The 228,446-nt window shown below is 43.2% G+C and overlaps 5 protein-coding genes across 9 annotated transcripts in view; all 5 read left to right on the plus strand.

The window, feature by feature from the left end:
- The first annotated feature begins 277 nt into the window (after nt 1-277).
- LOC118388999 (phosphatidate phosphatase LPIN3-like) lies at nt 278-36,682 on the plus strand. 2 transcript variants are annotated; one of them, XM_035778653.2, is made up of 19 exons: nt 278-424; nt 7,609-7,809; nt 9,797-9,892; nt 11,871-12,115; nt 12,348-12,458; nt 18,147-18,255; nt 18,378-19,374; nt 19,587-19,683; nt 22,068-22,255; nt 24,353-24,446; nt 24,568-24,637; nt 26,212-26,310; nt 26,629-26,720; nt 26,913-27,060; nt 27,177-27,325; nt 31,832-31,918; nt 32,262-32,529; nt 33,956-34,059; nt 34,343-36,682. In XM_035778653.2, exons 2-19 carry the CDS (start codon nt 7,618-7,620, stop codon nt 34,488-34,490), a joined length of 3,294 nt encoding a protein of 1,097 aa, XP_035634546.1. In that variant the 5' UTR covers nt 278-424; nt 7,609-7,617; the 3' UTR covers nt 34,491-36,682. The 2 variants fall into 2 exon arrangements, with proteins under 2 accessions (XP_035634546.1, XP_035634543.1); XM_035778650.2 differs by lacking the exon at nt 278-424 and adding an exon at nt 4,450-4,530.
- Nucleotides 36,683-45,739: 9,057 nt separating this feature from the next.
- LOC118389552 (E3 ubiquitin-protein ligase TRIM39-like) lies at nt 45,740-52,426 on the plus strand. Its single transcript, XM_035779449.2, has 2 exons — nt 45,740-46,039; nt 49,543-52,426. The coding sequence occupies exon 2, from the start codon at nt 49,554-49,556 to the stop codon at nt 51,102-51,104; it is 1,551 nt and encodes a 516-aa protein (XP_035635342.1). The 5' UTR covers nt 45,740-46,039; nt 49,543-49,553; the 3' UTR covers nt 51,105-52,426.
- Nucleotides 52,427-56,328: 3,902 nt separating this feature from the next.
- tpra1 (transmembrane protein, adipocyte asscociated 1) lies at nt 56,329-67,305 on the plus strand. The gene is made up of 11 exons (XM_035778654.2): nt 56,329-56,599; nt 57,288-57,474; nt 58,101-58,233; nt 58,395-58,481; nt 61,968-62,040; nt 63,029-63,108; nt 63,270-63,380; nt 63,807-63,867; nt 64,120-64,222; nt 64,703-64,783; nt 65,135-67,305. The coding sequence occupies exons 2-11, from the start codon at nt 57,302-57,304 to the stop codon at nt 65,397-65,399; spliced, it is 1,167 nt and encodes a 388-aa protein (XP_035634547.1). The 5' UTR covers nt 56,329-56,599; nt 57,288-57,301; the 3' UTR covers nt 65,400-67,305.
- Nucleotides 67,306-67,581: 276 nt separating this feature from the next.
- On the plus strand, nt 67,582-132,540 carry LOC118389001 (MICOS complex subunit mic25a-like). 2 transcript variants are annotated; one of them, XM_052527319.1, is made up of 9 exons: nt 67,582-67,878; nt 68,947-69,043; nt 69,285-69,336; nt 70,739-70,916; nt 90,597-90,617; nt 92,830-92,913; nt 98,824-98,894; nt 110,251-110,386; nt 132,190-132,540. In XM_052527319.1, exons 1-9 carry the CDS (start codon nt 67,795-67,797, stop codon nt 132,211-132,213), a joined length of 747 nt encoding a protein of 248 aa, XP_052383279.1. In that variant the 5' UTR covers nt 67,582-67,794; the 3' UTR covers nt 132,214-132,540. The 2 variants fall into 2 exon arrangements, with proteins under 2 accessions (XP_052383279.1, XP_035634548.1); XM_035778655.2 differs by lacking the exon at nt 90,597-90,617.
- Nucleotides 132,541-213,173: 80,633 nt separating this feature from the next.
- LOC118389002 (plexin-A1-like) overlaps nt 213,174-228,446 on the plus strand; it is a 302,199-nt gene continuing 286,926 nt past the window's right edge. Inside the window, exon 1 of one of the 3 annotated variants that reach the window (XM_052527317.1) lies at nt 213,174-213,401. The gene's annotated coding sequence lies outside the window, so the exon portion shown is untranslated. Of the gene's footprint in view, nt 213,402-215,396; nt 215,519-218,756; nt 218,898-228,446 lie in introns of those variants that run through there. The other 2 variants (XM_052527315.1, XM_052527316.1) reach the window with 2 other exon arrangements.

Genomic DNA, 228,446 nt, shown 5'->3' on the forward strand with positions numbered 1-228,446 from the left:
AGTTCCTTCTGATCCGCAGAAGTACAACAAAACAAATCAAATCAAGCCCACCTCTCGTTTTAATCACAACCTTCACGTTACCCATCACTTTCTCCACCAGTTTGGATAGCTCAAATTGATTCTTCAAGAAGAATTTTGGACAATACACTAATTGTCCTTAATTCTACCGCCATTAGATTCACAATCCGCTTGAGTTTCCGCGATCTTTCCCGCCACCATCAAATTTGGCAGGCTGTTGGCAATTTGGCCAACTTCCGACTCCTGGTGCATACATGTACCTCCTCTAACCTCGATTTTTATTTTGTCGACTTCCGGCTACTTTCAGCGTACCACTCAAACGCTGACTTGCATGTTGTTCCATAGAGAATAGTGTGCGCACGCGCCTGGAGTAGGAAGCATAATTTTGTGAAAACTCCGTTTGTAGGTAAGATCAAATAAACAATCGTTACTGTATCGTTAATAAAACATTACATGTAAATGGATAGAAAGATGATGTGCGAAATAATCGTATTTTTATTTGAAATAGTGTTAATACGTTTATTTTTGTGAAGCGAACCTAATAGTAGCCATGTCAGCCAGCCACGTCGCAAGGAACGGGAGAGTTTGGTTGATCGTGTTGTTGATGTCCAGAATATTAATTCCCTGACAACTATGATGGCTGGCTAGCTGCTAACCAACCACTTTTAGCTACGCGTTTGGTTTGAAAACTATAGATAAGCTATTTTGAACAAAGGGCTTTGGTCATTATAACATGGAACTGCGCGTTTAGTCTCGCTGAAACAGTGTGACAAACCAATTGACTGGCGTCAGTGTTCAAGTCTGGCTTGAAATGGTTCCACATTCGAAGTAGCGTCTTATTGGAGCAGTGTCCAAAGTAAATTGCGTAGTGCTTTCAATGATAACTTCTATTAAAACCCCCTGGAGACGAATCTAATCAAAATACTGAATATGCCCATTTTAGTCGTTTGTTTGATCCAAACAATGGTTTGTTTGAATATTGGCCCATCTCTAAATGTAATAAACTATCGCAAAGTCATTGTTGCTAGGATATTGGAATCAAATCTACATAGTCATTTAGCAGACTCCCTTATCCAGAGCAACTTACCATAATGAGTGTATACGTTTTCGTACTTTTATCCTGGCAAATGCCACCTCCACCGTTTTTACAGGTCATGCTTGATGGTCTTTATTTTCTTTATGCATGCGAGTAGCACATACGTCAGAGGTACACACTGAGAAAGGCAAACAGGCCTTTCTAATCGACCTGGCCCCGGTATCCTGGAAGGATATTGACCTCCCGTCAGTAGAGGATGCCTGGTTGTTCTTTAAAAGTGCTTTCCTCACCATCTTAAATAAGCATGCCCCTTTCAAAAACACTCTAGACCCAAACTGTTACAGACTTATATCCATCCTGCTTTTCTAAAGTCTTGGAAAGCCAACAAACAGATCACCGACCATTTCAAATCCCACCGTACCTTCTCCGCTATGCAATCCGGTTTCCGAGCTGGTCACGGGTGCACCTCAGCCATGCTCAAGGTCCTAAACAATATCATAAATGCCAGCCGTCTTCGTCGAACCTGGCCAAGGCTTTTCACTCTGTCAATCACCACATTCTTATCGGCAGACTCAACATCCTTGGTTTCTCTAATGACTGCCTCGCCTGGTTCACTAACTACTTCTCAGAGTTCAGTGTATCAAATTGGAGGGCCTGTTGTCTGTACCTCTGGCAGCCTCTATGGGGGTGCCACAGGGTTCAATTCTCAGGCTGACTCTTTTCTCTGTATATATATCAATGATGTCGCTCTTGCTGCGGGTGATTCTTTGATCCACCTCTACGCAGACGACACTATTCTGACACCACCCGTAGCACGCGCTCCAGCAGGTATATTTCACTGGTCATCCCCAAAGCCAACACTTACTTTGGCCGCCTTTCCTTCCAGTTACCAATGACTGGTACAAATTGCAAAAATCACTGAAGTTCGAGACTTATACCTCCCTCACTAACTTTAGGCATCAGCTGTCAGAGCAGCTTACCGATCGCTGCAGCTGTACACAGCCCATCTGTAAATAGCCCATCTGACTACCTACCTCATCCCATATTTGTTTGTTTTTCTGCTCTTTTGCACATCAGTATCTCTACTTGCACATCATCATCTGTACATCTATCACTCCAGTGTTATTTGCCAAATTGTAATTACTTTGTCACTATGGCCTATTTATAGCATATTATTTATTATTCCTTACTTCATTTGCACACACTGTACACAGATTTTTGCGATTGTGTTATTGACTGTACGATTATTTATCCCATGTGTAACTGTTTTTTTCCGTCGCACTGCTTTGCTTTATCTTGGCCAGCTCGCAGTTGTAAATGAGAACTTGTTCTCAACTGGCCTACCTGGTTAAATAAAGGTGAAATAAAAACATACATCGGAGGTACACGATGTATTTATTAGGGACACCCATTAGCTGCTGCTGAGGCATCAGCTACTCTTCCTGTGGTCCAAACACATTAAGGCACTTGCATATGAAACAAAAGATACAACATTATGACACCACTACATATTTACAATACGAATTGTATTATACCACCATACAACAATATTACAATGTAGTTGTGTGTGGAGTACGTGAGCTGGTATGTGTGTCTACCTTTTTGTGTGTCTCTTCACAGGCTCAGCTGTTCCATAAGGTGCATTTTTACCAGTTTTTTTTTTTTTATATATCTGATTCTACTGCTGTGGAATAGAGTTCCATGTAGTCATGGCTCTATGTAGTACTGTGCGCCTCCCATAGTCTGTTCTGGACTTGGGAACTGTGAAGAGACCTCTGGTGGCATGTATTGTGGGGTATGCATGGGTGTCTGAGCTGTGTGCTAGTAGTTTAAACAGACAGCTCGGTACATTCAGCTTGTCAACACTTCTTACAAAAACAAGTAGTGATTAATTAGGTGGCTTCTAACCAATGATGTGTCTTTTGCTTCTAACAGATGGGATGAGTCTCTTTGCCTTTGGCCATGTTTGCCTTTTAAAATGATCTCTACCACTTTGAGGGAATGGTTGTCCTTGGCGACAATGCATGCCTATCAAAATGAAAGTTGTAGTCTGACACGTCGGGAAAAAGTAGTAACAGCAAGCTTTGTCCAATGCTTAAAAGGATCAGCGCCAAAGTCACAAGTAATTCGTATACTGGCCATTTTTCGTAGACATCTGAGTAACTTAATTGCAGTGTTACTACAGTTCATCTAGCTTAATCATGTTTAGACATATCAATGAAATAATAGGCCTACTCTTGGCTTTCCAGAAATATATCGAATGCCAGGAGTTTTCCCTCACCCTCACAGGTTGCAAGTTCGAATCCCCGAACTGACAAGGTACAAATCTGTCCTTCTGCCCCTGAACAGGCAACCCACTGTTCCTAGGCCGTCATTGAAAATAAGAATTTGTTCTTAACTGACTTGCCTGGTAAAATAAAAAATAATATAAACTGTACTAAGTTTGCACTCCCTCCATTTTGTCTCCACACAAAATTGTCCGTTGTGGGCTTTATGTCCAGCCTCCATTTACTGCTGACCTCGCAGATTCTATTACAAAGTAATGTATCGCTAAAAATAAATAATATCAACCGCAACTTGAATTGCCTGACAGAGCAAAGAGAAGAAAACAATCACACCATCATCGCTGTAGCCCAGGAGCTTTCCAGCGGCCCTGCTCTACTTGTCTCTTCTAGAACCAGCATGGTTAGGCTATTTGGTCAATTGCACTGTGTGTACCTCTACCCACACTGTACTTCCTCCCTCACCCCCTTGTGCACCAACTCACCCTTTTTGTTTTCTATTCATGTAAGGATATCCTTTCAAGTCCCCGAAAGAAATTGTTGTTGATAAATGGTAGCGTCTATTCTAGTGTTGATGTTGCGCGTCATGGATGCTAGAGTCTCTTTTCGAATGGCCAGAGAGTAGCAGTCAATCCCAGAGTGCGCCGGGTGACTGGTCACTGCGTGTTGGGCAGAGCGGAGTGTTCGTGAATAGATCAGCCAAGCTTTTCAGAAACTGCTGGCCTGGCTGTCATGTGCAGTGAGAGGGGAAGTGTGAATTGTGTATACGTGCCTTAATGTGTGTGTGTGTGTGTGTGTGTTTGATTGAGGGAGCGGTGATGTGAGTGAATATACTGGGTCTCTCACATAGACTTCTATATTGCATTCCAGCTCAGAACACATGGGCCTAGAGACTATTAACGCTAGGCTAGTATATGCCAATTAGAAAACCCTCCTCGGGACGGGACTTTGTAGGGGCTGAAAATGACCTTTTCTTTTCAAAGTATCTGCAGTTCTACTAAGGTGGCTTTGGAGTCTTCTAGCCTAAGTGTCCAAAATGTAGCCTAGTGGAGGGCTAACTGGTGGGCCAGTGGACCGATTCTGGGGAGCATAAAGAATTCTGGGGGATGAAGGAAGTTTGGGTGACTGATGGCGGAAGGGGGGTCCAGGGAACAAGGCCTTGTGGGGAAAGTACAACTTCACTTCTCTCTGTTGGTAAGGCCTGAAACTGTTAGCCATATCCTTTTGGGGAGGCTATGTTTCTCAAGATTTTACTTTTGCTCTTGTTGTCTTTCCTCTTAAGTCACTTTAATCCACATTCAACATTTTGTTGTGACAGTACACTGACTCCATGATTAGCCTTAGCCTGTTTTATTGGTCTTCTACATTCTGATAGGCTACTCCTTCACCTTTCGAAGTCCTATTGTCATCACTGGTCAGAATAAAAGTAGAACAGCCCAATTTGCCTTGATTAATGCTCGGTTCTCCTGTTTTGTTTGTTTGTTATTTGGGCCTAGTTTTGTTTATAGTGCCTAGTTTTTTGTTGAGAGTCCTCAAATCTTATGTGGTTTTCATTCAAAAGTAGTAGCTTGATCATAATTCAGTCTTGTTAAATATGTGGTCGCTTCCAATAGAGGTTACTACAGAATGCAGAAGCTAACATTTTATTAGCCTTGGGCCTAGGCTATGGGATTTGTTTACCTGTGAATCATAGACTCTACATTTAATGATCATGTTGTGGTTTGTCAATGCGTGTATGCTGAACATGCTTTTTTTTGGACCTCGTGCCTTTCTCTACAATGTTACTAATCAGTTTGCCAGTATGGATTTGACTAAAGGACACTCTTGGACACAACTCAAAATGTAGCCTAAGCTACAGTGCCTTCAGAAAGTATTCACACCCCTTGACTTTTCCCACATGTTGTTGTTACAGCCTGAATTCAAAATGGATGAAATGTAGATGTTTGTGTCACTGGCCTACACACAATACCCCGTAATATAAAAGTGGAAGTATGTTTGACATTTTTACAAATTCATAAAAAATGAAAAGCTGAACTTGCTTGTCAATAAGCATTCAACCCCTTTGTTATGGCAAGCCTAAATAAGTTTAGGACTAACAATGTGCTTAACAAGTCAGATCATAAGTTGCATGGACTCACTCTGTGTGCAATAATATAGTGTTAATGATTTTTTTTTTTATGACATACAATACACAAAAACCATTATCTCCAAGGTCCCTCAGTCGAGCAGTGAATTTCAAAAACCGATTCAACCACAATCACAAGGGAGGTTTTCCAATGCACCTATTGGTAGATGGGTAAAAAAAGTGAAGTTATTATACTTTGGATGGTGTATAAAAACACCCAGTCAGTACAAAGATGCAGGCAACCTTCTTAATTAAATGGTTGCCAGAGAGGAAGGAAACCGCTCAAGGATTTCACCATGATGCCAATGGTGACTTAGTTTGTTGGCTGTAATAGAACTGAGGAAGGATCAACATTTTAGTTACTCCACAAAACTAACCTAATGACAGTGAAAAAAAGGAAGCCGGTACAGAGTAAATATATTCCGAAACATGCATCCTGTTTGCAAGAAATGTGACAAAACTATTTACTTTTTTTTGTCCTGAATACAAAGTTATATGTTTGGGGCAATCCGATATAACACATTACTGAGTACCCCTCTCCATATTCTCAAGCATAGTGGTGGCTGCATCATGCTATTGGTATGCTTGTTAATCGTTAAGGTCTGGGGAGTTTTTCAGGATAAAAAAAAAGAAAATAAATGGTGCCAAGCACAGGCAAAAGCCTAGAGGAAAACCTGCTTTAGTCTGCTTTCCACCAGACACTGGGAGATTAAATTAACCTTTCAGCAGGACAATAACCTAAAACACAAAGCCAAATCTACACTTGAGTTTCTTACCAAGAAGACAGTGAAGGTTCTTGAGTGGCCTACTTACAGATTTGACTTAAATCTACTTGGAAAGTCTATGGCAAGACCTGAAAATGGTTGTCGAGCAATGATCAACAACCAATTTGACAGAGCTTGAAGAATAATGGGCAAATGTTGCACAATCCAGGTGTGGAAAGCTCTTAGACTGACCCAGAAAGACTGTAATCGCTCCCAAAGGTGCTTCTACAACATATTGACTCAGTGGTGTGAATACTTATGTAAATTACATTTCTGTATTCATTTTCAATAAATTTGCAAACATTTCTAAAAACATGTATTCACTTTGTCGTTATGGGGTATTGAGTGTAGATGGGTGAGACAAAAAAAAAATATATATGTAAATGTAATACTGAATTCAGGCTGTAACACAACAAAATGTGGAATAAGTCAAGGGGTATGAATACTTTCTGAAGTCACTAAGTCTGATTACATGTTGTCAGAAATAATTGATGTAATCCCATCTTTTCTAATTAGGCCTAGGTAAGCTGTTTTACAGGGAATTTCAGGTAAGTAGCCTATCAGGAGTACCAAAACAGCTCTCAATATTGATTTGTTTTCTGTAGGCCTAGAGCCTATTACGCTGTTACAACCTCAGACCTATCTATATATGTGACAAAACAGCATAGAAAGAATTTTGTAACTCCATATAAGGTGGGTCAATGCATCATCATGAGTAGTTAAAGGAAATGACATCACCAGATTGTTTCGTTGGGTGTGTAATGATGGACCTTGCTCTTTCTCAGAGCAGTGGATCTTTAATCTATAATAATTAATCAACACTCTCACATATTCCAAGGGTCAAGAAAGCTTGTTTAAAACACTTAGGCTAGCTGCTTGGCATCTCGGTTTAGCGTGACAAGATTTTAGAGTGGACATGATCCTGGTAAGGTAAATGTATGTTGTATTCTGCCAACAAACTTGGATAGCCTACTAGGCTATATTATCCTAGGTATTGTAAAAAGTTGATTGTATGGTAGTCCAGCTCGATAATTGTGTTTTGATTTAACCAGGTAAAAGCACATGGGAAGAAACATCAGGTGAAAGCAATATGGCAGTAGCCCATGTGAGTTTAGCTTATAGGGAGGAAGAGAGAAGAGTATAGCCTACCTCGTTATTGATTGACGACAAATTGCATTTATATTGTTTTGCCTTTCATGAGGTCTCAAAACATGTTACACAATTTGCAGTCTAAGCCTGGATTAGGCCTCATGTATTCTCAATTCAAGAACATTGATTGGTAGAGAATTGCATAAACGTTGGACAAGAATTGCCCCTTGACCCATTTCCCCTCCCCCACCCACACTCCTCTCTCTCCTGCTCTATCTCTCCCTCCACCTCCAGTCCCAGACCATGAACTACGTGGGGCAGCTGGCAGAGTCGGTGTTTGTGACGGTGAAGGAGCTGTACCGGGGCCTGAACCCAGCCACGCTCACGGGGGGCATCGATGTCATCGTGGTGCGCCAGCCCGACGGCAGCCTCCAGTGCTCCCCATTCCACGTGCGCTTCGGCAAGCTGGGGGTGCTGCGCTCCAAAGAAAAAGTGGTGAGTATGGAGAAGACTGGAGTGTGTGGTGTAGCCTACACCTGATGGGTGTATGTACAGTGCCTTCAGAAAGTGTTTGCACCCCTTGACTTTTTCCACATTTTCTTGTGTTACAGCCTGAATTCAAAATGGATTAAATTTATGTGTTTTGTCAGTAGCCTACACACATTACCCCCATAATGTCAAAGGGGAATCATGTTTTTAGACATTTTTACAAATTAATCAATTCAAATCTGTCAAGTTTTCAATCCCTTATGGCAAGCCTAAATCAGTTCAGCAGTAAAAAAAAAAGTGCTTAACAAGTCACATAAGTTACATGGACTCTGTGTGCAATAATAGTGTTTAATGTATTTTTTTTGAATGACATGCATACAATACGCGCACTATCTGTAAGGTCCTTCAGTTGAGCAGGTGCCTCAAAGAGGGACTTGGGAAAATTGCTGTTGGCTCAGAACAGGGCAGCACGGCTGGCCCTTAAAAGTACACGGAGAGCAAACATTAATGACATGCATGTCTGTCTCTCATGGCTCAAATTGGAAGAGGGATTGACTTCCTCATTACTTGTTTTTGTAAGAGGTGTTGACAAGCTGAAGGTTACCGAGCTGTCTGTTTAAACTACTAGCACACAGCTCAGACACCCATGCATACCCCACAATACATGCCACCAGAGGTCTCTTCACAGTCCCCAAGTCCAGAACAGACTATGGGAGGCGCACAGTACTACATAGAGCCATGACTACATGGAACTCTATTCCACATCAGGTAACTGATGCAAGCAGTAGAATCAGATTAAAATAGCAGGTAAAAATACACCTTATGGAACAGTGGGGTGTATTGGACTGTTGGATGTTGAATATCCCTTTAAGCATGGTGAAGTTATTAATTACACTTTGGATGGTGTGTCGATACAGGTGTCCTTCCTAACTCAGTTGCCGGAGTGGAAGGAAACCCCTCAGGAGTTTCACCATGCGGCCAATAGTGACTGACTTAGAGTTTAATGGCTGTGACAGGAGAGAACAACATTGTAGTTACTCCACAATATTAACCTAAATGACAGAGTGAAAATATGGAAGCCTGTGCAGAAGAATACAAATATTCCAAAACATGTTTGTATTAAGGCACTAAAGTAAAACTGCAAAACTGTGGCATAGAATGGACTTTGGCCTGAATACAAAGCTTTATGTTTGGGGCAAATCCATGACTACATCATGTTATGGGTAAGCTTGTCATCGGCAAGGACTAGAGTTTTTTTGGGGGGGATAAAAATAAACAGAATCGAGCCAAGCACAGGCAAAATCCTAGAGGAAAATCTGGTTCAGTCTGCTTTCCAACAGACACTGGGAGGCAAATCCACCCTTAAACAGGACAAGAACCTGAAACACAAGGTCTAAAATACACTGGGGTTGCTTACCAAGACGACATTGAATGTTCCTGAGAGGCCTAGTTACAGTTTGGACTTAAATCGGCTTGAAAGTCTATGGCAAGACTTGAAAATGGCTGTCTAGCAATGATCAACAATCAACTTCACAGAGCTTATTAAAACTAATAATGTGCAAATATTGTACAATCAAGGTGTGCCAAGCCCTTAGAGACTCACAGCTGTAATTGCTGCCAAAGGTGATAAAATATAAAACATTTTATTTAAAAAAAAAATAATAATAATTATATAACGTGTTGACTCGGGTGTGTGAATACTTATGTAAATGAGATTTCATTTTCAATACATTTTCTACCATTTCTAAAAACATGTTTTCACTTTGTCATTATGCCGACGGTATGTGTATATGGGTGAGAAAACAAATACATTTGAATAAATGTTGAATTCCGGCTGTAACACAACTAAATGTGAAGCTCGTCAAGGGGTATGAATACTTTCTGAAGGCACTGTATGTAAGCGGATAAATACACATACAGATGATCGACATACCCTTTTCCACGCTCTCTCTTAAACACACACACGCACACATTGACTGTGACTGTGTTGCAGGTGGACATTGAGATCAACGGGGAGCCAGTTTACCTGCAAATGAAGCTGGGGGACAATGGAGAAGCTTTTTTCGTGGAGGAAAATGAGGATTTTGAGGTTTGTACTATTAAAAAAATATATATATATGATCCTATAGGTCTGTTCATTAGTGGAGGTTAACCTCTTTTTGGAGATGTGATAAGCTAATAGGATAGGTGATGTAGCCTGTTATGTTTATTCTTAGGCATTGTACATTGTCAATAAGCCAATCATAAGCATTCACCCCCCCCCTTGGAACTCTTCACATTTTATTGTCACAAAGTGGGATTATAATGTATTAACTTGTCATATTTGGTCAATGTTCTACACCAAATACTGTAATGTCATTATGGAAGAATACTTATCTAACATTTGTTAAGGAGGAATGAAAAATAAAACACTAATATACCTTGATTAGATAAGTGTTCACCCCCATAGTCAATACATGTTAGAAACACCTTTGGCAGCAATTACAGCTGTTTGTCTTATTAGGTTAATTGTTACGATCATCGTTAGAGCCGTTTTCAAGTCTTGCCATAGATTTTAAAGACGATTAAGTCGAAACTGGAAGTAGGCCACTCAAGAACATTCCCTGTCTTCTTGGTAAATAACTCCCCGTGTAGATTTGGCCTTGTGTTGTAGGTTATTGTCCTGCTGAAAGGTGAATTCCTCTCCCAGTGTCTGGTGTAAAGCAGACTGGGGAAGGTTTTCCTCAAGAATTTTGCTTGTGCTTAGTTCCATCCCATTTATTTTATCCTGAAAAACTCCCCGGTCTTTGCCAATGTCAAGCATACCCATACCATGATGCAGATACCACCATGCTTGAAAGGAGGAAGTTACTCAGTGACGTGTTGAGTTGGATTTGCCCCAAACATAAGGCTCAAAATGATTTTTTTTGTATTACATTAGTGCCTTGTTAAATACAGGATGTATGTTTTGGAATATTTGTATTCTGTTTATTATTATTATTATTATTATTACATCATTTTCTTGTGGAGTCACAGTAATGTCCCATCACAGCCATTGAACTAAAGTCACCAATGGGCTCATGGTGACATCCTTGAGCAGTTTCCTTCCTGTCCTTCAGTTCAATAGGACGACTGTATCTTTGTGTCACAGCCAAATGATTAACTTGACCATGCTTAAAGAGATTCAATGTCTGATTTATTCCCTTTCAGTCAGTCACTCGGCATAACATACTATGGGGAGTCAACAACCAATCAAATTCACCAGATTTTCTTTTTTTAAACACACCCAATGGGCCAATGAATTCAGGGCCTGCCCTGGGAAGCCCCGCCTGCCTGCCTGTAATGCCGGGGCTTGCGTTCATTTCCTCAATTTACTAACATTTCAAACACACAGACTACTAGATTTGGCTCCGACTTAGGTGTCTGTTAGTGGGGAGAGAGTACTCGTCCCCTAGATGTCTTGGTATTTACTTTAAGCAAACACAAAAACGAACTACTTTCTGCTTTGTTTGTCTAGCTAATGCTTCCTTGCTTGAATAAGTTGGCCAGTGGTAAGAGCTCAAAAAGGCTAACCAGACAGAGTTGAACGTCCGACCATGCCCTTGGGCATGTGGTTTCACAATGGAAATTCAAGATAGTACTTGTGAGTGTCTTGTTTGCCTGTGGTGGAAACGCTCCGGCTGCCTTGACTCGGACCAGTTTGTGTGACCGGTGTCAGCGTACAGGAGTCTGAACTCCGTCGGTGACTTCATAGAAAGATTGGCGTAACTGGAGAAGGCCCTCTCTTTTAATAGACAAAACAGTGTCCGACGGCATCAGGGTTTTGCCTGAGATGGGGAGAGAAGGTCTGTTTGTTGGAGTTGTTCCCCGCCTGTCATGCAGGGGACTGGTGTTCAACTCCCAGATGGGCAACTAGGCTTGGGCGATGCCACGGTATAAATGGTATATTTTGTAATACCGATCCGGGGGGGGGGGCGTATGAAGTACCAGTCAAAAGTTTAAACACACCTACTCATGTGTAGCCTAGTACATTAACACGACTAATTAGTATTTTAGTTGTGCCTTAATTTTCTCCCCTTCACCCCCAGTCCAGAGTGCCAGCCCACCTCTGTACGTCACCCATCCTCATCGAGCTCCCGGAGGGGGCCGAGGAGACCTTCGAAGGCCCCCCCACTTCCGGTAGCACACGCAGGAAGAAGCGGCGGCGCAAACGCATACGCTCCGACTCCCACCTAAGAGATGATGGCAGCTCCTCGTCCGATGAGAGGGAGCGGGAGCAGACTGAACAGGAGAGCCCTTCCAAAGAAGAGCTCACCACATCCATGCTCGCCAGGTCAATGTCAACTCCTGTTGAAAACATAAATTCTATTGGTTAAGAATGACTATTCTATTGGATTCATAGTGCTGGCCAAACTAAATCAAACACACCACAAGTGTTAGGTGAAAAAGACAAATACATTTAACCCATGTCCTATTGTTAGATATAGCATTCGGTATATGGCTTTGAGCGATCTGATTTTATGTGGTGATATATCCTGTGGCTGGCTCTTTTGTCTCCCTAACAGTAAGTCTATGTACTTCTCGCTGTCTGAGCAACCGTATGAAGAGTTGGGGGCCGTGCAGACCAGGGACGTACACCCTCACTCAGAGGGAGAGTGGTCCCCCTCAGAGAGCAGGTCAGACAACTTACCCTCTAAGCCTTTATGTATTGGTTTTCCACCGGTGTGATTTATTATTTTGACCTCTCACTTAGAAACGTGACCTGTGGATTGCACATGTAATTTTGACTTTGGAGCACCAGTGCCTCTCAGATAATCCATTGAATGGCGCACATAGTTGCGTCTATATATCGTTGTTTTCAGTCCGGGGCACTCAGGCTGCCAAACTGTTCAAAACTGAACCTTTTTACCGAGGTATAACACATTTTGGCTCGTTTGAAGAGTGGTACTAAATTGAGGAAAATAATGCAAGCCCCAGTGTTACATTTACATTTAAGTCATTTAGCAGACGCTCTTATCCAGAGCGCGGGGTCTGCACTGTGTTCTTTCTAGAGCAGTTTCGCAGGACGCTTTTAAGAGTCCACACAAATTAATCGTCATGAGTAAGGAACTATGCTAACCGTTCAAATAAATCCGATATCATTTGTAAAAAAAAAAAAAACATTTGTCAAAGAAAATGTATTATTTGCAGAATGGATGAGATGGGAGGTCATTACCACTAAATAAACGAATAGGGACCATTTAGGTGTGACCCATTTATTTATTTTATTCCACCGAGGTGTGCTACAGTTTTAAAAAAAGTTGGAAGCCACTGCTTGGGAACCACTGCTCTAAGGGGCTGTTTCCTGGACACAGATTAAAATAATAATCCACCCGAAACCACAATTTCCTGTACAGTGTTAAATAACACTGTGAGAACAATATTTTTTGTGAAGAAATGTTTCACTTTGTCGTTATACAATAATAACACTAATAATAGGGAACGTTATACAAAACAATAGGGGTTGACATGATTTCTTTATCACTACCCCTTCCTATGTCCCTCATACATACAGTACTTTGGACACCTACTCATTCAGGGGTTTTTCTTAATTTGTACTATTTCCTACGTTGTAGAATAATAGTGAAGACATCAACACTATGAAATAACACATGGAATCATGTAGTAACCAAAAAAAGTGTTAAACAAATCTAAATATATTTGAGATTCTACAATGTAGCCACCCTTTGCTTTGATGATATCTTTGCACACTCTGGACAGGAAGGTAACTGCTCAAGGATGTCACCATGAGGCTGATGGTGTTTTTAAAACCGCTTCAGAGTTCAATTGCTGTGAAGGGAGAACTGGGGATGGATCAACCACCCTGTAGTTACTCCACAATAATGACCGAAATGACAGAGGTGAAAAGAAGTCCTTCTGTAGCTCAGTTGGTAGAGCATGGCGCTTGTAACGCCAGGGTAGTGGGTTCGATTCCCGGGACCACCCATACGTAGAATGTATGCACACATGACTGTAAGTCGCTTTGGATAAAAGCGTCTGCTAAATGGCATTTATTATTATTATTATAAGAATAATTAAAATATTCCCAAACATGTATCCAACAGGGCACTAAAGTAATACTGCAAAAAAAACACAGCAAAGTAATACAAGTTTTGTCCTAATTTCAAAGCCTGATGTTTGGGGCATATCCAAGCCATCACTGAGTTAATTGCCTCCTTATCTTCAAGCATGTTGGAGGCTGCATGGTATGGGTATGCTTGGCATTGGCAAAAACAGACACTTTTAGGATAAAAAGAAACGAGACGGAGCGAAGCACATTGTAAAATCCTAGAGGAAAACCTGCTTCAGTCTGCTTTACCCCAGACACTGGGAGATTAATTCACCATTCAGCAGGACAATAACTTATAACACACGGCTAGCTAGTAACGTTAGCATATCAAACATTAACCTTTAACACTCATGCAAGTATTAAAAGTACAGTTTCAGCATTTTTAAAGTTACTTGAGATCAAATCAGGCTTCATTATACTGTAGGAGGTAAATGCAAAATTGGTGTCATGAAGGGCAGAAAAGAAGCCACTTCTCTCCAGGAAAAACATCAGGGACAGACTGATATTCTGCAAAAAGTACAGGGATTGGACTGCTGAGGACTGGGGTAAAGTCATTTTCTCTGATGAATCCCCTTACCTTTTGTTTGCGGCATCCGGAAAAAAGCTTGTTCGGAAAAGACGAGGTGAGCGCTACCATCAGTCCTGTGTCATGACGACAGTAAAGCATTTTGAAACCATTTATGTGTGGGGTTGCTTCTCAGCCAAGGGAGTGAGCTCACTCACAATTTTGTCAAAGAACACAGCCTTGGTAAAAGAATGGTACCAACACATCCTCCGAGAGCAACTTCTTCCAACCATCCAGGAACAGTTTGGTGACGAACAATGCCTTTTCCAGCATGATGGTGCACCTTGCCATAAGGCGAAAGTGATAACTAAGTGGCTCTGGGAACAAAACATCAATATTTTGGGTCCATGGCCAGGAAACTCCCCAGACCTTAATCCCATTGACAACTTGTGGTCAATCCTCAAGAGACCGGTGGACAAACAAAAACCCACAAACTCCAAGCATTGATTATACAAGAATGGGCTGCCATCAGTCAGGATGTGGCCCAGAAGTTATTAGACAGCATGCAAATATTGAGTCTTTGCATCAACTTCATGTAATTGTCAAGCCTTTGACACTTATGAAATGCTTGTAATAATACTTCAGTATTCCATAGTAACACCTGGCAAGAATATCTAAAGACACTGAAGCAGCAAACTTTGTGGAAATTAATATTTGTGTCATTCTGAACTTTTGGCCACGACTGATGACCTTACCGTGAACTGCTTGCTTACTTAACCAATGGTGCAGTTCAAGAAGAGTTAAGAAAATATTTACCAAATAAACTAAAGTGTAAACTTTTTGACTGCTCATGAATTTATTTTACTACTCTGCCATTTTTAAAGACCTGGGGTTATAACCAGTTTTAGGAGGGAATGTCATTATTTTAACGGTCCCCCCGTTGCCCAGGGAGCAAGGAGACACTGCCTGGGATCTGTCTGATGAGCTGGAAGCATTCATTTCAATCCTGCATGTCCGTGAAGCATTCGGTGGAAAGAGTGTGTACCTAAAATATGGAAGGCTTCTGGTCAGACATGTATGGGATACCTTACTTTGGAGAAACCATGTCACGGGATGGCTTCAAGAGAGATCATACGTTACCTCAGTTTTGATGACAAAGAACAGTTGAACAAAGAATTGATTGAACAGTTGAATGTTTTTGTTTTTAAATATAGCCTACAGCGACAAAAACGAATAAATGCCTTAAAAAAATAAATGTTTAAATATATTCTGTTAAAACCATGAGTACAACCAAATTATTATTTTAGCGATGGCATATATGAAATGTATTAATTACACTGAGAATGTTGCAGTCAGAATGACTCACTGCTCGTTAGCTTGAAGAGGGGTCCCTCGAGGCCCAGCGGTTCTAGTGTTAAAGCTGCGGCAACCATTTCAGAATGCAACTCAATAAACAAGTCTCAAATATAATGAAAAATGTCAATACATTTCAGCTGTTTCAAGAACATTGCTCTGCTATTAGTATTTTTACAATATGAATGTTCGGCTTAACGAGACAATTATTTTTACACTGCGCTGCTTAGAGGGGAGCCACTATCGGGCAAGTGCTGTGTGCGACCTTCGGAGTTAGCATTTGAGACGTCAGAAATACAGTAATCTCTGAAATTTCTAATTTAGGCATCTGTGTCCAAGAAAGCACACTTCCTTTCTCTTTCACCCTCTCTCTGCGTCTGTCTACCTCATTCTCTCTCAAGTTGTTGAACTCTCTCTGTTCTTGTCACTTTTTTCCCTACTGTCTTTCTCCCGCTCTCTTAAAATAGGAAAAGCACACATCTGAGGTTACTTGTTGCAGGTGCGTGGGAATTCTATGATAACCTGCAAACTGCGCTTGCCGGTGTCAATTATATTTATTTAGCTTATGTATGCATTAGAGGTCGACCGATTTTAATCGGAATGGCGGATTTTTATTTATTTATTTTATTAATTTTTTAAAATTGGGGCCGATTTCATGTTTTCATAACAATCGGAAATCTGTATTTTTGGACACTGATTTGGACAATTTTATTTTTTTTACACCTTTTATTTAACTAGGCAAGTCAGTTAAGAACACATTCTTATTTTTAATGACGGCCTAGGAACGGTGGGTCAACTGCCTTGTTCAGGGGCAGAATGACAGATTTTACCTTGTCAGCTCGGGGATTCAATCTTGCAACCTTACGGTTAACTACTCCAATGCTCTAACCACCTGCCTCTCATTGCACTCCACGAGGAGACTGCCCGTTACGCGAATGCAGTAGAAGCCAAGGTAAGTTGCTACTGTGTGAAGACTATTTCTTCCTAACAAAGACGGCCAACTTCGCCAAACGGAATGATTTAACAAAATCGCATTTGCGATGAACCATAAACATCAATGCCTTTCTTAAAATCAATACACAGAAGTACATATTTTTAAACCTACATATTTAGCATATTTAGCATCCAGGTTAGCAGGCAATATTAACCAGGAGAAATTGTCACTTCTCTTGCGTTCATTGCACGCAGTCAGGGTATATGCAACAGTTTGGGCCGCCTTGCTCGTTGCGAACTAATTTGCCAGAGTTTTACTTAATTGTGACACAGAAGGTTGTGCAATGTAACAGCAATATTTAGACTTATGGATGCCACCCGTTGGATAAAATACGGAACGGTTCCATATTTCACTGAAAGAATAAACGTTTTGTTTTCGAAATGATAGTTTCCGGATTCTACCATATTTATGACCTACGGCTCGTATTTCTGTGTATTATGTTATAATTAAGTATATGATTTGATAGAGCAGTCTGACTGAGCGATGGTAGGCAGCAGCAGGTTCGTTCGCATTCATTCAAACAGCACTTTTGTGCGTTTTGCCAGCAGCTCTTCGCAATGCTTCAAGCATTGAGCTGTTTGACTTTAAGCCTATCAACTCCCAAGATTAGGCTGGTGTAACCGATGTGAAATGGCTAGCTAGTTAGTGGGGTGCGCGCTAATAGCATTTAAATCGGTGACGTCACTCGCTCTGCAAGGGCCGCGGCTTTTGTGGAGTGCTGGGTAACGATGCTTCGAGGGTGGCTGTTGTCAATATGTTCCTGGTTCGAGCCCAGGTAGGGGCGAGGAGAGGGACGGAAGCTATACTGTTACACTGGCAATACTAAAGTGCCTATAAGAACATCCAATAGTCAAAGGTATATGAAATACAAATGGTTTAGAGAGAAATAGTCCTATAATAACTACAACCTAAAACTTTTTACCTGGGAATATTGAACTCATGTTAAAAGGAACCATCAGCTTTCATATGTTCTCATGTTCTGAGCAAGAAACTTAAACGTTAGCTTTTTTACATGGCACATATTGCACTTTTACTTTCTTCTCCAACACAGTTTTTGCATTATTTAAACCAAATTGAACAGGTTTCATTTTATTTGAGGCTAAATTGATTTTATTGATGTATTATATTAAGTTAAAATAAGTGTTCAGTATTGTTTTAATTGTCATTATTACAAATAAATAAATAAAAATTGGCCAATTATCGGTATCGACGTCGAGAAATCATAATCGGTCGACCTCTAGTATGCATGGCCTTTTTAGAGCTTGGCTCTCTTTCTCTCGCTCTTTATCTTCTGTCTCCCTCACTCTCTTTTAGTTTTTCTCTCGCGCTCTCTCTCTGAACAGTTCTTTGTCTCTTCTGTTTCAATCTCGTGTTCTATTAATGAAGCCTCTCTGTGTCTCTAGTGTGTTCTACAGTCGTCCTTCCTCCCCCAAGAGTGACTCCGAGCTACTGGTGAAGCCTCAGGAGTCCTCAGGGCCTCAGATGCAGTGGAACTGGGGTGGCTTTCCAAAGGTAGGATATAACAGGGTAGTACAGGTGCCGTAACAGGGCGTACAGGTGTCATAAGTTGATGTAGAAAGTTTGTCCTGAAGAAATTCATAACCACACTGCTTTGTTTTCCCTGCTCCCTCTAGATGTGTTTGGCGGAGAGGGGGACGGTGGAAGTGCAGCGCGTCTCCCCTGGTATCCACTGCTCGGACAGCTCCCACTTCCGCACCATCCAGTGGCAGGACTCCTTCGACATGGGCCAGGAGCCCGATTTCAGCTGTGGCAGAGCGAACAGTAGCGTAACTGTGGTGGTCAGGCCCAAGCCCAGGACAGGACCACCGGTCCCACCCACAGAGACTTCCCCCATAGACCTGGAGAGAACCTCTAAGAGAAGCTCCAGCCCATATCACCCCACCGCAGAGCCACTGACTTTAGCATCATTAGCGATGGCTAGCATGGACTCTTCCCAGGCTCCAGGGCATACAAAAAAGCAGCCCCAAGTAGAGACCCTGCAGGCAGGGGAGGAGGGAGACAAGGAGTCTGCATCCAACCTGGAGCTGAAAGAGGCAAGATCCTCCCTGGCTAACATAGTTAGCATTGCTAATGGAGGAAATACTGATAGCCTAGCTAGTGAAGGAAGCATAGGTGATGTTGAATGTGTAGCTAACACAGTTAGCCTAATTGAACAAGACTGCATAGACACACCTATCCCACCCCAAAAGGGTAGCAAAGCTGGCACAGACAGGCTAGCTAGCAACAGGATAGATACTTTAGCAAACACTGCTAGCTTACCTGACACTGCTAGCTTAGCCAATGCAGCAGGTACCAACATTGTCACAGAGTCTCTCGATAGGATAGAACACCCAGACCAGGACAGTGCCTTACCAGAAACCAATGGACAGGGGTTTGCAGAAGGAGTTATCGTGAGTGAGTGCAACAGCGGGATCAAGCCCTGCACCGAGGGAGGGGAGGAGATGGAGATCAAATCTGTTATGACGGACAGAGCCCCAGAGGGCTCCCTGACCAATCAGGCTGCGGAGAGTATTGGAGTGACAGACATGGGAGCCACTGAGGCTCTGGGGGAGGAGCATTCTGGCTCAGCAGTCACAACGGGCAAAGCAGAGCACAGAGACAAGAAGAAAGGTGAGAACTCTGGGAGAAACAGATCTACCCATACTCAATTCCAAATGAACACCTAGTCTCACTCCCTAAACCCTAGGCACTTATCCCTTAGATCTGCGGGGATTTGACGGGTATAAGCATTATGTTAATAGATTCAAGAGGATTTGTGTTGTTTTTGACCTGACTTTGAATTGTGCGGTGGTTCTCTGTGCTGCTGTGCTTTGTGAACACAGGTAAACGCAGTCAGCACCTAGGACCCTCCGACATCTACCTGGACGACCTGTCTAACCTTGACCCAGAGGTGGCAGCTCTCTACTTCCCGCCTAAAGGGTAAAGGGCTCCCTGCTCTGATTTCTTTCTTTCCACCCTCCCTCAATGTAATCAGTGTTCATACATGATAGGTGAGAGAACAGATTCCACTATAGATCTACTTAAAGTTAGAACGGACATTGCTCTTAATCCAGTTTTTCATAACACTTTTTTTTATTTTTTATTTTACATTAAGTTTTGGTGTCTCCCGTGGTTAAATATTAATGGAGGTCAACAGGCAATAGATGTCATAATATGCAGCCCAAAATATGTCACCTTTCCCCCACTCTGACCCAAGTTCCTAGTTGGCATGCCTTCCGCAATCCACACTTACTCAATGTCAAGGACGACACACATCGATGAACTCTGTGTGGATAATGTAGAAGGATGCATTCCCTAAACTAATCATGAGAAATTGTATCTTATCTTAGGCTTGACTTTGTCCTCACAAGGCAGGTCACACTGCTAGGGACTCGGCATAAGATATCAGTGTTTTTCAAAGTTCTAAATATCAGAGTAAGAAATTGACGGACTCTATAAAAGCTCCAACCAAGTTTATTCACCCCAAAGGGTTGAACAGACAACGAACATATTCATACAAGTCCTGATATTTAACCCTTTCTCCTACGCTGAGCCCCTCCTTACACATCTGAACAGCCAATACACATCTGTTGCTATCCAGAAGATTAGTGATATATATTCTTCCTCACTTCATCTAACCAGACCGCTGCCCAAATTCCTCACTCCTCCCCAACTCAGGCGGTCATTGTGATTGGTACCAGACTGTTTCTCTTCTCCTCCCATAGGATCCCTGATGGCTAACAATAACATATCCTGACATAATGTAAACGTTATACATTACCCTTTCTCCCTTAGTGAAATAAGTATATTTCATGATTTCTTAAGTCAAGAAATCAGAACCTCTCAAAGTCTTATTGATCCCATTGTTAAATACCAATCGGATCTGTCACTCATTCTATTTACAGTCAATTCCTGGGACTGTTTTCATAAAGTTTCTCAGAGTAGGAGTGCTGATCTATGGTCCATTTGAATTTTTCGATCATAATGAACAAGATCACATGGAAAAACTTGTTATGGCTTTATATCCCCTGGGTAGGTGTTTAGGCCCCTTGCTTTAAAAAAAATTGTTACTAACGACATGCCACTGACTTTGAGTAAAGCCAGGGTGTCTATGTATGCGAATGACTCAACACTATACACAGCTACTACAGCGACTGAAATGACTGCAACACTCAACAGAGCTGCAGTTAGTTTTAGAGTTGGTGGCAAGCAATAAGTTAGCCCTAAATATTTCTAAAACTAAAAGCATTGTATTTGGAACAAAACACTCACTAAACCCTAAACCTCAACTAAATCTTGTAATAAATTATGTGTAAATTGAGCATGTTGAGATGACTAAACTGCTTGGAGTAACCCTCGATTGTAAACTGTCATGGTCAAAACATATTGATGCAGTAGTAGCTAAGATGCAGTAGTAGCTAACAACACTTCAACAAGGCAGGTCCTACAGGCCCTAGTTTTGTTGCACCTTGTCTACTGTTAAGTCGTGTGGTCAGGTGCCACAAAAAAAAATATTTTGGCTCAGAGCAAGGCAGCATGGCTGGCCCTTGGATGTACACAGAGAGCTAATATTAATAATATGCATGTCAATCTCTCCTGGCTGAAAGTGGAGGAGAGATTTGACTTCATCACTGCTTGCATTTATGAGAGGTATTGACATGTTGAATGCACTGAGCTTGTCTGTCTAAACTACTGGCACACAGCTCAGACACTGATGCATACCCCACAAGACATGCCACAAGAGGTCTTTTCACAGTCCCCAAGTCCAGAACAGACTATGGGAGGCACACAGTACTACATGGAACTCTATTCCACATTAAATAACTGACACAATCAGTCAAATTAGATTTTAAAAAGACCTTATGGAACAGCAGGGACTGTGAAGCAAGAAACATTGGTGCACACACACACGATAACATACACACTATACATACACTTATTTAGTACTGTAGATATGTGGTAGGGGCCTGAGGGCACACAGTGTGTTGCGAAACCTATGAATGTATTGTAATGTTGTAAAAATTGTAAAAACCGCCTTCATTTAGCTGGACCCCAGATAGAATGGGGATCCATAATAAATACATGAACTAGAGGGACCCCTATCCTTGATCAACACTCCTACTCTGAGAAGCTTTAAGAAAACGGCCCATGATAAATGCAACAGCTTGGAACTAGTATTTTCACCCATTGTAATTATGAAATGGTAGCGTTAGATTCTGAATTATTATTTGGAAGCAGGTTTTGGGGTCACTTCCATTTTTAACTCAGGCAAAGTAAACTCAAAGGCATAGAGGTAGACGATTTTCCCTCTACTCTCCATTTAGTGAGACAGAAGGGAGCTCGCGGCAGGGTGCTGAGCAAGGGTCTGGGTCTGGTAACCAGTCTCCCCAGTCGGTGGGCAGCGGGGCCATGGACAGCGGAACAGAGTACCTGTCGGACTCCACCTCCGACCACATGGATGTCAGCATGTCCCTCTGCGGCCGCACCGGCCACACCAGCCAAATCAACAAAGGTGTGTGTGTGTGTGACAGAGTGAGAGAGGGAGTTATTGGAAGTACTGTATGTATATTTTCCTTCCACGAGACAGCTGTGCATGTCTCATGGAAGGGCACATTTCCTTCATTCTTTGCTGCTCCTAACGCTGGTCTTTCTGAAGCTTGTGAGTAAACAATGAAGACAGTATTTATTTAATCTAAAAATGACTAAGTATGGGATAATCAATAAGGGCTATGTGTCCTGTGGAAAATAATGCATGACATGAAAGTGTGTGCCACGAAGCACTATCAGAATTACATTTTCCACAGAAGGCATAGGGCCCTGAATTGATTATCCCACTTATTGCACAGCTATAATTTAGCACATTTGCTGCTAGAAATGTGTTAATTTGCCGGTAGAAATGTGTTCAACATCCACTGAAGTAGCGAGTAGGTTTATTAGATAGCTACAATAGTTGCCTTTGTAACCAAACAGACTTGCTAGCTTATCTCACCAAAGCTAGTCAGTCCTGCTAGCTTGCTACTATGAACATTTAATTCAACAATGCCAATAATATATTAATCTTGACTTTTGCTTTCAAAAGAATGAACTTCATAGCGATTGAATATTGCCATGCATTATTTAAGCAATAAGGCCTGAGAACCCGGGGCCAAAGAAAAGCCCTTAGTCGGGAGGTATCACACGATAATCCCCGAGTTTGAGGGCCTTATTGCATAAATTATTACAAAATATTTTCATTAAAAACATTTTAACGAGTAGATTCATTTTTACATTCTGAAGTTGCTACCCAAGTGGCCTGACCGTTAATTATTTTCTGTTTTGACCCAGTTGTTCATTCTATTCATTTGACGTTGCTATGCTAAACAAATCATTGGCATGCAGCTAGCTAGCAGAGGTTCAATGATGATGAGCTACAAGTACTTCAATAATTATTTAATAAATATCGAATAGGCCTACATAGGCATCGACTATTACAGTTGGCGAGTCCGAGCTAACCAAGCCAGTTGATGTTAATAGTGATGTTTACGTTGATGGCAAACGAGTGGAAGAGCTGTCCATGATTCGACGTTGCTAATTTTAAACAAATCATTGGCATATCAAGTTTTATTTGTCACAAACACATGGTTAGCAGATGGTAATGCGAGTGTAGCGAAATGCTTGTAGCTAGTTAACTTAGAGCCAGGCAGGTAGGTCTGTTTCAAACCAAATAGTAGCATGGGAAAATGTATGTGTAGATGCTTTTTCCCCAAGGGCGATTAAAGTTTCTGAATTTTCCTTCCTGGGCTGCGGGACAGTGGAATTATGACATTAACACGTCATGGTATTTTGTGGAAGTTGTTGTCCCACGACTCCTGCATATCAACCAATCAGCATCCAGGATTTAAACAATCTGGTTTGTAATGGGAAATAATGCACACTCTAGAATGCCCTTCAAGACAAAAAAACGAGTATTCATCAATGCCATTGTAGTCATGGGTTGCACCTCTGTCACTCAGTCGTGTCATTGCCATTGTTATCAAGGTTCTACAGACCCTCCAGCCACATTTGATATCAAAAAGTAGAACGAGGGCTAATGACTTTGAATGGGAGCTATGACTGTTTCGCCTAAATTACACTAATGGTTTGGAAATACAATGACATTGCTAAAGTAGGCAAATATTTTGTAGGAAACAGCTTTGCCATCATGTCGTCAAGTTTACTTTAGACAGTTGGCAATGTTGTCATTCGCCATCAAAGTTTGTCAAAAAAAGCTACAAATGCTAACTTTAGCTAGCTAAAGTCTGGTCTCCATCTAACCAAATGTTATACTGCAACTAAATTCTATCTGGGGACAGTGATGCCACAAGGTTTTGCTAGTAATAATTGACCTTTTAGATATGGCGTCAGGTTTTCAAGCGACAGTAATGCACTTTAGACCAGATCTTTATCGGCACCTATTGAAGATGTATTGAATAGAATGTTCATTTGGCCGTCAGTCCTAAAACAAATGTTCAAAACAATGTTGTGACGAAATGTACAGTCCAATGAATGATGTGGTAACCTATGTTATTTTCTTATTTTTACCCATTTGTATTGATGAGACTTTCTCTATTGCCATTTCCCTTTGTTCCAGAGAAGTTTATGGAGCAAGTTGTGAACTACCAAGATTTGGTGAGCAACCCTGGACTTATCGAAGATCCAAATCTGGTTATCTGCATCAACTCAAAGTAAGTTCCATATATGGTAATGATATACAATACATCTGGTCTTGTGGTTCTGCTGTGGTACTGTATGATTTGTATAGGTCTCTGTCAGTTGACTAATTAGGTGTTTTTGGTGCTCTTTTAGGTACTATAACTGGGCAGTAGCTGCCCCTATGGTCCTGTCAATGCAAGTCTTTCAAAAGAATCTACCAAAGGTATATCACCGATCTCTCACCAGTCTATACCTACTCCTTTGTAATACTTTTGAATGTATGAGGTAGAGGTCGACCGATTTAAACGGAAGGGCCGATTTTTTTTCAAGTGTTCATAACAATCGGTAGCTTATCTTATGAAAAAACAATCAATCTTAACATGGTTGATGATATTACTAGTTTAACTAGCTTGTCCTGTGTTGCATATAATCAATGCAGTGCCTGAAATTGTGTCACTTTTCTTGCGTTCAGTGTAAGCAGAGACCGAGTATATGCAGCAGTTTGGGTCGCCTGACTCGTTGCAAGCTGTGTGAAGACCAGTTCTTCCTAACAAAGACTGTAATTAATTTGTCTGAATTTTACATAATTATGACATAACATGGAAGGTTCCGTATTTCACTGAAAGTATAAACGTTTTGTTTTCGAAATTATAGTTTACGGATTTGACCATATTAATGACCTGAGGCTTGTAGTTCTGTGTTTATTATATTGTAAGAAAGTCTGACTTTATAGAGCAGTCTGACTGAGCGGTGGTAGGCAGCAGCAGGCTCGTAAGCATTCTTTCAAACCGCACTTTCCTCCGTTTGCCCGCAGCTTTTAGCAATGCTTGAAGCACAGCGCTGTTTATGACTTCAAGCCTATCAACTCCCGAGATTAGGCTGGCAAAACTATAGTGCCAATAAGAACATCCAATCGTCAAAGGTCTATGAAATACAAATGGTATAGAGAGAAATAGTCCTATAGTAACTACAACCTAAAACTTCTCAACTGGGAATATTGAAGACTCGTGTTAAAAGGAACCACCAGCTTTCGTATGTTCTTATGTTCTGAGCAAGGAACTTAAACATGGCACATATTGCACTTTTACTTCTCCAACACTTTGTTTTTGCAATATTTAAACCAAATTGAACATTTATTTATTTGAGGCTAAGTTGATTTTGATGTATTATGTTAAGTTAAAATAAGTGAATCAGTCGACCTCTAGTATGGGGAGTAGTATGCCAGGGCACACTTCAAGGGTGCATTCAGTTTGATTCAACTTTTGCGTGACGGTTTGTACTGAATGACACGTTTCCTCAAAACGGTGTGCAGCATTTTCAACAGCTTTTGAGGTACGTTTGCTCCCGTTTGGTGGGTGTTGCAAGGGGTGGCCCTAAGTTGTGGCACGATCAATATGTGTGTGACCATTTGAAATAGTCCTGTGTGACTGAGTTGGTAGTGCATGGCTCTTGCAATGCCAGGGTTGAGGGTTTGATTCCCACGGGGGACCAGTACGAAAATGTATGCACTCACTACTGTAAGTCGCTCTGGATAAGAGCGTCTGCTAAATGATTCAAATGTCAAATGTAGTAAACTCCTGCGGCACACCGTACACAAATGTCCTCTAGCCCACCATAATTACAATGTTTTCTTAAACTGGTCCTTCAATACAGTACCGTTTCCATTGAACTAAATTTTGCACACCGTTCTGTCATACTGAACGCACCCAAGGATAAGGAACGATAATTGGAAGGCAGGGAAGATGGTGGCAGGTGTAATATATGACCTTTAACCTTGTGCTGTCTGTTTGTCTGTAGAGTGCCATTGACCAGCTGGTGAAGGATAAGATGCCCAAAAAGTCTGGCCGCTGGTGGTTCTCCTGGAGGAGGAAGGACATGGACACTAACCCAAACCAGGTAGCCTATCGCAGTGTTTTTCAATCCAGGTTAGGGCCGTGTTCAGTAGACACGAAACTGAAGAAAACTGGGAGGTACTATCTGAAATTGTTTTCTGTTGCAAAATGTTATGCTACGGTGTGGCCTAATGAACACGACCCAGGACTTCTGGGGACCCCCAGCCGTCACACATACAGTTTGTCCCAGTCTAGCACCAGCACACAATTAATTTGACATTTTAGTTGGATTGGAATGTCTTCTTATTGAAGGATAATGGGTAAACCGCTGCTTAGCTTTTAATTTCTAACAATATTTTTTGCCGTCTTTCTTTTACTACAGCCTGGAGAGAATTCCAAGCAGGATCAAGAGAAGGCACAAGCAGAGACTGAAGAAGCCTCAACCTCTGTTTCCGGTCACTCAACAACAATACTGTGAGTGATCACAGGTGCACATTGTTCCCCATGCGTAACTCAAATGCACATTTTGCCTAAAAGAGTTCCATGAACATTTTTGAATTTGTCCTTTTGTGGTTTCTTTTAGCGGAATTGCTTGTCTATTCCATTAGCTATCTACCATATAGTGTGAAATAAGACTGCGCGCTAAAATAGTGTGTGACTGTCCAGGGCCACTCTCGATGACCTGACAAGCGACGAGGAGGCGGGCCTGGGCCGAGATGGCAGCCTATCATCAGAGACCTCCGAGACCATGACCACCGCCCAGTGTTTCAGCCAGATGTACCGGAAGTCCCTACGCCTCACTTCCGATCAGATAGTACGTCACCAGTGACACACACACACACACGACCACTACCTCATGATCCCGACCATGTGGTAATTTCCCTGCCCACTCAGTAAGCCATCTTAACCTCGTGATTGTGTTGTGGCCAGGAGCGGTTGAACCTGCGGGAGGGGGCCAACAAGGTTGTGTTCAGCGTGACCACTCAGTACCAGGGCACCTGTCGCTGCGAGGCCGCCATCTACCTGTGGAACTGGGACGACCGCGTCGTCATCTCCGACATCGACGGCACCATCACCAAGTGAGCAGAATGCTTTCTCCAAGTACTGCTGAATGCCTTTAGGGGTGGTTTATCACGATCGGAGCACAGTATGATGTGCATGTGTATCCACATACATTGGGGTCTGAAATTATTTACACCCTTGATAAAGATGAACAGTAATGACTGTATAAAATAAATGATTAATACTGAGCTATATTGTATGCTCCCAAAAAATTGGGAAATGTATTTTATTCTAATCATTTGCTCAGAGAAAGAGGTTTTGTTTTAACAAGTAAAACGAATTGTTCTCAGGCAAGGTAGCGGTCAAGAATATTGAAACTCCTAAAGATTCTGATAAAGTAGTTATACTTAATGTAAAATGACTGAAGTCAGCCAGTAAAATACTACTTGAGTAAAAGTTTAAAAGTATCTGGTTTTAAATGCACTCGAGTCCCGTGGTGGGGAAATTATTCTATTGTCATGCTTAAAAAGTAAATGCTATACATTAAATTCCTTATATTAAGCAAACCAGATGGCACAATTACATATTTTTTTTTACGGCGGACAGCTAGGGGCACACTCCAGCACTGACATAATTTACAAACGCAGTATTTGTGTTTAGTGATCCGCCAGATCAGAGGCAGTAGGATAACAACACGTGATATCGATAGGTGTGTGAACTGGACCACATTGCTGTCCTGCCTGAGCATTCGAAATGTAACGAGTACTTTTGGGTGTCAGGGAAAATGTATGGGAGTAAGAAAGTACATATTTTCTTTTGGAATGTTGTGGAGGAAAAGTACATGTACCCCAAACAAATGACTTGTTGTTTTGCCTCTGTACTCCAGCACATTTGAAATGATACAAAGTGCTGTCTGTCCGCTTTAATTTGAGGGTATTTTCATCCATATCAGGTCAACCGTTTAGAAATGACAGGACTTTCTGTACCTAGGCCCCCATTTTAGGGAACCAAAGTATTTGGGATATCCTTGTCTCATTCCGCACTAGCGACTCCTGTGGCGGGCCGGGTGCAGTGCACGCTGACCAGGCCGCTAGGTGTCTGGTGTTTCCTCCGACACATTGGTGCAGCTGACTTCCAGGTTGGATGCGTGCTGTGTTAAGAAGCAGGAGTTGTAGTGATGAGACAAGATAGTAACTACTAACAATTGGATACCACACAATTGGGGAGAAAAAGGGAGTAAAATTCAAAAAATAATAGTCAAAAGTTTCATATTTGGTCCCATTTTCCTAGCACGCAATGAACACATCAAGCTTGTGACTCTTCAAACTTGTTTGATGCATTTCCAGTTTCTTTTGGCTGTGTTTTGGAGCAATTAATGGTATTTAATTAGTTGTCATTTTGGAGTCACTGTTATTGTAAATAAGAATATAATATGTTTCTAAACACTTCTACATTCTGGATGCTACCATGATTTCGGATAATCCTCAATAAATTGTGAATAATGACGAGTGAGAAAGTTAAAGATCCTACCCCCAAGACATGCTATCCTCCCCTGTTATTGGTAATGGTGGGAGTTAGCATGTCTTGGGGCTAGGATCTTTGATCTTCAAACTTTCTCACTCATCAAATGAAATGGTATTTGTCACATGCTTTGTCTGTAAACAACAGGTCTAGACTAACAGTGAAATGCTTACCTTCCCGACAATAAAGAATAACTAATACAATTTATTGTAATAATAGGAAGAAAACAATTGTAACACAAGGACTAAATACGCAATGATAGATTTGCTATATATTACATGGGGTTCCAAGTCGATGTGCAGGGGTATGACGAAGTTGAGGTAGGTATGTACACTAACCGTTCAAAGGTTTGGGCTCACTTAGAAATTTCCAGCTACAATTAGTCATTTACAACATTAACAATGTCTACACTGTATTTCTGATCAATTTCATGTTATTTTAATGGACAATTTTTTTTTTGCAAAAACAAGGACATTTCTAAGTCACCCCAAACTTTTGAACGGTAGTGGACATAGGGGTAAAGTGACTAGGCAACAGGATGGATAAATAGACTGTAGCAGCAGCGTATGTGATGATGAGCTTGTGTGTTATAGTATAAGTACCCTACTTGACCAAAAGCATGTGGACACCTGCTCCTCGAACATCTCATTCCAAAATCATGGGCATTAATATGGAGTTGGTCCCCCCCCCCCTTTGCTGCTATAACAGCCTCTACTCTTCTAGGAAGGCTTTCCACTAGCTGTTAGAAGTAGAACATTGCTGTGGGGACTTGCTTCCATTCAGCCACAAGCGTTAGTGAGGGCACTGATGTTGGGCAATTATGCCTGGCTCACAGTCGGTGTTCCAATTCATCCCAAAGGTGTTCGGTGGGGTTGAGGTCAGGGCTCTGTGCAGGCCAGTCAAGTTCTTCCACATTGATCTTGACAGACCATTTCTGTATGGACCTCGCTTTGTCATGCTGAAATGGGGAAAGGGCCTTTCCCAAACTGTTGCCACAAAGTTGGAAGCACAGAATCGTCTAAAATTGAATTATATGCTCTAGTGTGAAGATTTCCCTTTATTGGAACTAAGAAGCCTAGCCCGGACCATTATTCCTCCTCCACCAAACTTTACGGTTGGCACTATGCATTGGGACAGGTAGCATTCTCCAGATTCGTCCGTCTAACTGCCAGATGGGAACCGTGATTTATCACTCCAAAGAACGCGTTTCCACTGCTCCCGAGTCCAATGGCAGCGAGCTTTACACCACTCCAGGCGACGCTTGGCATTGCACATGGTGATCTTAGGCTTGTGTGCGGCAGCTCGGCCATGGAAACCCATTTCATGAAGCTCCCAAATAACAATTATTGTGCTGATGTTGCTTCCAAAGGCAGTTTGGAACTTTATAGTGAGTGTTACAACTGAGGACAGGCGAGTTTTACTTCAGCACTCGGTGGTCCCGTGAGCTTGTGTGGCGTACCACTTTGTGGCTGAGCCGTGGTTTCCACTTCACAATAACAGCACTTACAGGCAGCTCTAGCAGGGCAGACATTTGACAAACTGACTTGTTGGAAAGGTGGCATTATTATGACGGTGCCATGTTAAGTCACTGAGCTCTTCAGTTAGGCCATTCTACTGCCAATGTCTGTTTGTCTATGGAGATTGCATGGCTGTGTGCTCGATTCTTATACACCCGTCAGCAACGGTGTGGCTGAAATAGCCAAATTCACTAATTTTAAGGGGTGTCCACTTTTGTGTGTATGTATGCGTGTATTTCTATATCTATATATGAGAGATATATATCTCCTGAGGGGGAAGAGGTGTTGTCGTGCCCTATTCACGACTGTGCTGGTGTGTTTGGATCATGATGGATCCTTTAGTGTTGTGGACACCAAGGAACTTGAAGCTCTCGACCTGCTCCACTACAGCACCATTAGTGTGAACAGGGGCGTGTTTGGCCCTCCCTATCCTGTAGTCCACATTAAGCTTCTTTGTCTTGCCCACATTGAGAGAGTGGTTGTTGTCCTGGCACCACACTGCCAGGTCTCTGACCACCACCTCCTTATAGGCCGTCTCATCGTCGTTAGTGATCAGGCCCACCACCATCGTGTCATTGGTAAACTTGATGATGGTGTTGGAGTCACGTGCGGCCACGCAGTTGTGGGTGAACAGGGAGTACAGGAGGGGACTAAGCACACACCCCTGTGGTGACCCCGCATTGAAGGTCAGTGTAGCGGAAGTTTACCCTTCCCACACCACCTGGGGGTGGCCCATCAGGAAGTCCAGGATCCAGTTGCAGAGGAAGGTGTTTTGTCCCAGGGTCCTTAGCTTGGTCATGAGATTTGAGGGCACTATGGTGGTGAACGCTGAGCTGTAGTCTATGAACAGCATTCTCACATAGGTGTTCCTTTTGGCCAGGTGGGGAAGGGCAGTGTGGCGTGCAATAGAGTTTGCGTCATCTATTGATCTGTTTGGGCGATTTGTAGCATTTCATGGCTACAGATGTGAGTGCTATTGGGCGATAGTCATTTAGACAGGTTACCTTGGCGTTCTTGGGCACAGCAACTATGGTGGTCTGCTTGAAACTTGTAGGTATTACTGACTGTGTCAGAGAGGTTGAAAATATAAGTGAAGACACTTGCCAGCTGGTCATGCTCAGCGTACTAGTCCTGCAGCCTTGTGAATGTTAACCTGTTTAAAGGTCGTACTAGAATCGGCCTAGCGGTTAAGAGCGTTGGGCCAGTAATCGCAAGGTTGTTGGTTTGAATCCCCAAGCCGACGAGGTGAAATATCTGTATTCCCTTGAGCAAGGCACTTAACCCTAATTGCTTCTGGATAAGAGCGTCTGCTAAATGATAAAAATATAACATGTCAATTATTCACAATTCATTCAGGATGATCCGTAATCATGAGCAATTGGATTAGTATAAAATACTATAATTTTCAGTTTTTTTTTTTTGTATACAATATATTTATTTTATATAGTCATTTTTGCTCATCTTTATCAAGGTGTCAATAATTTCGAACCCCAGTGTATATGTGTGTGTTCAGTGATGTACTTACTCTCTCCTTACTCATCATAGGTCTGATGCTCTTGGGCATATCCTACCTCAGCTGGGGAAAGACTGGACGCACCAGGGCATCGCCCGACTGTACCACAAAATCCACCAGTAAGTGCCTACGCTCACACCAGGGTCATGTTCAGTAGGGCACACTGCAGAAAAACCTTTTGAGACGAAAATGAACATTTCTTATTGGACATGTCTTCTGTTTGATACATAATGAACAGGAAGCAGCCTCATGATCCCCTCCATTTAACTTTTACTGTGCACGCATTGGTGCCGAAACACTTGTATGTGCCCAAAAAGGGTGACATTGTGACACATCCTGGTCTGAATATGCAATGCTGAGCTTCTCATTAGAAGCTGTTGATAACTGACAAGATTATTCTGTATTTCTCTCCTGCACTCTCTCTCCCCTTGCTCGTTCTCACTCTTTCTCTCTCCCTCCTAGGAACGGCTACAAGTTCCTGTACTGTTCGGCGCGGGCCATCGGCATGGCCGATATCACCAAGGGCTACCTGCAGTGGGTGAACGACAAAGGCACCGTCCTCCCCAAGGGCCCTGTTCTGCTGGCCCCCAGCAGTTTCTTCTCTGCCCTGCACAGAGAGGTGGTGGAGAAAAAGCCTGAGGTGTTTAAGGTCGCCTGCCTTACCGACATCCGAGATCTGTTCAACCCCCAGAGGCAGCCCTTCTACGCAGCCTTCGGTAACAGGACCAATGTAAGCCACACGCGTACAGTACTGACACAGGCCTTGTCCCGTTCCCCGACTTGCGTCCTATGAGAAATTATGGAGTTTTATAGTATTTCAAATTGTGAAAATGTTGTGTGCTTTAAATGCCAGGATGTCATATTCATTTCGGCTTTTTTATCTTGTACGAATTCACTATTAAGGAAGAGAATCATCTTTCCAGACCCACGTGTCTTTGACCACAGCTGGTAATCAGCTGATGGTTAAATAAAGGGATGGGCTGTACCAAAATGAACCAATGGCGGGAAACGACGTGCACGTTAGACCGTGCGTTCTCAGTATTGGTGAGCCTAGTATGTTGACAGTATGTCGACGTTACCGCTTGTCCGGGACAAGTAAAAATGTATATATACAAAATTCTGACAACTTAAATCTATATTCTGCTTGTCCAACAAGTAAAAAATGTACAGTATCAAACAATTACTCCGATCAGTTGAACACCCTTCTCCCATTCTCTGCAGAGCGCATTGGAGTATAATTATTGTTTCGCGCGTGTGCCAGTGCAAGGGGGCTGTTGCTCGAGGAGAGCATGGGACATTTCAGCAGTAGTTAGCCTATGAAATAATGACACACAACAGACAAACTAGATGGCCGATTCAAAACATATCGTGTAGTCTGGCAAATGTATTTGGGTAGTTGGCTGTTCAGCTATTTGCTTGTGTTTAATGTCATTGTTATGTCCTATGCCCTAAAAAAAAGCACTTGTGAATAACCGCAAATGGCACACGCAGCTGAACGGGTGTGTTCATAAAACCAAGGCAACATAGCCTACTTCGGTTGTAATACAGTCTCTCAAGTGCTCAATATCGGGAGTTGAGAAACATCTGACAGCGTTGGAAAACATGGATTCCCCTCAATTCGATATTGGCCATGTAATTTTGCCAACGTTATAGAATGTTCTTAGAATAGCCTAATTGACAAATGGCTCCCATGCTATCAATAGATCTCCCCTAAAACCTGAATTGAGAGACATTTGTGAAAGGTTTGTCTTAAAGTGGCAGTGTTGTATTTTGAGACAGACTTGAATGCAATTTTTGTCTGATTCTCTGTATGGCAATAATAATAATTATTATATATACATTTTTTAATTTAGTGGTACCGTTCAACATACAACACAGTTGTCAGTCACTTTTTTGGCCCATGGTGTTACAGACCATTTTCTATTTTTGGAAAAGTGACTTGATCTTTCGGACATGAAAAAAAGTGTTGAGTTTTTATTTTAAATGTCAAGCCCTGGTTGATATTTGCTGCTTACTGTGTGTCAGTTCGGGGACACACACCGATGACTCATTTTCTATTTGTTTGTTCTGTGTTTCTAAATCCATTCCCTGGGTGATGGATTGAGGTGTTTCTAATATATTTGAAATGAAGTTTGAGTTGAGTGTTGTTATTTCAGGATGCCTATGCCTATAAGAAGGTGGGTGTCCCTGACACCAGGATCTTCACTGTGAACCCTAAAGGAGAGCTCATTCAAGAGAAGACCAAAGGGAACAAGTCATCGTAAGTGTACCACCCAACCGAGAAGAGAAGAGTCAACTCCTCATAAGTGCACTTTGGATAAGTGCACACTTGACACATGCAGTCCAATTTTCCCAGTCCCAATTTAATTACATTCTTTAAAAAAAGATTGCTCATAATAACTGCATGTTCTGGTTTAGAGCATGCTGTGTCATGTCTGTTCCAATTAGCTGAATATAAAGTATCAGTTGACTCATGATAAGTAAAACTGAATCCATAGAGCTGCGATAGCTCCAGTACATTATGCTCTGTGTGTGTGTCACAGGTACACACACCTCGGTGAGCTGGTGGAGCACTTCTTCCCTGAGATCTCCAAGGATGGGACTTCATCCTCCTTCCACTGCCCTGAGTACAGCCACTTCTCCTACTGGAGAGAGCCCCTACCACCACTGGACATGTCCTCTCTGGACTAGACACACACACACACACACACACCACTGGACATGTCCTCTCTGGACTAGACACACACACACACACCACTGGACATGTCCTCTCTGGACTAGACACACACACACACACCACTGGACATGTCCTCTCTGGACTACACACACACACACACACACACACACACACACACACCCCACTGGACATGTCCTCTCTGGACTAGACACTAGCGCGCATGCACACACTTTCTTTCCTCCCCTTTGCTACTTTTCCTTCTCTCTCGCTCTCTGTCGATCCGTTTCTGAATTCATAAATGGCTTTACTAAGTGTTCATTGCCTGGAATATTCTAGATGTGAAAGATTCTCATTTAATATACTCTATATTCTCCTGTGTCATTAATCTAATGCTATAGAGAAGACAAAGCTAAAGTATGGATTTCAAAAACATACTGGGACACACACACACACACACACACACACACACAGACATGCACAGAGCTAAATTGAGACCAAATATGCATTGATGACTGTTAAGTTTACGCAACACTGTATACTTCATATCGTGGAATATTGATTGCAAAAAGTCACTGCACTGGCCGTGCCATATTGCCATTATCCAAACGATACTGGAGCAAGGTACATTTGTGCATCTCAAGAGTTCCAAAAAGAGCGTTGCCATTTTAAAACACAGTTAGCAAACCTGCATACTAATATACTATACAAATTATAACATCTACGTACAGACGCAACTGGACAAAAATACCCTTCTGAATTAAGTTTGTTTTCTCACTTTTTTGCCTGAACTTTCTACTTCATTTGGTGTATGCATACAATTCCATCCTATATATTGTTTTGAAAAACATATGTATTAGCTCATTGTACTATTGAGCGCAAAACAGCTTTTTAGCGTAGAAAAGGTAAGTAAGCCTTCAGCTTGATTTGAAAACAAAGCCCCCCAAAAAACAATGCCAAACCATGTGAGTATTTATGCCTTGTGTTCTAGTGGGACTGATCTGGAATTGTCCAACTTTCTCTCTGCCTGTACTCGCTATAGTCCATTGCAGTGACGACTCAGTAGTCTGCTTTAAAGGGATAGTTCACCCAAATTCCTCCCTTTTTTTTCTGTACTTTAAAAGTAGTCCGTAGACTATTATGATAGACTGCAGTACACTCTTCCCATGTGATGGTGGAACATTGAATGTCAGCATTACCAAGTAACCGTACTTTGAGTTTTACATTAGATGAGTAAAGGACAAAAACATTTTATTTTTACAATGCTAAAATGAGATTAGTGTAAAAACTCTAAAAAAGCAATAGAAGTGTGTGTGCATGTTGACCCCAAAGAGTATATTGTAGCTCGAAAATACAGTCATTGTAATGGAGACAATGTGTTGAGTTGTAGCCTGGCGTGATGAGTAAGCCCATCCGTCTGAGACCAAAATGACTTGAACTGCTGCTTTTGACTGGAAGCTAGCTTTTTGATCTAGTTTATAGTTGACTTCGCTATGTATTTTGGACCTCTTGCATCAAGGATTTGGTAGCAGTTGGATACACACAGGCCCCAACCAGAAACGAGACCCAACCAGAAGCAATGCCTAGCCCCTGCCCCCGCAGTGGTCAGGGTGGTGCATCAGGCTTCTTGCACCCTGGAAAAAGTGTTTCAGCTTTACACAAGAGACGCGGGAGTAGGGTCTAGGGTTTGTTTCAGGACAGGTGCAATGGCATAGTAGGTTAGAGGTTGATTCTAAAGTCTGGGTTAAAGCTATAGCCCCTCATTAGCTTTTGTCACGCAGAGGTGCGTTATGGGCGAGATCTTAGCAGAATGTGTGTTGCTACTAGTTAACAGTAGGCTCGGATCACACCACTCTCTTTAAGGTTACTACACTTCATGTTTTCGAGCTGAGCCATATAGATATTTATATATGGTTTCGATGCGGTTTTATACGAGGCCGTACGTGAATCGGACACATTCCAGGGTTGAGTAAATAGAACCGGTTGGGGAATTGAAATGGTCTGGTTTGACACGGTGCCTTATTGTTTATATGATTCATAAGCTTTTTATATGTATTGATATTTCTAAATATATTGTTTAATGTCATCCAAAGTAATACCATGGGCTCTGTGTGGAGACTAGAGAAATTGCATTGGACCCGAAAAGCCCTGTTGTTGCTGTAAGTTTTTATCAAATTATCCTAATATAAAGTAAATACTGTAAAACACACCATGTTTCTTTTTGTCTTATTTTGTCTGACTTGAGTTGGAACATGTGATTTGCCGTTTTTTTTAGAAGTAGCCTACTGCAGCAGAGGTGTCGTGGTGCCTGGAGTGGGTACACTCAACATTTTCTTTCAAAAAAAGAAATCCTAAGCGTCCCGCCAAGCGAAGGAAACACGGCCGAAGTGAAAAATTGTATGACAAACAGTGCCATGTACTCTCAATGACCTAAAATCATCAATCTTAGTCTTTCACAATCTTGGTATTTCACAGTCAGGCTAACCCAAATTATACTATGCAAGTAGGCTAATAGTAGACCTAATATTGAACCATAAATGAGGCAGTCAACAGAGTTGGAAATTCAATTTTTGTTTATTCTTTTGAGGTCTGGGAAGAATCTAAGAAATGTATATTTGAGTGTTGTTTATGAAGTTAAATCATTGACAATGATTTGAGTGTACAGAATCGTTTTGTAGTTAACATCATTTGCAAATGTGTACCTGATTAGTTGTGAAGATGAATCTGTATTTCTAAGCACATTCTCAAACGTGTAAATGACGAGTTTAGTTTATTAGGATCCCCATGAGCTACTGCATATGCAGCAGCGACTCTTTCTGGGGTCCAGATAAAGCCTACAAATACATGACAAAGTACAGAGCAGTAAATAGACAACAACTCCGTAAGATATATTAAATTCAAAATAAAATGTCATACACCGAGTGTACAAAACATTAGGAATACATTTGTACAAGTCATAATTCCATAAAACCTAGCAGTAAAACCCGAATGTGGTTCCAATTGTTTTTTCACGGTTCAGTATGGTATTTTTTTTAAACTACTTCATATAAGGTCTGTGTTTCGTGTAGGATTACCCTGGTGTGATGTTTTGATAACCGTGCAAATCTCTCTCGGACAAGGTAACTTTTATCAATATGTTTGCTTGTAATTAGCTAACACAACGTGCCATTGGAACACAGGAGTGATTGTTGCTGATAGTGGGCCTATGTAGATATTCCGTTACAAATGAGCCGTTCCAGCTACAAAAGTAATTGAACAACATTAACCATGTCTACACTGTTTCTGATCAATTTGATATTTTTAATGGACAAAAAAAAAAGTGTTTTTCTTTCAAAAACAAGGACATTTCTCAGTGAACCCAAACAGCGGCACAGAAGTTTGGACAAGCGAGATGCAAGACGACACTCACACACCGTATATGCGCATATGCATGGTAGATAAAAGACCAAAACAGCTGAGCAGTTGAACCTCGTGTAAAAGCTCTTAGTAGTTGCGGAAATTGACCCACTCAGCTGTTTACTTTCTACATCATATCGCTGAGTCTACCTTCTTCATTAAGCTGTCCCGTTTCTTTTTACGTCAGACAGTCCAGCACCATACAATTGCTTTCATTTTTGGTCTAATTCTCATTTCTGGAAAAGGCTTAAAATGAATGTTTAAAATCCAGGTCCTGTGACATGATTCATCAAAAGACGGGACCTTTTACACGAGTCACAGAGAGGGCAATACAGACTAACTTTTGGAAGGACCCAGGAGAGGGATGCAATTTTGCTGCCCATCAGGTCATGTGATATCTGGGCATCAGTCCAAATTGTGTTATTACACAACTAGTTCAAGCCACAGTCTGCAAAATGTTTTTTTTTTCTCCCCCAAACGCTATGATTATGGTTTTTACCTTAATTTGTATAACTGTGATATCAAATCTAGAACAACAAGGAACTACTACTGAATAGTTGCATGGGAGACTTCTGAAACACTGTTGTGACTGGACACCACTAATGTTTACAACTGGAAAGCATTAAGATCAATTCGCTTAGCGGTTACCCTCAAACGACTTGTTTGAAGGTGAAATCACCGTATGGGGAGAAAAGCTAAAAACCTTAATTTTGAGTTACAGCAGCACACTGACAATATGCAGTGGGAAGGCAAGGGGTTGACTGGGCCAAAATGAATGGTAAAATAAACACGTTGTCCTTATTGATACTGTTTTAACCCATTCTTTGTTTTTGTTGTCATAAGTCTTTCTTGTGTCAACTGAGCCATATTTTTTTAAACGTTCTGTCCTTATAGTAGCCCACACATGCATAGTAATTTTACTCCTAATTGTATGGTCTTAAACTCTCATTACTTAAAAGGCTGTGAAAACAATGAACACAATATTGGGATACAAACCAAGGGTGTGTTCATTATACCGATTCTGTTGCAAAAGGTTTATTAAACGGAAGCAAGCGGAACGAAATGGGAAGGGACCTACCTGAATTTGTCCAACAATCTATTTATTTCTCTTTTGGTTCTTAAATGTTTTCTGTAATGAATAATAATGATAACAGTAATGACAACTTGCAGCAATGCACCTCACTGATAACAACTACTGTTGGTGGTGCACAGGGCCAAGTAGACCAGAATGCAGCTGTTCTCACTCGGTAGCCTTCGAGAGGCAGAAACAAAGCTAGGCTCCTCTTAGTTTTCACTAGCAAAGACTGTCCTGCACCCTGATGGTCGGAAGGTGCACTAGTGAAATATTACCATACTAAAACCCATAGTCAAATGGCTTGAAACAGAGCATTTAGACAAAACTCAGGTTAGTGCTAGAGTTGAGATTTCATGTTAGTCTCGCCAATCTTCCCCAAAAATAGTAAATTAACCACTTTTAAGCTCACACCAATATGACAGCATACTTAATATCTTAGGTGAATGGGTCAAAAATCGCTCAATTGTCATTTTATACAGCAAGCTGGCCACTTCAGTAAACTTTGGAAAGAACTTGAATGTGCTCATATTTTTGCAATATTTGAATATCAACTGACCGCGAGCTGAAAAAGGATAACTTTACTATCTGAATGCCTTAGTCACACTACATGACAGCTCTTTGGCAGGAGGGCTGCAGGATGGATACAAGAGTGGGAAGGAAGAATGCAACTATAAAACACTGGAGGCATGTCTTGAGAGAAATATTTATTTGACAGTGATAAACAATAAATTGGTAGTTCTAAAACATCTAGATGAAAAACTGAATGGATGAATCTGTCTTTTAGGATCAAATCTTTATTTCACAATAGTACTGAATTCATAGCAGATTACTCACATTTCAAGCATCATAAAATACTTAGTGAAATAACATTAAAAGTATAGTTCTACAACTGAAATCCTACACTAGTGATTACAATTTGTGAAAACATACACCACTGTTAACGTGCATGTGGTCTATACAATGTACCATACATTGTGTTGGGTAATTGCAACCAACATTGGCAGGAAGGTGGAGATTTCTATGTTAGATATTTCACCAAAAAATTGTTTTCCTACATACCTTCACTACATTGAATGGTTCTGCGTGACATTTTTGACAAGTTCATTTAAGTTGAGGGGATGTTCCACTCAGACTACAAAGAGATCGCCTGGTTCTAAGTGAAAGGTACAGTACTCCGTTTAGGCATGAAGGTAGAACATAAGAGTGACTGTCGCGGATCAGTGGGGTCTGAAGGAGTGGAGTCACAGCTGCTGAGTCCCCTCAGCCTGGAGGAGAACATAGATTGGACATACTGTAACAGCATTAAACATTACAATACACACATACATGCATCATTGGAAATAGCAGTGAAAAGGTGTGGTTAGTCCCCTCAGCCTGGAGGAGAACATAGATTGGACTTACTGTAACAGCATTAAACATGACAATACACACAAATACAAGGATCATGGGAAATAGCAGTGAAAAGGTGGCCTGATTACACGGAGCAGAAAAAATATGAACGCGGCCTGCAACAACCAATATTTTATAGTTACAGTACATAAGGAAACTAAGTCAATTTAAATAAATTCACTCGATTCTAATCTATGGATTTCACACGACTGGGAATACAGATATGCATATGTTTGGTCACAGATGTGTGGATCAGAAAACAAGTCGGTATCTGGTGTGACCACCATTTCCCTCGAGCGCAACATCTCCTTTGCGTAGAGTTGATCCGGCTGTTGATTGTGTCCTGTGGAATGACGTCCGACTCTTCAATGGCTCTGCCAAGTGAGGTTGAATATTTTCCCGGTATTTTTATTATTATTTTTAAATCCATCCCAAGAATAAATCCCTTTTCTTCCGGGTAACCCAGTATTTTCCCGTTCAGAAGCATTATTAAGCATACACAGTAAATATGTCTGGATTTGATTAAAGCTTTGTTTACCATGAATATTCAAACCTGTTGCTACCTGAGCCTGATTAGCCATATATTATACTGAACAAAAGTACAAACACAACATGTAAAGTGTTGGTCCCATGTTTCATGAGCTGATATAAAAGATCCAAGAAATTATCCATATGCACAAAAAGCTTATTTCTCTCAAATAGTGTCTGCAAATTTGTTTGCATTCCTGTTAGTGAGCATTTGTCCTTTGCCAAGATAGTTCATCCACCTGACAGGTGTGACATATCAAGAGGCTGATTAAACAGCATGATCATTACACAGGTGCACCTTGTGCTGGCAACACTAAAAGGCCACTAAAATGTGCAGTTTTGTCACACAACACAATGCCACCGAAGTTTTGAGGGAGAGTGAAATTGGCCTGCTGACAGCAAGAATGTCCACCAGAGCTGTTGCCAGAGAATGTCATGTTTATTTATCTACCATCGTCTTCTCCAATGTCATTTTAGAGAATTTTGTAGTACATCCAACCAGCCTCACAACCGCAGACCACGTGTAACCACGTCAGCCCAGGGCCTCCACCTCCGGTTTCTTCACCTGAGATCAGCAGCTGATGAAACTGAGGAGTATTTCGGTCTGCAATTAAAGCCCTTTTGTGTGAAAAAAAAGCATATGTTGATTGGCTGGGCCTGGCTCTGCAATGGGTGGGCCCGCAAATGGATGGTCCTATGCCCTCACAAGCCCACCCATGGCTGCGCCCCTGCCTCAACATGTGAAAATCATAGATTGGGGCCTAAATGAATTTATATCAATTGACTAATTTGCTTATATGAACTGTAACTCAGTCAAATATTTTGTTGCATGTTGCGTTTGCACTTTTGTTCAGTATAAATACATTTTATGAGCTCTACATTAACATTTAACGAGTCTAAGTCCAAATGATCCGTGCCGTTATACAATACATACTGTATTTGATATAGGCTACTGCACATTAAACGCGACAGAAAAACATAACATAAAAGGCCATAGATGTAGCTAACTATATGCTCTCTTGGGTAAATAAATCAAACTAGCTCCAGTAAGCTACTCTTTTTGAGTGTGAACTGTATTGCTGCACTGTATTATATGGACTGGAATTACGCACATCGTTCAAACCATGATAAAGCAGAAGAGACATGCGATTCTGGTGCAGAACATGCGGCCTGGAAAGTTACAAGTATAAGCTAGTGAATTTGATTTACATGTTGAAATATTATAGGGCCTATTTGTATAATTAGTAGGCTGACGCATATGCTGTATACCTTTCATAATATTTCCCCTAATGTTATTAGCCTACCTCCTCTTTCTCTATTGTTGCCTCCTTCCATCCTTGCTTTCAACGGTTTCATTGTCATTATCTTCATCATTCTATTGACGTCCTTGAATAATGTAGGACTAGAATTAGATGCAGAACGCTTTCGCTTCCCTTACGAAGATTGAGCGGTTATGGGTCTGAATAAATAACTGCTATAGCCTACCGTCATTGCGCCCGTTCACTCTTCTTTCAAACTACCCGTGAGTTCTATTGGCTGCTGTATTTAAGGTTCAGCAAAAAACTGCTTGGGTCCTTCTTGGAATAGTCTATTTGTATAAGAAATGCCCAGCAAGCTATTCTAGTCTAGCTTTTCCTGTATGGTACTCCAAGAGCTAAGGAGCGTTATTTAATGAGAGGCCAGCAGATCACAGGTATTGCTCAAGAGACAGAGGCTATAAATTAGAAGCTTATTCTGCCTAAACCATCATGAATTATCTAAATATAAGGCTAATACTGCATTGAATGTATAACCTGAAAAAGGTAGGCATAGACATCTATTTATAGGGCTATATATAAATCTAGAACAGGATCTATTTTGGATGCAATTTGAATTTAGTTGATGGAGAGAGAGTGCTAGCGCATGCACGGATTTAAAGCAACGATATTTGAGTAATAGTCTGTTTTATAACAATGCAGCTGTAATTTAAAAAAGTTTTTTTTTCTTTATAATTAAAAAACAAGGGGACCCCGAAAACCAGATGGAGATAGGTCAATTAAATGTGCATTCTGTCTTTATATTACTGTAGCATAGGCTATGCTGCAGCAAATGTAGGCCTACCTGTCATAATAAATTTAAAAAGTTACCATGATGAGACAGATGATAGGTCTACATCAGTGGAAGCTGCTGAGGGGAGAACGGCTCATAATAATGGCTGGAATTGAGTGGAATGGATGGAATGGAGTGAACAGAATGGTATCAAACCCATGAAAACCATGAGGGAGGGGATGGCTGCCGTTTTAAGGGCTCCTAACCAACTGCTATTTTGTGTGGGGTTTTTTCACATTGTTTGTAACTTATTATGTACCTAATGTTGCGGCTACCCTCTCTTATGACCGAAAAGAGCTTCTGGATATCAGAACAGCGATTACTCATCTCGAACTGGACGAAGATTTCTTCTTTAATGAGAGCACCAGCTGTTCCGTGACGACTGTGTGATCATGCTCTCATGTTTACACATCGGATATAATTTAACAGTTCAATTTCACACCATGCTGTCCATATTAATAATTTATTATAATTTAACGGTTCTTGCAGTTATTCATCCCGGGTAAAGGGAGTGGTTTTGAAAAGTAAATCCCGGTAAATCTTGGTAACCGGGTTCCTGCCATTCAACCCTAGTGCTAAGTTGCTGGAAATTGGCGGAAACTGGAACATGCTGTCGTACACATCAATCCAGAGCATCCCAAACATGCTCAATGAGTGACACGTCTGATGAGAATGTAGCCCTTGGAAGAACTGGGATGTTTTCAGCTTCCAGGAATTGTGTACAGATCCTTGCGACATGGGGCTGTGCATTATCGCTGAAACATGAGGTGATGGCGGCGGATGAATGGCACGGCAATAGGCCTCAGGATCTCATAACGTTATCTCTGTGCATTCAAATTGCCATTGATAAAATGCAACTGTGTTCGTTGTACATAGCTTATGCCTGCCCATACCATAACACCACCGCCACCATAGGGCATTCTGTTCACAATGTTGATATCAGAAAATCGCTCGCCCACAGGACGCCATACACACTGTCTGCCATCTTTCCGGTACAGTTGAAACCAGGATTAATCCGCGAAGAGCACACTTCCCCAGCGTGCTAGTGGCCACCGAAGGTTAGCATTTACCAACTGATATCGGTTATGACACCAAACTGCCGTCAGGTCAAGACCCTAGTGAGGATGACAAGCACACAGATGAGCTTCCCGGAGAAGGTTTCTGACAGTTTTCACAGATATTCTTTGTTTGTGCAAACCCACAGTTTCATCAGCTGTTCGGGTGCTTGTCTCTCCTGGACAGCCGGCATAGTTACACGTAGTCTGTGGTTGTGAGGCCGGTTGGACGCACTGCCAAATTCTCCAAAACAACATTGGAAGCGGCTTATGGTAGAAAAAAATGAACATTCAATTCTCTGGCAACAGCTCTGGTGGACATTCCTGCAATCAACATGCCAATTGCACACTCCCTCAAAACTTGAGACATCTGTGGCATTGTGTTGTGTGACAAAACTTCACATCTTAGAGTGGCCTTTATTGTCCCAAGCACAAGGTGCACCTGTGTAATGATCACACTGTTTAATCAGCTTCTTGATATGCCACACCTGTCAAGTGAATGGATTATTTGGGAATTTTTATTTAAGCTCATGAAACATGGGACCAACACTTTACATTTGTGAGAATGTTTTATGCCTATTTGAGTAGAAAGTGTACTAGTTTGCTTTTGGATTATGTGCTCGCCAGATAAAAATGAGGTTGTAATCAGAGTATATATTGGAGGGCCTTGATTGCATGTGGATTGTGATGTCATTCATGTCTGTCCCAATAACCAGATGGAATTCAGTTAATTCTAACAATATGCTGTTCAGAGAATCAAAAAAACATAGCATTATATGCATTTGGGGCATACACATTAATAAAGGCAATTGTCTTTCCATTTTGGATACATTTAAGGAAAGTGATTGTGCCTTGTTGGTCTTTGCCTTTACCCAAGATGGTGATTTAGTTTTTTTTTATGGGGGCTGATGGGGAAAAAAGCAGCCAGTTTGTATAAATTGTTCTGCATTCTATGTGCGTCCTTGTGGAGCAGGTGTGTTTATTGGAGCAATACAGTTTCTTGCTAGGATATCAACACTGCTGGAACGTTTGATAGGACAATGCAGAGCCTTTCCAATTCCAAGAGAGAATAGCCAGCGGTGACATTTATTTTCAGAAAGGAATGTTATATTAATGATATAATTCTTCTCTTTAGTGGTGATAAGCCCACAAAAAGCAGGAACCACAGGGGAAACTCACCCATTGGTCACTCCCCACCCAGAAAACCATTCATGTAACCCCCCTCCTCTTCCTAGCCCTCTCTTCACAATTGTTCATCATGACCTGTAGGCCAAGTCCTCCCTGGGAGATAAATTAAATAGCCTGCCTTAAACGAAGGGGGACACTCATCAAAACGAAGAGGAAGAAAAAAGCTATTGTGTAGAAGCCCATATGGGACTGGCCATCTCTCCTTAGCACTAGTAAAAAAAATTAAAAAAAAGTTGTCGGGAAATAGCATCCAGCTTATATTGCCATATTTTGCACCACATGTAGGGATTCAATGTGCTGTAGCCCCACAAGGAAGCAGCCCCAGTCTGTGTCCATTGTTCATTCACTGGAGAGAAAAAACGTTTTTTTGTAATGTTTTTTTTATTTGGTCTTGAGTATATATATATTTTTATATATACCAAAAATGTACTATATTTGTGGAACGACCCAGTTGCATTTCACCCATGGTGATGGACCTCTATATTTAGCCTACTTAGTAATAGAGAATATGACTGTTCTCGATTTTATGACTAACTGTGAACGCCCAGGTAACGTGCAAGATATCAGGAAGTAGGCAAATATTTCTTATCGTCATGGACAGGCTGGCACTTGGTAGAAGTAGGCTATGGCTAATTTAAGACAACTATACATTTTATACAGTTTGCGTTTGACTATTTAACCTTCAGGCCTAACAATCTACATGGGAATTTTACGCTGTCATTCAAAATACGTGCTCTGAACATGACAGTTCCTCACCTGCCAATCCAAAAATTCCTACGCATTGCGTGTGAGAAAACAAATATTGCATTATAAATTCAGTCATCACTACCAAACAACAGGATTGTAGGTAAGTCAAACTTTTGTTTTGGTTAATTGATGCTGCATAGGCTGGGTTTAGACAGGCAGCCCAATTCTGATCTTTTTTTCCACAAATTGGTCTTTTGACCAATGACATCAGATCTTTTTCAGAGCTGATCTAATTGGTCAAAAGACCAATTAGTGAAAAAAATATCAGAATTAGGCTGCCTGTCTAAATGCCAGAAATAGGTTACCTCTAGTTCGTTGGCCATTCCTAAAGGGTAAATTAATGGGGGTTTTGGATAAGTAAGGAGTACGGAGATCTGATACATTTTGTTCTATGAGATAAAATCAAAGAGTTATTAACCTTTATGAATTATGAAGCCTTTATGTACTTGTTTTTAATACATAAATGATCCACAATTCACAAAGTGATGTGAGCTGATGATGATGACCTCAGAACAAAATGTACAAGATCTTCTAAGCCTGTGTTTACCACAGACCTTATTTCCAGCTTTTATCTAAAAACCCTCCAAAAAAAACCCAATTAATTTCCCCATAGGCTTTGGCCAACGAGAGTTACCCTCCGTTCGTGCCTACAAAAATACGCCATTACTATTCAATCAATCACATGTATTTATAAAGCCCTTTTTACAACAGCAGATGTCACAAAGTGCTTATACAGAAACTCAGCCTAAACCCCCAGAGTTTAGAGTTATGGAGGGTGCAACAAGTCAGCATCTCAGGATTAAAAGTCAGGTGGCTTTTCATAGCCGAGCATTCAGATGTCAAGACAGCTGGAGAGAAAGAGAGCGAGATCACAGGGAGTTTAAACTTAGCTTGGGTGCCAGTCTGTTTCTGCTCCCTTGCCAACTCCTAATGGAATTGTCTCGCCAAACTTTAAGCATGACAAGGAGTCGAATGATAGCTAAACAGTCTGGTACCCAGGCTAATCGTGTTATCCCATTGCAACGCCCCTCATATGCTAAACCAATATTGGACCTTGAGCCTGATAAGGGACAATACATTTTGTGGTGAGGTCATCTGACATGTTGCCAGAGTTTAGCTTAGTCACTCAATCAACAATTGGAATATTGTTTTTAGATTTCCAAAGCAAAAACATTGCTGACTTTCTTTATTAATTATGAATAAATATAGACTATACCTCACTCTCAGAAGAACTAGATGACATGCTTTGGGTAAGATTTGTTGCATTTCTAGACTAGTTCAAGTCAAATGAATAGAGTTGACACACACACTACAAGAGGATGTACTAATATATACTGAACAAAAACATAAACGCAACATGCAACAATTTCAAAGATTTTACTGAAGTACAGTTCTTAGAAGGAAATCAGCCAATTGAAAGAAAGAAATTAGGCCATAATCTATGGATTTCACATAACTGGGCAGGGGAGCAGTCATGGGTGGGCCTGGGAGGGCATAGACCCACCCATTGGGGAGCCAGGCCCAGCCAATCAGAATTTGTTTTTCCCCACAAAAGGGCTTTATTACAGACAGGAATACTCCTCAGTACCGCTCTCTCTGTTAGATTAACCTGAAATGATTAAAGATGTACTCGGTAGGCTTTCTTTAATAATCCAGAGTAATGTAAAAACACACATAAATCAGGTTTTTCCCCTCCAAACACATACTCTGACATGGGATACACTCACACGTTGAGGTCTCCTTCAGTTGTATTGAAATATTTACTCTGAGTGTACAGAACATTAAGAACACCATCATAATATTAAGTTGCATCCCAGAATTCACTTGGGTCGGTCGATGGCATGGAAAGAGCAGGTGTTCCTAATGTTTTGTACACTCAGTGTAAAACGTAATTAAAAATAAGAAATAACGACAATTGAAGTCGGAAGTTAACATACACTTAGGTTGGAGTCATTAAAACTCGTTTTTCAACCACTCCACACATTTCTTGTTAACAAACTATAGTTTTGGCAAGTCGGTTAGGACATCTACTTTGTGCAACTATTGTTTACAGACAGATTATTTCACTTATAATTCACTGTATCACAATTCCAGTGGGTCAGACGTTTACATACACTAAGTTGACTGTGCCTTGAAACAGCTTGGAAAATTCCAGGAAATTATGTCATGGCTTTAGAAGCCTTTGATAGGCTGATTGACATAATTTGAGTAAATTGGAGATGTAGCTGTGGATGCATTTCAAGGCCTACCTTAAAACTCAGTGCCTCTTTGCTTGACATCATGGGAAAATCAAAGGAAATCCGAGACCTCAGAAAAAAAATTGTTGACCTCCACAAGTCTGATCCATCCTTGGGAGCAATTTCCAAATGCCTGAAGGTACCACATTCATCTGTACAAACAATAGTACGCAAGTATAAACACCATGGAACCACGCAGCTGTCATACCGCCCAAGAATGAGACGCGTTCTGTCTCCTAGAGATGAACATACTTTGGTGCGAAAAGTGCAAATCAATCCCAGAACAACAGCAAAGGACCTTGTGAAGATGCTGGAGGAAACAGGCACAAAAGTATCTATATCCACAGTAAAACGAGTCCGACATCAACATAACCTGAAATACCATCAGCAAAGAAGAAGCCATAAAAAAAGCCAGACTACGGTTTGCAACTGCACATGGGGACAAAGATCGTACTTTTTGGAGAAATGTCGTCTCGTCTGATGAAACAAAAATAGAACTGTTTGGCCATAATGACCCTTTTTCCTCCTATGTTTGGAGGGAAATGGGGGAGGCTTGTAAGCCGAAGAACACCATCCCAACCGTGAAGCACGGGGGTGGCAGCATCATGTTGTTGGGGTGCTTTGCTGCAGGAGGGACTGGTGCACTTCACAAAATAGATTGCATCATGAGGGAGGAAAATTATGTGGATATATTGAAGCAACATCTCAAGACATCAGTCAGGAAGTTAAAGCTTGGTTGCAAATGGGTCTTCCAAATGGACAATAACCCCAAGCATACTTCCAAAGTTGTGGCAAAATGGCTTTAGGACAACAAAGTCAAGGTATTGGAGTTGCCATCACAAAGCCCTAACCTCAATCCTATAGAAAATTTGTGGGCAGAACTGAAAAAGCGCCAGTTAGCAAGGAGGCCTACAAACCTGACTCAGTTACACCAGCTGTCAGGAGGAATGGGCCAAAATTCACCCAACTTATTGTGGGAAGCTTGTTTGACCCAAGTTAAACAATTTAAAGGCAATATTACCAAATACTAATTGAGTTTATGTAAACTTCTGACCCAATGTGATGAAAAAAATCAAATGTGAAATAAATCATTCTCTCTACTATTATTCTGACATTTCACATTCTTAAAATAAAGTGGTGATCATAACTTACCTAAGACAGGGAATTTTTATTTGGATGAATTGTCAGGAATTGTGAAAAACTGAGTTGAAATGTATTTGGCTTAGGTGTATGTAAACTTCAGACTTCAACTGTATACACTCCTAAATGCTTGCAAAGTTACTTGAATTCATTTTAATTTCTTTTGCGGTTACTCTCCTTTCATGTTTTGTTTTAGTATTTTCTGTTTTTATATTGTGCATTATAGAGCCTGCCAACATGTCACTGTGTGAGACTGAAGGACCCTTGCTGCTGGACCTGAGCTGCCCTATCTGTCTGCAACTCCTCTCTGACCCCAAGTCCCTGCCCTGCGGCCACGTCTACTGCTTGGCCTGCCTTGGGAAGTACATGGACACTGGCATGGCCAGCCACTTCTGCCCTGAGTGCCAGGTCGAGTTCCAGGTCTCCCAGGCCCTTGGGAATAACTTCAAGATGTGCAGCATCACCGAGAGCTATGAAGCCACCACTGCAGGAAAGGTCAGCTCCGTCACAGATGGAGATGGTGGTGATTGCCACCAAGGGGTAGTGTCACCTGACCAGAGCAACGGTGAGACGTCTGAGTGTCTATTAGACATAGAGCAACAGGAGCCACATCATACAGGGAAGGAGGCATCTGAGACAGGCTTGGGAGATACGTCTGCAGTGTCCCCTACTCCTCAGAAGGAAGAACGGCTGGTGGATGTAAGGACCGAGACGGAGACGGCGATGATGGACAAGTCTAAACTACTATTAGCATCTCAGGTAACGGAGCTGACGCTGAGGCTTCAGTTGGCTGAGGACCGACTGAGGGAGGAGGAGACGAGGGAGGCCGAGGTCAGGATCACCAACGCCCTGTTGAGAAAAAGGGCGGCCAAGCTGCTAGAGCAGATGACGGAGCTGACTCTCAACTATGTTAGTGGGATGACGGAGTTGATCGAGATGGAACTGCGTCCCAGTGAGGAGAGCATGGGCGGACGTGTGTGCCAAGCCTCTGAGCTCAGGGAGAAGTTGAGAGAGGCCCAGCTTCGAGCCAAATCACTCCTGACCGAGCAAGACAGTGGGGTGTTCAGTGACGGGCTTCAGGCGGAACAACCGCACATCATGAGGCTGATGGTCCAGAAACCTCTAGAGGAGTTGGACAACAAGTCAAAAGTGAACCCGGGCCGTGCTTGCGCTGAGCTGGAACGGAGAAGTGCGGAGTTAAGGGCAGGAGTCGGGGCGGCTCAGCGCTCTCTGCACTGCGTCCTCAACCCCTCAGAGGTGACCTTTGACCTAGACACGGCCCACCCCAGCCTGGTCCTCTCAGAGGACCTGAAGACGGTGACCTTCAGCACCAAAAAGCAGCCCTACCCGGCCCTGCCAACGAGGTTCAGTAGCTTCCTCCAGGTTCTGAGCACTCAGAGCTTTTGGGGAGGCGAGCATCGCTGGAAGGTGGAGCTGGACGGATATTCTCCGTGGATAATTGGGGTGTGCTACAACAAGGCGGTAGCACGCAGCGGGCTAACAAGCGCCCTGGAGAGCAGCCAGGGCTCCTGGTGCCTGATGTGGTTCAACAACCTGCTGAGGGCCTTCGAGCAGAGCCATGACATCCCCCTGAAGAGAACCCTGGCAGTACACAGACTGGAGATCACGTTGAGCTTTAAGACTCAGAGGCTGAGCTTCTATAACATCAGCCAATGCAGTGGGAAGACTCACGTGTATACCTTTAAGACAAACCTCACGGAGCCGGTGCATCTGGCCTATAGGATGATGTCAGGCCAACCGAAGGCACACATAACAGTATGCTCTTGAACTGTCAATGGAACAAAAGAGAACCACATACAAGATTACATTGACTCTTGTTTTTATTAATCCTGTATTCATATCAAACTTTTTTGTTATTTACATGTAATTGTGTTTCAAGTGTTTGTGGAGACAGAGGTGTTTTGGTCTGTGAATGACAGTAAAGAGAAAGAGTTCTGGTTTATATCGAATGACACATTACCCTTTGGTAGCGTAGGCCTCATTGAAATGACCAAATTAATTGATTTCAAATCAAATCAAATCAATGTATATAGCCCTTCGTACATCAGCTGATATCTCAAAGTGCTGTACAGAAACCCAGCCTAAAACCCCAAACAGCAAGCAATGCAGGTGTAGAAGCACGGTGGCTAGGAAAAACTCCCTAGAAAGGCCAAAACCTAGGAAGAAACCTAGAGAGGAACCAGGCTATGTGGGGTGGCCAGTCCTCTTCTGGCTGTGCCGGGTGGAGGTTATAACAGAACATGGCCAAGATGTTAAAATATTCATAAATGACCAGCATGGTCCAATAATAATAAGGCAGAACAGTTGAAACTGGAGCAGCAGCACGGCCAGGTGGACTGGGGACAGCAAGGAGTCATCATGTCAGGTAGTCCTGAGGCATGGTCCTAGGGCTCAGGTCCTCCGAGAGAGAGAAAGAAAGAGAGAATTAGAGAGAGCACACTTAAATTCACACAGGACACCGAATAGGACAGGAGAAGTACTCCAGATATAACAAACTGACCCTAGCCCCCCGACACATAAACTACTGCAGCATAAATACTGGAGGCTGAGACAGGAGGGGTCAGGAGACACTGTGGCCCCATCCGAGGACACTCCCGGACAGGGACAAACAGGAAGGATATAACCCCACCCACTTTACTAAAGCACAGCCCCCACACCACTAGAGGGATATCTTCAACCACAAACTTACCATCCTGAGACAAGGCTGAGTATAGCCCACAAAGATCTCCGCCACGCCGCAACCCAAGGGAGGGGGGCGCCAACCCAGACAGGATGACCACATCAATGACTCAACCCACTCAGGTGACGCACCCCTCCCAGGGACGGTATGACAGAGCCCCAGTAAGCCAGTGACCCCTGTAATAGGGTTAGAGGCAGAGAATCCCAGTGGAAAGAGGGGAACCGGCCAGGCAGAGACAGCAAGAGCGGTTCGTTGATTCCAGAGCCTTTCCGTTCACCTTCCCACTACTGGGCCAGACTACACTCAATCATATGACCAGAGGAAGTCTTCTTCTACTGGCTTCTTCTACAGTCTTCTTCCACTTCTTCGACGCCAGGACAGCGGAGTCAATCACCACCTTCCGGAGACACCTGAAACCCCACCTCTTTAAGGAATCCCTAGGATAGGATAAGTAATCCTTCTCACCCCCCTTTAAGATTTAGATGCACTATTGTAAAGTGACTGTTCTACTGGATGTCATAAGGTGAATGCACCAATTTGTAAGTCGCTCTGGATAAGAGCGTCTGCTAAATGACTTAAATGTAAATGTATGACCCACTGAAGAGATGAGTCTTCAGTAAAGACTTAAAGGTTGAGACCGAGTTTGCGTCTCTGACATGGGTAGGCAGACTGTTCCATAAAAATTGAGCTCTATAGGAGAAAGCCCTGCCTCCAACTGTTTGCTTAGGAATTCAAGGGACAATTAGGAGGCCTGCGTCTTGTGACCGTAGCGTACGTGTAGGTATGTACGGCAGGACCAAATCAGAGAGATAGGTAGGAGCAAGCCCATGTAATGCGTTGTAGGTTAGCAGTAAAACCTTGAATTCAGCCCTTGCTTTGACAGGAAGCCAGTGTAGGGAGGCTAGCACTGGAGTAATATGATCAAATGATTTGGTTCTAGTCAGGATTCTAGCAGCCGTATTTAGCACTAACTGAAGTTTATTTAATGCTTTGTCCGGGTAGCCGGAAAGTAGAGCATTGCAGTAGTCTAACCTAGAAGTGACAAAAGCATGGATTAATTTTTCTGCATCATTTTTGGACAGAAAGTTTCTGATTTTTGCAATATGGTCTTGATATGTTCTTCAAAAGAGAGATCAGGGTCCAGAGTAACGCCGAGGTCCTTCACAATTTGAGACGACTGTACAACTATTAAGATTACTTGTCAGATTCAACAGAAGATCTCTTTGTTTCTTGGGACCTAGAACAAGCATCTCTGTTTTGTCCGAGTTTAAAAGTGGAAAGTTTGCAGCCATCCACTTTCTTATGTGTGAAACACATGCTTCTAGCGAGGGCAATTTTGGGGCTTCACCATGTTTCATTGAAATGTACAGCAGTGTGTCATCCGCATAGCAGTGAAAGTTAACATTATGTTTTCGAATGACATCCCCAAGCGGTAAAATATATAGTGAAAACAATAGTGGTCCTAAAACGGAACCTTGAGGAACACCGAAATTTACAGTTGATTTGTCAGAGGACAAACCATTCACAGAGACAAACTGATATCTTTCCGACAGATAAGATCTAAACCAGGCCAGAACTTGTCCGTGTAGACCAATTTGGGTTTCCAATCTCTCCAAAAGAATGTGGTGATCGATGGTATCAAAAGCAGCACTAAGGTCTCGGAGCACGAGGACAGATGCAGAGCCTCGGTCTGATGCCATTAAAAGGTCATTTACCACCTTCACAAGTGCAGTCTCAGTGCTATGATGGGGTCTAAAACCAGACTGAAGCATTTTGTATACATTGTTTGTCTTTAGGAAGGCGGCGCAACAGCCTTTTCTAACATTTGTGAGAGGAATGGAAGATTCGATATAGGCCGATAGTTTTTTTTATATTTTCTGGGTCAAGGTTTGGCTTTTTCAAGAGAGGCTTTATTACTGCCACTTTTAGTGAGTTTGGTACACATCCGGTGGAGAGAGAGCCGTTTATTATGTTCAACATAGTAATAACATTTCCCAACATGATTTACAAATCTCCAACAAATATGCCCTTGTTCTTCAATGAATGTATGTTTTTGTCAATAAAGAAACGGTTTGGGACAATAAATTGATGATATGTCAAACCAATGACTGTATACAGTTGCAAGTGAAAGCCTACACAGTCTTCACATTTTGCTGCCTTAAAATTAAATCTCCGAAGAGAATACATTTGACATTTTTCCTACCGATCTACACAACCAACTCAACATTTCCAAAGTTAAAGAATAATTCTAGAATATTTTCCAAATTAATACGAAAAACAAAGATGTCTTGATTGTGTTTGAACAGATTTTGGAGGGAATAAACCCTCTCACATGGTCCTCTCGCATTGCCTCTTCTTCTCTGATAACATGTGCAGTTTGAGCAACTCCAGGAAGTGACTTTGCAGGCTAGAGTGTTGCTCCTTCTCATTGAGTGACTCAAGTTGAAGGCTGGGGGTACTGCAGGCTGCCATTAGCAACTAAAATAACCTTATAACTTCTTCTGTGTGCAATTTTAAAATAATCGGTTCAAGGACATACATCTGGTGTATTAGAAGCAATTCACTTAAATGGGGAATCCTGTTTTCAGCAAACGCAGGTCAAGTTCCCCTGCTCAGATGTTGCATGCATCAACCAATGGTTGCGTGCTACATCATCGACTCATCGACTGACAGATTGTTATAACATATGATGTGGTTATTGAAGCTGATACTTCAAATAACTATCATTACATACCTATCCAGGCGTTGTACAATCTGGCATGGGGCAGCAACATCTGGGCAAAGGAAAGCATCCAATGCCTGCTGTATGTGGTCGGCCGTGAACATTCATGGCTTCAATAAGAGGGGGCAGTAATTCTCCTGTGTCAAACAGATACCGATGGGACCCCATGGCATGGAGTGCTACAATGTATTGAATGCAGTAATAGTTATGGTTTGTCTTCATATATACAAGATACATTAATGCCAACCTAAATTGTTTATATGTAATAAGAATTGTAAAGTATTACATACTACTGGTTACATCGATGGGACCACAGTGGAGAAGGTAGAAAGCTTCAAGTTCCTCGGCGTACACATCACTGACAAACTGAAATGGTCCACCCACACAGGTAGTGTGGTGAAGAAGGCACAACAGCAACAGCGCCTCTTCAACCTCAGGAAGCTAAAGAAATTTGGCTTAACACCTAAAACCCTCACTTTTACAGATGCACAATCGAGAGCATCCTGTCAGTCTGTATCACCACCTGGTACGGCAACTGCACCGCCCACAAACGCAAAGCTCTCCAGAGGGTAGTGCGGTCTGCCCAACACATTACCGGTTGCAAACTTCCTGCCCTCCTGGACACCTACAGCACCCGATGCCACAGGAAGGCCAAAAAGATCATCAAGGACGTCAACCACAGAAGCCACTGCCTGTTCACCCTGCTATCATCCAGAAGGCGAGGTCAGTACAGGTGCATCAAACCTGGGACCGAGAGACTGAAAAACCGTTTCTATCTCAAGGCCATCAGACTGCTAAACAGCCATCACTAGCACATCAGAGGTCGCTGCCTATAGACATAGATTAGGAATCACTGGCCACTTTTAGAAATGGATCACTAGACACTTTAATAATGGCTCTGCATCTTGCATTACTCATCTCACATGTATTAACTGTACTCTATACTATTCCATGGTAAGTTAGTCACTTTAATTGTGTGTAAATACTGTATTCTATGCTATGCCACTGTATCTTAGCCCAATGACGCTCTGACATATATGCATATTTTCTTAATCTATTCCTTACTTAGATTTACGTGTTTTTGGGGTATATGTTGTGGAACTGTTAGATATTATTGTTAGATATTACTGCACTGTAGGAGCTAGAAGCACAAGCATTTCGCTCCACCGCAATAACATCTGCTAAACACGTGTATGTGACCAATACATTTGATTTGATTTTGAACATTAGTTATAACTACTATTAATTGCTATATTTATTTGCATAAGTATTTTTTGTAATACTAAAGCCATTTGATTTTCACGTTTGTATCCCTAACAGGACACACACTTTTTTTTTTAGGGCACTTCGATATAACGTATTTTTCGTAGCAGGTCAGAAGCATTTTCCTAACCTTCATCTCAGTCTCCTTCCTAACATGCTTGGAAAAACTCACATCGGTATCTAAATGCAGTGACATGAGTGGCCGTGTTCGAGATCATCAAAACCGTGATGTATCATGACTGTCTGACCTACAAGTAATTCATGTCGTTATTTATGATGCAAGGTGACTTTCAGATCAGTCAGTCAGCAGTCTCTTTCACTGTCCGCTGCAATGTCGAATTAGCCCAGTGTTTACCCCATCCCTGAACTGTAGCAGACGGATGTCGTCATTCCTCCCTCTGATGCACATGCGCAAAGATTGATATCGAAATTAAAATCCGGTTTGTCAGGTGACTAGCTAGCTTGGATAAATTATTAATTAAACAGTAGACAACAGTATGATAGGTTAGCTAGTTATGTTGTTTGCACCACAAGTATTGTCCGTGAAAAGTGCTGAAGAATATACAACTTGCCCTTGAATTCGAGACTACTGAAACGGTAACCTTAAGATCATTGTTAGCTAGAGCTAGCTAGCTAACCCGTAGCTATCTAACATTATGTTTGTTGTCAAGCTGTCGAAACGTTGCAATGCTGGCTTGTTAACTACATCTCCCTGCCAGCCTTGCCCTGGCACGGTGATGTTTGTTTTGATATTCAACATGTGAGCCACTCAGCCGTGGCACTTACATAGCATCGACTATCTATATATTCTATAACGGTATTGCAGCTAGCTGGAAGCTAACGTTAGCTAGCTGGCCTGATTTTGTTGTACACAAGCTGCGTGACACTGTCACGGTTACGTAACGTTAAACTTACCTGACGTGGAAGATGTTTGAACAGACAGATGCCGCGTTCAAAACAACTGGGAACTCCCCAACAAAAAAACCCATCGTTTTGAAATGTCATTCATTTCGGAATATCAAGTCGGAAACACGGTATCTTCTGAGTTCGAACTTTCCGACCTGAATATAACCGATGTTAATGGTTTGATCTCGTTTGTCTTGAAAGTATCAAGTGCACAGACTCGAGCTTGTACCCCGGTATTTTCTCTTTATCTAGCTAACGTTAGCTCATAGTTACCAATGTTGGAAAATAAACAAACCGCTGTGTACTGAGCTGGAATAACTATTACGTGTTGTTTACTCGGTAACATCCACATTACTGAAGTTATGACATTTGCCCCTAGGCCTTGAGTGCATTATGCTTGACACCGTGACTGCAGTGGTGAGGTTTGCACAATACAATGGCAGCATATTCCCAACTTATGTGGAGAACACATCAGCAATTCCAACCTGGCAACCAGAGTTTGAGGCCAACATCACCAAGCCTCACAGATGTCTCCAGGTCCTATACGAGGACATTGGCGAGTCGAGGTAAGCCAGATAGGACTGTGTTTGCTGGGCATCTTTTGAACGTCTTGCAATTATCTCAATTCTACGTTTTGAAACACTTTGTCATTCACATTGCTGGATCTGTTCAGTTCTGTGTTTAGTGTGGTTATGACGACTGGTGTAGCGTAACAAGAATAACACTACCTCTGCATTCCACTGCTAGTGTACCTCTGATGCTAAGCAAGGATGATCCTGGTCAGTCCCAGGATGGGAGACTAGATGCTGCTGGAAGTGGTGTTTGAGGGCCAATAGGAGACACTCTTTCCTCTGGTCTAAAAAAAAATATCCCACTGCCACAGGGCAGTAATTGGGGACATTGCCCTGTGTGGGGTGCTGTCTTTCTGATGGGACGTTAAGTGGGTGTCCTGACTCTGTGATCATTAAAGATCCCGTGGCACTTATTGTAAGAGTAGGGGTGTTAACCCCAGTGTCCTGGCTGAATTACCACTGTGGTCCTCATACCATCAACCCCAGCTTCCAATTGGCTCTTTCATCCTCCTCATTTACCCTGTAACTATTCCCCAGGTCGTTGCTGTAAATGAGAATGTGTTCTGAGTCAACTTACCTGGTAAAATAACATGTATATATTTTTGACTCTCCCTCCTTAGAGTTCGGTTTTGGGACCTCGTGCTCCTCATTCCCAATGTGGCTTTCTTCATGTTCCTGATGTGGAAACTGCCCTCAGCCAGGGCCAAGATCCGGCTCACCTCCAGCCCCATCTTCATCACCTTCTACATACTGGTAGGCAACCTCTTATATGCAAGCTTTGGAAATAGGACAGCGAGATGTACACGTAGAAAGTTGACTTGTTAGAAATTAAATGCATACATTTCCATAATAACAATCCAGTGAGATCCTGCTTGCCGGCTCTTTTAATGGATGTCTGACCTATGTCCTTCCAGGTGTTTGTGGTGGCAGCGGTGGGAATCACCCGTGCCATAGTGTCCATGACCGTTAGTGCATCCAGTGCTGCCACCATCATTGACAAGGTAAGGCTACTATGGCAGGGCACAATTGGTGACACTCTGAACCACCTACACTTGTAGCATGTTACAGACTTGCTGTAATAATTCAAAACAACTCAAGGCTTCTTGCCACAGCCCTTGTAGATGCATAAAGGCTTTGGATTTGTAATGAAACACACAGAAGGAAGTTAGCTTCTGTAAAAAATGTAAATGTGTCCTCTGAGTGACTTGGGAATCCAGAAAAACATATAAACCCAGGAGACTTAACAAGTTTATCATCTCAAAAAATTGATTTCTGCAACTATCAGGACAAACATCTGAGTAGTGCTTTCTTTTCTGAGAGAGTCATCTTGTAAAACAATTTTTTTCCCTTTTCTGGGAGATCAAAGGACTAATTTTCAGCATCCGTAAGCGCTCAAGACTCCTTATGACAGTGTAAATGCATGGAAGCATGTAAATCAATTAATTTACATCCAGGTGCTTCTCAGAAAGTGTTACCCTCAAAATAGCTGTAGTGGTGAGATAGTGTCAGTCATTGAGCTGTGCTGTATCGATTGAATTTGGAGCCACACACAGCTATAAATGGCTTCTTAATCCACCCTGGAAACCATTGAGATTCACTCTGTCTGCGTCCTAAACGGCACCCTATTCTCCATATGGTGCACTATTTTTGACCAGGATCCATATGGCTCTGGTCAAAATGAGAAAACATTAACAACACCTGCTCTTCCCATGACATATTCCCACTGACCAGGTGAAAGCTGCGATCCCTTATTGATGTCACTTGTTAAATCCACTTCAATCAGTGTAGATGAAGGGGAGGAGATGGGTTAAATAAGGATTTTTAAGCCTTGAGACAATTGAGACATGGCTTGTGTATGTGTTCCATTCAGAGAGTGAATGGGCAAGACAAAAAAAAAATGTAAGTACCCTTGAATGGGGTATGGTAGAAGGTGCCAGGTGCACTGGTTTGAATGTGTCAAGAACTGTAACGCTGCTGTGTTTTTCACGCTCAACAGTCACGTGTGTATCAAGAATGGTCCACCACCCAAAGGACATCCAGCCAACTTGACACAACTGTGGGAAGCATTGGAGTCAACATGGGCCAGCATCCCTGTGGAATGCTTTAACACCTTGTAGAGTCCATGCCCTGATGAATTGAGGCTCTTCTGAAGGCAAAAGGTTGGGGGTGCATCTTAATATTAGGAAAGGGTTCCTAATGTTTTGTACACTGTGAATAGGGCAGTGGTATTCAAATTGCTTCATTGGGGATCCCCCCACCAGAATTTATGGGAATCACATTTTTCACCCAAGATTTCTCATGACTCAACACCAAATCAAATGACACAACCTTAAAATGGGTTCATTTGAGATTTTTACATCCACAAATAACCTTCAATGTATTGCATTTTCATCTCTTATCAAACTGAAAAGTAACCAATGAATACATTTTCCATGAAAACATTTGACATATATGGCCACCCCACTGCAGTTCCCGTCGCGACCTTGACTTTGAATACCGCTGATATAGGTAATGGGGTGACGTTGGGGACGATTCCGATGACTCTCCATTGGGTGGTGAAATAACACTTGTGTTCTAAAATACATTTGACCGAGACGAATATGATTTATTCTTGATCTGAATTGTTCAATGGGGTATTTTCCTAACATTGAATACTATATCAGCTTTCTTAACCCAATACTTCCGATAATAGGCACCGAGCTCTGTTGACAGAGTGGTGCAGCTTTTCTTGCAGCTTTCTTGAAGATTTGACATGTGGTGGTCGTCTTCAAAGGCGGTTCTGCTGGTAGGGTTGCAAAAAATCTAAATCAGCTTGATGATCTGAGTTAAAGGTAAAAGACTGAAAATACATTTTAAAAAGCGTATTCAATTTGCCTTAATTTGAAAAAAGTACACTTAAATATGAAAATTCTACATTGTCTCAGTCTATCTTATCTCTATATTGTTTTATGTCTTGCGGATTTGAGAAAAGAGGACTAGTTCAACAGGAGAGTAATCCTCAGGTAGCTTTCGTTCTCGCTGACACAATGCTTTGTAATTTTCCTTATTTTTGACCACTTTTCTCTGGCAAAAACTCCAATAACTTTCGAACGGCTCATGGTGGAGACGTGATTTTTGGACCATTGGTTTTCTTAGTGGATTATCAAATCAAATGTATTTATATAGCCCTTCGTACATCAGCTGATATCTCAAAGTGCTGTACAGAAATCCAGCCTAAAACCCCAAACAGCAAGCAATGCAGGTGTTAAAGCACATTGGCAAGGAAAAACTCCAGAGAAAGGCCAAACCTAGAGAGGAACCAGGCTATGAGGGGTGGCCAGTCCTCTTCTTGCTGTGCCGGGTGGAGATTATAACAGAAAATGGCCAAGATGTTCAAATGTTCATAAATGACCAGCATGGTCAAATAATAATAATCACAGTAGTTGTCGAGGGTGCAGCAAGTCAGCACCTCAGGAGTAAATGTCAGTTTGCTTTTCATAGCCAATAATAATAATAATAATAATAATAATAATAATAACCCAGACAGGAAGATCACATCAGTGACTCAACCCACTCATGCGATGCACCCCTCCTAGGGACGGCATGAAAGAGCACCAGTAAGCCAGTGACTCAGCCCCTGTAATAGGTTTAGAGGCAGAGAATCCCAGTGGAAAGAGGGGAACCGGCCAGGCTGTTCGTTGCTCCAGAGCCTTTCCGTTCACCTTCACACTCCTGGGCCAGACTACACTCAATCATAGGACCTACTGAAGAGATGAGTCTTCAGTAAAGACTTAAAGGTCGAGACTGAGTCTGCGTCTCTCACATGGGTAGGCAGACCATTCCATAAATATGGAGCTCTATAGGAGAAAGCCCTGCCTCCAGCTGTTTGCTTAGAAATTCTAGGGACAATTAGGAGGCCTGCGTCTTGTGACCGTAGCGTACGTGTAGGTATGTACGGCAGGACCACATCGGAGAGATGGGTAGGAGCAAGCCCATGTAATGCTTTGTCGGTTAGCAGTAAAACTGTGAAATCAGCCCTTGCCTTGACAGGAAGCCAGTGTAGGGAGGCTAGCACTGGAGTAATATGATCACATTTTTGGGTTCTAGTCAGGATTCTAGCAGCAGTATTTAGCACTAAATGAAGTTTATTATCTACACAATTAACATTTATTTGACCTATAGGTCATTAGCAGCAGGGAGCATGAAGTATTAAGAAATGCTGTGACTTTATTAGTGATAACATGAAGATATTTATTTTCCCTTCGTGTGCACTGATTTCAACAGACGTGATTCTCAGAAGGTCAGAATTTGGGTAGAGGAAGTTGATCTGAAAGCAGTGCTCCCAGCCTATTAATTAGTGCATTTTTGTGTTCTCTCATGTTGATTGTATCTGTGTTTCTGCTCCAACAGAGCCCCAGATAAATGCAGAGATGAAGGAAAGGTGATTAGGAGAGGATGCTTCTTGAGACTATATTGAGGAGGACTCATTTTTAATGTCTCTCCTTTAGGTGCTGTGGGAGATCACCCGCTTCTTTCTGCTAGCCATTGAGCTCAGTGTGATTATCTTGGGACTGGCTTTTGGTATGTCTTCTCATGACCACCGCAATACATTTCATTCATAAAACTCTCTTTCAATGTTTCCTTTTTCTGTATTATTATACTAATAATAATAGAAATGTTTTTACTGCTCTAGGTTTATTATTATTATTGCTTGGATAATCTTATCTGCAATTCTTTATGCGGTGCACTTTGCACAGAACACCAGAATAATTATTACTGTGAATTATCCCTATGAATCATTGTAATGTTTGTTTGTGTCAATGAATCCAGTGAGGGAAGGGTTGCAAACTGGTGATTTTAACATGAAAATAAAATGTCATACATTTCAACTCCAAAGTTCTTTTACTGTAGCCTGGTTCCAGATCTGTGGGTGCTATCATTGTTAACTGCTTGTTTGGAAACACAATGAATGACAAGGAGTTGACACGATAGCACAAACATACTGGCATCCAGGCTAACTATACACATGAAATTAAAACCAAAGCTACAAAGTACACGCTGGATACAAAGTATAGTATGTTTTATTGGGACAATATGTGGAAGTACATGGCTAATGTGTGTAAGGGCAATATACTAAAAGTGCAGCGTAAATGACAATGTGTTATACTACAAACCTAGAACTACGACATCTCCCTCTGGGCTCGTCTCACCTTCTGTTGTAAGACGAACACTTGGAATGACGTGGTCACCAATGATGAGACTATAGTTGCACGCACACACAGTCATATATAGTCATGCACTGTCTGTATACGCGGGAGTGCATATACAAGTTGTTTATAGTTATGGTATTCTTAGAGGGGGAGGAATTCGGCTAAGCTTGCTGTGGACTCAAACAGTATAAAGCTGACAGAGCATCATTGTTACTGTACTGCATATTCAAATGTTTTCTTCTTCATTTTATGGCAGTATCGTAGTCGACGTAACCCCTTGCTTACGTTTTAGAAGTTTTGGGCCACTTTTGCTCTGGGGATTTGAAGAATGCTCTCTGATGTGTTTCTTCTGTTGACAGGCCACCTGGAGAGCAAGTCCAGTATAAAGCGTGTGCTGGCGATCACTGCTGTTCTGGCACTGGGTTACTCCATCACACAGGTAAGACTGGAGACCACTCGCATGGCAGCCCCACAACTCTCAAACTTACACAAGGTCATAACCCCAAAACGCCGTAGTAAGAAGTGTTTACAAATGACAAAACAAATAAATTACTTGTTAATGGAACCCTGTGCGTTGACCATTTGATGGTTCTTCCTCAGGGCACCCTGGAGATCCTGTACCCTGACAAGCACCTTTCCGCCGAGGATTTCAATATCTACGGCCACGGGGGACGCCACTTCTGGTTGGCCAGCTCCTGTTTCTTCTTCCTGGTGAGCTGCCAATGGTTACAGAGCAAATGAGGGCTGTCAAAAGTTATTTTTTTAGAATAATGTAATGTATATATTTTTTACTGTCTGGAATTGTACTTGTAACATGAATAGAGAGGGGTTTTCAATCACTTCTGTTTTGAGAATTGTTAGAATTGGATGTCTTTGTGCCACCCGTTTGGTCCTCTAATTTTGCTGTCCCGTTATTTGTAATGCAAGAAGGCACCAATTTCACCCATGTGTTTCTGCATGCTAGCACATACCCAAAGGTCATTGTGCTTATGCTAGTTAGCATTGACTCGCAACCCTACCTCTAACTTCCTTCATACTGGACACAGAATCATGAAAAATGGTGTTCATCTGACTCTGGGGAAGTAGATGAAGGGCCTCCCGAAGTACCCCTTTTAACACGGGTACTTGTGCTTTCAGGTGTACTCTCTGATTGTCATCCTTCCCAAAACCCCGGTGAGGGAGAGGATATCCCTGCCATGTGAGTTATTGGGACATTTGTTCACCCAGAAAACTATCAACAGATGGCAGAGGGCTCTTTTTCAGGGTCATTTACTAATATACCAACCGTTGTGTTCCACGGTGCTGTTTTTTTGTGTGTTTTTTGTGTGTTTTTTTTATTTAAATGTTTAATTATCCCTGATTTTTTTTATTTTTTATGATTAGCTGGAGAGTGGCCTTGTGTTAGCAGCAAAGTTGACTCACACTCTTCTTGGGCCTCCTACCTCCACAGCTAAGAAGAGTTTCTATGTGTATGCTGCTGTCCTGTCCCTGCTCAATCTGGTCCAGGGCCTGGGCAGCGCTCTGCTGTGTGCCGGCATCATAGAGGGGCTCTGGTGAGTGTCTGGACTGTGGAAAACAAGTGATGGACATTCAAGTAACTGTTCAGAGATTGAAGTAAATCATCACACTGTTCTATGATTTATCCTAATGAAGAAAAATGTATATAAAAAAAATATATATATATATATATTTCCACACTGAGGTTGGAATAATACTGTCAAATTATGATAATTCCCTTTTAGTGTAAGAGTTGTTTGAAAAGAAAAAAAAATCACCACGCAGAAATGATTTGCTACTCCGATAAGAATGGCTGCATTGCACCATTTAAAAAATGTTATTTTCCCTCAAAGTAGAGCAGCTTGTGTTTGTGTCCATGTTCTGATGTTTTCTGTGTAGTCTAACTGAAGCCTCGTGTCATTCTGGTGCTAGGCTATAGAGATCGTTAAGTCACTGCTGATGCCTGATGATGTTTATCTAGGTCGGTGAGCTCCCTTGTTAGTCTGTGGTTTATGTGTGTCTGTGATTTGTTACAGCTGCGTGGACGTCACCACCTTCCTCTACTTCTCCGTGTTCGCCCCGCTCATCTACGTCACCTTCCTCAAAGGCTTCTTCGGGTAAGTAGTTCAAAGGCCAAAAACTACGGCTGTCTGAAAATATTACTAAATGTCAAATCCTTGCTTCCTGTCCTTTTCCCCCCCTAAATTCCTCTCAAGGCTCATTGGAGGAAGAGATCCAAGAGGGACCTTGGGTCCTGTCCTCCAATGCTCTTTGAGGTTAATTGAGGAAACGAGGACAGGAGACACGGGCAAGGTTCCCCCAATGCATGAGACATGTTTGGTTGCATTTTACTTCTGCCTGATGATACCATCTCTTTTCTGTCTTTTCGGTCTCCTTTTCTTCCTGTCCCTCCTTTTTCTCTCCTTGTCCCTCTTTTTTTCCCCCAACTCTCTTCCTCCTCCCTCTAGCTCAGAGCCCAAGATCCTCTTCTCCTACAAGTGCCAGGTGGACGAGCCGGATGACCAGGCAGACGTCCACCTGCCCCCCACCTCGACATCTGGGCTGGGCCGCAAGGAGCAGCTGGAGCAAGGCTCCTTCTACTCCAGCACCCAGATAGACGGCCTGACTGCCACCGGCATGGCTGCCTACCTGGACGACGTGGCCTCTGGTCCTTTCGGGGCGGGCAGCATCAACAGCATCGACAGCGACCGCTGGAGGGCCATCAACGCCTAAGGAAAAAGATGAGAGGAAAGGGGAGGTTAGGGGATGTATGCTAAGCTAGTAGGAGAGTGCTAGTAGGACTGGTTAAGTGGAGAGTAGTGAGGGGGGTTGGAGGCTCTCTCTCCCTCTCTGGAGAAACTGTGAGGAGGGCCCTCATTGAGGAAGCTGCTCCCTCATTTCATCTCCTGTTTGTCCTCCATATCCTTCATTTTGGCTCTTGCTGCCTGCTCCATTCTGGCTCAAACATTACATTCTTCCCAATACCTGCCGGGGATTTCCACAACTTCAGTCAAGTGTTATCCCCCCCAGTAATTGAGTGCTTGGACAACAAAGCTAAGAAGCAAATGTTCTTTGTTAAGTGTAAAGGTAATGTCCGTTACATTCCCATCGAAGGGTTACAGCTCAGTGAGGTAAAGTCCACGAACTGTGACTTTGTGTTAGATTTGTGACGACTTGGTAACCAGGTCGTATTGAATCACCAATTCACCGTGCCTTGCTCCCTATAGACCAGACCTGTCCTTATCACGCTAGGACCCTTCTCTAAATTGCGTCATTCGTAATGTTTTATGTTTGAAATCAGTGCTTTTTCCCCCCAGTCTTTGATGTTTGACGTAATGTCATGTACCCTCATTGTATTAATTGAGGACCTCGGGCTTGAGTCTGCAGGAGCTTGGTATGCCTTGTCAAAGACCATTATTAGTGCATCAGGTATCCATGTGATTTGCTGCTGGGGCATAGAGAGAATCAAAATGGATGCTGAGTCGCACCCGTCATCTCTACCTATTTTATGTTATTATTTACTGTCTGTTTTATTTATTTTAGTGACCCGCTCGGTTTTATGTCGAAAGGTAGTTCCATCAGCTGATCAATCCTGGTATAAGAAATGTTTCTAATGAGTAAAAGCAACATTTCCAAACCAACTGTCAAATGAGGGTGAGAGAAGGCAGGAATAGCACTTGTGGTTAGGCTATGTATTTTCCAGACCTTTTTTTTTATTTCAAGAAATATTCATCCCAAGATGCATTGGATTCGACTGAAAAGAAACGGAGAAAAACGAAGGTATTTTTTTTTTAATGACTCAAATATGAACTAATATTGAAATATCATTTTCAATATATGAAATGATCGAATTGGCCACCTTAGGTTGCTCACGTGCTCCTTAAAATGTAAGCCCTGATTTCATCACAAAGAAAGAGCAACTTTAAACACTAAATCTGTTTGCTGATAATGCTCAATGCGAACTGGACCAATTTGCATGAAGCACTACTTCCTTGCAGTAATCCTGCTTTGTCTGCTGTGAACTTAGTAGCCCCACAACACATGGCTTGCTGTGAAACCAATTCCCATTGTTTATGCCCCCCTTGTGATTTTGTCACTTATAGTCATTCCCCCACCCCGAACAAGAATTGCCCCTGGGAAGGGTGTACATTTGGCATGGTGAAACATTGTCTTGAGTGGAGTTCGTCGTGTGACATATAGCATCAGTATGTCATATAGAGACGCGTTTAGTGTTTTGTATTGCCATTAGTAGTATTTTATGAGTCTTCTGCCTTGCACGTCCCGATACTTGACCTGCATCAACAAAGGAAACCCGGTAACTTGCTCTCACACAGGCTTATATTTCTAGAGAAATGTTGTACGGTTGCATTTGAGGGTCAACATTATTGATGAAAAATGGAGTATATTTATAAGGTGTTAGTGGGGTGTGGGTTTAAAATGCAGGTGTTGGCAGGCTACATAAGATTGAATACAATATTTAATTGAAATGACTTTGAAAAAGAGTAAGGATACTCAGTGCCAGCAAGCTGTGAATAACTTGTAATTGTATTTAATAATGTATCATTGTAGAATATTCAACTCATATGTTGTGTTGAGGATTCCATGAGACGATTAAACCTGCTTCCTTTTCATTCCTATACATGTATGTCTCCTCTTGGTGGTTTCTTGTGCTACTGCAAATTGAAACGTTTCGTATTGTCCCAATTTTTGGGGGGATGCATGGCACGCAGTGTTTCATGTGATTTGAATTGGCCAAGACGTGGAATGTATGGCATTACATGTTTTGCCTAACCATAATATTTATTGTACAAACATAGGCCTACACGACGTTTGGATAACTTGATTTTTGGGTTGACAGGGGATGACTACAGAACTACAATTCCCAGCCCCCTTATGGTCGCCTATGATACAAGATAAAATGTAATTGGAGTCCGATTTATGTTATCCACCTATACGCGTTGAGATTACTGGCGGTCCTGGAAAGTGACCTTTTCTTGTGAGTAATTTTGTCCGCGACGCGCTGTGGCGGCTACCGTTGCTTTCACATTGTCGTAGACTTGTAAAATATCCTAGTGTAGGGCAGAGTTTTTTTTTTAAATACAGGTTAATTACAAGCCGACCATTGACCATGGGAGGCAGTGAAAGTACGAGGAGAAAAGTGTCATTCGGCCTGGATGAAGAAGAGAAGGTCACAGTCATTCACGGAGTTAAGGCAAGTAACGTTAAGCGACTGATTAGAAAACGGCGACTTTCATTGCCAAGTAAAAAATAATTTGACATGCCGACAGAGAAATGAAATGCAACATAAATCTAATGGGCTATATTTAGTGTGTCCGTGACTTTTGGTTGCATTACCGTATCTCTAGTAAATATATCCGGCAGTATAGAACGTAAATAGTTGTGTATTTTAAAGCAAATGCAAATAACAGACCCGCATTCTAATGTAATGTCATGTATTCCCGTGTCCTCAAGTGAATTCGGTCACGGTTCCCCCCCAGTCCGCTATGCGTCGTTGTCTGGACTTGACGTTACACTGTAGCGGTTCTTTGTCGGCCACAGAGAATATTTAACTGTCCTGGACTCGTTCTAGGCTGCTACAATAATATCATTAGACCACATTTTTGACCAACACAATTTATAACGCACATAGTTTAGGTAATGGCTTATAATAATGCAGGGGTAGCTAAGATCAAATAGATTTATTCCCATATCACCTGCAGATGGACGGTTAATGTAGGCCGATGGGAGACTGTCGCAATATGTCAATGTTATCATTAATTTGTAAAGGAAGTCATTGGCGAATTGTTTGAAGTTGCCCTACATAAAGTTATGAAAAACAAATTTGATTTGGTCTAGGGCAGCAAGTTAGTGTCAAAGTGGGATTGACAGTATCTTCTTACATTTATATAATACGTGTGCCCAAATAAACTTGTTTCAAAGAATTGGGTCACACTTATGGTGCTCTTATTACTGAGTAATATATCTGTAATACAGTCGTAATTCATAAGGTTTTGGCTACTCATTGCTATACATTAGGGTAAGGGTTAGTCTACTTCTGTAAGTGCAGTCTAACAACGCTGTTACTATAGTTATTGGCCTATATACTATCAGGAGTAATTACAATCCAATACATACACTGGAAAGTGTTAAACTTTGAAATAATAATTAGCCTATTAGTGTATATTACTTGACACTTAGGTCTTTGTGCAAGCACCCATTGCTTTGAATGTCCGTCTGACCAGTTTTGCACAATGCAACCTATTTGTTACGCAATACACAGCTCTCAGGGGAGCTGATGCAGCGGATGCGAGATTCGCAGGGAACGGACAGCGTCAATCCACCGCCACCCCAGCCTGGCAGCCACAAACCTGCACCAGGTATGGAAGAGCGCGACGACCTAAGTGCTCAACTCAACTGTGACTTTGGAGATAAAGTAGGCCTTTTGGTCCCAGGGACATAAATGTTTAACGTTTTTAGCGATTTTTATTTTTATCATGGACTACAGTAATAGTTGTGATGTTTGCCGACCGTCTTATGGAAGTGATTACCGTGGAATTGGGAAATGGATATGATGGACTGTTATAAAGACCATTCTTAAATGGCTGGATGTAATTGCAGGTCCAAGACCTGGCCCCACTGCTGCCGAGGCACAGGAGGAGCTGAGGAGGAAGTGAGTTCAACTGCCACTAGCATACACTTTATACCTGAGGACCAACTCCATTCCTTGGCGTGCAGGATTTTCTTCCAGTCTAGTAGCACAAACCTTTGCATAAATCATGTCTTAACTGATATCACTACGACTGTAGTCTTATCTGAAGTTAGGATTTGACACCTTAGTGCAGTGTCACTCAATCCATTCCTGGAGGACCAGTCTTGTGGCACCCCCGGGGATTTACAAATCAAATTTATTCTGTGATATCCTTAGGTTGATCGTAATACCTTTTTTCATGCGAAATAATGTATGGAACTAGACACTAGCCAGACATGTAATTCTGAGAATGAATTTGTAGACTAAGGGAGCTATCGACACCTCATGTTGCTCTTATTTACCGCTAGCATGGTGGCAGTAGGCCATGTCAACAGCATGGCTCACTATGTGGTTGGAATGCTAACGACTCATGTCTGTGTCATGCTTAATGCTATGCTAACTAGCGTCTCAGAGTAGTTTAACTTCTCATGAGCCACCTTTGTGACGGCATGGGCCTGTTGCCAAGGCCTAGATGAAACTGCAGTCCATGTGTTTTCCTATAGCAAGGGCGGCCAACCACGGGTGGCGGATTAGGTATGCAGGTTTTTGCTCCAGCCCTACTCTATCCTGCCTGATTCAGCTGATCAAGGTCCCGATGAGCAGCCGATTAGTTGCCAGGTGTATTGGAGCTGGGCTGGAGCGAAAGCCTGCATACACAGTATCTCCCCACGCAGAGGTTTGGCCACCCCAACATTTTTTTAAATTTTTTTAATTTTATTTCACCTTTATTTAACCAGGTAGGCTAGTTGAGAACAAGTTCTCATTTGCAACTGCGACCTGGCCAAGATAAAGCATAGCAGTGTGAACAGACAACACAGAGTTACACATGGAGTAAACAATTAGCAAGTCAATAACACAGTAGAAAAAAATGGGCAGTCTATATACAATGTGTGCAAAAGGCATGAGGAGGTAGGCGAATAATACAATTTTGCAGATTAACACTGGAGTGATAAATGATCAGATGGGCATGTACAGGTAGAGATATTGGTGTGCAAAAGAGCAGAAAAGTAAATAAATAAAAACAGTATAAAAACAGTATGGGAATGAGGTAGGTGAAAAAGGGTGAGCTATTTACCAATAGACTATGTACAGCTGCAGCGATCGGTTAGCTGCTCGGATAGCTGATGTTTGAAGTTGGTGAGGGAGATAAAAGTCTCCAACTTCAGCGATTTTTGCAATTCGTTCCAGTCACAGGCAGCAGAGTACTGGAACGAAAGGCGGCCAAATGAGGTGTTGGCTTTAGGGATGATCAGTGAGATACACCTGCTGGAGCGTGTGCTACAGGTTGAGTGTGTCTCATGTTCATCGTATGTCCCGTGTGTAGGTTTGAGAGGGAGCAGGCCCAAGTGCAGGAGCAACTGTTTCGACTGGCCCAGAGGGAAAGAGAAGCAGCAGCAGCAGCCACAGCGGGGAGTAAAGGAGAGGCTCACGACGGCCTGAACCCTGCCGTGCTCCGAGAGAAGGGCAAGACCCACGAGGAGCTGATGAAGGCCAAACAACTGGTGAGTCAGTGGGCTCCTCTCTGCTGCCCTCTAGGGCCCAATCCCAAATGGACTTCTATGCACTTGTCGAGGTCTAAGAGGATTTGGTTGGTATAAGCAAAATGGTAAATGCTCCACCTTGCCCTTTTGATAGGCTAGGTAGACATTTCATAATATTATACAAATCAATTCCTCTTAGATCTCCACAAGTGCATATAGTGTATGGTAGAGGTCTTCACGGATCCACCTGTACCCAAATACCCGAGACTCGATCCGGGACCCGAGCGAGTCCGCATTCAGAATTCCAAATAATGTCTCGTGTACGTATAATTTTGAGAGGGAGGGAGGGAGGGAGGGAGGGAGGGAGAGAGGGAGAGGGAGAGGGAGAGGGAGAGAGAGAATTTATGCTGCTGCTCTTTTCGAGAGTGGTGCTTTAATCTTGTTGTTGGCCAATCATGACTCATAAAATCAGTCATATAGCCTCGCTCCATATCATATTTGACGATAAATAACCTAGCTATGGCAGCTATTAGTCTACGAGAGCGCGAGCCGGCTTGGTTGGTTGCCGTCTTTCGTTCCCTCCAGCCTGCTAGAGCGGCACCTCTCTCCCTCTTGTGCTTTATCAGCTCCTGTTAATAAAGTAGCTTATAAAATAACTTTTCTGCTGCTTCCCTCAATCATATCTAATCAGACCGGGTCTCTATGGAACGGGTCTAGATCCGTCCGGGTCTCTATGGAAAGGGTCTAGTTGTCCTCGGGTCCGTTGAAAATGGGTCTCTATGTATATCGGGTCACGTGTCAAACTCATTCCATGGAGGGGCCGAGTTTCTGCGGGTTTTCGCTCCTCCCTTGTACTTGATTGACGAAGTAAGTTCACTAATTAGTAAGGAACTCCCCTCACCTGGTTGTCTAGGTCTTAATTGAATGAAAATGGAGAGAAAAAAACTCCATGAAATGAGTTTGACACCCCTGGTGTGGGATGGGGGCCTATTTGGTATTGAACTGAAGCTCTTCCCTAACTCAGTTCCACACAGTTATCATAGAAATGAATGACATCAGTATGTTCTAATAATATGTGTGAGTACCATAGTAATATCGGAGTTAGTGCCCTTTGCTGTACTAGAAATGCTATAATGGTGTCTAATACCTGAGTATGTCACCTTTCATGTCAAGGGAAATTGCACAAATACATAATGAGTATTGAGTATTAGCACAGCGAGATTGAAAGAGCCAATATTAGGCTGGTATTTGATGAGCAATTAGCCCTCTGATATAAAAATGTTCTGTTAGTGTACAGTGCCCTCTGCTGGTTAGAAAATGAAACGGCGTGGCCTATGTGAACTACTGTACCTTGACCACAATAGACTCCAATTAAATGTTATTCGTCAAATGCTTTGTAAACAACAGGTCTAGACTTACAGTGAAGTGCTTACTTACGGCCCTTCCCAACAATGTAGAGAAAGAAAATTGAGAAAAATGAAAATGAATTACACGTAATAATAAATACACAAGGAGTAACGATAACTTTGCTATATACACAGAGTTCCAATACCGAGTCGATGTGCAACAGGATAGATAATAAACAATAGCAAAAAGCTGTCCTGTTGTTTCCAGACTTCGTTACCATTTTCTGGTGGTAGCAGAAAGAACAGTCTATGGCAGGTGGCTGGAGTCTTTTGACAATTTTTAGGGCCTTCCTCTGGTCTTGTATAGCAGGGAGCTCAGCCCTTGTGATGTACCGGCCCATACGCACTAACCTCTGTAGTGCCTTGTGGTCGGATGCCAAGCAGTTGCCATACCAAGCAGTTGCCATACCAAGCGGTGATACAGCCAGTCAAGATGCTCTCGATGGTGCAACTGTATAACTTTTTGAGGATCTGATGGCCCGTGCCAAATCCTTTCAGCCTCCTGAGGGAAAAGGGGCATTGTCATGCCCTCTTCAGGACTGTGTTGGTGTGTGTGGACCATCATAGATCGTTAGTGATGTGGAACCCGAGGAACTTGAACATAGTAGGTATTACAGACTGGTTCAGGGAAAGGTTGCCAGCTTGTCCGTCTGGCCCTGCGGCCTTGTGAATGCTAACCTGCTTAAAGGTCTTACTCACATCGGCTATGGAGAGCGTGATCCCACAGTTGTCCGGAACAGCTGCTCTCATGCATGGTTAAGTGTTGCTTGCCTCAAAGTGAGTTTTGAAGTCATTTAGCTCGTCTGGTAAACTAGTCCTACTTAGTTGACATTAATTTCCCACCCCAACTAAGCATATTTCTGATAAAACACTGTATTGTATGAAGGTGAAGGAAATTGATATTTGTGTGTGCCTGCGTACAAGCACGTGCACAAACGCATGTGGCTTTGATTGCTCAGTCAAGTCTTAAGAAGCAACTAAATGCAGCGTGCACTACAGTTCTCGAGTGTTTTTACTCCCCACTCTCCCAGTTGATTTGTTTCCTTGCTTTTAATTTTTTTTTTACGGAGATGGCTTTAATGAATATTGAAATGTATTTATCTGGTTTGGTTTTCATTGCTTTGGCCACCAAGCTTAATGATGTTCTATTGGAATGAGTCACCTGAGTCTCCGTGATTTGCCTTTGTTTTTCGTCACTTTCTTCGTTTGTTTTAGTGACAAATTGGTAGCGTTGGTCTGTGTGCGTTTGGAGAGGATAAACACCAACCTTTGCATTGTTTTTCAACCACAGACGTGATAGAATAGAAAATCACTTCTAGTTTCTTTTGACCATGGGGCTTTTTGACAGGTGTGAACCCGCTGTCAGACCGTTCACAACTGCAATATTTCGGTGTGTGTGTGTGTGTGTGTGTGTCTGTCTGTGCACGCCTAGTTTGACACACCAGGTGTTGTTTTAGCCACGGCTGTGTTCAGAGTTTGATCAGTAGTGAGAGAGATCATGCCCTGGAGATAGTAGTGTTGACATAACTGCTATTCCTCCTCCTGTTTTGCTGTCCCTCTCTTTCTCTCCTCTCTCGTTGTCTCTGTATTCTCACATGCCTGCTTCCTCTCAGATACAGACCCAACACACACACATATAGGACTAAATGGGGAGTGATTTTTGAGTATTTCTGAACAGTGTTTACGTCTGATCCTTCTGACCTTTTCCTCACCTATCGCAACTGCACTGTGTTAACGACTTGTTGGTTTGAATTGTGTGTGAAGTTGGAGTGTGTGTGCGAGGGTGAAAGAGTGTGTGTGTGGGTGAGAGGGAGTGTGTTTGGGTGAAAGTGTGTGTGTGGGTGAGAGGGAGTGTGTGTGTGTGTGTGTGTGTGTGAGGGTGAAAGAGTGTGTGTGTGAGGGTGAAAGAGTGTGTGTGTGAGGGTGAAAGAGTGTGTGTGTGAGGGTGAAAGAGTGTGTGTGTGAGGGTGAAAGAGTGTGTGTGTGAGGGTGAAAGAGTGTGTGTGTGAGGGTGAAAGAGTGTGTGTGTGAGGGCGAAAGAGTGTGTGTGTACGAGGGTGAAAGAGTATGTGAGTGTGTGTGTGTGTGAGAAAGAGATCTATATTCCATATCTGTTTTTATTATATGCCTCTGCTCATTGCTCTCTTGCCGCAAGTTGCTCTCCATCCAGGGGCGCAGCTTGACCCTGTATGTGGGATGTGTGCTTTCTGCAGAGAGGTTGAGAACAGAGCAGAATACATATTTCCGCTGTTCGCTATAACATATGGACAATAAAGTTGTATATCGTGTTTTGTATCTCAAAGTTTCAGTCTCATCTGATCGCCTTAGTGTGTGATTCTACACTAGCAGCATCCTCCTATATTCAAATGCAGGTCTCCTCTCATTGTAACTATACTAACGTCTGCAGTGCACTTGGGAGAGGGTGAGAAAGGAAGAGACTGAGGGGAACAGGAGGCCTAGCAGGGTCTCCTCTCATTTGAACTATACTAACCTCAGGAGTGCACTTTCAGAATAGACGACAAAGCACATTAGCATAAGACTTGTTTCCTCCGCCGCTCTTTTCTTTCATTAGCACCTGCTTTCGTTCCTATCACCCCTCTCTGCAAATACACTCTTCTTCTTTTGCAGACACACACACACACACACACACACACACACACACACACACACACACACACACACACACACACACATCCCAGAATGGGGGAATACATTCCGAGCTCACACATACAGGAATATCCATCTGCATCAAAGACATGTTGATTGAATTTGGAATCATGAAGTGTTTGAAAAGCTAGCTGGTGCTGACAGGTTTTCGAGAACTGTGTTATAGGTGTCTGTATTTTTTTCTGTGTCTGTCTGTCGTGTGTGTGTGTGTGTGTTTGGAGGTGCAAGTCACACCATTCCTGTACACAACCATCCAGAATCTATATGAAAGTATTCACTACTGTTCAAAAGTGTTGGGGTCACTTAGAAATGTCCTTGTTTTTGAAAGAAAAGCAACTTTATTGCCCATTTTAAAATAACATAAGATTGATCAGAAATACAGTGTAGATAGACATTGTTAATGTTGTAAATGACTAATTGTAGCTGGAAAAGGCTAATTTGATTTGATATTTTATTTTTAATTGGCCAGCATCCTGGAGTCGCCTCTTCACTGTTGACGTTGAGACTGGTATTTTGCCGGTACTATTTAATGAAGCTGCCAGTTGAGGACTTGTGAGGCGTCTGTTTCTCAAATTAGGCACGCAAATGTACTTTTCCTCTTTTTCAGTTGTGCACTGGGGCCTCCCACTCCTCTTTCTATTCTGGTTAGAGACAGTTTAAAATGGTCTAAAGAACATTAGACACTGGACAGAGATATGGCTTTTTCTTTGCAACTAGGCCTAGAAGGCCAGCATCTGTGTGAGAGCGAGGTCTTGCAATCCGCTGATCTCAATATCTGTGGTGCTGCTCATTGCACGGCTACCTTTTTAAGCAGTCTTCCTATGTTTAGACTCAAAAAATGTTCCCATCTTCACCACTAGATGGCAGTAGTAGAGCTTATTTCCCATATCTAGGATACGAACCAGAATTGATCCGTGCTGTATGCGATCCAGACGTAATATTTTATTCACCCCCCCCCCACCTCTCGTGTGTGTGCGTGTGAAAATGACTGGGAAAGATGAGACTCTGCAGTGCTTCCGACACTGTCCAAAAGAACGATGATGAAAGGCCCAACATTCATTAAAGTCAAGGCTGGGAAAAACACACACGGACACACACCCTAGCTGGCATCTATCAGCAGCTCACGCTCTGCATGTTAACACAGACACCCTGCTGCTGCAGGCTTGGGAACGGACCGCTTATGACTACGTACTCACTCCAGTCTACACCTTCCCATCCCTAATAATAGTGAAACATAACAACTATGAAATAACACGTATGGAATCATGTAGTAACCAAAAAAGTGTTAAACAAATCACAATATATTTGAGATTCTTTAGTATAGCCACATTTTGCCTTGACAGCTTTGTACACTCTTGGCATTCTGTCAACCAGCTTCACCTGGAATGCTTTTCCAACTGTCTCGAAGGAGTTCCCACACGGTGGTTGAAACCAAAAATCTCAAATTTGGCCTCATCAGACCAGATTTCCACCTGACAAATGTCCATCCCTTGTGTTTCTTGGCCCAAGCAAATATCTTCTTATTACTAGTGTCCTTTAGTAGTGTCCTTGAGTAGTAGTGCAGCAATTCGACCACGAAGGCCTGATTCACGCAGTCTCCTCTAAACAGTTGATGTAGAGATGTCTGTTATATGAACTCTGAGGCATTTCATGGGCAGCGATTTCTGAGGCTGGTAACTCGAATGAACTTATCCTCTGCAGCAGAGGTAATTATGGGTCTTCCTTTCCTGTGGAGGTCCTCATGAGAGCCAGTTTCATCATTGCGCTTGATGATTTTTGCAACTGCGTATTCAAAGTTTTTGACTTTTTCCGGATTGACTGACCTTGTTCTAAAGTAATAGTGGACTGTCGTTTCTTGTCACAACACAACTGATTGGCTCGCACACATTAAGAAGGAAAGAAATTCCACAAATGAACTTTTGAGAAGGCACACCTGTTAATTGAAATGCATTCCAGGTGACTACCTAATGAAGCTGGTTGAGAGAATGCCAAGAGTGTGCAAAGCTGTCATCAAGGCATATAGTGGCTACTTTGGGAAACTTTTTTTTTAACTTCATGATTCCATATGTGTTATTTCATAGTTTAGATATCTTCACTATTATTCAACAATGTAGAAAATAAACTCAGCAAAAAAAAATAAGTCCCTTTTTCAGGACCCTGTCTTTAAAAAATAATTCATAAAAATCAAAATTTCACAGATCTTCCTTGTAAAGGGTTTAAACACAGGTTCCCAAGCTTGTTCAATGAACCATAAACAATTAATGAACATGCACCTGTGGAACGGTCGTTAAGACACTAACAGCTTACAGAGGGTAGGCAATTAAGTTCACAGTTATGAAAACTTAGGACATTAAAGAGGCCTTTCTACTGACTCTGAAAAACACCAAAAGAAAGATGCCGAGGGTCCCTGCTCATCTGTGTGACCGTTCCTTAGGCATGCTGCAAGGAGGCATGAGGACTGCAGATGTGGCCAGGGCAATAAATTGCAATGTCCGAACTGTGAGACGCCTAAGACAGCGATACAGGGAGACACGATGGACAGCTGATCATCCTCGCAGTAGCAGACCACATGTAACAACACCTGCACAGGATCGGTACATCCGAATATCACACCTGCGAGCCAGGTACAGGATGGCAACAACAACTGCCCGAGTTACAACAGGAACCCACAATCCCTCCATCAGTGCTCAGACTGTACGCAATAGGCTGAGAGAGGCTGGACTGAGGACTTGTAGGCCTGTTGTAAGGCAGGTCCTCACCAGACATCACCGGCAACTATGGGTGAAAACCCACCGTCGCTGGACCAGACAGGACTGGCAAAAAGTACTCTTCACTGACGAGTTGTGGTTTTGTCTCACCAGGGGTGATGGTCGGGTTCGCATTTATCGTCGAAGGAATGAGCATTACACCGAGGCCTGTACTCTGGAGCGGGATGGAGGTGGAGGGTCCGTCATGGTATGGGGCGGTGTTTCACAGCATCATCGGACTGAGCTTGTTGTCATTGCAGGCAATCAACGCTGTGCGTTACAGGGAAGACATCATCCTCCCTCATGTGGTACCCTTCCTACAGGCTCATCCTGACATGACCCTCCAGCATGACAATTCCACTAGCTATACTGTTTGTTCTTTGCGTGATTTCCTGCAGGGCAGGAATGTCAGTGTTCTGCCATGGCCAGCGAAGAGCCCGGATCTCAATCCCATTGAGCACGTCTGGGACCTGTTGGATTGGAGGGTGAGGGCTAGGGCCATTCCCCCCAGAAATGTCCGGGAACTTGCAGGTGCCATGGTGGAATAGTGGGGTAACATCTCGCAGCAAGAACTGGCAAATCTGGTGCCGTCCATGAGGAGGAGATGCACTGCAGTACTTAATGCAGCTAGTGGCCACACCAGATACTGACTGTTACTTTTGATTTTAAATCCCCCCCTTTGTTCAGGGACACGTTATTCCATTTCTGTTAGTCACCTGACTGTGGAACTTGTTCAGTGTATGTCTTGTTGAATCTTATGTTCATACAAATATTTACACATGTTAAGTTTGCTGAAAATAAACACAGCTGACAGTGAGGACGTTTCTGTTTTGTTGTTGAGTTTAGTAACAAACAAAAACAAGTAGGCGTGTCCAAACTTTTGACTTGTACTGTATGTATTTTGAAAATGTTATTTTTTTTAAATTCAGGGGGTACTTCAGCACCCCTACTTCCTGCGGCTATGGTCGTCGGCCGTTAGCTGTGTCTTTGGACTACCACTAGCAAGCAACGGCTCCGTGCTTGAGCGGGATAGAAAGGCAAGCTCGTCAGTGGGAATGGGAGAGACGAGAGAGGGGAGGAGAGAGAGCTCGGTTGTGTTGACCTATTACCTGTGAAATCCTTTACAGGGTTTGATTTGGAATTGCTTGATTAACCTATTGGGTGCAGTCCCATGATTTGAGTTCCTGACCCACACACACACACACACCGTCAAACCCCCCTGTAAGCTCTCCTCTCCAAGGGGAACCTACGCTGCGAGGAGAAGAGGAAAGATAAGCAACGTTAGGCTCCAGATCCACCCGGCCCTTATCAGTCTATGTAATCACCAGACTTGACATCTTTTGTGCATGTTAAAGCCGTTAAGCTCCATTCTCTCAGCCCCCCCACCTTCCCTACCAATGCCAGCCTCTGGCAATAGCCAACGAGTCAACCACATGGGCTGAGGAGATTTTTATCCCTGCCGTGGCTCGCAAGAGGGACGTCTGGCTGTAACCCTGGCGGCGCAAAGGGCAAGTGAGTCGGTGTGGATCAGAATAATGTGAGCTCAGATCAAAATGATTGCCAGATGTAATGAGGCAGTGGGAAGAGGAGCGTTTTTGAATGGTCTCATTTGATTGTCAACCACTGTGTGTTCCAGTGGATTTAGGTTCTGAGATAATGGTCATAGTGTTCAAATGGGGACAGAGAGAGAGAGAGTGTGTGACGACGACAAGGTTTTTGAATTATCAAAATGGGGTTCGGTGTATTTGCTCCTGTTCATGACTTGATTCTACTCATCAGGAACTCGATTTCTGATTCTGAGCAGGAATGGAGCAAAATCCTGCACACCAGGAGAAGGGTTGGCCAACCCTTAATACAGCAGTATTAGGTCCCAATTGGGTCATAACTGGATTCTAATATACACAACATAAGCAAAAGTATGTGGACACCTGCTCGACACATTCAAAAATCATGGGTATTAATATGGAGTTGGTCCCCCCCCTCTGCTGCTATAACAGCCTCCACTCTTCTGGGAAGACTTTCCACTAGATGTTGCAACATTGCTGCGGGGATTTGTTTCCATTCAGCCATGAGCATTAGTGAGGTCGGACACCGATGTTAGGCGATTATGTCTGGCTTGCAGTCTGCGTTCCAATCCCAAAGATGTTTGATGGGGTTGAGGTCAGGGCTCTGTGCAGGCCAGTCAAGTTCTTCCACACAGATCTCAACAAACCATTTCTGTATGGACCTTGCTTTGTTCACAGGGGCATTGTCATGCTGAAACAGGAAAGGGCCTTTCCCAAACCTTTGCCACAAAGTTGGAAGCACAGAATCGTTGAGAATGTCATTGTATGCTGTAGTGTTAAGATCTCCCTTCACTGGAACTAAGGGGCCGAGCCCGATCCATGAATAACAGCCTCAGACCATTATTCCTCTTCCATCAAACTTTACAGTTGACAACATGCATTCGGGCACGTAGCGTTCTCCTGGCATCAGCCAAACCCAGATTTGTGCCAGATGGTGAAGCGTGATTCATCACTCCAGAGAAAGGACTCTGGAGCAGTGGAAATTCAATGGCTGCGAGCTTTACACCACCCCAGCTGACGATTGGCATTGCACATGGTGATCTTAGGCTTGTGTGCGGCTGCTCGGCCATGGAAACCCATTTCATGATACTCCCGACGAACAGTTATCGTGCTGATGTTGTTTCCAGGGGCAGTTTGGAACTCTGTAGTGAGGTTGCCACTGAGGACAGTAGATTTTTACGTGCCACGGGCTTCAGCACTCAGCGGTACCGTTCTATGAGCTTGTGTGGGCTACCACTTCACGGCTGAGCCGTTGTTGCTCCTAGACATTTCCACTTCACAATAACAGCACTTACAGTCGACCGGGGCAACTCTAGCAGGGCAGAAATTTGATGAACTGACTTGTTGGAAAGGTGGCATCCTATGACGGTTCCACATTGTAAGTCACTGAGCTCTTCAGTATGGTCATTCTACTGCCAATGTTTGTCTATGGAGATTGCATGGCGGTGTGCTGGTGTTTTTCACCTGTCTCCCTCCCTCTCGTTCTCCATATTATTCCAACCAGTCTGTACTTAGAATAAGCAGGCTGATAAAGTGCTAATTCATTTAGCATCCCTGAGCTATGTTAAAGAGTACACACATTTAATGAGCATACAGATAGACTAACTAATTTACGCCTGTGCGTGCGGGTGCGTGCGTGGAAGCACGGATCAGGACAGTTCCTGGCCCATTCAGAGAAGGTCTATGAGGAGTGTATTTGAGACTGAAAAGGAGAAGACTGAGAGAAGGGTTTAGTGCATGTGTTCCTGTGAGTAAGATTTATTTTTGGCTTACTGTACCCGTGTGTACCTGGAGCTCGTACCTGTTCTTTTCAGATGGGGGTAACCACTCGGAATCTATTTAAACCCAGAAACCACTTTTATACACGCTTTACTTTCAGCCCTTAGACATTCCCATCACCTGCATTTGACCCATTCTTCAGCCTTTACATTCTATTAACTGCTGGGAATAACAGGGCAAAACATGCACACGAACTGGCACAACCAGTTTACCCGGTATGACTGGGATTGTATTGTATCTCTTTCCTTCCCCTTGCTCTCTTTCCTCCTTTTATCTCTACCGCTGTCACTTTCTCCCTCTATCTGTATATACAGTGGGGCAAAAAAAGTGTTTAGTCAGCCACCAATTGTGCAAGTTCTCCCACTTAGAAAAAAAGTAGAGAGAGGCCTGTAATTTTCATCATAGGTACACTTCAACTATGACAGACAAAATTAGAAGAAAAAAATATCTCACCCCGTGGGGTCAAAATGATCACAAGAACGGTGAGCAAAAATCCCAGAACAACACGGGGGGACCTAGTGAATGACCTGCAGAGAGCTGGGACCAAAGTAACAAAGTAACATTTTGATCCCACGGTGTGAGATCTTGCGTGGAGCCCCAGATCGAGGGAGATTATCAGTGGTCTTATATGTCTTCCATTTCCTAATAATTGCTCCCACAGTTGATTTCTTCAAACCAAGCTGCTTACCTATTGCAGATTCAGTCTTCCCAGCCTGGTGCAGGTCTACAATTTTGTTTCTGGTGTCCTTTGACAGCTCTTTCGTCTTGGCCATAGTGGAGTTTGGAGTGTGACTGTTTGAGGTTGTGGACAGGTGTCTTTTATACTGATAACAAGTTCAAACAGGTGCCATTTAATACAGGTAACGAGTGGAGGACAGAGGAGCCTCATAAAGAAGAAGTTACAGGTCTGTGAGAGCCAGAAATCTTGCTTGTTTGTAGGTGACCAAATACTTATTTTCCACCATAATTTGCAAATAAATTCATTTAAAATCCTACAATGTGATTTTCTGGATTTTTTTCCTTTTACAGGCCTCTCTCATCTTTTTAAGTGGGAGAACTTGCACAATTGGTGGCTGACTAAATACTTTTTTTGCCCCACTGTATGTCTCCTCTCTCTCACTTTATCTGTATATGTCTCCTCTCTCTCTCTGTATCTGTATATGTCTCCTCTCTCTCTCTGTATCTGTATATGTCTCCTCTCTGTATCTGTATATATCTCTCTCTCTCTCTGTATCTGTATATGTCTCTCTCTCTCTCACTGTATCTGTATATGTCTCTCTCTCTCTCACTGTATCTGTATATCTCTCTCTCTCACTGTATCTGTATATCTCTCTCTCTCTCTCTCTGTATCTGTATATGTCTCCTCTCTCTCGCTCTGTATCTGTATATATCTCTCTCTCTGTATCTGTATATATCTCCTCTCTCTCTCTGTATCTGTATATGTCTCCTCTCTCTCGCTCTGTATATCTATATCTCTCTCTCTCTGTATCTGTATATATCTCCTCTCTCTCTCTCTCTCTCTCTCTCTCTCTCTCTCTCTCTGTCTGTATCTGTCTCTCTCTCTCTCTGTATCTGTCTATCTGTCTCTCTGTCTCTCTGTCTCTCTGTCTCTCTGTCTCTCTGTATCTCTGTCTCTCTGTGTCTGTCTCTGTCTCTGTCTCTGTGTCTCTGTCTCTGTGTCTCTGTCTCTGTGTCTCTGTCTCTCTGTGTCTGTATCTGTCTCTGTCTCTCACTGTCTCTGTCTCTGTGTCTCTGTCTCTGTGTATCTGTCTATGTCTCCTCTCTCTCTCTCTGTATCTGTATCTGTCTCTGTCTCTGTCTCTGTATCTGTATATGTCTCTCTCTCTCTCTCTGTATCTGTATATGTCTCTGTCTCTGTATCTGTATATGTCTCCTCTCTCTCTCTCTCTGTATCTGTATATGTCTCCTCTCTCTCTCTGTATCTGTATATGTCTCCTCTCTCTCTCTGTATCTGTATATGTCTCTCTCTCTCGCTCTGTATCTGTATATGTCTCCTCTCTCTCTGCTCTGTATATGTCTCCTCTCTCTCTCTGTATCTGTATATATCTCCTCTTTCTCTCTGTATCTGTCTCTCTCTCTCTCTCTGTATCTGTATATGTCTCCTCTCTCTCTCTCTGTATCTGTATATGTCTCCTCTCTCTCGCTCTGTATCTGTATATCTCCTCTCTCTCTCTCTCTCTCTCTCTGTATCTATATATGTCTCTCTCTCTCCCACTGTATCTGTATATGTCTCCTCTCTCTCTCTCTGTATCTGTATATGTCTCCCTCTCTCGCTCTGTATCTGTATATGTCTCCTCTCTCTCTCTGTCTCTGTATCTGTCTCCTCTCTCTCCCACTGTATCTGTATATGTCTCCTCTCTCTGTATCTGTATATGTCTCCTCTCTCTCCCACTGTATCTGTATATGTCTCCTCTCTCTCTCTGTATCTGTATATGTCTCCTCTCTCTCTGTATCTGTATATGTCTCCTCTCTCTCTGTATCTGTATATGTCTCCTCTCTCCCACTGTATCTGTATATGTCTCCTCTCTCTCTGTATCTGTATATGTCTCCTCTCTCTCTGTATCTGTATATGTCTCCTCTCTCTCTCTGTATCTGTATATGTCTCCTCTCTCTCTCTGTATCTGTATATGTCTCCTCTCTCTCTCTGTATCTGTATATGTCTCTCCTCTCTGTATCTGTATATGTCTCCTCTCTCTCTCTGTATCTGTATATGTCTCCTCTCTGTATCTGTATCTGTATATGTCTCCTCTCTCTCTCTGTATCTGTATATGTCTCCTCTCTCTCTCTGTATCTGTATATGTCTCCTCTCTCTCACTGTATCTGTATATGTCTCCTCTCTCTCGCTCTGTATCTGTATATATCTCTCTCTCTCTGTATCTGTATATATCTCCTCTCTCTCTCTCTCTCTCTCTCTCTCTCTCTCTCTCTCTCTCTCTCTCTCTCTCTCTCTCTGTATCTGTATATGTCTCTCTCTCTCTCTCTGTATCTGTATATGTCTCCTCTCTCTCTCTCTGTATCTGTATATGTCTCCTCTCTCTCTCTCTGTATCTGTATATGTCTCCTCTCTCTCTCTGTATCTGTATATGTCTCCTCTCTCTCTCTCTGTATCTGTATATGTCTCCTCTCTCTCTCTGTATCTGTATATGTCTCCTCTCTCTCTCTCTCTCTGTATCTGTATATGTCTCCTCTCTCACTGTATCTGTATATGTCTCCTCTCTCTCTCTGTATCTGTATATGTCTCCTCTCTCTCTCTCTGTATCTGTATATGTCTCCTCTCTCTCTGTATCTGTATCTCTCTCTCTCTCTATCTGTATATGTCTCTCTCTCTCTCTCTGTATCTGTATATGTCTCTCTCTCTCTCTGTATCTCTGTCTCTCTCTCTCTGTATCTGTATATGTCTCTCTCTCTCTCTCTGTATATGTCTCCTCTCTCTCGCTCTGTATCTGTATATATCTCCTCTCTGTATCTGTATATGTCTCCTCTCTCTCTCTGTATCTGTATATGTCTCCTCTCTCCTCTCTCTCTCTGTATCTGTATATGTCTCCTCTCTCTCTCTGTATCTGTATATGTCTCCTCTCTCTCTCTGTATCTGTATATGTCTCCTCTCTCTCTGTATCTGTATATATCTCCTCTCTCTCCCACTGTATCTGTATATGTCTCCTCTCTCTCACTGTATCTGTATATGTCTCCTCTCTCTCTCTGTATCTGTATATGTCTCCTCTCTCTCTCTGTATCTGTATATGTCTCCTCTCTCTCTCTGTATCTGTATATGTCTCCTCTCTCTCTCTGTATCTGTATATGTCTCCTCTCTCCCACTGTATCTGTATATGTCTCCTCTCTCTCTCTGTATCTGTATATGTCTCCTCTCTCTCTCTGTATCTGTATATATCTCCTCTCTCCCACTGTATCTGTATATGTCTCCTCTCTCTCTGTATCTGTATATGTCTCCTCTCTCTCTCTGTATCTGTATATGTCTCCTCTCTCTCACTGTATCTGTATATGTCTCTCTCTCTCTCTCTCTGTATCTGTATATGTCTCCTCTCTCTCCCACTGTATCTGTATATGTCTCCTCTCTCTCCCACTGTATCTGTATATGTCTCCTCTCTCTCCCACTGTATCTGTATATGTCTCTCTCTCTCTCTGTATCTGTATATGTCTCCTCTCTCTCTCTGTATCTGTATATGTCTCCTCTCTCTCTCTGTATCTGTATATGTCTCCTCTCTCTCCCACTGTATCTGTATATGTCTCTCTCTCTCTCTGTATCTGTATATGTCTCCTCTCTCTCTCTGTATCTGTATATGTCTCCTCTCTCTCTCTGTATCTGTATATGTCTCCTCTCTCTCTCTGTATCTGTATATGTCTCCTCTCTCTCTCTCTGTATCTGTATATGTCTCCTCTCTCTCCCACTGTATCTGTATATGTCTCCTCTCTCTCTCTGTATCTGTATATGTCTCCTCTCTCTCCCTCTGTATCTGTATATGTCTCCTCTCTCTCCCTCTGTATCTGTATATGTCTCCTCTCTCTCTCTGTATCTGTATATGTCTCCTCTCTCTCTCTGTATCTGTATATGTCTCCTCTCTCTCTCTGTATCTGTATATGTCTCCTCTCTCTCTCTCTGTATCTGTATATGTCTCCTCTCTCTCTCTCTGTATCTGTATATGTCTCCTCTCTCTCTCTGTATCTGTATATGTCTCCTCTCTCTCTCTGTATCTGTATATGTCTCCTCTCTCTCTCTGTATCTGTATATGTCTCTCTCTCTCTCTGTATCTGTATATGTCTCTCTCTCTCTCTGTATCTGTATATGTCTCCTCTCTCTCTCTGTATCTGTATATGTCTCCTCTCTCTCTCTGTATCTGTATATGTCTCCTCTCTCTCACTGTATCTGTATATGTCTCCTCTCTCTGTATCTGTATCTCTCTCTCTCTCTGTATCTGTATATGTCTCCTCTCTCTGTATCTGTATCTGTATCTGTATATGTCTCCTCTCTCTCTCTGTATCTGTATATGTCTCCTCTCTCTCTGTATCTGTATCTGTCTCTCTCTCTCTCTGTATCTGTATATGTCTCCTCTCTCTCTCTGTATCTGTATATGTCTCCTCTCTCTCTCTGTATCTGTATATGTCTCCTCTCTCTCTCTGTATCTGTATATGTCTCCTCTCTCTCTCTGTATCTGTATATGTCTCCTCTCTCACTGTATCTGTATATGTCTCCTCTCTCTCTCTGTATCTGTATATGTCTCCTCTCTCTCTCTGTATCTGTATATGTCTCCTCTCTCTCTCTCTCACTGTATCTGTATATGTCTCTCTCTCTCTCTCTGTATCTGTATATGTCTCCTCTCTCTCTCTCTCTGTATCTGTATATGTCTCCTCTCTCTCTCTCTCTGTATCTGTATATGTCTCCTCTCTCTCTCTGTATCTGTATATGTCTCCTCTCTCTCTCTGTATCTGTATATGTCTCCTCTCTCTCTCTGTATCTGTATATGTCTCTCCTCTCTCTCCCACTGTATCTGTATATGTCTCTCTCTCTCTCTCTCTCTCTGTATCTGTATATGTCTCTCTCTCTCTCTCTCTGTATCTGTATATATCTCTCTCTCTCTCCTCTGTATCTGTATATGTCTCCTCTCTCTCCCACTGTATCTGTATATGTCTCCTCTCTCTCCCACTGTATCTGTATATGTCTCTCTCTCTCTCTGTATCTGTATATGTCTCTCTCTCTCTCTCTGTATCTGTATATATCCTCTCTCTCTCTGTATCTGTATATGTCTCCTCTCTCTCACTGTATCTGTATATGTCTCCTCTCTCTCTCTCTGTATCTGTATATGTCTCCTCTCTCTCTCTCTGTATCTGTATATGTCTCCTCTCTCTCACTGTATCTGTATATGTCTCCTCTCTCTCACTGTATCTGTATATGTCTCCTCTCTCTCACTGTATCTGTATATGTCTCCTCTCTCTCTCTGTATCTGTATATATCTCCTCTCTGTATCTGTATATATCTCCTCTCTCCCACTGTATCTGTATATATCTCCTCTCTGTATCTGTATATATCTCCTCTCTCCCACTGTATCTGTATATATCTCCTCTCTGTATCTGTATATATCTCCTCTCTGTATCTGTATATATCTCCTTCTCTCGCTAGTTTGGACACCAACACAGACTACCAAACGACGCCAAAACCCTCCTCCCCAAACACACAGATTTTATTCAAATGTTCTATTTGCATAATTCCTCATTTGCATAATTGATTTCCTAGGAAGCGCTTCTCTCCATGCGAGTCGGTGTGTGTGTTTGTGAGACCCAAAGGTCTCGTCCGCTCAGTCAGTCAGTCAGTCAGTCTCACACACACACACACACACACACACACACACACACACACACACTCCCATTCTCTCAGTTCCCATTACATTTGGGATATTGAATTCGAGCTAACTAGCATATCTGTTTGCTATGGTACTGCCTCTTAGGTCACCAGATGCACCAGGTTGGCAACGGCTTGTGCCACGCTTAGATTACGGTTGAAACTCTCGGTTTGGCAGGGGGTGGGGTTGTGTTATCTACCAGGGGTGGCAGCAGGCTGTGAACAGCCACTCTAGCCCAATGGAAAAACACCACATCCTAGCCTATCTGATGGACACAGGGGTGTGGCTGTGTTGTGCCCAGACGGTTAGCCTGAGTTGAACTATAATGGCGTCTGTGTGTGTTTGGTCAAAATGATTTGAGGAAACAATGCACCCACACACACAAACACAAACACACACTCGTTTGTATATGTAACTCAGCAATGATTATGCTTGGGAGCATTTGTATTCGAGCATCTGTTGAGAAGAAGTGGTAGAACGTAAGGTTTGAGTTGACTACTTGTCCCTACGGGAACCAATGGACAAAACAATTGAATTGCTGAATGGCCATCAGACAATTTTACAGACCATTTGTGGAGCTTGATGGTGTGTAAATTCAGACCCCTTAAGTTGGTCTATGTGCGTGTGTCTCCGCTAACCCCTTATTCTTCCAAGCCACTAACACTCTGGCCGCATCCCAAATGACACACTATTCCCCATATAATGCACTACTTTTGACCAGAGCTCAGTGCACTATATAGGAAATATGGTGCAAGTTGGGACAAAGCCTCTGAGTGTTCTAAAGAGAGGGGGAGGCTCCAACACAAACAGATGGTGGGGCTGTAACCGCTTCACACCGCCTCTGTGAGCTCACCTCATTTAGCTCAATGGGACTTTTTATGGGCCGTGGCCATATTATATTAGCCTACCCTGCCATTCTACTTCATTTACTTCTATGACCCTGGGTCCAGTGTCAGGCCATCCTGCCATTCTACTTAATTTACTTCTATGACCCTGGGTCCAGTGTCAGGCCATTCTACTTCATTTACTTCTCTGACCCTGGGTCCAGTGTCAGGCCATCCTGCCATTCTACTTCATTTACTTCTATGACCCTGGGTCCAGTGTCAGGCTATCCTGCCATTCTACTTCATTTACTTCTATGACCCTGGGTCCAGTGTCAGGCCATCCTGCCATTCTACTTCATTTACTTCTATGACCCTGGGTCCAGTGTCAGGCCATTCTACTTCATTTACTTCTATGACCCTGGGTCCAGTGTCAGGCCATTCTACTTCATTTACTTCTATGACCCTGGGTCCAGTGTCAGGCCATTCTACTTCATTTACTTCTATGACCCTGGGTCCAGTGTCAGGCCATCCTGCCATTCTACTTCATTTACTTCTATGACCCTGGGTCCAGTGTCAGGCCATCCTGCCATTCTACTTCATTTACTTCTATGACCCTGGGTCCAGTGTCAGGCCATCCTGCCATTCTACTTCATTTACTTCTATGACCCTGGGTCCAGTGTCAGGCCATTCTACTTCATTTACTTCTATGACCCTGGGTCCAGTGTCAGGCCATCCTGCCATTCTACTTCATTTACTTCTATGACCCTGGGTCCAGTGTCAGGCCATCCTACCATTCTACTTCATTTACTTCTATGACCCTGGGTCCAGTGTCAGGCCATTCTACTTCATTTACTTCTATGACCCTGGGTCCAGCGGTGGAGTTCAGTGTTTCTCAATTGCTTCTTCTATAGGATTCCCAGGACTGTGCTTGTGTTGTTCCAGTCCGGCACCAGTCTGACCTGACTCCACCAATGAAGAGCTCGGGGACATTAGTTGACAAGTTGGATCAGCGTTGTTGGCGCTGGGCCGAGAGAAAATGTTCTGCGCCACTATTGGGTGCAGTTGCGGAGCAGGAGCAGTCCGAGTCGTCTTAAATGTGGGTGTCCAATGATCACCTTGTATTTAAAGGGGTCAAAAATGCCGTAGAAGCATGTGTATGGTGTAACCAGCACGTTACCTTTTAGAGCAAGGGTCTCCATGCCGACAATGTTTCTGGAGAGCTACTCGAGGTGAAGGCGTTTGTTCCAGCCCAGCCGCAATACACCCGATTACAACTTGTCAAGGTACAGGCTGAAGGTCCGATACAAAATAGCCCTAGCTAGATGTTCCGATGCACGTTCTTTAAAGAGCTGGTGGGGACTGGTGTAGTTATTGTACCCCGACAGATATTGCAACAAAGCCAGACGACTGTATCTCCTAACCGACAACCCCTTCCTCTACCACATCACGAATGTGAACACTTTAACGTCTTACCCTCCCCTGACCTTTCCAGGTCCTCCTCTGTGCGAACCTCACCTCCCTCTTTAATCTCAGCTCATCGTCCGTGTGTCTCGCTCAGCGCTCATTCTGTACATCGATACTTAATAATTAGCCTCACCTGGGCTCTGTCCGGTGAAGAATGGTCTTTTTTTGTGAGATTACACGATGTTCTTTCTATCTATTAACCCCCCCCCCCTTATCCCTCTGTCCTCCTCTCATCTGTACTGTCTATTTAATCTTGAGCTATGGCACGGCGCTCGTGTTTTAACCCCGTTTGGTTCCATGGCAGGCGAACGCCAGCTAGCCGACTGCAGCTCCCAGCGCTGTCTGCTGTAGCAGCCTGACTCGTTTAATCACTGCACTAACCTTGTGTGTTCTGCTTTTCTCCCCCCTTTCTTTCCGTTTGTCTTTCTTTCTCCGATCTCGCTACCTGCTCTCGCTCTCTCTCACTGTATCCGCCGTCTCGCCCTGCTCCTCTCTTCCCTCTCGCTCTCTCTCAACTCCCCTTCGCCCCTCGCTTCGAGTTCAGCAATCTCTCTCTCTCTCTCTCTCTCTCTGACATAGCTGCTCTTTCTAACTTTCATTCTTTACATTTCTCATTTCAACTCCCCTTCGCATTCACCTTATGACTCTAGAACAGCCACTTTCTCTCTCTCTCTCTCAACTCCCCTTCTTAAAGAGGTGGGGTTTCCCCCTCTCTCTTTCTCTCTCTCTCTCTCAACTCCACTTGGGGAGCCCCCAGTTCTCTCTCTTTCTTCTCTCTCTCAAGGCCACTTCGCCCCCCTCTCTCTTTCTCTCTCTCAGAGCCTCTCTCTCTCATCCCCCTGCCCTCCCTCTCTCTTCCGCTCTCTCTCTCCCAGACAGCAGAAGTGGATGCTTGGGTAAGCAGGAGCGGCTGCTCGCTGTTAATCTTACTTTCCTCTTTCCCTCCATTCAAATGTCATGTTTTCATTGTGCATTAAAAGCAAGGCTCTGAGCATGCCCCCCCCCCGCCGCCGCCGCCGCCGCCTCAACAACACTTTGGGAGGTATTCAGCTAGAAAATTGCACATCATCTGCTGCTGCTGGGCTGTGGTGATTTTCCCCCACACCACCACCAGCCTCACTCACAACAGCAGCTGGAGTTGAAGAGAGAGAAAGTGAGGGGCGGAGGTTGTGTGTTGGGGGGGGTGATTACATTGGATGTAATGTAGGTGTGTATGTAGGGGGTGGGATGTGTGCGTGCGTGTTTGCGTGCGCTGTTCTGCACTTGTGATGAGAAGGTGCCGTAACACGAGAATGCGTCATCGATCTCCGAAAGGTAAATGTCATCGCACCATATTGCACATACAGCAACCAACCATCAGTCAACATTTATGTCATTACATGAAAATGTGCAGGCTGCACTAAAGCACGACAAAACACACACCACCTGTATCCCCGTGGACGGTTGAATGAGCATCTTCCTCTTGTGTTTCTTGCACACCACTGGGAGTGCCTCAATCTGAACGCTCTGGTCTTGTCTACTCTGGAAATCCAATCCACCCTCCACTTCTATTGTCATTTGAATAAGAACGATTCCCTTCTTCTCAGCATGATTTGGCAGAAGAAGGGCATGTTGTGATATGCTGTTGTGTTGTCGTCTTCCTCCTATTCTGGAATATGGATCCTGGACGAAGTCCTGTTCGTACTGTATGCATGCCCAGCCTTTGTATTTAGGCAGTTCATGATTTAGAGACTGACAGCTTGTGAAGGACACTTTCTACGTTCGTAATGGGATACCCAATGAGCGTACACTGCCTTTCATCACCTTATAATGCATTATAAGATTTGCTGTAAGGATTCGTAACACCTCATGGCTACTTATAAGAGACTAGACAGATGCATTAGACAGACGGCTCGTAGAAAGTTAGAGTGGCGTCTTCACATAGCCGCCGTTCTGCCTAGGCTGTGCTTATAATGCTTCGTAAAGGCCTTGACTCATGTTCATTGACCATTTCTTCTCTCTCTCTCTCTCTCTCTCTCTCTCTCTCTCTCTCTCTCTCTCTCTCTCTCTCTAGACAGACACATCTCTATCTCTCTCTATCTTTCCATCGCCTCGTGGGCTTGCCTGTTTGTCTGACTAAACGGTACCGCTTCACTTAAAGCTCTCTTGACGACGTCGAGTTCAGCAATGCAATTCAACAGCTGAACTCGCCAAACGGCAGTTGATAGCAGTGTCAGCTGACGTAGCTGCTATTTGGAATAACGATATAGAAAGGCACGCAGTTGGATAGCGGACTGCTTATTAGCCTACATCCGACACGGTGCATCAGGAAAAGGATGTTGTGTAAATGTAACGCTGGCAGCTTTGACTTCCTGTCACTGACCTTATGTCAGCTATAGATTGTATGGAGTAGGGGGGGGGGTTTAAGTGAAGTGCTACGAGCTTTGACATTTCTTCTTGTTATTTTGCATGCTGCCAAGCCTTTGCCAGGCTGTGGTCTCCGCCTCAGCTTCTTCTCCAGCTTTGCCACAGTGGGCTCTAAAGCTTGAGGGCCTCCACCTCATAACCCGCTGCCTCTATCTGCTACGGCCGCTGCCGCTTCCTTGCTGTATCAGGAAGCAGTCACACACACAGCCACTCCAGTGTGGTCTCGTAAGTTACAGAGGAGATCAGACCCTACTCTGAAAAAGTGTCGAGGTATAGGCTAACACTTAATTATTATTTTTTGTTGTTGTTGTTGCATAGTTCCCCGTAGATGGTTTATATTGTGTTCAACATACCGTCGACAAAGTATTAAACTAACGATTCACTAGCCTTATCCACGACCTAAACCCATTCCTAGCCCTATACCCCCAACCACCTGTAGAAAAGGAATACAACCTTGTACATCTTCCCGTTGCGATACATTCCATTAGTGCCATTGATAACAATGATGTTTTAAACACTTTTCAGTGACCGCTTCAGGTTCTGTTCGAAATGTAAATCAAATTAAAAAAAATAAAAAAAATAACAAGGTCTTATTCAAATTCCGTTGAATCTGCCAGACGCTCATCAGCTGTTTTAGAGGAGCCACCTTCCACCGAAGTCCGTCCACCGTGTTCAAACCTCCCGCCTCTCTGTCCTTTTCAGGCCAAGCAGCTGGAGAGGAAAGAGGCTGAACTGCAACACCTGGCGGCCTTCTACAAGGAACAGCTACACATCTTGGAGAAGAAGGTAAGGCCGACACTGCAAAGTATATAGGATCGGAGGGATGTTCTACAGATGTGTGCTCATGAAAACAAATGCAATCAAACTGTCTTTAAAATCGCGACACATTTACAGTACAAGCAGCATAACAAAAGAGAACAATAAAAAAAAAAAAATGTAAAGCACAAAGGATGTCTAATATGAGGTCCATCTAACATATTGCAATCGTATTGATTTTTGGCACTTAATGAACCAGGTGAATCGTATAGGACCGGGATGAGCAGCTCCTGTCCTTTGGGGCCTGAGCATCTGCTGGTTTTATTTCATGCCTGGCATTTCTTTGGCACACTGATGTCCAATAATTGCTCACGGAGTGCACAGCAGTTAGTTTTAAATGAATTGAATGTTTTTCTATGTGTTCAGAAATACGGCTTGTATTGGTAGAGTAGCACTTGAAAACGTTCTCAACAAGCGTGGTCTCTGAAAGAGGACTTAGTGTCTAATCAAATTGACCTGACTTTGGTTTCTCTGCAGGACCTTGTAAAACACAACACAAAAGTGCTTTTGGGCTTTTAAGAAATAAGGACCTCCGTTCCAGCTCTTCCGTTTTTTTTCCCCCCCCTTCCCTCTGCACTAATGCACCTGTATATTTTCCCCCAACGTAAAAGTGACTTTTGAAGTGTCTTGTTAAATGTTGCCGGCACTTACATGGCTTAGAGTGAAACGAGGTGGTGGTTTAATATCAAACCCGCACTGGTGAAACTGTACAAAATCCCTCTGCACGAAACAGATCTTCACTCTTCAGCACCAATAACTGACCTAACCTGATAAAACATTTGCCCGAGGCTAAACAAACACACCCTTAACAAAAGAAATCTATATATGGAAAAACACATGGTTTTTGGACACTGCTATGATTTGTGTATTGCTTTCATTATCATTAGTTTTGTTTCCAATAAGAATGTTGTTCTCGACTTCAGAAGTTTTGCTTGGCGTTATTGGCACAAAAGTAACTCGCTCACTAGAGGATTGCCTCATATATAATAACAATATTAGTCCATGAAATGTGTTTTAAAGCAGCTATCCTTCGTTGAAACATTAACAAAGTGACTCCCTTGCCACAGTTTCAGTGAAAAGCTGAGGGATGAGGCTGACCATCCATGATATCAAAATGATAGTTTTAACCATGTTTTTTAGGCTATGCAGTGTTTGTTTACGTTTGCTTTGTTTACAAACATTGGAGTAAATGTTAAATTCAATATTTTTTTTGTGGAAGTGCAAGTTCACATGTCAAAAACAATCTGGTAAAAATCGAATTTGCAGTTTTATATGTGAAACATTTTCATCTGAAAATATCACTTTCACATGGAATATTTTATGTTTATCTTTTTATATATATACAGTACCAGTCAAAGGTTTAGACACACCTACTCATTCCAGGGTTTTTCTTTATTTTGACTATTATCTACATTGTAGAATAATAGTGAAGACATCAAAACTATGAAATAACACATATGGAATCATGGAGTGACCAAAAATATATTTGAGTTTCTTAAAAGTAGCCACCCGTTGCCTTGATGGCAGCTTTGCTCAGTCTTGGCACCGTAGAAAATAGTAAAAATAAAGAAAAACCCTCGAATGAGGGTCTAGAGACCGAGCCAAGATTCTCCTCATAAACAATCCCACCTGCTGTAAAGATGCATTGTTTTGAGACACCTTGGATATCTTTCTATCGCCAAATGTCACGTCACTATGACTTTGGCTCCTCTGACTGTCTGATAAGGAAAAGTCCAACTCGGCTGACTACGGCTATGTGTCTGACTTTGACTGATGTCAGATGACCAGTCACAAGAGTCGAGAGAGGTGGGCCAATGTGACTTATGAAAAGGAGTCAAATTCGACTGCTATCAGTCTGACTACGAGTGTGACTGTGTGTGACTGTCACTTTGAGCCCAAAGACCAGTCCGAAGAGTCCAGAAAGGCGAGCCTCATCGTAGAACCCACACCCTCCCAGCCATCCTCTGCGGATCCCTCTGGCCAAGAGGCCATCGCTTTATTATCTCTGACAACACTTGGATGAAGATGAAATGCATGTCTAAGAGCACACACCTTCATATCCTTGTACCCGCTTGGCGTACAAACACATTCATACACGCACACGTACACACACTGCAATATTAACCGTCTTCCTAGCCATTGTCATGCCCCCCCCCAGCCGTCGTCTTTGCCTTGGCTGAAGGACCATAAGCATGCCTGTGGATGAGGAGGAGATATGGAGAGAAAGGGAGAGTGAGAAGTATAGAGTGATTTGGATATTGTTCATTAAAAAGAGTGTATTTTGTGCCGGTGTTCACACTTCTTCCCCCAGCAACTCCTGCTGCTTCATTTTCTCCCCCTCTATTTATTTCCTTTTGTTGTCATTCTTTCTTCCCTCCCTCCATCATACGCCCCTCTTTCTTTATCTCCCTACTTGCATTCTATTATATTGTACCTGCCTTGGTGGAAATTGCTTACCAGTAAGATGAGAAGAATAAAGTTCCTGGTTCTGAATGCTTGCTGCTTTCATAAGCGAGTCACTTGACTCCGACGCAAGGCACCGTTTTCTCACAGTCAGTAGCAATTTCTAGCGCGAGTCTCTCAATCAACTCAGTCAAAGACACTGTGTGGCGCATAGCTTGTTCCAGCAAGGCTTCTAGCACATCTCAAAGAGCTGTAGCTAACCAAACCTTTTGTCCACGTGGGAATGACAGGCAATGCGTTAACCTTAGAGGAACCCAACAGCCAGTCTCTCCCTCATAGGCTTTCTATTGATTTCCACATGCATTCAAACAACAACAATCAGACAGCACTTGCCACACACACACACACACACACACACACACACACACACACACACACACACACACGCCTGCACAGGCTTGATGTCTTGATCAAGTCAGTCTCTCTCCAGTGACAAGGCCGAGCCACACACACAGATTAGTGGAGAAATCATACAGCTAATTGCTGTCTGATCTTCCTGAATCAATATTTGACTCTGGCTTAACTCTGGGCTTCTGATCGTTTGATAAGAGGTGTGTGTGTGTGTGTGTGTGTGTGTGTGTGTGTGTGTGTGCGTGCGCGTTGAATCCCCGTTAGAGGGACACACTCACTCTCTTTTTCTCCTCTCTCCCTACCTATGCTTACTAATCGGTCCTCAGTTTCCATGCATCTTTGAGAAGTCGTCGCTGTGTGAAGACATCTGTAAACAAGTAATCTTTTAAAAAGCAACTTTTTTTAATCCCCCTTCCTTTCCATTTGTCGAATTCCACCACTGAAAATAATCCCTCTGCCTTTCAAACTTAAAGCGTGAAACCCCCCTCGCCCCCCAAATCCTGACATCAGCTCATCGCCGTGCACACACACACACACACACACACACACACACACACACACACGAATGCATACAAACATGCCCATCAACATGCTTACAGTCACACAGGTACACACTGTGCACATACTGTGCGATAATCCCTAAACAAGGCCCCCCCTTTTTCTCCATCCCTCTCTTTCTCCGTTGCTCATTCCCACCATTAAGGGTAATCCTTCTCCTTCCTTCCTTTTGTTGAAAATGGCTGCCAAGAGCTTGGATCGTGCTTCAGACAAGTGTTGTATCTTCGCCATCATCCATACTCTACCAACTGAGCCACGTTACTGTTGTGTATAACCAGCCACACACACACACACACACTCCCATTCTCTCAGTTCCCATTACACCTCTCCTCGTCTCTCCTTCCTCCATCGCTTCTTCCTCCATCCCTCCGTCAGTAGGGACTGTGGTGTGAACATCATCTGACCAGAGAGAGGTGTCGGTTTCTGGAACACCTCATCATACTTTCCTCCAATGTCTCCATCACTTTACCCTTTAACTCTCCATTCATCCAGTCCTGTGGATTGAAGCTGGTGTGTGTGTGTGTGTGTGTGTGTGTCTGGAGGCTGGTCTATGAGCCAGATGTGGGATTAGAAGTTGGCTGTCTGTAAACCCTTTCACCTTCCCATCTGTGCCAACACACACACACACACACACACACACACACACACACACACACACACACACACTGGTCGCCCTTCTCTCTCCACCTCATATAGCCTCTGTCTTCTGCACCTCTTGGGACAAAGCACCAGCCCCAGTGGGTCTCCTTTCATGTCGTTAAGTTCACAAGCCTGGCTACTTTCCCTTTAATGTCATCCACCGAGCATTCCCATTGAGCTCTTGGCACTAACTAGCTCTAAGTTGCTAGTGTCTGTATTGAGGCTAACGCTCCCTCGTTCATGCCCGTTGAACCCCCCCCCGGAGAAGTGACATTTCAGCCCAGTCCAGATGCACCGTCAATGGGCAGATTTAGAGACTACAGTGGCCAAATCCTCCATGGTTAATCCTATACCGTGCAGCTCCTCAACCTGATCACTGGCAGTACTACTTGGGATTCTACCCAAATGGAACCCTCTTCCATAGTGCACTACGGACAAACCCAATGTGCCCTGGTCAAAAGTAGTGCATTACGTAGGGGATAGGGTGCCATTTGGGACATTGCCATCGCGTCATTCATCCACCTTGGGAGACGTGATATTCTTCACACTTAACCACGGTAGCAAAGCAGGAGGACACTGGAGTGAAGTCAAATGGATTATAGACTGTGGATTTCGGGATGAACTCCTGCTGGGCAGATGATGGTGTGCTCTATTTCAGCTGACAACCACCTACCATTGTCTTTGTTTCTACAATGGTATTGAGGAACTTTCTTAACTTGGGCAAATGTATTTAGAGAGAATCTCGTCTTGGCGATCTTGAGGTTCAACTCTGTCATATGGGAAGGAGAGCGAGATGGGGGGGAGGGGGGGGCGAGAGAGACATTTTTAGATCTTAGCGACTAGTATTAGGAGGGATTACTTTCTAGACGACACGTTATCCTGACTATAAGGAATAGGGATCAGAGTAACCCATCCATTGGTAGTGGATAAGAAGAGGATAAGAGGAGTCCCCCCATAAAAGCCCCATATAAATCCAATCCATTATTAGAGTGTGTGGAATAATGTGAAAATGACTGTGGGAATAGGTGGGTGGGATTGTAGAGGTGGTTCATGTTTGATCCCATCTCTTTTCCCGCTTACTGACTTCAATTATCCTCTTCCCTATCTCTCTACCCATTGGGAATATCGGGGATAATTAAGGAAAATGACTAGGGAGTCGGGACCATGGTTATTGGGTTTAAATAGTGATTACTGCATGGAACAATGAAGTGGAAGTCTATGGGGTGCGTGTGCGTGTGTGTGTGTGTGTGTGTGTGTGTGTGAGAAAAAGAAGAATGGATAAGGTTTGAGTGGTGCACTTATTCTATTCTACCGTCACTGGCATACGCAGTACGTTACATAACTACACTGAACGTTAACCTCCACGGTGAACGGGTTTGGACTCGGGAAGAGTCATGACGAAGCCCAGTTCGACTGTCAATCGAAGCAAGTTCTTTACTTCGCTCCGCGTTTTTTCTTTTTTTTTTTACAAGACCTGACATGATGGTCACCGATTAGAGCAGAATAGAGTAGATAAACCTAGTACATGCCCTCGTAAGTACAAGTCTCTTTATGATGTAATTGCTGTTTTAAATGCCACCTCTGCACACATTAAGTCAAACTTTACGGCGATCCACAAGAACGTCAATGATCAGATTTGTTAGTGACACTGTTCGGTCGAAAGCCCCCCCCCTCCCCCCACCACCACCACCACCACCGCCATTTTAATGAGTTTGACATTTGAAGATGTGTTTAGCTTAGCGGGCTTATCAGAGCTCGCAAATCAATAGAACAGTCGTAACCCAAGACAGGTACTTGTACAGATGTTACCGGATAATTGGTGTAACTCGACTACTCTGTCATCTCTCATTTTTGTGTGTTTTGTCCCAGAATCTCGACTACTACCAGCAGACGTCTGAGCAGTACAACGAGGCAGCCGACAAGGCCGAGGCCCATATCAAGTAAGTCGCTTATTTTGAGAACTGACTGAAATGGGTGTCATTTAATTTGTTATTACTGTTAATCAGTCACACCGCAAGGAGAATGGGTTCAACAAATGAATATGCCGTGCTATTGCAGCCATGGAGCGATACTAGTGACATTTAGAGAATGCTAAGTGGGCTAATTCCTGCTGTTCATCATGTATTACCATAGAAACATGTACACATGTCATTCTTATTTCACCTCAGGTATGTGAAATCTTGCCACCCTTTAAAAAAATATATATTTTAAAGGCTACTTCTGATCTACTTTGTTCAAGACCATTGGTGGACAATTTATTGGTCGACGGTCATTAATATGAAATATTTACTTCGAAAAGGGAGAGTGATGGGGATTTGAAGGAACAGTCCTGTTTTGGACAGTGCTTTTCAGAAACCGCCACCTGTTTAAAAAAAAAAAACAGGACATTTTCATTCTGCCAGTGATTGCCACCACGCTGGCACTGTCGTTATCTAGATACTACCAGTCTATGCAGCACCAGTCATTATTTTCCTTGAAAAGAGAAGGAATCGGAATAACCAGAATGCTTTTCTTTTCACTTCTGGCTAGGAGTGCTGATTCTCACAAATCTGCCGAAAGCTGCATAATACCTTCGGCTTGCTTCTCTCCTCTGTGATTTCTTCAGGCTTTTTTAAGTCTTAATCTTTCCTTTATAAGTTCCATTTCCAAAACCTATGTCTCAGCCCCTCACCCATCTTGCCACCCACATTCACCTACTTCTCCCAAACTTAGTCTTCCCCCAAATGACATCTCTCCTCAGTGACACATTTCTATGTGAGGTAATAGCCATCTTTTTCTCCATTTATATTTTCTTGCTGTGTTAATTATTAAATATAACATTTTTATAAATATATTTATTTCCAATATATTTATCTTCGACGAGCCATTTCAGTTCCTGGAATAGAATCCTCCCTCGTTTGAACCTACTCATTTCACTTGGCATGTCCCTGCCGTGGTTTGTCAAATTGCTCGTAGTTGATTCAGTCTTTTTGTTTAGTTTTTTTGTTTGCTGTTTGTATTTCAAATGACATGTCACTACATTTTGATGAGTTTTCAAAAATTTCTTTGGTTGATTAAGTTAAAGTAAAATTGCGGTCATAAGTAATTTGATAGTGTGCTGTGTGATCCCAATATCAGCTCGTGATATGGTTTTCAAAATGGCACAGCGTGATAGAAACTAAGACTTTTGGGAACATGGTTTAACATCAGCCACAATGACAGCATAGTGCAGGAGCCTCACCGGAGCCACATTGACAGCATAGCGCAGGAGCCTCACCGGAGCCACATTGACAGCATAGCGCAGGAGCCTCACCAGAGCCACATTGACAGCATAGTGCAGGAGCCTCACCAGAGCCACATTGACAGCATAGCGCAGGAGCCTCACCGGAGCCACATTGACAGCATAGCGCAGGAGCCTCACCAGAGCCACATTGACAGCATAGCGCAGGAGCCTCACCGGAGCCACATTGACAGCATAGCGCAGGAGCCTCACCGGAGCCACATTGACAGCATAGCGCAGGAGCCTCACCGGAGCCACATTGACAGCATAGCGCAGGAGCCTCACCGGAGCCACATTGACAGCATAGCGCAGGAGCCTCACCGGAGCCACATTGACAGCATAGCGCAGGAGCCTCACCGGAGCCACATTGACAGCATAGCGCAGGAGCCTCACCGGAGCCACATTGACAGCATAGCGCAGGAGCCTCACCGGAGCCACATTGACAGCATAGCGCAGGAGCCTCACCGGAGCCGCATTGACAGCATAGCGCAGGAGCCTCACCGGAGCCGCATTGACAGCATAGCGCAGGAGCCTCACCGGAGCCGCATTGACAGCATAGCGCAGGGAGCGCAGCATTGAGCCTCACCAGGAGCCGCATTGGCAGCATAGCGCAGGAGCCTCACCGGAGCCGCATTGGCAGCATAGCGCAGGAGCCTCACCGGAGCCGCATTGGCAGCATAGCGCAGGAGCCTCACCGGAGCCGCATTGGCAGCATAGCGCAGGAGCCTCACCGGAGCCGCATTGGCAGCATAGCGCAGGAGCCTCACCGGAGCCACATTGGCAGCATAGCGCAGGAGCCTCACCGGAGCCACATTGGCAGCATAGCGCAGGAGCCTCACCGGAGCCACATTGGCAGCATAGCGCAGGAGCCTCACCGGAGCCACATTGACAGCATAGCGCAGGAGCCTCACCGGAGCCACATTGGCAGCATAGTGCAGGAGCCTCACCGGAGCCACATTGACAGCAACAACTCAACAATCAGCTGTTTGATACTTGATGTGTGGGCTGCCCGGGCTGTGGGCCTATATGCGCTTGTGATGTGCTAAAACACAATCCACTTTTTAAAAAAAGAAGCTATTGATCCTCTGTGGCTCGATAATGCTCTCTGATGTAGTCGTTTTTAATGATTTCATTTATTTCTGTACAGACGGGAGTAATTATTTAATTTTGCAAAGGTGTTTTCAATTTCTCTACATCACTTCCAGTACCCCGTCCCGAGACTATTTTCTTCCATGCACTGTGCTTTCCCCAAGGCCAATTAATCAACCATACTTATTATTCATTCAATGGGTTTTGGTCAGTAACCCCATATGAGGTTAGATAATCTATCAGCAAGTAGCCTAAAATTGCAAGAGAATAATGGTTTTAGCTATATTGTTGTAGAAACTATGTAGCCCGTATGACCTTTTTAACCATTGTAGCACAGTTTCTATGTCAAATGACTTGAATAGCTTATGGGAGAGGTGTAAAACATGTGTATTGGCATCCGTAGGCTAAGTGACTGAAATGCATCAGAGAAGTTTTGGGAAGTTCAGGAAAACATCATGTATGGCTATATAGGCATAATTGTGTGTGTGTAGATAAGATTTGCATTGCTTTAAATTGCTAAACTGATGACCATGAGCACCCACCTCAACTTCGCTAACATTTCTCAGCCTGATTGTAACCAAATGTCTGAACGGAGTTCAGTGAAAACTAAAATGGGACATTGATTTTATTAAGATGAGTTCCCATGCTTGTATCAAAGCAGCGAAATGGCGCTGTCCCACACACGACCACGCGGCAATTGTTTTACATGTATTCTAACAGTTGGTAGACTTTTCACCGAACCACGGCTCTATGAACTAAGCGGCGCATTCAGTTGACAATCAAAAAACAAAAAATGTACACCATCACATAAGATTAAAGGCTGACCCAAAGTTGAAAAAATCCCAGAAAGTCCGGTCCAGGTGATGTCCCTTGCAAAGATACTGACACACCTTCGCTCCTCGTCTCCAGATGCCCACGTGGATCGAGTCTTAACCTATAGTACATCATATTCACTTCCTTGGGGTGAGAAGTTGTGTAAGAGGATTCATTAAACTCGCTAAAAGTCGTCCCATGACCTAGTAGCTGTAATGGGATCCTGAGCCAGTCCTACAATACCTCCATCCACTAATGTTTCAGCTTTATGAAGAAGAGGATGACCAGGAGTAGCAGAAATTGACACCAGATAATGTCACTACCAAGACCACACCCAATAAAGAGGAATACAGGTAGAGAGAGGGATGGAGAATATATATATTTTTAAAGACCACAGAAGAAAAAGAGTGCGTCGGAGAGATCTGGAACGCAATGCGCTCACGCACAACTGTTTTAGATCTGAACTTAGCCACAACCCCTAGGCTCCGAAGCTGTAGTCTAGGCCACTGCGAATTCGGCTCTACTTTCACTCTTCAGAAAATTCACTGTGCTGTTTTTGAAGACCTTAAATCCATGACAGCACACATTAATAACTTTGCTCTCTCCTCTCATGCGCAGAGAATAATAAATGCTACACCATTATCATCCCTTCCCTTCTTATTACTTTCTTCTTTCTTTATATTACTTTGTTCCCCACATAGTCTCGGCAACGGCTCGCAAGTCATGCTTTCTTCATAAAGCCCCGATTCTGAGAAAAAGAGGCTGAAAATAATGGGAAGCTTTAATGATTAGAGCGTAATTCTCTCTCCGCGATATGCTTACAGATGCAAACCATGACGGGCAGGAGCAATTGGAATGTGTTTTTCCCTCAAAAACGTGGCTAACAAAGTAGCACGGCTAATGTTTTTCTAATAAGACCTCACCTTTAATTTCACTCAAACAAGGCAGTTGTAGCAGATTAGAAAAGGCAATTTTCTGCTTCAGATTCCTTTATTAACACGACCGTCCTGTTATAAAGCTGTCCTTTGCAGCCAATGCAGTGAATTCTAAAGAAAGACCGAGAGTTTCTTATCTCTGTGGTGCTAGCCTGGAGCTACATTTCGACCTTATCCTGATGGGTGACTGGAACAAAATGGCCACCACCTGTAACTGTGCAAAACCGTAAATATAGAGTGATTGGTTTGATTTGGGTCTGTGTAGGCAACATGTTTCTAGAACTTGATTGGAGTTCACCTGTGGTAAATTACATTGATTGGACATTATTTGGAAAGGCTCACACTTGTCTATATAAGGTTCCACAGTGCCATGAGGTCGAAGGAATTGTCCGTAGAGCTCAGAGAAAATATTGTCGAGGCACAGATCTGGGGAGCGGTACTGAAACATTCTGCAACATTGAAGGTCCCCAATACCACTGTGGCCTCCATTCTTAAATTTAAGACGTTTGGAACCACCAAGACTCTTCCTAGAGCTGGCTGGCAAAGCTGAGCAATCGTGGGAGAAGAACCCAATGATCACTTTGACAGAGCTCTAGAGTTCCTCTGTGGAGATGGGAGAACCTCCCAGAAGGACAACCATCTTTGCAGCACTCCACCAATCAGGCCTTTTATGGTAGAGACTGAACCCACTCCTCAGTAAAATACACATACATGACAGCTTGCTTGGAGTTTGCCAAAAGGCACCTACAGACTCTGACCATGAGTAACAAGATTTTGTTGGTCTGATGAAACCAAGATTGAACTCTTTGGCCTGAATGCCAAGTGTCACGTCTGGAGGAAACCTGGCAGCATCCCTACAGTGAAGAATGGTGGTGGCAGCATCCTCCTGTGGGGATGTTTTTCAGCGGCAGGAACTGGGAGACTAGTCAGGATTGAGGCAAAGATGAACGGAGTAAAGTACAGAGAGATCCTTGATGAAAACCTGCTCCAGAGCACTCAGGACCTCAGACTGGGACAAAGGTTTACGTTCCAACTGGACAACGACCCTAATCACACAGCCAAGACAACGCAGGAGTGGCTTCGGGACAAGTCTCTGAATGTCCTTGAGTGGTACAGTCAGAGCCCGGACTTGAACCCGATCGAACATCAATCGAGAGACCTGAAAATAGCTGCGCAGCAACGCTCCCCATCCAACCTGACAGAGCTTGAGAGGATCTGCAGAGAGGAATGAGAGAAACTCACCAAATACAGGTGTGCCAAGCTTGTAGCATCATACCCAAGAAGACACAAGGCTGTAATTGCTGCCAAAGGTACTTCAACAAAGTACTGAGTAAAGGGTCTGAATTCTTATGTAAATGTGATATTTCAGTGTTTTTTTACTTTATATACATTCGAAAAATTTCTAATTGTTTTTGCTTCATCATTATGGGATATTCTGTGTAGATTGAGGATAAATAATATTTTTTAATCAATTTTAGAATAAGGCTGCAGTGAAAGAAAATATAGAAAACGTCCAGGGTCTGAATACTTTCCGAATGCACTGTATGTAATGTGACTATAGTTTTTGTTAGATGGCCAAATACAATCAAATAGCACTTTCAATTTGGCCATAAACAGTAATATATTGCCTGTTTGCACTGAGTGAAAGCAATTCAACCCTGCACAAATCCAACACATTGCGTGTGCCTCAGTTGAAGCTGCTCGCCATAAACAACTCTCAAGTGATATATGAGCATAAACTGTATGATTCATATGGCCATGAACCAACATGTGTGTAGCCAGCAATAATGCCAGGGGCTATTTCAGAGGCAAACCAGCTCTCTAATCTAAACTCCATTAGCTGGTGCAGTCTATCAATAATGATGTCTGAATCATGACCTCGATAACACCTTGTCATGGGACTACTCCCAGCTCGTTACACCGAATGACTGTTGGTGCATGTCAAAAGGCGTCATGGCTAATATTCACACCAGGTGTCTTCGCTATGGACTTGTGTCACATGGTGTCCTGGGGTGTGAAAAAAAAAAGAGAAAAAAGAGTCCACTGAATGGTTGCCAGGGTTACCGTTTGTTCGCGGGTAGGCTCTGAGGGTTATTTATCATCGTTCCATACATCATCACTGTCTCTCTTTGTCTCTTTTCCCCCCGCTCCCCCTCTTTCTCCCTTTCTGGTTGTTTTCACTTCTCTGTTCAAGAATATTCTGTCATTTTATTCAAACCTGTTTTGCTATCCTCCACCACACACACACACACACACACACACACACCGTCTATCTGTCACTGTGGTCAGGGACTTCCAAGCTCATTCATATGTGAAATATGCATAGTTCTGTAATTGCAGTGTTAGGGTGGCGGGAGGGCAGCGTTTGTGGGGATGTGTGTGCATCTGTGAGTGTGTGCATGTCAACCGGTCAGAGTTCCCCAGAATGTGCAGTCATGTCAAATGAAGTCATGCGTCTCCTCGTCAAATGGAACACTGGTTGGTTGGCTCACTCATTAAATTAGACACGCTATGAACAAGCCTGCAGCACATATGGAATAATGAAAATGTTCATATAGATCTGTTTCGGGTGGCATTCGCCTGGTATTTACCAAGATACTGACGTTTACGTTCTGATATTAAATGATTTACCTCAATTATGTCCATTTTAAGTCAACACCGGGTAAATATGACTGAAATACAGCAAACGTGTACTATCTTCATTTGATGACTGTTGTCACAGAGAATTGTCCTGCACAACAGGGAATTACAATTTTTGTGTATTCAAGGTTTAAAAAGGCTTCGAATGTGTGTAATTTCCACTTTCAAATGTGAAAAGAGAGACACTTTCACAAACACAAAGAGGCTAAGCTCTGGTGCCCAAACAATAGACATGTCCTGGAGCTGTTGTCAGAGGACAGACAAGAGTCCCCCAGCCACATCATAATTCACACAGGCACAAATGACCTGAGGGCCCAGCAGGAAACGGTGGCCACAGCACTCAAGGGAGTGATTTTTTAAAAAGCTTCTCCCACTTTCCCCAGCCTGCTAACATGAAAAGACTTCCACCCTGCCACCATACAGTGGGTGAATGCAAGCATTTCATGAGACTGGGCCTCAAAACCTAATGTCTACCACTCCACCCTGGACTTGAACAGCATTTACGACCAGGTCCACCTCTACAAGGCAGCAATCCCAACTTTTGCCAGAACCCTGAAGGACGTCACCCTCAACCGTAGCCCCAGCACCTCACGCAAGAGCAACGGACACCCCGTCCAGACCAGCGAGACACCTGCAAGACTCCCTCCTAAAGGACCTACACCCAGACCACAGCATCACCAGCCACACCCCAACCAGCTAAGACCACCCCAAGCAAACCCTGGCCACACCCCCATATCAGACCTATGCCCCTTCTGCGGCAAGGACCTCAACATGACAGCAGGACATATGCCCAGGCTGTGAGCAGAGCAACAGTCCCAACCCCCACTATTACCCCCGGCCAAGCCGCATCCTGCGACCTAAGACGTATGTGTATCAGATGCTCAGCATGCTCTGCTTACACCTAGTGTCATGGTCCAGGCCTTTAACCACACAAAAACAACAGACACGATGGAACACAAGGCTTTTATTATCTCATCCTGGAATATACAAGGTCATCTGCCTTTGAGCATGAATCCAGACTTCATCAAAGAAATTGGAAGTACAGACATTGTCATCCTACAAGAAACATAGGTATAAAGGAGACGGACCCATTGGTTGACGTCTTGTTTACGGAGAGCTGGTAGTCCCATCCACCAAACTCCCGGGTGTGAAACAGGGAAGAGACACCCAGGGGGTATGCTAATTTGGTATAGAGCAGACTTAACCCACTCTATTGAGTTCGTCAAAACAGTAACATTTTACATCTGGCTAGAAATTAACAAGGAAAAAATATCCTCACGTGTGCTACCTATATCCCCCCCACTAGAATCCCCAAACTTTAACGATGACAGCTTCTCCATCTTAGAGGGGGAGATCAACAATTTCCAGGCCCAGGGACATGTACTTGTCTGTGGCGACCTAAATGCCAGAACTGGACAAGAACCTGTCATCCTCAGCACACAGTGGGACAAACACCTACCTGGAATTGACAGCATTCTCTCCCCCATATTCCCCCCCCCTAGACACAACTACAAGAACATAACCAACAAAATAACGGGTCATAACTCCTGCAGCTCTGTCGAACGCTCGGTATGTACATAGTCAATGGTAGGCTTTGAGGGGACTCCTATGGTAGGTACACACATAGCTCATCTCCTGGCAGTAGTACTGTAGAGTACTTTATCACTGACCTCAGCCCAGCGTGTCAGTGGACTGACTGTGAACACGATCAGATCACAGTAGAATCACACTCTACTTGAACAGAGCTTTGCTCAGTCATGAGGCATCAAAGCCAAAGGTGCAGAATAATATTAAGACATGTTATAGATGGAAGGAAAGTAGTGTGGAACTCTACCAACAAACAATTAGGCAACAACAAATTCAATCCATTCTAGACAATTTCCTGGACAAAATGTTTCACTGTAATAGTGACGGTCTAAACTTGGCAGTAGAAAACCTAAACAGTATATTTGACCTCTCTGCTTCCCTATCAAATCTAAACATTTCAAGCAGACAACTTAATTAACAACAATGACAAATGGGTTTGATGAAGAATGCAAAAAACCTAAGAAAGAAAACCTGAGCCTACGGCTTCACTACGGTGAAGAAATACACTATGAAAAAATAAGGAACAGCACTTCAGAAATCAGCTCAATGTAATTGAAGAATCCATAGAATATAACCACTTCTGGGAAAATGGGAAACAAACAACAACACGAATAATTATCTATCCAAAACTGAGATGTATGGATGAACCACTTCTCCATTCTTTTTGGCTCTATAACAAAGAACAAACAGCAAAAACATATGCCTGATCAAAAATAAATCCTAGAATCAACAATTAAAGACGACCAGAACCCACTGGATTCTCCAATTACATTGAATGAACTACAGGACAAAATAAAAACCCTCCAAGCCAAAATGGCCTGTGGGGTTGATGGTATACTAAATTAAATGATCAAATATACAAACCACAAATTCCAATTGGCTATACTTTAACATCACCCTCAGCCCGTGCATATTCCCCAATATCTGGAACCAAGGACTGATCACCCCAATCCACAAAAGTGGAGACAAATTTGACCCCAATAACTACCGTGGAATATGCGTCAACAGCAACCTTTGGAAAATCCTCTGTCTTATCATTAAGAGCAGACTCCTACATTTCCTCAGTGAAAACAATGTACTGGAGCTCTGTTCACAAACAGAGCCCCAGGACAGCAACACAATTAGACCCAAGCAAATCATGAGAAAGCTAAAAGATTATTTCTTGACACATTGGAAAGAATGAACAAAAAAACAGCAAACTAGAATGCTATTTGGCCCTAAAGAAAGAGTACACAGTGGCAGAATACCTGACCACTGTGACTGACCAAAAATTAAGGAAATCGTTGACTATGTACAGACTTAGTGGGCATAGCCTTGCTATTGAGAAAGGCTGCCAAAGGCAGACCTGGCTCTCAAGAGAAGACTATGTGCACACTGCCCACAAAATGAGGTGGAAACTGAGCTGCACTTCCTAACCTCCTGTCAAATGTATGACTATATTAGAGACCCATATTTCCCTTAGATTACACACACCCACAAAGAAACTCTCATATCTATTGGGTGAAATACCACAGTGTGCCATCACAGCAGCCAGTGAAGAACATGCACCATTGTAAATTAAACCTATATTTGTTTATTTATTTTCCCCCTTTGTACTTTGAACTATTTGCACATAATTACAACACTGTATATAAAACGTAATATGACATTTGACATGTCTTTTATTCTTTTGTAAGAGTAATGTTTACTGTACACTTTTTGTTGACTATATATTCCACGTGAGTGAGTGAGACCACGTGTATCTCTATCCTCACCTTGGAGTACTACTAGTGCGGGCTCTCACAACAGCAGGTGAATTACCATGAGCAACAGCGCACTCAAGGATTACCCTCATGTAGGATTACCACACCTTTGTGTGTGTAATTGTGTGTTTAAGCGTGGGTAAATGTGTGTGTGTGTGTGTGTAGAGAGTGAGGCTGACGTACAGCTATAAGCTGCTTTCCCCCATTTTAGCATTTTCTTCCGTCTTGTATGCATTGTGCCTCGAAAATGTCATATAGAGTTCCAACTGCCCTCTAAAACACATCTCCACCATAGTTGTGCTGCTTTGCCTTTTGGCACCGCCGTATTCTGTGTGTCAGGACAACGCAGGAAGTTGGGATGTCAATGTCATTTGATGAAGGCTAAGGTACACACTGCAACACATTGGAGTGAATCATGTAGCTCGAACTTTCCTCCTCCTCATCTTCCATTGTCCTCCACGAGTTGCGAAGCACAGTGTCTGTCACATGTCCAGTTTGCTTTATTCGTGCATCTTGGTTGGAAAACGAGGTAGCGACAGGATGCCTTTTCCCCCTGTGTGTGTGTGTGTGTCATCATGATGATAATAACACTCGGACACTTTTATCCAAAATAACTTACATTTTAGTATACACTGAGTGTACAAAACATTAGGAACACTTGCTCTTTTCATGACATCGACCGACCAGGTGAAAACTATGATCCCTTATTGATGTCACTTGTTAAATCCACTTCAATCAGTGTAGATGAAGGGTTGGAGACAGGTTAAAGAAGGATTTTTAAGTCTTAAGACAATTGGATTGTGTACGTGTGCCATTCAGAGGGTGAATGGGCAAAGTCAAAAGATTCAAGTGCCTTTGAACGGGGTATGGTAGTAGGTGCCAGGTGCACCGGTTTGGATGTGTCAAGAACTGCAGCGCTACTGGGTTTTTCACAAGCAACAGTTTCCCGTGTGTATCAAGAATGGTCCACCACCCAAAGGACATCCAGCCAACTTGACACAACTGTGAGAAGCATTGGTGTCAAGTCCATGCCCCGACGAATTGAGACTGTTTCTGAGGGCCGCAGGGGGGTGCAACTCAATATTAGGAGGGTGTTCCTAATGGTTTGTAGACTCGGTGTATGTGACCTCAGCAGGAATCGAACCCAAAACCCTGCCATTGCTAGCGCCACACGCTTACCAACTGAGCCACACGGCACTTCCACTCCCTGTCCCTGTGTCTTCCCATGTAGGCCCAGACCTGCGGTGTCTATCTGTCCTGAGCTGCAGGCCCAGGTGTTACACTGCTACAAAGAGAACCAGCAGCAGACTCTCCACTGCTCCACGGTGGCCAAGGAGTACATGGATTGCATCCAAGCTGCAAAGAAGGTACGTGTGTGTGTGTGTGTGTGTGTGTGTGTGTGTGTGTGTGTGTGTGTGTGTGTGTGTGTGTGTGTGAGGTCGACCTATTAATCAGAATGGCCGATTAATTAGGGCCGATTTCATGTTTTCATAACAATCTGTATTTTTGGGCGACGATTTCCGATTATTTAAAAATAAAAAAGAATTATGTTTTAATGAACTAGGCAAGTCAGTTAAGAACACATTCTTATTTTCAATGACTGCCTAGGAAGTCTGGGTTAACTGCCTTGTTCAGGGGCAGAACGACAGATTTTTCACCTTGTCAGCTCAGGGGTTCCAATCTTGCAAACGTACAGTTAACTGGTCCAACGCTCTAACCATTGCACTCCATGAGTAGCCTGCCTGTTACACGAATGCAGTTGAAGCCAAGGTAAATTGCTAGCTAGCATTAAACTTATTTTATAAAAAAACAAATCATAACTACTGTTCCAGTTTAGCAGGCAATATTAACCAGGTGAAATTGTGTAATTTCTCTTGCGTTCATTGCACGCAGAGTCAGGGTATATGCAACAGTTTGGGCTGCCTGGCTCATTGCGAACTAATTTGCCAGAAATGTACGTAATTATAACATACATTGAAGGTTGTGCAATGTAACAAGAATATTTAGACTTAGGGATGCCACCCGTTAGATAAAATACCGAACGGTTCCGTATTTCACTGAAATAATAAATGTTTGGTTTTCTAAATTATAGTTTCCGGATTCTATCATATTAATGACCAAAGGCTCGTATTTCTGTGTGTTATTATGTTCTAATTAAGACTGATTTGATAGAGCAGTCTGACTGAGCAGCAACAGGCCCGTAATCATTAATTCAAACAGCACTGTTGTGCGTTTTGCCAGCAGCTCTTCGCAAGCACAGCGCTGTTTATGACTTCAAGCCAATCAGCCTAATGGCTGGTGTAACCAATGTGAAATGGCTAGCTAGTTAGCTGGGTGTGCGCTAATACCGTTTCAAACGTCACTCGCTTTTAGATTTGGAGTAGTTATTCCCCTTGCGCTGCAAGGGCCGCGGCTTTTGTGGGGCGATGGGTAACGACGCTTCGAGTCTGGCTGTGGTCGATGTGTTCCTGGTCCGAGCCCAGGTAGGGGAGAGGGATGGAAGCTATACTGTTACACTGGCAATACTATAGTGCCTATAAGAACATCCAATAGTCAAAGGTATATGAAATACAAATGGTATAGAGAGAAATGGTCCTATAAATACTATATTAACTACAACCTAAAACCTCTTACCTTTTGAATATTGAAGTCTCATGTTAAAAGGAACAACCAACTTTCATATGTTCTCATGTTCTGAGCAAGGAACTTAAACATTAGCTTTTTTACATGGCACATATTACTTTCTTCTCCAACACTTTGTTTTTGCATTATTTAAACCAAATTGAACATGTTTCATTATTTATTTGAGGCTAAATTGATTTGATTGATGTTTTATGTTAAGTTAAAATAAGTGTTAATTCAGTATGGTTTTAATTGTGATTATTACAAATAAAAAAATAGTCCGATTTAATCGGTATCAGCTTTTTTGGTCCTCCAATAATCGGTATCGGTGTTGAAAAATCATAATCAGTCAACCTCTAGAGTGTGTGTGGCGGGGTGTGCTCTTCAGCTGTGCGTATGCATGCACTGGAGGGGTGTGCGCGCGCGTGTGTGTGTGTGTGTGTGTGTGTGTGTGTGTGTGTGTGTGTGTGTGTGTGTGTGTGTGTGTGTGTGTGTGTGTGTGTGTGTGTGTGTGTGTGTGTGTGTGTGTGTGTGTGTGTGTGTGTGTGTGTGTGTGTGTGTGTATATTAACTAGTTTCTATCCATGTTTCCCTCAAACCATTCTAGAATCATGTTTTCATAGTGTGTGCCTTTCCCTAAAAATCCAAGAAGTGTTTCTTTACTTGCATTTTCCAATGTTGAGTTATACTATTGAATACTGGAGTGTTGTGAAGGCTTAGGAGATGCATCGTCAATACAGAGCATGTCAGTATAATGAATTATGTGGTACAGGCATTATCAAAACGACATTTTACCAAATCGATTAACTTCACAGACGAATAAGCCACTTTATCGTTGACAATAAATGCATTTGCATCATTTGAGCATTTCTTTAATGTGCTGGTTCGAAGTCTCCAACTGTGCGCTGTGTTTTGGAACAATTTGATAGTGAAATGACACTTATTAGCATGGTAAAATCCATTTTGGCACTCTGTGCTTTTGAAATGCATTCTTTTCTCAGCCAATTCTATTCAGAAAGCATTTCAACAACATCGCGTTCCTCCTCAAAGTGCTCGTATCTCCACTTCTTTCCATCAAAACCAAATAATGAATCAACCAATTTGCACATTGTTATTGGGACTGAAAAGCAATGATTTACTTCCAGGAAAAGATAAAAGAAACCAAAGAACAATGGCTGCATTTGACGGTTTAAACTGACAATAAAGCAAAGGAAAGCACACAAAAAAAGGCAATCAGTCATTTTTAGCTTGTATCAAAAGACCCATTCTGGATATTGAGATGAGAGTAGTTGTATTTTTTGAAAAGGCTGTGTGTGTTTTTGTGTTATTGAGTGTTTTGAAGGAGTAGAAGCATGTTTAATACAAGCTGCTAGTTTAATTCCCGATTTCAGTATGGCATAACATTGAAACCAGAGAGAAAGAAAGTGAAAGAGAGTGAGGGAAATTAAGACCGGGAGAGAGGCCTCAACCCTAATCAAAGATGAAATCTCTATCTCTGACTCTGTCTCACCTCATGGAATGAGGGAGCGGGAGGAGTATTGGCACTGAAAGCTTGGCTGCTGCAGTCCTATCTGGCTGTTAGCCAATAGGAATTGGCTTGGCGCCCACACGACCCTTGCGGGATGAAAAAGTAGCGATTCTCATCCCCGACCACTCACTCACTGACTCACCATATCGTAATGGAAGACGGATGAGGTTTTCACCATTGACAGTGGAGTAAGCCCAGATGTTATGTTATGGGGATGTATGACTTGGTTAGGGAGAAGATAATAGTGATTTCTATGTTGATATTCTCAACTGAACTGCACAGCAGAATACTGTTACTGTATCGACCTGTTGAAGGACATGACAAGTTGGAAGCCAAATTACGTGTTGTCAAAGTGTGTGGCTTTATACAAAGTTTGAATAGTTCAGAGCAATGTACTGTAGCATTGCATGTCGTCTCTCTCTCGCTCTCCCTCCTCTCTCTTTCTCCATTTCCTCTCTTTCTCACCTTCCCAATTTGTCCTCCAGCTCTGGTCCACCAATTTTTGGACCTCCTTGCCTCTGTCACTTTTCATCAATCTCTTCTCCTCCACTTCCCTCCCTCCTTATAAAGAAAAAACCTTTTCCGCTGTCCATCCCACCACACTTTGTCACATTAGTGAGTACATTAGCTTCGATTCGCTGCACCACCCACCAAGACATTCCCATTAGGCCTTGGCTAGGCTTGGTTCGCAAGTCTGTCTCCTGTTCTCAGTCATTTGAATGGTTCAGCAGCGTATGTTAGCTAAAGCTAACGTGTTAGCTGAGCTAAGGTGCTGGCTCTCAGGGCCCTGGGGGTAACCAAGCTGCCATTCAGCTTTCGACCCAGTTGTCCCCATTTTCAACATGGCGTCATGCTTGAGTTGGGCCATCTTCATTGCCGGTGGTACAGTAGCTCCCTTGCGTTCTCATCCATTTTTGGGAGAGGATAGTAAGTGATTGAGTGGAGGAAAGAATGATTATTGGGGGCAGTCGAATGCCCCCCTGACACACACTATTCATTTTGGAACTTTTTGTTTTATCCAGTCTTAGTCATTTTGACTTAAATGTCATTTTTTGTAATTTTAATTATGATTTAGTCAAGTTATTGTCAAACAGTCGCCATTTTAGTCAAATCACATTTGTAGCGCCTCATTATACAACAGGTTTGTCTAATCTTGAATGCTGATTGGTTAAAACCACATTCCAGCCAGTGTCTATTTCACAAGTTACCACCGGCTAAATCTACGACGTTAAAATGCCTATTTTTATCCAACTGCACAATCCAATGTCTCATCAGCCCAGCCAAGCAATTTCTAAACTTGATCTCCACTATAAAAAGCATCTAGACATGATCTCACATTTATTATAGACTAACATTTAGTTTTCAACAGTGGAGATGTGTATAAACCTGGCTGTCGGTCTCTCTGACATTTGCAGCATTGTTTCAATATTCAAATCCGATCTCCAGCTTTCCCATGGTAATGAACGTGTCGGGGCGAGACAGAACAGGCAGGCAGCATTTCTCAGCCAGTCTAAATCATGAATCAGCTGGCATCATTTTATACATACAAAGAAATGTATATACAAAGAAATGTCAATTGTAAAAATGTCAAACGAAACAAAGTGCAGCTAGTTTGCAATCTTCCCAGCTTCAGTTTGAAGTGATTGTGTTACTGTGTTCTTGGTTAGCTCCTCTGAACAACAGTGTCCTGACGAGTGAGCACATTTTCTATTCCAGGCAGAATCGCGCCTCATTAGCTCATTGTTACCCAAATAAATGTCTCTACAAAACAGCTTAAGCAAATGCTGCTACTTTAAAAAAATATATATACTTTTTCTTCCCAATTTCGTGGGATCCAATTGTTAGTAGTTACTATCTTGTCTCATCGCTACAATTCTTGTACTGGCTCGGGAGAGACTAAGGTCGAAAGCCATGCGACCTCCGAAACACAACCCAACCAAGCCGCACTGCTTAACACAGCGCACATCCAACCCGGAAGCCAGCCGCACCAATGTGTCGGAGGAAACACGGTGCACCTGGAGACCTGGTTAGCGTGCACTGCGCCCGGCCCCTCACAGGGGTCACTAGTGCGCGATGAGACAAGGATATCCCTACCGGCCAAGCCCTCGCTAACCCGGACGACGCTAGGCCAATTGTGCGTCGCCCCATGGACCTCCCGGTCGCGGCCGGCTGCGACAGAGCCTGGGGTCAAACCCAGAGTCTCCGGTGGCACAGCTAGCACTGTGATGCAGTGCCTTGGACCACTGCGCCACCCGGGAGGCCCAAATGCTGCTACTTTTCTGTTATTCTGTCTGACGTGACTGTTCGTTGTAGTTGGCTAGCTAGCAAGCAAGGGATAAGAACGTTGCCAGCCAGTATAGCAATGGAACATTTAGAACGAATGACAAGGTCGTGTCCATAGATACAAAAAGACTGAATGACTGGGTCGCGTCTCTAGCAACCGAACCGATAGAACGAACGACCTGCCGGCTTGGGTAGCAACCCTAGATTTGTCAGGACTATATCTTGTGGAAGGATGAAATAGTATGAATAAATTAATCCAAATAACGTTTTTAATTAAAAACCATTTTTATTTAATATGTTGGTAATGCCCTCAAAGCCGGTGTTTGGACGATATATTGGACTTTGTCTCGGGCCGAACAACACCCGTGTCTATATATCCTCCAAACACTGGCTCCTCGGGCATTATCACTTAATTAACCTTATAGCAGACACAATCATTGACTTCCGTGTCCACAGACATACATAGCCTTGTCCGACCAACACATTTTTCTGCATAATATCATATCTTCCCAACAGCATAAATATAACAAACATATGTAATAATAATATATTAATCTATAACAATTATCTGTCCACGTAAATTCCTAATTCATCCTACATAGATATATTGCACAGAGATCATTTTGTCTCATTTCGTTTTAGTCCAAATTAAATTAAAAATATTTTTTGTTTAGTTGTAGTTTTTTTCTGGGTCTATTAAGTCAGTTCGTCTTGTCAATTTCCACTGAAAAATAGGTCATATTTATAATAGGTAATATTTTAGTAACTCATTTTGTTGAGGAAATTAACACTGCTGGCACATTCCGGGCTGCCTGACATGGTTAGTGCTTGGATGGGGGATCAAGTGGAGAACTGCTGTATTTATGGTTACAGCGTCTAAGGCACTGTATCTCGGTGCAAGAGGTGTCACTATAGTACCTGGTTCGTATCCAGGCCGTGATTGGGAGTCCCATATGGCGGCACACAATTGTCCCAGCGTCGTCCGGGTTTGGCCAGAGTAGGCCGTCATTGTAAATAAGAATTTGTTCTTAACTGACTTGCCCAGTTAATTGTCATGTATTTGTAGTCCTCTACAGAATATATATATATATATATATATATACTGAACTGACTATGCACAGACTGTCAATCAAATGATGACAGCACATACAACACAGTTGTCAGCTAAGATAGTGAAAATCTTCCACTCTACCTTTCTTCGGCAGTTACCAGGCCAACTAGTGCACAATTGTCCAACTTGTTTGAGTTAATGTGTTTCTCAGGGTTCAGTCCGCTGGCGTTATTTGCAATGACGTTTGTATTTTTTGTCAACGGTATTCCACCTCCGGGTGGATGGTAAACAAAAGCTAAATACTCAGTAAAGCCACAGGTCTGTTGATAGTTTAAGCATACAAACCCCTCCTAGAAGGCTATCCCTATAAACACGCACGCTTAATAGTTTGCTGGTGTAGGTGGGTACAGGTCAATGTTCTCCCCAATTCAATTACATTTTCCATTCATCAGTTTTTGTGATGGGGACACTGTGGTGCAAATGGTGCTCTGTTACCGAACAGAACTGCTATTGATGTCCTAACTCTCTTCAGCCACTTAACGTACCTGCAGCAGTTATTAGGTTGGAAAGACTTGGGATGTTAGATGAATTGTCCCAGCCAAATACTTAATCTGAGCCCTCATTTAAATCATGCCATCTAATCATCCCATAACTGGAAATGGGTTCCAAAAACTTGTCACCTGTGCAACTCAATATGCGGTGAGCATTCTCTCACAAAATGGCTGCCAAGCTGCGTCACCCAGTTGGTGTCTACAAAGCTGGGCAGCCATTTTGGACGTGACTCATCCCCACCGAGTGATACAGGTCGTGAGTTACAAAAACCATTGCCTTCGGTGCAATTTCATAATATAACATTAGTTGCAGACAAAACAGTAGGCGTATAATTTTGTATATATATTTTTTTGGGCTGAAGTGCTAGAAAAAGTAAAAACATCGCAATCTTTTCAGCTAAATGCATCCAACTAAAGAGAAACGGCAACTTTGGACACAACAATCTTCTGCTTTTGTGGTGGGCAACAATGTGTCGCTCGACACTCAAGCTCTCTCAGCATTGAAAACTTTTCCAGATAACTTTGGAGCTCTTTTGATAATTATTCTTTGGAGTGTTCAAGATATTTTAAAGTGGCCTCTTTCTTCACTACTCAGGCATGTTGAAAAGGAGGCTTACTACAAAATAAACGCTTATTTTTCATCTCTTTGTTCGATTGATGTTTCCTCCATTCTGTGGACGTCTTTGAGTTCGTTCTGAAGGTTTGGACTGTGTCTGTCTGTCTGCTTCTGCTTGCCTGTCCGATGTCTGTAACTATCTCAAGTTGTGTATTTATGCCTTTCTCTTTGCTTGTCATTATCTCCATCTCTCTGTTCATCCCATTTCCTGTCACTGTGCTCTTTTATGTCATTGACAGACCTGTGATGATGAGGGCCTTGTCCCCCTTTTCCTCCTCCGTCCCCTCCCCTCTCTGTTCCATCCACAAAAGACAGAGAGGGCAATCCCGTGACGACCCTTCATGTGCCCAGCATTTCAAGTGTTTCCCGTCTTACCTCCTGTCACCTTCCCGTCGGTCGGTTATTGTCATGCATATGAGACCTTCTCATGGTGTGGGTCACAGGGAAATGTCAGTGGACCAAGGCGGTGGCTTATCGTTTCTTCCTCACATGAACCCTAGAGCGGCCATTTTTTTTTTTTTGTCTGCTCGTTGCTTTTCTGAAAGCTGGGGAGGCGGCGGCTTTTATGTTGTTCTTATTTCATGTGTCAGTGGGAGAGGTGCAGTCTTTCTTCTCTGTATTGGTTTTTACCTTCCCCAAGGATGGGTGTGGCAGGTGTGTGTGTGCATGTGCGTGCGTTTGTGTATACTTGTGCGCGTGCCTCAACCTCGGCAAAGTAAAACTCATATTCAAGAACGTCCTTTTTAAAATCATCACTTTAGCAAGAGGCATGTAGAACTCCTCCATAGTCAACGGCGAGCATAAACAGCACTTATGAAGCATGCTAATGCTAACGGCGAGGCCTTTGAAACCCCATCAGCTGCAGGTGGCAACGTCTGTCTATTTCACACACTTAACCCTTCACCTCTCTCCTGAATACAGCGTTTCAACACCGTTTACCGAATGTGAGTGAATCTGTAGTATGGAGCTGGATAAGTGGGTTTCCCAGTACCACTCGGTATCTACTGTCATTAGGTGGGTAAGTGGGTTTCACAGTGCCACTCAGTATCTACTGTCATTAGGTGGGTAAGTGGGTTTCACAGTGCCACTCAGTATCTACTGTCATTAGGTGGGTAAGTGGGTTTCACAGTGCCACTCAGTATCTACTGTCATTAGGTGGGTAAGTGGGTTTCACAGTGCCACTCAGTAGCTGTCATTATTAGGTGGGTAAGTGGGTTTCACAGTGCCACTCAGTATCTATTGTCATTAGGTGGGTGTGTGGGTTTCCCAGTGCCGCTCAGTATCTACTGTCATTAGGTGGGTTTCAGTGCCACTCAGTATCTACTGTCATTAGGTGGGTAAGTGGGTTTCACAGTGCCACTCAGTATCTGTCATTATTAGGTGGGTGGGTTTCCCAGTGGGTTTCACAGTGCCACTCAGTATCTACTGTCATTAGATGGGTAAGTGGGTTTCACAGTGCCACTCAGTATCTATTGTCATTAGGTGGGTTTCCCAGTGCCGCTCAGTATCTACTGTCATTAGGTGGGTTTCAGTGCCACTCAGTATCTACTGTCATTAGGTGGGTAAGTGGGTTTCACAGTGCCACTCAGTATCTACTGTCATTAGGTGGGTTTCACAGTGCCACTCAGTATCTACTGTCATTAAGTGGGTTTCACAGTGCCACTCAGTATCTACTGTCATTAGATGGGTAAGTGGGTTTCACAGTGCCACTCAGTATCTATTGTCATTAGGTGGGTGTGTGGGTTTCCCAGTGCCACTCAGTAACTCAGTATCTACTGTCATTAGGTGGGTTTCACAGTGCCTACTGGGTGGGTTTCACAGTGCCACTCAGTATCTACTGTCATTAGGTGGGTAAGTGGGTTTCACAGTGCCACTCAGTATCTATTGTCATTAGGTGGGTTTCCCAGTGCCGCTCAGTATCTACTGTCATTAGGTGGGTTTCAGTGCCACTCAGTATCTACTGTCATTAGGTGGGTAAGTGGGTTTCACAGTGCCACTCAGTATCTACTGTCATCAGGTGGGTAAGTGGGTTTCACAGTGCCACTCAGTATCTACTGTCATTAGGTGGGTTTCACAGTGCCACTCAGTATCTACTGTCATTAAGTGGGTTTCACAGTGCCACTCAGTATCTACTGTCATTAGATGGGTAAGTGGGTTTCACAGTGCCACTCAGTATCTATTGTCATTAGGTGGGTGTGTGGGTTTCCCAGTGCCACTCAGTAATCTACTGTCATTAGGTGGGTTTCACAGTGCCACTCAGTATCTGCTGTCATTAGGTGTGTAAGTGGTTTTCACAGTGCCACTCAGTATCTACTGTCATTAGGTGGGTGTGTGGGATTCCCAGTGCCACTCAGTATCTATTGCCATTAGGTGGGTGTGTGGGATTCCCAGTGCCACTCAGTATCTACTGTCATTAGGTTGAAGTGGGTTTCCCAGTGCCACTCAGTAGATACTGTCATTAGGTGGGTAAGTGGGTTCCACAGTGCCACTCTGTAGCTATTGTCATTAGGTGGGTTTCCCAGTGCCACTCTGTATCTATTGTCATTAGGTGGGTTTCACAGTGGCACTCTGTATCTATTGTCATTAGGTGGGTAAGTGGGTTCCCCAGTGCCACTCTGTAGCTATTGTCATTAGGTGGGTTTCCCAGTGCCACTCAGTAGCTACTGTCATTAGGTGGGTAAGTGGGTTTCACAGTGCCACTCAGTATCTACTGTTATTAGGTGGGTAAGTGGGTTTCACGGTGCCACTCAGTATCTACTGTCATTAGGTAGGTAAGTGGGTTTCACAGTGCCCCTCAGTATCTACTGTCATTAGGTGGGTAAGTGGGTTTCACAGTGCCACTCAGTATCTACTGTCATTAGGTGGGTAAGTGGGTTTCACAGTGCCACTCAGTATCTACTGTCATTAGGTGGGTAAGTGGGTTTCACAGTGCCACTCAGTATCTACTGTCATTAGGTGGGTAAGTGGGTTTCACAGTGCCACTCAGTATCTACTGTCATTAGGTGGGTAAGTGGGTTTCACAGTGCCACTCAGTATCTACTGTCATTAGATGGGTAAGTGGGTTTCACAGTGCCACTCAGTATCTATTGTCATTAGGTGGGTAAGTGGGTTTCACAGTGCCACTCAGTATCTACTGTCATTAGCTGGGTAAGTGGGTTTCACAGTGCCACTCAGTATCTACTGTCATTAGATGGGTAAGTGGGTTTCACAGTGCCACTCAGTATCTATTGTCATTAGGTGGGTGTGTGGGATTCCCAGTGCCACTCAGTATCTACTGTCATTAGGTTGAAGTGGGTTTCCCAGTGCCACTCAGTAGATACTGTCATTAGGTGGGTAAGTGGGTTTCCCAGTGCCACTCTGTAGCTATTGTCATTGGGTGGGTTTCCCAGTGCCACTCTGTAGCTATTGTCATTGGGTGGGTTTCCCAGTGCCACTCAGTATCTATTGTCATTGGGTTGGTTTCACAGTGCCACTCAGTATCTATTGTCATTAGGTGAGTTTCACAGTGCCACTCAGTATCTATTGTCATTAGGTGGGTTTCACAGTGGCACTCAGTATCTACTGTCATTAGGTGGGTAAGTGGGTTTCCCAGTGTCACTCTGTATCTATTGTCATTAGGTGGGTTTCCCAGTGCCACTCAGTATCTATTGTCATTAGGTGGGTTTCACAGTGCCACTCAGTATCTATTGTCATTAGGTGGGTTTCACAGTGGCACTCAGAATCTACTGTCATTAGGTGGGTAAGTGGGTTTCACAGTGCCACTCAGTATCTACTGTCATGAGGTGGGTAAGTGGGTTTCACAGTGCCACTCAGTATCTACTGTCATTATTAGGTGGGTAAGTGGGTTTCACAGTGCCACTCAGTATCTACTGTCATTATTAGGTGGGTAAGTGGGTTTCACAGTGCCACTCAGTATCTACTGTCATTAGGTGAGTAAGTGGGTTTCACAGTGCCACTCAGTATCTACTGTCATTAGGTGGGTAAGTGGGTTTCACAGTGCCACTCAGTATCTACTGTCATTATTAGGTGGGTAAGTGGGTTTCACAGTGCCACTCAGTATCTACTGTCATTATTAGGTGGGTAAGTGGGTTTCACAGTGCCACTCAGTATCTACTGTCATTAGGTGAGTATAAGTGGGTTTCCCAGTGCCGCTCAGTATCTACTGTCATTAGGTGGGTAAGTGGGTTTCCAAGTGCCGCTCAGTATCTACTGTCATTAGGTGAGTAAGTGGGTTTCCCAGTGCCGCTCAGTATCTACTGTCATTAGGTGGGTAAGTGGGTTTCCCAGTGCCACTCAGTATCTACTGTCATTAGGTGGGTAAGTGGGTTTCCCAGTGCCGCTCAGTATCTACTGTCATTAGGTGGGTAAGTGGGATGTTGGAACTAGCATGTAGAATCATTGGCATTATTCAGGGGTGGGGATGGTGTAGACGTCACAGTTATGGGGGGGGATAGTGAACATCTACTGTCATTGTGTGGTGTGTGTGTGTGTGTGTCTACTGTCATTGTGTGTGTGTGTTGTGTGAATGTGTGCATTATTGGGTGGGGATGTGTGTGTGTGTGTGTGTGTGTGTGTGTGTGTGTGTGTGTGTGTGTGTGCGCGCGCACGCACGCGCATCTCTGTGTGTTTGTTGAGACCCACCATTTTTGCCTCATCCAGGTAACCTGAATTGCTGGTCTGATTGAATAGGGCCAGACCCAATAATATTTGTATACACCTCACCAGTGGCTTCCAACTCACCCATTAAGAAACCACTGCCCTCGGATGATAAAATAAATAGAACGATTAAAGTAAGTGACGGGGTGAGGGGGGTGGATTTCTTAGTAGATTTTGAATTAAAAGAGATTGATTGGCGAGTTGACTTTAGGATTATGTGGATTTCCGGGCTCATCAGACCAAAGGACAGATTTTCACCGGTCTAATGTCCATTGCTCGTGTTGCTTGGCTCAAGCAAGTCTCTTGTTCTTATTGTTGTTCTTTGGTAGTGGTTTCTTTGCAGCAATTCGACCATGAAGGCCTGATACACGCAGTTTCCTTTGAGCAGTTGATGTTGAGATGTGTCTCTTACTTGGACTGTAATTTCTGAGGCTGTTAACTCCAATGAACGTATCCTCTGCAGCAGAGGTAACTCTGGGTCTTCCTGTGGCTGTCCTCATGAGGTCCAGTTTCATCAAAGCTCTTGATGTTTTTTGCGACTGCACTTGAGGAAACGTTCAAAGTTCTTGACATTTTCCGGATTGACTGACCTTCATGTCTGAAAGTAATGATGGACTGTCATTTCTCTTTTCTTATTTGAGTTGTTCTTGCCATATTATGGACTTGGTCTTTTACCAAATAGGGCTATCTTCTGTATAACAACCCTAGCTTGTCACAACGCAACTGATCGGCTCAAACACAATAAAAAATAAATTACACAAATGAACTTTTAACAAGGCACACCTGTTAATTGAAGTGTTCCAGGTGACTTCCTCATGAAGCTGGTTGAGAGAATGCCAAGAGTGTGCAAAGCTACCATCAAGGCAAAGGGTGGCTACTTTGAAGAATCTCAAATATAATATATTTTGATTAACACTTTTTTGGTTACTACATGACTCCATATCTGTTATTTCATAGTTTTTATGTCTTCACTATTTTCTACAATGTAGAATAACTTGTACTGCAGGTATAGATTTGGTTGTTCTTTTTTGATAAAAAGTAATCCAAAACTACATATTATACTCATTACTGTATACTCTTGTTTACTATCATTACATGTACTTGAATGGGTATGTATACAACTAGTTTTCTTCAAGGCCACAGCAGAGTTTGGTTTTCTTCTCCAGCCCTCTACCATTCGTTCTTTCATTTGGTCTTTTGTTTGTTTGTTTGCTTGGTTTGTTCCTTTGTTTCGGTGTTTGTTCATTCAGTCATTAATTCAGTCATTTGTTCATTCTCTCCCCTTTCTCTATTCCCCTCCCCTGTATTCAGCCTTAACTCCATTGTTTCTCCATCACATTCACAGTGGGTGTAGCAGTAACTTTACGAGTGGTATCAAACCAAGGATCACCATTCCATGACAAACTGCAGTTCGGCTCATCTGTGGCCTAGTGGCTAGTGTTAACACAAGGCCTCAAATGTGTGTGTTCTTGCGTGGCATGAGTGCATCCATGCATGTTCATGTGTGTATGAACACTACAGGATACAAATGGCCAACAGATTGCAGGCAGTGCCCCCTTTTATCAATCCCCTTTATATGTGCAATAAGTGGACTAGGTTTTGTGTTACTGTTTGTCTCTCATGGGTTTCAGATGGTATTTATACAGCACAATGACAGAGAGGAGGAAAAAGAGAGGAGGAAAAGAGCGAGCCTGTCTGCCTGTGTCTGTCTGCCGCCACTCATATGATAAATTCATCCCCGTTCAGGACAAGGAGCACAGTAGAACACTCAAGCCAATACACACACGCACTCTATCAGTCACACCACGACAGTATGCAATCCATACTGAAACCTATGAACAGCCATCTCCTTAATGTACGATTCTCAGTCGGTTAATTGCATGTCATGTGATCAGGCCATTCATTTAGATGGGTGGTGATGATCTGTGTGACTGTAGGATGGTGATGAAGCAAGCGCATGCACTCACACGCATGCACGCACACACATGCACGCACACACACGCATGCACACACACGCACACACAGACACACAAACACTAAAAGGTTCTACATGGTTAGGACTGTGGTGGTCACGAAATTTCGTCAGCTGGTGATTGTCAAGCAAATAACTGTCAGTCTCACGGTAATTGTCCGTAAATGAACATAAACACATTTGGCATCTTCAGGATTCTACACACAGCCAACAAACCACTGATGCAAACCTTTTGAACATCTACATTTTAAAAAGTCTAATAAATCCATATAATATAGCCTACACCTTCACAATAAAGTCATTCTTTATTTGAGACAAGTCTAAAGAAAAATGATATGAAGAAAATGTAGTCTATTTCAGAAGAACAGAATAGCATACACTGAGTTGTCCTTATGTTAAGTCCTGATCTGGCTATACCATACGGGTGTAGGCTACACTAGCTCATTTAGCAGAAAAGATTTGCTTAGAATTCCGTGGTATTATTTTATATTAAAGAATACAATTGAACAAAGCTGAATGAAATAGAAAGGATATTTGCGTCAAACGATTTGAGAGAGTGCTCACATGGGGCTATTCTGTGTTGAGTGGTTAACAAAGAAATAGGTACTCCTATATGCTTCATTTAGAGTTACTAATATAACTTTAGTTGTTCTACAAACGTTGGGCTGTATGTTTTGATTTCCAATACATTGTAAGGCTGCATGATGAGACTAATTATGATTTTTTGTTCGCTTGAAAGGCATGAGCTCTGCTTAGTTTTTTTTTGGCGCAGGCTGTGCACACTTCATCAGTCTCTCATTCACAATTTGAGAAGCACTTGATAATGCCTCGAGTTTTCCAGCAGCATACCCTTTGTGTGGCCGTAATGCCCCCTAAAAATACCCATGCGTTTTGCAGCCCTTCTCGCTGAGTGCTGCCTGCTCCGAAGCATCTCACCTCACTCCTCACGTGATCTTGATGGAGAGCTGTGTGAGTGAGATGAAGTGCTTTGGAGCAGGCGGCACTCGCAGGCCACAAGTGAAGACAGACACATCGGGGACGCAACTGCGAGCGTCCTTATTCAATTCTGACGTGCATATTGAAGATATTGGAAGAACTGTCCACATGTACTTTTTGTCAGCCAATAAGATGAGTAGGCTTTACGAACAGCAAAAGCACTAGCCTATGTCAATCTACTATCCCCATTTACAAAAGTTGACCTATTCTGTGCGAGAAATAAATATTCCAAACATAGTCTGGGATAGTTGTGGGATGCGATACATAGTCTGGGATAGTTGTGGGATGCGATAGATCACCAATTAATACAACAACAACAACAAACATTTTTACACAGAGGCTGATGCAACAGACCGTTTAGCTTAAAATGTTTTTAAAACTATTAGGCTATTTATTAACATTATAAGTGCAGCAATGCGCACACTGCAGTATGCAATGAGCACAAATGTTCCATTTGGAGAAAACACCATTATCAAAAGTGACCGCAAATGTGGTGAAAATGATCTTTCCCAAACTTGAAACTCACGTGCTGCGTATATATGCCAGTTCGTCTCTACGTCCCTTGTAAAGCTGAGTTAAAGTGCTTAATTTTAAGAAGTTAGTTGGTCACTTTAGTTGTCATACAAACCTTATCAAAACATATAGGCCTATGGGCTAGGCTACGTGAGGTGTGTGACTATGATTAGAAAAAGTCACAAAAAAAAGGCAATGTTTCTTGCCCTAAGCTGGGCATCATTCACAAGAGGTAATATATAATACTTGTGATAATATATAATTCACAGGTGATCGACTAATATTGTCACCCGTCAGACTATTCTTGTCTTCACATATACTAAATAATATATGTCATCTCTGCACTTAAATTTCAAATGGAGGACTCTTTTCCTGTGGTTAATTTTCATGCCAACCAGGTAGGATATACTCCTGTTGTAAAGATAAGCAACATCACATCACTGGGGCCAAGCTTCCTGCCATCCAGGACCAAAATACTAGGGGGTGTCAGAGGAAAGCCCTAAAATTGTCAGACTCCAGTCACCGAAGTCATAGACTTTTTTCTCTGCTAACTCACGGAAAGAGCTACCAGAGTGCCAAGTCTAAGTCCAATTGGCTCCTTAACAGCCTCTACCCCAAGGCATAAGACCGCTGAACAATTAATAAAATGGCCACCGGACTATTACATTGACCCCCAGCTACTCGCTGTTTATTATCTATGCAGTCACTTCACCCCTACTTACATGTACAAATGACCTCGACTAACCTGTACCCCCGCACATTGACCCGGTACCCCCTGTATATAGCCTTGTTATTGTAATGTGTTACTTTTTATCATTTTTTAAACTTTATTTGGTAAATATTGGTAACTCTTTCTTGAACTGCACTGTTGGTTAAGGGCTTGTAATTAAGCATTTCATGGTAAGGTCTACATGTTGTATTCGGCGCAAGTGACAAAGTTGGATTTTATTTGAATATTTGCTTAAAATATTTGGCGGCAAATTTCCTAAAATTATCTGCTGCCATTGTCGCAAACCCTATTACTAGTGTGTTCAACCTCTTTGTGTCGTCTGAGATTCCTAAAGACTGGAAAGCGGCCAGCGGTCATACCCCTCTTCAAAGGGGGAGACACTCTAGACCCAAACTGTTACAGACCAATATCCATCCTGCCCTGCCTTTCTAAAGTCTTTGAAAGCCGAGTGATCAAACAGATCACAGACCATCTCGAATCCCACCGTACCTTCTCCGCTATGCAATCCGGTTTCCGAGCTGGTCACAGGTGCACCTCAGCCATGCTCAAGGTCCTAAACGATATCATAACCATCATCGATAAATAACAGTACTGTGCAGCCATCTCCATTGACCTGGCCAAGGCTTTCGACTCTGTTAATCACTGTATTCTTATCGGCAAACTCAACAGACTTGGTTTCTCTGACTGCCTCACCTGGTTCACTAACTACTTCTCAGAGTTCAGTGTGTCAAATCGGAGGTCCTGTTGTCTGTACCTCTGGCAGCCTCTATGGGGGTGCCACAGGGTTAAATTTTCAGGCCGACTCTTTTCTCTGTATATATCAATTATGTCGCTCTTGCTGCGGGTGATTTTTTTTTTGATCCACTTCTACGCAGACGACACCATTCTGTATACATCAGGTCCTTCCTTGGACACTGTATTAACTAACCTCCAAACGAGCTTCAATGCAATACAACACTCCTTCTGTGGCCTCAAACTGCTCTTGAACGCTAGTAAAACTAAATGCATGCTCTTCAACCGATCGCTGCCCGCCCACCTAGCTTCGCTACTCTGTACGGTTCTGACTTAGAATATGTGGACAACTACAAATACCAAGATGTCCTTCCAGACTGACATTAAGCATCTCCAATCCAAAATAATATCTAGAAGTGGCTTCCTATTTCGCAACAAAGCCTCCTTCACTCATGCTGCCAAACATACCCTCGTAAAACTGACTATCCTGCCGATCCTTGACTTCGGCGATTGTCATTTACAAAATAGCCTCCAACACTACTCAGCAAACTGGATGTAGTCTATCACAGTGCCATCTGTTTTGTCACCAAAGCCCCATATTCTACCCGCCATTGCGACCTGTATGCTCTCGTTGGCTGGTCCTCGCTACATATTCGTCACGAAACCCACTGGCTCCAGGTCATCTAAAATTCTTTGCTAGGTAAAGCTCCGCCTTATCTCAGCTCACTGGTCACCAAAGGAACACCCATACACTCCAGAGGGTATATTTCACTGGTCATCCCCAACGCCAACACCTCCGCATTGTTCCGCCTTTCCTTCCAGTTCTCTGCTGCCAATGACTGGAACGAATTGCAAAAATCACAGAAGTTGGAGACTTATATCTCCCTCACTAACTTCAAGAATTGGCTGTCAGAGCAGCTTACCAATCACTGCAGCTGTACACAGCCCATCCAACCAACTACCTACCTCATCCCCGTGTATACATTTATTTAAAAAAAATCTACTCTTTTGCACACCAGTATTTCTACTTGCACATCCACATCTGCACATCTATCACTATGGTGTTAATTGCTAAATTGTCATTATTTCGCCACTATGGCCTATTAATTGCCTTACCTCCTTACTTCATTTGCACACACTGTATACAGATTTTCTATTGTGTTATTGACTGTACATTTGTTTATTCCCATGTGTAACTCTGTTGTTTTTGTTCCACTGCTGTGCTTTATCTTGGCCAGATCGCAATTGTAAATGAGAACTTGTTCTCAATGGCCTACCTGGTTAAATAAAAAAATTATTATGAAAGTTGACAAATATAGTAGGCCTAGCGTATAGAAAGTGATGGGCTCCTCCTTTTTTTAACAGAGGCCATCACTCTGTTTTCTCACACAATTACATAGCCTATAGAAATCTTGTGAAGTGTTTGATTCGATTTTCGATTACATTTGCGTTGATGTCAGAGTGATTAGAGGGACAATAGAGTGCGGAGTACCAGGCAGTTAGCAAGTTTGGTAGGCTACTAATTACCACCAGCAGCATCCGAGCTTGGAGAAGTCTAATTACCGTGACTAAACGGTAACGTGGAATTTGACTGCCTTCTTGAATCGTGACCACCGGTGTGGCGGTAATACGGCCACCACAACAACCCTATGCATGGTTAATCCGACGTCTGCAGTGGCTGTGGAGCATTTACTGCGATACAGCCACTGCAGAAGTCAGGGCATTTATACTTCTTGCACTTCACTGAGCAGAGCTGTTGTCAAGGAAGTGAATCTGTATTTTTACTGGACCTCGCACCCACATCTACCGTCAACCTATCATGTCTATGCGGAGCCCTCCACATTGTTCCAAAATTTGGGAGGCACACGGCAATGCGGTAAGGAGCTCAATTTGGCCCCTCATACCTCTAGAGGCAACGCAATTGAGTCACACCCTCCATACGGTGCCTGCGACCACATTTTCAGATATAGAGTAAATTGGCTTTTACACACATGCTTCAGCCAATGGCATGTGTGGTGTCTCCTTTTCATCTGTCATCATCATCACTGTCTCCAGCCAAGATAACCTCTACTTGTGTGAATGGCCTGATGGTCTCTCTCCCTCTTCCCACAGTACTGTAACCAACTGTTGTGGTTCAAAGCACTGTGAATGTCTGTGAATGTTTATGAATGTTTATCTTAACATGTTATTCAGGACTGGTAACTTCTACCATTTGGATTTAATTGAAGACTTACTAATGGTAACTGACTGAATATGTAACTTGCATAGTATCTGATTCACTAACTGATTACAAGTGTATAATGGACCTACTATCTGATTCACTAAATTACTGGCTATTTCCTGAATGAGTATGTGACTGACTTGACTATCTGGCAGATTGGCTAATTGACTGACTGAATTAATACAGTGGGCTCCAAAATTACTGCCACCTCTGACTGGCAATGCACAAACAATACTTAAAAATATATAAACAATATAATTATAAAGAGAAACTCAAAATACCAACATGTGTGAAATACTGTACTTTATTTTAACCCACCAAAATAATTTATTGATTTAATTCCAAATCATGGTATCACAATGAATGGCACCCTTAAAGATTATTGCAGATAACATCTACCAAAATTAAACCAGTAATTAAATTCCACTTCTTTAAGGAACTATATTGAGCCATTACATCGTTTTCCTGTTTCACTAGGGTATAAAAATGATGTAACACGCATGCAATATCCCTTTGTCATCCAACATCATGAAGAAATCAAAAGAACTGGCAGTTCAAAAGAGACAGATGGTCGTAGGCCTTCATAAATCTGGTAATGGCTACAAGAAGATCCACAAACGATTGAATATACCACTGAGCACTGTCAGGGCAATTATGAAAAAAATTCTAAAGATATGGAACAGTTGTAAACCTCACGGGTAGAGGACGCAAATGCATTTTGCCCCCCAGGATAGGGAGGAGGATGGTGAGAGAAGCAACAAAATCCACAAGAATCACTGTGAAAGAATTCCAGGCCTTGGTGGCGTCTTGGGGTCACCAGGTTTTAAAAAAGCACCATCAGATGCCACCTCCACAACCACAGGCTCTTTGGAAGAGTTGCCAGAAGAAAACCCTTTCTGGCCCCAAGACACAGACGCAAGCGCTTGGAGTTTGCCAAACGTCATTTAAAATATGACTGGAAGAAGGTGCTCTGGTCAGATTAGACAAATTTAACGTTTTGGTTCGATACAGCATCGACATGTTTGGCGTCGAAACAGAGATTCATACAAGGACAGGCACCTCATACTCACGGTGAAATATGGTGGTGGGTCAGTGATGTTTTGGGGCTGTTTAATTCCAGAGGTCCAGAGGCACTGGTTAAGATTGATGGCATAATGAATTCCACCAAGTATCAGGCAATTTTGGCTGACAATCTGGTTGCCTCTGCCAGAAGGCTGGGACTTTGCCGTAGGTGGACTTTCCAACAAGACAATGACCCGAAACATACCTCAAGATCCACACAGAAATGGTAATTTGACAACAAAATCAATGTTCTGCCATGGCCATCTCAGTCGCCGGACATCAATCCAATCGGAAACCTGTGGGCTGAGTTGAAGAGGGGAGTTGATCAGCTCAAACTCAAGAATGTGAAGGATCTTGAAAGGATCTCCATAGACGAATGGTCCAAAATCCCTCCAAATGTGTTCCTTAACCTCATCAAACATTACAGCAAAAGACTCCATGCTGTTATCCTTGCAAAAGGCGGTTGCACGAAGTAATAAATGAGGATTGACAATAATTATGTAACCTTTGATTTTGGTGAAATTTATTTGGTATAAAATAATTGTATGATTTTTGGTGGGTTCCATTGAGACATTAATAAAGTACAGTATTTCGCACATGTTGGTATTTTGAGTTTCTCTACAATTATATTGTTTATATTTTAAGTATTGCATGTGCATTGCCAATCAGGGGTGCCAGATATTTTGGGGCCTACTGTAAATGACTGGGTGGATGGTTTGCTGGTGACTGACGGACTGGTTCTGAGAGAATCTGTTGTTAGTGCAGACGAGAGAAGACAGATATTTTGGGGCCTACTGTAAATGACTGGCTGGATGGTTTGCTGGTGACTGACGGACTGGTTCTGAGAGAATCTGTTGTTAGTGCAGACGAGAGAAGACTGATATTGATTTTCCTTTCTATTATTTTAGTTTTTCCGAGAGAAAAGTCAGTGAAGTGTGTGTGTGTGTGTGTGTGTGACTGCGTGCGCTATTGCCTATCAGCCTGTGACTGTACCTATTATCAGATAAGTCTAAAAAAGGATTGGATAGGTACTAGCAATAAGGCTATAACTCCCACCTTCGATGGGCAAGGTGGAATTGTCATTTTCACCATATTGCTTACAATATTTCTTTCAGAAGTACATGGGGGTAGGGTTTAGGGGTTTATTGTGGATAGGGCGAGTATACAGTAGCTCATATGCAATGGTGTAGTGGAGGATAAATGCCGTTGATGCATCTTGTTTAATTTGCGCAAACGTTTACCTACCTTTCGCATTGAAAAAATGCATTCAAAGTATAGGGAGTGTTACTTTACTCACTGTGAACAGCGATCAGCATTTATCCACCTGGGTTGTAGTGTGTGTGTGTGTGTGTGTGTGTGTGTGTGTGTGTGTGTGTGTGTGTGTAATAGTCATTACTCAGTCTGTGGTGAGCTAGAGAGCTTTTGTTTTCCTTTGGAGTCTTTGAACCCCTATGTAGCATCAACCTGTTTGAGGGAGTGTGTTAAGGGTGGAGGGGAGGACTACAATTTCTTACCGTTTGAATGAGTGCGTAAGTACATTGTGAGTATATGATAACATCTTTGTGATTTTGCGTTTGTGTCTTTGCCCATGTCTATAGACTGAATGACTGACGGTCACTTGCTGTGCCTTGTCCACAGACCCTGCTGATAAACCACGGTTGAGAAAGAACAAGAAACCAAAGAAGAGAAGGAAGGCGCGGGGGAGGAGAAGGAGAGCAGCACATCCATCTTCCCCCATCACTTTAAATCACCCTCCATTTTCTGTCTAAACTAATCCAACTGGGCCCAACTCCACTCGGACTCAATCCAGCACTACCTACCACTATACCTACCACTATACCTACCGCATGCCTTCTCTCCCTTTTTCCATGTCCTTGTTTGGAGTGTATTATCTTGATTTGTCATCTGTAGTGCATTGTCTTGATTTATTTTGAAATTGCACTGGCACATCCTTCAGGGCTCAAATAAATCCTTCCAATCCTGACAAAATGAGATTGAAGATGGCTCTTTGTCGCGCTGCACCTCCTGACGTTAATGCCCCACACTCAGGGTGCCTCCTACCCACAATGCGCGGCTTGATTGCACGGTGCTCATGGTTTCATTAAACAGCTGGCGTCCTTAAGCCGACTCTATGGAGATACCAAGGGAGACTCTGTGTGTGTGTGTGTGTGTGTGTGTGTGTGTGTGTGTGTGGGTGGGAGGGGGGAGGGGGGGATTAGTTTAAGATTTATGGAAGATTAGTTAGTAGCTAAGAAAAAGTCATATTTTATAATGCAGATATAGAATGTAGGACGGTGATTATTCTGGAGAACCAGTTTTAATTTCAAGCCTTTCATAGTTATGTTCAATTGGTAAGGTAAATTACCTAATGATATGGGTTTCTCCGATGCGGACTACTGTCAAAAATAAATAGTGGAGGTACGCCGGTAGAACATGAGCTTATCACAATAATTAAAACAAAGATTGAGGCTATTACACCATCATTTATCATTACTGCCTGTCGGCAGCATGACATTTTTTTTGCAAATGGACTTGAAAACCGGTGGTATAGGCTACGCTCCAAACTGCGGTGTGGATCGATGTACAATATTTTATGCCAAAGCAGAGATGATTGGCTGGGGCCAAGACAGACAGCAGTGGACCCATCAATCAAGTGAGGCTACAGATGTGCCTAATGACAATCACCAAATAACATAACACTTGTTGGTGTTTTAATAGACGTCTCTTTCCATTCATTAAATGGCAGGTGCACCGTGCACTTTAAGATGCGGGAATTTCTTTGGAGTGGAGGAACGGGTGCAGGTAGCCTACGTTTTCAAAGTGATTTGTTTGAAAACATCAGGACTGGTTGTGTTCATGCCACACTAAAAGGTCATACATTTTTACAGTTAAATGTCATGTCTTTTCAATTAGGCCCATTTAAAAAAAAAGCACGCACACATAGGAGGTACCGTAACGGGATTTTTTTTTTAAATCGACTTTCACCCCTGGATAACCTGACGCCGTTGTGTGAGTGTTGGAATGACACCTCTCGGATCGATCCTTTTCATCTGTGCTCTACCCCTTTCTATTCCTTTAACATACCCTGTTTTTTCCCTCACTCAATCAATCACAGGTCCCCAACCCTCTCAATCCCTATGGCTTTATCCCCAAGAGGATACTAGTGCCACTACCTACAATACCTGTGTGTGTGTGTGTCTCTTGCAGCCTCATATTGTCCCTTCTCCACTGTTACCATGGTTACGGGCAGTGCGCTAGCCGCAAAGCAAGGTGTGGTGGAACCTTGAAGATAACCCTTAGGGTCACCCTGCAGAGAGGCTCAACGAGGTACAGCTGACAGCCCTATACAATACTGCAACATCCAACACACACTCGCACACCATTGGTGAAATCTCACTCCTCATATCCATTGTCTGGAAGAATTGCGTGTGTATGTGTGCGTTTCCACTCAAATTCACAACCACACACACACACACTAGGGTTTCCGGTATAAAAATGTGGGCCAGACATTTCACCGGAAGCATTTTCATTTACTGGACATTTAAATTTACTGGATCCATATGCATTGGTTGCACAACCTGATTAGGGTGTCCAACCACGGTGCTCAGAATGCCAGAAATCACACATTTTGTTTATGGTAATTCATCGTAAGAACAGGACATGCAACTCGGATGCAATGGCGTGCATTATTCTTACTGAATTCCGATGAGCAATTAGAAGATGTGAGAACACAGGCTGCACGTCCATAAGGCTAGGGGAAGCTTTCCCTGAAGTAAATTGCCAAAATTATATAGTCTAAATAGCCTACTCCTGTCTATACATAAATAAATAAAATAATAGAAAAATAAGCTACTACTCCAGAAAGCATGATTTGACCAGAGGATCGTTAGCGAAATGTTTTTTTTCCCCTCTAGGTTAGATGTAGGTCATATTGTATTTGTCTCCCCCTTTCGTAGGCCCAAAGTAGGTTACCCTGTATTTTTTTGTCGTATTCTGGTAATGTCTCCAGTCATATCAAATATATTAGCCTAAATTATGACTATTCAAACTAATCATCACATTAGGGATAGTAGGGTATTTTACAAAAATATACGAATGGGATAATGGAACGCTTTATTATAAAGGTGCATTTTTTATGGTGTAAATAGCTTCCACAAACTTGAAACCCACACGCAGCTATGTTAGAATAACTGTCCACATTTACTTTCCCACAGCCAACAAGAGGAGTAACGAACAACACAATCACTAGCCTATGTCAATCTCCAAGGCAGTAGGCTTGGTTGTTCGTTCCATAATGCAATTAGTGGGAAAACGCCATGTGACAGAGATTAAAATATCCGTTAGAAATTTAGACGGGATATCTAAAGATGCAACAACTAGCATGGGTGGCTAATGTGACTAGGATTGTGCCTCTGGCTACTGGACAATGAAATAAACTTGATTTCAAAACCAATAGAACACGAGAGAAAAATGTTAATTGTTCCAATGGCATATGGAAGTCTTTAGAAAATAATTGCCTGCAGGTTTGGTTAGACTTTGGCTAGGCTAGTTTGAAACGAGGTAAGACATTCCTCATAATATGTAGCGAAACGTTTCAAGCTCCTGTCTCCAGCTCATTGCAAAGTGGCGTGTGACACGCTGAAGCCTGCCAAGTTGCCTATGCACTTGATTGGCGAATGGGAAGTGCGCTTCAATTTACCAGTTGAGAAGAAACACAATTAGTTATTTTTAATTGTGGCCATTGTTTTTTTTAATTATTTTACACGCAATTGCCATTAGAATTGTTGCGCAATTTCACTCCAGCTGTTACAGCATCTCTGACCCCGAAAATAATTTTTAACCATCTGGCTACGTCGACTGGTATTTCAATCAATTAATAGGCTAAAACGCATTATTTCGCAATGGGATTCCCCCCTCCAGGACAATTGTCCTGCTACAATATTATCGGTTATTACAGGCTAATGGAAATACGGACACACATTTCACCTCTAGCATGCGTTTGAGTTCAACCCCTATAGATGTTTGTTGCTGGAATCAGACTTGTTCTCTCTGCTACTATGTGTGATCAATTCCAGAGCACCAGAACAACAGTACTGCAGACTGGGAGTCAAACGGTAGATCAATAAATCACTCCTCACAGCTCCTGGTACCAACGAGCACTGTGATGGACTGTCAATCTCATCTGTGTGTGTGTTGGGTGGCGCGTGTGCATGCATGCAATTTCCCTCATACACCAGAGATTAGCCTTTTGTACACCACATGTGTCGTCTGTATATTACACCCCCCCATCATCTTCTCACCGACATTTCTCCACAAATACCAGTCTCTCTATAAAACGTCTTATATCATATCTCCTACCCCATTATTCACAACGACCATGTTTAAACAGCCCTTTGAATGTTATCTGCCTTATTGCTTTCATTGCTACCCTTCAGTTTTAATTAAGACGGTGGAATTAAGGAAATATCTTGGGTGATTTGACAAGATCTTGGATCTGCCATTGCCTACAGTATGGGGAGGGTCATGGGTGTGTGTTAGAGAGAGAACGGTACATTATATTTGCAGTTAGACTAACAGACATAGCAACACTCTAACCTTTTATAGGTCGCTTTTGGGGACGGCAACAACATTGTCAGGCAAAGACAAGTCCTATGATCTTCCTTCTCTCCCCAACACCGCTGCCTCTCTTACTTCCCCACGTTATTCCTGTCAAAGACTTTGGAATAACAGGAAGTGTTGTTTCCGTGGAAAACCATGCAGCTACCTTTTGATTCGACGAGACGGCTGGAAGGTGCGAAGTCTGAAAATGACATGGCACGTTTTGAATTCTATTACACTATTGATTTCCATTCATGCAATTAACTGAGCCGGGTGAGTGAATGCGGAACGGGGATGTAAACAGAGCAATGCCCATCGGAATACGTTTGGTTTCGCAGTATGCTTTCCATGACCATTCCCAATGGTCTCATAGTGATGGCTAAAGATTTCTGAATGGTTTTCTTAGCAGAAAGTTAGCCCCCATTGTTTCCTGTTTTTTTTTAGAGTACACGTAACTTGAAAATAAAGCTATATCACAATGATCTGTGAACATGCATGAAATTATCCTGAAGTTACACTGTGTGTGTTTCTCTCTCGCTCTCTCTCTGAAAGACTTCCCACTTGTCACAGATGTCAATTCAACGTCTATTCCACATTGGATCAACGTAATTTCATTGAAATGACGTGGAAACAACATTCATTCAACCAGTGTGCACCCAGTGGTTTGGCACCACAGGCCTAGTCCAGCCTAGCTGACAATGAGTCTAATTGCGGTGTGTGGCTTTGCAATCGGCGCAGCTTGCTGACATCACTGTGGCTGGGCTAATAGAATAGGCTTTGATTCAATTGTCTTAATGAACAACTGGAACTGGCTACTGGATAATTGAATTAGAACCAAGCTCATTCTCCAATGGGACGACAGGAGCCACAGCTCCTGGAAGATAGGAGGATGGGAGGGGGAGAGAGAGAGAAGATGGAGAGAGAACCACAACTGGAGAACTCACTAAGCAAAGGTATGTTGAATCAACATTTTATCAACAGAATTATGTCATAGTTTTTCGGCATGCCGACATTTCTGGGTTGAATTTGCAAAACATTTGTCAAGCTCTGTCCACTTTTTCCAGTGTGTAGTTTACTGGGGACTCTTGGCCCTCAGCCATTAATTATCTCACTCCCATCCTCAAGCACACAGACACACACACCACACACACACAGATAAAGGTCTTATCCCAGAGGGGCAGCGTATCTGAAGTGGACCACCTTATCACTCGCCTCCATCAGCTAGCCTGGGAGAGGGAAGAGGAGGACGACTGGGAGTAGAGGGAGAGGAAGACGGAGGAAGAATGCTGTATACACAGGGACTGGGGAGAAAAAGAAAAAGAGGAGAGAAGGGACTATAGAAGGAGGAGGGGAAGGACAAGGAACGGTAGGAGGAGGAGGGGAAGCAGAAGGGAGAGTTGAAGGAGGGGGGAGGGTTGAAGGAGGAGGGGAAATGATAAGGAACGGTAGGAGGAGGAGGGGAAGCAGTAGGGAGAGTTGAAGGAGGGAGGAGGGGAAGCAGAAGGGACTGTTGGAGGATAGAAGTAGGAGGGGAAGGAGAACGGAGGTTTGAAGTTTGAACAAAACAAAAATAGCGTGGAGAGTGGTAAAGTACAGGTAGAAGGGGGGGTGAAGTAGTTATACAGGACAGGTGCTGTACACTGAGTGTGAGGGAGGGGTCTGGGGAAAAGAAAGTGAAAGAAGAAAAGAGAGGCAGTCCATTGAGTCCAGGAGAAACAGCTTGAAGACCGGGCCTGGCTTTATTCTTTATCACATGACATCCTCTAAAGTCATTACACCCCAATAACAGAGACTCGGGCCAACTGAGCTCCTTAACCCCACTGGTGTGTGGGTCTGCATGTGCACCAATGAAAGTGGCACATCACGTAATCCCACCAGTAACTGGGATAAACCCACAGTCTAATCTCCCTTTGTTTTTCTCTTTCTTTTCCCCCTTGTTCTTTTCCACGGGAAGCATTGTCCTTTACCTTATCCTCACCGCTTTACTTACTGCGGCCCTCCCTAGGCGCGGCTTACTGCGGCCCTCCCTAGCCCCGGGAATCTTCTCTGCGTCTGCAGAAGGGGCTTGTGGATTCTGTGTAACTTTGACTCATATTATGAGCTCCTGGCTGGATTTGAGGGAGACTTTCTGGGGAAGGAGCTCGGTTTTGTCATCTTCAACACTTGTGTTAAAGTGTGATATTGAGAAGTTTTGGGAGTGAAAGACACCGTACGGATACACCAATTAAAACTTGATCAACAGGTTTAACATTTGTCACAGCTAAATCGCTAGGGCTTTAGAAATAGTTAGTAGGTAGGGAAGTGTTGTTGGCCATAGCTAGACAGCACACTTCAACGATACACATCACATCCCCCTGGGGCAGCTTAAAGGCCCAGGTGCTTGAAGTACCAGCAAGGCCGGGCAAGCAGCTAATTGCTCACAGGTGTTTGACAAGTAATTGCAGAGTGATAGGTGGACTGAGTAGGGCCTTGGCTCAGCTGGGTTTTCCCACATTTGTTTGCTACCTTGTTGTTATCGTATGACTTTTTGCATATCTTATTTTTGCCACCAGCTTCACTAACTGACAGGGTAAGGACCGAGATCGCCCTGGACCCTGTTAAGTGCATTGTCTCCTTAGCAAATGCATCCAACACCCTTTTCTCATATACTTACTTTCACGTTAAATGCACACATTGACAGATTATGGAACAGCTAGGCAGGCCTAAAACCTCTAGGCATAGCGAGACTAGACTTTTTCGTAAACTGGCTAGTTGGTTTTGTAACTATGCTTTTTCTGGAGTGTGGAATACACATACCCATCTAACACAGACTCTGGCCTTTGTGGCCTTCTCCTTCAAGGCTGGAACACACACACACACAGTCCCGGTGAATAATGACAGCTTCTTGTTTGTGTAATGATCGTATCGGCTCCGGTGGAGAGAGAGGGGGCGGTGTTATCGGCTTTGTCTGAGAGTATACAGAGGATCAGTCACACACACACACACACACACACACACACCTTCATCGTGTCTTCTTCCGATGGACACCCAGTGTAAACGGAGAACAGCTTTGATTGACTGTGGGGCATTGTCTTTCTCTAGGATTGTATAGGATTTCAATGGTGAAGTGAACCTCCACGGTCACAAAATGTTGATATGAAGTTCACAAATGTTCAGTCCTTAAGGCTGGTGTGAATGGCTCGTCACTTTTAAATGTATCTAGTAAGCACCATATAATTCACATCTCTTCCTATCTCACAGGCAATAGCAGGTATTCATAATGTAGTGTTTTATAATGGTACCTCTTTAGCTTAGCAGGCATTTACATGGTATTGTTATTAATGTGACTTCGTCAGCATAGCGTCACGTCTCTCCCCCTCCTTCACTATTAGCAAGCGGGCTGAAGGTCAATCACCTATTAACTTCAGCCAATGAGCATGGCACACTAAGGCATTTCCACTACGCTTCCTGGCTAACCTTTGGGCTGACTCGTGCAATAATCACTTTCCATTCTTTCAACCAATGGAAATACATCTAGGGTAGTATTTAAACATCAACTCACCCTTTGTGTGTCTCACTTGCTGTCTTCCATCAGCAGACGAGGCCTACCCCAAACTATTTCATGTTGCATTCTGTCTCTGTTGTCGTTCAGTTAAGCCTGTACTTATACTACACCATAACTTTGATCATCTTTAAGTGACACTAATAACCTCTTTCGTTTAACCATATCTTTTTTTATTTCATTATTATTTTTTTTTATTTTTTTACCTTTTTATTTAATCAGGTAGGTAAGTTGAGAACAAGTTCTCATTTACAACTGCGAGCTGGCCAAGATGAAGCAAAGCAATGCGACATAAACAACAACACAGAGTTACACGTGGGATAGACAAACGTACAGTCAATAACACACTAGAAAAATATACAGTGTGTGCAAATGTAGAAAGCGTAGGGAGGTGAGGCAATAAATAGGCCATAGTAGCAAAATAATTACAATTTAGCATCAACACGAGTGATAGATCTGCAGATAATGATGTGCAAGTAGAGATACTGGGGTGCAAAAGAGCAACAAAAAAATACTGGATATTTATAGATACATTGGCAAAAAAACACTCTTGGCCTTGTAGTGCTTGTTCTGTAATTGGGGGTATTTACATGATGTTTATTTGGGGTGTATTTCCACGTTTAGACACAATCTGTCTAACTGGTTAGGTGATTCTGACTTCATTTCTATTTAGCAGCCATCAGTTCAGCCTACCCATTCCCGCTCTCCCTTCCCCTTTCTCCTAAATCCATCTCTCCTCCTCTCACTCTCTCTCTCTCTCTCTCGCTGTCCAGAGCTTAACCAGAAATTACCTTTCTTTTAGGCAAAAAACAGTTTAAGTGAATCTGTCAATCCATCGAACTTAACGAACCACATGACAGGTATGGGAAAACTACTAATTTCCATCTTTCTGATGTTGGCGAGATTTTGCCATGTACTTTAAGGGATCTAAACTACCTGTAACATTTCCACCCGAAAATATCTTAATGTCAGAAACATATCAGTAGTAGTAACACTTTTTTTTGGCGTGTATATATTCTGTTGGTGTGTATATACTCTGTTGGTGTGTATATATTCTAATACTTTAAAATGGGCCCTTAACCTCATTCATTAAAATGTTACATGTAGATCATTTGCATCCGACTGACAAGCAGTCATTTTGGCTGTGATGCCTTCATTAAGGTTAAGGCGTCAAGTTTGGGAGGGGGGGGGTCACTTTAGATCCAGTGAGAGGGGAGATGAGAAAAGATAATACTGTATATTACAAAGACGTAGCATGAATTTATGCGTGAGACGGAGAGGACATGCTAGTGTGTGTGTGTAAAGCAGTGCCGGTCAGTGCTGTTTAAGATGAGGGAGGAGGATTATTTTTGTATGAGCATGGCCTTATTTCTATGACAGCATATTGGATGACTTTCATTCATATTCCATTCACCCGGCTCAATGTAACATCAATAGGTTTAGGCTACTACATGATACTCAAATCTTCCCTGTACCCGACATGAGGTTGTTACAACTTAGCCTATGAGTGAAAGTTTACAACGTAGGTGCACAGATCGAGAGAATTTTGAGTAATCAAGGCCTGCATCTAGCTGATCTAGGGTGTAGTCATTAGTCCAATGGTTACAAATGACTGTTTCTATTAGAGAAACATTAAGGTATGTTTATTCTCATTTTTGGGATAGGGGGCATCATTTTCACTTTTGGATGAATAGCGTGCTCAGAGTGAACTGCCTCCTACTCTGTCCCAGATGCTAATATATGCATATTATTATTAGTATTGGATATAAAACCTTCTGAAGTTTCTAAAACGTTTTGAATGATGTCTGTGAGTATAACAGAACTCATATGGCAGGTGAAAACCTGAGAAAAATCCAACCAGGAAGTGGGAAATCTGAGGTTTGTAGTCTTCCAAAGCTTGGCCTCCCGAATACACAGTGTCTATGGAGTCAAGTTGCACTTCCTATGGCTTCCACTAGATGTCAACCGTCTTTAGAAACTTGATTGAGGATTCTACTATAAAGGAGCCAGTGGTCTGGCAGAGTGTCTCAGGCTCGTGACGTGCGCTCCCGTTCCAATTAGCTCTCGTTCCAGTGCTTTTCTTCAGACATAGGAATTCTCCGGTTGGAACATTATTGATGTTTTATGTTAAAAACATCCTAAAGATTGATTCCATACATCATTTGACTTGTTTCTACAACCTGTAACGGAACCTTTTGAGTTTTTGTCTGGACGAAGTGCTCACACCTCATGAAGATGGATTACTGGGCTGAACACGCTAACAACAAGTGGCTATTTGGACATAAATTATGGACTTTATGGAACTTTATGGAACAAATCAGTCATTTATTGTTGAACTGGGATTCCTGGGAGTGCCTTCTGATGATCATCAAAGGTAAGTGAACATTTATAGTGTTATTTCTAACTTCTGTGGACTCCAAAATGGCGGATATTTCTCTGGCTGGATTGGGCTCTGAGCGCCGTTCTCAGATTATGCTTTTTCCGTGAAGTTTTTCTGAAATCTGACACAGTGGTTGCATTAAGGAGAAGTCTGTCTTTAATTCTGTGAGTAACACTTGTATCTTTTATCAATGTTTATTATTAGTATTTCTGCAAAATCACTGGATGATTTGGAATCAAAATATTACTGCACGTATCGCGCCAATGTAAACTGAGATTTTTGGATAAAAATATGCACATTATCAAACAAAACATACATGTATTGTGTAACATGATGTCCTAGGAGTGTCATCTGATGATCATCAAAGGTTACTGATTAATTTGATCTAAATTTCAGCTTTTTGTGACTCCTATCTTTGGCTGGAAAAATGGCTGTGTTTTGACATTTTTTAAATCGGACACGATGGGTAGATTCAAAATAAGTGTATATTTTATTTGCTGTATTGGACTTGTTAATGTGTGAAAGTTACATATTTCTAAAAAATATTTTTGAATTTCGCACGTTGCCTTTTCAGTGGAATGTTGTCGAGGGGTTCCGCTAGCGGAACGCCTGCGCTAGAAAGGTTAAGAAACTTTTTAAAACAGAATCGGCGGAATTAATACACCCTCATCACACACAAACACAGTTCACTTTCATAGCAGCCACATATAAAAACAGCATGATAAGTGCATTCGGAAAGTTTTCAGACCACTTCACTTTTTCCAGATTTTTTTTACGTTACAGGATTATTCTAAAATGGATTTATATATGTATATATATATATATATATATATATATAAAATACTCATCAATCTACACACAATACCCCATAATGACAAAGTGAAAACAGGTAACATTAAGAAATGTTAGCAAATGCATGCATGCGTGTGTGTGTGTATATATATATATATATATATATATATAAACAGAAATACCTTAGGGGAAGGGTGTCTGCAGCATTGAAGGTCCCCAAGAACAGAGTGGCCTTCATCATTCTTAAATGGATGAAGTTTGGAAGCACCAAGACTTTTCCTAAAGCTGGCTGCCTGGCCAAACTGAGCAATCAGGGTAGAAGGGCTTTGGTCAGAGAGGTGACCAAGAACCCGATGGCCACTCTGACAGAGCTCCAGAGTTCCTCTTTGGAGATGGGAGAACCTGCCAGAAGGACAACCATCTCTGCAGCTCTCCACCAATCAGGCCTTTATAGTAGAGTGGCTAGACGGAAGCCACTCCTCAGTAAAAAGCACATGACAGCCCTCTGGGAGTTTGCCAAAAGGCACCGAAAGATGAAACCAAGATTGAACTCTTTGGCCTGAATGCCAAGCGTCACGTTTGGAGGAAACTTGACACCATCCTCACAGTAAAGCATGGTGGTGACAGCATCATGCAATGGGGATGTATTTCCTCACAGCATGACTGGGAGACTATTCAGGAGCGTGGGAAAGATGAATGAAACAAAGTACAGAGAGATCCTTGATGATAACCTCAGACTGGGTCAAAGGTTCACCTTCTAACAGGACAACCCATCTATGCACACAGCCAAGACAACGCAGGAGTGGCTTCAGGACAAGAGTCTGAATGTCCTTGAGTGGCCCAGCCTGAGCCTCGACTTGAACCCAATCTAACTTCTGTGGAGAGACCTGAAAATAGCTGTACAGCGACGCTCACCATCTCAACTTTCAGACCCTGAGAGGATCTGCAGAGAAGAATGGGAGAAACTCCCCAAATACAGCGCCATACCCAAGAAGACTCGAGGATGTAATCACTGCCAAAAGTGCTTCATCATAGTACTGAGTAAAGGGTCTGAATACTTATGTAAATGTGATATTTCAGTGTATTTTATTTTAAATTTCTTAAAACCTGTTTTGTCATTACAGGGTATTGTGTGTAGATTGATGAGGGAAAAAAACTTTAATCCATTTTTGAATAAGGCTGTAATGTAAATGTGGAAAAAGTCTAGGAGTCTGAATACAGTGTATATATACGTATATAATTCCTTCAAGCAACAATATCTATGTACTCTTCTCTCACCTTTTCCCTTCACTTGTGGACTCCATTGCACAACACATCAGCTGTCTGTGACCAGGCGAAAAATCCTTTCCAAGCCAAACCCTCAAATCATGACTGCTAACACACAGCCTACATCGTTGTTATCATATTAACTGCATAGTAAACATAGTTAAAGTAGCTAACGTCTTAGTAAACTGACTACAATCATGCAATACAGTGTACAGTTAGAAATCAGTTTAGCAGTTACACCGGCAGCAAACAATGACTAAATCCAAATGCTTACCTTGATTTGGAAGAGTTCCAGTGTTGGCTAGAAATAGCCAGTTAGCTAAAAATAGCATTCCTCTCTGTTTGAGCCAGGTGTTTCAGTAGGCTAAAGTAGCTAGCTGCATTCAACTAGCTAACTGAAAGTGAACGTTTTTAAAAGAATACAACCAAATATACTGTTGCTAGCTCTCACTCTCTCTCACTCTCTCTTGCTTCTCCTTAATTTAAGAATACATTAATTTGTTAACTGTTCAACTATTGTCTTTCTCTCTTTGAGTCAACTCCCCTCGAAATTGTATGCACTGCAGTGCTAGCTAGCTGTAGCTTATGCTTTCAGTACTAAATTAATTATCTGATCCTTTTATTGGGTGGACAACATGTCAATTCATGCTGCAAGACCTCTGATATTTTGGAGGATGTCCTCTGGAAGTTGTCATAATTACTGTGTGATTCTTTGGAAGTGGGTGAGATTCATGAGCCTCCTAGGTTATGTTTTTAAGTCAACATACCCAGAGGAGGACGGAAGCTAGCTGTTCTCCGGCTACACCATGGTGCTACCCTACAGAATGCTGCTGAGGCTACTGTAGACCTTCATTTCAATACAGTGTGTTTTAATCAATGATTCGGTGAAGTGAATATACTTAGTATATATAGTTTTATCTAAAAACGACAACATTAATGTTTCACTATTTTTTTATATTTATGAAATTCACTGAGGATGATGGTCCTCCCTTCCTCCTCTGAGGAACCTCCTGATGTAAAGGTGTATGACTGGTTTAGGTGTGTCCAGGCAGAGACCCTTCACATCATGTCTCATTCTACCCATAGATGGCACTGTCGTATCCAGAGTATATTTTCAACCCACCTCTTTAGCCATTCTATACCTTTCCTAATGCCTGTATCACAGACATTTCACCATGATGTACAGAAACACATTAGCCAATGGTACAGTATTAACCTACAGCTCTAATGACATCATTCAGTCATCCCAAACCAGTATGCAATTTGTAGAATAGCTAGTTGTGCAGTTTCACGACAACGACAAGAAACACTGATTGTTAAATGAATGTCAAAAGCATGCTTCTACATCCTCTCTCCCTCTCTATTTCTCTCTCTCTCTCTCTCTCTCTCTCTCTCGCTCTCTCTCTCTCTCTCTCGCTCTCTCTCTCTGCATCCCTCTTCCTTCCCTTCCATACCTGTCGTTTGTGTGGTGTCAGCGATAGGGCTATTTCACGCTTAATTTGCCACTCGACACGCTTCGTTAATAAGCAAGACCTGCTGTTGCTACGTGCCTAGGCTCTGCTAGGCTAAGCTCTGGCTCTCGTTCCTTAGCATCTATCTTTCAGTCCGCTTCAGAAGACAGCTCAAGACAGGAGTGCTTAGGCGGGATTAGCTGCACAATGCACTGTGTTTATGCGCATTATGCATGCCTATGTGTGTTTCCAACACTTTAAGGAAGCAAAATGTTAACCGTATCAGGCAAATATTTAAAGTAGCTCTCCTCGTTCTCTGTTATCTTTGAAGCACCCTTTGAAGATTTTGTTTCAATGATAAATTAGCACTTTTTGACAGATTTTTACCCTTGTCCTCCAACAGTGGATCACTTTTTTTTTATTTTTCCTCCAAGAGTGTCTTCTGCCCATCTAATACATACGTCCATTCAGCTAATAAGACTATCGCATCCATAGCAGTGTCACAGTGTGTGTGTGTGTGTGTCTTCCTGTTTGCTACAGGTGTTGAGAGGTAGAGAAATGTCGACCCAGATACAACACTTCTCTCCAGCCTCTAACACATTCTCGCATAGTCCATTTCCTACCTAATATGTGAATGTCACTGTGAGCTGCAAAAATATGACATGCAATTTTTAATAGCTGGAGCACAGAATTAAACAAGTAAAATTTTATTTGTCACATACACGTGGTTAGCAGATGTTAATGCGAGTGTAGCGAAATGCTTGTGCTTCTAGTTCCGACAATACAGTAATAACCAACGAGTAATCTAACATAACAATTCCACAACTACTACCTTATACACACAAGTGTAAAGGGATAAAGAATATGTACATAAAGATATATGAATGAGTGATGGTACAGAACGACATAGGCAAGATGCAGTAGATGGTATCGAGTACAGTCTATACATATGAGATGAGTAATGTAGGGTGTGTAAACAAAGTGGCATAGTTTAAAGTGGCTAGTGATACATGCATTACATAAAGATGCAGTAGATGGTATAGAGTACAGTATATACATATGAGATGAGTATGTAAACATTATATTAAGAGGCATTGTTTAAAGTGGCTAGTGATTTTAAAAATTCCATACATTTTTCCATTATTAAAGTGGCTGGAGTTGAGTCAGTGTGTTGGCAGCAGCCACTCCATGTTAGTGGTGTCTGTTTTACAGTCAGATGGCCTTGAGATAGAAGCAATTTTTCAGTCTCTCGGTCTCAGCTTTGATGCACCTGTACTGACCTCACCTTCTGGATGATAGCGGGGTGAAAAGGCAGTGGCTCGGGTGGTTGATGTCCTTGATGATCTTTATGGCCTTCCTGTGACATCAGGTGGTGTAGGTGTCCTGGAGGGCAGGTAGTTTGCCCCCGTTGATGCGTTGTGCAGACCTCACTACCCTCTGGAGAGCCTTAAGGTTGTGGGCGGAGCAGTTGCCGTACCAGGCGGTGATACAGCCCGACAGGATGCTCTCGATTGTGCATCTGTAAAAGTTTGTGAGTGCTTTCGGTGACAAGCCACATTTCTTCAGCCTCCTGAGGTTGAAAAGGCGCTGCTGGACCAATTCAGTTTGTCCGTAATGTGTACGCCGAGGAACTTGACTTACTACCCTCTCCACTACTGTCCTGTCGATAGCTGATAGCTGTGATGGCGTCGTACTGTATGATTGCCATCTAGCGAGCTCCGACACAACTTTGCTATTTTGTGATTATTTTGGGCGTTTATCTTTACTTTTTTTGTACAGAATGTATCCGCTATAATTTTATATGACCAACAAGCACTTTTCAGCTGTTGCTAATCTTAAAGGCCCAGTGCAGTCAAAAATATGATGTACAGTACCAAGTCAAAAGTTTGGACACACCTACTCATTCAAATGTTTTTCTTTATTTTTACTATTTTCTACATTGTAGAATAAGAGTGAAGACATCAACACTATGAAATAACACCTATGGAATCATGTAGTAACCAAAAAAGTGTTAAAACAACTCAAAATATATTTTATACTTGAGATTCTTCAAAGTAGCCACCCTTTGCATTGATGACCGTGTTGCTCACACTTCATTATCAACACTGCATTCTGTCAACCAGCTTGATGAGGTAGTCACCTGGAATGGTTTTAAAATTTTTGTGTAATTTTCAGTTTTTGCCTCTCCACTCAGACCACTCCCAGACAGTCCTAACAACATTCTTGCTTGAGAAATTGCTTTTAGCTAAGAAGCAATACTGGGGTGAAGGTTCACCTTCCAACAGGACAATGACCCTAAGCACACAGCCAAGACAATGCAGAAGTGGCTTCGGGACAAGTCTCTGAATGTCTTTGAGTAGCCCAGCCATAGCCCGGACTTGAACCTGATCGAACATCTGTTTATAGACCTGAAAATAGCTGTGCTGCAACGCTCCCCATCCAACCTGACAGAGCTTGAGAGGATCTGCAGAAAAGAATGGGAGAACCTCCCCAAATACAGATGTGCCAAGCTTGTAGCATCATACCCAAGAAGACTCAAGGCTGTAATTGCTGTCACAGGTTCTTCAACAAAGTACTGAGTAAGTGTCTGAATACTTATGTAAATGAGATATTTTAAAAAATCTGTTGTTGCTTGGTCATGATGAGATACTGTGTATTGATTGATGAGGGGGAAAAACTATTTAATACATTTTAGATCAAGGCTGTAACGTAACAAAATGTGGCAAAATTCAAGGGTTCTGAATATTTTCCGAATGCACTGTATCCGTTTAAAAACAATGTAAAAAATGTTGGGCTCAAAACAGGTGTTGCTCTGTCCAGCACCTGACCTGAATGACGGGTCGCAACTGGTGGGTAGGTAATTTGTACCAAAACGTCCTGTTTCCATGACAGCTGTATTGATTTGTCCTTATACGATATGACTTTACTCGCATTAAAACTATGGATGGAAACATGGCTAGAAAAGTACTTAATTGCTAACCAAAAATGATTTTTATATTGAGATAAAAACGGCTGCATTGAACCTTTTAATTTGGGCTTTAACTTTGACCTTGACTCATCTGCCCTGGGCTCTTTGTGTACCTCCGACCCAATCTTCGGCTACCCAGGAAAAAGAGGCAAGAGAATGGGTGTTCTGGTGAGACTAAGACGAAGGGAAAACCAGCCCCTCCATTTTATTGGCCACTTGATAAAAAGATGGATGACTTCCAATCACAAATGTTACTTTCAACGGGACTCTCGTAATTGCAATGTTCTCTGCTTTACTGAAACATAGCTCTCTGACATGACCACCCCCCACGGCTATCCAACTTGATGGATTGTACATTCACCGAAAGAACAGGACATTGGAAATCCCAAGTTAAATGGATCAACACTCGTAAGGCCGCAGGGCCAGACGGTATTCCACGGCGCGTTCTCAGAGCATGTGCAGACCAGCTGGCAGACATCTTTACAGACATTTTCAAACTCTTCTTGTCCCAGTCTGTAATCCCCACATGTCTTAAACTGATCACCATCATTCCTGTTCCCAGGAACACTAAGGCAACCTTACACAATGACTATTGCCCTGCAGCTCTTACATCTGTAATCATGAAGTGCTTCGAAAGGCTGGTCATGGCACACATCATCTCCATCATCCCAGACACCGTTGACCAACTCCAATTTACATACAGCAATCTCAATTGCACTCCACACTGCCCTCTCCCACCTAGACCAGGAATAACAATGTGAGAATGATGTTCATCGCCTGCAGCCCAGCGTTCAACACTATAGTGCCCTCCAAGCTCGTCACCAAGCTTGGGTCCCTGGGACTGAAGAGTTCCCTCTGCAAAAGTCTTAAAAGGGATTGGAAAGACACTATATATGGGCTTCCAGAGTGGCGCTGCGGTCTGAGGCACTGCATCGCAGTGTTTGAGGCGTCACCACAGACCCGGGTGTTCGATGCCAGGCTGTGTCACAACCGGCTGTGACCAGGAGTCCCATAGGACAGCGCACAATTGGCCGGGGTGGCTTTTTGGATATCACGAAAAAGGAGGCTAAAATACACAAAAAATATGTATAAAGAAAGACATACACTATATATAAAAGAGTATGTTGACACCCCTTCAATTGAGTGGATTCGGCTATTTCATTCACACCCGTTGCTGACAGGTATCAAATCGAGCACACAGGCATGCAATCTCCATAGACAAACATTGGCAGTAGAATGGCCTTACTGAAGAGCTTAGCACCGTCATAGGATGCCACCTTTCCGACAAGTCAGTTTGTCAAATTTCTGCCCTGCTAGAGCTGCTCCGGTCAACTTTAAATGCTGTTTTTGTGAAGTGGAAACATCTAGGAGCAACAACCCCTCAGCCGTGAAGTGGTAGGCGACACAAGAACGGGACTGCCGAGTGCTGACATGCATAGCATGTAAAAATTGTCTGTCCTTGGTTGCAACAATTACTACTGAGTTCCAAACTGCCTTTGGAAGCAATGTCACCACAAGAACTGTTCGTAGGAGCTTCATGAAATGGGTTTCCATGGCCGAGCAGCCGCACACAAGCCTAAGATCACCATGTGCAATGCCAAGCGTCTGCTGGAGTGGTGTAAAGCTTGCCGACATTGGAGCAGTGGAAACGTGTTCTCTGGAGTGATGAATCACACCTTACTATCTGGCAGTCTACGGACAAATCTGGGTTTGGCGGATGCCAGAAGAACGCTACCTGCCTGAATGCATAGTGCCAACTGTAAAGTTTGGTGGAGGAGGAATAATGATCTGGGGCTGTTTTTCGTGGTTCGGGCCAGGCCCCTTAGTTACAGTGAAGGAACGATGACATTCTAGGCGATTCTGTGCTTCCAACTTGCAGCATGACAATGCTTTGTGCACAAAGTGAGGGGAACACAGAATTGGTTTGTCGAAATCGGTGTGGAAGAACTTGACTAGTCTGCACAACTCCATCGAAAAAACCTTTGGGATGAATTGGAACGCCCATGATTTTAGAATCGACGAGCAGGTGTCCACATAATTTTTGGTCAGTGCACATCAGAACACAATAGTATTCAAGTAAAGACCCCTGCCAACTAATATCAACATTTATATTTCGTTTTGGAGAAATGATTTGCCTTCTGTAAGTTTAAGAAACATTGCCTTGTGCCTTGTAATTCCGTTACCAAAAACCCACACCTGTAAGTTATATTTTCTAATTTCTCTCTCTCATGAAGAGGAAGGATAACGAAAGTTCACAGAAGTAACAGGTAAAGTTACACCGACCAATAAGTTTTAGTGTTTTTACTGAGATCAAGTTTTTTTTGTGAATCATCAAGTGATTGATACTAGTAATTATGTTACCAAATCGGTAACAGAATTACTGAAAAATATGTAACTGAATTTTTGCAAATAAATGGGCTACAATAGGAAATCATAGTTGTCACAAACCACCGTTGGGTCACCTGCTACTGTCCTCCCTTCCACTGGCATGCTGTTATGTTCAGCTCATAACTGTTTATTTTCTCATTCTGTCATCTGGTGGTCAAAGCAAGACTGTGAGAAGTCCGGACCCAGGATGTAAATCCGTTACTGTAATTCCATGACCGGATGTCAATCCACATCACCTTCTGTAGTTCAATCACCAAAATAAATACTTACGGTGTCACGTCATAGCTGACACCACATTCTTTTTTGGAAAACGTGGTCGCATAAAAAACGGAGGGAGATTTGACCATAATTCTATTCACCGTCTGCACTGTTCTTCCAGTAAATGTGTTTTTATCAAAATGTCTGTGTAAAATTGTTCAAAGTAGACTTTCTGCATAGAGTTGTATGGTTTGTTAAAAGCGTAATTCAGTTATTGTGGAATTGCCCTGTGGCAACTGCACCGCCCTCGACTGCAAGACCCTACAGAGCATGTAGGTGCATCACTGGGGCGAGCACCCAGCCATCCGGGACATTCGTGCCAGACTGTGTCTGAGAAAGGCCTGCAAAATTGCCCAAGACTCCAGCTACCAGAGCCATGGACTGTACTCTCTCTCCTCCTGTCCGACAGGCGGTCCTGGAACATCGGGTCTCGAACCAACACACTCTGAGGCCGCTTCTTCCCCCATGGCTAACAACCCCTGCCCCTCCCACTCCCACAGACTATCCACAGGTCTCTACCGACTCAGCCACGCACACGTGCTCACATACAAACGCTTGCATACATCCTCGCTCACACACTCATTCCTGGCGCCATACACCCACGTGCGCACACCCACTCACACCTATGCTACTGCTATAATGATTATATTATATATTCAATGTGTTAACATTATGATACTACTCATTGATTATTGTGATTGACCTTATTATTGTGATTGACCTTGCAACTAGTATTTATCTATTTATCTCAGTGTGTCACTTTGAACCTTGTTTACATCTAGATATTACCATTTAGTATTTATGACCATTTTTGTATTTATAATTTATTCCCGGTATCAGACACTTTCCCCCTTATTTACTATTAGGCATAAAATAATCTGAAACTACAACCAAAACAAACAGCAAATGCATCCAACAAGTTTGTGGAGCCACAAGCTTGACGTAATCATTGCGTGCTAGGAATATGGGACCAAATACTGAACGTTAGACTACTTTAATACATGAGAATTTGTCTCAATACTTTTGGTCCCCTACAATGGGTCGACTATGTTCACAAAGTAATTTCTAAACGCTCGTATTATTTCAAATCCAAAGTGCAGGAGTACAGAGACAATAACAAAACATTGTTGTCCCAATACTTTTGGATCTCACTGTACCTACCTCAACCACTCCAGTACCCCTGCACATTCCATACAGTACTGGCACAGTTTGAGGTCACTTAGAAATGTCCTTGTTTTTTTTAAAGAAAAGCATTTTTTTTTTGTCCATTAAAATAACATGAAATTGATCAGAAATTCAGTGTAGACATTGTTGTAAATGAAACACCTACACCACCCGATGTCACAGGAAGGCCATAAAGATCATCAAGGACAACAACCACCCGAGCCACTGCCCGTTCACCCCACTATCATCCAGAAGGTGAGGTCGGTACAGGTGCATCAAAGCATGTCCTTATGTACATATTCCTTATCCCCTTACACTGTGTATAAGACAGTAGTTTTGGAATTGTTAGTTAGATTACTTGTTGGTTATCACTGCATTGTCGGAACTAGAAGCACAAGCATTTCGCTACACTCGCATTAACATCTGATAACCATGTGTATGTGACAAATAAAATTTGATTTGATTTGGAAAAACAGCTTCTATCTCAAAGCCATCAGACTGTTCAACAGCCATCACTAACATTGAGTCGCTGCTGCAAACATACTAACTCAACTCCAGCCACTTTAATAATGGAAATTGATGTAAAAAATGTATCACTAGCCACTTTAAACAATGCCACTGAATATAATGTTTACATACCCTACATTACTCATCTCATATGTATACTGTACTCTTATCATCTACTGCATCTTTATGTAATACATGTATCACGAGCAACTTTAAACTATGCCACTTTGTTTACATACCCATCTCATATGTATATACTGTACTCGGTACCATCTACGGCATCTTGCCTATGCCGTTCTGTACCATCACTCATTCATATATCTTTATGTACATAATCTTTATCCCTTTACACTTGTGTGTGTATAAGAAGGCCAGCATCCTGGAGTCTTCTCTTCACTGTAGATGTTGAGACTGGTGTTTTGCCAGTTGCCAGTTGAGTACTTGTGAGGCATCTGTTTCTCAAACTAGACACTAATGTACTTGTCCTCTTGCTCAGTTGTGCACCGGGGCCTCCCACTCCTCTTTCTATCCTGGTTAGAGCCAGTTTGCGCTGTTCTGTGAAGGGAATAGTACACAGAGTTGAACGAGATCTTCATTTCTCAGAACAAGGATAGACTGAGTTTCAGAATAAAGTGCTTTGTTTCTGGCCATTTTGAGCCTGTCATGGAACCCACAAATGCTGATGCTCCAGATACTCAACTAGTATAATGAAGGACAGTTTTATTGCTTCTTTAATCAGAACAACAGTTTTCAGGTGTGCCAACATGATTGCAAAAGGGTTTTCTAATGATCAGTTAGCCTTTTAAAATGATAAACTTGGATTAGCTAACACAACGTGCCATTGGAACACAGGAGTGATGGTTGCTGATAATGGCCTATGTAGATATTCCATTAAAAATCAGCCTTTTCCAGCTACAATAGTCTTTTACAACATTAGCAATGTCTACACTGTATTTCTGATCAATTTGATGCTATTTTAATGGACAAAAAATGGGCTTTTCTTTCAAAAACAAGGACATTTCTAAGTGACTCAACTTTTGAACGGTAGTGTATTATCATTCTTGTGTTTCTTTATCTTGTATCTCTTGTGTTTTTATTTATTTAGTATTATCTATATTATTACATTTATTACTGTACTTTGGGACATTTCAGTACTGTTTTACACCTGTTTAATGCTGTGCTTGTGGCAAATAAACATTGAAACTTAGACTTGACACTTTTATTCCTAACTCCCCTCCCTAAATGACCCCATCTCCAATGTAGTAATAAAAATATCTCTGTAAGAGCTTTAGGACCCGAACCCTGACCCCTCTTACCCCCTTCCTGTTTTAGGACCACTGTTGGGCGCTACTACAAACACCTGTCGTGTCAAATCAGAATGTTGCTAACACTTTGTTAATAATAGTGAGGAACTACAGTAGTTTAGAAGTAGTGCAGGGTACAAAAAGTCAACTGATGCAAGAAAGACAGAATCCTGCAGTTTTGTTGTGCAACGTTTCAACATGGTCTTCCTCAAGCCTGAGGAGAGCCACAGTGAATTCCAATATGTAGTTCCTCCCACTCCCTCCCTTCACTCCAACAGTGTGACACAAACACAATCTGACTGACAGCTGTTTGAAGGGGCGTGAACGGAGTGAAGGGAACATTGCTGGGAAGTGTGGCGGATCGGAGCTAGCCAGAGCACTCCAAATGAGGGGTTGAGAGCGAGGGCAATAAATGCATGACGTTTCTGACTCCATCCTTCATGTTGTAAATGGGAAAAACCCTGGAGAGATGGAGGGCGTCGACTCAACTCGGTGTAGCCAGAGCCGAACAGCACCTCTATGCGCTACAAGCCATACAACGGTTATGGTGTCCATATTATGATAGCCTCAGCCCAACTCTTTGTGACTTGGAGGCTTTGCTAATATGAACACTGTACTCAGTGGAGGCCCTGCATTCCCTCTGATCTGATGACAACCGACGTGACCTTCACGTCCAACGCAGTGCCATGGAAACACCCTGGGGGCGCTCCCGCCACTGCCGCTCTGGCCTACGTCCACCCGGGCTCAACTGGGATAAACCTCACAGCGAACTCGAATGTACCGATGGATGCAGGGAAGCATTACTAATCAGAGACCTTTACCCAGAGACTGGACCTGTCGGGACCTGGACCAGTCATCTTGACAAATCTACCTTTCGGTATGGAAATACAAATGATTCACTGTCATTATTACACAACATTATACCATAAGGAACTGCATGTTTCAAGCCCAAAGGAACAATCCACTCAAAAGCTATCTTTTGGGTCGTTATTTTTTTTCATTAGTCCACTCTTGCATTACAGTCCCAAAATGTTTTGCATGTCAGCAGTCAAGTTTTCAAGACGTAGGATTTTCAAGAAGCGAGGTGTCACTTGCCACCTCCCCCCATGATGATCCGTTTTGTGTCATACGATGCTGTGGACTAAATGACACAAAAACCCAAATCTGATTTCTGAGTGGAGTTTTCCTTTAATCGTCACTGTGTCTTGTGGATTTGGCGTTGATTACCAAAACACTGTACATGGTTAGCCATGATGACATCAATTTACTAGATAAAGTTATCCGCAGACATCCATCAGCAGACACACAGGCTCTTGTGGATTTGAGTCTGGACCCCAATGTTAATAAGGTTGTAAATTACATTGCCCTATAGCAGTGTTCTTCAATCCTGGGCAATAACTGTGTGTGCAGGCTTTTATTCCTGCCCCATTAAAGGAAAGGAGGAAAGGCACTCAAGGGAGGATTCCTTCTGAAAGTATTGGAATGGGGCCTTGGACTGGTAGCTGACAAGGAGGGGATGATGAAGCATTAAATGTTCCTGTCTCTGGCAAAAGTTTCAAAAGTTTGGGGTCACTTTGAAAAGTCCTTGTTTTTGAATGAAAAGCACTTTTTTTTTTGTCCATTTAAAATAACATCAAATTGGTCAGAAAGACAGTGTAGACTTTGTTAATGTTGTAAATGTCTATAGTAGCTGGAAACGGCTTTATGGAATATCTACATAGGCGTACAGAGGCCCATTATCAGCAATCATCACTCCTGTGTTCCAATGGCACGTTGTGTTAGCTAATTCAAGTGGATCATTGTAAAAGGCTAATTGATCGTTAGAAAACCCTTTTGCAATTATGTTAGCACAGCTGAAAACTATTGTGCTGATTAAAGAAGCAATAAGACTGGCCTTCTATAGACTAGTTGAGTTTCTGGAGCATCAGCATTTGTGGGTTCAAAAGTCGAATGTTTGGGCACATCTACTCATTCAAGTGTTTTTCTTTATTTTCACTATTTTCAACATTGTAGAAAATGTAGAACATCAAAACTATGAAATAACACATGACATCATGGAGTAACCAAAAAAGTGTTAAACAAATCAAAATATTTGTTCAATTTTAGATTCTTCAAAGTAGCCACCCTTTGCCTTGACAGCTTTGCACACTCTTGGCATTCTGTCAACCAGAGAATCTTGCAAGGTTCAACCTAAATGTGTATTTTCAGTTTCATACGGTTGTATTTTGTACGAAAATGTATCCACTCGCTATTGTAAGCCGCTGTGGATAACATCTGTAGCCATGAAAGGCTTTGAAAGCCTGGTCAGGGTTCACATCAACAACATAAACCCAGACACCCTGGACCCACTACAATTCGCAAACCGCCCCAACAGATCCACAGATGACGCAATCTCTATTGCACTCCACACTGCCCTCTCCCACCTGGACAAGAGGAACACCAATGTGAGAATGCTGTTAATAGACAATAGCTCAGTGTTCAACACCATAGTGCCCTCCAAACTCATCACTAAGCTCAGGGCCCTGGGACTGAACAGCTTCCTCTGCAACTGGATCCTAGACTTCCTGATGGGCCGCCTCAAGGTGGTGAGGGGAGGAAACCGCATCCTCCACTCTGACCCTCAACTCTCAACTCTCAGGGGTGCATGCTCCCATCCTGTCCTCCCGTTCACCCACGACCGCACACGACTCCAACACCATCGTTAAGTTTGCTGACGACACGGCGGTGGTGGACCTGATCACTGACAACAATGAGACAGTCTATAAGGAGGAGGTCAGTGACCAGGCGGTGTGGTGCCAGGACAACAGCCTCTCCCTCAACATCAGCAAGATAAAGGAGCTGATCGTGGACTACAGGAAACGGAGGGCTGAGCACCCCGCCGTCCACATCGACAGGGGCTGTAGTGTAGTGAGTCGAGAGCTTCAAGTTCCTTAGTGTCCACATTACTAAGGAATTATCATGGTCCACACCCACCAACACGGTTGTGAAGAAGGCACGACAACATCTCTTCGCCCTCAGGATGTTGAAAAGATTCAGCATGGGCCCTCAGATCCTCAAAGTTGTATAGCTGCACCATTGAGAGCATATCGACTGGCTGCATCACCACTTGGTATGGCAACTGCTTGGCATCAGACCGCAAGGCGCTACAGAGGGGAGTGCATATGGCCCAGTACATCACTGGAGCAGAGCTGCCTGCCATCCATAACCTCTATACCAGGCGGTGTCCGAGGAAGGCCCTAAAAATAGTTTAAGACTCCAGCCATAGACTGTTCTCTCTGCTACCAGCATGGCGAGCAATACCAATGCACCATTTCTGGAACCAACAGGACCCTGAACAGCTTCTACTCCAAAGCCATACGACTGCTAAGTAATCCAGGTAGACATTGGTTAACATTTTAACTATCTGCATTGTGACCCCTTTACACTAACTCCTTAAACTTTAACTCACATAAAACTACAGGTACTGTTCTTTATCTATCCTACACTTTATCCCTACCTACAGTATATGCACAGAGTGCCTTCAGAAAATGTCCCCTTGACTTATTCCACATTTTGTTACAGCCTGAATTCAAAATGGATTTTATATATATATATATATATATATATATATATATATATATATATATATTTCTCTCACCCAGGTACACACAAAGCCACATAATGACAGTGAAAACGTGTTTTTTTAAAAACTTTTTCAAATCTCCTGAAAATTAAACACAGAAAGATCTCATTTACATACGTATTCACACCCCTGAGTTAATATTTTGTAGACGCACCTTTGACAGTGATTACAGCGGTCAGTTGTAATCAGGAAAACCAGGTTTTCCTCTAGGATTTTGTCTGTGCTTACCTCCCTTCCATTCATTTTTCTATCCTGTAAAAACTCCCCAGTCCTTAACAATTACAAGTATACCGAAACATGATGCAGCCACCACTATGCTTGAAATGATGGTTAGTTGGACACGGTAACGTGTCGTATTGGATTTGCACCAATGTTGTTGAATTCTTCCTCCCATCACAGCCATTTAACCTCTCTAATTGTTTTACTCTAAAGTCACTATTGGCCTCGTGGTGAAATCCCTGAGCGGATTCTTTCCTCTCTGGCAACTGAGTTAGGAAGGACGCCTGTAGTGACTGGGTGTATTGATACACTATCCAAAGTGGAATGAATAACTTCACCATGCTCATAGGGATAGTCAATGTCTGCTTTTGAATTATTACCCATCGATCAGTAGGTGCCTTTCTTTGCGAGGCATTGGAAAACCTCTCTGGTCTTTGTAGTTGAATCTGTGTTTAAAATTCACTGCTCGACTGAGGGACCTTACAGATAATTGTATGTGTGGGGTACAGAGATGAGGCAGTCATTCAAAAATCATGTTAAACTTATTATGTGACTTGTAAGGCATATTTTTACTCCTGAACTTATACTGAACAAAAATATAAATGCAACATGTAACAATATCATAGATTTTACTGAGTTACAGTTGATTTGAAATAAATTCATTAGACCCTAATCTATGGATTTCACATGACTGGGAATACAGATATGCATGTTGGTCACAGACACCTTTACAAAAAGATTAGGGGCTTTTGGTTCAGAAAACCAGTCAGTATTTTGTGTGACCACCATTTGCCTTATGCAGCGTGACACATCTCCTTTTTATAGAGTTGTTCAGGCCGTTGATTGTGGAATGTTGTCCCAATCCTCTTCCATGGCTGTGTGAAGTTGCTGGATATTGGAGGGAACTGAAACACGCTGTCGTACACGTCGATCCAGAGCATCACAAACAGGCTCAATGGGTGACACGACTGGTGAGTATGCAGGCCATGGAAGAACTGGGACATGTTCAGCTTCCAGGAATTGTGGACAGATCCTAACGATGTGGGGCCTTGCATTATCGTGCTGAGAAATGAGGTGATGGCGGTGGATAAATGGCACGACAAACAGGCCTCAGGACTTCGTCATGGTATCTTTGTGCCCGGTATAGTTGAAACCAGGATTCATCCGTGAAGAGCAAGCTTCTCCAGCCTTCCAGTGGCCATCTACAGTGAGCATTTGCCCACTGAAGTCGGTTACGCGCCAAACTGCAGTCAGGTCAAGATCCTGGTGAGGATGACGAGCTTCCCTGAGACAGTTTCTGACAGTTTGAGCAGAAATTCTTCGGTTGTGCAAACCCACAGTTTCATCAGCTGTCCGGGTGGCTGGTCTCAGATGATCCGACAGGTGAAGAAGCCGGATGTGGCGGTCCTAGGCTGACGTGGTTACGAGTGGTCTGTGGTTGTGAGGCCGTTTGGACGTACTGACAAATTCTCTAAAACAATGTTTGAGGCGGCTTGAACATTAAATTCTGGGGCAACACCTCGGGTGCACATTCCTGCAGTCAGCATGCCAATTGCAAACTCACTCAACTTGAGACATCTGTGGCATGGTGTTGTGTGACAACACGTTTTAGAGTGGCCTTTTATTGTCCCCAGCACAAGGTGCACTTGTGTAATGATCATGCTGTTTAATCAGCTTCTTCTTATCTTGGCAAAGGAGAAATTCTCACTAACAGGGAAAAACAACATTTTAAGACGAATAAGATTTTTGTGCGTATGGAACATTTCTGGGACCTTTTATTACAGCTCATGAAATGGGACCAACACTTTACATGTTGCGTTTTATAATTTAGTTCCAGTGTGTCTAGGCTTGCCATAACAAAGGGGTTGAATAAATGTGGGTAGCACTAGATCTACTCAGCATAATGTAACTCATATGATTTACAGAGTGATATAATATCTGTCGTTTTGTCAGGGTTTTACCAAGCTCGGTGTGGTGCCTGTATAGCTGCCACAGTGGCACACCACAAATAGTAAGCTCTACTCTGACCTCGTGTGACCCAGCACATTAGAGAGTGTTGACTCATATACACACTAACACACACACACACACACACCTTACTCAAGGGTGTAAATAAGGCCAAATTGTTGCAGACAGTGAGTCCGTGGAGTGTGAGAAGTTGGCAATGGCCTCTGATGTGTGTGTGCACCCATCTGCTGTGCTTGGCGTTGGGGTACGACTCTGGCATGTACCCTGGCTACCATATCTGGCTGGGTGACTGTCATGGTGTGTTGCTTTGCGGTGATGCTTGCATGCCTGTGCACGCGTGCGGATTGTAGGTGTGTGTTTGAGAGTGCCTGCCTGGGTCTGTCTGTCTGCTGTGTTTGTCCTTGTTTGTCTGTATTCCTGCCTGTCAGTAGTAGTCTTTTCTCACTTTCTCTATAACTGTTGTCTGCTCCCAGATATTTTCTTGTGTGAACGAACATTCTATTTCTGGAACACCAGTGTGACCAGGGGGGGAAAAATCACCAACTTAATAATTGTTTGTGATGATAGGCTGCGCTCTTCAATTGTTTCCGAGTTCAATTGAGGAAAAAAAGCGAGTGCAGATTAGCTCAATCCAAAGTCTCCATTTTATAGATCAGCATCAGGGATTTCTGGCGACATAACGCCATAGGAAGGGATGCCTTTGTCCACAAATTTGTGTCGCTAGTTAGTGGCGCCAAAAAAAGTCATTTCCAAAGGCTTTCCTATAAACGTTTCCAAGTGAAACGTTAACTGCAAAGTCGGCTTACCTGGCAGCATGATACGATATCATGATTTTGTATCAATCGGTTGGTCTTTTTTTTTGTTGCAAAAGCTGATATTGCACTTGGAGTACAGAAACACCACCAGTCTCGTGAGGCGCGCAATTGAAATTAAAGTGCTGCTATAAGGCCTACCTTCCAAAATGTATTTTTAGTTTTCCTTCCCTGATCTCAAAAGTTTTCTCCTGAAGTGGTTTAAACACATCCCATTTTTTTGTTGATTTTCAATTTTTTTTTAAAGTGTGATTTTGAATGTGAAAAACTGGGGGAAACAACCTGGTTACTTAAATAAGTATCTAAACTTTTCATTGTAACGCATCTCAATAGGTAGTGCTTTTACACAATGTAGAAACCTAATATTCCACAAATGACTTTGCAAATTTCAATGACAGGTTTTTGTATCGACATTTTAGCTTTTGATAATAAACACGTCTTTACAGGGTTAAATATGAGTGTCTTAGAGCACAACATGCGCTTCAAAAGTGGCTAGAATTCGTAGGCTGTGTTGAAACATGCAGCCCAATTCTTTTTCAGAGCTGATCTGATTGGTCAAAAGACCAATTACTGATTTTTTTCAATCAGAATTGGACTGCCTAGGAACGCAGCCATTTAGGCCCAATATGGTATATCTCAATTAAAAAATGCATATCTTCTGGTGCTCCTAGATTTTATTTTGTGCTCCTAACCTTTTTCAGTTGGAATCACCAGTGCTACCAATGAAACATTTTCATTTAGAGCCCTGATTGCGGTTCATTCAGGTTGGACGTGTCTCCAGGCAGCCATTGAGACATGACTAGCTGCAGCTAACCGCTAACCGCTAACAGTTCTAACCCCTAGACCTGTGGGGCTGCTGAGTCATCCTGTTGAAAGCTCAACACTAAAAGCCTTCAGAAAGTCCCCCTGACATTTGCCTGTTCCCAGTTAAGTTGAAGTCGCCTTCAGTGACCCTCCGCTGCTCTGCTTCAGAAACTCCCTTGGATCTAGTAGTCCCAGGTTCCCTTTAGTGTTGCGACTAGCTGGCTGGTTGGCTACTGGCCAGTTCCTCTGATAAATGTGGATAGCAAGCTACCTGCTGAATTATAATTGCGGATAGTAAGATAGTTGTAGAATATTGTACACTCAGACGTGTGACTACACACACACACACGAGCATTCACACTGTAGCATCAGCACATAGTCACTTACTCCCAGTCCCTCCAACTCACACCCACTCCTTCACTGACCCCCCTCCCCCCCAATGCTTGCACACTTCAAGTCAACACTCTGCCACTTGCAGCAGCATTCACTGCTACTCCAAAACATACTCCAAATGTACCCCAACACTCTCACAGTTGTACACAAAACTCTCCAGTACACACACAAACACACACACAAACTCACTTGACATTGTATGACCAAAAGTTTGAAAAATCCATACACACAACACTCACTCCCTCTCAAATCTAACACATTCATTCATCTCACACACACTTCAGGCTGGCAGAGCGGGGTGTGTTTCACCTGTTCTCTCTCTCTGTTGTTGTTGTACAGCAGTTCTGAACTAGTCATGTTATACTTAGTTTGTATTCATTTGACATTTTAGTCATTTAGCATACACTCTTATCCAGAGTGACTTACAGTTAGTGCATCCATCTTAAGATAGCTAGGTGAGACAACCACATATCACAGTCACGGTAAGTACATTTGTTCCTCAAAGTAGCTATCAGCGAATTCAGCGCTAGTAAGAAGGAAATGAGTCGACTGCGTGTGTTTTACTTTGGGCTGCATTCATTCCACAAGTGCCTCAACATCTGTCTTTTCAAATAGACAAGTTTATGAAGACTTTCCTTTATCCTGAGAGATGGAGAGGGAGTGATAGAGTGGAAGAAAGCACACGAGCGAGAGAACACTAGAATGATAGATGAAGCGCAGAGTCGAGTCAGCTCCAGTGCCATTGCAAACATTTCCACGACTGGCGAACATTGAGACGGAGACAAACGACCTGGCAATGAGCGAAAATTAGGATTTTATCGCCCATTTCTTTTCGCTTCGTCGGCACCCAGATTCCCCGAATCGCTCAAATGTGTGTGTCCCTCCCACTCTCTGACTGCCCAGCTTATGGCATTGCGTTGGCCCAGGGGCGTAGTTTGAGAAATCCCTCACTCACTCAGCGTCTACTGGAAAGGCCTCCAGGCTCAAGGTCTATGGCTGTTAGAGAGCAGTTGGAAAAGGGTAGAAGCACTTTACCTACCTGGGAGGTGTGTGGCTGTATATTTGTTGTGTTTTCATGTGCTTGCCCGTGCATTGTGTCCTAATCTCATCCGCAGATATAATTACAATGCCCCAAGTTTAAGGTGAGGTAACCAGCTCTAGCTCCCTTCTCACACCCCCTCCCCCCACCCCCCTATCCTACCCCATTCAGGAAGTTCGCCCAAAACCACGTCTGAGCCTTTTATAACACTTGCCTGGCTGTTGGTCAGTACTCCAGACAGTTTTTAGGTCCATTGTTTGAGATTTGTTTGTTTAGATTTCTGTATTTTTATATCAAAACGCAGAATTTCCGAAATTGCTTAAAATGCATTAGAAACGGTGTGTTTATTGTTGCATAAACAACTATTTTTGTCTCGACATTGAATTGCCAAATAAATGTGTTGTTTTAATGTAAAAAGTATAAAAAACAAACATCTACTTTGTGCTAGCGCAAAGATCTTCCCATATAGTCTGTAATCCATTAGATACTCTTCTTTGTGGTTCTAAAATGGATAATTACAGGAGGTGGGCTGAAGGAGCGTCTTACTATTGGTCTTCAAGAAAGGAAATCAGAACGAAAGGAAGTGAACAAAGATGGTAGCAAGCTAGGCTAGCTGTTAGTAATCTCTGAAGTAAAGTAAGTGTCGGCGAATAACGTTGGTAGTCGAGTAGTTGAATGACTTTGGCCAAAATGAAATGCATTGTACCTGGGTGCAATAGTGTTGCGGTCAGCTAGAAATACACTACACATTTCCACTCCTTTCCTGGCAGCGTTGGAGCTTTGTGTCAGGCATGGCTGCAGGCCATCCAAAATCCTTCTTATGGTGTCGATACGACGCATGAAGTCATTCACCAGCTGCAGTTGAGGGTAGCACCCTCACTCTATAGGGTAGCACCATGGTGTAGCCGGAGGACAGCTAGCTTCCGTCCTCCTCTGGGTACGTTGGCTTCAATACAAAACCTATGAGGCTCACAGTTCTCACCCCCTTCCATAGACTTACACAGTAACTTCTGGAGGATGCCCTCCAACCTATCAGAGCTCTTGCAGCATGAACTGACATGTTGTCTACCCAATCAAAGGATCAGAGAATGAATCTAGTACTGAAAGCATAAGTATAGCTACCTAGTACTGCAGTGCATAAAATGTGTTGAGTAGTTGACTCAAAGAGAGAGAACGACAGTAGTTGAACAGTTTTAAACTAATTAATTTCTTCCAAAATGAAGGAAGCAAAATAGTGTCCTTTTTGCTAAACTTTGTTTCACTTAGCTAGCAAATGCACCTAGCTAGTTTAGCATACTCAAACACCCTGTACAAACAGAGGGATGCTATGTTAGCTAGCTGGCTATGACTATTCAACACAACACTGGAACTCTTCCAAGTCTAGGCAACCTTTTATTTTTACAAATGTATTGCCACAGGGCCCGCCGGTGTAAGTGCTAAACTGTGCTTACTGACTGTACACTGTAACGTTACTGTATGATTGTAGTGGGTTTACTAACGCGTTAGTTCTATTAGCTATGTCGACTATGATGGTAGTTTAGCTATGGTGACAACGATGTGGGCTGTGTGTAGCGGTTATGATATGGTTTGGCTTGGAAAGGTTTTTTTGCCTGGTCACATACAGCTGATGTGTTGTGCATTGAAGTCAACATGTGAAGTGAAAAGGTGAGAGAGGAGGAGAGTGCATAGATGTGAGAAGGAATACAACTTGGCTGCTATGAAAGTGAACTGTGTTTATGAGTGATCAGGGGTGTATATTCATTCCGCCGATTCTGTTGTAAAACGTTCTTAAACGGAACGGGGATAAACATACCTGAATTTCTCCAAAAGAAACTCTTGTTTGCAACTGTTGGACTGGATCAGATTACAGCCTTGGCCAGCTAGATGCAGGCAAGAGTGTTCATGGCGGCTTTGAATGTGTCCCTGTCTGTCCATGTTTCACTGTCACCTCAATTTTCTCTCGACCTGTGTGCACCTATGTTGTAAACCTTCAGTCATAGGCTAGGTTGTAGCAACCTCATGATGTGTGTATCATGTAGTAGCCTAAACCTATCGCTCTTACATTGAACTGGGTGAATGGAATATGAATTGACAGTCACCCAATATGCTGTAATAGAAATAAGGCCATGCTCATGAAAGTAATAAATTGTCCTCCCTCATCTTAGACAGCACCGACCGTCACTGATGTACAGTAATCTCTTTGTGGTCACTGACTACAATGGGGACCGGTTGAAACTGGGTTCTGTTCTCACCGGGAAAGCGCCAACCATTTAAGGTATGTTATTAGCTAGCTAAGTTGCTAACGCCTGTAGCTAGTCACCACAAAGTCATTTATAACGTCATTTGTTTGCCATTCCCTGGACTAATTTGTGGTATTTTAGCGGTAACCTTATCCTGTCATACTAACTGTTTATTTTGCTTTGTGTTGCAATTCCCTTTTTCATTATAACATAACTGATAAGAAATAGTATATTTTATACTAGCCATCACTGTTTTCTGTAGTGCTATTGATGGCAAAAAAATGATTTGCCCTTGTTAATGTCCATGAGAAGGACACAGCCCTAGCCAGAGACATATAGGTAAATATATGGCTTTGGCCTGAGCTGGTGCATGAGCTGTACTGACAACAAACTAGCCCAACGTTTGAGTTATTTAAATTAAAACTCCCTTTTCCAAGAGGGGATCCAATGTTCCTCCACCCAGGATGCAAGGATAGACTAATTAGGACTTATTTATATATACATTTTTTGTTATTCCATTACATATTACATATCCAGCAGGCTGTCTAGAACCAGATTGGTCCAGCAGGCTGTCAAGATATGAACAGATCATCCACAAAGACCCAGACTTCAAAGTTGACCCACCAGACCTATCTTCCAACATCGCCCCAGTTGAATAACCAACCAAGGAGGAGCTAACTTTGCAACTAACTTGTGCTAGCCTAATGATGGCAATTTGACTGGTCAACTCATGTGTATACTTGCAATGGCTGCCTGGTGTTGTCATCAAATGAAATGTTATTTGTCACATGCTTAGTAAACAACAAGAGGACACTAACAGTGAAGTGCTTGCTTACAGGTCCTTCCCAACAACACAGAAAGCGGGAAAATAGAGAAATTATAGATAAGTAATAACACATAATAATACAAGTAATAATAAATACACAGTGAGTAATAATAACGTTGCTATATACACGGTGTTCCAGCACGAGTGATGTGCAGGGGTACAAGGTCATTGAGGTAATTACCGTATGTACATATAACTACTGTAGGAATAAAGTGACTGATAATAAACATTAGCAGTAGCGTATGTGATGAGTCAAAAAGGGTCAATGCCGATTTGTCTGGGTAGCTATTTTATGAACTATTTAGCGGTCATGGCTTGGGGGTAGAAGCTGTTCAGGGTCTTGCTGGTTCCAGACTTGGCACATCTGTACTGCTTGCCATGTGTGATTTCCATGGTAATGTTGAACGTTGATTCAACAAACACTTCCTGCTTTTACTTCCTGCTTTTGCTCCTTTGGGTGCTCTCGCAATGGCCGGCAGTCCACCCATTATGCCGTCATTGTCTTGAATGGGAACACCTGTTCTATTCAAATCAAATCAAATTTGTATTTGTCACATGCGCCGAATACTATAGGTACCTTACCATGAAATTCTTACTTACAAGCCCTTAACTCTTTTCTTAAAACTTCATCATTGGATAAGAAAATATTTACTAAATAAACTCAAGTTTAAAAATATATATATAATTAAAGTAACAATAAAATAACAATAATGAGGCTATCTACAGGGGGTACCGGTACCGTGTCAATGTGTGGGGGGGGGGTAGTCAAGGTCATTTGTACATGTAGGTTATGGGTACAGTGACTATACATACATAATAAACAGCGAGTAGCAGCAGTGTAAAAAACAAAGAGGGGGGTGTCAATGCAAATAGTCCGGGTAGCCATTGTTGTTCAGCAGTCTTATGGCTTGGACTGCCAAGGAGCTGCTAAGGAGCCTTTTAGGACTTGCCGTGCGATAGCAGAGAGAAAATTATTTGACTTGGGTGACTGGAGTCTTTGACAATGTTTTGGTCCTTCCAATGTCACCGCCTAGTATATAGGTCCTGGGTGGCAGGTAGCCTGGCCCCAGTGAAGTACTGGTCCGTACGCACTACCCTCAACGAGGGGATTCGATTAATCTGGCCTGGGGGCACGGGTAGACATGAAGGAACCGGGCTGCCTCCCAGGCGTGAGCCAGCACATGAAGTAATGAGTAGGATTCTGTGGGAAGATCTCAATTGCAAACACCCCGTGTCCTCTCTCCTCGTCTCCTTTTCAAAACACATTGGAGGTCCTCTGGCTTTCTCATCCAATGTGTTTTGAGAAGGAGAGAGGACACACAGAGTATGCAATTGTTTCACATAACCCCACGGTTCTCAAACACTAGAAAGCTGCCGTCCTATAGGTTTTCAATCCTACCCAACACTAATGAAGCTCACCTGTTGGAGGGAAAACCCAGGAACATGTTTGTAAATCCCTGGTCTAACTAATGCTGAGTGACCGTGTGAATGGCATAGTAACTGTGTAATTGTTGGCTTATAATAATATTAAATTGTTTAAAAAAAATATGTTAACTACACAGTTTAACTATTTTTTGAAAATGTTATTCGTATAAGACGCCTCCTCAACTTCCTGGAATCCAATGTACTGTGACTGCTGTTGGGGTCAGGGTAGTTGGATGTCATTTCTGCCACCACAGAGGCTGGTAGGACCCGTTGTTGGCCTCGACCTGAACGTTCTCCCCTCAGCATCCACTCCAGAGGGATCTGATAAGAGACCAGTCTGTATTGTCTAGAGAGACCGAAAAGAAATGCATGCACCTTGTTATATGCAACAATCAAGACAATAAATAGGCCTAGGCCTGTACAACATAAGATATAACAGGCTCGGGGATCATTAAGCATATTCATTTATAAGCCGTATTGATGATGGCACAATATATTTACATTTAGGTCATTTAGCAGATGCGCTAATCCAGAGCGACTAACGGGAGCAGTTAGGATTAAGTGCCTTGCTGATGGGCACGTACAGATTTTTCACCTTGTCGGCTCTGGGATTTGAACTAGCAACCTTTCAGTTCCCGCCACAATATTACTGATGGCTCTCTTGGTCTTGTATACTTGAAGACTGTATAGCCAAATCATTGTTCAAAAGGTGTTATTGGTAAAGTGTGCGGCTGTTTTTCTTCCTCTTGTGTGTGGAATTACAGGCTATTTAGGCCATTACTCGTATAAAAGCTTGACTGGCAAATGCGAGTAACATGTTCTTATTTATTACCACTATGGACTTTATACTTCTTACACGTTTCATTAAATATACATTCTTGTTGATGTAAACCCAGATTGTGAAGTGCCCGTCCTATACAATCTATTTCTATGGCGCGCATCCACTCGTTCCAGACACGGTTTACCGAGCCACCATGTCATCATTGTCAGACAAACTTGAAGGGGACTACAGTAGCCAGTTATGGGGTGTAGGCGGGACACTCAAAAATACAGTCGGAAGGGTAGTCTATTTATTTTAATTTTAGAGAGTAATATAAATATCCTGTGAGTAAATGTTAGCCAAAACATTTACGCTTCAGAGAGCTTCCGATTGGGGACCGTCTGGTGATAACTTCATTTCCAGTCAATCCTGGGCATTCTGAAGAAAGTCTCCAACACATCAGGATTGATGAGACAAGAAGTCACAGTGTTTATTCACACACACACACACACACACACACACACACACACACACACACACACACACACACACACACACACACACACACCATCTTCAGTCTGATGTTCTACCTCCTCCATTATCAGAATAAACTGGTTCCATTCTGACAGCCGAGACATTCCCTGTCTGTTGGTAGAGGTAGGTAGGCATCTCCCGCAACTGCACCACCAGTCACTGTGCGTTCTGGGAAGTGCATGTGTTTCCTTGACATCTGCTTGCTCATTTCTCTCAGCCAGCCTGCAAATGGAACTACTCAGCCCCAATATAATCCGGCTCAAACCGATATGGCACATGGAGTACCATTCTGACAATAAGGCAGGTCTCCAATTTCCTCTTCGTCCTCGATCTGACATTCTTTATTCTAATTCAATTTGATGAGGGCAGCAAATACTGTGTGGGAGTGAGAACAGAAAATTATTGTTTAAATCCTTCAACAACACCCACCTCGGAAGTCCCGACCTAGGTTCTGACTTAATGCAGCACGCATTAATCTACTTCCTGGGTTTTAATATGAAAATGACAAAATACATTGGTTAACTGAAGAATTGGGCAGAGAAAGTCATTACAAGGACTATTGCGGTCATGGGAAGCCAATGCAGTGTGTTTGGGTGATATTTATGATGGACTTTGATGTTGTATGGGGTTTCTATGGGGAAGGCGGGGGGTAGAATCAGCTTATTACCTATTATCGAAATATTCAAGCAATGGACCTAAAAACTGTCTGGGGTACTGACAAACGACTAGGCAAATTTTATAAAGGGCACAGAAGGTTTTTTTTTTAAAGTTCCCACAATCATGAGCTTCGGAGCTCCATGGATAAGCACCAGGTAAGCAGGGTTTCAACACTTAATTTCCCCACACACAGCTCCCCCTGGCTGGGGTAATCAAGCCAAGACACCCCCCTTTCCAGCCTGGAGCTCCACCACAGGGGAAATCACACTCGCTTCTCCTCACTTCATCACAAATTCATCTTCCAAAACGGTGGATAGGCTATCATTTAGTCCCTGTGCCCAAGAACACCAAGGTAACCTGCCTCATTCATCTGATGACTGTTATTTATCTAATCAACTAACTATGTTTAATTGTTACCCGATTTAAATTAATCGTGTAACACTTAACTCAATAGGATTTTGGGCACCACGAGAGCGGTTGTTTAAAGAGTTACCATCTCAAGGTCGTTACTTATCACATCCATCAAACAGTCAACGTATTAATCATAACCCCATATCATCATTCTGAACAGTCTTAACCTCACTTCTGGAAACAAAAAACAGCCTTAATTATGATTCAGTACTACACAAATTGGTTGAACTTTTGATTTACTAGCTTAACTACATGATAACACAGGATAAACATTCACACTTAATACATTAGAAACCGGTCCCTAGAGGACTGACACAATAGAGATGGAGAGAGACATTTTCTGTCCCAAAATGATGCAGAAAAATCCATGCTTTTGTTACTTCTAGGTTAGACTACTGCAATGCTCTACTTTCCGGCTACCCGGATAAAGCATTAATAAATAAACTTCAGTTAGTGCTAAATACGGCTGCTAGAATCCTGACTAGAACCCCAAAATGTTATAATATTACAACTACCTCTCCCCCCTACTGTATTTATTTATTTATTTATTTATTTTGCTCCTTTGCACCCCATTATTTCTATCTCTACTTTGCACATTCTTCCACTGCAAATCTACCATTCCAGTGTTTTACTTGCTATATTGTATTTACTTCGCCACCAAGGCCTTCTTTTGCCTTTACCTCCCTAATCTCACCTCATTTGCTCACATTGTATATAGACTTATTTTTCTACTGTATTATTGACTGTATGTTTGTTTTACTCCATGTGTAACTCTGTGTTGTTGTATGTGTGAAACTGCTTTGCTTTATCTTGGCCAGGTCGCAATTGTAAATGAGAAGTTGTTCTCAACTTGCCTAACTGGTTAAATAAAGGTGAAATAAAAAAATATCTGGAGTATTTCTCCTGTCTTATCCGGCATTCTGTGTGAATTTAAGTATGCTTGCTCTCTCTCTCTCTCTCCGTCCGTCCGTTCCTCCCTGAGCCCTATTACCATGCCTCAGGACTACCTGGCATGATGACTCCTTGTTGTCCACCTGGCCATGCTGCTGCTCCAGTTTCAACTGTTCTGCCTGCGGCTATGGAACCCTGACCTGTTCACTGTGATTACTATTATTTGACCATGCTGGTAATTCATGAACATTTGAACATGTTGGCCATGTTCTGTTATAATCTCCACCCGGCACTGCCAGAAGAGGACTGGCAACACCTCATAGCCTGGTTCCTCTCTAGGTTTCTTCCTAGGTTTTGGCCTTTCTAGGGAGTTTTTCCTAGCCACCGTGCTTCTACACCTGCATTGCTTTCTGTTTGGGGTTTTAGGCTGGGTTTCTGTACAGCACTTTGATATATCAGCTGACGTAAGAAGGGCTTTATAAATGCATTTGAATTTGAGCGAGAGAGACACTTATCGTTGGTACATTTTAGAAACTACTCTCACAGTTATCATATACTTTGCATACGAATCGCCGCCCGTTTGGAGTAATTTACGTGTAAATGCCCTGGTTCGCTGTGTATCGCTGTCGGAACCAGGCCTCCTTAGAAAGGGTGTTGGGCCTTTCGGGGGCACGCTTGTAAGGCTACGATTATTTCAAAGGGGTCCCCACCCGTCTCTTCTACTGTTGCTCTCCTCTGCCGTCATCCGGCGACCCCGTCACGTAGTCCTGAACAGAACTACAGAGACTTTTCTACTTTCCATTCGCTCCTGAAGCTGCCTCTCTGAAGATAGGCTAGCCAGCCGTGTCGATGGTTCCATTGGGGGATAAGAGTAGTGTACTACGGTGATTTGAGAAGAGTAGTAGAATAGTCCCACTTAAGTTCACTTTTCTAGATACTTTACTTAGGATGCTAATCAGCTGTACCGGTGAATGTCCGGGGGGTGACTGTCGTCTCTACCTCGTGTTGAGATTTCAGAGTTCGAACCACTGGGTGTGAGCTGCAGCTCAACGCCTCTCTGGTCTGATATGTTCATTCTTAACTCCTCATTTTATACAGTTCGAAAGTGGTGGTTCGTGAGGCTGACACGCTCTCTGATCTCACTCAAGAGGGTGGTGACTACTCGCTTGTTCAAAGTTATAGAAACAGTTTCCTCTTTAGTTTCTAAGATCACATCCCTCTCTTAACAAAAACACATTCGGCATTTTTCATATTTCATACACAATGTAGAGGATGGACACTTCACACATATAGTGTGTATACTTTTCAAGTTACAGTATTAACTTTATAACATGTTTAATGACATCACAAAATAACAACCCATATGACACTTGTTTTTTATAGTTCGCCTCTGACCATTCCCCACGTTCTCTGTTAGGAATATTGTTCAGTACTCACGGGAAAAGTCTCTGGAGACAAAGCATATTCCTTTGTGAATTTGGAGAGAGAGACCCTGGATCTCCTCTCCTCTCACCCTCTGTGGGTGAGAGGGGGTCTGGTTGAAATTAATTAATTGCAAACCTGATCTGACCCATTTGGATCCTCACAGGCATGACACTACCGACCTGTAGCAAACACATCTGTAGCCATGAAGTGCTTTGAAAGGCTGGTCATGGCTCTCATCAACACCATTATCCCATAAAACCTAGACCCACTCCAATTTGCATACCGCCCCAACAGATCAACAGATGATGGAAGCTCTATGGCACTCCATACTTCCCTTTCCCACCTGGACAAAAGGAACACCTACGTGAGAATGCTATTCATTGACTACAGCTCAGCGTTCAAAGCCATAATGCCCTCAAAGCTCATCACTATGCTAAGGACCCTGGGACTAAACACCTCCCTCTGCAACTGGATCCTGGACTCCCTGACAGGGCGCCCCCAGGTGGTAAGGGTAGGTAACAACATCTGCCACACTGATCCACAACACGTGGGCCCCTCAGGGGTGCATGCTCAGTCTCCTCCTATACTCACTGTTCACCCATGACTGCATGGCTAAGCACGACTCCAACACCATCATTAAGTTTGCTGATGACACAGTGGTAAGCCTGATCACTGACAACGATGAGACATCCTATAGGGAGGAGGTCAGATACCTGGCAGTGTGGTGCCTGGATAACAACCTCTCCCTCAACGTGATCAAGACAAAGGAGACTATCATGGACTACAGGAAAAGGAGGGCCGAGCACTCCCCTATTCTCATCGGCATGGCTGTAGTGGAACCGGTTGAGAGCTTCAAGGTCCTTGGGGTCCACATCACCAACGAACTGTCATCATCCAAACACACCAAGACAGTCGTGAAGAGGGGACGGCAACGGCTATTCCGCCATAGGAGACTGAAAAGATTTGGCATGGGTACTCAGATTCTCAAAATTCTACAGCTACACCATCGAGAGCATCCTGACTGGTTGCATCACCGGCTGGTATGGCAACTGCTCGACCTCCGACTGCAAGGCACTACAGAGGGTAGAGCGTACAGCCCAGTACATCACTGGGGTCAAGCTTCTTGCCATCCAGGACCTCTATACCAGGCGGTGTCAGCTAGAAATTGCCAAAGACTCAAGAAACCCTAGTCATAGACTGTTCTCTCTGCTACTTCACGACAAGCGGTACCGGAGTGCCAAGTCTAGATGCAAAAGGCTTCTTAACAGCTTCTACCCCCAAGCCATAAGACCCCTGAACAGCAAACCAAATGGCTACCCAGACTTTATGATTTATTATTTTTATGCTGCAGCGACTCTCTTATCATCTATGCATAGTCACTTTACCTGCACCTGCATATTGACTCTATACGGGTACCCCCTTTATATAGCTTCGTTACTGTTTTATTTGATTTGCATTTCAGGTGAGTATTGTAAGAGGGGTGTTTTAAATTTCAAACCCAGGTTAGTCATATTTCTTTTAATTTACAAGTATTTAATAGTATCCTAATATTTTACCACAGTTAGCAGATGCTGGTGGTGTTACAAGCATTTGTGCTCACTATAAAAAAAAAATAGGATCCCGCTCCAGGGCTGTCCTGACAAAGAACTGCATCCTCGGCGGAAACTGAATGTGATGGGACTGAAACAACATTACTTCCCATTTTTAAAGCATCCTGCAGTCTTCACCAATAACACCTGCCACAAGGTCTTCCAACTTTTGCCTGAGTTGTGTTCAAGAGGTTGGAATGTTGTTAGTTTTGCAGATAGCAATGCTTTTGTGAAGCTGACATGATTTCCTATTTTACTTGACAAAGAGGCATGTATGTCTGTTCTACATTATGTCAACATCTGTAATGTGCCGTAATGCTGCATTCCACTGAAAGCAACTTTGTTTATGACAGTTGGTTAGCCAATCAAAGAGGTGTCAAGGAGGTAAAAGTCATCATTGATAAGAATGAACTAACAAGGCACAAACTGATCCTAGTCATCCACCAACTTTCCTGTTTTTGAAAGCTCTTCTGTTCTGATATCTTTATCGCAGCCCCAAGCTATAGACACAGTATCTGTGCAACTTTAAAGTCGCAACACTCCTACTTCTAGAGTCACAAGTTTGTATTTTCACAGAGATGTGCTTGCCTGCTACACAGAGCATTCACACATGTTGCGGGCGGCCTCAGTTGGGCATTTATCTACCCTAACGAGATCAAAACGACGTGCCCTCCCTCTCGGTCTTCACGGATTGAGTTAGCGACATCCATTTGGGGTCAGCTCCACCCTCAAGCTCTATTTTTACCCACAATACTGTTGGCCTTTGTTTGTTCAAATGTCGCCCGTCTGCGGAATGCAGGCATGAGGCTAATCATAACGGAAAACTGGTGTTTTTCCTCTCCTTTTCTGTCTCCTTCTATTCTCCATCTTTCTTTCTCCATCTCTTTCTATCCTGCTCTCTCTCTGACTCTTTTCTCTCACCCTCTATCCTCATATCTCTCTCTCTCTCTCTTTCTCTCCTCTGCTGGCTCTCAGGGGGTTACTTTTGCCCATCCCGACCATAACTTATTTTCTGCAGTGTTATCCCACTGGGCACAGATGTCAATTCAATGTTTATTCCACGTCGGTTCAACATCATTCCATTGAAATTACGTGGAAACTACGTTGATTTAACCAGTATGTGCCCAGTGGGATGGCCCCTTTCAACAGCAAAGGTCCTTGAGTGACGGCTTAAAAGTGGAGAAAATTCCACCTAGATTGTATTTTCCGATAGTGCAGGGGAGACCGAGAGGCAATTGTGATTGACACAGACTTGGAATTATTCAACTATTTCTTCCAGTAGTGGCCATAGCAATAGACTCAGTTCAGTGTGTGTTTCAAGATTATTGCATGTTAGTCAATAATGGAGTCACTCTCTCAAATAGCCTGCCTCCTTTACTCTACCTCTCCTCTCTCTCTCTCGCCCACCCCATCTTCTCCTCCACCATGCTTCACTTCTGATCTTGACAAGGCCCCACATCCAGCCCAGCACAGGATGAATAATAGATGTTGAAGTGGGGCTTTTTAGGGTGCTAGTCTGTCAGGGCCTGTTTACGGAAAGGGCAGCTCCGTCAGAGGTCTTTAGAGCCAGACTGTGGCTACATCCCAATAGTTCTCACTTGAGTTTCCTTTCCCTTGGAAAAACAAAATGTTCAAAATGTCCAAATAGTCAATATCCTTTCCTTGTCTCCTTTACTTCAAGAGGACTTGAGAGTAGGACTATCAGACTCTAGATGAATTAATGCTATATGCTGTAAACCTATATATTTTCTTGATCATCCAAATCATAACAATGATCATAATGTTTCAGTATATGGGTAATAATTGATAATGTAATCAGATTCTCCTTTCCTCTATCAAAGTTCAAAGGATGAGCTTATTCAGATTGAGGAAAGTTGGAAGCCAGGCATCGGGATAAATTCTATTTACATAATATGTACATCAACTTTTCAATTTACATTAGCAATGGAATGTCTCGTGCCCATTGAGGGCTCTGGGGACGTTCTTGCTTTGCAGTGAAAATGTACTGTAAATATCACAGTAGCTACTAGCCAGTTAAGCATGTAAACTATATTCAATTAACTGCTGCATGCAAGCAACTTTGCATGCACCACACACTCTTGATTAAATGCAACAAAACCATCTTGCACACTTAAATAATACAACAGTTCATAAGCATGTGCAGACATTTAAATGATTTATTGAATCATTCATACACTCATTCAATTTAGCTACAAGATAATAACACAGCCAAAGTGGCACAGCTGCTAGCCAGCTAGTTAGCGTTAGCTAACAACATTTGCTTCATCAAGTATAACAAAAACGTAAAATTACAGAAACGTTATCATACAGTTTCATTCACAGAGCTAGGTAGCAAGCTAAACAGTATGTTTGCATCCTCCTCACAAACATACTAGTTAAGTTAGCTGAATGCTAAGGTTTGCTGAACGATAATTAGGTTGCTTTTCGGCCTACCTTAGATCAAACCATGCTTAATTTCATAAATATCATGCAAATCATTACATGAAAAAAAGCTCATTGTGACTGAAAAAGTTGTTAATTCACTGAGGAGTTGCTGCTTGCGTTCCTGCTCGCTATTGCATTGAAATAAATACATTATTGTCACGGTTTTCATATGGTGAAGGAGAGTCGGACCAAACTGCAGCGTGTCAATTGCGATCCATGTTTATTGAAAATAAACGTAAACACGACTAAACACAAATACTACAAAACAAATAAACCAAAAACCAAAAACAGCCTATACTTGTGTCAACTAATATCGAACAAGGACATCAAGACACTCAAGGACAATCACCCACAATACAACCAAAGAATATGGCTGCCTAAATATGGTTCCCAATCAGAGACAACGATAAACACCTGCCTCTGATTGAGAACCACTTCAGACAGCCATAGACTCTCCTAGAACACCCCACTAAGCTACAATCCCACTAAGCTACACACCACATACAAAAACCCATGTCACACCCTGGCCTGACCAAATACATAAAGAAAAACACAAAACACTTCGACCAGGGCGTGACAGAACCCCCCCCCCCCAAGGTGCGGACTCCCGAGCGCACCTCAAATCAATAGGGAGGGTCCGGGTGGGCGTCTGTCCATGGTGGCGGCTCCGGCGCAGGACGTGGACCCCACTCAGTAAATGTCTTCGTCCCCTCTCCTTGCGTCCCTAGATAGTCCACACTCGCCGCCAACCATGGCCTAGTATTCCTCACCCAGAACCCCACTAGACTGAGGAGCAGATCGGGACTGAGGGGAAGCTCGGGACTGAGGGGAAGCTCGGGACTGAGGGGAAGCTCGGGAGTGAAAAGAAGCTCGGGAATGAAAAGAAGGTCAGGACAGAGGGGCTCTGGCGCCTCTGGGCTGAGGGGCTCTGGCGCCTCTGGGCTGAGGGGCTCTGGCGCCTCTGGGCTGAGGGGCTCTGGCGCCTCTGGGCTGAGGGGCTCTGGGCTGAGGGGCTCCGGCAGCAGCGCCGGACAGGCGGGAGTCTCCGGCAGCAGCGCCGGACAGGCGGGAGTCTCCGGCAGCAGCGCCGGACAGGCGGGAGACTCCGGCAGCAGCGCCGGACAGGCGGGAGACTCCGGCAGCAGCGGCGGACAGGCGGGAGACTCCGGCAGCAGCGCCGGACAGGCGGGAGACTCCGGCAGCAGCGCCGGACAGGCGGGAGACTCCGGCAGCAGCGCCGGACAGGCGGGAGACTCCGGCAGCAGCGCCGGACAGGCCGGCAGCAGCGCCGGACAGGCGGGAGACTCCGGCAGCACAGGAGAGGTGAGGCGCACTGTAGGCCTGATGCGTGGTGCTGGCACTGGTGGTACTGGGCGAGGACACGCACAGGAAGCCTGGTGCGGGGAGCTGCTACCGGAGGGCTGGGGTGTGGAGGTGGTACTGGATAGACCGGACCATGCAGGCGCACTGGAGCTCTTGAGCACCGAGCCTGCCCAACCTTACCTGGTTGAATACTCTCGGTCGCCCTGCCAGTGCAGGGAGAGGTGGAATAGCCCGCACTGGGCTATGTAGGCGAACCGGAGACACCGAGCGCAAGGCTGGTGCCATGGCCGGCCCAAGGAGGCACTGGGGACCAGATGCGTAGAGCCGCTTCATGGCATTTCGAACGCTCAATCTAGCCCGGCCGATACGCGGAGCTGGAATATACCGCACCGGGCTATGCACCCACACTGGGGACACCGTGCGCACCACTGCATAACACGGTGCCTGCCCGGTCTTTCTAGCCCCCCGGTAAGCACAGGGAGTTTGCGCAGGTCTCCTACCTGGCGTAGCCATACTCCCTGTAAGCCCCCACCCAAGACATTTTTGGGGCTGATTCCCGGGCTTCCATCCACGTCGTCGTGCTGCCTCCTCATACCAGCGCCTCTCCGCTTTAGCCGCCTCTAGTTCCTCCTTGGGGTGGCGATATTCCCCTGGTTTAGCCCAGGGTCCTCTCCCGTCGAGGATTTCCTCCCATGTCCAGAAATCCTTATTGCGTTTCTCCTCTTTGGGCTGCTCCTGCCTGTTGACACGCTGCTTGGTCCTGTGGTGGGTGATTCTGTCACGGTTTTCATATGGTGAAGGAGAGTCGGACCAAACTGCAGCGTGTCGATTGCGATCCATGTTTATTGAAAATAAACGTAAACACGACTAAACACAAATACTACAAAACAAATAAACCAAAAACCAAAAACAGCCTATACTTGTGTCAACTAACATCGAACAAGGACATCAAGACACTCAAGACAATCACCCACAATACAACCAAAGAATATGGCTGCCTAAATATGGTTCCCAATCAGAGACAACGATAAACACCTGCCTCTGATTGAGAACCACTTCAGAAAGCCATAGACTCTCCTAGAACACCCCACAAAGCTACAATCCCACTAAGCTACACACCACATACAATAACCCATGTCACACCCTGGCCTGACCAAATACATAAAGAAAAACACAAAATACTTCGACCAGGGCGTGACAATTATGGTGTTCTGAGATTCGCTTAAAGCTTTAGCGTCAATTTCAGAGTACCCAGCTTGTATTGCAATTTTGGTTAAACAGTCAATAAAAAGTCTCTAATATAAGAAAAATGGCTAAAACATTGCTCTGCTATTAGGATCTTTGCTGTAGGTGTGTTGGGCGTGACATAACAAATCTGTGTCCACTGCCCTACTTGGTGCCCGAGTGCAAATGTCTAGCCAAGGGTATTTTCTCGGTCTTATTAAGTAATCTCTCGTACTGAGAAGAGGCCCCAAATGTCCCGGTGTGTTTACTGGTGCTGTTGTAATGACAATGGCCTTGAATCAGTTTTTGCTTGAGAGACACTCACTGGCTTATGTGTTAAAACAGGTCTAAGATCAGAGCTACAGCTTCCAAATCCAGACATGCTATCGTTTTTATAGTATAAGGTTTCTGACATTATTGTACTTCCTTTCCATCATACCTTGGGCTGTCATTATAGTGACCTAAGTTGTGAGGCACACAGCTGACATATAACCTCAATGGTCCTGTACATATTGTAATGAGGTCCTGATCGACAGACTGTCACGGTTTTCAAGGGATCTCTGCAGTGAAGGAGAGTCGACCAAACTCCCCCAGAGGCAAGAATTTAACACAGAGACCTTTCAGAAAATCAAAATAGTGTCGATTGCGATCCATGTTTATTGAAAATAAACGTAAACACTACTAAACACAAATAGGAGGTTTGGGAGTTTTCTCAAAGTTCTACAAAACAACATCTCGCCCATAAACCAAAAACAGCCTATACTTGTGTCAACTAACATGACAAGGTTGACATCAAGACACTCAGACAATGCCCATCACCAATTGTGCTATTTTGTTCGCTTTTTTGCATTGTTTGTTTTAAACTTATTTTGTACAACTGCACCGTCTCTTATGACCGAAAATAACTTCTGGACATCAGAACTGGGATTACTCACCACGAACTGGAAGAAGCTTTTTCCTTTAACAAGTCTGATGAGAAAGATATACTGCTCTCCCGGGAACAGGCCAACATCCACCGTGAGGCTGCCTTTTGAGAATCCGTAGGCGAGCGAGTAAACTCACACTCCCATCAATTCTACTTGCTAAACTGCAATCAATGGGGGGAAAAACCCTAGTCATAGACTGTTCTCTCTGCTACTTCACGGCAAGCGGTACCGGAGCGCCAAGTCGAGGACCAAAAGGCTCCTTAACAGCTTCTACCCCCAAGCCATCAGACTGCTGAACAATTCATCAAATGGCCATCGGACAATTACATTGACCCCCCCCTTGGATTTGTTTTGTACACAGCCACTACTCACTCTTTATTATCTATGCATAGTCACTTCACCCCTACCTACACGTACAAATTACCTCTAATCTGTCCCTCCGCACACTGACTCGGTACCGGTACCCCCTGTTTATAGCCTCGTTATTGTGTTACTTTTTATTATTTTTCACTTTAGTATATTTGGTAAATATTTTCTTAACTCTTCTTGAACTGCACTGTTGGTTAAGGGCTTGTAAAGTAAGCATTTCACGGTAAAGTCTACACTTGGTGTATTCGGCACATGTGACAAAGTTTGATTTGATTTGATCATGCGGGCCTATGCAACTGTAGGCCTTACAAAACATTTACTTACATCTGTCGTCACTATTCTGTTGATTCATAAGTTCTAGTTAATCATTATGGATTAAACATGTATAGGCAGCCGAGCCAACCCAATTTTGAATATAAACTAAATTTGATCACATTCACTCTCAATAAACTCAAAAATAGAAAAGTCACTTTTTCAGGACCCTGTGTTTCAAAGATAATTCGTAGAAATCCAAGTAACTTCACGAATCTTCGTTGTAAAGGGTTTAAACATGGTGTCCCATGCTTGTTCAATGAACCATAAACAATTAATGAACATGCACATGTGGAATGGTCATTAAGACACTGACAGCTTACAGACAGTAGGCAATTAAGGTCACAGTTGTGAAAACTTAGGACACTAAAGAGGCCTTTCTATTGACTCTGATAAACACCAAATGAAAGATGCCCAGTTTCCCTGCTCATCTGTGTGAACGTGCCTTAGGCATGCTGTAAGGAGGCATGAGGACTGCAGATGTGGCCAGGGCAATAAATTGCAATATCCATACTGTGAAACGCCTAAGACAGCGCTACAGGGAGACAGGATGGACAGCTGATCGTCCTCGCGGTGGCAGAACATGTGTAACAAAATCAAATCAAATCAAATGTATTTATATAGCCCTTCGTACATCAGCTGATATCTCAAAATGCTTATGTGTTAAAAAAACAGGCAATGCAGGTGTAGAAGATGGCTAGGAAAAACTCCCTAAAGGCCAAAACCTAGGAAGAAACCAGACCATGCTATGTGGGGTGGCCAGTCCTTTGGCTATAGTATAACAGAAATGGCCAAGATGTTCAAATGTTCATAAAGACCCATGGTGTATAATAATAAGGCAGAACAGTTGAAACTGGAGCAGCATCCCAGGTGGACTGGGGACAGCAAGGAGTCATGATCAGGTAGTCCTGGGGCATGGTATAGGGCTCAGGTCCTCCGGGAGAGAAAGAGAGAATAGAGAATTAGAGAACACACTTAGATTCACACAGGGCACCGAATAGGGCAGGAGAAGTACTCAGATATAACAAACTGACCCTTTTTGAGCATAAATGCTGGAGGCTGAGACAGGAGGGGTCAGGAGACAGTGGCCCCATGACACATCCCACCCACTTTGCCGCACAGACAGTCAGGTTTCTCCTACCATCCTGAGACAAGGCTAGTATAGCCCACAAAGATTTGGCACAAGTGCACCAGACAGGGACCCCATTGAATCAACCCAATTCTCTGCGGCATGAGAGAGCCCCTAAGTTTGACTCAGCCCCTAGGGTTAAGAGGCAGAGAATCCCAGTGGAAAGGGGAACCGACCAGGCAGAGACAGCAAGGGCGGCTTGTTATTTTCACCTTCCCACTCCTGGGCCAGACTACACTTCAATTATCCCCCTGAAGAGATGACAGTAAAGACTTAAAATGAGAAGTTTGCGTTTGACTGCAGACCGTTCCATAAAAATTGAGCTCTATAGGAGAAAGCCCTGCCTCCAGCTATTTGCTCCAGCTGTTTGCTTAGAAATTCTAGGGACAATTAGGAGGCCTGCGTTTTGTGTAGGTATGTACGGCAGGACCAAATCAGAGAGATAGGTAGGAGCAAGCCCATGTAATGCTTTGTAGGTTAGCAGTAAAACCTTGACATCAGCCCTTGCTTTGACAGGAAGCCAGTGTAGAGAGGCTAGCACTGGAGTAATATGATCACATTTTTTGGTTCTAGTCAGGATTCTAGCAGCCGTATTTAGCACCAACTGAAGTTTATTTAGTGCTTTATCCGGGTAGCCGGAAAGTAGAGCATTGCAGTAGTCTAACCTAGAAGTGACAAAAGCATGGATTAATTTTTCTGCATCATTTTTGGACATAAAGTTTCTGATTTTTGCAATGTTACGTAGATGGAAAAAAGCTGTCCTTGAAATGGTCTTGATATGTTCTTCAAAAGAGAGATCAGGGTCCAGAGTAACGCCAAAGTCCTTCACGGTTTTATTTGAGACGACTACAACCAATAAGATTAATTGTCAGATTCAACAGAAGATCTCTTTGTTTCTTGGGACCTAGAACAAGCATCTCTGTTTTGTCCCAGTTTAAAAGTAGAACGTTTGCAGCCATCCACTTCCTTATGTCTGAAATACATGCTTCTAGCAAGGGCAATTTTGGGGCTTCACCATGTTTCATTGAAATGTACAGCTGTGTATCGTCCGCATAGCAGTGAAAGTTAACATTATGTTTTCGAATGACATCCCCAAGAGGTAAAATATATAGTGGTCCTAAAACGGAACCTTGAGGAACACCGAAATTTACAGTTGATTTGTCAGAGGACAAACCATTCACAGAGACAAACTAAACCAGGCCAGAACTTGTCCGTGTAGACCAATTTGGGTTTCCAATCTCTCCAAAAGAATGTGGTGATCGATGGTATCAAAAGCAGCACTAAGGTCTAGGAGCACGAGGACAGATGCAGAGCCTCGGTCCGATGCCATTAATATGTAATTTACCACCTTCACAAGTGCCGTCTCAGTGCTATGATGGGGTCTAAAACCAGACTGAAGCATTTCGTATACATTGTTTGTCATCAGGAAGGCAGTAAGTTGCTGCGCAACAGCCTTTTCTAAAATGTTTGAGAGGAATGGAAGATTCGATATAGGCCGATAGTTTTTTATATTTTCTGGGTCAAGGTTTGGCTTTTTCAAGAGAGGCTTTATTACTGCCACTTTTAGTGAGTTTGGTACACATCTGGTGGATAGAGAGCCGTTTATTATGTTTAACATAGGAGGGCCAAGCACAGGAAGCAGCTCTTTCAGTAGTTTAGTTGGAATAGGGTCCAGTATGCAGCTTGAAGGTTTAGAGGCCATGATTATTTTCATCATTGTGTCAAGAGATATAGTACTAAAACACTTGAGCGTCTCTCTTGATCCTAGGTCCTGGGAGAGTTGTGCAGACTCAGGACAACTGAGCTTTGAAGGAATACACAGATTTAAAGAGGATTCCGTAATTTGCTTTCTAATAATCATAATCTTTTCCTCAAAGAAGTTCATGAATTTATCACTGAAAGTCATCCTCTCTTGGGGAATGCTGCTTTTTAGTTAGCTTTGCGACAGTATCAAAAAGGAATTTCGGAATTGTTCTTATTTTCCTCAATTAAGTTAGAAAAATAGGATGATCGAGCAGCAGTAAGGGCTCTTCGGTACTGTCTTTCCAAGCTAGTCGGAAGACTTCCAGTTTGGTGTGGCGCCATTTCCGTTCTTACAGTCATTTTCTGGAAGCTTGCTTCAGAGCTCGGGTATTTTCTGTGTACCAGGGAGCTAGTTTCTTATGAGAAATGTTTTTAATTTTTAGGGGTGCAACTGCATCTAGGGTATTGCGCAAGGTTAAATTGAGTTCCTCAGTTAGGTGGTTAACTGATTTTTGTCCTCTGGCGTCCTTGGGTAGACAGAGGGAATCTGGAAGGACATCAATGAATCTTTGTGTTGTCTGTGAATTTATAGCACAACTTTTGATGTTCCTTGGTTGGGGTCTGAGCAGATTATTTGTTGCAATTGCAAACGTAGTAAAATAGTGGTCCGATAGTCCAGGATTATGACGAAAAACATTAAGATCCACAAAATGTATTCCATGGGACAAAACTAGGTCCAGCGTATGACTGTGACAGTGAGTGGGTCCAGAGACATGTTGGACAAAACCCACTGAGTCGATGATGGCTCCGAAAGCCTTTGAGTGGGTCTGTGGACTTTTCCATGTGAATATTAAAGTCACCAAAGATTAGAATATTATCTGCTATGACTACAAGGTCCGATAGGAATTCAGGGAACTCAGTGAGGAACGCTGTATATGGCCCAGGAGGCCTGTAAACAGTAACTATAAAAAGTGATTGAGTAGGCTGCATAGATTTCATGACTAGAAGCTCAAAAGACGAAAACGTCATTTTTTTTTTTGTAAATTGAAATTTGCTATTGTAAATGTTAGCAGCACCTCCGCCTTTGCGGGATGCACGGGGGATATGGTCACTAGTGTAGCCAGGTGGTGAGGCCTCATTTAACACAGTAAATTCATCAGGCTTAAGTCATGTTTCAGTCAGGCCAATCACATCAAGATTATGATCAGTGATTAGTTCATTGACTATAATTGCCTTTGAAGTAAGGGATTTAACATTAAGTAGCCCTATTTTGAGATATGAGGTATCATGATCTCTTTCAATAATGACAGGAATGGAGGTGGTCTTTATCCTCATGAGATTGCTAAGGCGAACACCGCCATGTTTAGTTTTGCCCAACCTAGGTCGAGGCACAGACACGGACGGTCTCAATGGTGATAGCTGAGCTAACTACACTGACTGTGCTAGTGGCAGACTCCACTATGCTGGCAGGCTGGCTAACAGCCTGCTGCCTGGCCTGCACCCTATTTCATTGTGGAGCTAGAGTTAGAGCCCTGTCTATGTTGGTAGATAAGATGAGAGCACCCCTCCAGCTAGGATGGAGTCCGTCACTCCTCAGCAGGTCAGGCTTGGTCCTGTTTGTGGGTGAGTCCCAGAAAGAGGGCCAATTATCTACAAATTCTATCTTTTGGGAGGGGCAGAAAACAGTTTTCAACCAGCGATTGAGTTGTGAGACTCTGCTGTAGAGCTCATCACTCCCCCTAACTGGGAGGGGGCCAGAGACAATTACTCGATGCCGACACATCTTTCTAGCTGATTTACATGCAGAAGCTATGTGATCTTGGTGATCTCTGACTGTTTCATCCTAACATTGTTGGTGCCGACGTGGATAACAATATCCCTATACTCTCTACACTCGCCAGTTTTAGCTTTAGCCAGCACCATCTTCAGATTAGCCTTAACGTCGGTAGCCCTGCCCCCTGGTAAACAGTGTATGATCGCTGGATGATTCGTTTTAAGTCTAATACTGCAGGTAATGGAGTCGCCAATGACTAGAGTTTTCAATTTGTCAGAGCTAATGGTGGGAAGCTTCGGCGTCTCAGACCCCGTAACAAGAGGAGTAGAGACCAGAGAAGACTCGGCCTCTGACTCCGACTCGCTGCTTAATGGGGAAAACCGGTTGAAAGTTTCTGACGGCTGAATGAGCGACACCGGTTGAGCGTTCCTACAGCATTTCCTTCCAGAAACCGTGAGAAAGTTGTCCGGCTGCGGGGACTGTGCCAGGGGATTTATACTAATATCTGTACTTACTGGTGGCACAGACGCTGTTTCATCCTTCCCTACACTGAAATTACCCTTGCCTAACGATTGTGTCTGAAGCTGGGCTTGTAGCACAGCTATCCTCGCCGTAAGACGAGTACAGCGACTGCAATTAGAAGGCATCATGTTCATGTTACTACTTAGCTTCGGCTGTTGGAGGTCCTGACGAATCGTGTCCAGATAAAGCGTCCGGAGTGAAAAAGTTGAGGAGAATATATATATATATATATAAACGGTCATTAAAAGGTTAAAAAGTAAAAACCGTAAAGTTGTCAGGTAGCAAAATCAAAAACACCTGCACAGGATCGGTACATCCAAACATCACACATGCGAGACAGGTACAGGGTGGCAACAACAACTGCCTGAGTTACACCATTAATGCACAATCCCTCCATCAGTGCTCAGACTGTCCGCAATAGCCTGAGAGAAGCTGGACTGAGGGCTTGTAGGCCTGTTGTAAGGCAGGTCCTCACCAGACATCACCGGCAACAACGTCGCCTATGGGCACAAACGCACTGTCGCTGGACCAGACAAGACTGGCAAAAAGTGCTCTTCACTGACATGTCACGGTTTTGTCTCACCAGGGGAGATGGTCGGACTCGCGGTTATTGTCGAAGGAATGAGCGTTATACTGAGGCTTGTACTCTGGAGCGGGATCGATTTGGAGGTGGAGGGTCCGTCATGGTCTGAGGCGGTGTGTCACAGCATCATCGGACTGAGCTTGTTGTCATTGCAGTCAATCTCAATGCTGTGCATTACAGTGAAGACATCCTCCTCCCTCATGTGGTACCCTTCAAGCCAACAGCCATACTGCTCGTTCTGTGTGTGATTTCCTGCAAGACAGGAATGTCAGTGTTCTGCCATGGCCAGCGAAGAGCCCGGATCTCAATCCCATTGAGCACATCTGGGACCTTTTGGATCAGAGGTTGAGGGCTAGGGCCATTTCCCCCGGAAATGTCCGGGAACTTGCAGGTGCCTTGGTGGAAATAGTGGGATAACATCTCACAGCAAGAACTAGCAAATCTGGTGCAGCCCATGAGGAGGAGATGCACTGCAGTACTTAATGCAGCTGGTGGCCACACCAAATACTGACTGTTACTTTTGATTTTGACCCCCCCATTTTTTCAGGGACACATTATTCAATTTCTGTTAGTCACATGTCTCTGGAACTTGTTCAGTTTATGTCTCAGTTGTTAAATCTTGTTATGTTCACACAAATATTTACACATGTTAAGTTTGCAGAAAATAAACGCAGTTGACAGTGAGGACGTTCATTTCTTTGTTGAGTTTACATAACATTACCAATTAGTTTACCCTGATCAGATGGACCGGGTGCATAGGCTGTATGCAGCTGCTCTTATTAGTAGCATACAGTTGATCAGACTGAAAAAAAGTATCGTTTTCATCCCATACAGCATGTCAGATTTCTAATGTTTAGGTGCAGCCTAGGCTGCTGCCACATTTATATCATGAGTTTTTGCTTGTGTCTGTCCAGATTGATTATGTACTATCATGTTTGCTAAATAAATACCGGAGGAAAGAGGAAAAGCCTACAGGAGCACACGTAGGAAAATGCGCTGCAGTCGAACTCTCTCTTTAATCTTTTAATGGATGATGCGATGGAAGCTATCAAATAATTCGGAATTGTTTTCGACATCCCAGAAAAGACAGTCGAAAGTTCGACATGTTCAGCAAGTAAAGCATCGTAAAGTGCAATTACCTCTGCAAGCTCCTTGTAGTTGCCCTTGTCGGCGGAACTTTCCATCTTGTCATGTCCTCTAAAAGCAAACTCTTACATGCCCAAAAACGCAGACAAGGCCAGCAATACAGGCGGACTCAGGCTCCTGTAATTTGAAAAAATGAATTTGAATTGAATAATATCCCAAAAATGCTCAACTATCACTTTTCACCTCTATCCAACAGTGTCACCAAGCTTCTCTACACATAGAACCCCCATAATTCTCTGTGGCAAAATCCCAATACAACTCAAAAGGTTTGTTCTCTGATCCTAATTCTATGATTGGATGGACAACACGTCAGTTCATACTGCAATAGCTTTGATTGTTTGGAGGATGTCCTCTGGAAGTGGTCATAATTACCATATATGTCTATGGATGTGGGTAAGCCCTACGTGCCTCCTAGGCTTTGTTTTGAAGTCTATGTAGCCTGAGGAGGACGGACGCTTGCTGTCCTCTGGCTGCAACAGGGTGCTACCCTAGACAGTGCTGTTGAAATTACTGCAAAAATGTGTAATTTTTTATTTTTTATGTTTCACTATTTTAATTTCTGTGAAATTTAACTGAGGAGGATGGTCCTCCCCTTCCTCCTCTGAGGAGCCTCCACTGGAGTCAAGTGACTCACCTTTTCCTCTGAACTATTTCCAGTTTCATTAGAAAAATATACAAATGCTGTATAGCTTTGAGCTGGGTAGAGATTGATGTGTAGACTGTTGTTTTTATTACAGCCTACAGGAAGGCAGTGTTTGGTATTTTAGTGTCTGTTAACCTCAAATGAACTATGTGTTAGTGTCTATTGTACTGGTGTACTGCAGTTTTGCAAGGCCCCACAAGTTCCTAGCAAGGGTTACTTTTAGGATTGCCCTTTTTTGTGTGGGGGGTGGCTAACTTCCTGCACGTCTCAAAAGAAATCCAAAGAGAAACGTTTGTAGTTTTATAGCTCATCTCATGCTATTCTACACATGTTGCAATGGAAAGATCATTTAGCAGTTATAAGGTAACTGTCTAGTGAAAATGTCTCTTTTAAAAGGTCATATTCTGTTAGCTCATTCCCAAATAATTTTGTTGTCTCATCTTATCGTATTTGTGACTAAAGCAAAAATTGGAGAGAAAAAAAAACACACAAAAAGAAAACACTCAAACTTGTATATTATTATTATTATTATTATTATCATTCCAAACAGTTTCAAAAATGCTTTTGTAATCCCCTGGTAACTTTGTTTTTGTTTTTAAGCATGGATTCTATATTTTACTGTGAATATTTAATAAATAACAGACATGATGCTGACACAGTGATGCTGACACCGGGAACAAAATGAGGAACAGACAGATATAGAGGGGGCAATCAACAAAGTGAATGAGTCCAGGTGAGTCCAAAGAAGCGCTGATGTGTGTAATGATGGTGACGTGTGCGTAATGATGTGCAGCCTGGCGCCTTCAAGTGCCAGAGAGGAGGGAGCGGGAGCAGGCTTGACAGTACCCCGTTCTAGGGTCGCCACATGGTGTCCCACCTGGGCGAGCCTGATGGGCCGGCCGAGGCATAGGAACCGGACGGGACGGCTGAGGCTTAGGTGTGGGAGCCCGACGAGCCGGCTGAGGCTGAGGCCTGGGAGCCTGATGGGCCAGTTGAGGTGTGGGAGCCTGATGGGCCAGTTGAGGTGTGGGAGCCTGATGGGCCGACTGAGGCGTGGGAGACTGACGAGTCGGTTGAGGTGAGGGAGCCTGACGAGCCGGCTGAGGCATGACGTGGGGTGGGAGCCTGCCGAGCCAAGGACACCTCTTGAGCTAGCTAAGGCATGGAAGCCCGACGAACCAGCTGAGGCAACCCAGGTTCCTTCGACAGCGGCACCCAGACCGGACGTCACCAACAAACAAAAAACAAAACTCCCTGATGCTTCCAATATCGGTGTCAGCAATCTGTGAGGTCAGACACTGGGAGACGAGAAGCAAGTACAGGGAGTTAATATTTCATAAATAACAGACATGAAACACAAAATGGACACTGTCTGGACAGGGGAAACATAATGATGTTAATGCTGACACATGTAACAAACTGAGGAACAGAAAGATATAGAGGGGCAATCAACAAAGTGAAGGAGTCCAGGTGAGTCCAAAGGAGCGCTGATACGCGTAATGATGGTGACATATGTGCGTAATGATGGGTAGCCTGGTGCCCTCGAGCAGCAGAGAGGGGGAGCGGGAGCAGGCGTGACACTAGGGCTGTTACAGTGACCGTATTTCCACCACACCAGCGGTCACGAGTCATGAAGGCAGTCAAATTCCAAGTGACTATTTAGTCACGGTAATTCGGCTTCTCCAAGCTCTGATGCTGCTGCTGGTCATTAGTAGCCTACCACACTTGCTAACTGCCTGGTACCTCAAAATGTAATCGAACACTTCATGAAAGCTCATGTTGCACAACATTTCTATAGGTTATACAATTGTGCAAGAAAACAGATGGATGGCCTATATTAAAAAGAGGCGGATCCCATCAACTTTCTACAGGCTAGCCGCACTATATTTATTTCTCAACTTTCCTAATATTAAGCACATTGCTTATATTTACATTAGGAGTATAGCCTACCTGGCTGGTATGAAAATTAACTACAGGAAAAGCGTCCTCCATTCGCTATTTAAGTGCACATGTATTTTTTCCCCTGCCCCTGCTTTTTTTTTTGCAATGTAGCCTAGCCTAGCCTAGCCTAGCCTACAGGCCTATATGTTTTGATAAGGTTATGGCCAAATGCGTTCTTAGAAATTAACCACATGAATCTGCTTTACAATGGTTGTAGAGCCTAACTGGCATACATAAGCAGCACGTGAGTTTGAAGTTTGGGGAAGATAATTTTCACCATAAAAAATGCACCTTTATGATAAAAGCATCACATGCATCATGGCATTTGTGGTCCCTTTTGATAATGGTGTTTTCCTGCTAATGGAACATTTGCGCTTATAATGTGAGTAAACTGCCAAATAGTTTATAAACATTTCAAGCTAAATGTTCTGATCTGTTGCATTAGCCTCATTGCGTGGACAATGTCTTTTTTTATGCTAGTGGTTGTATTAATTTGGGATTGATCGCATCTCACAACTGTGCCAGACTATGTTTGGAATGTTTATTTATCTCACAGAATAGGTCAACTTTTGTACTATGGGGGATAGTAGATTGACATAGGTTTGTGCTTTTGCTGTTCGTTAGGCCTACTCATCTTGCTGATGAAAATTAAATCTGGAAAGTCATTCCAATATCTTCAATATGCGCCTTGGAATTGGATAAGGAGGCGCGCAGTTGCGTCCCGCATGTGTCAGTTTTCACTAAGTGAGAAAGAGAAAGACCTGATCATGTGACAGAGAGCCATGTGAGTGAGAAGTGCTTCAGCCATGTGAGTGAGAAGTGCTTCGGAGAGAGCAGGGAGAAGGGAATTCAAATTATTATATTCAGCCCAAGGGCAGAATAGCCGCTATCCGAAAAAGGCATGGATTTATTTAGGGGGCATTACGGCCACACAAAGGGGATGCCGCCAGAAAATTTGATGCATTATCAAGTGCTTGTCAAATTGTGAATGAGAGACTGATGAGTGTACAGTCTGCGTCAAAAACAAAGCAGAGCTCATGCCTGTCATGCAACCTTTTTCAAATCATCCTTAGAGTCGCGTCATGCAGCCTTAGAATGTAAAAAAAAAAAAAAAAAAAACATATAGCCCAACGTTTATCACAACTTAAGTTACATAAATAACTCTAAATTACATTTATGGGAGTGGGAGTACCTGTAGCTTTGTTACCTGCTCAACATGTGCGCACTCCATCAAATCGTTTGGGGAAAATATCCTTTCTATTTTATTCAACTGTATTCCTCATACTATAAAATACAAAAAAAAATTATGCCACGGAATTCTAAGCAAATCTTGTCTGCTAAATGAACTAGTGTAGAACACATCCATATGGTATAGCCAGATCAGGGCTAAACATAAGGAAAACTCAGAGTATGCTATTCTGTTCTTCTGAAATATACTACATTTTCTTCATATCATGTTTCTTTAGACCTGTCTAAAATAAATAATGACTTTATTGTGAAGGTTTAGGCTATATTACATGGATTTATTAGACTTTTTAAAATGTAGATGTTCAAAAGGTTTGCATCAGTGGCTTGTAGGCTACAGTGGCAGTGGTTTGTAGGAAACAAGATAAGTAAAGCTGTGTTGGAAAATAGGAAACCACTAGACACGTTTTTAGTCGGAGTGAGGCTTTAGGATAAATGCTACTTGGGAAATCTGTTTAACATCTCCAGGAAAATCTGAAGGAAAGTGTAGAGTCGGTGAGAGTCACAAGAAGTGGTCTTGTTTAGATTTTTTGTGTGTCTGTGGAGCAGAAGAAGCTTGTTAAGACTCAAAGGATATCGGAGTGGAATGTTTCCTGTATGGATTTTCGTAGCAGGGGATTATTTCTGGGGTGGTGCAAGAAGTAAAGGCAGAATATATAACTGAAGACATCGATGGAGTGGTTGTGGTGCACATCGACTGACCTGTATGGTGGATGGGAGAAAACAAATTCACTTCACCCCTGCTGTTCTTTGATGAAGAGTCTCTCCCTTCTCGTATAAAGTTAGGATTCATGAGATACCCTGTAAGAGCTTCTGTGCACAAGCCTCTTCAGTGTCATAAATGTACAAGATTTGGTCAAGTGTGTGCAGAAGGGAAGAGTATCAAATGCCATATGAAGGGAAATGCTGCAACTGTGGAGGTGAACATGCGCCTGAATTCCTGGAGTGCCCTGTTAGGGTGAATAAGAATGAGGTGGCAAGGGTAAGGAGTGTCCAACGTGTCTCCTATCTGGAGGCGGTGAGAAGATCGGAAGGAACGAGTGGCGAAGAAGAAGCAATGGTAATAGAGCCACCACGACCGGTGAGGGTTTCTCATCGGCTTATGGTGGAGGCGGCTTATGGTAGAGACATTAAATTATCTGGCAACAGCTCTGGTGCACATGTGTAATGATCATGCTGTTTAATCAACTTCATGATATGCCACACCTGTCAGGTGGATGGATTTCCTTGGCAAATGAGAAATACTCACTAACAGAGATGAAAGACATTTGTGCACAACATTTGAGCAAAATAAGCATATGCATATATATGCATATGGAACATTTTTATTTCAGCTCATGAAACATGGGACCAACACTTGAGTTGATTGAAACTGAATTGACATGTCTAACTTTGAATAACAATTCACAATTGTACATTGTTTTTTTGTTTATTCCTTGCCTTAGTTCAAGGGATATTTAATTGGGGTATATTTCAATACTGTACGGGCATCTTATATTTCCTAGTGGGTAAACCATAAATTCTTTAGGGGAATGATACTTACTAGGTAGAGGCACTGCACTACTTTATGGTTAGGCCCACACATTCACATGCTGCCTGCTTACAGACCACATAGTTTATTATTGTCACAAACTTAGATACTAGTTCCAAACTGATAGGAACTCTGGTTCCTCAGAAGAGAGCGCGACACTTCCTATTTCCTCATGGGGGATGATGTCATCCTCCTGAGGAGGATGAGCTGGCCAATCAGCGGTCTACTTGCATGAATATTTTTAATGACCAGAATATACCTCCAGGGGGCCCCCAACACTGCAGGGGTGTGTGCTATGCCAATGTGCAGAGTGCACTGTCTGCAGTTCCTGCAGCTTGTTAGGCTGAGGGATGGGTGTGCTTTCTCAGCATATTTAGTCAGTGTTTAAACATTTATAAACATGCATGCACGCACACACACTGTGACAATAGCACTGCAGCACAATTTCATATCCCTTACTCATGTGTAGCCTTTTGGTGTAAAGGTGAGACATACTGTACATTGAGGGCTCAATTAAAAAAAAATCTAACACAATGGTAAATGTTAGCGTTATTGGTTTGGGAGGGGGTCAGAAATATTTTTGCTTTCACAACCGGAATTATGGGTGCAGTAGCTGGTGGTGGCACGGAAGGGCTGGGTTTTGGTGAATAAACAAGTTGTAGGTGTGTTGAGGCTTGATCCTTCACTGGTCAATCAGAATGTGCTACGTGGCTAAATAGGTGGTTGTTTCAAATTGTGTATTTACGGTGTTTTATGTATTGTGTTGTCATCAACTCCAATTATAATGCGAGTCCATTAGAGCCTGTTATAGCCTAGTTTGTTAAATAGCCTGGCCTATGTTTGCTAAATATGTTGAATGTGTTTGCAGTCCACATTGTTGTAATAGAATGATGGGGCAAAATGTTGATTTCTAACTAAAAAGACATACCCAAACAAAATCATGAGATGGCCATAAAAAACAACTGGCAATGTATAGTTTTAGAAAGGTCTGGAACTCACCTTTCTGGTAAAAATGGTTATATATGGTTGAGGTATACTCACTTTTGAGGACACAAGCTCGGGCAATGCTTTCTAAATGTCGTAACAATCAAATTAGAAATAACTCACTATAATATTTCACCTTTCTTATAACTGTAAAATAAACATGATAATAATAACCAATGACATTTGTAAAGCGCTTTCCATTATACAGAATCATTTCAAAGTGCATCAAATACAAAATAAAAAGCAAAGAGGAAAGAAAATGGACACAACTAGACAGAGCAACTGACACAAAAACTCTACAAGGGACAAGGGCATCAAGGAGCACTGCTATCAACAGAAATGTCTTTAGGCCCGTTTTTAAAGGAGCCCAGAGTCTGTTGGACAATACCTTCAGGTGGACCAGGAGGGCATTCCAGAGGCTGTGGGCAGTGGAGCTGAAAGCCCGATCCCCCAAGGGGATGTGATAGTGTTTCCGCACTCTCATCAGGATCCTGGCAAGCGCTGCTCTGGATATATTGGAGCTTCTGGAGACTCCTGCCAGGGATCCCGGTAAAGAGTGCATTGCAGTAGTCCAGCTTTGAGGAGATAAAGGCATGGACAAGCTTCTTTGCATCAGACTGAATGAGGGTGGGATGGAGTTTGGCAATGTTCTCGAGGTGATAGAATGAGCTTCACACGGTTTTTGTTGTGTGGCTGTCAAAGGTCAGGGAGGAATCAAACTTCATACCCAGATTGGAAACTGAGGGGGAGAGAGGGATGTTCTGTTCTGCAATGGTGAGGTGTGTTATTGGTGAGTACTGGACCTGGTGGGGGGTGCCAACCAGCAGGTCCTCGGTTTTGCTGCTGTTCATTTGAAGGAAGTTTTGCTTTATCCATGCCCTTATCTCCTCAAGGCAGGTGTTCAAAACGACATATGCATCAGAGGGACTTGGGACAGTTTTTTTTACATACAGCTGGGTGTTATCAGCATAGTAGTAGAATGAGATTCCAAAGCCCGGCTGACGACACTACCGAGGGGGAGCACGTACAGGACTAACATGATCAGTCCAAGAACATATCCTTGTGGGACACCGCAGGGGTGTCTCTCTTTATCTCATACTTAATGACAGTATCATTGGCATCATTTCATACACCCGAGGACAGAGAATTTTCTCGTAAACCTCTACTGAATGGTGCAGAGACACCATTCAAATGTGTGCAGACTTCTTGCAACTTCCGCTTTAAGCACAACGTGATCAAGAGAAAGTGGTCTTGTTTAAATTATATGAAATGATTTATCATGTTGAGAGCTCTAAACCTGGCTGAGAATATCACAGCGAGATTTAACAACAACCTTCGGATTCGCTAGACTGTCACCTTCCATACACCATCTCCCAAGCTGGACTCGGTCGCTCAGAGGAAGAACAAATTGATCATTTGTCTGGATAGTCCAGAAAATGTGACACGTCACATCCTATACAAATGTGGGGTCTGAAACCTGACACTTCAAGTCAGCTCTGCTGAGAGAGTGGTAGCGGGGTGCAAACAGATGGAGTTTTCTGGCATTATAAGGCACAGAGCGATTTGTACACCGGTCCAGAACCGCGTATAGAGAACTTAACATCTAAGAGGGTACCAATTGCATTGCTTCAATATGGAAATACATTGTTATACATTGGCTATAGCATTTACACTGATATAGCGGTACTGTAAATTGTAGTCTGCTAATAGACATGCCAAACGAAGTCAATAAGCCTGATTAAATTCACTAGGCTATTGATAAGGCCTAAAAATACATTCTAATCAAATTCTAATGAAACAACAACAATCTGTTTGTTTTTTTAACCAACAACAATATTTCTAAATAGGGTTGGGTCAGAAGAATGTTATCAGAAATCGCTTCGATACAAAATACTAAGTTCCTGTCAATGAGGGTGGGATGGAGTTTGGCAATCATTGCCTATGTACCATTGCCTATGTATCATTGCCTATGTATCATTGCCTATGTACCATTGCCTATGTACCATTGCCTATGTATCATTGCCTATGTACCATTGCCTATGTATCATTGCCTATGTACCATTGCCTATGTACCATTGCATATGTACCATTGCCTATGTACCATTGCCTATGTATCATTGCATATGTGCGAGGCACATCAAAAATTATAGTAATAATAATCGCCCGTTGATATTTTGCATTATTGGAGAACTGAAGGTTTGGAGTAGCGTGTCCTTGGTAATCGGACGAGGGCCGCTCTTTGAAAGTGGGGATGGATAGTGAAGTGAAATGCAGGTACGTGTTTGTTTTTTTATATTGAAAAAAGCATCATAGCAAAGCACTCTCAGTAGAACATTTAAAAGCCTTATTCTTAGGCTACTTTTGGCTATTGGCCGGGATAAAAAGACGCACCTATGCAATGCTGCTGAACCAGCCTCAAGGGTTAGGCTCTGCTTGGTGTTAAAAACAAACTAAAAAGGGGGGAAAGACAATATGTTTTATGTTTCTAAATACGAGATGCAAAGTCCATGCCATTATCAACTGCGTTACTGACCTGCTTTTTGTGGGTCTTAAAACGTCTCATTGGCGCTGCATGAAAATGTTCACTTTTGTGCTTGTATTTAAGGACACATCTCAAATATTGCCACCCCTCCCACCTCAGAACAAGCGAGCTGATGTTAGAAAGGATGGAGAGGTACAGAACCTGGCATTAGGGCTGGAAGATGCCAGTGCCCCAGTTTTTACATGATAAAATTGCAAACTAAAGGCCTTTGTGGACTGTACGATTTTAGCAGGTTTAATGCCACGATCTTGCCGTCACAGACATAATTTGCATGTTGTGGGCATATTTTGGGGTCATAAACGATTGCCGGAAGTCTTGGCTCGTTCAGTGTGACAGGGTCTAGATTAAATGCGGTCGTAGGCTCCGACAAAGTTTTTTGCCTTTATCGTGTAGTGTGTGGCCGATCCCGGTGACTGACCAATAGGAACACAGCCGGCACTGAATATGCACACAATTATACGATTATTGTGAATAGTTAGATTAATATAATAGTTCAATTTAAACGTTTACATGCTGTGCAAGAACAATTTCCCTAATCTTGTTTACATGCACAAAAATCTCACATCTCAAATAAATGTTCTACCCCAGCAACAATGCTATTTTGGGGAAGCCTTATTTGATTCTGATTTCGGACATATAAAGTTTGTATGTGAACACCATTTCTAAGATGCCTAGCTACTTTCAGTTTTTCCGAACTCACTTCACTCGCTCATAAGCATAGCGAGGCTTGCTCCGCTGGTGCTGGCTCGTCACACACGCTGCTGCAGTTGACGTAGCCTCACAAGCCAATCGCAGAACGTGACGACAAAACGGAAGCAAAACGCACAATCTGCCCAGGTTGATATCAATCTTTTAATTTGGCAACATCGCACAGTGTGACGTGCTAACCGTAAAAGACAGAATCCGACGCGCAGTCAGCAAAGGCCTATAAAAGTGCGTCTGACACCAACTGCCTCTTTAGAGCCAGCCGGAAATAGAGCCTTCAGTGCCCTTGCTTTGTCATTTAGTCATTCCGAAGACTTTCTCACCCAAACAGACGTACAAGTCCATATACATTTACATGTAGGCATTTAGTATGGGGCCTTTGTGAGCACAACCTTGCTTTTTTCCCTCTGTTGTGTGGTACGCTAGCAACCTCCTGCATGACTACGACACATTCAACCTGAAAGCATGTGAACATATTTTAAAAAGAGTAATGGAGGAACATCGAGAGAAGAAGGAAGACAAAAGTGATCGAGCGACATTGAATGAACGTGCCAGGGAGCAAGGCCTGCGTCTGTTTGTCTCTGCAAGAAAGAGAACGGGAGTAAGAGAGGTGTGGAGATAGTCGAAGAGTGAGAACAGGATAGCTGTCGAGATTGAAAAGGTGGTTGGAGAGAGAAAGAGAGAGACACACACACACACAGAAAATAAGGGTAACAAAGATGGCTAGAAGGAGAGAGCGATGGAGGTCAGAGGTTTAAGGAGTGCGAGCATGCATGGACAGAGACACACAGGGAGAGGAGGGATATGCCATATGTCACCCAAAGTGACATATAACTAACATCTCAGCTCGAGTGACATATAACCACAATGGTTAAACTGCACTATTTGTTCATTTATTTATGCTATTTATTTATTTGCACTAAGTTCATGGTGTTGAATTGTGCCGGCTCATTGGGAAGCTAATATCGGATGAGTGTTGATGAGGATTGTGCGTCTGTCTTTGTCTCGCTCCGTCTCTCTGTGTGACTTTTAGTGTAAAGTGTATGATACACTGTATCCTGGGTAGAAGAAAGAGAGAAATGTGTGGGTGACACACTACTCATAGACACAACCAGCTGATGCTTCATTAACAATGACTATAGACTGGGCCTGTGTGTTACTCATAGAGTGTGTGATGCATTGTAGCCTGGGGAATGGGAGAGCGGGAGAAAGAGGGAGAGGGATCACAGTCGACAGAGACACAACAGATGAATGCTTCTTCGAGTGTGTGTCGTATCCGAACACAGACCACTGTGTGTGTGTGTGTGTGTGTGTGTGTGTGTGTGTGTGTGTGTGTGTGTGTGTGTGTGACCCTCTGAGTGTGTGATGCATCGAGGCCTGGGTAACTGTTTGTTCTGTGGTGGAAAGAGAGTGAGAGGGAGGGATAGAATGAGAGAAGGGAAGATGGTAGACACAGACAAGCTATGTTTCCATCCAAATGGCAACAGATTTAGAATCCGCATCAAGAAAATATGCACATTTTACAACAAACAGACACGTTGCAGATACAAATCGGTGCTTGTTTACTTAGTGCAGTGTTTCCCAAACTCGGTCCTGGGGTCCCCCTGATTTCAAATCATCAAAGCTTGATGAGTTGGTTATTTGAATCAGCTATGTAGTGCTAGTGCTAAAATCTAAATGTGTACCCAGTGGGGGGCCCCAGGACCGAGTTTGGGAAACGCTGACTTAGTGCACACAATTGACTTTTTCGCTTAAGTTGTCAGGTACCAAATAAAAATCGAATGTTCAATGTGTTTCCATTGTATTTTCAACTCTTCAGATAGTTTTGTCACAAAAAAATATTGTGCTAAATAGCCAACTCTGGTCTTGGCGCGCGTGAGAGGGAGGGATAGGCAACAGCTCGCAGATAAAACGCTGGAAGGCTGTGCAGATATGCTAGTCTACATTATGAGATTATTATAGATAGGAGTGAGAATGTTTATAAACAAAAGCATATTTGTCAAACGGCAGTCGAGCATCATGTCACCAGAATATGCTTTTCGATATTTATTGGAAAGGAGCATCAAGATCACTGTGCACTTTCACCGCCCTGTGAAGTTCAGCGTAACTTATTTCATCGGTAGTCGAATAAACTGCATGTTTTCCCAAGTCGTAGTGGGATGACCACACACCATATCATCGCGTGACTCCAAGTGTACTTCGATACACAACGGTTATTATATTAATATTTGTGAATAAAGGCTTTTCCACCTCCCATTTCTCGCACAATACATTTTACCGACACAAAAATATTCCACCCTTAAAATGTGTGATGCATCGCAGACCCGGGGAAACGTGTCAATGGAGGGAAAAGAGAGAGCGACAGAAGAAACTGAGACACTAGCAACTAACCTCATTAGCAGAGTGAAGTTAAAGAAAGAACACGTGTTAACAGCCTGGCAACCCACAGCTCAGCAAATAAACATGTCAACAAAGCATGTGAAGTTCTTCCAATTAAAGTTAGGGGGAAAAAACAACAAGCTTTGCTGTAAGCTCCTCCTCCCTTTCCACTCTGTCTATCTCACACACACACCTCTTTCTCTCCAGATAGATATCTTGCCTCGACATCTATCTCTCTCTCTCTCTCTCCTTATATCTCACATCGACTTAATTGCTCTCTCTCCCATTTTCTCTTTCTCTCTACTTCGTTCTCTCTGTATCTCATTTAGACTTCATTGAGGATTCCGGGCGAGCCGGCAGACTGGATTAAACAATACAATCTCTGATGGCGAGAAATCAATGGACTGGATGTGATTTCCTAAGCTGAAAACATTGTCTGACATGTTGGCCAATTAGGAGTGTCAAAAGGAGATATCTTTACCTCACAGGATGCGCTTTCTGCTAAGAAGACGAGACGGTCCACAGCAACATCCCAGTCTGTGTGTGTGTGTGTGTGTGTGTGTGTGCGTGCGTGCGTGCCTGTCTGTCTGTCTGTCTGTCTGTCTGTCTGTCTGACACACCGAGGAGAAAACAAAGGGAAAAAGATGAGGGAGTGAAATCCTCCATCATCACTTCTATTTGCCCATCACAGTTTCTTGTATGGACTTTTAGATGAGCATCCCAATAAAATGGCAGTAAATCTTACAGAAATTAATTGAGTCAGGTCAAGCATTGTACACACATTGCTCACGTAATGCATTGAGGACTCTTTATACTGAACCCTCCACTCTTGAGTAGACTCATCATATGATTCGGAAGAAAAGCCTTCACATCCTTTCTTAGTGAGGACTGCACAGATCCACTCAGCAAAACCGTTGTTTTTCAGAACTGCGTTATCCACTGTCGGTCTCCTTCCTCCTCTTGAAATGCAATGGAGTGAAAAGCTACAAATATCACATACAGTACCTCACATTATAAACCCTCTCTTTGATAAGTGCCTATCTACTTACATTCATTACATACCGAAGATGGTTGATAAATGAAGATGGTTCACTCAAGCTGTTTACCATTTACCAAAAATGTCAGTCCCAAACTACTTAAAAGGGGATGGCTCTCCCATAGACACCAATGCGATAGCAGCTGGTTCTGGTCTACTTGAAACAGATTTTTCCATTGAATTTTTCCATTGAAACAGTAAAACATGTGGGAATGGGATGTCTCGCTTCCTTTTCAGTCTCTGTACATACTCTACATCCACAGTCCCCATGCATCACATCCTGCCATCCGAGGCAAACCAGGAAGTTGATCAGATAAGGTGCCATCTTGAGTCATGGCCGGAGACGATAGAGGAAGCTGACATTCCCCTCATCATTGTGTTGATTATTTTTTTTGCAGTGAAAGCAATTAAATATTTATTTGTGTTATAATATTTATTTCCCGTTTTCTTATTTGCTAAAATGCCCAGATCTATTAAGGGTGTAAACATGATCAAAGGACAATGTTGGATTTATTTTCGGCTGGCGCAAGTGCGTTTCCCACTCCATGCGCCAGGTTCAGCAATTTACCTATCTAATATCAGCTCGCTTGCGCTGAGGTGGGAGGGGTGGCAATATTTGAGGTGTGTCATTGAAAACAGGCGCAAAAGTGACAATTTCATGCAGCTCATATTGGTCTTAGTGGTAATGGCATGGATTTTGTGAGCAGAAGCGCAACCTTAACGCAGTGTCCTTACGCTCATGGAACACGAGAGGAAATGTGCTTTTTTTTTGTGGTGGTAACCCTTGTAATAATAAACGTTAAATAAAAAAATAAAAAAATTCGATTAGGTTTCATTTGATTCAAGGCTGTTTTTTTTGTCCTGCCCAACGCCAAGTAGCCAAGCCTGTCAATGAAGGGTTTGGCTCATGAGACTGCTTTGAAATAAATCTTAATCGCCAACGTTTTATTAAAATATCAAGTTTGGGAGCAGCAAAACAGTGAGGGGACATCCCCTTTTTATCTATGCATTACGTAGACCTACAATACTTTAGCCAGCTCCCGTTTTGGACGTGCAGGAAAACCCCTGCATGTAGGAAACGTATCCATATGCCCACCGTGAAACGAGAGATGAGATGATGCTGGTGACCCTTGCATTTAGAATGTATTTTCCTGTAACAATTGCTTGTTTTCCGTTTCATATGATTAAAAACCAAGCCCTCCTTAGACTACCTATTACCCTAAGCCTATAGGTTAAAATGAAGGCTGGTTCAACAGCAATCCGTCCTGTCTTTTTTATCCTGTCGATTTTATGATGCTTATAACCTCAAGCTATTTAGAAGCTATTTAGAACTATTGTTGCTGTTATATATATATATATATATATATAATTTGATTTGATTACAAACCTAACTTGTTAGAATGATTCGCCATCCCGGCTTCATGGCGAACGTCCAGCTCGCATGCAATGCAATTTAGGAGCCGTCTTCTATTTCCGGAGAAGTGGAAATGCGATCTGTAAGATGGTTCCATTATGTTTCTAAGCCCTATTTGGGAGCTGTATAACGGTGAGTGGACATTCTCTTTATATTGGATCTTTGTCCAGCTTCTGTGAAACGTTTGGATGTGCGTAAAAGCCTCCATTGTCTGCATTGCCTTAATATTATATGCCCAAGGGGAGCAATTAGGATGCCTGTAACTGTATTTAGACAATTAAAAAAAGGTTGTTTTGATCAGAATTTGATTTAACATTATTCACTCTTTTTAAGCCTCATCAATAGTGAATTTAATCTTGCTCATTGACTACATTTGGCATGTCCATGGATCAGACATGGCAGACATAATGCAATTTACAGTAGGCCTAGCCCCTATATCAGTGTGAATGCTATGTTTAACAATATACTGTATTTCCATACCGAAGCATTGCAATTAGGCTTCTTACCATGTGGACTGCAAACATGTTCAACATATTTAGCTAAGATGGAATAGGCCTACTGCCTCTCCTTGTTCAGGCGTCTTCTAGCCTTCGCCGATCCACCTTTCATTTTCCATTTGTTTTGTCTTGTTTTCCCACACACCTGGTTTACATTTCCCTCATTACTTGTCGTGTGTTTAACCCTCTGTAGGTTATTTAATAAACTGGGCTATAATGGACTAACATTCTATTTGGAGTTGATGACAATGCAATACAGAAAGGACTGTAAATACACAACATGAAGCATCCACATATTTAGCCATGGAGCACGTTCTGATTGGCCAGTGAAGGATCAAGCCTCAACACACCTCCCTGTAGGTTCATGCTCTACAACATCCGCAGAGTACGACCCTGCCTCACACAGGAAGCGGCGCAGGTCCTAATCCAGGCACTTGTCATCTCCCGTCTTGACTACTGCAACTCGCTGTTGGCTGGGCTCCCTGCCTGTGCCATTAAACCCCTACAACTCATCCAGAACGCCGCAGCCCGTCTGGTGTTCAACCTTCCCAAGTTCTCTCACGTCACCCCGCTCCTCCGCTCTCTCCACTGGCTTCCAGTTGAAGCTCGCATCCGCTACAAGACCATGGTGCTCGCCTACGGAGCTGTGAGGGGAACGGCACCTCAGTACCTCCAGGCTCTGATCAGGCCCTACACCCAAACAAGGGCACTGCGTTCATCCACCTCTGGCCTGCTCGCCTCCCTACCACTGAGGAAGTACAGTTCCCGCTCAGCCCAGTCAAAACTGTTCGCTGCTCTGGCCCCCAATGGTGGAACAAACTCCCTCACGACGCCAGGACAGCGGAGTCAATCACCACCTTCCGGAGACACCACTAAGGGTAAGTAATCCTTCTCACCCCCCCAACAAGATTTAGATGCAAGTGGCTGTTCCACTGGTTGTCATAGGTGTTTGCACCAATTTGTAAGTCGCTCTGGATAAGAGCGTCTGCTAAATGACTTAAATGTAATGTAAATGTACCTACAACTTGTTTATTCATCAAAACCCAACGCTTTTGTGCTACCGGCAGCTAATGCGCCAATAATTCCGGTTGTGAAAAAAACACAAATATTCCCGAACCTATAGCACTACCGGCAGATTTACCATTTCATTAGGCTTGTTACAATAGAGCCCTGTATGTGTTAATGTCACATCCCAGGTCTTAGTGAGGTGGTCATCTTTAAGTGGCCCGGCCACACATACACACAGGCTCTCTGTCTGTTTCTACCTGGGATCCTCTGCCTTCTTCAGCTTTTCAATAATTCAGCTGTAAGGGGAGTCATCAGCTCCGGTATAATTACTGCGTGTGGGTGACAGGGTCCTCTCCCAAGTACACAATGGGACAAGACTTGCAGGCCTGGAATGGACATGACACCGTCTATGACATGACACCGACCATGGACATGACACCGTCTATGACATGACACCGACCATGGACATGACACCGACCATGGACATGACACCGTCTATGACATGACACCGTCTATGACATGACACCGTCTATGACATGACACAGTCTATGACATGACACCGACCATGGACATGACACCGTCTATGACATGACACCGTCCATGGACACGACACCGTCTATGACATGACACAGTCTATGACATGACACCGTCCATGGACACGACACCGTCTATGACATGACACCGTCTATGACATGACACCGTCCATGGACACGACACCGTCTATGACATGACACAGTCTATGACATGACACCGACCATGGACATGACACCGTCTATGACATGACACCGTCTATGACATGACACCGTCTATGACATGACACCGTCCATGGACACGACACCGTCTATGACATGACACAGTCTATGACATGACACCGACCATGGACATGACACCGTCTATGACATGACACAGTCTATGACATGACACCGACCATGGACATGGCACCGTCTATGACATGACACCGTCCATGGACACGACACCGTCTATGACATGACACAGTCTATGACATGACACCGACCATGGACATGACACCGTCTATGACATGACACCGTCTATGACATGACACCGTCTATGACATGACACCGTCTATGACATGACACAGTCTATGACATGACACCGACCATGGACATGACACCGTCTATGACATGACACCGTCTATGACATGACACCGACCATGGACATGACACCGACCATGGACATGACACCGTCTATGACATGACACCGTCTATGACATGACACCGACCATGGACATGACACCGTCTATGACATGACACCGACCATGGACATGACACCGTCTATGACATGACACCGACCATGGACACGACACCGTCTATGACATGACACCGACCATGGACATGACACCGTCTATGACATGACACCGTCTATGACATGACACCGTCTATGACATGACACCGACCATGGACACGACACCGTCTATGACATGACACCGTCTATGACATGACACCGTCTATGACATGACACCGACCATGGACATGACACCGTCTATGACATGACACCGTCTATGACATGACACCGTCTATGACATGATACCGACCATGGACATGACACCGTCTATGACATGACACCGTCTATGACATGACACCGACCATGGACATGACACCGTCTATGACATGACACCGTCTATGACATGACACCGTCTATGACATGACACCGACCATGGACATGACACCGTCTATGACATGACACCGTCTATGACATGACACCGTCTATGACATGACACCGTCTATGACACGACACCGACCATGGACACGACACCGTCTATGACATGACACCGTCTATGACATGACACCGTCTATGACATGACACCGACCATGGACATGACACCGTCTATGACATGACACCGACCATGGACATGACACCGTCTATGACATGACACCGACCATGGACACGACACCGTCTATGACATGACACCGTCTATGACATGACACCGTCTATGACATGACACCGACCATGGACATGACACCGTCTATGACATGACACCGACCATGGACATGACACCGTCTATGACATGACACCGACCATGGACATGACACCGTCTATGACATGACACCGTCTATGACACGACACCGTCTATGACATGACACCGTCTATGACATGACACCGACCATGGACACGACACCGTCTATGACATGACACCGTCTATGACATGACACCGTCTATGACATGACACCGACCATGGACATGACACCGTCTATGACATGACACCGTCTATGACATGACACCGTCTATGACATGATACCGACCATGGACATGACACCGTCTATGACATGACACCGTCTATGACATGACACCGACCATGGACATGACACCGTCTATGACATGACACCGTCTATGACATGACACCGTCTATGACATGATACCGACCATGGACATGACACCGTCTATGACACGACACCGTCTATGACATGACACCGTCTATGACATGACACCGTCTATGACACGACACCGACCATGGACACGACACCGTCTATGACATGACACCGTCTATGACATGACACCGTCTATGACATGACACCGACCATGGACATGACACCGTCTATGATATGACACCGACCATGGACATGACACCGTCTATGACATGACACCGACCATGGACACGACACCGTCTATGACATGACACCGACCATGGACATGACACCGTCTATGACATGACACAGTCTATGACATGACACCGACCATGGACAAGACACCGTCTATGACATGACACAGTCTATGACATGACACCGACCATGGACACGACACCGTCTATGACATGACACAGTCTATGACATGACACCGACCACGGACATGACACCGTCTATGACATGACACCGACCATGGACATGACACCGTCTATGACATGACACCGACCATGGACACGACACCGTCTATGACATGACACCGTCTATGACATGACACCGTCTATGACATGACACCGACCATGGACACGACACCGTCTATGACATGACACCGTCTATGACATGACATGACACCGTCTATGACATGACACCGTCTATGACATGACACCGACCATGGACACGACACCGTCTATGACATGACACCGTCTATGACATGACACCGTCTATGACATGACACCGTCTATGACATGACACCGTCTATGACATGACACCGACCATGGACACGACACCGTCTATGACATGACACAGTCTATGACATGACACCGTCTATGACATGACACCGTCCATGGACATGACACCGACCATGGACATGACACCGTCTATGACACGACACCGTCTATGACATGACACCGTCTATGACATGACACAGTCTATGACATGACACCGTCTATGACATGACACCGTCTATGACATGACACCGTCTATGACATGACACCGACCATGGACACGACACCGTCTATGACATGACACAGTCTATGACATGACACCGTCTATGACATGACACCGTCTATGACATGACACCGTCTATGACATGACACCGTCCATGGACATGACACCGTCTATGACATGACACCGTCTATGACATGACACCGTCTATGACATGACACCGTCTATGACATGACACCGTCTATGACATGACACCGTCTATGACATGACACCGTCTATGACATGACACCGTCTATGACATGACACCGTCTATGACATGACACCGACCATGGACATGACACCGTCTATGACATGACACCGTCTATGACATGACATGACACCGTCTATGACATGACACCGTCTATGACATGACACCGTCTATGACATGACACCGTCTATGACATGACACCGTCTATGACATGACACCGTCTATGACATGACACCGTCTATGACATGACACCGTCTATGACATGACACCGACCATGGACATGACTGTCGTTGGACATCAAGGTTAATTTCAATTGGGATGTCATTGCACAGGGGATACTTGTAATAGTTGACAGACATCGAGAATTCATTCTCAAATGATGTATTTTTAAAATGAAACTAAAAGGACGGCCGATGCTACGTGGTCAGAGGCGATTATGACATCCGCCCGTTGCACATGGCCGACATCCGTGATGGTGTCCCGTGCTTTATTTACTGTAGTCACTACGTTGTCACTGGTTTTACTGTTACAGTAGTACCACCAACTGTGCAGTAATTCTGCTTACATCGGAATGTCAATAATTGACTTTGTTTGCAAGAAAATCAATATTTGACCCTATTGTTGCTTTGCTAATTAGCCAGTTGTCACTCTAGATGACATGGTGACAGAAACAGCTTTGCATATCTGCTTATGTTGCTAAATTGAACGGAGAGCATCGAATCAACAGGTTCGAGAATATTATCTTCCAGTAACATACATAGTAGTGTTTTCATGTCCCAAACCTCTACACCATACCTCAACCATTGCAATCTTGCGTTTGCATTTTCTGGACATGGGGCATAAGCAATGGATTAGCCAAAGGGTTGTCAGCTGGGGTGAGACTGCAAATCCTCATGTTGGCTCATATCAGTATGAGGTAGTTTGCCATAAACTGACATAGGGTGCTTTAAGTTGTCATGACAGACCTTAACAAATCATTGTAGCATATAGCTGCATTTAGCTTGCTTTATGACTTCTAGTTTTGAGCCCCCTCTCTCTCTTTCTCTACCAGTGTCCTCCAAAAATGAAAGTCCCTGGGAGCTACGTCAAAACGCTAATGTGTCAGAGACGACGGAACACAAGTCCCTGTAATCTTGATCATAATGAGTTGTGTGGAGTTCAAACAAAAGCTGCTTCGTCGCACACCTCAAGGCAGAGACATCAGAGTCTGGGGGAGAAAGTGACGTGTTTAACACCAGCTGATTCGTTTCCGTTCGCTTCCCCTAGATTGTAATTATGAGTACTTCTGTTTGTAGATGGAAAAAGTAGGGGTAAGCGGAGCTGCTAACTAGTTTAACATCATTTACCACCTATAGGGGAGAGTGGTGTTGAGTATTATTATTTTTTTAATTCAGGATCACTACGTCAAGGGAAATTCATGTAAACATAATTGTTTTGAAAACTTAGTTTGTCTCCAAAAAAGTTGTATTTTGGCACAACTAGGGGACAGGGTAAGTTGAGCTGCCTACACATGTTTGTACTGAATGACATATGACCACAACCTTTTTAAAACCATGTCTAACATGGACCTTATTGGAGCTTATAGAGACCCCAACTGATGTATATAACAGTTTTAAACCAGCTACTTTGGTTTAGGTACAAGCATCATGAAACCTATAACACAATACATTCGAGTTTGTGAGAATCTGTTGTTTAAAAAAAAAGTGGTTTCCATGTGGTTACTTCCTTCACAGGCTCCAAGGAATGATGACCTTTTTCTAAATATTGGGTCACATGATTCAGTTTGTGTATAGTTTCCTAGAAACAAGGGGTGGCTCAACTAACCCTTTGACTCTGATTACACACACTCTCCTCTACGTAGGTCGTGAGCAATTGATTACACAAATACTACCTTGTATAATGTAAACATGTTGGAAGAGCTATGCTCTTCCTCTTGATAAGAGGCTATGTTATCTGGCATACAAATGTTACACCTCTTTCTCCTCGGCCATTGCAGTCTGTGTACTCATGTTTTTAAATAGCAGTGGAAAACACTTAGAAACAGCTCATGTCAGACATTTTGTTTCCAGAGAGGAAAACATAACTGATTAGTTTTTGAACAGACAGGTAATACGCCTATAATGGATGAGAACGCGGTGGCTACTGCTTACAATATTCCCAGTGGTGTTCATTTACAGTTAATTGATAGCCGAGGTCTATGAAGAGATACACATTAAATCAAAGCAAATAAGCCTGCCTATAGGGTTGCATGCCATTTAAGAAACAAGCCTCGTGAGTCTTTTCGAGCTTCCTGCAACTGAAACGCACTCTGAAATGAATAATTCAAGTGGAAATATGCTTAACTCATATTACCTTACTTAAGGCATTATTCTTTTAAAGGCACTTTAACTCCCAACCTTTGGAAGCTAAGGCTAGAGCCCTTAATTGAAACAAGAACAAAGCGGCCACCCCGCCTCTGTTTCGGTAAAAAGCTGAGGGATGGCCCTGGGGAAATGTGACTGCACTCAAACTCATTGGCAAAGCCATGGACGCAAGGACTGACCATCCATTATATCAAATTGATAGTTTTATCCATGTTTTGAGGCAATACAGTGTTTACATTTACATTGTTAACAAAACATTGGCGTAAAACCAGCTTATGTTATGGGTTTCGATGAGGTGCAGTCCATTATGCTCCTGAGGCATTTAGAAGTTATGTGTTACGCTTGTCGTCGGATGATGATAAATGCCCGGACCAAGGTGCAGCGTGGTAGGCGTACATTCTCTCTTAATTTGAAAAACGTAACACCGGGAAAAACCAATGAACACAAACCGAACGTAAACGTAACAGCTAGTCGTGCAACAAACAAAGACAAGATCCCACAAAACCCAAAAGGAAACTGGCAACTTATATCTTGATTCCCAATCAGAGACAATGATAGACAGCTGCCTCCGATTGGGAATCAAAAACACCAACATAGAAAGAGAAAACCTAGAATGCCCACCCTAATCACACCCTGACCTAACCAAATAGAGAAATAAAAAGGCTCTCTAAGGTCAGGGCGTGACACAATGGCTATATACAGAATGTCATTCATTTATACGTCCTAAAATAGATGTAGCAACTAAGGATTCTAGCTTTAAATACAGTAGTAAATGCTTACTCCCCTAGTTTTTTATTCTTATTTACAATCCCCTTGTGTTACAGTGAGATCCACAAGTATTGGAACAGTGATACACGTTTTGTTGTTTTTGTTCAGTACGCCAGCACTTTAGATTTTAAATGACACAATGACTATGATGTTAAAGGGCAGACTGTCCCTTGTTGTACCCCCCCATTTTTAGCAGACCAAAAGTATTGGGACAAATTCCCTTACAGTATGTGTATTAAAGTAGTACAAAGTTAATTGGTCCCATATTCAGAGCAGGCAATGACTACATCTAAGCTTGTGACTACACCTTTTATTTTGTGCCAAATAGAAATGAAACTGGTTCATAATGTACTGTATTGTGTCGTGTTGGGAGTCACTTTGACAGGAAATAAGAATAGAATATGTTGCTAAACACATCTTCTACATTGCTGTGGATGCTACCACGATTACAGATAATCCTGATTGAGAATGTTACAGGCAGAAATACCACCCCCCCGCCTATTATTCTAATGGTGAGAAGTTATGTATTGGTTATTGTGTCTTTGTTATTATGTCTACGATATTTGTGCGTCTGACTTTCTCACAAATCATTATTCACAATTCATTCAGGACTATCCATGATCACGGTAGCATCCACATGAATGTAGAAGTGTTCAGAAACATATATTCTATTCTTATTTGCAAACAACAGTAACTCCAAAATTACACATTATTTACCATTCATTTTTATTGGGCACAAAATAATGCGAAACACAACCAAAACAAAAATAAAATGCATCCAAAAAGGTTTGTACAGTCACAGGCTCGATGTAGTCATTGCGTGCTATGAATATGGGACCAAATACTTTTCACTACTTTACACAAGGGAATGGGAGGGAATTGTGTACAGAAAGTGCTGTAATTTCTAGACGGTTCAGCCGCTATGGATGAAAATATCCTCATATTAAAGCTGACAGTCCGCACTTTAACATTATAGCCAAAACAACAGAACACGTGTCACTGTCCCAATACTTCTGGAGATCACTGTATGCACCTGATAAATCACAACCGACAGGTTCATATGTCTGACCTGTCCTAATCGGTCATTGGCAACTCCTGGACGTCTCAGGAATTTCCTCATCTGGTCAGGATGAATCTCATCATGAGATTTGTAAATGACCCGACAGCCTTAGCCGGATGTTAGCATGAGCTAACAATAAGCTAATTGCCTCATTATTACCTGCTTAGTCTTACCATGACATGTCACCTCAGGTAACAGGTGTCCCCTGCAGTCTTGTTTTAATGGGGTTCAAGGTACGGTGTTTACATTGTCTGTTTTGTTGGCATAGGTTCGCTGGCTTGTTTGTTATAGGGCGTCGTACATAGGGCGTCGTATTTGAGGATTTTGGATCCACTGAAGTCTCCGCCTTGGCAAGATCGATTGATCCGATTACGATGGCGATCTGCAGCAAGTGTGAACGTGCATAAATGCATGTCAGAGCCCGTGTCTCGTGTAGCCTATGTGTGCTTAGTGTGTGTGAATGCTAATGTTTGCACAAGGTGCGCTTGAGTGCATGTACTATATATATATATATATATATATACAGCATTTGAGTGTGTTTATTCAAGTGTGTGTCTGACATTTGTGTATAGTGTGTGATTGTATAAGATTGCTAGTGTGTGTGTGTGTGTGTGTGTGTGTGTGTGTGTGTGTGTGTGTGTCATTTGTGTATAGTGTGTGATTGTATAAGATTGCTAGTGTGTGTGTGTGTGTGTGTGTGTGTGTGTGTGTGTGTGTGTGTGTGTGTGCGTGCGTGTGTGTGTGTGCGTGTGTGTGTGTGTGTGAGAGAGAGCAGGGTGCATGTAGGAGCGCAGAGACTCCTGCCTCTAGCAGATCAGTCAGTACATTCTGTATTTGCACTGTGTGTGTATCCAATGTAACCGTTTGTTATTTTCCTCTGTTCCCAAGCACAAGTGCATATGAATAGTGTATATGGCTAAATACACAGCAAAACAACGACAAACAAAAAGCCACACTGAAATATTCTCTCCGCTTTCTGCCCAAGTCGTATCCTTTGTTGACCACCTCCACAAATCATGACAGCTGACATCCTCTATCATTCTTTGAAAATGAACAACTAACTCATGCCATTGATTTGCACATTTGGAATTCAAATAATCTAATTGAATCAGAAGGGCCCAGTGAAGAGGCCGTCTATTTTCATTCATTTCCTGGTCCAGGAGAACAGCGGTCTTGCTGTTGAAGTTGAAAATATGGTCTGTCGTGAAAGAATGTTTCACTTAGTGTGTGGCAAACTGTGTTCCATGTTCTGTCTCTTGATATTAGCGTTGGGAGAACCATTGCGCAAACCTCAGCCTGTGGTTGAGTGCTGTGAGTACCCTTACACACACAGACAGAAAGAGCCAGGTGGTATGGTGAGTGCCAGACCTGGCTAGCTCCTCTCAAGAGTGCAATCTGTAATGTGAGCTGCCCGTTAGAATAACTTGTTTATCCCAAAAGCTTCCTTGCTCCAAGGACACATAAAACTGTGCCCCAATACACACTTTGTAAGTAAAGATGATGTTCATAGGAGACTGTTTATAAATATAAACATTTCAGGTTTCACATCTACTGTCAAAAACAACCTTTTCTATAGACAGGTCTGTAAACAAATCCTGTTTGTCTGTGAACAATCAAGCCTAGCCTATCATGAACTGAAGCAATAGCCCTCTCGTTGACAAAGACAAATATAGACGGATCATTTGTTATTCATTTTGCCTACCTTTTGTTAATTCCTCAACTCAGGGAAAATTACCTTTATTTTCTTACGAACATGATTTAAAAGGCCAAGAAAGTGAGGTGGTTTTGCCAATTTCAAGCTGTGGCCACCATCTGACTTATTTGTCTATGGTATTATGGCTGTTCCAAACATTCGTCAGAGGTCCATGCCACCACCTACTCCGAGCGCTGTGTCTGCCTACTGTTCTGGAGCGTGAATTCATTACACCTTGTGACAAACAGGAGGGGGGGGGGGGAAAAGGGCGAGGAACCGGGAAGAAAAATTTCCCGACCAACTAATCCGACACCCTTCAAAACCTCACCACTATTCCACTAGTTTGCCCTACCCGATCGCTCACCAGGTCGGCAGTCCCCACGGGACACGATCGTTCAACACACCTTGTACCTCTTCTCCAGTAAAATCTCGTACACCCAAGGACTTCTCTGCAGCTGCCACCACCACATCTATGTCCTGTGATTTACGTTCCATTATCTGCGGTACAATTGATCACTCTACTCATCGACGCCCTCTGTGGAATAAACAAGGTATTGAGGCAGTCCTCGCTCTCATTGCCAGACAGACACATCAAGGCAGGCTTCTTTCTCTCTGGAAGCCTCGAGCTGCATTCCTCTTCATTCACACGAAGGGAGCCGCAGTGGTGAGCACGCTAGCACACCGTGACAAGAGTGGAAATGTCCTCAAGTTTTGGATTTTAACCACATTTGCTAGGATATCTTACCCAATGGCCACTTGAATTCGTAAGTACCCAGAGGAGTTTGGTGCGTTCTTTTGAACGAGATAAACGGTTATTTTGGTTTGAAACATTTGGGTGTTTTCGAGTTTGGTATCGGATGTTTTTTGTTGTCTCCTTTCTGGTAGGAGGACCTCTGCGTTGCGTCTGACCAGTTTATGGAGCTTGTGATTTCAAAACATAGACCTTGTAAGAGGCAAGCAACTAGCCCTTTTCTTGTGTTGTTGTTACCTAAGCGCAACCCATTTTATTTACCTGTGATGTGAACTTCTTCACAAACAGTCTTGGAATGCTTGTTCAACTGTTTTTCTGTGTAATTCAATCCGCTCAAGAGTTGATCAACACCGAAGTCGCAGTGGAAAACTGCGGATATTGGAGCGTTGTGTGTGTGTTCGGTGTGTGGATTTATCCCTTTCCTGTTCTTCAAGCAGATAGGCTACTTGAATTAACCCGAGCAGAAGCAGAATTCAAGCTTTTACATCTCAAGACTTATTGTACTCTAGCCTATTTTATTGCTGTTCACTCGGGGTTTTATTATAGGCTACATCCTATCCTGACATCCTCATATCAATATTGTTTTTCTATTCGAAAAAAACATGGGCAAGGACCTATAGTTCAACGGTGAATGGAAAAGCAAACTATTGGTTACCTCATTGCAAAGGGAATGCTGTTGCATTGCCTTTTTTTTTGAGGAAGGAATGCCTCCATAGACTATGTAATTATAGCCATTCACTGACACTGTCGCCTGGAAAATTGTCTTGGGCGGTGAGTGGGGACACTGGGGAGGGTGGCATGTGTGGCTCATACACGGCTTTACATTGACATTCGTTGCATGCTCTCACATATTGGGGTTATTTAATAGGGCTATTTCTTGTTAGTTCTATGCTATTAAATGGACAGAAGGGAATGTAGCATATCTCAAGGGACCTGGTGCAGCTTTGTAAAAAGAAAAATCGATAACCCCTATTGGCTCTAAAATAATTAGAAATGGTGTTCCATGGTGTGTTAAAAGAGCGTTAATCTGCTAAGGAATGAGTGGCAATTTGTATGCTTTGTTATTCAACAGCAATTGTAATTCCCTATTGAGTGGTAATAGAAGGTTGAGGGTTGTCGGTGGGTGTGTTGGTCTACGCATTGGCTGTCTATTGAATATGCACTCAAATACTATTTGATTTTTCTTTAATAGTTTTTTCAGTATAATTATGGTGAGCAAATTACACACGACCCACCCTCCTCCTCAACATATAGCATTCACCAGTTAAAAAGCCTGACCGAATTTGAACGTATTATTTACATGTGTTGTAGGCTGATTTGTCTTGCCCGTTGGCCTTTGCCCTCAGTTTACAATTTAGGCAACAGACATTGGCTTGGTGGTTAAAGGCTACGACTACCTATTCACATGTAAATGTTGAAGGATCTCAAGCGTGACAAATGTTTGTTTAGTAGGAGGTGCTAGTTGAATATGACTGTCCCTAAATCATCGGATTGGCATTAGCTTCTGCTGGTAAATCACTGAATGACAGACCGGGTTGTCTTCTAGCTACTCAAGAGTGTCTGAATCCACTGGGAATGAGTTGTAGCGCTAGTCTACATAAGATCATTGCGGCTACAATGTTTAAATTCTGTAGAGTTGTAATTCAAAGTAGAGACATTGTATCAGTGCGCGACCAGTGGCAACAATGTAGCTGAATGACACGTTGGTAGGAATGACGTTCGCACGCTGGTGCTTTTCAATCCAATTTCCTCACCCATCCTTCATCTTCAGCCCTCAAACTCACCTGCATGTCTAGCCTGAAGACTCTGGCATAAATGAGCATTTGGATTGGGAAAGTTTACTCTCACCAGTTCTATTTGAATTTAGGCCAACTTTTCAAAGCGGTGGTAGTGCTTTCAGATTTATATCACCTGAATCACGCACACAAGATGAAAATGCATGCACGGGACTCGTGCACTTATTGCATGAGCTGGTGCACTTATTTACATTCTTCCGTGCATGGTTCAGTTGATAGAAATCTGAATGCACTAACCGGCTCTTTGAAAATTAGATTTAATTGTACTTTTGTGTGACTATATTGTTTTGCACGCCTACCTGCAAAAGGACCATGCTCACTCACAACCGGTGTAGTAAGTTAAAACGTATACTGGTCGGGTTTGTCGGCGCTAGCAAGGCCATTTTTTAACATTTCTTCTAACAAATGTATGGGATTAATCTGACTGTGACTAATGCCAAGATGATAGACAATCTTCCGAGGTGAATTTGAAGAGTTGAACCTGAAGTTTTGCTGGATTAAAAACCTTACCAGACATGACACCAAGCAGTAGCCCATATGGACGTGTGTTGTTGTATTGTGACTCCGTGGCTTGCTCTGTCATCAATGGATTAAGTGTGGGTCCTCACGTTTTGTCGTTTAGCCTATAGGTTTCCTGTATGGCGTCGCAAATGACTCTGCCAGAAAACTACAAGCATGTCAGGGCTGGCCATTCACTGATCAAGTGTTGATATCAACTGGATTTAAAAAAAAATGTTTTACCTTAATTTGACTAGGCAAGTCACTTAAGAACAAATGTTTATTTTCAATCACGGCCTAGTGGATTCACTTCCTTGTTCAGGGGCAGAACAAGTTGAAAATGACCTTGTCAGCTCGGGGTTCGATCTTGCAACCTCGTCCAACGCTCTAACCACGAGGCTAATTGCCGCCCCAATTGAGGAACGAGGAAGAACCTACTGTCTAACTTGATTCTGTAGGGCTAACGGGCTTTATAAAGTGAATCAATAGTCAGTACCTCCCTCCAGTGTATGTGCGTAGTGTGTGTGAGTCTTGCGTTTGTGTGCGTCTCCAGTGTGTGTGTGTGTGTGAGTGGACTTGGCAGAAGACTGCTACATTAACAGCCCCCTTGACTGGCAAACATTTTAAACTGGTGTGACAACCTCATCCTGAGGTATTCTTTCACTCTCTCTCCTGCTGTTTCTTTCTCTCCCCTCCTCTCATTCCCCCACTGTCGCTTTCCCTCCTCTCTCTTCCTGTCACTCCTTCTTTCTTCACCCTCTCTCTCATTTTCTTTCCTCCTGTCAGGGCTATGTGTGTTTCTCCCTCTGAGGAGTGCCCCTGCTGGGTTCCGACACCCTGTCAAAATTCCCACATTTCGGAATCTCCGCTTCCCCTCTCTCTGTTCTGACTTCTGTTAATTGTCGGTTTCGGCTCATTAGGACACATCCACCGCTGTTCCGGTCCATTCCGCCATGGTATCTCCGATATTCCTGGCATGCCAGCCCAGGCTGCGCTGTTTTGGCTCACTCTGGGCTCTCTCAAGGAGGAAGCGTTTAGTGCGAGTGTAAAAGGAGACCTCTTACCAATGTGAGTTTGTCAGAGGGAGGCAGCGGGATGCCATGCGAGTGGTTTAATTTCCCCTTGAAGGTGATTGAGGGCTTTCTCAATGGAGCGTAATGGAACATCTTCTTTCCATATATGAACCAGTGGAGATGGGTTGTCATTTTTTGTTTCTTCCTCTCTTTCATATTTTCCCCCTTCTCTTTCTCCTCTCTCTGCTCTTTCTCTCCTCTCATTCTCCTTTTGCTTCCCTCCCTGTTCATGTCCCCCTGTGGTTACTCTCTCTCTCTCTCTGTCTCTCAACGTTATAACCACCCGTCCTTCGTTCCCTCTCCATCTTTCCATCCCCCCCTTTATGAACAGTGTGACTGTCTCTCTGGGGTTCCCTGTGGCCCCTGGGCTAGGCTGCAGCGGTGATATTAAAAAGCACCAGAGAGGCCAGCAGTGAAGGGGCTTGTCTGAGGGCCCTGACACGCGTGAGAAATAAGCCTTTTTACACGACTAATATAGACCTTAGAACTCTCTCCAATACAAAACCTCCCAAGGCCTGTCAGGCATACTGACGGACTGAGTTGACTAGCTGTTCGATGGGACTGACCTTGAATTTAATCGGCAGTGTGCAGTCATGGTGCCAGTGCACCAGACCATGTCATTGTATCTGTTCCACCACACAACGCATTTCTATCGGAAAGGTTCTGTAACGTTGCATTCTCTTGAACAAACCCCAGGATGGATAACCAGCTGATTAAGCCCAGTGTTTCACCCACCATAGCAACTACGGTGTATCTTCCCCCGCCTAGAGAAAAGAGTTTGGCTTCTGTTGACAGTTATTGATTTCAATAGACAGTTTTGATGCTATGGGGACGTTTAGTGGGAAATAATCCAAGGGAAAGGCTGACCAAGGCACCTATTGGTCCACAGAGCTCCGAACGGCAAACGTTTCCCTCCTTCCTCCGCTGAGGGGACAGTCAATGGAGCCGTCCAGGAAGTTTATCAATCAGTGTGTCACTGTCCAGGTGTCAAGCAGTCGCCCAACTGCGGTACACTTGTTTTGAAACTGAAAACAGAACTGAGCTCTCTTATGGGACAGGTCCAGGTAGAACCCCCCTCCACTATTTCATTCAATTTGATGCCTAAAGAACAGGACCCGGCGTTTCGCATGGTTGTTGGTGTCATTCAAGTTTAATGAAGGAAAATCATTTTTAATGAACGCCAAATAAATTCCTGGATTTATAAAACTGTGCACGTAGGCCTTTATGAAAATTGAATATTGTTGGTAGAATACTGTTAGTGTTGACAATGGTATTTTCTAAAGGATGTGGGAGCCTAGTGGTTGTTTGTACTGCTCAGTGGAGTCTGTCATCCTCTTCAGGCTTGTTTAATGAAAACCACTGTGGGAGAGGAGGCGGCACACTGAGCAAAGCAAAGTATGTGTATTTTTGTTGGTGCAGCACACAATTTGTGTGTGTGCATCTATAGGTGTACACTGTGCTCGGATAGGCAATGTGCTTAGGTAAAAAGGCCTTTTGTGTATGTGGGTGTGTGCCCATTCCTAGGTTTAATATAAGCATACAGAAGGCGAAGAAGATTTAACTAGGAATAGTTGACAACAGGCTTTTTATTGTTGTGATTCGTGTTAATGGTGTGGCGGGCTCACTTCACAATTGCTTGTTTCTTCGCCTTCTGTGTCTCTTGCTCCTCTCCTCTCCCTGCAATGCAGTATCTGCCCTGGCACTGTCCCTCTCATCATATCTGTTCTGTTCACCGAGGGGAATTTAAATAATTAATTTGCCTGCCTGTAAATAAGAATAATAGAATGCGCTGCCGGCCCTTTAAGAGAGCCACTTGCCCAGGGAAAGCATGGCCGCCAGCGATACTATAAATCAGGTGTGGTGTGGCGACATAAATGGGAGATCGTCGCTCACCCCTCCCTGTTAGCGGAAGAAAGGCTCATTTAAAGGAGGTCAACTGCGCCGCTTTGCCCTCAGGCAGTGTGTGTGTGTGTGTGTGTGTGTGTGTGTGTGTGTGTGTGTGTGTGTGTGTGTGTGTGTGTGTGTGTGTGTGTGTGTGTGTCAGAGTGAGCAAGAGTGTGTGATTGTACCTGGCACACATGCATACACACACATGCACGCCACCCACTCTGAAGTCAACACCTGTGTGTTTACCAGATGTAGGTAAGTGTTCATTTATTCATTTTGTTTACTGCCTGTGTTCCCCTGAGTGCTTGGAAGTGGACTGCTTCAGGCTAGTTTGGCCTATGTGTGTGTGTGGTGAAATGAAGTGGGCAGTCACGTCAGAGAAATAGCCTAGTTGATCCCAACTAGCTGTGTTGACGGTTAGCTAAATTCATGCAAGGGTGTGGAAGTCGGCTAGATTCTCGCTTTGGCCAGTTGATTTAAAATAAAATAATCCATTGGTGTTGTTCGGAATCACTAGTTCACGTTCCAGCCTCTCACTTCCAGAGCTAAACTCCCAGTGACTTTTTGCTCTTAATCTCTCTGTTGTGTCTGTCTCGGGCCAAAGGGATAGCTGGAATTCCAGGCACCGACGGCTCCGCGGCGCGAGCTGCAGATAAGCTTTTTAGATAAGAACACGCCGTGAAACTGTAGCGCGGTCAGAGGTTGGTTGAGTGGTAAAAGGAGCGATGTGGTAAGAAGCGCCCTCCCCCCGACTCCACTCCAGATAAGTGTTTCTCAACTCCAGTCACGCCGGGGGACATGCACTGTTTTGTTCTAACTCCGCTCCAACAGATTCAACTATAGTCATGAAGCCCATTGAGTGTTGAATCAGACGTGTTGGTGTGAGGCGGAAATTCAAATGTGCACACCCTGGGGGGGGGGTTCCTGCAGGACTGATGTTGACACATGCTCTCTAGACTAAAACATCACAAGCCCTCCCCTTCTATCTAGCCCCCTTTGTCAACGCTCTCTTTTGTCTGTGTGTGTGTGACAGAGTTAGAGACAGATATGAGGAGCCCGCCACTCGTCTCAAATCAAATGTTATTTGTCACATACAGGTGCTTAGCGCGTTATTGCGAGTGTAGCGAAGTGCTTGTGCTTCTAGTTCCGACCGTGCGAGCAAAGTTTCCTAAGAACTAGAAGCGAAGCAGCCCTCTCTGTCGGTGCCATCCTATCATGTGCGCCGGCATTGTACCGTAGCATAGCATGTCGACCACAGATATTAGATTTTTGCCCCTCAAGGCTACCCCTAATGCAAAAGGTTTAGCGGGCCGGTGCAAAAGGTTTAGCGGGCCGGTGCAAAAGGTTTAGCGGGCCGGTGCAAAAGGTTTAGCGGGCCGGTGACATGCCTCCATCCTGTTGGAAGGAGACCCACACCTGTTGCACATATTTGTTCTGTTCCAGCACTAGCACAGCTGATTCATTTGCTAAATGAGTCCTCAATCCCAGTAGTTGAATCTCAGGTGTACTACAGTTAGAATATAGTAAATGTATGCAGTGTCTCTGGGTCCAGGAGGAACAGATTGGGAAACACTTTAACCAACTGATGCCAAATGCTTCATTAGCCAAAGTTCTCAGGAGTTTTGGAAGCTTCTGTCTTGTGGTTCTCCTCTCAACATTTTACATTTGTGCAATTTAGCAGATGCTCTTATCCAGAGAGACTTGTACTTTTTCGTACTGGTCCCCTGTGGGAATCAAACCCACTTCCCTGACATTGCAAGCACCACGCTCTACCCCACCCCCACCTTTCCTTCACCCCTCCCTCCTGCCCTTCTCTTTTACCTTAGCTTGTTAAGTGAAAAGCCACTCCAGCCATGTTGTGCAGAACATTGCCTATGCTAATTCCTTTAGCAGACCTGGGCCAGCCGTGTAGCCTAAACGCTAACCCAGCGGGGGATACCACTCCACTCCGCAGCTGGGTGAGGGCTTTTTATTAGTCCCTCCTCAACCCCTTGGGGAGTTGAGTTAGTAGACAGGGCCTGGGACTAGAACTCTGGGAATAATTATTGCTGGCGAGACAATGCGGGAATGGGCGGGGAGGAGGAGGGCTGGGAGGACTGAAGAGGGCTGAGACTGTGTGAGTGGGGGGGGGGTCAAAGGTTATACAGATCCCTCTTTAAGGTGGGGGGATGGTGGATAGTTTATTGGCAGCGGGACCTCTCCCTCCCTGCTCTCCAAGGCAGGTTTAGCTGCTATGGGAAGGAGGGGAGAGGCTTGGTTAAATGGGCCCCCGCATTACAGTCATGATGACTCCAGTTGTTTTTATTGATTTATTTCACCTTTATTTAACCAGGTAGGCAAGTTGAGAACAAGTTCTCATCTACAAGTTCTCATTTACAAATGCTTGGTGGCATTTGACCCCCCCCGTTCTGCATACGTGGTTCCATCCATCCCCAAGAGCTGTCATTGAGGTCAGGACTGTACCAGCTCACGGGGAAAAGGGGGGTGGGCGGTGTAGGAAGGGGGATAACATAGCATCCGACTTCTCAGAGTTAGTCATTGCTGGTTCAATGATTCAAAGCTATTTCTGTTCATGCGCTGCACAAGAGCGCCCCACCCTTTCAGATGGCAGTGTTGATTTAGTTAGTGTGACACTTCAGGAATGCAGATGGAGGCCATATGATTCAGTCGAATAAGGCAGCGGGTTTCTATTGTCGAGCGCCACATTCCGATTAAATGGAGTGTGTGACTGGTGCGAGGTGCTGACCCGTGAAGGCTGAGAGGAGTTCCTTCCTTTCTCACATTTCCCTCTCTCTCTCTCTCTCTCTCTCCGTCCCTCCTTCCCCCTATCCACCATTCCCATGGTGCTTGAGGAATGCGGTTGTTCCAGTTGATCGGGCCGTCATCTATTTATCCCCCCTCTGTATGATCTCCTTCAGCTCTTAGAATGGGCCTGTCATGGCCTTTGGCAGGTCATGAGACTGACTGACGGTTTTGTACAACAGCCAGCGCAGGGGGTCCTTTAGTGAGGTGAAACGTCCCGAATGTTGCAGAAGCAGATGGAACGTATGGAGCGGATTCCCTGTTCCACATCGCACGCCAGCATATCTGTACGATAACATTTCTCTCTGGACGTTCTGTAACATGGCACCCTCCTGAACAGGACCCGAGTCCACCCGGTTAAACCAGGAGAACAAGACATGAAAATGGGCTTGAATGCAGTTGTCACATCGGCTTCATTTTAACACTCCAACCTATGATTGGAGTTTATTTGATCTATGCCTATCGAGTTTGAACAGGACACATTTTTAAAGGAGGTACTCACTCTATCCCAGTGGCACGACACAAGCCGTTTGAGCTCATTCAAGAGGCCCACCTCTTTCTTGCCTTTTTTATGAATTGGCCTCGGCACAGACATTTGAAGCCACACAATCCAGAAGACTGAACTAGTTTTAGGATTGTTGTAATTTCAGGAACCCCTCCAACCGCCCCCCCCCCCCCAAATGGGGGTGTTTGTTTTAGGTGGGTAATGTGGAATTTCAACAAAACTACGCCCGTCCACCTCAGCCAGGAAAGAGGGGATAGGAGGAGAGAAGAGGAAGGGAGGGAACTTGGCAGCGTAGCTGGTTCAGCTCTCTGCACAAAGCCTATCGGGAGTGTTGTTCTGGGGAAGACCGGTTGTTCTGTGCGTGTGTGGGCAGGGCAGGGGGAAGGATGACAAAACCGAGGGAGAGCGCTGACTCAAACTTTAATTAAGCCCTCATCCAGCAATCGGAACAGCTGCTGCCACCCTGGTGACTAGACAGATGTTAGGGGTGTTTTAACCAGAAAGTTTTGTTATTTGGGTGGGTATTTTGGGTCGGTATTTTTGAGGGCAGTGGTGGGGTCTTTCTCACTCCCGATCAGCAGGGTCACCAGCTCGGTTCCTGGAAAGCAACAGGCCAGTGAGTTAACCGTATCTTTTGTAGCTGAATTCTCCAAGATAGATAGACTAGACTCCTCCATTTTAAGAATGAGAGGGAGACCGAGAGATGGGAAACGGGAGAGGCAGAGACTAACATGCACCCATGCACACACCTAGAAACTTGGATAGACACACTGATACTTGGAGAGACGCACTTCATCAGAGATGTTGACCCTTGCCCTTTTCCTATTGTAGCTGAAGTGCTGAGTACCTGTCAGCAGCTCCCACACACTGTTAACACACACACACACACACTGTTAACACACGGGGTGGCAGGGTAGCCTAGTGGTTAGAGCGTTGGACGAGTAACCGGAAGGTTGCAAGTTCAAACCCTGAGCTGACAAGTTACAAATCTGTCGTTCTGCCCCTGAACAGGCAGTTAACCCACTGTTCCGTCATTGAAAATAAGAATTTGTTCTTAACTGACTTGCCTAGTTAAATAAAGGTTTAAAAACACACACACACACACACACACACACACACACACACACACACGTACACACTTTTAACACACACACATACACACACGTACACACACATATACATACACACTGTTAACACACACACATATACATACACACTGTTAACACACACACACTGTTAACACACACACACACACACATACATACACACACACACACACTGTTAACACACACACACACACCCTCTTTGGCGTCTTCAGACACAGTTACCACCTGAATGTCAATGGATCAATGAGAAACGGGGGGGCGTAGTAGTAGAGGATCCTGGGACAGAGGACAAACTGGCGTTACACCACGCTAGGAGCTGTCTTGGTGTTCGTCCAGCGTACTCACTAGCCAATCCATAGATTCTCACTGGATTCAGAACTAATTGACATTGGGAAAAGGTTGATTTGGCTCAGCTCAAGCTACTGTTATTTCGGTCTCGCCAAACCCCTGTCTAATCTAATCTTGTCAAATGATAAAACATTGATCACAGAAAGAGTGATGCTGTATGATGTTGCGTGCTTTTGCTGCCTGTGTTTTTGATCGAGGCGGCGAGTGTGTGCGTACAGCACGGGGCTCTGCCTCGAGTGAGTGCCTCTTCAGTGAAAAGCTGCAACTCTCTCCCTTGATCTCTTTCTCTCACGCTCTCATTCACTCACTCCCCCCTCCCGTCGCTCTAACCTTGCGTTGGCGTGTGTTGATGAGCATGGAGTGGAGGCGTGTGCGCGTGAGATTGAGAGCTCCGTTTTGTTGTGTAAATGCAGCACGCCATCAATTGACTGCCCGCCTCCCTGCCTCTCCTTCAGCGGTTGAACCCCGCCCTCTGCATGTCTGGCCCCCGGAGTGTTTGTGTGGGGCTACCCTCTTTCCCTCCCCCAGGGGCAGTGATGGCAGCTTGCCAGGGGAAGGATGGGCACCACCCACTACTCCCCCTTACTTGCGATTCATGAAATATGATAAACCGGGTGGTTCGAGCCCAGAATGCTGATTTGGCTGAAAGCTGTCGTATATCCGACCGTATATCACGGGTACGACAAAACATTTTCGATTTTTGCTGTTCTACTTACGTTGGTAACCCGTTTCTAATAGCAATAAGGCACCTCGGGTGGTTTGTGGTATATGGTCAATATACCATGGCTAAGGGCTGTATCCAGGCACTCCGCGTTGTGTCGGGCCTGAGAACATCCCTTATCCTTTGTATATTAGCCATACACCACACCCCCTCGTGCCTTATTGCTTAACTATAGCCCCAGATACTGTAGTGAACAAGCTGCTATTGGAACTGCGTTCTTGCACTAATACCATGTCTAGCCATGTTTCAGGCTGTGCAATGTCCCCATCTGTCCCCAACTGCGTCACTGGTGTCACCCTCCATCGGTAATGCAAGCTAATGCTACCCTCAGCCGTTTGGCCTACTGATTCTAGCGCTGGCGCTATGAGAGCTGTTGGCGCTCTAGATCAGACCCACATGTCGTTTTATGTAAAAGACCAATGGCCCCACATAAGGATGTGACCTTTTTTCAACCCTCCCCAATCCCTCTCCCCCTGGCTGACTCGGGCCCCGGTGGAGCGACGGATGTGCACACGCAAGTGAAGCAGACGTTGTCGTTCCAGACCGAGGCTGCTGTCTGTGTTGCCGTTGGATAAGGGAAAAGTGTGATGCAACGGAATCTTCAAACTCTGTGAGGTTGTTGTTGTCTGCAGGCCTTGCTTCGAGGACAGCTAGATGCTGCATTGTGCTATATTAAGAAAAGAGTCCTTTACCTTCTGTAGCAGACACACAAACAACACTGTACTCTCCCGACCTCTTGGTTTCCCACCCGGCACCCATTGTATTCCTGAAGTAAACAGTCCTGCGGCACTCGGGAGCCGAGAAGCCTAACAATAACCTGCTCCTCAGTATTGCTACAGTGGGTTTAACACTAGACACATGCACACAAAGGACTCGCCGTACCATTTTGTGTCTGGCGAACCCGCAAAGGGAAACGACACAATTGCCAGGGAGAGAAAGTGAAGCGAGCCGTCACAATAGCAGTTACTGTATTACGGGCGCCATTGAAGTAGGCCGCTCACTAGGGCTGACCCCATGTGGTCGATTGTTTGATCGATAGGCTGTTGGTCAATCGAGATTTTCTTTTAGTCGAGCAGTTGCAAATTGAAGACGGAGACACCCGTCTGACTCGCGCCCTACAGTGGCCTGACCCGTTGCGGAGGTCACGGGGATAGCGCCGTCCGGCGCTCTAAGACGTGTGCTCCTGAAAACAGTAAATGGTTCTATTTGGTAAGAATAATGGTGCAACACTAATAAATATAATCATATTTTTTTGAACAATTTACGCTTCCTCCCGCGATGGACAGCAATCGTTGACTTTCCCTATGTTTCCATGTGAATAATGGCAAAGTTAACCTTATTGGTTTCTAGAGCAATGAGGTGGTGGCAGCAGAGTGTGGGGAGGGGGGCTTTGCCTTAATTGTTTTAAGAATATTGAGGAGAAAGGAAACGCCAACTTTAGGTCTATAATCAATGGCCTAACTGTTAAACATGCCTGGCTTTTATAAATCATCCACGTACTGTATATCGACAGAAATACGGCACCTTGCTTCTGTTGCCAGTTTGAGTGTTTGTTTAATAGTCTACTGATTATGTGAGCGCCAAGCCTCACGCAACCTTGCAAGATGTCAGATAATGCAATTACACAAATTAGGCTGTTAAATGTTTGCTATGCTGTAATAAAAGCTTTAAAAAACAATTTATTCAGTGTTTACACTGTTCCAAACAGGCAGGGGAAAAAAATGATATTGTAATCTAACGGCACCTGTTTGTCACACATAATATGCATGCAGTTCTCCTATACCCTCTGGTTTCTTGATCTCGTTGTTCTTACTACAATTGCCAGTGTGATCCTCATTTGTAGTAAGCAATGTCATTATCGTTAGTAGGCCCCTTTTATAGTAGGCTTGTGTCACCACCATCGAGCTGCGGGCCAAAGAGCGCGTCCTTGTTAAGCCTGAATAGTGGAAAGGCTACTGTGTCCATCCATCCATCATTCCTTCATGTCATCCCACAGCATCCAAGTCGTTCGTGCTTTGAAATGCAATCGAGCATTTTGGCTTTAAAATGTAACAAAGGAAGCTGTGGATAAATTAGCCTGAACAATAAATAAACCGCCATTCACACATGCACCAAACTGTTTTTAGTCGTTGGTTTGATAATGGCTTTTTATGTCAACATTTTTTAGTTAGAGCACACACTCTGGTACATTTATCGTTTATTTCGTGTTTACACTGTTCAAAATGGTCAGGAAAAAAATTCAAATATTGTCATCTAACGGCACCTGTTTAGCACACAATACTCACGCTGCGCTTGCTCCTATACCCTCCTGTTTTCTTCATCTCCAATAGTTTCCACAACTAAGTCAAACGTCTTCCACACATTTCACTTCCCCTTTCCCTCCTGAGCAACCATTAAAAATTCCCCCCATTTTTGAGTTAAATCTTTTTTATGTGGCCCACATCCATTTTTGCTATTGTTTGTTACATTGTTCAGAGTTTGTCATTACATACATGTGTCACGTAAAGAGCGCGAGGGCCGAGGAAATAGGGAATGTTTTTCCCTAAACAAATGAGGGATTTCGGTAACAACTTTTCAGTCCTAGAAACAAGTAAGAAATTAAATGGTGGTAGTTATGTTGCAGCTAAAGCGAGGACATCCCGATAAGCACGTGCTGTGCCTGTTCGCTGCTGCAAAGAGAGTGTGCCAGTCACACAGGGACTCGCTGTCATTTCTTTTAATACAGCATGGCCATCGGGTTCCTTCTTGAGTCATTTGTTTGTCTTAATTATTTTATCAAACTGTGTGCTTAAAGCATCAGACAAGCTCAGTGCATACAGTTGATTGTATTCAAACACAGGCTGTGCCTATCAGTGGAAAAATACACATTTAAACATTTCAACCGATTGGTTGGTCGAAAGAACAAACCACTCTTGGTCGACCAATATTTTGGGGTGGATCGGGGACAGCCCCATCAGTTCACCCTAAAATCAAAGTTAGCCTAGAGTGGGACAGGGACTTACTGTATGTTATCTCGACACTTGGACCAGGCTTGGGTCTGAACGTCATGCAGGTCTTAATGGTAACCTCATCAACCGTGCACACTGCCTGTAATCAACACCATGTGCTTGCTTGGGACTAAGGAAGAGCTTAGCGATTTAATAACTTGAGTAAAGCCTCTTATTTCCCAGCCAAGCCTCTTTTTTTTAATATGGCTAGCCTAGCACTTACATTGTGATCTTAATATGACTAGCACTTACATTGTGATCTTAATATGCCTAGCACTTACATTGTGATCTTAATATGGCTAGCACTTACATTGTGATCTTAATATGACTAGCACTTACATTGTGATCTTAATATGGCTAGCACTTACATTGTGATCTTAATATGACTAGCACTTACATTGTGATTTTAACTTACATTGTGGCTAGCACTTACATTGTGATCTTAATATGACTAGCACTTACATTGTGATCTTAATATGACTAGCACTTACATCTTATGACTAGCACTTACATTGTGATCTTAATATGACTAGCACTTACATTGTGATCTTAATATGGCTAGCACTTACATTGTGATCTTAATATGACTAGCACTTACATTGTGATCTTAATATGACTAGCACTTACATTGTGATCTTAATATGACTAGCACTTACATTGTGATCTTAATATGACTAGCACTTACATTGTGATCTTAATATGACTAGCACTTACATTGTGATCTTAATATGGCTAGCACTTACATTGTGATCTTAATATGACTAGCACTTACATTGTGATCTTAATATGACTAGCACTTACATTGTGATCTTAATATGACTAGCACTTACATTGTGATCTTAATATGACTAGCACTTACATTGTGATCTTAATATGACTAGCACTTACATTGTGATCTTAATATGATCTTAATATGCTAGCACTTACATTGTGATCTTAATATGCCTAGCACTTACATTGTGATCTTAATATGACTAGCACTTACATTGTGATCTTAATATGGCTAGCACTTACATTGTGATCTTAATATGGCTAGCACTTACATTGTGATCTTAATATGACTAGCACTTACATTGTGATCTTAATATGACTAGCACTTACATTGTGATCTTAATATGGCTAGCACTTACATTGTGATCTTAATATGCCTAGCACTTACATTGTGATCTTAATATGACTAGCACTTACATTGTGATCTTAATATGCCTAGCACTTACATTGTGATCTTAATATGCCTAGCACTTACATTGTGATCTTAATATGACTAGCACTTACATTGTGATCTTAATATGACTAGCACTTACATTGTGATCTTAATATGACTAGCACTTACAT

The sequence above is a fragment of the Oncorhynchus keta genome, chromosome 10 (assembly GCF_023373465.1).
Source record: "Oncorhynchus keta strain PuntledgeMale-10-30-2019 chromosome 10, Oket_V2, whole genome shotgun sequence".
NCBI classification, from domain to species: domain Eukaryota; kingdom Metazoa; phylum Chordata; class Actinopteri; order Salmoniformes; family Salmonidae; genus Oncorhynchus; species Oncorhynchus keta.

What these genes read in the sequence shown, in the direction of transcription:
- LOC118388999 (XM_035778650.2), top strand. Translation starts at nt 4,465, where the DNA reads ATGGCGGAAGGGGGGTCCAGGGAACAAGGCCTTGTGGGGAAAGTACAA. An exon ending in ACCACATCCATGCTCGCCAG is followed by an intron (nt 12,116 to 12,347) that starts GTCAATGTCAAC and finishes TCTCCCTAACAG; the next exon opens with TAAGTCTATGTACTTCTCGC. An exon ending in CTCTACTTCCCGCCTAAAGG is followed by an intron (nt 19,684 to 22,067) that starts GTAAAGGGCTCC and finishes CTCTCCATTTAG; the next exon opens with TGAGACAGAAGGGAGCTCGC.
- LOC118389552 (XM_035779449.2), top strand. Translation starts at nt 49,554, where the DNA reads ATGTCACTGTGTGAGACTGAAGGACCCTTGCTGCTGGACCTGAGCTGC.
- tpra1 (XM_035778654.2), top strand. Translation starts at nt 57,302, where the DNA reads ATGCTTGACACCGTGACTGCAGTGGTGAGGTTTGCACAATACAATGGC. An exon ending in CTGCCACCATCATTGACAAG is followed by an intron (nt 58,482 to 61,967) that starts GTAAGGCTACTA and finishes TCTCTCCTTTAG; the next exon opens with GTGCTGTGGGAGATCACCCG. An exon ending in GCTCCTGTTTCTTCTTCCTG is followed by an intron (nt 63,381 to 63,806) that starts GTGAGCTGCCAA and finishes TTGTGCTTTCAG; the next exon opens with GTGTACTCTCTGATTGTCAT.
- LOC118389001 (XM_052527319.1), top strand. Translation starts at nt 67,795, where the DNA reads ATGGGAGGCAGTGAAAGTACGAGGAGAAAAGTGTCATTCGGCCTGGAT. An exon ending in CAGCAGAAGTGGATGCTTGG is followed by an intron (nt 90,618 to 92,829) that starts GTAAGCAGGAGC and finishes TGTCCTTTTCAG; the next exon opens with GCCAAGCAGCTGGAGAGGAA. An exon ending in AAGGCCGAGGCCCATATCAA is followed by an intron (nt 98,895 to 110,250) that starts GTAAGTCGCTTA and finishes CTTCCCATGTAG; the next exon opens with GCCCAGACCTGCGGTGTCTA.